We start from the raw sequence: 288,358 nt of genomic DNA, 5'->3' as shown, positions 1-288,358 counted from the left end.
GTAATTCTCCTCTTTATGCAAACTCAGATTAAAAGAGCTCCCGTTAGTGGGCAGCACTGTTGCATAGTGGGTAAAGCTACTGCCTGCCTTGTCAGCATCCTATATGGGTGCCGGTTGGGATCCTGGCTGCTGCACTTCCCATCCAGCTCTCTGCTGTGGACTGGGAAAACAGTAGAAGTTGGCCCAAATCCCTCATCTCCTGCACCCACCTATGAGACCTGGACAAAGTTCTGCCTTTCAAATAAATAAATAATTATTTAAAAAAACAGCTTCATCTCAGAAGGAGCTCCTGGCTACTGGCTCCAAATTGGCATACCTCCAGCTATTGCTGCCAATTGGGGAATGAACCATCGGATGGAAGACCTCTCTCTCTTTCTCTCTCTCTCTCCTCTCTCTGTGTAACTCTTTCAAATGAATAAATAAATCTTTAAAAAAGTAGCTCCAGTTATTGACAACACAGTAGACTTGCATTAATTTTGGTTCCCTTCTCACTTTGCAAAGGGATCAGTGGCAGGTCAAAACAGTTGACAGCCTTGCTAACAGGAGAAGAGATAGCTGAAGACAGAAAATGAAAAGCAGCCAAATACATCATCAAAGAAAGAGAAGTGGACCCCATCCAACACAAGCCTTTAAAAGTGGATGCTCACAATTAATGTGTGAAACAGCTGCCCACTGAAATCTTGTCTAGGGAGGGAAGATGTCCTAAGTTCTGCTTTTGTAAACTCCAGTCATAAATCTGTCCTAATAAATCTGTCCCTGGCATCTCTTTTACAAACATACTGGACCCACTGACCATTGGAAATGCGGTTCTAATCATGTAGGCTGCCATTTAAACCCACCAATGCTGTAACAGCTAAGAAACTTGAATTTGATGCTCAATTCTCAGGAAATCATTCCAGCTGAGCCTAGGGCCATTAATAGAAACTCCTTGGATCCTCCACTGTCTCTGTGCCTGTTTTAAAGAAGGGAGATTTCCCACCCCATGTTTCTGGAACAGCTTCAAATTCCACATTGGAAAAATTTGATAATTAATACTTGAGAGGGATCAACACACAAAGCAGCTATTCACTCTTCACACTGCTCCCCACCAGGAAGATGAGATGCAGGATGAGAGCAGTGGGGCAGATCCTAGACAGATCCTCCTGCCCACCCCTCTGCTGCCCCAGGCTCCCTCCTGAGGGCCATCCAGCCCCACCCTGCAGGAACCAGCCCAGGAAACATCAAGAGACAAGGCAGACTGCATTCTGAGACCACCCACAGTGGGAACCCTGCTTATTTAACTGTGGAGATCAGGAGTCTTTCTGCCTTCCTTCCCTGTGAGTGCAGGTTCCCAGAACGCTGCCCCCTCTCTCCTGTAACCACTAAATAAAGCACATTAGGGACAGTTTAGGTGAGGTACTGCAGGAGAGAGTCCGGGCACTTTGAGCCTGGGAAATAGAGGTGGGAGACAGAGCAGCCCGGGTCCCAGCCCTGACCTCGGGAGAAGCTGCCAGGATCGCTGGCACACTTCTCCCACATGTGTCTCCGCCCCTTACTGCATGCCAAACCTGCAGCAGAAAGTCCCTGGAGCAGGTACCCTTTCTTCCAGATACACGGGGAGTGAAATTGGGAGTGTGGAGAAGAGAGTCCCTGGCATGTGGGACCCACAGTTGGTGGATGAAGAGGGAAGAAGCAGCAGGAGGCAGGCTCAGGGTGAGCACTCGGAAACTGCCTGGGATCGCACGTGCAGAGCAGGAGTTGCAGTAAATGCCAGAGAAGGAGCAGCATAGCCCCCAGGGTTGACACTGATCAAGGAATGAACTCCCCTGGTCCAACTCTGAGCCCCAGGGACAGGCAGTGGCAGGTGCATGCCCACAGGTATTTGGAAAGCAGAATACCTCGGAGCTACTGGGAACTCTGGGAAATGGAGTCCAGGCTGCAGCATCCCTAGAGACACCAGCTGTTCCTCCGAAAAGCTGCAGTCAGGGGTGGGTGCCCACAACCAGAGGGCATTTGCTTTTGTTAAGTCCCTCCTTCCTTTCCTTCCCACACCAAAATCTCAGGGATCAGTTGCTGTTCCTTTCCTGCATCAAATCTGAAAGAGTGACACTCACTTCTGCTAACTGACCCCAAATCCTGGCTCCCTCATAACCTCTGTCTCTTCCAGAAAAATCTTATTTACTACTTTGGCCCTAGAAATCATAAATGACTATGATAGAATGTAACTTTTAACAGAGGTGTAGAAGGCATGGTTTAATATCCAGTTTTGAGAATACAATTTTCATTTGTGTTTTATTGATGTTTATACTTCTTTTAAGATTCATTTTTTTTATTTAGAAGTCAGAGTTACAGAGAAGGAGAGGCACAGAGAGAGAGAGAGAGAGAGAGAGAGGTGTTTTCCATCTGCTGGTTCACTCCCCAATTCGCAGCAGCACCACAGCGCCGACCCCTTATAGTTCCTTTCAAATCATTTTACACTGTCTTTTCATTCATCTAGTACAGAGAGAGAAGAATGGACACAGAGCTAACTCTGTCCAAAATCTTGCTTGTATTGCATCAGAATACAAAATTTGGGAAGGAAGAAGGCAAAACTGACTCACTCCCAGAAAACATGTAGGAAATTGCCACTCAAGAAACCAAAAGTCAGCTGAGGCACCCAAAACAAGGACAGCAAGCCAGAATTGGAGCAAGCCAACAGCTGTGCCCTGATTGAAAAAGACCATTCCTCTTGTGCCCTGAACGCAATATTGCCACCTCAAAACAAAAGCTCACATCAGAAAATTCATTACAAACCATGATACATAAGAAAAAAGAGAAAAAAACCAAAGAAATGCAAGAATCCATAATGATATTGGGCTTGATTTAGTCGCAGGGAAACCGGCCGTTCCCGGATTCATTCACCCCTCCAGCTGACTGCCTGTGGAATTCTGACTGAATTAACCTGAAAATCACAGTGAAACTCAATTTGGAGGCAATTAATATCTGTCACCTCAGCCAAAGTGTTCCATTTGATTTTCCAAAACACAAAAACTCACCTTGGTCATGATACCTCTAAATTTCTAAGCTTCAAATGCCTATTAGTTGTCTTTTTAAATTCATAATGGCTACTCTGTCCAAACTCTTGTTTGTATGGTGTCAGAATACAAAATTTGGGAAGGAAGAAGGCAAAACCAACTCAGACCCAGAAAACATTTAGGAAATTGCCGCTCAAGAAACCAAAAGTCAATTGAGGCACCCAAAACAATGACAGCAAGCCAGAATTGGAGCAAGCCAACAGCTGTGCCCTGTTTGAAAAAGACCATTCCTCCGGTGCCCTGAACTCTATATTGCCGCCTCAAAACCAAAGCTCACATCAGTAAATTCATTACAAACCATGATAAATAAGGGAAATGTGGAAAAACCAAAAAAATGCAAGAGTCCTTTGTAATATTTGACTGGATTTAGACACAAGGAAACTGGCTGTTTCCAGATTCGTCCCCCTTCCACAGACTGACTTTGGAATCTGATTGAATTCATCTCAAAATCGCACTCACACTCAATTTGGAGGGTATTAGTATCTGTCCCATCAGCAGAAGGGTTCCATTTCATTTTCCAAAACACAGAAACTCATCTTGGTCGTGTTGCCTGTAGATTTCTAATCCTGAAAGGCCAATTTGCTGTGTTTTTTTCTTCTTTCCTAACGGCTACTCTGTCCAAAATCTTGCTTCTATTGCATCAGAATACAAAATTTGGGAATAAGAAGGCAAAACTGACTCAGACCCAGAAAATATGTAGAAATTGCCACTCAAGAAACCACAAATCAGCTGAGGCACCCAAAACAATGACAGGAAGCCAGAATTGGTGCAAGCCAACAGCTGTGCCCTGTTTGAAAAAGACCATTCCTCTTGTGCCCTGAACTCAATATTGCCACCTCAAAACCAAAGCTCACATCACAAAATTCATTACAAACTATGATAAATAAGGGAAATGTGAAAAAGCCAAAGAAATGCAAGAGTCCTTTGTGATATTTGGCTGGATTTAGACACAAGGAAACTGGCTGGTTCCAGATTCATTGCCCCCTTCCACAGACTGACTTTGGAATTCTGAGTGAATTGACCTCAAAATGGCACTCACACTCAATTTTTAGGGAGTTAGAATCTGTCCCCTCAGGAAAAGGGTTCCATGTCATTTCCCAAACACAGAAACTCATCTTGGTCGTGTGCCTGTAGATTTCTACTCCCGAAAGGGCAATTTGCTCTGTTTTTTTTTTTTCTTTCCTAATGGCTACTCTGTCCAAAATCTTGCTTGTATTACATCAGAATACAAAATTTGAGAATAAGAAAGCAAAACCGATTCAGACCCAGAAAATATTTAGGAAATTGGCACTCAAGAAATCAAAAATTAGCTGAGGCACCCAAAACAATGACAGCAAGCCAGAATTGGAGCAAGCCAACAGCTGTGCCCTGTTTGAAAAAGACCAATTCTCTTGTGCCCTGAACTCAAAAAAGCAGGCTCAAAACCAAAGGTCACATCAGAAAATTCATTACAAACCATGATACATAAGAAAAATGAGAAAAAAGCCAAAGAAATGCAAGAATCCATAATGATATTGGGCTTGATTTAGTCGCAAGGAAACTGGCCGTTCCCGGATTCATCCACCCCTCCAGCTGACTGCCTGTGGAATTCTGACTGAATTAACCTGAAAATCGCAATGAAGCTCAGTTGGGAGGCAATTAATATCTGTCACCTCAGCCAAAGTGTTCCATTTGATTTTCCAAAACATAAAAACTCACCTTGGTCGTATTACCTATAGATGTCTAAGCTTCAAAAGCCTATTTGTTGTGTTTTTTTATTTCATAATGGTTACTCTGACAAACTCTTGTTTGTATGGCATCAGAATACAAAATTTGGGAAGGTAGACGGCAAACCCAACTCAGACCCAGAAAACATTTAGGAAATTGCCGCTCAAGATACCACAAATCGGCTGAGGCACCCAAAATAATGACAGTAAGCCAGAATTGAAGCAGGCCAACAGCTGTGCCCTGTTTGAAAAAGACCATTCCTCTTGTGCCCTGAACTCAATATGCCAGCCTCAAAACCAAAGCTGACATCAAAAAATTCATGAGAAACCATGATAAATAAGAAAAATGAGAAAAAAGCCAAAGAAATGCAAGGATTCATAATGATATTGGGCTTGATTTAGTCACAAGGAAACCGGCTGTTCCCGGATTCATCCACCCCTCCAGCTGACTGCCTGTGGAATTCTGACTGAATTAACCTGAAAATCACAGTGAAACTCAGTTTGGAGGCAATTAATATCTGTCACCTCAACCAAAGTGTTCCATTTGATTTTGCAAAACACAAAAACTCACCTTGGTTGTGGTACCTGTAGATTTCAAAGCTTCAAATGCCTATTTGTTGTGTTTTTTATTTCATAATGGCTACTATGCCGAAACTCTTGTTTGTATGGCGTCAGAATACAAAATTTGGGAAGGAAGAAGGCAAAACCAACTCAGACCCCGAAAACATTTAGGAAATTGCCACACAAGAAACCACAAATCAGCTGAGGCACCCAAAACAATGACAGCAAGCCAGAAGTGGAGCAAGCCAACAGCTGTGCCCTGATTGAAAAAGAACCTTCCTCTTGTGCCCTGAACTCAATATGCCAGCCTCAAAACCAAAGCTCACATCAGAAAATTCATTACAAACCATGATAAATAAGAAAAAAGAGAAAAAAGCCAAAGAAATGCAAGAGTCCTTTGTGATATTTGGCAGGATTTAGACACAAAGAAACTGGCTGTTTCCAGATTCATCCCCCCCTTCCACAGACTGACTTTGGAATTTTGATTGAATTCACCTCAAAATCGCTCTCACACTCCATTTGGAGGGAATTAGAATCTGTCACCTCAGCAGAAGCGTTCCATGTCATTTTCCAAAACACAGAATCTCACCTTGGTTGTGTTGCCTATGGATTTCTAATCCTGAAAGGTCAATTTGCTGTTTTTTTTTTTTTTCTTTCATAATGGCTACTCTGTCCAAAATCTTGTTTGTATTGCATCAGAATACAAAAATTGGGAAGGAAGAAGGCAAAACCAACTCAGACCCCGAAAACATTTAGGAAATTGCCACACAAGAAACCACAAATCGGCTGAGGCACTCAAAACAATGACAGCAAGCCAGAAGTGGAGCAAGCCAACAGCTGTGCCCTGATTGAAAAACAACCTTCCTCTTGTACCCTGAACTCAATATGCCAGCCTCAAAACCAAAGCTCACATCAGAAAATTCATTACAAACCATGATAAATAAGAAAAAAGAGAAAAAAGCCAAAAAAATGCAAGAATCCATAATGATATTGGGTTTGATTTAGTTGCAAGGAAACTGGCTGTTCCCAGATTCATCCACCACTAAAGCTGACAGCCTGTGGAATTCTGACTGAATTAACCTGACAATCCCAGTGAAACTCAAGAAACCACAAATCAGCTGAGGCACCCAAAACCTTGAAAGCAAGACAGAATTGGAGCAAGCCAACAGCTGTGCCCTGATTGAAAAAGACCATTCCTCCGGTGTCCTGAACTCAATATGCCAGCCTCAAAACCAAAGCTCACATCAGAAAATTCATTACAAACCATGATAAATAAGAAAAATGAGAAAAAAGCCAAAGAAATGCAAGAATCCATAATGATATTGGGCTTGATTTAGTTTCAAGGAAAACGGCTGTTCCCGGATTCATCCACCCCTCCAGCTGACTGCCTGTGGAATTCTGACTGAATTACCCTGAAAATCGCAGTGAAACTCAGTTTGCAGGCAATTACTATCTGTCACCTCAGCCAAAGTGTTCCATTTGATTTTCCAAAACACAAAACCTAACCTTGGTTGTGTTACCTGTAGATTTCTAAGCTTCAAACGCCTATTTGTTGTGTTTTTTATTTCATAATGGCTACTCTGCCGAAACTCTTGTTTGTATGGCATCAGAATACAAAATTTGGGAAGGAAGACCGAAAACCCAACTCAGACCCAGAAAACATTTAGCAAATTGCTGCTCAAGAAACCAAAAGTCAGCTGAGGCACCCAAAACAATGACAGCAAGCCAGAATTGGAGCAGGCCAACCGCTGTGCCATGTTTGAAAAAGACCATTCCTCTGGTGCCCTGAACTCCATATTGCAGCCTCAAAACAAAAGATCACCTCAGAAAATTCATTAAAATCCATGATAAATAAGAAAACGGAGAAAAAAGCCAAAGAAATGCAAGAATCCATAATGATATTGGGCTTGATTGATTCACAAAGAAACCTGCTGTTCCCGCATTCATTCACCCCTCCAGCTGACTGCCTGTGGAATTCTGACTGAATTAACCTGAATATCGCAGTGAAACTCAGTTTGGAGGAAATTACTATCTTTCACCTCAGCCAAACTGTTCCATTTGATTTTCCAAAACACAAAAACTCACCTTGGTCATGTTACCTGTACATTTCTAAGCTTCAAACGCCTATTTGTTGTGTTTTTTTATTTCATAATGGCTACTCTGACAAACTCTTGTTTGTATGGCGTCAGAATACAAAATTTGGGAAGGAAGAAGGCAAAACCAACTCAGACCCCGAAAACATTTAGCAAATTGCTGCTCAAGAAACACACATCAGCTGAGGCACCCAAAACAATGACAGCAAGCCAGACTTGGAGCAGGCCAACAGCTGTGCTCTCTTTGACAAAGAACCTTCCTCTTGCACCCTGAACTCCATATGCCAGCCTCAAAAACAAAGCTCACATCAGATTTTCATTACAAACCATGATAAATCAGAAAAAGGAGAAAAAAGCCAAAGAAATACAAGAATCCATAATGATATTGGGCTTGATTCAGTCGCAAGGAAACCGGCTGTTCCCAGATTCATCCACCCCTCCAGAAAATTTGAGAAGGAAGACGGCAAAACCAACTCAGACCCAGAAAACAATTAGGAAATTGCCACTCAACAAACCAAAATTCAGCTGAGGCAACCAAAATAATAACAGCAAGCCAGAATTGGAGCAAACCAACAGCTTTGCCCTTTTTTAAAAAGAACCTTCCTCTAGTGCCCTGAACTCCATATTACATCCTCAAAACCAAAGCTCACATCAGAAAATTCATTACAAACCCTGAAAAACAAAAAAAATGAGAAAAAAGCCAAAGAAATGCAAGAATCCATAATGATATTGTGCTTGATTTAGTCACAAAGAAACCGGCTGTTCCCGTATGCATCCACCCCTCCACCTGACTGCCTGTGGAATTTTGAGTCAATTAACCAGAAGATCGCAGTGACACTCAGTTTGGAGGCAATGAGTATCTGTCACCTCAGGCAAAGTGTTCCATTTTATTTTCCAAAACACAAAAACTCACCTTGGTCATGTTACCTCTAAATTTCTAAGCTTCAAACGCCTATTTGTAGTGTTTTTTATTTCATAATGGCTACTCTCCCCAAACTCTTGTTTGCATGGCGTCAAAATACAACATTTGGGAAGGAAGAAGGCAAAACCAACTCAGACCCAGAAAATATTTAGTAAATTGCCGCTCAAGAAACCAAAAGTCAACTGAGGCACCCAAAGAAATGACAGCAAGCCAGAATTGGAGCAGGCCAACAGCTGTGCCCTGAATGAAAAAGGACCTTCCTCTTGTGCCATGAACTCCATATTGCAGCCTCAAAACCAAAGCTCACATCAGAAAATTCATTACAACCATGATATATAAGAAAAATGAGAAAAAAAACAAAGAAATGCAAGAATCCATAATGATATTGGGCTTGATTTAATCACAAGGAAACCGGCTGTTCCTGGTTTCATTCACCCCTCCAGCTGACTGCCTGTGGAATTCTGACTGAATTAACCTGAAAATCACAGTGAAACTCAATTTGGAGGCAATTACTATCTGTCACCTTAGCCAAACTGTTCCTTTTCATTTTCCAAAACAGAAAAACTCACCTTGGTCGTGTTACCTGTACATTTCTAAGCTTCAAATGCCTATTTGTTGTGTTTTTTATTTCATAATGGCTACTCTGCCCAAACTCTTGTTTTCATGGCGTCAGAATACAAAATTTGAGAAGGTAGACGGAAAACCAACTCAGACCCAGAAAACATTTATCAAATTCCCACTCAAGAAACACACATCAGCACAGGCACCCAAAACAATGACTGCAAGCCAGACTTGGAGCAGGCCAACAGCTGTGCCCTGTTTGAAAAGAACCTTCCTCTTGCACCCTGAACTCCATATTGCAGCCTCAAAACCAAAGCTCACATCAGAAAATTCATTACAAACCATGATAAATAAGAAAAATGAGAAAAAACCCAAAGAAATGCAAGAATCCATAATGATATTGGGCTTGATTCAGTCGCAAGGAAACCGGCTGTTCCCGGATTCATCCACCCCTCCAGCTGACTGCCTGTGGAATTCTGACTGAATTAACCTGAAAATCACAGGGATACTCAGTTTGGAGGCAATTAATATCTGGCACCTCAGCCAAAGTGTTCCATTGTATTTCCCAACACACAAAAACTCACCTTGGTCGTGTTACCTGTAGATTTCTAAGCTTCAAACGCCGATTGGTTGTGTTTTTTATTTAATAATGTCTACTCTGTCCAAACTCTTGTTTGTATGGCGTCAGAATACAACATTGGAGAATGAAGAAGGCAAAACCAACTCAGACCCAGAAAACATGTAGGAAATTGCCGCTCAAGAAACCACAAATCGGCTGAGGCACCCAAAAAATGACAGCAAGCCAGAATAGGAGCAAGCCAACAGCTGTGCCCTGTTTGAAAAAGACCATTCCTCCGGTGCCCTGAACTCAATATTGCAACCTCAAAACCAAAGCTCACATCAGAAAATTCATTACAAACCATGACACATAAGAAAAATGAGAAAAAAGCCAAAGAAATGCAAGAATCCATAATGATATGTGCCTTGATTTAGTCGCAAGGAAACCGGCTGTTCCTGCATTCATCCACCCCTCCTGCTTACAGCCTGTGGAATTCTGACTGAGTTAACCTGAAAATCGCAATGAAACTCAGTTTGGAGGCAATTACTATCTGTCACCTCAGCCAAAGTGTTCCATTGTATTTTCCAAAACACAAAAACTCACCTTGGTCGTGTTACCTGTAGATTTCTAAGCTTCAAACGCCTATTTGTTGTGTTTTTTATTTCATAATGGCTACTCTGCTGAAACTCTTGTTTGTATTGCGTCAGAATGCAAAATTTGGGAAGGAGGAAGGCAAAACCAACTCAGACCCAGAAAACATTTTGCAAATTGCCCCTGAAGAAACCACAAATCAGCTGAGGCTCTCAAAACAATGACAGCCAGCCAGAATTGGAGCATGCCAACAGCTGTGCCCTCTTTGAAAAAGACCATTCCTCCAGTGCCCTGAACTCCATATTGCAGCCTCAAAACCAAAGCTCACATCAGAAAATTCATTACAAACCATGATAAATAAGAAAACGGAGAAAAAAGCCAAAGAAATGCAAGAATCCATAATGATATTGGCCTTGATTCAGTCGCAAGGAAACCGGCTGTTCCCGGATTCATCCACCCCTCCACCTGACTGCCTGTGGAATTCTGACTGAATTCACCTGGAAATCGCAGTGAAACTCCGTTAGGAGGCAATTAATATCTGTCACCTCAGCCAAAGTGTGCCATTTGATTTTCCAAAACACAAAATCTCACCTTGGTCGTGTTACCTGTAGATTTCAAAACTTCAAACGCCTATTTGTTGTGTTTTTTAATATCATAATGGCTACTCTGCACAAACTCTTGTTTGTATGGCATCAGAAAAGAAAATTTGAGAAGGAAGATGGCAAAACCAACTCAGATCCAGAGAACATTTAGGAAATTGCCACTCAAGAAACCGAAAGTCAGCTGATGCACCAAAACAATGAAGGCAAGCCAGAATTGGAGCAAATCAACAGCTGAACCCTGTTAGAAAAAGACCATTCTTCCAGTGCCGTGAACTCCATATTGCAGCCTCAAAACCAAAGCTCACATCAGAAAATTCATTACAAACCATGATAAATAAGAAAAATGATAAAAAAGCCAAAGAAATGCAAGAATCCATAATGATATTCGGCTAGTTTTAGTCGCAATGAAACCGGCTGTTCCCGGATTCATCCACCCCTCCAGCTGACTGCCTGTGGAATTCTGACTGAATTAACCTGAAAATCACAGTGAAGCTCAGTTTGGAGGCAATTAATATCTGTCACCTCAGCCAAAGTGTTCCATTTGATTTTCCAAAACACAAAAACTCACTTTGGTCATGTTACCGGTAGATTTATAAGCTTCAAATGCCTATTTGTTGAGTTTTTTGTTTCATAATGGCTACTCTGCCGAAACTCTTGTTTGTATGGCGTCAGAATACAAAATTTGGGAAGGAAGAAGGCAAAAGCAACTCAGACCCAGAAAGCATTTAGGAAATTGCCGCTCAGAATCCACAAATCGGCTGAGGCACCCAAAACAATGACAGCAAGCCAGAATTGAAGCAGGCCAACAGCTGTGCCCTGTGTGAAAAAGATCATTCCTCCGATGCCCTTAACTCCATATTGCAGCCACAAAACCAAAGCTCACATCAGAATATTCATTACAAACCATGATAAATAAGAAAACGGAGAAAAAACCCAAAGAAATGCAAGAATTCATAATGACATTTGGCCTTATTATTCACAAGGAAACCAGCTGTTCCCAGATTCATCCACCCCTCCAGCTGACAGCCTGTGGAATTCTGACTGAATTCACCTGAAAATCGCAGTGAAACTCAGCTTGGAGGCAATTATTATCTGTCACCACAGACCATTTTATTTTCCAAAACACAAAAACTCACCTTCGTCGTGTTACCTGCAGGTTTATAAGCTTCAAAACATATTTGTTATGTTTTTTATTTCATAATGGCTACTCTGTCCAAACTCTTGTTTGTAAGGCATCAGAATACAAAATTTGTTAAGAAGAAGGCAAAACGAACTCAGACGCAGAAAACATGTAGGAAGTTGTTGCTCAAGAAACCAAAATTCAGCTGAGGCACTCAATACAATGAAAGCAAGCCAGAATTGGAGCAGGCCAACAGCTGTGCGCTGTTTGAAAAAACAATTCCCCCAGTGTCCTGAACTCCATATTGCAGCCTCAAAACCAAAGGTCACATCAGAAAATTCATTACAAACCATGATAAATAAGAAAAATGAGAAAAAACCCAAAGAAATGCAAGAATCCATAATGATATTGGGCTTGATTCAGTCGCAAGGAATCCGGCTGTTCCCGGATTCATCCACCCCTCCAGCTGACTGCCTGTGGAATTATGACTGAATTAACCTGAAAATCGCAGGGAAACTCAGTTTGGAGTCAATTAATATCTGTCACCTCAGCCAAAGTGTTCCACTTGATTTTCCAAAACACAAAACCTCACCTTGGTAGTGTTACCTGTAGATTTCTCAGCTTCAAACGCCTATTTGTGGAGTTTATTTCATAATGGCAGCTCTGTCCAAACTCTTGTTTGTATTTCCTCAGAATACAAAATTTGGGAAGGAAGAAGGAAAAACCAACACAGACGCAGAAAACATTTAGGAAATTGCCGCTCAAGAAACCACAAATTTGCTGAGGCATCGAAAAAAAATGACAGCAAGCCAGAATTGGTGCAAGACAACAGCTGTGCCCTGATTGAAATAGAACCTTCCTCTTGTGCCATGAACTCCATATTGCAGCCTGAAAACCAAAGCTCACATCAGAAAATTCATTACAAACCATAAAAAATAAGAAAAATGATAAAAAAGCCAAAGAAATGCAAGAATCCATAATGATATTGGGCTTGATTTAGTCGCAAGGAAACCGGCTGTTCCCAGATACATCCACCCCTCCAGCTGTCTGCCTGTGGAATTCTGAGTTTATTAACCAGAGAATCGCAGTGAAACTCAGTTTGGAGGCAATTAATATCTGTCACCTCAGCCAAAGTGTTCCATTTTATTTTCCAAAACACAAAAACTTACCTTGGTCGTATTACCTGCAGATGGATAACCGTCAAACACCTATTTGTTGTGTTTTTTATTTCATAATGGCTACTCTGTCCAAATTCTTGTTTGTATTGCGTCAGAATACAAAATTTGGAAGGAAAAAAAAAAAAAAACTCAGACCAGAAAACATTTAGGAAAATGCCGCTCAAGAAACCACAAATCGGCTGAGGCACCCAAAACAATGTCAGTAAGCCAGAATTGGAGCAAGCAAACAGATGTGCCCTGTTTGAAAATGAGCATTCCTCTTATGCTCAGATTTCAGTATGCCATCCTCAAAACCAAAGCTCACATCAGAAAATTCATTACAAACCATGATAAATAAGAAAAAAGAGAAAAAAGCCAAAGAAATGCAAGAATCCTTAATGATATTGGGCTTGATTTAGTCACAAGGAAACTGGCTGTTCCCTGATACATCCACCCCTCCAGCTGACTGCCTGTGTAATTCTGACTGAATTCACCTGAAAATTTCAGAGCAGCTCAGTGGGGAGGCAATTAATATCTGTCACCTCAGACGATTTTATTTTCCAAAACACAAAAACTCACCATGGTCGTGTTACCTGTAGATTTCTAAGCTTCAAAACATATTTGTTGTGTTTTTTATTTCATAATGGCTACTCTGCCCAAACTCTTGTTTGTACTCTGTCAGAATACAAAATTTGGGAAGGAAGAAGGCAAAACCAACTGAGACCCTGAAAACATTTAGGAAATTGCTGCTCAAGAATCCAAAAGTCAGCTGAGGCACCCAAAACAAAGACAGCAAGCCAGAATTGGAGCAGGCCAACAGCTGTGCCCTGTTTGAGAAAGAACCTTCCTCTTGCGCCCTGAACTCCATATTGCAGCCTCAAAACCAAAGCTCACATCAGAAAATTCATAACAAACCATGATAAAGAAGAAAACGGAGAAAAAAGCCAAAGAAATGCAAGAATCCATAATGATATTGGGCTTGATTTAGTTGCAAGGAAACCGGCTGTTCCCGGATTCATCCACCCCTCCAGCTGACTGCCTGTGGAATTCTGACTGAATTAACCTGAAAATCGCAGTGAAACTCAGTTTGGGGGCAATTAATATCTGTCACCTCAGCCAAAGTGTTCCATTTGATTTTCCAAAACACAAAAACTCACCTTGGTCATGTTACCTGTAGATTTGTAAGCTTCAAACACTTATTTGTTGTGTTTTTTATTTCATAATGGCTACTCTGCCCAAACTCTTGTTTGTATGGCATCAGAATACAAAATTTGGGAAGGAAGACGGCAAAACCAACTCAGACCCAGAAAACATGTAGGAAATTGCCGCTCAAGAAACCACAAATCGGCTGAGGCACTCAAAACAATGACAGCAAGCCAGAATTGGAGGAGGCCAACAGCTGTGCCCCATTTTAAAAAGACCATTACTCTTGTGCCCTGAACTCAATACGCCAGCCTTGAAACCAAATCTCACATCAGAAAATTCATTACAAAGCATGATAAATAAGGGAAATGTGAAAAAGCCAAAGAAATGCAAGAGTCCTTTGTGATATTTGGCTGGATTTAGACACATTGAAACTGGCTGTTTCCAGTCATCCCCCCGTACCACAGACTGACTTTGGAATTCTGATTGAATTCTCCGCAAAATCGGACTGACACTAAATTAGGATGGAATTAGAATCTGTTCCCTCAGCAGAAGGGTTCCCTGTCATTTTCCAAAACACAGAAACTCAACTTGGTCGTGTTGCCTGTAGATTTCTAATCCTGAAAGGGCAACTTGCTGTGTTTTTTTTTTTTCTTTCCTAATGGCTACTCTGTCCAAAATCTTGATTGTATTGCACCAGAATACAAAATTTGGGAATAAGAAGGCAAAACCAACTCAGACCCAGAAACATTTAGGAAATTGCCGCTCAAGGAACCACAAATCGGCTGAGGCACCCAAAACAATGACAGCAAGCCAGAATTGCAGCAAGCCAACAGCTGTGCCCTGATTGAAAAAGAACCTTCCTCTGGTGCCCTGAACTCCATATTGCAGCCTCAAAACCAAAGCTCACATCAGAAAATTCATTACAATCCATGATAAATAAGAAAACGGAGAAAAAAGCCAAAGAAATGCAAGAATCCATAATGATATTGGGCTTGATTCAGTCGCAAGAAAACGGGCTGTTCCCGGATTCATCCATTGCTCCAGCTGACAGCCTGTGGAATTCTGACTGAATTCACCTGAAAATCGCAGTGAAACTCAGTTTGGAGGCAGTTATTATCTGTCACCTCAGACCATTTTATTTTCCAAAACACAAAAACTCACCTTGGTCGTGTTACCTGTAGATTTCTCAGCTTCATACACCTATTTGTTGTGTTTTTTATTTCATAATGGGTACTCTGCCCAAACTCTTGTTTGTAAGGCATCAGAATACAAAATTAGTTAAGGAAGAAGGCAAAACCAACTCAGACCCAGAAAACATGTAGGAAATTGTTGCTCAAGAAAAAAAAATTCAGCTAAGGCACTCAAAACAATGACAGCAAGCCAGAATTAGAGCAGGCCAACAGCTGTGCCCTGTTTGAAAAAAACTATTCCCCCGGTGCCCTGAACTCCATATTGCAGCCTCAAAACTAAAGCTCACATCAGAAAATTCATTACAAACCATGATAAATAAGAAAAAGGAGAAAAAAGCCAAAGAAATGCAAGAATCCATAATGATATTGGGCTTAATTTAGTCGCAAGGAAACCGGCTGTTCCCGGATTCATCCACCCCTCCAGCTGATTGCCTGTGGAATTCTGACTGAATTTACCTGAAAATCGCAGTGAAACTCAGTTTGGAGGTAATTAATATTTGTCACCTCAGCCAAAGTGTTCCATTTTATTTTCCAAAACATAAAAACTCACCTTGGTCGTGTTACCTGTAGATTTATAATCTTCAAGTGACTATTTGCTGTGTATTTTATTTCATAATGGCTACTCTGCCCAAACTCTTGTTTGCATGGCGTCAGAATACAAAATTTGGGAAAGAAGAAGGGAAAACCAACTCAGACCCAGAAAACATTTAGGAAATTGCCGCTCAAGAATCCAAAATTCAGCTGAGGCACCCAAAACAAAGACAGCAAGCCAGAATTGGAGCAAGCCAACAGCTGTGCCCTGTTTGAGAAAGAACCTTCGTCTTGCGCCCTGAACTCCATATTGCAGCCTCAAAACCAAAGCTCACATCAGAAAATTCATAACAAACCATGATAAAGAAGAAAACGGAGAAAAAAGCCAAAGAAATGCAAGAATCCATAATGATATTGGGCTTGATTTAGTTGCAAGGGAACCGGCTGTTCCTGATTCATCCACCCCTGCAGCTGACTGCCTGTGGAATTCTGACTGAATTAACCTGAATATGGCAGTGAAACTCAGTTTGGAGGCAATTAGTATCTGTCACCTCAGCCAAAGTGTTCCATTTCATTTTCCAAAACACAAAAACTCCCCTTGGTCGTGTTACTTGTAGATTTCTAAGCTTCAAATGCTATTTCTTGTGTTTTTTATTTCATAATGGCTACTCTGTCCAAACTCTTGTTTGTATTGCGTCAGAATGCAAAATTTGGGAAGGAAGAAGGCAAAACCAACTGAGACCCAGAAAACATTTAGGAAATTGCCGCTCAAGAAACCACAAATTGGCTGAGGCACTCAAAACAATGACTGCAAGCCAGAATTGGAGCAGGCCAACAGCTGTGCCCTGTTTGAAAAAGACCATTCCTCCGGTGCCCTGAAGTCCATATTGCAGCCTCAAAATAAAGCTCACATCAGAAAATTCATTACAAACCATGATAAATAAGAAAAAGGAGAAAAAAGCCAAAGAAATGCAAGAATCCCTAATGATATTGGGCTTGATTCAGTGGCAAGGGAACCGGCTGTTCCCGGATTCATCCACCCCTCCAGCTGACTGCCTGTGGAATTCTGACTGAATTAACCTGAAAATCACAGTGAAACTCAGTTTGGAGGCAATTAATATCTGTCACCTCAGCCAAAGTGTTCCATTTGATTTTCCAAAACACAAAAACTCACCTTGGTCGTGTTACCTGTAGATTTAAAAGCTGCAAATGCCTATTTGTTTTGTTTTTTATTTCATAATGGCTACTCTGTCCAAACTCTTGTTTGTACTCTGTCAGAATACAAAATTTGGGTAGGAGGAAGGCAAAACCAACTCAGACCCAGAAAACATTTAGGAAATTGCCACTCAACAAACCAAAAATCTGCTGAGGCACCCAATACAATGATAGTAAGCCAGAATTGGAGCAAGCAAAGAGCTGTGTCCTGTTTGAAAAAGAACCTTCCTCTTCTACCCTGAACTCAAAATGCCAGCCTCAAATCCAAAGCTCACAGCAGAAAATTTATTACACACCATGATAAATAAAAAAAGGAGAAAAAAGCCAAAGAAATACAAGAATCCCTAATGATATTGGGTTTGATTTAGTCGCAAGAAAACCGGCTGTTCCCGGATTCATCCAACCCTCCAGCCTACTGCCTGTAGAATTCTGACTGAATTAACCTGAATTGAGGTAATTACTATCTGTCACCTCAGCCAAAGTGTTCCATTTTATTTTCCAAAACACAAAAACTCCCCTTGGTCGTGTTACCTGTAGATTTCTATGCTTCAAACGCCTATTTGTTGTGTTTTTTATTTCATAATGGCTACTCTGCCCAAACTCTTGTTTCTATGGCAGCAGAAAAGAAAATTTGGGAAGGAAGACGACAAATCCAACTCAGACCCAGAAAACATTTAGTAAATTGCCGCTCAAGTAACCACAAATCAGCTGAGGCACCCAAAACAATGAAGGCAAGCCAGAATTGGAGCAAGCCAACAGCTGTGCCCTGTTTGAAAAAGACCATTCTTCCAGTGCAGTGAACTCCATATTGCAGCCTCAAAACCAAAGCTCACATCAGATAATTCATTACAAATCATGATAAATCAGAAAAATGAGAAAAAAGCCAAAGAAATGCAAGAATCCATAATGATATTGGGCTTGATTCAGTCGCAAGGAATCCGGCTGTTCCCGGACTCATCCACCCCTCCAGCTGACTGCCTGTGGAATTATGACTGAATTAACCTGAAAATCACAGGGAAACTCAGTTTGGAGTCAATTAATATCTGTCACCTCAGCCAAAGTGTTCCATTGTATTTTCCAAAACACAAAAACTCACCTTGGTCGTGTTACCTGTTGATTTCTAAGCTTCAAAAGCCTATTTGTTGTGTTTTTTATTTCATAATGGCTACTCTGTCCAAACTCTTGTTTGTATGGCGTCAGAATACAAAATTTGGTAAGGAAGAAGGCAAACCCAACTCAGACCCAGAAAACATGTAGGAAATTGTCGCTCAAGAAACCAAAAGTCAGCTGAGGCACCCAAAAGAATGACAGCAAGCCAGAATTGGAGGAAGCCAACAACTGTGCCCTGTTTTCAAAAGACCATTCTTCCAGGGCTGTGAACTCCATATTGCAGCCTCAAAACCAAAGCTCACATCAGAATATTCATTAAAACCATGAAAAAGAAGAAAACGGAGAAAAAAGCCAAAGAAATGCAAGAATCCATAATGCTATTTGGCTTGATTCAGGAGGGCGGAGCCAAGATGGCGGAATATTGAGGGCGCGCACCGATAGTCCGGGAAAATTTAGTTTAATGAAAGGGGAGTTAAGGTAGCCGCAGAAAATAGAACCAAGAAAAAATTGTAGGGGAAACCCTTCTGGATGGAGCAGCCGTGAATCGGAGGACCTACTGGGAGAACAAGGTCACCCACCGCGGGGAAGCCAAGTCGCGGGACCGAGCTGCAGAAGCCCCAGGGTCTGTGCGCCAGTGCTTCAAGGGGAGTGCATGCCACACAGACAATAGCGGGGAGACTTGGGATGCTCTGGGCACCGAGTCCACACATCGGCGCTGGAAGGGGAGGTGAGCTCAATAACCCGAGACATTGGTGGGGAAACGGGGGTCAGAATCTAGAGGGGGGCCGGAAAGTGCAGCAAACTTACTACCGGAAAGAAGGGGAAAAAAAAGCTTCGGGGTTTCTCTTCCCCCTAACCTTGCAAAGGTTACAAGGCTGAAAGGCTTGAAGAATTCCCAAGAGACAAAGAGCAGGCCTCCTCTCTGGATTTACATATCAATGGGGAAGAGTTAAGGAACTGAGTCACTACAATTCAGTAGCCTAGGCAACCCAGTGGGAGTCCAGAGGAGCCAAAGACTGGAAGCTAAATACCATCAATTCTGCACAGCCCTGCCCTGCGGTGTTACTTACCCCCTGAATAAATAAAATAAATAAATAAATAAAAAGAGAGAGATTTACCAAGCATAACCTGAGGGTGTCACCTTTGCACACCCTTAACCAGGAAGAACCAGGCAGAGCTCTCAGGCCGCACCTATCTCAAGCCTCCAAGGCTCCTCCAACAGCAGGCAGTCCACTTAACACAGACACAGTATAAAAAAAAAAAAAAGAAAAAACCGCACAGTGACACAAGAAGAATTAACTATGCCAAGTAACAAACACAGAAATAGAGGGAGCAAGATCAACGATGACACTATGATGCCTCCAAATAAGCAAAACACCCCAAGCCAAGAGTATGAAGATGATGAGATAGAAGAAATGCAAGATACGGATTTCAAAAAATTTATGATAAGAACATTTAGAAGTTTTCAAAAGCAAATCCTTGAACTACAGAAATCCTTAATGGACAAGATTGAAAATCTCTCTCGTGAAAATGAAATTTTAAGGAAGAGTCAAAATGAAACTCAGAAACCAGTAGAACAGGAAAGTGTAATAGTCAAGAGAAATCAAAATGAAATGAAGAGCTCAATAGATCAAATGACAAACACATTAGAAAGCCTTAAAAACAGAATGGGTGAAGCAGAAGAGAGAATATCGGACTTAGAAGATAGAGCACAGGAAAACATACAGTCAAACCAAAGAAAAGAAGAGGAAATTAGAAACCTAAAAAATATTGTTGGGAATCTACAGGATACTATTAAAAAAACCAACATTCGAGTTCTAGGAGTTCCTGAAGGCATGGAGAGAGAGAAAGGATTGGAAGGCCTTTTTAGTGAGATACTAGCAGAGAACTTTCCAGGTTTGGAGAAGGACAGAGATATCCTAGTACAGGAAGCTCATAGAACCCCCAATAAACATGACCAAAAGAGATCCTCACCACGACACGTGGTAATTAAACTTACCACAGTGAAACATAAAGAAAAGATCCTAAAATGTGCAAGAGAGAAACGTCAGATTACTCTCAGAGGATCTCCAATCAGACTCACAGCTGACTTCTCATCAGAAACCCTACAAGCTAGGAGGGAATGGCGAGACATAGCACAGGTGCTAAGAGAGAAAAATTGCCAGCCCAGAATATTATATCCTGCCAAGCTCTCATTTGTGAATGAAGGTGAAATAAAGACCTTTCATAGCAAACAGAAATTGAAGGACTTTGTGGCCACTCGTCCGGCCCTGCAAAAGATACTTAAAGATGTGCTACACTCAGAAACACAGAAACACGGCCATCAATATGAAAGAAGGGAAAGGAAGAACACCTATCAGTAAAAGAGCATGGGAAGCTCAAAGCATATACTAGAAAATATTTCCGGGAAAATGGCAGGGCAAAGTCACTACATATCAATAGTCACATTGAACATTAATGGTCTGAATTCTTCAGTTAAAAGACACCGTTTGGCTGACTGGCTCACAGAACACAACCCAACTATTTGTTGCCTACAAGAAACACATCTCTCTAACAAAGAGGCATGCAGACTGAAAGTGAAAGGTTGGAAAAAGATATTCCATGCCAACAGAAACCAAAAAAAAGCAGGTGTAGCCCTATTAATATCAGACAAAATAAACTTTAATACAAAAACTGTTAAGAGAGACAAAGAGGGACACTATATAATGATTAAGGGTTCAATTCAACAGGAAGATGTAACTATTATAAATGTATATGCACCTAATTACAGGGCACCGTTCTATTTAAAAGATATGTTAAGGGACTTAAAGTGAGATTTAGATTCCAATACAATAGTACTGGGGGACTTCAATACTCCACTCTCAGAAATAGACAGATCATCCGGACAGAAGATCAACAAGGAAACAGCAGATTTAATTGACACTATTGCCCAAATGGATCTAACAGATATCTACAGAACTTTCAACCCTACATCTACAGACTTCACATTCTTCTCAGCAGCGCATGGAACCTTCTCTAGGATTGATCACATACTAGGCCATAAAGCAAGTCTCAGCAAATTTAAAAGAATTAGAATCATACCATGCAGCTTCTCAGACCACAGCGGGATGAAGCTGGAAATTAGCAACTCAGGAAACCCCAGAAAGTATGCAAACACATGGAGACTGAACAACATGCTCCTGAATGAACACTGGGTCATTCAAGAAATCAAAAGAGAAATCAAAAACTTTCTGGAAGTAAATGAAGACAACAACACAACATATCAAAACTTATGGGATACAGAAAAAGCAATATTGAGAGGCAAATTTATAGCAATAGGTGCCTATATCAAGAAATTGGAAAGGTACCAAATAAATGAGCTTTCAGCGCACCTCAAGGACCTAGAAAAACTGCAGCAAACCAAACCCAAATCTAGTAGGAGAAGAGAACTAATTAAAACCAGAGAAGAAATTAACAGGATTGAATCCAAAAAAACATTACAAAAAATCAGCCAAGCGAGAAGCTGGTTTTTTGAAAAAATAAACAAAATTGACACCCCATTGGCCCAACTAACTAAAAAAAGAAGAGAAAAGACCCAAATCAATAAAATCAGAGATGAAAAAGGAAACGTAACAACAGACACCACAGAAATAAAAAGAATCATCAGAAATTACTACAAGGACCTGTATGCCAGCAAACAGGAAAACCTATCAGAAATGGATAGATTCCTGGACACATGCAATCTACCAAAATTGAACCATGAAGACATCGAAAACCTAAATAGACCCATAACTGAAACAGAAATTGAAACAGTAATAAAGGCCCTCCCAACAAAGAAAAGCCCAGGACCAGATGGATTCACTGCTGAATTCTACCAGACATTTAAAGAAGAACTAATCCCATTTCTTCTCAAACTATTCAGAACAATCGAAAAAGAGGGAATCCTCCCAAATTCTTTCCATGAAGCCAGCATCACCTTAATCCCTAAGCCAGAGAAAGATGCAGCACTGAAAGAAAATTACAGACCAATATCCCTGATGAACATAGATGCAAAAATCCTCAATAAAATTCTGGCCAATAGAATACAACAACACATCAGGAAAATCATCCACCCAGACCAAGTGGGATTCATCCCTGGTATGCAGGGATGGTTCAACATTCGCAAATCAATCAATGTGATTCACCACATTAACAGACTGCAGAAGAAAAACCATACGGTTATCTCAATTGATGCAGAGAAAGAATTTGATAAAATTCAACACCCTTTCATGATGAAAACTCTAAGCAAATTGGGTATAGAAGGAACATTCCTCAATATAATCAAAGCAATTTATAAAAAACCCACAGCCAGCATCCTATTGAATGGGGAAAAGTTGGAAGCATTTCCACTGAAATCTGGCACCAGGCAGGGATGCCCACTCTCACCACTGCTATTTAACATAGTTCTGGAAGTTTTAGCCAGAGCCATCAGATAAGAAAAAGAAATCAAAGGAATACAAATCAAGAAGGAAGAAGTCAAACTATCCCTCTTTGCAGACGATATGATTCTGTACTTAGAGGATCCAAAGAACTCTACTAAGAGACTATTGGAACTCATAGAGGAGTTTGGCAAAGTGGCAGGATATAAAATCAATGCACAAAAATCAACAGCCTTTGTATACACAAGCAATGCCATGACTGAGAAAGAACTGCTAAGATCAATCCCATTCACAATAGCTACAAAAACAATCAAATACCTTGGAATAAACTTAACCAAGGACGTTAAAGATCTCTACGATGAAAATTACAAAACCTTAAAGAAAGAAATAGAAGAGGATACCAAAAAATGGAAAAATCTTCCATGCTCATGGATTGGAAGAATCAACATCATCAAAATGTCCATTCTCCCAAAAGCAATTTATAGATTCAATGCAATCCCAATCAAGATACCAAAGACATTCTTCGCAGATCTAGAAAAAATGATGCTGAAATTCATATGGAGGCACAAGAGACCTCGAATAGCTAAAGCAATCTTGTACAACAAAAACAAAGCCGGAGGCATCACAATACCAGACTTCAGGACATACTACAGGGCAGTTGTAATCAAAACAGCATGGTACTGGTACAGAAACAGATGGATAGACCAATGGAACAGAATTGAAACACCAGAAATCAACCCAAACATCTACAGCCAACTTATATTTGATCAAGGATCTAAAACTAATTCCTGGAGCAAGGACAGTCTATTCAATAAATGGTGCTGGGAAAACTGGATTTCCACGTGCAGAAGCATGAAGCAAGACCCCTACCTTACACCTTACACAAAAATCCACTCAACGTGGATTAAAGACCTAAATCTACGTCCTGACACCATTAAGTTATTAGAGAACATTGGAGAAACCCTTCAAGATATTGGCACAGGCAAAGAATTTCTGGAAAAGACCCGGGAGGCACAGACAGTCAAAGCCAAAATCAACTATTGGGATTGCATCAAATTGAGAAGTTTCTGTACTGCAAAAGAAACAGTCAGGAGAGTGAAGAGACAACCGACAGAATGGGAAAAAATATTTGCAAACTATGCAACAGATAAAGGGTTAATAACCAGAATCTACAAAGAGATCAAGAAACTCCACAAAAACAAAACCAACAACCCACTTAAGAGATGGGCCAAGGACTTCAATAGACATTTTTCAAAAGAGGAAATCCAAATGGCCAACAGGCACATGAAAAAATGTTCAAGGTCACTAGCAATCAGGGAAATGCAAATCAAAAGCACAATGAGGTTTCACCTCACCCCGGTTAGAATGGCTCACATACAGAAATCTACCAACAACAGATGCTGGCGAGGATGTGGGGAAAAAGGGACACTAACCCACTGTTGGTGGGAATGCAAACTGGTCAAGCCACTATGGAAATCAGTCTGGAGATTCCTCAGAAACCTGAATATAACCCTACCGTTCGACCCAGCCATCCCACTCCTTGGAATTTACCCAAAGGAGTTTAAATTGATAAACAAAAAAGCGGTCTACACCCTAATGTTTATTGCAGCACAATTCACAATAGCCAAGACCTGGAACCAACCTAAATGCCCATCAATGGTAGACTGGATAAAGAAATTATGGGATATGTATTCTTTAGAATACTATACCGCAGTAAGAAACAACGAAATCCAGTCATTTGCAACAAAATGGAGGAATCTGGAACACATCATGCTGAGTGAAGTAAGCCAGTCCCAAAGGGACAAATACCATATGTTCTCCCTGATCGGTGACAACTGAATGAACACCAAAAAGGAAACCTCCTGAAGTGAAATGGACACTATGAGAAATGGTGACTTGATCAGCATAGCCCTGACTGCTAATGGACAACTTAATACATTATCCCTCATAGTATTTTTTTTTGTCTGTTCTACTTAATATGACTGGTTTAATTCTGTAATTATCACACAGTTATTCTTAAGTGTTGAAAATTAACTGAAATGTGATCCCTGTTAAACATAAGAGTGGGAATAAGAGAGGGAAGAGATGTATAATTTGGGGCATGCTCAGGCTGACTTGCCCCAATTGGTAGAGTTGGAAACATACCAGGGGATTCCAATTCAATCCCATCAAGGTGGCATGTGCCAATGCCATCTCACTATTCCAAGTGATCAATTTCAGTTCACAATTGATCATAATGAAAGGACTAAGAGTCAAAGGGAGCACATAAACAAGTCTAGTATCTGCTAACACTAACCGATAGAATAAATAAAGGGGAGAGTGATCCAACATGGGAAGTGAGATACTCAGCAGACTCATAGAATGGCGGATGTCCTAAATAGCACTCTGGCCTCAGAATCAGCCCTAAAGGCACTCGCATCTGGCTGAAAAGCCCATGAGAGTATTTCAGGCATGGAAAGCCAAGACACTCTGGCAAAAAGATCTCTGTGAGTGAGATCCCAGTGGAAAGAACAGGTCTTCAAAGAGGGAGGTGCCTTTCTCTGAAGGGAGGAGAGAACCTCCACTTTGACTATGACCGTGTCTAAACAAGATAAGAGTCGGAGAACTCAAGGGGCTTCCATAGCCTTGGAAACTCATGACTGGTGCATAGGGAGATTACTGATGCCATAAACAGGAGTGTCAATTTGTAAAGTCAACAACAGGAGTCACTGTGCACTTACTCCTCATGTAGGATCTCTGTCCTTAATGTGCTGTACACTGAGGCTTAATGCTATAACGAGTACTCAAACAGTATATTTCACTTTGTGTTTCTATGGGGGTGCAAACGATTGAAATCTTTACTTAATGTACACTAAACTGATCTTCTGTAAAAAAAAAAAAAAAAAAAAAAAAGAAAGAAATTATCAATTCCCAACTTGACTCTCACTGGGATTAAACATGACAATAGGTCTGATCTGATTTCATCATCATTTAAAAAAAAATCATCTATTATTTTTCACTTTATGTTTCTGTGTGGGAGCAAACTGTTGAAATCCTTACTTAAGGTATACTAAGCTGATCTTCTGTATATTAAGATAATCGAAAATGAATCTTGATGTGAATGGACGGGGAGAGGGAGTGGGAAAGGGGAGGGTTGTGGGTGGGAGGGACGGTATGGGGGGGTAAGCCATTGTAATCCATAAGTCGTACTTTGGAAATTTATATTCATTAAATAAAAGATAAAAAAAATTAAAAAAAAACAAATGCAAAAAAAAAATAAAAGGATCTGTGCTATCAAAAAAAAAAAAAAGGAGAAAAAAGCCAAAGAAATGCAAGAATCCATAATGATATTGGGCTTGATTCAGTCGCAAGGAAACCGGCAGTTCCCGGATTCATCCACCCTCTAGCTGACTGCTTGGGGAATTCTCACTGAATTAATCTGAAAATCGCAGTGAAACTCAGGTTGGAATCCATTAATATCTGTCACCTCAGCCAAAGTGTTCCATTTGATTTTGCAAAACACAAAAACTCACCTTGTTCATGTTACCTGTAGATTTATAAGCTTCAAATGCCTATTTGTTGTGTTTTTTATTTCATAATGGCTACTCTGCCCAAACTCTTGTTTGTATTGCGTCCGAATACAAAATTTTGGTAGGAGGAAGGCAAAACCAACTCAGACCCAGAAAAAATTTAGGAAATTGCCACTCAAGAAACCAAAGGTCAGCTGAGGCACCCAAAACAATGACAGCAAGCCAGAATTGGAGCAAGCCAACAATGTGCCCTGATGGAAAAAGAAACATCCTCTTGTGCTCTGAACTCAAAATGTCAGCCTCAAAAGCAAAGCTCACATCAGAAAATTCATTACAAAGCATGATAAATAAGAAAAATGAGAATAAATCTAAAGAAATGCAAGATTCCATAATGATAAAAGGCTTGATTTAGTCGCAAGGAAACCGGTTGTTCACGGATTCATCCACCCCTACAGCTGACTGCCTGTGGAATTCTGACTGAATTAACCTGAAAATCACAGTGAAACTCAGTTTGGAGGCAAATAATATCTCTCACCACAGCCAAAGTGTTCTATTTTATATTCCAAAACACAAAAACTTACCTTGGTCATGTTACCTGTAGATGTGTAAGCTTCAAATGCGTATTTGTTGTGTTTTTTATTTCATAATGGCTACTCTGTCCAAACTCTTGTTTGTATTGCGTCAGAATACAAAATTTGGGAAGGAAGAAGGCAAAACCAACTCAGACCCAGAAAACATTTAGGAAATTGCCGCTCAAGAAACCAAACTCAGCTGAGGCACCCAAACCAATGACAGTAAGCCAGAATTGGAGCAAGCAAAGATCCGTGCCCTGTTTGAATAAGACCCTTCTTCCGGTGCCCTGAACTCCATATTGCAGCCTGAAAAGCAAAGCTCACATCAGAAAATTCATTACAAACCATGATAAATAAGAAAAAGTAGAAAAAAGCCAAAGAAATGCAAGAATCCATAATGATATTGGGCTTGATCTAGTTGCAAGGAAATCGGGTCCTCCCAGATTCATCCCCCCCTCCAGCTGACTGCCTGTGGAATGCTGACTGAATTAACCTGAAAATCCCAGGGAAACTTAGTTTGGAGGCAATTAATATCTGTCACCTCAGCCAAAGTGCTCCATTTGATTTTCCAAAACACAAAAACTCACCTTGGTGGTGTTACCTGTAGATTTATAAGCTTCAAACGCCGATTTGTTGTGTTTTTTATTTCATAATGGCTACTCTGCCCCAACTCTTGTTTGTATTGTGTCTGAATACAACATTTGGGAAGGAAGAAGGGAAAACCAACTCAGACCTAGAAACATTTAGGTAATTGCCACTCAACAAACCAAAATTGAGCTGAGGCACCCAAAATAATGACAGCTAGCCAGAATTGGAGCAAGTCAACAGCTGTGCCCTGATTGAAAAAGAACCTTCCTCTTGTGCCCTGAACTCAATATGCCAGCCCCAAAATTCAAAGCTCACATCAGAAAATTCATTACAAACCATGATAAATAAGAAAAATGAGAAAAATCCAAAGAAATGCAAGAATCCATAATGATATTGGGCTTGATTCAGTCGAAAGGAAACCGGCTGTTCCCGGATTCATCCACCCTCCAGCTGACTTCTTGGGGAATTCTCACTGAATTAATCTGAAAATCGCAGTGAAACTCAGTTTGGAGTCAATTAATATCTGTCACCTCAGCCAAAGTGTTCCATTTGATTTTCCAAAACACAAAAACTCACCTTGGTCGTGTTACCTGTAGATTTCTAAGCTTCCAACGCCTATTTGTTGTGTTTTTTTATTTCATAATGGCTACTCTGCCCCAACTCTTGTTTGTATTGCGTCAGAATACAACATTTGCGAAAGAAGAAGGCAAAACCAACTCAGACCCAGAAAACATGTAGGAAATTGCCACTCAACAAACCAAAATTGAGCTGAGGCACCCAAAATAATGACAGCAAGCCAGAATTGGAGCAAGTCAACAGCTGTGCCCTGATTGAAAAAGAACCTTCCTCTAGTGCCCTGAACTCAATATGGCAGCCACAAAACCAAAGCTCACATAAGAAAATTCATTACAAACCATGATAAATAAGAAAAATGAGAAGGAAGCCAAAAAAATGCAAGAATCCATAATGATATTGGGCTTGATTCAGTGGCAAGGAAATGGGCTGTTCCCGGATTCATCCACCCCTCCAGCTGACAGCCTGTGGAATGCTGACTGAATTAACCTGAAAATCGCAGTGAAACTCAGTTTGGAGTCAATTACTATCTGTCACCTCAGCCAAAGTGTTCCATTTGATTTTCCAAAACACAAAAACTCACCTTTGTGGTGTTACCTGTAGATTTCTAAGCTTCAAACGCCGATTTGTTGTGTTTTTTATTTCATAATGGCTACTCTGCCCCAACTCTTGTTTGTATTGTGTCAGAATACAAAATTTGGGTAGGAGGAAGGCAAAAGCAACTCAGACCCAGAAACATTTAGGAAATTGCCGCTCACGAAAGCAAAAGTCAGCTGAGGCACCCAAAAAATGACAATAAGACAGAATTGGAGCAAGCAAAGAGCTGTGCCCTGTTTGAAAAAGATCCTTCCTCTTCTGCAATTAACTCCATACTGCAGCCTCAAAACCAAAGCTCACATCAGAAAATTCATTACAAACCATGATAAATAAGAAAAATGAGAATAAATCCAAAGAAATGGAAGATTCCATAATGATATTAGGTTTGATTTAGTCACAAGTAAACCGGTTGTTCCCGGATTCATCCACCCCTACAGCTGACTGCCTGTGGAATTCTGACTGAATTAACCTGAAAATCACAGTGTAACTCAGTTTGGAGGCAATTAATATCTGTCACCACAGCCAAAGTGTTCTATTTTATATTCCAAAACACAAAAACTCACCTTGGTCATGTTACCAGTAGGTGTCTAAGCTTCAAACGCCTATTTGTTGTGTTTTTTATTTCATAATGGCTACTCTGTCCAAACTCTTGTTTGTATTGCATCAGAAGATAACATTTGGGAAGGAAGAAGGCAAAACCAACTCAGATCAGAAAGCATTTAGGAAATTGCCGCTCAAGAAACCAAACTCAGCTGAGGCACCCAAACCAATGACAGTAAGCCAGACTGGAGCAAGCAAAGAGGTGTGACCTGATTGAAAAAGAACCATCCTCTTCTGCCCTGAACTCCATATTTCATCCTCAAAATAAAGCTCACATCAGAAAATTCATTACAAACCATGATGAATAAGAAAAAGGAGAAAGAAACCAAAGAAATGCAAGAATCCATAATGATATTAAGCTTGATTTAGTCGTAAGTAAACCGGCTGTTCCCGGATTCATCCACCCCTCCAGCCGACTGCCTGTGGAATTCTGAATGAATTAACTTGAAAATCGCAGTGAAACTCAGTTTGGAGGCAATTAATATCTGTCACCTCAGCCAAAGTGTTCCATTTGATTTTCCAAAACACAAAAACTCACCTTGGTCGTGTTACCTGTAGATGTATAAGCTTCAAACGCCTATTTGTTGTGTTCTTTCTTTCATAATGGCTACTCTGCCGAAACTCTTGTTTGTATTTCGTCAGAATACAAAATTTGGGAAGGAAGAAGGCAAAACCAACTCAGACCCAGAAAACATTTAGGAAATTGCCGCTCAGAAAGCACAAATCGGCTGAGACACCAAAAACAAGACAGCAAGCCAGAATTGGAGCAAGTCAACAGCTGTGCCCTGATTGAAAAAGAACCATCCTCTTGTGTCCTGAACTCAAAATGCAGGCCTCAAATCCAAAGCTCACATCAGAAAATTCATTACAAACCATGATAAATAAGAAAAAGGAAAAAAAAAAGCCAAAGAAATGCAACAATCTATAATGATATTGGGCTTGATTTAGTCGCAAGGAAACCAGCTGTTCCCGGATTCATCCAGCCCTCCAGCCGACTGCCTGTGGAATTCTGACTGAATTAACCTGAATTGAGGCAATTAATGTCTGTCAGCTCAGCCAAAGTGTTCCATTTTATTTTCCAAAACACAAAAACTCACCTTGGTCGTGTTACCTGTAGATTTCTAAGCTTCAAACGCCTATTTGTTGTGTTTTTTATTTCATAATGGCTACTATGCCCAAACTCTTGTTTGTATTGCGTCAGAATACAACATTTGGGTAGGAAGACGGCAAAACCAACTCAGACCCAGAAAACATGTAGGAAATTGCCACTCAACAAACCAAAATTGAGCTGAGGCACCCAAAATAATAACAGCAAGCCAGAATTGGAGCAAGTCAACAGCTGTACCCTGATTGAAAAAGAACCTTCCTCTAGTGCCCTGAACTCAATATGGCAGCCTCAAAACCAAAGCTCACATCAGAAAATTCATTACAAACCATGATAAATAAGAAAAAGGAGAAAGAAACCAAAGAAATGCAAGAATCCATAATGATATTTGGCTTGATTGAGTTGCAAGGAAACTGGCTGTTCCCGGATTCATCCACCCCTACAGCTGACTGCCTGTGGAATTCTGACTGAATTACCCTGAAAATCGCAGTGAAACTCAGTTTGGAGGCAATTAATATCTGTCACCTCAGCCAAAGTGTTCCATTTGATTTTCCAAAACACAAAAACTCACCTTGGTGGTGTTACCTGTAGATTTCTAAGCTTCAAACGCCTATTTGTTGTGTTTTTTATTTCATAATGGCTACTCTGTCCAAACTCTTGTTTGTATTGCGTCAGAAGATAACATTTGGGAAGGAAGAAGGCAAAACCAACTCAGATCAGAAAGCATTTAGGAAATTGCCGCTCAAGAAACCAAACTCAGCTGAGGCACCCAAACCAATGACAGTAAGCCAGACTGGAGCAAGCAAAGAGGTGTGACCTGATTGAAAAAGAACCATCCTCTTCTGCCCTGAACTCCATATTTCATCCTCAAAATAAAGCTCACATCAGAAAATTCATTACAAACCATGATGAATAAGAAAAAGGAGAAAGAAACCAAAGAAATGCAAGAATCCATAATGATATTAAGCTTGATTTAGTCGTAAGTAAACCGGCTGTTCCCGGATTCATCCACCCCTCCAGCCGACTGCCTGTGGAATTCTGAATGAATTAACTTGAAAATCGCAGTGAAACTCAGTTTGGAGGCAATTAATATCTGTCACCTCAGCCAAAGTGTTCCATTTGATTTTCCAAAACACAAAAACTCACCTTGGTCGTGTTACCTGTAGATGTATAAGCTTCAAACGCCTATTTGTTGTGTTTTTTCTTTCATAATGGCTACTCTGCCGAAACTCTTGTTTGTATTTCGTCAGAATACAAAATTTGGGAAGGAAGAAGGCAAAACCAACTCAGACCCAGAAAACATTTAGGAAATTGCCGCTCAGAAAGCACAAATCGGCTGAGACACCAAAAACAAGACAGCAAGCCAGAATTGGAGCAAGTCAACAGCTGTGCCCTGATTGAAAAAGAACCATCCTCTTGTGTCCTGAACTCAAAATGCAGGCCTCAAATCCAAAGCTCACATCAGAAAATTCATTACAAACCATGATAAATAAGAAAAAGGAGAAAAAAGCCAAAGAAATGCAAGAGTCCTTTGTGATACTTGGCGGGATTTAGAAACAAGGAAACTGGCTGTTTCCGGATTCATCCCCCCATCCACAGACTGACTTTGGAATTCTGATTGAATTCTCCGTAAAATCAGACTGACACTAAATTAGGATGGAATTAGAATCTGTTCCCTCAGCAGAAGGTTTCCATGTCATTTTCAAACCACAGAAACTCATCTTGGTCATGTTGCCTGTAGATTTCTAATCCTGAAAGGCCAATTTGCTGTGTTTTTCGTTTTCTTTCATAATGGCTACTCTATCCAAAATCTTGATTGTATTGCATCAGAATAGACATTTGGGAAGGAAGAAGGCAAAACCAACTCAGACCCAGAAAACATTCAGCAAACTGACCCTCAAGAAACCAAAACTCAGCTGAGGCACCCAACAATAACAGCAAGCCAGAATTGGAGCAAGCAAACAGCTGTGCCCTGATTGAAAAAGACCATTCCTCTTGTACCCTGAACTGAATATGCCAGCCTCAAACCAAAGCTCACATCAGAAAATTCATTACAAACCTTGATAAATAAGAAAAATGAGAAAAAAGCCAAAGAAATGCAAGCATCCATAATGATATTGGGCTTGATTAGTCGCAAGGAAACCAGCTGTTCCCGCATTCATCCAACCCTCCAGCTGACTGCCTGTGGACTTCTGACTAAATTAACCTGAAAATCCCAGTGAAACTCAGTTTGGAGGCAATTACTATCTGTCACATCAGCCAAAGTGTTCCATTGTATTTTCCAAAACACAAAAACTCACCTTGGTCGTGTTACCTGTAGATTTATAAGCTTCAAATGCCTATGTGTTGTGTTTTTTTATTTCATAATGGCTACTCTGTCCAAAATCTTGTTTGTATTGCGTCAGAATACAAAATTTGGGAAGGAAGAAGGCAAAACCAACTCAGACCCAGAAAACATTTAGGAAATTGCCGCTCAAGAAACTACAAATCAGCTGAGGGACCCAAAACAATGACAGCAAAGCAGAATTGAAACAAGCCAACAGCTGTGCCCTATTGAAAAATACAATTTCTGGTGCCTTGAACTCAATATGCCGGCCTCAAAACCAAAGCTCACATCAGAAAATTCATTACAAACCATGACAAATAAGAAAAATCAGAAAACAGCCAAATAAATGCAAGAATCCATAATGATATAGGGCTGGATTTAGTCGCGAGGAAACCGGCTGTTCCTGGATTCATCCACCCCTCCAGCTGACTGCCTGTGGAATTCTGACTGAATTAACCTGAAAATCACAGTAAAACTCAGTTTGGAGGCAATTACTATCTGTCACCTCAGCCAAAGTGTTCCATTTGATTTTCCAAAACACAAAACCTCACCTTGGTCGTGTTACCTGTAGCTTCAAAAGCCTATTTGTTGTGTTTTTTATTTCCTAATGGCTACTCTGTCCAAACTCTTGTTTGCATTGTGTCAGAATACAAAATTTGGGAAAAAGAAGGCAAAACCAACTCAGAACCAGTAAACATTTAGGAAATTGCCACTGAGGAAACCACAAATCAGCTGAGGCACCAAAACCAATGACAGCAAGCCAGAATTGGAGCAAGGCAACAGCTGTTCCCTGATTGAAAAAGACCATTCCTCAGGTTCCCTGAACTCCATATTGCAGCCTCAAAACCAAAGAATACATCAGCAAATTCATTACAAACCATGATAAATAAGAAAAATGAGAAAAATGCCAAAGAAATGCAAGAATCCATAATGATATTGGGCTTGATTTAGTCGCAAGGAAACCAGCTGTTCCCGCATTCATCCAACCCTCCAGCTGACTGCCTGTGGACTTCTGACTAAATTAACCTGAAAATCGCAGTGAAACTCAGTTTGGAGGCAATTACTATCTATAACATCAGCCAAAGTGTTCCATTGTATTTTCCAAAACACAAAAACTCACCTTGGTCGTGTTACCTGTAGATTTATAAGCTTCAAACGCCTATGTGTTGTGTTTTTTTATTTCATAATGGCTACTCTGTCCAAAATCTTGTTTGTATTGCGTCAGAATACAAAATTTGGGAAGGAAGAAGGCAAAACCAACTCAGACCCAGAAAACATTTAGGAAATTGCCGCTCAAGAAACTACAAATCAGCTGAGGGACCCAAAACAATGACAGCAAAGCAGAATTGATGCAAGCCAACAGCTGTGCCCTATTGAAAAATACAATTTCTGGTGCCTTGAACTCAATATGCCAGCCTCAAAACCAAAGCTCACATCAGAAAATTCATTACAAACCATGGCAAATAAGAAAAATCAGAAAACAGCCAAATAAATGCAAGAATCCATAATGATATAGGGCTGGATTTAGTCGCGAGGAAACCGGCTGTTCCTGGATTCATCCACCCCTCCAGCTGACTGCCTGTGGAATTCTGACTGAATTAACTTGAAAATCGCAGTGAAACTCAGTTTGGAGGCAATTAATATCTGTCACCTCAGCCAAAGTGTTCCATTTGATTTTCCAAAACACAAAACCTCACCTTGGTCGTGTTACCTGTAGCTTCAAATGCTTATTTGTTGTGTTTTTTATTTCATGATGGCTACTCTGTCCAAACTCTTGTTTGCATTGTGTCAGAATACAAAATTTGGGAATAAGAAGGCAAAACCAACTCAGAATCAGTAAACATTTAGGTAATTGCCACTGAGGAAACCACAAATCAGCTGAGGCACCCAAACCAAGGACAGCAAGCCAGAATTGGAGCAAGGCAACAGCTGTTCCCTGATTGAAAAAGACCATTCCTCAGGTTCCCTGAACTCCATATTGCAGCCTCAAAACCAAAGAACACATCAGCAAATTCATTACAAACCATGACAAATAAGAAAAATGAGAAAATAGACAAAGACATGCAAGAATCCATAATGACATTGGGCTGGATTTAGTCACAAGGAAACCGGCTGTTCCCGAATTCATTCACCACTCCAGCCGACTGCCTGTGGAATTCTGACTGAATTAACCTGAAAATCGCAGTGAAACTCAGTTTGGAGGCAATTAATATCTGTCACCTCAGCCAAAGTGTTCCATTTTATTTTCCAAAACACAAAAACTCACCAAAAGTCAGCTGAGGCACCCAAAACAAGGACAGCAAGCCAGAATTGGAGCAAGCCAACAGCTGTGCCGTGATTGAAAAAGAACCTTCGTCTTGTGCCCTGATCTCAATATGCCAGCCTCAAAACCAAAGCTCACATCAGAAAATTCATTACAAATCATGATAAATAAGGGAAATGTGAAAAAGCCAAAGAAATGCAAGAGTCCTTTGTGATATTTGGCTGGATTGAGACAGAAGGAAACTGGCTGTTTCCAGATTCATCCCCCCCTTCCACAGACTGACTTTGGAATTCTGATTGAATTCACCTCAAAATCGCACTCACACTCCATTTGGAGGGAATTAGAATCGGTCCCCTCAGCAGAAGGGTTCAGTGTCATTTTCCAAAACACAGAAACTCATCTTGCTCATGTTGCCTGTAGATTTCTAATCCTGAAAGGGTAATTTGGTGTGTTTTTTTTTTTCTTTCATAATGGCTACTCTGTCCAAAATCTTCCTTGTATTGCATCAGAATACAAAATTTGGGAATAAGAAGGCAAAACCAACTCAGACCCAGAAAACATTTAGGAAATTACCACTCAAGAATCCACAAATCGGCTGAGCGACACAAAACAATGACATCCAGCCAGAATTTGAGCAAGACAAAAGCTGTGCCCTGTTTGAAAATGTACATTCCTCCGGAGCCCTGAACTCAATATGCCAGCCTCAAAAACAAATATCACACCAGAAAATTCATTACAAACCATGATGAACAAGAAAAATGAGAAAAAAGCCAAAGAAATTCAAGAATGCATAATGATATTGGGATTGATTTAGTTGCAAGGAGACCGGATGTTCCCGGATTCATCCAACCCTCCAGCTGACTGCCTGTGGACTTCTGACTAAATTAACCTGAAAATCACAGTGAAACTCAGTTTGGAGGCAATTAATATCTGTCACCTCAGCCAAAGTATTCCATAGTATTTTCCAAAACACAAAAACTCACCTTGCTCGTGTTACCTGTAGATTTATAAGCTTCAAACGCCTATGTGTTGTGTTTTTTATTTCATAATGGCTACTCTGTCCAAACTCTTGTTTGTATTGCGTCAGAATACAAAATTTGGGAAGGAAGAAGGCAAAACCAACTCAGACCCAGAAAACATTTAGGAAATTGCTGCTCAAGAAACCTCAAATCAGCTGGGGCACATAAACCAATGACAGCAAGCAGAATTTAAGCAAGCCAACAGCTGTGCCCTGATTGAAAAAGAAGCTTTCTCTTTTGCACTGAACTCCATATTGCAGCCTCAAAACCAAAGCTCACATCAGAAACGTCATTACAAACCATGATAAATAAGAAAAATGAGAAAAAAGCCAAAGAAATGCAGGAGTTCTTAGTGATATTGGGCTTGATTTATTCCCATGTAAACGGCTGTTTCCAGATTCATCCACACCTCCCAGCTGAGTGAATGTGTATTCTGACTGAATTAACCTGGAAATCGAAGTGAAACTCAGTTTCGAGGGAATTAGAATCTGTCCCCTCAGCAGAAGTGTTCCATGACATTTTCCAAAACACAAAAACTCACCTTGCTCGTGTTACCTGTTGATTTCTAAGGTTCAAACGCCTAATGTTTTGCTTTTAATTTCATAATGGCTACTCTGTCCAAACTCTTGTTTGTATTGCGTCAGAATACAAAATTTGGGAAGGAAGAAGGCAAAACCAACTCAGACACCGAAAACATTTAGAAAATTGCCTCTCATGAAACCAAACACCGCTGAGGCACCCAAAAACTTAAAACAAGACAGAATTGGAACAAGCCAACAGCTGTGCCCTGATTGAAAAAGAACCTTCCTCTTGTGCCCTGAACTCAATATGCCAGCCTCAAAACCAAAGCTGACATCAGAAAATTCATTACAAACCAGGATAAATAAGAGAAATGTGAAAAAGCCAAAGAAATGCAAGAATCCATAATGATATTGGGCTTGATTTAGTCACAAGGAAACCGGCTGTTCCCAGATTCATCCACCACTGCAGCTGACTGCCTGTGGACTTCTGACTGAATTAACCTGAAAATCGCAGTGAAACTCAGTTTGGAGACTATTAATATCTGTCACCTCAGCCAAAGTGTTCCATTTTATTTTCCAAAACACAAAACCTCACCTTGGTCGTGTTACCTGTAGCTTCAAATGCCTACTTGTTGTGTTTTTTATTTCATAATGGCTACTCTGCCAAAACTCTTGTTTCTATGGCGTCAGAAAACAACATTTGGGAAGGAAGAAGGCAAAACCAACTCAGACCCAAAAACATTTAGGAAATTGCCGCTCAAGAAACCACAAATCGGCTGAGAGACCCAAAAAAGTGACAGCAAAGCAGAATTGAAGCAAGCCAACAGCTGTGCCCTCATTGAAAAATACAATTCCTCTGGTGCCTTGAAGTCAACATGCCAGCCTCAAAACCAAAGCTCACATCAGAAAATTCATTACAAACCAGGATAAATAAGAGAAATGAGAAAAAAGCTAAAGAAATGCAAGAATCCATAATGATATTGGGCTTGATTTAGTCACAAGGAAACCAGCTGTTCCTGGATTCATCCCCCCCTCCAGCTAACTGCCTGTGGACTTCTGACTGAATTATCCTGAAAATCACAGTGAAACTCAGTTTGGAGACTATTAATATCTGTCACCTCAGCCAAAGTGTTCCATTTGATTTTACAAAACACAAAAACTCACCTTGGTCGTGTTACCTGTAGCTTCAAATGCCTATTTGTTGTGTTTTTTATTTCATGATGGCTACTCTGTCCAAACTATTGTTTGCATTGTGTCAGAATACAAAATTTGGGAATAAGAAGGTAAAACCAACTCAGAACCAGTAAACATTTAGGAAATTGCCACTGAGGAAACCACAAATCGGCTGAGGCACCCAAACCAATGACAGCAAGGCAGAATTGGAGCAAGCCAACAGCTGTGCCCTCATTGAAAAAGAACCATCCTCTTGTGCCCTGAACTTCATATTGAAGCCTCAAAACCAAAGCTCACATCAGAAAAGTCATTACAAACCATGATAAATGATAAATCCATAAAGATATTGGGGTTGATTTAGTCACAAGGAAACCAGCTGTTCGCAGATGCATCCACCCCTCCCGCTGACTGCCTGTGGAATTCTGAGTGAATTAAACTGAAAATCGCAGTGAAACTCAGTTAATATCTGTCACCTCAGCCAAAGTGTTCCATTTGATTTTCCAAAACACAAAAACTCACCTTGGTCGTGTTACCTGTAGATTTATATGCTTCGAACAACTTTTGTTGTGTTTTTTTATTTCATAATGGCTACTCTGTCCAAACTCTTGTTTGCATTTTGTCAGAATGCAAAATTTGGGACAAAACAATGACAGCAAGCCAGAATTGGAGCAGGCCAACAGCTGTGACCTGTTTGAAAAAGACCATTCCTCTGTTGCCCTGAACTCCTTATTGCAGCCTCAAAACCAAAGCTCACATAAGAAAATTCATTACAAACCATGATAAATAAGAAAAAGGAGAAAAATGCCAAAGAAATGCAAGAATCCATAATGATATTGGGCTTGATTTAGTCGCAAGGAAACCGGCTGTTCCCGGATTCATCCACCCCTCCAGCTGACTGCCTGTGGAATTCTGACTGAATTAACCTGAAAATCACAGTGAAACTCAGCTTGGAGGCAATTAATATCTGTCACCTCAGCCAAAGTGTTCCACGTTATTTTCCAAAACACAAAACCTCACCTTGGTCATGTTACCTGTAGATTTGTAAGCTTCAAAGCTCTTTTTGCTATGGTTTTTATTTCATAATGGCTACTCTGCCCAAACTCTTGTTTGTATTGAGTCAGTTACAAAATTAGGGAAGGAAGAAGGCAAAACCAACTCTGACTCAGAAAACATTTAGGAAATTGCCGCTCAAGAAACCACAAATTGGCTGAGGCACCCAAAACAATGATACTAAGAAAGAATTGGAGCAAGCCAACAGCTGTGCCCTGATTGAAAAAGAACCTTCCTCTTGTGCCCTGAACTCAATATGCCAGCCTCAAAACCAAAGCTCACATCAGAAAATTCATTACAAACCATGATAAATAAGAAAAATGAGAAATGAGCAAAGAAATGCGCCAGTTCTTAGTGATATTGGGTAGGATTTAGTCACAAAGAAACCGGCTATTCCCGGATTCATCCACCAATCCAGCTGACTGACTGTGGAATTCTGACTGAATTAACCTAAAAATTGCAGTGAAACTCAGTTTGGAGGCAATTACTATCTGTCACCTCAGCCAAAGTGTTCCATTTGATTTTCCAAAACAGAAAAACTCACATTGGTCGTGTTACCTGTAGATTTCTAAGCTTCAAATGCCTATTTGTTTTGTTTTTTTCTTTCATAATGGCTACTCTGTCCAAACTCTTGTGTGTATTGCCTCAGAATACAAAATTTGGGAAGTAAGAAGGCAAAACCAACTCAGACCCACAAAACATTTACGAAATTGCCGCTCAAGAAAACACATCTGCTGAGGTACCCAAAACCTTGAAAGCAAGACAGAATTAGAGCAAGTCAACAGCTGTGCCTTTTTTGAAAAAGACCATTCTTCCCATGCCCTGAACTCCATATTCCAGCCTCGAAACCAAAGCTCACATCAGAAAATTCATTACAAACCATGATAAAGAAGAAAAATGAGAAAAAAGCCAAAGAAATGCAGGAGTTCTTAGTGATATTGGGCTTGATTAATTCCCATGATAACAGCTATTTCCAGATTCATCCACACCTCCCAGCTGATTGTCTGTGGTTTCTGACAGAATTAACATGAAAATCACAGTGAAACTCAGTTTGGAGGCAATTAATATCTGTCACCTCAGCCAAAGTGTTCCATTTGATTTTCCAAAACACAAAAACTCAGCTTGTTCATGTTACCTGTAGATTTGTAAGCTCGAACGCTTTTTGTTGTGTTTTTTATTTCATAATGGCTACTCTGCCCAAACACTTGTTTGTGTTGCGTCAGAATACAAAATGTGGGAAGGAAGAAGGCAAAACCAACTCAGACCCAGAAAACATTTAGGAAATTGCCACTCAAGAAACCAAACATCAGCTGAGGCACCCAAAGCAATGACAGCAAGCCAAAATTGTAGCAAGCCAACAGCTGTGCCCTGATTGAAAAAGAACCTTCCACTTGTGCCCTGAACTCCATATTGCAGCCTCAAAACCAAAGCTCACATCAGAAAATTCATAACAAACCATGATAAATAAGGGAAATGTGAAAAAGCCAAAGAAATGCAAGAGTTCTTTGTGATATTTGGCTTGATTTATACAAAAGGAAACTGACTGTTTCCAGATTCGTCCCCCCCTTCCACAGACTGACTTTGGAATTCTGATTGAATTCACCTCAAAATCGCACTCACACTCAATTTGGAGGGAATGAGAATCTGTCCCCTCAGCAGAAGGGTTCCATGTCATTTTCCAAAACACAGAAACTCATACTGGTCGAGTTGCCTGTAGATATCTAATCCTGAAAGGGCAATTTGCTATGTTTTTTTTTTTCTTTCATAATGGCTACTCTGTCAAAATCTTGCTTGTATTGCATCAGAATACAAAATTTGGGAATAAGAAGGCAAATCCTACTCAGACCCAGAAAACATTTAGGGAATTGCCACTCAAGAAACCACAAATATTCTGAGGCATCCAAAACAATGACAGCAAGCTGGAATTGGAGCAAGCCAACAGCTGTGCCCTGATTGAAAAAGAACCTTCCTCTTGTGCCCTGAACTCAATATGCCAGCCTCAAAACCAAAGCTCACATCAGAAAATTCATTACAAACCATGATAAATCAGAAAAATGAGACAAAAGCCAAAGAAATGCACGAGTTCTTCGTGATATTTGGCTGGATTTAGACACAAGGAAACTGGCTGTTTAAAGATTCATCACCCCTTCCACAGACAGACTTTGGAATTCTGATTGAATTCACCTCAAAATCGCACTCACACTCAATTTGGAGGGAATGAGAATCTGTCCCCTCAGCAGAAGGGTTCCATGTCATTTTCCAAAACACAGAAACTCATACTGGTCGAGTTGCCTGTAGATATCTAATCCTGAAAGGGCAATTTGCTATGTTTTTTTTTTTCTTTCATAATGGCTACTCTGTCAAAATCTTGCTTGTATTGCATCAGAATACAAAATTTGGGAATAAGAAGGCAAATCCTACTCAGACCCAGAAAACATTTAGGGAATTGCCACTCAAGAAACCACAAATATTCTGAGGCATCCAAAACAATGACAGCAAGCTGGAATTGGAGCAAGCCAACAGCTGTGCCCTGATTGAAAAAGAACCTTCCTCTTGTGCCCTGAACTCAATATGCCAGCCTCAAAACCAAAGCTCACATCAGAAAATTCATTACAAACCATGATAAATCAGAAAAATGAGACAAAAGCCAAAGAAATGCACGAGTTCTTCGTGATATTTGGCTGGATTTAGACACAAGGAAACTGGCTGTTTAAAGATTCATCACCCCTTCCACAGACAGACTTTGGAATTCTGATTGAATTCACCTCAAAATCGCACTCACACTCAATTTGGAGGGAATTAGAATCTGTCCCCTCAGCAGAAGGGTTCCATGTCATTTTCCAAAACACAGAAACTCATCTTGGTCGAGTTGCCTGTAGATTTCTAATCCTGAAAGGGCAATTTGCTGTGTTTTTTTTTCTTTCATAATGGCTACTCTGTCAAAATCTTGCTTGTATTGCATCAGAATACAAAATTTGGGAATAAGAAGGCAAAACCAACTCAGACCCAGAAAACATTTAGGAAATTGCCGCTCAAGAAACCACAAATCGGCTGAGGCACCCAAAACAATGACATCCAGCCAGAATTGTAGGAAGCCAACAGCTGTGCCCTGATTGAAAAAGAACCTCCCTCTTGTGCACAAAAATTCAATATGCCAGCCTCAAAACCAAAGCTCACATCAGAAAATTCATTACAAACCATGATAAATAAGAAAAATGAGAAAAAAGCCAAAGAAATGCAGGATTTTTTAGGGATATTGGGCTTGAATTATGGCCATGTAAACGGCTGTTTCCAGATTCATCCACACCTCCCAACTGAGTGTCTTTGGTTTCTGAATGAATTAACAAAAAAATCGCAGTGAAACTCGGTTTTGGAGGCAATTAATATCTGTCACCTCAGCCATAGTGTTCAATTTTATTTTCGAAAACACAAAAACTTACTTGCTCGTGTTACCTGTACATATATAAGCTTCAAACACATATTTGTTGTGTTTTTTATTTCATAATGGCTACTCTGTCCTAACTCTTGTTTGTATTACGTCAGAATACAAAATTTTGGAAGGAAGAAGGCAAAACCAACTCAGACCCAGAAAACATGTAGGAAATTGCCGCTAAAGAAACCAAAATCAGCTGAGGCACGCAAAACAATGACAGCAAGCCAGAATTGCAACAAGCCAACAGCTGTGTCCTGTTTGAAAAAGACCATTGATCCGGTCATGTTGCCTATAGATTTCTAATCCTGAAAGGGCAATTTGCTGTGTTTTTTTTTTTTTTCTTTCATAATGGCTACTCTGTCCAAAATCTTGCGTATGTTGCGTCAGAATACAAAATTTGGGAATAAGAAGGCAAATCCGACTCAGACCCAGAAAACATTTAGGAAACTACAACACAAGAATCCACAAATCAGCTGAGGAACCCAAAACAATGACAGCAAGCAGAATTGGAGCACGCCAACAGCTGTGCCCTGATTGAAAAAGAACCTTCCTCTTGTGCCCTGAACTCCATATTGCTGCCTCAAAACCAAAGGTCACATCAGAAAATTCATTACAAACCATGATAAATAAGAAAAATCAGAAAAAAAGCCAAAGAAATGCAAGAATCCATAATGATATTGGGCTTGATTTAGTCGCATGGAAGCCAGCAGTTCCCAGATTCATCCACGCCTAAAGCTGACTGCCTGTGGAATTCTCACAGAATTAACCCGAAAATCGCAGTGAAACTCGGTTTGGAGGCAATTAATATCTGTCACCTCAGCCAAAGTTTTCCATTTCATTTTCCAAAACAAAAAAACTCACTTTGGTCGTGTTACCTGCAGATTTAAAATCTTGAAACGCTATTTGTTGTGCTGTTTATTTCATAATGACTACTCTGTACAAACTCTTCTTTGCATTGCATCAGAATACTAAATTTGGGAAGGAAGAAGGCAAAACCAACTCAGACCCAGAAAACATTTAGGAAATTGCCACTCAAGAAACCACAAATTAGCTGCGACACCCAAAACATTGAAAGCAAGACAGAATTGGAGCAAGCCCACAGCTGTGCCCTGATTGAACAAGACCATTAATCCAGTGCCCAGAACTCCATATTGCAGCCTCAAAACCAAAGCTCCCATCAGAAAATTCATTACAAACCATGAAAAATAAGGGAAATCTGAGAAAGCCAAAGAAATTCAAGAGTCCTTTGTGATATTTGGCTGGATTTAGACAGAAGGAAATTGTCTGTTCCCGGATTCATCCCCCCCTTCCACAGACAGACTTTGGAATTCTGACTGAATTCACCTCAAAATCGCACTCTCACTCAATTTGGAGGGAATTAGAATCTGTCCCCTCAGCAGAAGGGTTCCATGTCATTTTCCAAAACACAGAAACATATCTTGGTCGTGTTGCCTGTAGATTTCTAATCCTGAAAGGGCAATTTGCTGTGTTTTTTTTTTTTTTCCTTCATAATGGCTACTCTGTCCAAAATCTTGCTTGTATTACGTCACAATACAAAATTTGGGAATAAGAAGGCAAATCCGACTCAGACACAGAAAACATTTAGGAAACTGCAGCACAAGAATCCACAAATCAGCTGAGGAACCCACAACAAGGACTGCAAGCAGAATTGCAGCAAGACAACAGCAGTGCCCTGATTGAAAAAGAACCTTCCTCTTGTGCCCTGAACTCAATATGCCAGCCTCAAAACCAAAGCTCATATCAGAAAATTCATTACAAATCATGATAAATAAGAAAAATGAGAAAAAAGCCAAAGAAATGCAAGAATCCATAATGATATTGGGCTGGATTTAGTCGCAAGGATACGGGCTGTTCCCGGATTCATCCACCCCTCCAGCTGACTGCCTGTGGAATTCTGACTGAATTTACCTGAAAATCGCAGTGAAACTCAGTTTGGAGGCAATTAATATCTGTCACCTCAGCCAAAGTGTTCCATTTGATTTTCCAAAACACAAAAACTCACCTTGGTTGTGTTACCTGTAGATTTCCAAGCTTCAAACGCCTATTTGTTGTGTTTTTTCTTTCATAATGGCTACTCTGTCCAAACTCTTGTTTGTATTGCATCAGAATACAAAATTTGGGAATAAGAAGGCAAATCCTACTCAGACCCAGAAAACATTTAGGGAATTGCCACTCAAGAAACCACAAATATTCTGAGGCATCCAAAACAATGACAGCAAGCTGGAATTGGAGCAAGCCAACAGCTGTGCCCTGATTGAAAAAGAACCTTCCTCTTGTGCCCTGAACTCAATATGCCAGCCTCAAAACCAAAGCTCACATCAGAAAATTCATAACAAACCATGATAAACAAGAAAAATGAGAAAAAAGCCAAAGAAATGCAGGAGTTCTTAGTGATGTTGGGCTTGATTTATTCCCTTGTTAATGGCTGTTTCCAGATTAATCCACACCTCCCAGCTGAGTGTCTGTGGTTTCTGTCTGAATTAACACGAAAATTGCAGTGAAACTCAGTTTGGAGGCAATTAATATCTGTCACCTCAGCCAAAGTGTTCCACTTCATTTTCCAAAACACAAAAACTCACCTTGGTCGAGTTACCTGTAGACTTCTAAGCTTCAAACACCTATTTGTTGTGTTGTTTATTTCATAATGACTACTCTGCCCAAACTCTTGTTTTTATTGCGTCAGAATACAAAATTTGGAAAGGAAGAAGTCAAAACCAATTCAGACCCAGAAAACATTTAGGAATTGCCGCTCAAGAAACCAAAAGTCAGCTGAGGTACCCAAAACAATGACAGCAAGGCAAAATGGGAGCAAGGCAACAACTGTGCCCTGGTTGAAAAAGACCATTTCTCCGGTGCCCTGAACTCCATATTGCAGCCTCAAAACCAAAGCTCACATCAGAAAATTCATTACAAACCTTGATAAATAAGGGAAATGTGAAAAAGCCAAAGAAATGCAAGAGTCCTTTGTGATATTTGGCAGGATTTACACAGAAGGAAACTGGCTGTTTAAAGATTCATCCCCCCCTTCCACAGACAGACTTTGGAATTCTGATTGAATTCACCTCAAAATCGCACTCACACTCAATTTGGAGGGAATGAGAATCTGTCCCCTCAGCAGAAGGGTTCCATGTCATTTTCCAAAACACAGAAACTCATATTGGTCGAGTTGCCTGTAGATATCTAATCCTGAAAGGGCAATTTGCTGTGTTTTTTTTTTTTTTCTTTCATAATGGCTACTCTGTCAAAATCTTGCTTGTATTGCATCAGAATACAAAATTTGGGAATAAGAAGACAAAACCGACTCAGACCCAGAAAACATTTAAGAAATTGCCGCTAAAGAAACCACAAATCGGCTGAGGCACCCAAAACAATGACAGCAAGCCAGAATTGGAGCAAGCCAACAGCTGTGCCCTGATTGAAAAAGAACCTTCCTCTTGTGCCCTGAACTCAATATGCCAGCCTCAAAACCAAAGCTGACATCAGAAAATTCATTACAAACCATGATAAATAAGAAAAATGAGAAAAAAGCCAAAGAAATGCAGGAGTTCTTAGTAATATTGGGCTTGATTTATTGCCATGTAAATGGCTGTTTCCAGATTCATCAACCCCCCAGCTGACTGCCTGTGGAATTCTGACTGAATTAACCTGAAAATCACTGTGAAACTCAGTTTGGAGGCAATTAATATCTGTCACCTCAGCCAAAGTGTTCCATTTTATTTTCTAAAACACAAAAACTCACCTTGGTAGGATTACCTGTAGATGTCTAAGTTTCAACCTCCTATTTGGTGTGTGTTTTTTTTCATAATGGCTACTCTGTCCAAACTATTGTTTGTGTTGTGTCAGAATACATAATTTGGGAAGGAAGACGGCAAAACCAACTCAGACCCAGAAAACATTTAGGAAATTGCCGCTCAAGAAACCAAAAGTCAGCTGAGGCACCAAAAACATGGACAGTAAGCCAGAATTGGAGCACTCCAACAGCTGTGCTCTGATTGAAAAAGAACCTTCCTCTTGTGCCCTGAACTCAACATGCCAGCCTCAAAACCAAAGCTCACATCAGAAAATTCATTGCAAACGATGATAAACAAGAAAAATGAGAAAAAAGCCAAAGATATGCAGGAATTCTTAGTAATATTGGGCTTGATTTATTCCCTTATTGATGGCTGTTTCCAGATTCATCCACATGTCCCAGCTGAGTGTCTGTGGTTTCTGACTGAATTAAAATGAAATTCACAGTAAAACTTGCTTTGGATGCAATTAATATGTGTCACCTCAGCCAAAGTGTTCCATTTGATTTTCCAAAACACAAAAACTCACCTTCGTCGTGTTACCTGTGGATTTTGAAGCTTCAAAAGCCTATTTGTTGTGTTTTTTATTTCATAATGGCTACTCTGTCCAAACTCTTGTTTGTATTGCGTCAGAATACAAAATTTGGGAAGGAAGAAGGCAAAACCAACTCAGACCCAGAAAACATTTAGGAAATTGCTGCTCAAGAAACCACAAATCAGCTGAGGCACCCAAAACAATGACTGAAGCCAGAATTGTACCACACAAACAGTTGTGCCCTGATTGAAAAAGAACCATCCTCTTGTGCCCTGAACTCAATATGCCAGCCTGTGGATTTCTAAGCTTCAAACGCCTATTTGTTGTGTTTTTTAGTTCATAATGGCTACTCTGTCCAAACTCTTGTTTGTATTGCTTCAGAATACAAAATATGGGAAGGAAGGAGGAAAAACAAACTCAGACCCAGAAAACATTTAGGAATTTTTCGCTCAAGAAACCAAAAGTCAGCTGAGACACCCAAAACAATGAAAGCAAGCCAGAATTGGAGCAAGCCAACAGCTGCGCCCTGATTGAAAAATAACCATCCTCTTGTGCCCTGAACTCAATATGCCGGCCTCAAAACCAAAGTTCACATCAGAAAATTCATTACAAACCATGATAAAAAAGGGAAATGTGAAAAAGCCAAAGAAATGCAAGAGTACTTTACTGATATTTGGCTGGATTTAGACACAAGGAAACTGGCTGTTTCCAGATTCATCGCCCCTTTCACTGCCTGACTTTGGAATTCTGATGGATTTCACCTCAAAATTGCACTCACACTCATTTTCGAGGGAATTAGTATCTGTCCCCTCAGCAGAAAGGTTCCACGTCATTTTCCAAAACACAGAAACTCATCTTGGTCGTCTTGCCTGTAGATTTCTAATCCTGAAAGGGTAATTTGATGTGTTTTTTTTTTTTTTCATAATGGCTACTCTGCAAAAACTCTTGTTTGTATTGTGTCAGAATACAAAATTTGGGAAAGAAGAATGCAAAACTGACTCCGACACAGAAAACACTTTGAATGTTGCCGCTCAAGAACCACAGATCAGCTGAGGCATCCTAAACAATGACAGTAAGCCAGAATTGGAGAATACCAACAGCTGTTCCCTGATTGAAAAGTACCATCCTCTTGTTCCCTGAACTCAATATGCCAGCCTCAAAACCAAAGCTCACATCAGAAAATTCACTACAAACCATGATAAATAAGAAAAATGAGAAAAAAACCAAAGAAATGGAAGAATTTATAATGATATTTGGTTGGATTCCGTCGCAAGGAAACTGCTGTTCCCGGATTCATCCACCCCTCCAGCTGACTGCCTGTGGAATTCTGACTAAATTAACCTGAGAATCCAAGTGAAACTCAGTTGGAGGCAATTAACATCTGTCACCTCAGCGAAAGTGTTCCAATTTATTTTCAAAAACACAAAACCTCACCTTGGTCGTGTTACCTGTAGATTTCTGAGCTTCAAACACATATTTGTTGTGTTTTTCATTTCTTAATGGCTACACTGTCCAAACTCGTGTTTGTATTGCATCAGAATACGAAATTTGGGAAGGAAAAAGGCAAACCCAACTCAGAACCAGAAAACACTTAGGAAATTGCAGCTCAACACACCAAAATTGAGCTTAGGCACCCAAAACAATGACAGCAAGCCAGAATTGGAGCAAGCCAACAACTGTGTCCTGATTGAAAAAGAACCTTCCTCTTGTGCCCTGAACTCCATATGCCAGCCTCAAAACCAAAGATGACATCAGAAAATTCATTACAAACCATGATAAACAAGAAAAATGAGAAAAAAAAATGCAAGAATCCGTAATGATATTGGGCTTGATTCAGTCGCAAGGAAACTGGCTCTTCCCAGATTCATTCCGCTCTCCAGCTGACTGCCTGTGGAATTCTGACTGAATTAACCTGAAAATCGCAGTGAAACTCAGTTTGGAGGCAATTAATAACTGTCACCTCAGCCAAAGTGTTCCATTTTATTTTCCAAAACACAAAAACTCACCTTGGTCGTGTTTCCTGTAGCATCAAAGGCCAATTTGTTGTGTTTTTTATTTCAGAATGGCTACTCTGTATAAACTCTTGTTTGTATGGCATCAGAATACAAAATTTGGGAAGTAAGAAGGCAAAACCAACTCAGACCCCGAAAACATTTAAGAAATTGCCACAGAAGAAACCAGAAATTGGCTGAGGCACCCAAAACAATGACAGCAAGCAAGAATTGGAGAACGCCAACAGCTGTGCCCTGATTGAAAAAGAACCTTCCTCTTAAGCCCTGAACTCAATATGCCAGCCTCAAAACCAAAGATGACATCAGAAAATTCATGACAAACCATGATAAATAAGAAAAAGGAGAAAAAAAGCTAAAGAAATGCAAGAATCCATAATGATATTGGGCTTGATTTAGTCCCAAGGAAACCAGCTGTTCCCGGATTAATCCACCACTCCAGCTGTCTGCCTGTGGAATTTTGACGGAATTAACCTGAAAATCACAGTGAAACTCAGTTTGGAGGCAGTTAATATCTGTCATCTCAGCCAAAGTGTTCCATTTTATTTTCCAAAACACAAAAACTCACCTTGGTCGTGTAACCTGTAGATTTTTAAGCTTCAGATGCCCATTTGTTGTGTTTTGTATTTCATAATCGGTACTCTGCCCAAAGTCATGTTTGTATGGCATCGGAATAAAAAATTTGGGAAGGAGGAAGCTAAACCAAATCAGACCCAGGAAACATTTAGGAAATTGCCGCTCAACAAAGCAAAATTGAGCTGAGGCACCCAAAACAATGACAGCAAGCCAGAATTGAAGCAAGACAACAGCTGTGCCCTGTTTGAAAAAGACCATTCCTCCAGTACCCTGAACTCCATATTGCAGCCTCACAACCAAAGCTCATCTCAGAAAATTCATTACAAACCATGATAAATAATGGAAATGTGAAAAAGCCAAAGAAATGCAAGCCTATGGAATCCAAACTGAATTAACTGAATTAACCTGAAAATCGCAGTGAAACTAGTTTGGAGACCATTAATATCTGTCACCTCAGCCAAAGTGTTCCATTGTATTTTCCAAAACACAAAAACTCACCTTGGTCATGTTACCTGCAGATTTGTAAGCTTCAAACACCTATTTGTTGTGTTTTTTATTTTATAATGGCTACTCTGTCCAAAATCTTGCTTGTATTGCATCAGAATACAAAATTTGGGAAGGAAGAAGGCAAAGCCAACTCAGACCCAGAGAACATTTGGAAAATTGCCACACAAGAAACCACAAATCGGCTGAGGCACCCAAAACAATGACAGCAAGCCAGAAGTGGAGCAAGCCAACAGCTGTGCCCTGATTGAAAAAGAACCATCCTCTTGTGCCCTGAACTCCATATTACAGCCTCAAAAACAAAGCTCACATCAGAAAATTCATTACAAACCGTGATAAATAAAAAAAAGTGAAAAAATCCAAAGAAATGCAAGAATCCATAATGATATTGGGCTTGATTTAGTTGGAAGGAAACTTACTATTCCCGTATTCATCCACCCCTGCAGCTGACTGCCTGTGGAATTCAGACTGAATTAACCTGACAATCGCAGGAAGCTCAAGAAAAAAATTTCAGCTGAGTCACCCAAAACAATGACAGCAAGCCAGAATTGGAGCAAGCCAACAGCTCTGCCCTGTTTGAAAAAGACCATTCCTCCGGTGCCCTGAACTCCATATTGCACCCTCAAAACCAAAGCTCACATCAGAAAATTCATTACAAACCATGATAAATAAGGGAAATGTGAAAAAGCCAAAGAAATGCAAGAGTCCTTTGTGATATTTGGCAGGATTTAGACACAAAGAAACTGGCTTTTTCCAGATTCATCTCCCCCTTCCACAAACTGACTTTGGAATTCTGATTGAATTCACCTCAAAATCACACTCACACTCAATTTAGAGGGAATTAGAATCTGTCACCTCAGTAGAAGCGTTCCATGTCATTTTCCAAAACACAGAATCTCATCTTGGTTGTGCTGCCTATGGATTTCTAATCCTGAAAAGGCAATTTGCTTCAAACACCTATTTGTTGTGTTTTTTATTTTATAATGGCTACTCTGTCCAAAATCTTGCTTGTATTGCATCAGAATATAAAATTTGGGAAGCAAGAAGGCAAAACCGACTCAGACCCAGAAAACATTTCGCAAATTGCCACATAAGAAACCACAAATCAGCTGAGGCACCCAAAACAATGACAAGAAGCCAGAATTTGAGGAAGCCAAAAGCTGTGCCCTGATTGAAAAAGAACCTTCCTCTTGTGCCCTGAACTCAATATGCCAGCCTCAAAACCGAAGATCACATCAGAAAATTCATTACAAACCATGATAAATAAGAAAAAGGAGAAAAAATCCGGAGAAATGGAAAATCCATAATGATATTGGGCTTGATTTAGTCACTAGGAAACCGGCTGTTCCCGGATTCATCCACCCCTGCAACTGACTGCCTGTGGAATTCTGACTGAATTAACCTGAAAATAACAGTGAAACTCAGTTTGGAGGCAATTAATATCTGTCACCTCAGCCAAAGTGTTCCATTTGATTTTCCAAAACACAAAACCTCACCTTGGTCGTGTTACCTGTAGATTTCTTTTTTTTTTTTTTTTTTTTTTTTTTTTTAATTTTTTATTTATTTTTTATTTTTTTTTTAACTTTTATATAATGAATATAAATTTCCAAAGTACGATTTATGGATTACAATGGCTTCCCCCCCATACCGTCCCTCCCACCCACAACCCTCCCCTTTCCCACTCCCTCTCCCCTTCCATTCACATCAAGATTCATTTTCGATTATCTTAATATACAGAAGATCAGCTTAGTATACATTAAGTAAGGCTTTCAACAGTTTGCTCCCACACAGAAACATAAAGTGAAAAATAATAGATGATTTTTTTTAATGATGATGAAATCAGATCAGACCTATTGTCATGTTTAATCCCAGTGAGAGTCAAGTTGGGAGTTGATAGTTTCTTTTCTTTTCTTTTCTTTTCTTTTTTTTTTTTTTTTTTTTTTTTTTTTTTTTTTTTAACAGAGGATCAGTTTAGTATGCATTAAGTAAAGATTTCAACAGTTTGCACCCCCATAGAAACACAAAGTGAAATATATTATTTGAGTACTCATTATAGCATTAAATCTCAATGCACAGCACATTAAGGACAGAGATCCTACATGAGGAGTAAGTGCACAGTGACTCCTGTTGTTGACTTTACCAATTGACACTCCTGTCTATGGCATCAGTAATCTCCCTATGCTCCAGTCATGAGTTTCCAAGGCTATGGAAGCCCCTTGAGTTCTCCGACTCTTATCTTGTTTAGACAAGGTCATAGTCAAAGTGGAGGTTCTCTCCTCCCTTCAGAGAAAGGTACCTCCTTCTTTAAAGACCTGTTCTTTCCACTGAGATCTCACTCACAGAGATCTTTTGCCAGAGTGTCTTGGCTTTCCATGCCTGAAATACTCTCATGGGCTTTTCAGCCAGATCCGAGTGCCTTTAGGGCTGATTCTGAGGCCAGCGTGCTATTTAGGGCATCTGCCATTCTATGAGTCTGCTGAGTATCTCACTTCCCATGTTGGATCACTCTCCCCTTTATTTATTCTATCGGATAGTGTTAGCAGGTACTAGACTTGCTTATGTGCTCCCTTTGACTCTTAGTCCTTTCATTATGATCAATTGCGAACTGAAATTGATCACTTGGACTAGTGAGATGGCATTGGTACATGCCACCTTGATGGGATTAAATTGGAATCCCCTGGTATGTTTCTAACTCTACCATTTGGGGCAAGTCAGCTTGAGCATGTCCCAAATTATATATCTCTTCCCTCTCTTATTCCCACTCTTATGTTTAACAGGGATCACAATTCAGTTAAATTTCAACACTTAAGAATAACTGTGTATTAATTACAGAATTAAATCAGTCATATTAAGTAGAACAGACAAAAAAACTACTAAGAGGGATAATGTATTAAGTTGTTCATTAACAGTCAGGGCTATGCTGATCAAGTCACCGTTTCCCATAGTGTCCCTTTCACTTCAACAAGTTTCCTTTTTGGTGTTCAGTCAGTTGTCACCGATCAGGGAGAACATATGGTATTTGTCCCTTTGGGACTGGCTTATTTCACTCAGCATGATGTGTTCCAGATTCCTCCATTTTGTTGCAAATGACTGGATTTCGTTGTTTCTTACTGCAGTATAGTATTCTAAAGAGTACATATCCCATAATTTCTTTATCCAGTCTACCGTTGATGGGCATTTAGGTTGGTTCCAGGTCTTAGCTATTGTGAATTGTGCTGCAATAAACATTAGGCTGCAGACCGCTTTTTTGTTTGCCAATTTAAATTCCTTTGGGTAAATTCCAAGGAGTGGGATGGCTGGGTCGAATGGTAGGGTTATCTTCAGGTTTCTGAGGAATCTCCAGACTGATTTCCATAGTGGCTTGACCAGTTTGCATTCCCACCAACAGTGGGTTAGTGTCCCTTTTTCCCCACATCCTCGCCAGCATCTGTTGTTGGTAGATTTCTGAATGTGAGCCATTCTAACCGGGGTGAGGTGGAACCTCATTGTGGTTTTGATTTGCATTTCTCTGATTGCTAATGACCTTGAACATTTTTTCATGTGCCTGTTGGCCATTTGGATTTCCTCTTTTGAAAAATGTCTATTGAGGTCCTTGGCCCAAGCTTCAAATGCCTATTTGTTGTGTTTTTTATTTCATAATGGGTACTCTGCCCAAACTCTTGTTTGTATGCCTTCAGAATACAAAATTTGGGAAGGAAGAAGGAAAAACCAACTCAGACCCAGAAATCATTTAGGAAAATGCCGATCAAGAAACCACAAATCAGCTGAGGTACCCAAAACAATGACAGCAAGCCAGAATTGGAGCAGGCCAACAGCTGTGCCCTGTTTGAAAAAGAACCATCCTCTTCTGCCCTGAACTCCATATTCCAGCCTCAAAACCAAAGCTCATATCAGAAAATTCATTACAAATCATGATAAATAAGAAAAATGAGAAAAAAGCCAAAGAAATGCAAGAATCCATAATGATATTGGGCTTGATTTAGTCGCAAGGAAACCGGTTGTCCCGGATTCTTCCATCCCTCCAGCTGAATGCCTGTGGAATTCTGACTGAATTAACCTGGAAATCGCAGAGAAACTCAGTTTGGAGGCAGTTAATATCTGACACCTCAGCCAAAGTGTTCCATTTGATTTTCCAAAACACAAAAACTCACCTTGGTTGTGTTACCTGTAGATTTCTAAGCTTCAAATGCCTATTTGTTGTGTTTTTTTATTTCATAATGGCTACTTTAACCAAACTCCTGTTTGTATTGCGTCAGAATACAAAATTTGGGAAGGAAGAAGGCAAAACCAACTCAGACCCAGAAATCATTAAGGAAATTGCTGCTCAAGAAACCAAAAGTCAGCTGAGGCACCCAAACCAATGACAGTAAGCCAGATTGCAGCAAGAAAAGAGGTGTGCCCTGATTACAAACAACCATCCTCTTCTGCCCAGAACTCCATATTGCAGCCTCAAAATAAAGCTCACATCAGAAAATTCATTACAAACCCGGATAAATAAGAAAAATGAGAAAAAAGCCAAAGAAATGCAAGAATCCATAATGATATTTTGCTTGATTTAGTCACAAGGAAATTGGCTCTTCCCAGATTCATACCCCCCTCCAGCTGACTGCCTGTGGAATTCTGACTGAATTAACCTGAAAATCGCAGTGAAACTCATTTTGGAGGCAATTAATGTCTGTCACCTCAGCCAAAGTGTTCCATTTGATTTTGCAAAACACAAAAACTCACCTTGGTCGTGTTACCTGTAGATTTCCAAGCTTCAAACGCGTATTTGTTGTGTTTTTTTTATTTCATAATGGCTACTCTGTCAAAACTCTTGTTTGTATTGCCTCAGAATACAACATTTGGGAAGGAAGAAGGCAAAACCAACTCAGACCCAGAAAACATTTAGGAAATTGCCACTCAACAAACCAAATTTGAGCTGAGGCACCCAAAATAATGACAGCAAGGCAGAATTAGAGCAAGTCAACAGCTGTGCATTGACTGAGAAAGAACCTTCGTCTAGTGCCCTGAACTCCATATTGCAGCCTCAAAACCAAAGGTCACATCAGAAAATTCATTACAAATCATCATAAATAAGAAAAAAGAGAAAAAAGCCAAAGCAATGCAAGAATCCATAATGATATTTGGCTTGATTCAGTCGAAAGGAAATCGGCTCTTTCCAGATTCATCCACCCCTCCATCTGACTACCTGTGGAATTTGAGAGAATTAACCTAAAAATCGCAGTGAAACTCAGTTTGGAGGCCATTAATATCTGTCTCCACAACCAAAGTGTTCCATTTTATTTTCCAAAACACAAAACCTCACCTTCGTCGTGTTACCTGTAGATTTCTGAGCTTCAAACGACTATCTGTTGTGTTTTTTATTTCATAATGGCTACTTTAACCAAACTCTTGTTTGTATTGCGTCAGAATACAACAGTTGGGAAGGAAGAAGGCAAAACCAACTCAGACCCAGAAAACATTTAGGAAATTGCCCCTGAAGAATGCAAAAGTCAGCTGAGGTACCCAAATCAATGAAATTAAACCAGATTGGATCAAGCAAAGAGGTGTTTCCTGATTGAAAAAGAACCATCCTCTTCTGCCCTGAAGTCCATATTGCAGCCTCAAAACCAAAGCTCACATCAGAAAATTCATTACAAACCTTGATAAATAAGAAAACGGAGAAAGAAGCCAAAGAAATGCAAGAATCCATAATGACATTGGGCTTGATTCAGTCGCAAGGAAACCGGCTGTTCCCGGATCATTCACCCCTCCAGCTGACTCCCTGTGCAATTCTGACTGAATTAACCTGAAAATTGCAGTGAAACTCAGTTTGGAGGCAATTACTATCTGTCACCTCAGCCAAATTGTTTCATTTGATTTTCCAAAACACAAAACCTCACCTTGGTCATGTTACCTGTAGATTTCTAAGCTTTAAATGCCTATTTGTTGCGTTTTTTCTTTCATAATGGCTACTCTGCCCAAACTCTTGTTTGTAAGGCATCAGAATAGAAAATTTGGGAAGGAAGAAGGTAAAACGAACTCAGACCCAGAAAACATTTAGGAAATTGCCACTCAAGAAACCACAAATCAGCTGAGGCAGCCAAAACAATGACAGCATGCCAGAATTGGAGCAGGGCAACAGCTGTGCCCTGTTTGAAAAAGACCATTCTTTTAGTGCCATGAACTCCATATTGCAGCCTCAAAACCAAATTCACATCAGAAATTTCATTACAAACCATGATAAATAATGGAAATGTGAAAAAGCCAAAGAAATGCAAGAGTCCTTTGTGATATTTGGTGGGATTAGACACAAGGAAACTGGCTGTTTCCGGATTCATCCCCCCATCCACAGACTGACTTTGGAATTCTGATTGAATTCACCTCAAAATCCCACTCACATTCAATTTGGATGAATTAGTATCTGTCCCCTCAGCAGAAGGGTTCCATGTCATTTTCCAAACCACAGAAACTCATCTTGGTCATGTTGCCTGTAGATTTCTAATCCTGAAAGGCCAATTTGCTGTGTTTTTTGTTTTCTTTCATAATGGCTACACTGTCCAGAATCTTGCTTGTATTGCATGAGAATACACAATTTGGGAAGGAAGAAGGCAAAACCAACTCAGACCCAGAAAATATTCAGCAAACTGACCCTCAAGAAACCAAAAGTCAGCTGAGGAACCCAACAATGACAGCAAGCCAGAATTGGAGCAAGCCAACAACTGTGCCCTGATTGAAAAAGACCATTCCCCTTGTGCCCTGAACACAATATACCAGCCTTAAAACCAAAGCTCACATAAGAAAATTCATTACAAACCATGATAAATTAGAAAACGGAGAAAAAAGCCAAGGAAATGCAAGAATCCATAATGATATTGGGCTTGATTCAGTCGCAAGGAAACGGGCTGTTCCCGGATTCATCCACCCCTCCAGCTGACTGCCTTTGGAATTCTGACTGAATTAACCTGGAAATCGCAGTGAAACTCAGTTTGGAGGCAATTAATATCTGTCACCTCAGCCGAAGTGTTCCATTTGATTTTCCAAAACACAAAAACTAACCTTGGTCGTGTTACCTGTAGATTTCTAAGCTTCGAACGCCTATTTGTTTTGTTTTGTTTTTTTTTTTTATTTCATAATGGCTACGCAGCCCAAACTCTTGTTTGTATGGCAGCAGAAAAGAATTTTGGGAAGGAAGACTGCAAAACCAACTCAGACCCAGAAAACATTCAGGAAATTGCTGCTCAAGAAACCAAAAGTCAGCTGAGGCACCCAAAACAATGACAGCAAGCCAGAATTGGAGCTGGCCAACAGCTGTGCCCTGATTTAAAAAGACCATTCCCCCGGTGCCCTGAAGTCCATATTGCAGCCTCAAAACCAAAGCTCACATCAGAAAATTCATAACAAACCATGATAAACAAGAAAAAGGAGAAAAAAGCCAAAGAAATGCAAGAATCCATAATGATATTGGGCTTGATGTAGTCGCAAGGAAACTGGCTGTTCCCGGATTCATCCACCCCTCCAGCTGACTGCCTGTGGTATTCTGACTGAATTCACCTGAAAATCGCAGTGAAACTCAGTTTGGAGGCAATTACTATCTGTCACCTCAGCCAAAGTGTTCCAGTTGATTTTCCAAAACACAAAACCTCACCTTGGTCATGTTACCTGTAGATTTCTAAGCTTCGATCACCTATTTGTTGTGTTTTTTATTTCATAATGGCTGCTCTGTCCAAACTCTTGTTTGTAATGCGACAGAATACAAAATTTGGGAAGGAAGAAGGCAAAACCAACTCAGACCCAGAAAACATTTAGGAAATTGCCACTCAACAAACCAAAATTGAGCTGAGGCATGCAAAACAAGACAGCAAGCCAGAATTGGAGCAAGCCAAGAGCTGTGCCCTGTTTAAAAAAAAAAAAACCTTCCTCTTGTGCCCTGAACTCCATATTGCAGCCTCAAAACCAAATCTCACATCAGAAAATTCATTACAAAGCATGATAAATCCGAAAAATGAGAAAAAAGCCAAAGAAATGCAAGAGTCCTTTCTGATATTTGGCTGCATTTAGTCGCAAGGAAACCGGCTGTTCCAGGATTCATCCCCCCCTCCAGCTGACTGCCTGTGGAATTCTCACTGAATTAACCTGAAAATCGCAGTGAAACTCAGCTTGTAGGCAATTAATATCTGTCACCTCAGCCAAAGTGTTCCATTTAATTTTCCAAAACACAAGAACTCACCTTGGTCGTGTTACGAGTAGACTTATAAGTTTCAAACGACTATTTGTTGTGTTTTTTATTTCATAATGACTACTCTGCCCAAACTCTTGTTTGTATCGTGTCAGAATACAAAATTTGGGAAGGAAGAAGGCAAAACCGACTCAGACCCAGAAAACATTTAGGACATTGCCGCTCAAGAAACCAAAAGTCAGCTGAGGCTCCCAAAACAATGACAGCAAGCCAGAATTGGAGCAAGCCAACATCTGTACCCTGTTTGAAACAGACCATTCCTCCGGTGCCCTGAACTCTACATTGCAACCTCAAAACCAAAGCTCACATCAGAAATTTCATTACAAACCATGATAAATAAGGGAAATGTGAAAAAGCCAAAGAAATGCAAGAGTCCTTTGTGATACTTGGTGGGATTTAGAAACAAGGAAACTGGCTGTTTCCGGATTCATCCCCCCATCCACAGACTGACTTTGGAATTCTGATTGAATTCATCTCAAAATTGCACTCACACTCAATTTGGAGGAAATTAGTATCTGTCCCCTCAGCAGGAGTCCAAGTCATTTTCCAAAACACAGAAACTCATCTTGATTGTGCTACCTGTACAGTTCTAAACATGAAAGGCCAATTTGCTTTGTTTTTTTTTTCTTTCATAATGGCTACTCTGTCAAAATCTTGCTTGTATTGCATCAGAATACAAAATTTGGGAATAAGCAGGCAAAACTAACTCAGACCCAGAAAACATTTAGCATATTGCCACTCAAGAATCCACAAATCAGCTGAGGCACCCAAAATAATGACAGCAAGCCAGAATTGGTGCAAACCAACAGCTGTGCCCTGATTGAAAAACAACCTTCCTCTTGTGCCCTGAACTGAATATGCCAGCTTAAAACCAAAGCTCACATCAGAAAACTCATTACAAACCATGATATATAAGAAAAATGAGAAAAAGGCCAAAGAAACGCAAAATCCATAATGATATTGGGCTTGATTTATTCCTATGTAAACAGCTGTTTCCAGATTCATCCACAACTCCCAGCTGAGTGACTAGGGATTCTGACTGAATTAACCTCAAAATCGCAGTGAAATTCGGTTTGGAGACAATTAATATCTGTCACCTCAGCCAAAGTGTTCCATTTAATTTTCCAAAACAAAAAAACTCATTTTGGTCGTGTTACCTATAGATTTCTAAGCTTCAAACGCCTATTTCTTGTGTTGTTTATTTCATAATGGTTACTCTGAACAAACTCTTGCTTGTATTGCATCAGAATACAAAATTTGGGAAAGAAGAAGGCAAAACCAAATGAGACTCAGAAAACGTTTAGGAAATTGCCGCTCAAGAAACCAAAAGTCAGCTGAGGCACCCAAAACCATGACAGCAAGCCAGAATTGGAGCAAGCCAACAGCTGTGCCCTGATGAAAAAGGCCATTCTTCCGGTACACTGAACTCCATATTCCAGCCTCAAAACCAAAGCTCACATCAGGAAATTCATTACAAACCATGATAAATAAGAAAACGGAGAAAAAAGCCAAGGAAATGCAAGAACCCATAATGATATTGGGCTTCATTTAGTCGCAAGGATACGGGCTGTTCCCGGATTCATCCACCCCTCCAGCTGACTGCCTGTGGAATTCTGACTGAATTCACCTGAAAATCGCAGTGAAACTCAGTTTGGAGGCAATATATATCTTTCACCTCAGCCAAAGTGTTCCATTGTATTTTCCAAAACACAAAAACTCACCTTGGTTGTGTTACCTGTACATTTCCAAGCTTCAAACGCCTATTTGTTGTGTTTTTTATTTCATAATGGCTACTCTGTTCAAACTCTTGTTTGTATCGCATCAGAATACAAAATTTGGGAATAAGAAGGCAAATCCTACTCAGACCCAGAAAACATTTAGGGAATTGCCACTCAAGAAACCACGAATCTTCTGAGGCACCCAAAACCATGACAGCAAGCTGGAATTGGAGCAAGCCAACAGCTGTGCCCTGATTGAAACAGAACCTTCCTCTTGTGCCCTGAACTACATATTGCAGCCTCAAAACCAAAGCTCACATCAGAAATTTCATTAAAAACCATGATAAATAAGAAAAATGAGAGAAAAGCCAAAGAAATGCACGAGTTCTTAGTGATATTTGGCTGCATTTAGACACAAGGAAACTGGCTGTTTCAAGATTCATACACACCTTCCACTGACTGACTTTGGAATTCTGATTGATTTCACCTCAAAATCGCCCTCACACTCAATTTGGAGGGAATTAGAATCTGTCCCCTCAGCAGAAGGGTTCCATGTCATATTCCAAAACACAGAAACTAATCTTGATCATGTTGCCAGTAGATTTCTAATCCTGAAAGGGCAATTTCTGTGTTTTTTTTTTTTCTTTCATAATGGCTACTCTGTCCAAATCTTGCTTGTATTGCTCAGAATACAAAATATGGGGATAAGAAGGCAAAACCGACTCAGACCCAAAAAACATGAAGGAAATTGCCGCTCAAGAAACCACAAATCAGCTGAGGCACCCAAAACAATGACAGCAAGCCAGAATTGGAGCAAGCCAACAGCTGTGCCCTGATTGAAAAAGAACCTTCCTCTTGTGCCCTGAACTCAATATGCCAGCCTCAAAACCAAAGCTCACATCAGAAAATTCATTACAAACCATCATAAATAAGAAAAATGAGAAAAAAGCCAAAGAAGTGCAGGAGTTCTTAGTGATGTTGGGCTTGATTTATTCCCTTGTTAATGGCTGTTTCCAGATTAATCAACACCTCCCAGCTGAGTGTCTGTGGTTTCTATCCGAATTAACACGAAAATCGTAGTGAAACTCGGTTTGGAGGCAATTAATATCTGTCACCTCAGCCAAAGTGTTCCATTTGATTTTCCAAAACACAAAAACTCACCTTGGTTGAATTACCTGTAGATTTCTAAGCTTCAAACACCTATTTGTTGTGTTCTTTATTTCATAATGACTACTCTGCCCAAACTCTTGTTTTTATTGCGTCAGAATACAAAATATGGGAAGGAAGAAGCCAAAACCAATTCAGACCCAGAAAACATTTAGGAATTGCCACTCAAGAAACCAAAAGTCAGCTGAGGCACCCAAAACAATGACAGCAAGGCAAAATGGGAGCAAGGCAACAACTGTGCCCTGGTTGAAAAAGACCATTCCTCCAGTGCCCTGAACTCCATATTGCAGCCTCAAAACCAACGCTCACATCAGAAAATTCATTACAAACCATGATAAATAAGGGAAATGTGAAAAAGCCAAAGAAATGCAAGAGTACTTTGTGATATTTGGCTGGATTTAGACAGAAGGAAACTGGCTGCTTAAAGATTCATCCCCCCCTTCCACAGACTGACTTTGGAATTCTGATTGAATTCACCTGAAAATCGCACTCACACTCAATTTGGAGGGAATTAGAATCTGTCCCCTCAGCAGAAGGGTTCCATGTCATTTTCCAAAACACAGAAACTCATCTTGGTCGAGTTGCCTGTAGATTTCTAATCCTGAAAGGGCAATGCGCTGTGGTTTTTTTTTTTTTTTCTTTCATAATGGCTACTCTGCCAAAATCTTGCTTGTATTCCATCAGAATACAAAATTGGGGAATAAGAAGGCAAAACCGACTCAGACCCAGAAAACATTTAGGAAATTGCCGCTCAAGAAACCACAAATCGACTGAGGCAAACAAAACAATGACAGCAAGCCAGAAATGGAGCAAGCCAACAGCTGTGCCCTGATTGAAAAAGAACCTTCCTCTTGTGCCCTGAGCTCAATATACCAGCCTCAAAACCAAAGCTCACATCAGAAAATTCATTACAAACCATGATAAATAAGGGAAATGTGAAAAAGCCAAAGAAATGCAGGAGTTCTTAGTAATATTGGGCTTGATTTATTGCCATGTAAATGGCTGTTTCCAGATTCATCCACACCTCCCAGCTGAGTGTCTGTGGTTTCTGACTGAATTAACCTGAAAATCGCAGTGAAACTCGGTTTGGAGGCAATTAATATCTGTCACCTCAGCCAAAGTGTTCCATTTTATTTTCCAAAACTCAAAAACTCACCTTAGTCTTCTTACCTGTAGATTTCAAAACTTCAAATGCCTATTTGTTTTGTTTTTTCTTTCATAATTGCTACTCTCTCCAAACTCTTGTTTGTATTGCGTCAGAATACAAAATTTGGCAAGGAAGAAGGCAAAACCAACTCAGACCCAGAAAACATTTAGGAAATTGCCACTCAAGAAACAAAAAGTCAGCTGAGGAACCCACAACAATGACAGCAAGCCAGAATTGGAGAAAGCCAACAGCTGTGCCCTGATTGAAAAAGAACCTTCCGCTTGTGCCCTGAAATCAATATGCCAGCCTCAGAACCAAAGCTCACATCAGAAAATTCATTACAAACCATGATAAATAAGAAAAATGAGAAAAAAGCCAAAGAAATGCAGGAGTTCTTAGGGATATTGGGCTTGAATTATGGCCATGTAAATGGCTGTTTCCAGATTCATCCACACCTCCCAACTGAGTGTCTTTGGTTTCTGAATGAATTAATAAAAAAGTTGCAGTGAAACTCGGTTTTGGAGGCAATTAATATCTGTAACCTCAGCCAGAGTGTTCAATTTTATTTTCGAAAACACAAAAACTTACCTTGCTCGTGTTACCTGTACATATATAAGCTTCAAACGCCTATTTGTTGTGTTTTTTATTTCATAATGGCTACTCTGTCCAAACTCTTGTTTGTATTACGTCAGAATACAAAATTGGGAAGGAAGAAGACAAAACCAACTCAGACCCAGAAAACATGTAGGAAATTGCCACTAAAGAAACCAAAAACAGCTGAGGCACGCAAAACAATGACAGCAAGCCAGAATTGCAACAAGCCAACAGCTGTGTCCTGTTTGAAAAAGACCATTGATCCATTGCCCTGAACTCAATATGCCATACTCAAAACCAAAGCTCACATCAGAAAATTCATTACAAACCATGATAAATCAGACAAATGAGACAAAAGCCAAAGAAATGCACGAGTTCTTAGTGATATTTGGCTGGATTTAGACACAAGGAAACTGGCTGTTTCAAGATTCATACCCACCTTCCACTGACTGACTTTGGAATTCTGATTGATTTCACCTCAAAATCGCACTCACACTCAATTTGGAGGGAATTAGAATCTGTCCCCTCAGCAGAAGGGTTCCATGTCATTTTCCAAAACACAGAAACTAATCTTGATCATGTTGCCAGTAGATTTCTAATCCTGAAAGGGCAATTTCTGTGTTTTTTTTTTTTTCTTTCATAATGGCTACTCTGTCCAAATCTTGCTTGTATTGCATCAGACTACAAAATATGGGAATAAGAAGGCAAAACCGACTCAGACCCAGAAAACATTAAGGAAATTGCCACTCAAGAAACCACAAATCAGCTGAGGCTCCCAAAACAATGACAGCAACCAGAATTGGAGAAAGCCAACAGCTGTGCCCTGATTGAAAAAGAACCTTCCTCTTGTGCCATGAACTCCATATTGCAGCCTCAAAACCAAAGCTCACATCAGAAAATTCATTACAAACCATGATGAATAAGGAAAATCAGAAAAAAGCCAAAGAAATGCAAGAATCCATAATGATATTGGGCTTGATTCAGTCACAAGGAAACCGGCTGTTACCAGATGCATCCACCCCTCCAGCTGACTGCCTGTGGAATTCTGAGTGAATTAACCTGAAAATCGCAGTGAAACTCAGTTTGGAGGCAATTAATATCTGTCACCTCAGCCAAAGTGATCCATTTGATTTTCCAAAACACAAAAACTCACCTTGGTCCTGTTACCTGTAGATTTATATGCTTCGAACACCTTTTGTTGTGTTTTTTATTTCATAATGGCTACTCTGTCCAAACTCTTGTTTGCATTGTGTCAGAATGCAAAATTTGGGAAGGAAGAAGGCAAAACCAATTCAGACCCAGAAAACATTTAGGAAATTGCCACTCAGGAAAGCTGAAGTCAGCTGAGGCACCCAAAACAATGACAGCAAGCCAGAAGTGGAGCAAGCCAACAGCTGTACACTATTTGAAAAAGGCCACTCCTCCGGTGCCCTGAACTCCATATTGCAGCCTTAAAACCAAAGCTCACATCAGAAATTTCATTTCAAACCTTGATAAATAAGGGAAATGTGAAAGAGCCAAGGAAATGCAAGAGTCCTTTGTGATATTTGGCTGGATTTAGACAAAAGGAAATTGCCTGTTTCAACATTCATCCCCCCTTCCATAGACTGACTTTGGAATTCTGATTGAATTCACCTCAAAATCTCACTCATACTGTATTTGGAGGGAATTAGAATCTGTCCCCTCAGCAGAACGGTTCCATGTCATTTTCCAAAACACAGAAACTCATATTGGTCGTGTTGCCTGTAGAATTCTAATCCTGAAAGGGCAATTTGCTGTGTTTTTTTTTTTTTTCTTTCATAATGGCTACTCTGTCCAAACTCTGCTTGTATTGCATCAGAATACAAAATTTGGGAAGGTAGAAGGCAAAACCAACTCAGACCCATAAAACATTTAGGAAATTGCTGCTGAAGAAACTGCAAATCAGCTGAGGCACCCAAAACAATGACAGCAAGCCAGAATTGGAGCAAGCCAACAGCTGTGCCCTGATTGAAAAAGAACCTTCCTCTTGTGCCCTGAACTCAATATGCCAGCCTCAAAACCAAAGCTCACATCAGAAAATTCATTACAAACCATGATAAATAAGAAAAAAGAGAAAAAGCCAAAGAAATGCAAGAATCCATAATGATATTGGGCTTTTTTAGTCACAAGGAAACCAACTGTTGCAGGATTCATCCACCCCTCCAGCTGACTGCCTGTGGAATTCTGACTGAATTAACCTGATATTCGCAGTGAAACTCAGTTTAGAGGCTATTGATATCTGTCACCTCAGCCAAAGTGTTCCATTTGATTTTCCAAAACACAAAAACTCACCTTGGTCATGTTACCTGTAGATTTCTAAGCTACAAATGCCTATTTGTTTTTGTATTTTCTTTCATAATGGCTACTCTGTCCAAACTCTTGTTTGTATTGCGTCAGAATACAACATTTGGGAAGGAAGAAGGCAAAACCAACTCAGACCCAGAAAACATTTAGGAAATTGCCGCTCAAGAAACCACACATCTGCTGAGGCACCCAAAACCTTGAAAGAAAGATAGAATTGGAGCTAGACAACAGCTGTGCCCTGTTTGAAAAAGAACCTTCCTCTGGTGCCCTGAACTCAATATGCCAGCCTCAAAATCGAAGCTCACATCAGAAAATTCATTACAAACCAGGATAAATAAGAAAAATGAGAAATGAGCAAAGAAATGCGCCAGTTCTTAGTGATATTGGGTAGGATTTAGTCACAAGGAAACCAACTGTTGCAGGATTCATCCACCCCTCCAGCTGACTGCCTGTGGAATTCTGACTGAATTAACCTGATATTCGCAGTGAAACTCAGTTTAGAGGCTATTGATATCTGTCACCTCAGCCAAAGTGTTCCATTTGATTTTCCAAAACACAAAAACTCACCTTGGTCGTGTTACCTGTAGATTTCTAAGCTACAAATGCCTATTTGTTTTTGTTTTTTCTTTCATAATGGCTACTCTGTCCAAACTCTTGTTTGTATTGCCTCAGAATACAAATTTCGGAAGGAAGAAGGCAAAACCAACTCAGACCCCGAAAACATTTAGGAAATTGCCACTCAAGAAACCACACATCTGCTGAGGCACCCAAAACCTTGAAAGAAAGATAGAATTGGAGCTAGACAACAGCTGTGCCCTGTTTGAAAAAGACCATTAATCCAGTGCCCCGAACTCAACATGCCAGCCTCAAAACCAAAGCTCACATCAGAAAATTCATTACAAACCATGATAAATAAGAAAAATGCAAAAAAAGCCAAGAAATGCAAGAATCCATAATGATAATGGGCTTGATTTAGTCGCAAGGAAACCGGCTGTTTTTTTGTTGTGTTTTTTATTTCATACTGGCTACTGTGCCCAAACTCTTGTTTGCATTGTGTCAGAATACAACATTTGGGAAGGAAGAAGGCAAAACCAACTCAGACCCAGAAAACATTTAGGAAATTGCCGCTCAAGAAACCACACATCTGCTGAGGCACCCAAAACCTTGAAAGAAAGATAGAATTGGAGCTAGACAACAGCTGTGCCCTGTTTGAAAAAGAACCTTCCTCTGGTGCCCTGAACTCAATATGCCAGCCTCAAAATCGAAGCTCACATCAGAAAATTCATTACAAACCAGGATAAATAAGAAAAATGAGAAATGAGCAAAGAAATGCGCCAGTTCTTAGTGATATTGGGTAGGATTTAGTCACAAGGAAACCAACTGTTGCAGGATTCATCCACCCCTCCAGCTGACTGCCTGTGGAATTCTGACTGAATTAACCTGATATTCGCAGTGAAACTCAGTTTAGAGGCTATTGATATCTGTCACCTCAGCCAAAGTGTTCCATTTGATTTTCCAAAACACAAAAACTCACCTTGGTCGTGTTACCTGTAGATTTCTAAGCTACAAATGCCTATTTGTTTTTGTTTTTTCTTTCATAATGGCTACTCTGTCCAAACTCTTGTTTGTATTGCCTCAGAATACAAATTTCGGAAGGAAGAAGGCAAAACCAACTCAGACCCCGAAAACATTTAGGAAATTGCCACTCAAGAAACCACACATCTGCTGAGGCACCCAAAACCTTGAAAGAAAGATAGAATTGGAGCTAGACAACAGCTGTGCCCTGTTTGAAAAAGACCATTAATCCAGTGCCCCGAACTCAACATGCCAGCCTCAAAACCAAAGCTCACATCAGAAAATTCATTACAAACCATGATAAATAAGAAAAATGCAAAAAAAGCCAAGAAATGCAAGAATCCATAATGATAATGGGCTTGATTTAGTCGCAAGGAAACCGGCTGTTTTTTTGTTGTGTTTTTTATTTCATACTGGCTACTGTGCCCAAACTCTTGTTTGCATTGTGTCAGAATACAAAATGTGGGAAGGAAGAAGGCAAAACCAACTCAGACCCAGAAAACATTTAGGAAATTGCCGCTCAAGAAACCACACATCTGCTGAGGCACCCAAAACCTTGAAAGAAAGATAGAATTGGAGCTAGACAACAGCTGTGCCCTGTTTGAAAAAGAACCTTCCTCTGGTGCCCTGAACTCAATATGCCAGCCTCAAAATCGAAGCTCACATCAGAAAATTCATTACAAACCAGGATAAATAAGAAAAATGAGAAATGAGCAAAGAAATGCGCCAGTTCTTAGTGATATTGGGTAGGATTTAGTCACAAGGAAACCAACTGTTGCAGGATTCATCCACCCCTCCAGCTGACTGCCTGTGGAATTCTGACTGAATTAACCTGATATTCGCAGTGAAACTCAGTTTAGAGGCTATTGATATCTGTCACCTCAGCCAAAGTGTTCCATTTGATTTTCCAAAACACAAAAACTCACCTTGGTCGTGTTACCTGTAGATTTCTAAGCTACAAATGCCTATTTGTTTTTGTTTTTTCTTTCATAATGGCTACTCTGTCCAAACTCTTGTTTGTATTGCCTCAGAATACAAATTTCGGAAGGAAGAAGGCAAAACCAACTCAGACCCCGAAAACATTTAGGAAATTGCCACTCAAGAAACCACACATCTGCTGAGGCACCCAAAACCTTGAAAGAAAGATAGAATTGGAGCTAGACAACAGCTGTGCCCTGTTTGAAAAAGACCATTAATCCAGTGCCCCGAACTCAACATGCCAGCCTCAAAACCAAAGCTCACATCAGAAAATTCATTACAAACCATGATAAATAAGAAAAATGCAAAAAAAGCCAAGAAATGCAAGAATCCATAATGATAATGGGCTTGATTTAGTCGCAAGGAAACCGGCTGTTTTTTTGTTGTGTTTTTTATTTCATACTGGCTACTGTGCCCAAACTCTTGTTTGCATTGTGTCAGAATACAACATTTGGGAAGGAAGAAGGCAAAACCAAATCAGACCCAGAAAACATTTAGGAAATTGCCGCTCAAGAAACCAAAAGTCAGCTGAGGCACCCAAAGCAATGACAGCAATCCAAAATTGGAGCAAGCCAACAGCTGTGCCCTGTTTGAAAAAGACCATTCCTCCGTTACCCTGAACTCCATATTGCAGCCTCAAAACCGAAGCTCACATCAGAAAATTCATTACAAACCATGATAAATAAGGGAAATGTGAAAAAGCCAAAGAAATGCAAGAGTCCTTTGTGATATTTGAATGGATTAGACACAAGGAAACTGGCTGTATCCAGATTCATCCCCCCCTTCCACAGACTGACTTTGGAATTCTGATTGAATTTACATCAAAATCGCACTCACACTCAATTTGGAGGGAATTAGAATCTGTCCCCTCAGCACAAGGGTTCCATGTCACTTTCCAAAACAAAGAAATTCATCTTGATCATGTTGCCTGTAGATTTCTAATCCTGAAAGGGCAATTTGCTGTGTTTTTTTTTTTTTCTTTCATAATGACTACTCTGTCCAAAATCTTACAAACCATGATAAATAAGAAAAAGGAGAAAAAAGCCGAAGAAATACAAGAGGCTTTGTGGTATTTGGCTGGATTTAGTCGCAAAGAAACCAGCTATTCCCAGATTCATCCACCCCTCCAGGTGACGGCCTGTGGAATTCTGACCTAACTAACCTGAAAATCGCAGTGAAACTCAGTTTGGAGGCAATTAATATCTGTCACCTCAGCCAAAGTGTTCCATTTTATTTTCTAAAACAGAAAACCTCACCTTGCTCTTGTTACCTGTAGATTTCTAAGCTTCATAAGCCTATTTGTTGTGTTTTTTATTTCATAATGGCTGCTCTGTCCTAGCTTTTGTTTGAATGGCGACAGAATATAAAATTTGGGAAGGAAGAAGGCAAAACCAACTCAGACCCAGAAAACTTTCAGGAAATTGCAGCTCAAAAAACCAAAAGTCAGCTGAGGCACACCAAACAATGACAACAAGCCAGAATTGGAGCAAGCCAACAGCTGTGCCCTGATGGAAACAGAACCTTCCTCTTGTGCCCTGAACTCCATATTGCAGCCTCAAAACCAAAGCTCACATCAGGAAATTTATTACAAACCATGATAAATAAGAAAAATGAGAAAAAAGCCAAAGAAATGGAAGAATCCATAATGATATTGGGCTTGATTTAGTCGCAAGGAAACCGGCTATTCCCGGTTTCATTAACCCTCAGCTGACTGCCTCTGGAATTCTGACTGTATTATCCTGAAAATCGCAGTGAAACTCAGTTTGGAGGCAATTAATATTTGTCACCTCAGCCAAAGTGTTCCATTGTATTTTGCAAAAGACAAAACCTCACCTTGGTCGTGTTACCTGTAGATTTCTAAGCTTCAAATGCCTATTTGTTGTGTTGTTTATTTCAAAATGGCTACTCTGTCCAAACTCTTGTTTGTATTGCGTCAGAATACAAAATTTGGGAAGGAAGAAGGCAAAACCAACTGAGATTCAGAAAACATTTAGGAAATTGCCACTCAAGAAACTGAAGGACACTGAGGCACTCAAAACCTTGAAAGCAAGACAGAATTGGATTAAGCCAACAGCTGTTACCTGATTGAAAAAGACCATTCCTCCGGTGCCCTGAAATCCATATTGCAGCCTCAAAACCAAAGCTCACATCAGAAAATTCATTACAAACCATGAAAAATAAGAAAAATCCTAAAAAATCCAAAGAAATTCAGGAGTTCTTAGTGATATTGGTCTTGAATCATTCCCTTGTTAATGGCTGTTTCCAGATTCATCCATACCTCCCAGCTGAATGTCTGTAGTTTCTGACTGAATTAACATGAAAATCACAGTGAAACTCGGTTTGGAGGCAATTACTATCTGTCACCTCAGCCAAAGTGTTCCATTTTATTTTCCAAAACACAAAAACTCACCTTGGTCGTGTTACCTGTAGATTTCTAAGCTTCAAACGGCTATTTGTTGTGTTGTTTATTTCATAATGGCTACTCTGTCTAAACTCTTGTTTATATTGTGTCAGAATACAAAATTTGGGAAGGAAGAAGGCATATCCAACTGAGACTCAGAAAACATTTAGGAAATTGCCGCTCAAGAAACCTAAAGTCAGCTGAGGCACCCAAAACAATGACAGCAATCCAGAACTTGAGCAAGCCAACAGCTGTGCCCTGATTGAAAAAGACCATTAATCCAGTGCCTGAACTCCATATTCAAGCCTCAAAACCAAAGCTCACATCAGAAAATTCATTACAAACCATGATAAATAGAAAAATGAGAAAAAAGCCAAAGAATTGCAAGAATCCATAATGATATTGGGCTTGATTTAGCTGCAAGGAAACCGGCTGTCCCGGATTCATCCGCCCCTGCAGCTGACTGCCTGTGGAATTCTGACTGAATTAACCTGAAAATCACAGTGAAACTCAGTTTGGAGGCAATTAATATCTGTCACCTCAGCCAAAGTGTTCCATTTTATTTTCCAAAACACAAAAACTCACCTTGGTCGTGTTACCTGTAGATTTCTAAGCTTCAAACACCTATTTGTTGTGTTCTTTATTTCATAATGGCTACTGTGCCCAAACTCTTGTTTGTATTGTGGTAGAATACAAAATTTGGGAAGGAAGAAGGCAAAACCAACTCAGACCCAGAAAACATTTAGGAAATTGCCGCTCAAGAAACCAAAAGTCAGCTGAGGCACCCAAAACAATGACAGCAAGGCAAAATGGGAGCAAGGCAACAACTGTGCCCTGTTTGAAAAAGACCATTCCTCCTGTGCCCTGAACTCCATATTCCAGCCTCAAAACCAAAGCTCACATCAGCAAATTCATTACAAACCATGATAAACAAGGGAAATGTGAAAAAGCCAAAGAAATGCAAGAGTCCTTTGTGATAATTGGCTGGATTCAGACACAAGGAAACTGGCTGTTTCCAGATTCATATCCCCTTCCACAGACTGACTTTGGAATTCTGATTGAATTCACCTCAAAATCGCACTCACACTCAATTTGGAGGGAATTAGTATGTGTCCCCTCAGCAGAAGCGTTCCATGTCATTTTCCAAAACACAGAAACTCATCTTGGTCGAGTTGCCTGTAGATTTCTAATCCTGAAAGGGCAATTTGCTGTGTTATTTTTTCTTTCATAATGGCTACTCTGTCAAAATCTTGCTTGTATTGCATGAGAATACAAAATTTGGGAAGGAAGAAGGTAAAACCGACTCAGACCCCGAAAACATTTAGGAAATTACTGCTCAAGAAACCACTAATCGGCTGAGGCACCCAAAACAATGACAGCAAGCCAGAATTGGAGCAAGCCAACACCTGTGCCCTGATTGAAAAGAACCTTCCTCTTGTGCCCTGAACTCAATATGCCAGCCTCAAAACAAAAGCTCACATCAGAAAATTCATTACAAACCATGATAAATAAGAAAAATGAGAAAAAAGCCAAAGAAATGCAGGAGTTCTTAGTAATATTGGGCTTGATTTATTGCCATGTATACGGCTGTTTCCAGATTCATCCACACCTCCCAGCTGAGTGTCTGTGGCTTCTGACTGAATTAACATGAAAATAGCAGTGAAACTCGGTTTGGAGGCAATTAATATCTGTCACCTCAGCCAAAGTGTTCCATTTTATTTTCCAAAACTCAAAAACTCACCTTCGTCTTCTTACCTGTAGATTTCAAACTTGAAATTCCTATTTGTTGTGTTTTTTATTTCATAATTGCTACTCTGTCCAAACTCTTGTTTGTATTGCGTCAGAATGCAAAATTTGGGAAGGAAGAAGGCAAAACCAACTCAGACCCAGAAAACATTTAGGAAATTGCCACTCAAGAAACCAAAAGTCAGCTGAGGCACCCACAACAATGACAGCAAGCCAGAATTGAGAAAGGAAACAGCTGTGCCCTGATTGAAAAATAACCTTCCTCTTGTGCCCTAAACTCAGTATGCCAGCCTCAAAACCAAAGCTCACATCAGAAAATTCATTACAAACCATGATAAATAAGAAAAATGAGAAAAAACCTAAGAAATGCCGGAGCTCTTAGGGATATTGGGCTTGATTTATGGCCATGTAAACGGCTGTTTCCAGATTCATCCACACCTCCCAAATGAGTGTCTTTGGATTCTGAATGAATTAACAAAAAAATCGCAGTGAAACTCGGTTTTGGAGGCAATTAATATCTGTCACCTCAGCCAGAGTGTTCAATTTTATTTTCGAAAACAAAAAACTTACCTTGGTCTTGTGACCAGTACATATACAAGCTTCAAACGCATATTTGTTGTATTTTTTATTTCATAATGGCTACTCTGTCCAAACTCTTGTTTGTATTATGCCAGAATACAAAATTTGGGGAGGAAGAAGGCAAAACCAACTCAGACCCAGAAAACATTTAGGAAATTGCCGCAAAGAAACCACAAATGGGCTGAGGCACCCAAAACCTTGAAAGCAAGCCAGAATTGGAGCAAGCCAACAGCTGTGCTCTGATTGAACAAGACCATTAATCCAGTGTCCTGAACTCCATATTCCAGCCTCAAAACCAAAGCTCACAAAAAAAAATCATTACAAACAATGATAAATAAGGGAAATGTGAAAAAACCAAAGAAATGCAAGAGTCCTTTGTGATATTTGGCAGGATTTAGACACAAGGAAACTGGCTGTTTCCAGATACATCCCCCCCTTCCACAGACTGACTTTGGAATTCTGACTCAATTCACCTCAAAATCGCACTCACACTCAATTTGGAGGGAAATAGTATCTGTCACCTCAGCAGAAGTGTTCCATGTCATTTTACAAAACACAGAAACTCATCTTGGTCGTGTTGCCTATAGATTTCTAATCCTGAAAGGGCAATGCGCTGTGGTTTTTTTTTTTTTTCTTTCATAATGGCTACTCTGTCCAAAATCTTGCTTGTATTGCATCAGAATACAAAATTTGGGAATAAGAAGGCAAAGCCGACTCAGACCCAGAAAACATTTAGGAAACTGCAGAAAAAGAATCCACAAATCAGCTAAGGAACCCAAAAAAATGACAGCAAGCCAGAATTGGAGCACGCCAACAGCTGTGCCCTGATTGAAAAAGAACCTTCCTCTTGTGCCCTAAACTCAATATGCCAGCCACAAAACCAAAGCTCACATCAGAAAATTCATTTCAAACCATGATAAATAGGAAAAATCAGAAAAAAGTCAAAGAAATGCAGGAGATCTTAGTGATATTGGGCTTGATTTATTCCTAAGTAAACAGCTGTTTCCAGATTCATCCACAACTCCCAGCTGAGTGAATAGGGATTCTGACTGAATTAACCTCAAAATGGCAGTGAAATTCGGTTTGGAGACAATTAATATCTGTCACCTTAGCCAAAGTGTTCCATTTTATTTTCCAAAAATAGAAAAACTCACTTTGGTCATGTTACCTATAGATTTCAAAGCTTCAAACGCCTATTTGTTGTGTTTTTTATTTCATAATGGCTACTCTGTCCAAAATCTTGCTTGTATTGCATCAACATACAAAATTTCGGAAGGTAGAAAGCAAAGCCAACTCAGACCCAGAAAACATTTAGGAAATTGCCACTCAAGAAACCAAAAGTCAGCTGAGGCTCCCAAAACCATGACAGCAAGCCAAAAATGGAGCAGGCAATCAGCTGAGTCCTGATTGAAAAAGGCCATTCTTCCGGTACCCTGTACTCCATATTCCAGCCTCAAAACCAAAGCTCACATCAGGAAATTCATTACAAACTACGATACATAAGAAAAATGAGAAAAATGGCAAGAAATGCAAGAATCCATAATGATATTGAGCTGGATTTAGTCGCAAGGAAACGGGCTGTTCCCGGATTCATCCACCCCTCCAACTGCCTGCCTGTGGAATTCTGACTGAATTAACCTGAAAATCACAGGGAAACTCAGTTTGGAGGCAATTAATATCTGTCACCTCAGCCAAAGTGTTCCATTTGATTTTTCATAACACAAAAACTCACCTTGGTCGTGTTATCTGTAGATTTCTAAGCTTCAAACACCTATGTGTAGTGGTTTTTATTTCATAATGGCTGCTCTGCCCAAACTCTTGTTTGTATTGTGTCAGAATACAAAATTTGGGAAGGAAGAAGGCAAAACCAACTCAGACCCAGAAAACATTTAGGAAATTGCCGCTCAAGAAATCACAAATCGGCTGAGGCACCCAAAAAAATGTCAGCATGCCAGAATTGGAGCACGCCAACAGCTGTGCCCTGATTGAAAAAGAACCTTCCTCTTGTGCCCTGAACTCAATATGCCAGCCTCAAAACCAAAGCTCACATCAGAAAATTCATTACAAACCATGATAAATAAGAAAAAAGAGAAAAAAGCCAAAGAAATGCAGGAGTTCTTAGTGATATTGGGCTTGATTTATTCCCTTATTGCTGGCTGGTTGCAGATTCATCCACAACTCCCAGCTGAGTGTCTGTGGTTTCTGACTGAATTAACATGAAAATCGCAGTGAAACTCGGTTTGGAGGCAATTAATATCTGTCACCTCAGCCAAAGTGTTCCATTTTATTTTCCAATACACAAAAACTCACCTTGGTCATGCTACCTGTAGATTTCTAAGCTTCAAATGCCTATTTCTTGTGCTGTTTATTTTATAACGAATACTCTACCAACACTCTTGTTTGTATTGCGTCAGAGTACAAAATTTGGGAAGGAAGAAGGCAAAACCAACTGAGACCCAGAAAACATTTATAAAATTGCCGCTCAAGACACCTAAAGTGAGCTGAGGCACCCAAAACAAGGACAGCAAGCCAGAATTGGAGCAAGCCAACAGCTGTGCCCTGATGGAAAAAGACCATTAATCCAGTGCCCTTACTCAATATGTGAGCCTCAAAAGCAAAACTCACATCAGAACATTCATTACAAACCATGATAAATAAGAAAAGTGAGAGAAAAGCCAAAGCAATGCAAGAATCCATAATGATATTGGGCTTGATTTAGTTGCAAGGAAACAGGCCGTTCCCGGATGCATCCTCCCCTCCAGCTGACTGCCTGTGGAATTCTGACTGAATTAACCTCAAAATCGCAGTGAAACTCAGTTTGGAGGCAATTAATATCTGTCACCTCAGCCAAAGTGTTCCATTTGATTTTCCAAAACACAAAAACTCACCTTGGTTGTGTTACCTGTAGATTTCTAAGCTTCCAACGCCTATTTGTTGTGTTTTTTATTTCATAATGGCTACTCTGCCCAAACACTTGTTTGTATTGTTGCAGAATACAAAATTTGGGAAGGAAGAAGGCAACACCAACTCAGACCCAGAAAACATTTAGGAAATTTTCACTCAAGAAACCAAAAGTCAGCTGAGGCACCCAAACGAATGACAGCAAGCCAGAATTGGAGCACGCCAACAGCTGTGCCCTGATTGAATAAGAAACTTCCTCTTATGCCCTGAACTACAAATGCCAGCCTCAAATCCAAAGCTAGCATCAGAAACTTCATTACAAACCAGGATAAATAAGAAAAATTAGAACAAAGCCAAAGAAATGCAAGAATCCATAATGATATTGGGTTTGATTTAGTTGCAAGGAAACCGGCTGTTCCCGGATTCATCCAACACTCCAGCTGACTGCCTGTGGAATTCTGACTGAATTAACCTGAAAATCGCAGTGAAACTCAGTTTGGATGCAATTAATATCTGTCATCTCAGCCAAAGTGTTCCATTGTATTTTCCAAAACACAAAAACTCACCTTGGTCATGTTACCTGTAGATTTGTAAGCTTCAAACACCTATTTGTTGTGTTTTTTATTTCATAATGGCTATTCTGTACAAACTCTTCTTTGCATTGCATCAGAATACAAAATTTGGGAAGGAAGAAGGCAAAGCCAACTCAGACCCCGAAAACATTTGGGAAATTGCCACACAAGAAACCACAAATCGGCTGAGGCACTCAAAACAATGACAGCAAGCCAGAATTGGAGCAAGCCAACAGCTGTCCCCTGATTGAAAAAGAACCATCCTCTTGTACCCTGAATTCCATATTGCAGACTCAAAACCAAAGCTCACATCAGAAAATTCATTACAAACCATGATAAATAAGGGAAATGTGAAAAAGCCAAAGAAATGCAAGAGTCCTTTTTGATATTTGGCTGGATGTAGACACAAAGAAACTGGCTGTTTCCAGATTCATCCCCCCCTTCCACAGACTGACTTTGGAATTTGGATTGAATTCACCTCAAAATCGCACTCACACTCATTTTGGAGGGAATTAGAATCTGTCCCCTCAGCAGAAGCGTTCCATGTCATTTTCCAAAACACAGAATCTCATCTTGGTTGTGTTGCCTATGGATTTCTAATCCTGAAAGGTCAATTTGCTGTGTTTTTTTTTTTTTCTTTCATAATGGCTACTCTGTCCAAAATCTTGCTTGTATTGCATCAGAATACAAAATTTGGGAAGGAAGAAGGCAAAACCAACTCAGACCCCGAAAACATTTAGGAAATTGCCACTCAAGAAACCACAAATCAGCTGAGGCACCCAAAACAATGACAGCAAGCCAGAAGTGGAGCAAGCCAACAGCTGTTCCCTGATTGAAAAAGAACCTTCCTCTTGTGCCCTGAAGTCAATATGCCAGCCTCAAAACCAAAGCTCACATCAGAAAATTCATTACAAACCATGATAAATAAGAAAAAAGAGAAAAAAGCCAAAAAAATGCAAGAATCCATAATGATATAGGGCTTGATTTAGTCGCTAGGAAACCGGCTGTTCCTGGATTCATCCACCCCTCCAGCTGACTGCCTGTGGAATTCTGACTGAATTTACCTGACAATCGAGGTGAAACTCGGTTTGGAGGCCATTAATATCTGTCACCTCAGCCAAAGTATTCCATTTTATTTTCATAAACACAAAAACTCACCTTGGTCATGTTACCTGTAGATTTCTAAGCTTCCAACGCCTATTTGTTGTGTTTTTTATTTCATAATGGCTATTCTGTACAAACTCTTCTTTGCATTGCATCAGAATACAAAATTTGGGAAGGAAGAAGGCAAAGCCAACTCAGACCCCGAAAACATTTGGGAAATTGCCACACAAGAAACCACAAATCGGCTGAGGCACTCAAGACAATGACAGCAAGCCTTAATTGGAGCAAGCCAACATCTGTGTCCTGATTGAAAATGAACCATCCTCTTGTGCCCTGAACTCCATATTGCTGCCTCAAAACCAAAGCTCACATCAGAAAATTCATTACAAACCATGATAAATAAGAAAAAAGAGAAAAAAGCCAAAGAAATGCAAGAATCCATAATCATATTGGGTTTGATTTAGTTGCAAGGAAACCGGCTGTTCCCAGATTCATCCACCCCTCCAGCTGACTGCCTGTGGAATTCTGACTGAATTAACCTGACAATCGCAGTGAAACTCAAGAAACCAAATTTCAGCTGAGGCACCCAAAACAAAGACAATAGCCAGAATTGGAGCACACCAACAGCTGTGCCCTGTTTGAAAAAGACCATTCCTCCAGTGCCCTGAACGCCATATTGCAGCCTCAAAACCAAAGCTCACATCAGAAAATTCATTACAAACCATGATAAATAAGGGAAATGTGAAAAAGCCAAAGAAATGCAAGAGTCCTTTTTGATATTTGGCTGGATGTAGACACAAAGAAACTGGCTGTTTCCAGATTCATCCCCCCCTTCCACAGACTGACTTTGGAATTTGGATTGAATTCACCTCAAAATCGCACTCACACTCATTTTGGAGGGAATTAGAATCTGTCCCCTCAGCAGAAGCGTTCCATGTCATTTTCCAAAACACAGAATCTCATCTTGGTTGTGTTGCCTATGGATTTCTAATCCTGAAAGGTCAATTTGCTGTGTTTTTTTTTTTCTTTCATAATGGCTACTCTGTCCAAAATCTTGCTTGTATTGCATCAGAATACAAAATTTGGGAAGGAAGAAGGCAAAACCAACTCAGACCCCGAAAACATTTAGGAAATTGCCACACAAGAAACCACAAATCAGCTGAGGCACCCAAAACAATGACAGCAAGCCAGAAGTGGAGCAAGCCAACAGCTGTGCCCTGATTGAAAAAGAACCTTCCTCTTGTACCCTGAACTCAATATGCCAGCCTCAAAACCAAAGCTCACATCAGAAAATTCATTACAAACCATGATAAATAAGAAAAAAGAGAAAAAAGCCAAAAAAATGCAAGAATCCATAATGATATAGGGCTTGATTTAGTCGCTAGGAAACCGGCTGTTCCTGGATTCATCCACCCCTCCAGCTGACTGCCTTTGGAATTCTGACTGAATTTACCTGAAAATCACAGTGAAACTCAGTTTGGAGGCCATTAATATCTGTCACCTCAGCCAAAGTATTCCATTTTATTTTCATAAACACAAAAACTCACCTTGGTCATGTTACCTGTAGATTTCTAAGCTTCCAACGCCTATTTGTTGTGTTTTTTATTTCATAATGGCTATTCTGTACAAACTCTTCTTTGCATTGCATCAGAATACAAAATTTGGGAAGGAAGAAGGCAAAGCCAACTCAGACCCCGAAAACATTTGGGAAATTGCCACTCAAGAAACCACAAATAGGCTGAGGCACCCAAAACAATGACAGCAAGCCAGAATTGGAGCAAGCCAACAGCTGTGCCCTGATTGAAAAAGAACCTTCCTCTTGTGCCCTGAACTCAATATGCCAGCCTCAAAACCAAAGCTCACATCTGAAAATTCATTACAAACCATGATATATAAGGGAAATGTGAAAAAGCCAAAGAAATGCAAGAGTCCTTTGTGATATTTGGCTGGATTTAGACACAAAGAAACTGGCTGTTTCCAGATTCATCCCCCCCTTCCACAGACTGACTTTGGAATTCTGATTGAATTCACCTCAAAATCGCTCTCACACTCCATTTGGAGGGAATTAGAATCTGTCACCTCAGCAGAAGCGTTCCTTGTCATTTTCCAAAACACAGAATCTCATCTTGCTTGTGTTGCCTATGGATTTCTAATCCTGAAAGGTCAATTTGCTGTGTTTTTTTTTTTTTCTTTCATAATGGCTACTCTGTCCAAAATCTTGCTTGTATTGCATCAGAATACAAAATTTGGAAGGAAGAAGGCAAAACCAACTCAGACCCCGAAAACATTTAGGAAATTGCCACACAAGAAACCGCAAATCAGCTGAGGCACCCAAAACAATGACAGCAAGCCAGAATTGGAGCAAGCCAACAGCTGTGCCCTGATTGAAAAAGAACCATCCTCTTGTGCCCTGAACAAAATATGCCAGCCTCAAAACCAAAGCTCACATCAGAAAATTCATTACAAACCATGATAAATAAGAAAAAAGTGAAAAAGCCAAAGAAATGCAAGAATCCATAATGATATTGGGTTTTTTTTTTAGTTGCAAGGAAACCGGCTGTTCCCAGATTCATCCACCACTAAAGCTGACTGCCTGTGGAATTCTGACTGAATTAATCTGACAATCCCAGTGAAACTCAAGAAACCAAATTTCAGCTGAGGCACCCAAAACAAAGACAATAGCCAGAATTGGAGCACACCAACAGCTGTGCCCTGTTTGAAAAAGACCATTCCTCCGGTGCCCTGAACTCTATATTGCAGCCTCAAAACCAAAGCTCACATCAGAAAATTCATTACAAACCATGATAAATAAGGGAAATGTGAAAAAGCCAAAGAAATGCAAGAGTCCTTTGTGATATTTGGCTGGATTTAGACACAAAGAAACTGGCTGTTTCCAGATTCATCCCCCCCTTCCAAAGACTGACTCTGGAATTCTGATTGAATTCACCTCAAAATCGCACTCACACTCATTTGGGAGGGAATTAGAATCTGTCCCCTCAGCAGAAGCGTTCCATGTCATTTTCCAAAACACAGAAACTCATCTTGGTCGTGTTGCCTGTAGATTTCTAATCCTGAAAGGGCAATGCGCTGTGTTTTTTTTTTTTTTTTTTTTTTACTTTCATAATGGCTACTCTCCAAAATCTTGCTTGTATTGCATCAGAATACAAAATTTGGGAATAAGAAGGCAAAACCGACTCAGACCCAGAAAACATTTAGGAAATTGGCACTCAAGAAACCACAAATCGGCTGAGGCACCCAAAACAATGACAGCAAGCCAGAATTGGAGCAAGCCAACAGCTGCGCCCTGATTGAAAAAGAACCTTCCTCTTGTGCCCTGAACTCAATATGCCAGCCTCAAAACCAAAGCTCACATCAGAAAATTCATTACAAACCATGATAAATAAGGGAAATGTGAAAAAGCCAAAGAAATGCAAGAGTCCTTTGTGATATTTGGCAGGATTTAGACACAAAGAAACTGGCTGTTTCCAGATTCATCCCCCCCTTCCACAGACTGACTATGGAATTCTCATTGAATTCACCTCAAAATCACTCTCACACTCCATTTGGAGGGAATTAGAATCTGTCACCTCAGCAGAAGCATTCCCTGTCATTTTCCAAAACACAGAATCTCATCTTGCTTGTGTTGCCTATGGATTTCTAATCCTGAAAGGTCAATATGCTGTTTTTTTTTTTTTTCTTTCATAATGGCTACTCTGTCCAAAATCTTGCTTGTATTGCATCAGAATACAAAATTTGGGAAGGAAGAAGGCAAAACCAACTCAGACCCCGAAAACATTTAGGAAATTGCCACACAAGAAACCGCAAATCAGCTGAGGCACCCAAAACAATGACAGTAAGCTAGAAGTGGAGCAAGCCAACAGCTGTGCCCTGATTGAAAAAGAACCTTCCTCTTGTGCCCTGAAGTCAATATGCCAGCCTCAAAACCAAAGCTCACATCAGAAAATTCATTACAAACCATGATAAATAAGAAAAAAGAGAAAAAGCCAAAGAAATGCAAGAATCCATAATGATATTGGGTTTTTTTTTAGTTGCAAGGAAACCGGCTGTTCCCAGATTCATCCACCACTAAAGCTGACTGCCTGTGGAATTCTAACTGAATTAACCTGACAATCCCAGTGAAACTCAAGAAACCAAATTTCAGCTGAGGCACCCAAAACAAAGACAATAGCCAGAATTGGAGCACACCAACAGCTGTGCCCTGTTTGAAAAAGACCATTCCTCCGGTGCCCTGAACTCTATATTGCAGCCTCAAAACCTAAGCTCACATCAGAAAATTCATTACAAACCATGATAAATAAGGGAAATGTGAAAAAGCCAAAGAAATGCAAGAGTCCTTTGTGATATTTGGCAGGATTTAGACACAAAGAAACTGGCTATTTCCAGATTCATCCCCCCCTTCCACAGACTGACTCTGGAATTCTGATTGAATTCACCTCAAAATCGCACTCACACTCATTTGGGAGGGAATTAGAATCTGTCCCCTCAGCAGAAGCGTTCCATGTCATTTTCCAAAACACAGAAACTCATCTTGGTCGTGTTGCCTGTAGATTTCTAATCCTGAAAGGGCAATGCGCTGTGGTTTTTTTTTTTTTTCTTTCATAATGGCTACTCTCCAAAATCTTGCTTGTATTGCATCAGAATACAAAATTTGGGAATAAGAAGGCAAAACCGACTCAGACCCAGAAAACATTTAGGAAATTGCCACTCAAGAAACCACAAATCGGCTGAGGCACCCAAAACAATGACAGCAAGCCAGAAGTGGAGCAAGCCAACAGCTGTGCCCTGATTGAAAAAGAACCTTCCTCTTGTGCCCTGAACTCAATATGCCAGCCTCAAAACCAAAGCTCACATCAGAAAATTCATTACAAACCATGTTAAATAAAAAAAAAGAGAAAAAGCCAAAGAAATGCAAGAATCCATAATGATATTGGGTTTGATTTAGTTGCAAGGAAACCGGCTGTTCCCAGATTCATCCACCCCTCCAGCTGACTGCCTGTGGAATTCTGACTGAATTAACCTGAAAATCACAGTGAAACTCAGTTTGGAGGCAAGTAATATCTGTCACCTCAGCCAAAGTGTTCCACTTATTTTTCCAAAACAAAAAAACTCACCTTGGTCATTTTACCTGTAGATTTCTAAGCTTCAAATGCCTATTTGTTGTGTTTTTTATTTCATAATGGCTACTCTACACAAACTCTTCTTTGCATTGCATCAGAATACAAAATTTGGGAAGGAAGAAGGCAAAGCCAACTCAGACCCAGAAAACATTTGTGAAATTGCCACACAGAAACCACAAATCGGCTGAGGCACTCAAAACAATGACAGCAAGACAGAAGTGGAGCAAGCCAACAGCTGTGCCCTGATTGAAAAAGAACCATCCTCTTGTGCCCTGAACTCCATATTGCAGCCTCAAAACCAAAGCTCACATCAGAAAATTCATTAGAAACCATGATAAATAAAAAAAAAGAGAACAAAGCCAAAGAAATGCAAGAATCCATAATGATATTGGGTTTGATTTAGTTGCAAGGAAACCGGCTGTTCCCAGATTCATCTACCACTAAAGCTGACTGCCTGTGGAATTCTGACTGAATTAACCTGACAATCACAGTGAAACTCAAGAAACCAAATTTCAGCTGAGGCACCCAAAACAAAGACAATAGCCAGAATTGGAGCACACAAACAGCTGTGTCCTGTTTGAAAAAGACCATTCCTCTGGTGCCCTGAACTCTATATTGCAGCCTCAAAACCAAAGCTCACATCAGGAAATTCATTACAAACCATCATAAATAAGGGAAATGTGAAAAAGCCAAAGAAATGCAAGAGTCCTTTTTGATATTTGGCTGGATTTAGACACAAAGAAACTGGCTGTTTCCAGATTCATCCCCCTCTTCCACAGACTGACTCTGGAATTCTGATTGAATTCACCTCAAAATCGCACTCACACTCATTTTGGAGGGAATTAGAATCTGTCCCCTCAGCAGAAGAGTTCTATGTCATTTTCCAAAACACAGAAACTCATCTTGGTCATGTTGACTGTAGATTTCTAATCCTGAAAGGTCAATGCGCTGTGTTTTTTTTTTTTTTTCTTCCATAATGGCTACTCTCCAAAACATGCGTGTATTGCATCAGAATACAAAATTTGGGAAGGAAGAAGGAAAAACCAACTCAGACCCAGAAAACATTTAGGAAATTGCCACTCAAGAAACCACAAATCGGGTGAGGCAACGAAAACAATGACAGCAAGCCAGAATTGGAGCAAGCCAACAGCTGTGCCCTGATTGAAAAAGAACCTTCCTCTTGAGCCCTGAACTCAATATGCCAGCCTCAAAACCAAAGCTCACATCAGAAAATTCATTACAAACCATGATAAATAAGAAAAATGAGAAAACAGCCAAAAAAATGCAAGAATCCATAATGATATTGGACTTGATTTAGTCTCAAGAATACCGAATGATCCCGGATTCATCCACCCCTGCAGCTGATGCCTGTGGAATTCTGACTGAATTAACCTGAAAATCGTAGTGAAACTCAGTTTGGAGGGAATTAATATCTGTCACCTCAGCCAAAGTGTTCCATTTTATTTTCCAAAACACAAAAACTCACCTTGGTCGTGTTACCTATAGATTTATATGCTTCAAATGCCTATTTGTTGTGTTTTGTATTTCATAATGGCTACTCTGTCCAAACTCTTGGTTCTGTTGCGTCCGAATCACAAAATTTGGGAACGAAGAAGGCAAAACCAACTCAGACCCAGAAAACATTTAGGAAATTGCCACACAAGAAAACACAAATCGGCTGAGGCACCCAAAACAATGACAGCAAGCCAGAAGTGGAGCAAGCCAACAGCTGTGCCCTGATTGAAAAAGAACCTTCCTCTTGTGCCCTGAACTCAATATGCCAGCCTCAAAACCAAAGCTCACATCAGAAAATTCATAACAAACCATGAAAAAAAGAAAAATGAGAAAAAAGCCAAAGAAATGCAGGAGTTCTTAGTGATATTGGGCTTGATTTAGTGGCAAGGAAACAGGCTGTTCCCAGATTCATCCAACCCTCCAGCCAACTGCCTGTGGAATTCTGACTGAATTAACCTGAAAATCGCAGTGAAACTCACTTTGGAGGCAATTAATATCTGTCACCTCAGCCAAATTGTTCCATTTTATTTTGCAAAACACAAAAACTCACCTTGGTAGTGTTACCTGTAGATTTCTAAGCTTCAAACGCCTATTTGTTGTGTTTTTTTATTTCATAATGGCTACTCTGCCGAAACTCTTGTTGTATTGCGTCATAATACAAAATTTGGGAAGGAAGAAGGCAAAGCCAACGCAGACCCAGAAAACATTTAGGAAATTGCCACACAACAAACCACAAATCGGCTGAGGCACCCAAAACAATGACAGCAAGCCAAAATTGGAGCAAGCCAACAGCTTTACCCTGTTTGAAAAAGACCATTCCTTCAGTGCCCTGAACTCCTTATTGCAGCCTCAAAACCAAAGCTCACATCAGAAAATTCATTACAAACCATGATAAATAAGGGAAATGTGAAAAAACCAAAGAAATGCAAGAGTCCTTTGTGATATTTGGCAGGATTTAGACACAAGGAAACTGGCGGTTTCCAGATTCATCCCCCCCTTCCACAGACTGACTTTGGAATTCTGATTGAATTCACCTCAAAATCACTCTCACACTCAATATGGAGGGAATTAGAATCTGTCAACTCAGCAGAAGCGTTCCATGTCGTTTTTAAAAACACAGAAACTCATCTTGGTTGTGTTGCCTATAGATTTCTAATCCTGAAAGGGCAATTTGCTGTGTTTTTTTTTTTTTTCTTTCATAATGGCTACTCTGTCCAAAATCTTGCTTGTATTGCATCAGAATACAAAATTTGGGAACAAGAAGACAAAACCGACTCAGACCCAGAAAACGTTTTGGAAATTGCTACTCAAGAAACCAAAAGTCAGCTGAGGCACCCAAAACAATGACAGCAAGCCAGAAGTGGAGCACGCCAACAGCTGTGCCCTGATTGAAAAAGAACCATCCTCTTGTGCCCTGAACAAAATATGCCAGCCTCAAAACCAAAGCTCACATCAGAAAATTCATTACAAACCATGATAAATAAGAAAAAAGAGAAAAAGCCAAAGAAATGCAAGAATCCATAATGATATTGAGTTTTTTTTAGTTGCAAGGAAACCGGCTGTTCCCAGATTTATCCACCACTAAAGCTGACTGCCTGTGGAATTCTGACTGAATTAACCTGACAATCGCAGTGAAACTCAAGAAACCAAATTTCAGCTGAGGCACCCAAAACAAAGACAATAGCCAGAATTGGAGCACACCAACAGCTGTGCCCTGTTTGAAAAAGACCATTCCTCCGGTGCCCTGAACTCTATATTACAGCCTCAGAACCAAAGCTCACATCAGAAAATTCATTACAAACCATGATAAATAAGGGAAATGTGAAAAAGCCAAAGAAATGCAAGAGTCCTTTGTGATATTTGGCAGGATTTAGACACAAAGAAACTGATGTTTCCAGATTCATCCCCCCCTTCCACAGACTGACTCTGGAATTCTGATTGAATTCACCTCAAAATCGTACTCACACTCATTTTGGAGGGAATAAGAATATGTCCCCTCAGTAAAAGCGTTCCATGTCATTTTCCAAAACACAGAAACTCATCTTGGTCGTGTTGCCTGTAGATTTCTAATCCTGAAAGGGCAATGCGCTGTGGTTTTTTTTTTTTTTTTCTTTCATAATGGCTACTCTCCAAAATCTTGCTTGTATTGCATCAGAATACAAAATTTGGGAATAAGAAGGCAAAACCGACTCAGACCCAGAAAACATTTAGGAAATTGCCACTCAAGAAACCACAAATCGGCTGAGGCACCCAAAACAATGACAGCAAGCCAGAAGTGGAGCAAGCCAACAGCTGTGCCCTGATTGAAAAAGACCATTCCTCCGGTGCCCTGAACTCTATATTGCAGCCTCAAAACCAAAGCTCACATCAGAATATTCATTACAAAGCATGATAAATAAGGGAAATGTGAAAAAGCCAAAGAAATGCAAGAGTCCTTTGTGATATTTGGCAGGATTTAGACACAAAGAAACTGGCGGTTTCCAGATTCATCCCCCCTTCCACAGACTGACTTTGGAATTCTGATTGAATTCACCTCAAAATCGCTCTCACACTCCATTTGGAGGGAATTAGAATCTGTCCCCTCAGCAGAAGCATTCCATGTCATTTTCCAAAACACAGAATCTCACCTTGGTTGTGTTGCCTATGGATTTCTAATCCTGAAAGGTCAATTTGCTGTGTTTTTTTTTTTTTCTTTCATAATGGCTACACTGTCCAAAAGCTTGCTTGTATTGCATCAGAATACAAAATTTGGGAAGGAAGAAGGCAAAACCAACTCAGACCCCGAAAACATTTAGGAAATTGCCACACAAGAAACCGCAAATCAGCTGAGGCACCCAAAACAATGACAGCAAGCCAGAAGTGGAGCAAGCCAACAGCTGTGCCCTGATTGAAAAAGAACCTTCCTCTTGTGCCCTGAACTCAATATGCCAGACTCAAAACCAAAGCTCACATCAGAAAATCCATTACAAACCATGATAAATAAGGGAAATGTGAAAAAGCCAAAGAAATCCAAGAGTCCTTTGTGATATTTGGCAGGATTTAGACACAAAGAAACTGGCTTTTTCCAATTCATCCCCCCCCCTTCCACAGACTGACTTTGGAATTCTGATTGAATTCACCTCAAAATCGCTCTCACACTCCATTTGGAGGGAATTAGAATCTGTCCCCTCAGCAGAAGCGTTCCCTGTCATTTTCCAAAACACAGAATCTCATCTTGGTTGTGTTGCCTATGGATTTCTAATCCTGAAAGGTCAATTTGCTGTGTTTTTTTTTTTTCTTTCATAATGGCTACTCTGTCCAAAATCTTGCTTGTATTGCATCAGAATACAAAATTTGGGAAGGAAGAAGGCAAAACCAACTCAGACCCCGAAAACATTTAGGAAATTGCCACACAAGAAACCGCAAATCAGCTGAGGCACCCAAAACAATGACAGCAAGCCAGAAGTGGAGCAAGCCAACAGCTGTGCCCTGATTGAAAAAGAACCTTCCTCTTGTGCCCTGAAGTCAATATGCCAGCCTCAAAACCAAAGCTCACATCAGAAAATTCATTACAAACCATGATAAATAAGAAAAAAGAGAAAAAGCCAAAGAAATGCAAGAATCCATAATGATATTGGGTTTTTTTTAGTTGCAAGGAAACCGGCAGTTCCCAGATTCATCCACCACTAAAGCTGACTGCCTGTGGAATTCTGACTGAATTGACCTGACAATCCCAGTGAAACTCAAGAAACCAAATTTCAGCTGAGGCACCCAAAACAAAGACAATAGCCAGAATTGGAGCACACCAACAGCTGTGCCCTGTTTGAAAAAGACCATTCCTCCAGTGCCCTGAACTCTATATTGCAGCCTCAAAACCAAAGCTCACATCAGAATATTCATTACAAAGCATGATAAATAAGGGAAATGTGAAAAAGCCAAAGAAATGTAAGAGTCCTTTGTGATATTTGGCAGGATTTAGACACAAAGAAACTGGCGGTTTCCAGATTCATCACCCCCTTCCACAGACTGACTTTGGAATTCTGATTGAATTCACCTCAAAACCACTCTCACACTCCATTTGGAGGGAATTAGAATCTGTCCCCTCAGCAGAAGCGTTCCATGTCATTTTCCAAAACACAGAATCTCACCTTCGTTGTGTTGCCTATGGATTTCAAATCCTGAAAGGTCAATTTGCTGTGTTTTTTTTTTTTCTTTCATAATGGCTACACTGTCCAAAAGCTTGCGTGTATTGCATCAGAATACAAAATTTGGGAATGAAGAAGGCAAAACCAACTGAGACCCCGAAAACATTTAGGAAATTGCCACACAAGAAACCACAAATCAGCTGAGGCACCCAAAACAATGACAGCAAGCCAGAAGTGGAGCAAGCCAACAGCTGTGCCCTGATTGAAAAAGAACCTTCCTCTTGTGCCCTGAACTCAATATGCCAGCCTCAAAACCAAAGCTCACATCAGAAAATTCATTACAAACCATGATAAATAAGAAAAAAGAGAAAAAAGCCAAAAAAATGCAAGAATCCATAATGATATAGGGCTTGATTTAGTCGCTAGGAAACCGGCTGTTCCCGGATTCATCCACCCCTCCAGCTGTCTGCCTGTGGAATTCTGACTGAATTAACCTGAAAATCACAGTGAAACTCAGTTTGGAGGCAATTAATATCTGTCACCTCAGCCAAAGTGTTCCATTTTATTTTCATAAACACAAAAACTCACCTTGGTCATGTTACCTGTAGATTTCTAAGCTTCAAACGCCTATTTGTTGTGTTTTTTATTTCATAATAGGTATTCTGTACAAACTCTTCTTTGCATTGCATCAGAATACAAAATTTGGGAAGGAAGAAGGCAAAGCCAACTCAGACCCTGAAAACATTTGGGAAATTGCCACACAAGAAACCACAAATCGGCTGAGGCACTCAAAACAATGACAGCAAGCCAGAAGTGGAGCAAGCCAACAGCTGTGCCCTGATTGAAAAAGAACCATCCTCTTGTGCCCTGAACTCCATATTGCAGCCTCAAAACCAAAGCTCACATCAGAAAATTCATTACAAACCATGATAAATAAGAAAAAAGAGAAAAATCCAAAGAAATGCAAGAATCCATAATGATATTGGGTTTGATTTAGTTGCAAGGAAACCGGCTGTTCCCAGATTCATCCACCACTAAAGCTGACTGCCTGTGGAATTCTTACTGAATTAACCTGACAATCCCAGTGAAACTCAAGAAACCAAATTTCAGCTGAGGCACCCAAAACAATGACAGCAAGCCAGAATTGGAGCAAGCCAACAGCTGTGCCCTGATTGAAAAAGAACCATCCTCTTGTGCCCTGAACTCAATATGCCAGCCTGAAAACCAAAGCTCACATCAGAAAATTCATTACAAACCATGATAAATAAGGGAAATATGAAAAAGCCAAAGAAATGCAAGAGTCCTTTGTGATACTTGGCAGGATTTAGACACAAAGAAACTGGCTTTTTCCAGATTCATCCCCCCCTTCCACAGATTGACTTTGTAATTCTGATTGAATTCACCTCAAAATCGCTCTCACACTCCATTTGGAGGGAATTAGAATCTGTCCCCTCAGCAGAAGCGTTCCATGTCATTTTCCAAAACACAGAATCTCATCTTGGTTGTGTTGCCTATGGATTTCTAATCCTGAAAGGTCAATTTGCTGTGTTTTTTTTTTTTTCTTTCATAATGGCTACTCTGTCCAAAATCTTGCTTGTATTGCATCAGAATACAAAATTTGGGAAGGAAGAAGGCAAAACCAACTCAGACCCCGAAAACATTTAGGAAATTGGCACTCAAGAAACCACAAATCAGCTGAGGCACCCAAAACAATGATAGCAAGCCAGAAGTGGAGCAAGCCAACAGCTGTGCCCTGATTGAAAAAGAACCTTCCTCTTGTGCCCTGAAGTCAATATGCCAGCCTCAAAACCAAAGCTCACATCAGAAAATTCATTACAAACCATGATAAATAAGAAAAATAGAAAAAAAGCCAAAGAAATGCAAGAATCCATAATGATATAGGGCTTGATTTAGTCGCTAGGCAACTGGCTGTTCCCGGATTCATCCACCCCTCCAGCTGACTGCCTGTGGAATTCTGACTGAATTAACCTGAAAATCACAGTGAAACTCAGTTTGGAGGCAATTAATATCTGTCACCTCAGCCAAAGTGTTCCATTTTATTTTCATAAACACAAAAACTCACCTTGGTCATGTTACCTGTAGATTTCTAAGCTTCAAACGCCTATTTGTTGTGTTTTTTATTTCATAATAGGTATTCTGTACAAACTCTTCTTTGCATTGCATCAGAATACAAAATTTGGGAAGGAAGAAGGCAAAGCCAACTCAGACCCCGAAAACATTTGGGAAATTGCCACACAAGAAACCACAAATCGGCTGAGGCACTCAAAACAATGACAGCAAGCCAGAAGTGGAGCAAGCCAACAGCTGTGCCCTGATTGAAAAAGAACCATCCTCTTGTGCCCTGAACTCCATATTGCAGCCTCAAAACCAAAGCTCACATCAGAAAATTCATTACAAACCATGATAAATAAGAAAAAAGAGAAAAATCCAAAGAAATGCAAGAATCCATAATGATATTGGGTTTGATTTAGTTGCAAGGAAACCGGCTGTTCCCAGATTCATCCACCACTAAAGCTGACTGCCTGTGGAATTCTGACTGAATTAACCTGACAATCCCAGTGAAACTCAAGAAACCAAATTTCAGCTGAGGCACCCAAAACAAAGACAATAGCCAGAATTGGAGCACACCAACAGCTGTGCCCTGTTTGAAAAAGACCATTCCTCCGGTGCCCTGAACTCCATATTCCAGCCTCAAAACCAAAGCTCACATCAGAAAATTCATTACAAACCATGATAAATAAGGGAAATGTGAAAAAGCCAAAGAAATGCAAGAGTCCTTTTTGATATTTGGCTGGATGTAGATACAAAGAAACTGGCGGTTTCCAGATTCATCCCCCCCTTCCACAGACTGACTTTGGAATTCTGATTGAATTCACCTCAAAATCGCACTCACACTCCATTTGGAGGGAATTAGAATCTGTCCCCTCAGCAGAAGCGTTCCATGTCATTTTCCAAAACACAGAAACTCATCTTGGTCGTGTTGCCTGTAGATTTCTAATCCTGAAAGGTCAATGCGCTGTGTTTTTTTTTTTTTTCTTTCATAATGGCTACTCTCCAAAATCTTGCTTGTATTGCATCAGAATACAAAATTTGGGAATAAGAAGGCAAAACCGACTCAGACCCAGAAAACATTTAGGAAATTGCCACTCAAGAAACCACAAATCGGCTGAGGCACCCAAAACAATGACAGCAAGCCAGAAGTGGAGCAAGCCAACAGCTGTGCCCTGATTGAAAAAGAACCTTCCTCTTGTGCCCTGAACTCAATATGCCAGCCTCAAAACCAAAGCTCACATCAGAAAATTCATTACAAACCATGATAAATAAGAAAAAAGAGAAAAAAGCCAAAGAAATGCAAGAGTCCTTTGTCGTATTTGGCAGGATTTAGACACAAAGAAACTGGCTGTTTCCAGATTCATCCCCCCTTTCCACAGACTGACTTTGGAATTCTGATTGAATTCACCTCAAAATCGCACTCACACTCCATTTGGAGGGAATTAGAATCTGTCACCTCAGCAGAAGCATTCCATGTCATTTTCCAAAACACAGAATCTCATCTTGGTTGTGTTGCCTATGGATTTCTAATCCTTAAAGGTCAATTTGCTGTTTTTTTTTTTTCTTTCATAATGGCTACTCTGTCCAAAATCTTGCTTGTATTGCATCAGAATACAAAATTTGGGAAGGAAGAAGGCAAAACCAACTCAGACCCCGAAAACATTTGGGAAATTGCCACACAAGAAACCACAAATCAGCTGAGGCACCCAAAACAATGACAGCAAGCCTGAAGTGGAGCAAGCCAACAGCTGTGCCCTGATTGAAAAAGAACCTTCCTCTTGTGCCCTGAACTCAATATGCCAGCCTCAAAACCAAAGCTCACATTAGAAAATTCATTACAAACCATGATAAATAAGAAAAATAGAAAAAAAGCCAAAGAAATACAAGAATCCATAATGATATAGGGCTTGATTTAGTCGCTAGGCAACCGGCTGTTCCCGGATTCATCCACCCCTCCAGCTGACTGCCTGTGGAATTCTGACTGAATTAACCTGAAAATCACAGTGAAACTCAGTTTGGAGGCAGTTAATATCTGTCACCTCAGCCAAAGTGTTCCATTTTTTTTTCCAAAACACAAAAACTCACCTTGGTCATGTTACCTGTAGATTTCTAAGCTTCAAATGCCTATTTGTTTTGTTTTTTATTTCATAATGGCTACTCTCTACACACTCTTCTTTGCATTGCATCAGAATACAAAATTTGGGAAGGAAGAAGGCAAAGCCAACTCAGACCCTGAAAACATTTGGGAAATTGCCACACAAGAAACCACAAATCGGCTGAGGCACTCAAAACAATGACAGCAAGCCAGAAGTGGAGCAAGCCAACAGCTGTGCCCTGATTGAAAAAGAACCATCCTCTTGTGCCCTGAACTCCATATTGCAGCCTCAAAACCAAAGCTCACATCAGAAAATTCATTACAAACCATGATAAATAAGAAAAAAGTGAAAAAGCCAAAGAAACGCAAGAATCCATAATGATATTGGGTTTGATTTAGTTGCAAGGAAACCGGCTGTTCCCAGATTCATCCACCACTAAAGCTGACTGCCTGTGGAATTCTGACTGAATGAACCTGACAATCGCAGTGAAACTCAAGAAACCAAATTTCAGCTGAGGCACCCAAAACAAAGACAATAGCCAGAATTGGAGCACACCAACAGCTGTGTCCTGTTTGAAAAAGACCATTCCTCAGGTGCCCTGAACTCTATATTGCAGCCTCAAAACCAAAGCTCACATCAGAAAATTCATTACAAACCATGATAAATAAGGGAAATGTGAAAAAGCCAAAGGAATGCAAGAGTCCTTTGTGATATTTGGCTGGATTTAGACACAAAGAAACTGGCTGTTTCCAGATTCATCCCCCTCTTCCACAGACTGACTCTGGAATTCTGATTGAATTCACCTCAAAATCGCACTCACACTCATTTTGGAGGGAATTAGAATCTGTCCCCTCAGCAGAAGCGTTCTATGTCATTTTCCAAAACACAGAAACTCATCTTGGTTGTGTTGCCTGTAGATTTCTAATCCTGAAAGGTCAATGCGCTGTGGTTTTTTTTTTTTTCTTTCATAATGGCTACTCTCCAAAACATGCTTGTATTGCATCAGAATACAAAATTTGGGAATAAGAAGGCAAAACCGACTCAGACCCAGAAAACATTTAGGAAATTGGCACTCAAGAAACCACAAATCGGCTGAGGCACCCAAAACAATGACAGCAAGCCAGAAGTGGAGCAAGCCAACAGCTGCGCCCTGATTGAAAAAGAACCTTCCTCTTGTGCCCTGAACTCAATATGCCAGCCTCAAAACCAAAGCTCACATCAGAAAATTCATTACAAACCATGATAAATAAGAAAAATGAGAAAAAAGCCAAAAAAATGCAAGAATCCATAATGATATTGGACTAGATTTAGTCTCAAGAAAACCGAATGTTCCCGCATTCATCCACCCCTCCAGCTGATGCCTGTGGAATTCTGACTGAATTAACCTGAAAATCGTAGTGAAACTCAGTTTGGAGGGAATTAATATCTGTCACCTCAGCCAAAGTGTTCCATTTTATTTTCCAAAACACAAAAACTCACCTTGGTCGTGTTACCTGTAGATTTATATTCTTCAAATGCCTAATTGTAATGTTTTTTATTTCATAATGGCTACTCTGTCCAAACTCTTGTTTGTGTTGCGTCAGAATTACAAAATTTGGGAAGGAAGAAGGGAAAACCAACTCAGACCCAGAAAACATTTAGGAAATTGCCACACAAGAAACCACAAATCGGCTGAGGCACCCAAAACAATGACAGCAAGGCAGAATTGAAGCAGGCCAACAGCTGTGCCCTTTTTGAAAAAGACCATTCCTCCTGTGCACTGAACTCTATATTGCAGCCTCAAAACCAAAGCTCACATCAGAAAATTCATTACAAACCATGAAAAAAAGAAAAAAGAGAAAAAGCCAAAGAAATGCAAGAGTCCTTTGTGATATTGGGCTTGATTTAGTTGCAAGGAAACCAGCTGTTCCCGGATTCATCCACCCCTCCTAGCTGACTGGCTGTGGAATTCTGATTGAATTCACCTGAAAATCGCACTCACTCTCGATTTGGAGGAAATTAATATCTGCCCCTCAGTGGAAGGGTTCTATGTCATTTTCCAAAACCCAAAAACTCATCTTGGTCATGTTGCCTATGATTTCTAATCATGAAAACCCAATATGTTCTGTTTTTCAATTTCCTGATGGATCCTCGTTCTAAACCCTTGTTTGTATTGCATCAGAATACACAATTTGAAAAGGAAAAAGGCAAAACCAACTCAGACCAACAAAGCATTTAGGAAAAAGTCGCTCAAAATGAAAAATTGCCTGAGGCACCCAAAGCAATTACAGAAAGCCAGAATTGGAGAGAAACAACAGCTGTGCCCTAATTGAAAAAGACCATTCCTCTGGTTCCCTGAACTCCTTAAGCCAGCCTCAAAACCACAACCCACATCAGAAAATTTATTACAAACCATGATAAATAAGAAAATGTGAAAAATGCAAAAAAGAAAAAGAAATGCAAGAGTCCTTCGTGATATGGCGCTTGTTTTAGTACAAGGAAACCAGCTGTTTCCGGATTCATCCACCCCTCCCAACTGACTGACTGTGGAATTCTGATTGTATTCACCTGAAAAGAGAGAACATTTATAAGTATATTGGGACTGTGGAACCTGTCATTTACCAATCACATGTTAGACTGAATCATAGACCAAATATAGGGAAGAAATCCTATGCATGTAAACCTTGTGGGAATTCATTCAGTATTAAATACCCTCCATCACAGCACTCATATTGTGGAAAACCCTCATGTGTGTAATGATTGTGTGGAAACCACTCACCAGAAGTCAGATCTCATTAGACATCAGAGAATTCACACAGGGTTGAAATCTTACAAATCTAATGACTGTGGGAAGTTCTTTGGCCAGAAGAAACACCTCATAAATCATCAGAGAATTCACACAGGTGAGAAACCTTTTGAATGTAATGACTGTGGGAAATCCTTTGGCCAGAAGGCAAACCTCATAAATCATCAGAGAATTCACACAGGTGAGAAACCTTATGAATGCAATTACTATGGAAAATCCTTTGGCCAGAAGGCAAACCTCATAAATCATCAGAGAATTCACAGAGGGGAGAAACCTTATGAATGCAATCATTGTGGAAAAGCCTTTGCTGAGAAATCAAAGCTCACAAAGCATCAGACAATTTGTACTGGGGGAAACCTTATGATTGCAATGACTGTGGAAAAACCTTTGCTGAGAAGTCAAACCTCAGAAAGTATCAGAGCCTTCACACCATGGAGAAAGCTTATAAATGAAATGACTGTGGAAAAGCCTTTGGTCCCATCCTTGCATACCAAGGATAAATCCCACTTGGTCTGGGTGGATGATCTTTCTGATGCATTGTTGGATTCAATTGGCCAGAATTCTGTTGCAGATCTTTGCATGTATGTTCATCAGGGAAATTGGTCTATAATTACTTTCTTTGTTGCACTTTTTTCAAGTTTAGGAATGAAGGTGATGTTGGCTTCATAGAAAGAATTTGGGAGAATCGCCTCTCTCTCAATTGTTTTGAATAACTTGAGAAGAATTGCAGTTAGTGCTTTAAATGTCTGTTAGAATTCAGCAGTGAAGCCTTCCAGTTTTGGGGTTTTCTTGGTAGTGATGGTCTTTATTACTGGTATCATTTCCATCTGGTTATGTGTGTGTTTAGGTTTTCTATATCTTTGTTGCTCAATTTAGGTAGGTTTTATGGATGGAAGGATGGTGGAAAGCCTCTTTGCTGTACTTCATAACTCATAAGATATCAGAGTATCCACACAGGGAATTTTCTACTTGACCTTTTTGTGCAAGTTATATCTCATGAAATATTAGAGAATTCACCAAGGGGAGAAATGCATGAATATAATACATGTGAATAGCCTTTGTGGTGCAAATCAGACCTCATCAAACATAAAAGAATTCTCATGGGGAGCAATTTTATGAATGTAATGACTCAGAGCCTTTTACCATAATTCAGCCCTCATTGTACATCATCAAATTCATATAGGGAAAAACTCCTTTGAAAGTAAAATCCCTTTAATTAGAAGCCATACCTCATAAGACAACAGGGAATTCACGTGGGAGAGAAACCTTATGGGTGTAATGAGTGTTGGAAAGCTCTGCCCAAATCTCTCCTTATATCAGAATGCACAACATATATATCTAATGAATGAAATAAATGTGAGAAAGTCATTTCACATAGGTAATGCCTCATAATCCATCATGGAATTTGAACAAGGGAGAGACCTTAACAATATAATGAATGTGGAAGAGCTTTTCTCCAAAATTCATGTAAGTATTGTGACAAAACCTTTTGCTGGAAATCACATCCTATCCAACAGAGACTCATGTAAAGGAGAAAGCTTATAAATATTATTAGAGTCAGAAGTCAATGGTACATCAGAGAATTGACACAGGTGGTTTCTTAGGCGTATACTGATTGTGCAAAAACATTTTCTTTGTTTCAGGCTTGTATAGACACAGAATTCACAAAAGGTGATAGTCTTTGCATGCTGTAAATACAATAAAACCTTTAGCCAGAAATTAGACATCAACAGACTTCAGAGAATTCATAAGGAACAAAAGTCTATGCAATGAATTTGGAAAATGTATTTCTGTTATAAATCAGTCTTCAATTCCCATGAATAGACTCACAAATGAGAAAACATGCATGCATAGAAAAGTTTTGTACCATAAATTATCTCTAGATGGTAAACTAATATATCACACAAAAGAAATATCATGAGTGTAATGGAATTGGGAAACCCTTTGCTATAAGGCAGATTTCCAGAAAGCTTAGCAAGATTACAGAAAAGTCTCTGAAAATGTAACATGTCTGAAAGATTTGTTGGCATCACAAACTGGAGGATAGCTCAAGTGCATGTGTTTTTGTGCCTGGCATCCAAATTGATATCTCTTTTTCTTTGATGAATTCCTTGTTTATTTATTTAGCAGATTTAGAGACAAAGGATTCCTGTCCATTGATTTACTACTATATGCCCACAATTGCCATGGTAAAGTATATGGCAAAAACTGAGTGCTGGGGGCTGTGAATCTGATTCATCACTGATAACATTGAAGACATTGGTTCCTGGTTCTTATGCTGCTATGCATGGAAATGTTTCTCTAATTTCATTTTCAAATAGTTCATTGTTAATATAAAGAAATGCTTCTAATTTTTAAAATTTCATTGAAATAATTTGTGATTAATGTGTCCTAGTCATGCATTATTACAGGGTGTAGTGCAATATTTGCACACATTTATGCAGTAAAAAGTGATCAAGCTAAGCAACTACAGTTTTATTAAGTTTTTAAAGAGTTATTTATTTGAAAGACAGAGTTACAGAGAGAAGTAGCAGCAGAGAGAGAGAGAGGTCTTCCTCTGCCGGTTCACTCCCCAGATGGCCACAATGGCCGGAGCTCTGCCAATCTGATTCCAGGAACCAGGAGCTTCTTCCAGATCTCCCACTTGGGTGCAGGGACCCAAGGACTTGGGCCATCTTCTACTGCTTTCCCAGGCCATAGCAGAGAGTTGGATCAGAAGAGGAGCAGCCAGGACTAGAACTGGTACCCACATGGGATGCTGGTGCTTCAGGCCAGGGTGTTAGCCCACTGTGCCACAATGCTGGCCCCCAAGCAACTACAGTTTCTAATTCTTCTCCATGATTTGAGACTACCAGCTCCTCTCCTTCAGTTCTTTACACAGAACCTAATATGGTTGAATGTAGTCATCTCATTATATTATGGAACACCAGAAGTTCTTTCTGCCTCTTTGATTTTTGATACCTATTATCCAATCCCCCTCTATCCCTAGCTGCTTCCCTTCTCAGCCTCTAGTAATCACAGTTCTGTGTTCAGATCCATTATTTTCTTTCACTTCCACATGCGACAAGGACCAGGTGACATTTGTGTTCCTGCTTCTGTCTTATTTCAATTAATTTAATAATATTTTGTTCTTTTTTTGTATCTAAAAGAGGTTGCCCTGTCCATTGTTTTTCATTGATGGACAGCTAGATTGGTTTCAAATCCTGGCTGCAGTGAACTGTGTTATAGTGGCTGTGTTATGGGAAAATTGCTGTATCTTTGATATGCTCTCCTCCTTTCCTTCTAATAAAATTTCCTTATTCTATATAGCCAAGAGCAAGATAACTCTCACATGGTAGGTCAATTTTTATCTTAGTTTAATTTTTGTTATTTATTTGAAAGAGTTACAATAGAGGTAGAGACACAGAGAGGTCCTCCATTAGCTGGTTCGCTCTACAGATGACTACAAAGGCCAGAGTTATGCCATTATGAAACCTGGAGACGGGAGCTTCCTCTGGGTCTCCCACATGGGTGCATGGGCCCAAGGACTTGGGCCATCTTCTACTGCTATCCCAGGAGATAGCAGAGAGCAGTATTGGAAGAAGAGCAGCTGGAACTAGAACTGGCACCCAAATGGGATGCTGGCCCTTCAGGCCAGGGCTTTAACTCACTGCACAACAGCGCCAGCCCCAATTTTTATCCTTTTTAAGGAATGACCATACTGTTCTGCATAACATCTGTACTAACTTGTGTTTTCACCCACCATATATGATGGTTTTCTTTTCCCATGTGCTCTCTAGCATTTGTTATTTTTTATCAGTTTGGCATAAAAATGATATAGTATTGTTCATGTTTTTGTGTATTTTGAAATCAGTTAATTTGTTTATTAAATCTTTATTATTTGAAAGGTGGATTTAGAGAGAGAGGGAAAGACATAGATAGCTTTCATCTGCTGGCTCACACCCCAGAGAGTTTCAACAGTTGAGCCTGGGGCATGCTGGAGTCAGGAGCTTCATCCAAGTCTCCCACATGAGTGGCAAGGACCTGAGTCCTTCGTCCATCTTCTGCTGGTTTCCCAGGTGTTTAGCAGTGAGCTAAATTGGAAGTGGAGATTCCTAAACTCAAAGTGGAACTCAGATGTTATGCTGGCCTCACAGATTGCAGCTTTCCCCACTTGGCCACAATGCCAGCCCCTCTATCAATTTAATTCCTCAAAAATAGCTCAGTAATGTTGGCATCTATCTCATTTTGTTTTTTCTCTGTTATTATTCAACTTATTGATGTCTTATTTTTGTTCACATTATTCCTCTCAATTGCTCTACCTGAGGTGAGTAGGGCTGCTGTGTTGCTTAAATGAAGTGTATGCTTTAGATTACTCATTTAATGAGTGCATGTCATTCACATAGCACTTCACTGAAGTTCTACTATGTCCCAAATCCTCTTCTAGGCACAGAATTTAGACCACTTTTCTCTTAGGCCCAGATCTTGCCTTTAACATACTACTTGGAATTTAGTAGCTCATGAAATCTGCAGACTGCATAAATGAATGAATATTTTGAGGGCTGTGCTTTTGTGGAGGAACTTCATAGGAGACCGAAGGAATAAAATAAATCAAAAGTATCCACAGTATATAGAATGTATACTATTTTACAAGTCACAGAGAAGAAGAAGAAGAAGGAAAGTAGTAAGACTAGAAAGTTTGTGGCAAGACTAACAGGCGCTGGTCAAGAACTTAATAAGCACATTAGGAAAGCAGTAAGGTTTCTTTTTTTTTTTTTTTTTGAGGAAAAGTTTTTATTTCTAGTGATGAAATTGGCTACAGAACATTATGAAAGTTTAAAAATACAAAGAGAAATTGTCTATAATTAATAGATTCAAAATTTGACAATCAGTGAATATCATTATTAGTCATTACCAACAACAGTTATTGATTTGAAAGGCAGAGTGACAGGAAGAGGGAACCACTGCTTCACTCCCCAGACACTTGCAATAGCCAAAGCTTGACCAAGCCAAAACCAGGAACTGGGAATTCATTCTGGATGTCCCATTTGGGTGCAGGGACCCAAGCACTTCTGCCATCCTCCGTCTCCTCCCAGGGTGCACACTAGCAGAAACTTGCCTCAAAGCAGAGAAGCTACCACTCAAGCCAGGCATTTGTATATGGGATGTGGGTGTGTGGTGGTGATAGCAAGCCCTCATGGATAAAAAAAAACAAAAAAAAAAAAAAACAAAGTTATTTCTATGCCAAGGAAATTACTCTGTAGTCTTTCTCTTATAAACTACGTATTGCTGAACCTAGATAATTTTTCCTTTATTTAACAATGACATGAAAATGTCAGTTGAGTTGGCTTTCCTGAAGACCTTGTTTCTTGAATATTAGTGGCTAGCTGAGATAAATTCTTTTCATCTCTTTCTCGCTTCGGCAGCACATGTGCTCGCTTCGGCAGCACATATACTAAAATTGGAATGATACAGAGAAGATTAGCATGCCCCTGCGCAGTAAGGTTTCTTTACCTCCCTGTAGGCTCTGCTCTCCAGAGGTGAACAGGGTCCTCTAAACCCACTTGCTGCACACACAAACACCTGAGTGTTGTATTCTCCCACAGGTGTTGGAGACTGATATGGTGTTCTGATTTATATTTACATAATGGCTAGTGACATCGGGCATATTCACATGTTTTGACCATGTACATTTCTTCTGAGAAATGTCTATTCAGATCCTTGCCTGTTTCTTCACTGTATTTTTTGGAGTTTTTCCAATTCATGTAAATGTTCTGGAAATCTGTAAACATTCAGAGTTTTAATTTTTCCTGCCATCTGTTCATTGTATCTACACTCTGATGTTTACTTTGTTGTGAAGAAGTATCTTAGTTGGATATACTCAAATGTCTCTGTTTTTATTTTTGTGACTATTGCTATTGGAATCTTACCCAAAAGCTATTGTGTGTTGACAATATTTAGAGTTTCCCTATGTTTACTTGGGTTTGGGTCTTATGATTACATTTTAATTCACTGTGAGTTCACTTTCACATAGTGTAAGAGATGTTGGAGTCTCTTTTCAGGCTTCTACATATGGATAATCAAGTTCCTCTGCACCACTTGTGAAAGAGATTCTTCTTTCTCCAGTTCATTTGAGTTCCTTTGTTAAATATGAGTTGCTGGTAGAAATTTGGGTTTATTTCTATGCTACCAAGTCTTTTCCATTGAACTATGTGTCTGTTATTATATCAGTGCTAACACTTCTTCTTTTTTTTTTGCAGTATATTTATTTGAAAGGCAGAGTTACAGAGAGGTAGAGGCAGAGAGAGAGAGAGGTCTTCCATCCACTGGTTTACTCCCCAAATGGCCACAATGGCCGGAGCTCTGTTGATCTGAATCCAAGTGTCAGGAGCTTCTTCCAGGTCTCTATGCAGGTGCAGGGGCCCAAAGACTTTGGCCATTTTCTACTTTTTTCTCAGGCTATACCAGAGAGGGGTATAAGAAGTGGAGCAGCTGGGAAACATACTGGCACCCATATGAGATGCCGGCACTGCAGACGGTGACTTTACCTGCTTTGTCATAGTGCTGACCCCTGTAATATGTCTTAAAATATGGTGTGATGTCTCCAGCTTTTTTTTTGCTTTATAATATTGCTTTAGATGTTAAGCATCTCTCATGTTTCTATGTGAATTTTAGCATCATTTTTTCTAGCTCTGAGAACATCGTTGGTATGTTGATTGGGATTACATTGAATTTGCAAATTGCTTTTGGTAGTATGGATATTTTGGTATTATTCTTCCCATTCACAAACATAAGTTTTCTGTGAGACTTTCAAAAAGCCTTGACAAAAATTGGACTTTATTACACAAAAATTCATCACTTTTTGGGATCATTTAAATCCATAATTTTGCACTAATATTTGATAAATAATTAAAGACTTTGAGCATTTTAGTAGGAGAAATTAAAATATTTATCAATTTATTCAAATATTGTTTAGATGTGATATTCAAATATTGTTTAGAGCCATTGTCTATATACCCTCTAAATTACGATCTTTTTGCTTTTTGCCTGTTAAACTTGTCCCTTGATTCAAGAACCCTTTTTAATGTAATGTAAACTGAAAATGTCATTTCATAAGCTAAAAAAAATGACAAAGAAGGAAAAAGAAGGGAGGGAGGTTGAGTATATAATTATGTTCTCCGAATTTTTTCTATAAAACATATTGAATCATTTAAAAGCTAATTAAAATTAAACTCAAAATTGGACCATTATGACCAATATTTAAAACAAGTGATTAAAAACTGTAGATGTCTTCAATTTTGATTATCATTCTTCTTTAGAATATCTGAAAGAAATCCGGCTTCTCACTTTAAAATATACCAGTGTGTTAGAATTCAGTATTAAATGACTTTGTTTAAAAGTTTTATTTAATCTATTGCTTTAAGTAGTAATACTATGGCCATTGTAAAACAAAATCCTTATCATTTTTCATAAAACAGAAAGGGCCTTTAAAACATCATCACTAAAAATATTAAGAGACCTAAAATATAACATTCTTAAAACCCAAGTGATACCATTCAAAATTTTCAAATATGCAGGGATAGTTCATGTCAAGTAACTAAATAATTGTTAAGTGTATATATGGAATAGCTTCTATAAATTCTTTTGGCAAGGGCTGGCACTGTGGCATAGTGGGTGAGGCTGCCACCTGCAGTGCTGGTATTCCATAGGGGCATCAGTTCAAGACCTGGCTGCTCCACTTCCTATCCAGCTCTCTGCTATGGCCTGGGAAACACTATAAAATGGTGCAAGTCCTTGGGCCCCTGCACCTGCATAGGAGACCAGGAAGAGGCTCCTGGCTCCTGCCTTCCAGTCAGCACAGCTGCAGCCATGGAGGCCAACTGTGGAGTGAACCAGTGAATGGAAGACCACTCTCTCTGCCTGTCCTTCTCTCTCTGTGTAATTCTGACTTTCAAATAATATAAATAAATCTTTAAAATTTTTTTTGGCAAATAGATGAAGCTACTTGTTATACATTTCAAATAAATAGCAAACATACTAGAAAAATATATTGAATAAAATTTAAGCAACTCATAGCTATACACAGAAATTTCTCACCATAACAACATAGCAACCACTAAATTTCCAAATTCAATTTTCCACAACTTAGAATCTTTAACTCCAGAAGGAGTACAAAATTGACAGAACAGTGGCCTATGTATCAGGATACCTAATGCTAATACAGAATTATCCCTGCCACAACTTACCTATGTGACCTTGAACAATTCACTTTACTTCTCTGGGCTTGGCATTTAGCATCCTCATGTGATAAAGGAGGCTTGGATAAGATCAGTTGTACTCTATCTTGAGACTTCAATGATCTCTCAGTTTCCAAACAGGCACCTTAAGGGAAAGTAAACCTTTAGATCAAAGCTTACATTTTTAAATATAAATATATTTTAAACTGTTTCTACAACTAGTACAAAACAACACATTCAAATGTGTACCATGCCACTTTTCAATATTTGGGAATAATTAATGCATCATTTTAGAGCATTGTCTTGAGGCCAGTGCTGTGGTGTAGCTAGTAAAGCCACTGCATGCAGTGGGGGCATCCCACATGGAGGCCGGTTCAAGTCCAGGCTGCTCCATTTTCCATTCAGCTGTCTGCTATAGCCTGGGAGAGCAGTAGGAAGTTGGCCCAAGTCCTTGGGCCCCTGAATCTGCATGGGAGACCCTGAAGAGGTCCTGGCTCCTGGTTTCAGATTGGCATATCTCTGACCTTTTAGGCCATCTGGGGAGTGAACCAGCAGATGGAGGACCTCTCTCTCTCTCTCTCTTCCTCTTGTTCACTATCTGTGTAACTCTGACTTCCAAATAAATAAATAAATAAATCTTTTAAAAAATCAAAAGAATATTGTCTGGCACACAGTGAACCACTAAGTACAAGATATTATTAGTAATATTAGATTGAAATATTGAAATAAACTAGGCAATAAGCCTTAAGATGCAAATTAATACCAAGAAATATAATCTCAAATTTCTGTGTTCAACAAGGTAGTCTCTTTTCACTACTAACTTTATACTAAATAAGATATTTTGATATTTTGTTAAGAGTAAATTTATCGGGGGCCAGCGCCGTGGCTCACTTGGTTAATTCTCCACCTGTGGTGCTGGTATCCCTTATGGGCAAAGTGTTCTAGTCCTGGTTGCTCCTCTTTCAGTCCAGCTTTCTGCTATGGCCCGGGAAGGCAGTAGAGGATGGCCCAAGTGCTTGGGCCCTGCACCCGGATGGGAGACCAGGAGAAAGCACCTGACTCCTGGCTTTGGATGGGCACAGCTCCAACTGTGGCAGCCATCTGGGGACTGAACCAATGGAAGGAAGACCTTTCTGATTTCTCACTGTATATAACTCTACCTGTCAAATAAAAAAAAATTATTAGTTTTTCATAAAAACTGCAGTATTGAAAAAGTTCTAAAATCCCTCTAATTCTAAATGTCTGTGACTGCTAACTCATTAGCACATATTGCATTCTTTACATCTGGGTAATCATGACAATTCACTTTTAAATGATTAACAGATCTGCTGTTATATATAAATACATGCTTTTCCGAAAATCATACAATAAGCAGGCTACATACTTTACTTCAAGTAGAACTGCCATATCCAGTCCTACAATTGTAAATAAGACAGTTTCAATTGTTCAGCATTATCAATTATAAATTCCAATCGTGTAGCAATACTCATAAGAATTTAGGGGGCCGATGCTGTGGAGTAGCAAGTAGAGCTGTGGCTTGCAGTGCTGACATTCCAATTGGGTGCCAGTTCAAGTCCTGGCTACTCAAATTACTATCCATCTTTTTAGGCAAGTAAGACTTACTATCCAGCAGTAGAGGATGGCCCAGGCCCTTGGGCTCCTGCACCTGCATAGGAGACCCAAAAGAAGCTGCTGGCTCCTGGCTTTGGATTGGCAGAGCTCCAGCCATTGTGGCCAAATGGGGAGTGAACCAGCGGTTGGAAGACTGCTCTCTCTCTCTCTCTCTCCTTCTCTGTGTAACTCTGATTTTCAAGTAAAATAAATGAATCTTTTTTTAAAAAGGATGAAATAAAAAGGAAGATGAAGATTACAAAATTGTTTAATTTTTTTAATAAATATAAATTTCCAAAGTACAGCTTTTGGATTACAGTGGCTTCCCCTCCCCCAAAACATCCCTCCCACCCATAATCCTCCTATTTCCTGCTTCCTCTCCCATCCCAGAAGATTACAAAATTGTATGAAGGACATTTGTACAGTAAACAAATATACTGATTTCCAATGCAATATTTGAATACTTGAAGCAGGAAGGCTAAGTACTTCTTTGCCAAAATAACATGTTTTCTCCAGTGTAAAACCCATTTGCCATCCCAATACACAAAGGGATTTGGGGCAAGAAGGAAAAAAGAAGTCCACACATGCAGAAATTTTAAGCAAAACAAAATAGAGAATGTATTTAGTTTCATGTAAATCACATGAGAATTAATAGTATTCTACCAATTTGCAACAAATATTTTTAACTTTAATGAATGAATGAACTTTCAGTTACATAGCAGGAAACTTCTACCCTCTCCCATAAAACTGAAAGAGAAACTTTTTAAAAGTAAAAACTGATGAAAGAATTCTGCAATACATGTTAATGTTAAGTAGCCCAGCAGAGTTTATTTAGAAATACAAACACACACACAGAAAATAAATACATTAAAATCTTACTGAATAGTCCAGTAATAGTTCAGGATCCAATATGTGTGCAAAAGATTCTGGATTTCCCAGTCACTTTGTATAGGAAATGAAGTGCTTTGCTATGTAGCATGTAACTTTAGATTCCTGAACACCTCCACTTTGCTTCTTACCCTGAGTCCCAGCAAATACAGGAACACAGCTGTTGAGTCATTCATTTTCTGGATTTGGGAATATCAAAGAATTAATGAGTATAGAAAGTTGTACAGCAAAGACCAAGAATATCCAAGGGAGGTCAGGAAAATCAATTGAACAAGTCAAAATACTATGAATGTATACTGAATGCTCTGTTTTTAATATGTCTTACTTACCTAAAAAGACATGAGGGCTATTGCTCTCTCTCTTAATACAACTAAGGAGAAGATATCACCAATGCTCAAGAAAAATGAATACACAGCAGAGCTAATACAAAATCCCCAAATTCCAAAATAGAAAAACTGGATATGCACTCCTTACACACACCCTGAAGTGGCAATGAAGTAGAACAAATCTAAAATTAGAAAAAAATCTTTTTTTAAAGATTTATTTATTTATTTGAAAGTCAGAGTTGCACAGAGAGAGGCAGAGAAGAGAGAGGGGTCTTCCATCCACTGGTTCTCTCCCCAGTTGGCTGCAATGGCCAGAGTTGTGCCAATCCAAAGCCAGGAGCAAGGAGCTTCTTCCAGGTCTCCCACATGGGTGCAGGGGCCCAGGACTTGGGCCATCTTCTACTGCTTTCCCAGGCTATAGCAGAGATCTGGATCCATATGAGCTGCCAGCACTGCAAGTGGTGGCTCTACCCACTATGCCACACCGCTGGCCCCGAAAATTCTTGTCAAATTAAGAACATTTAACCTTTGTTTTAGAGTGCATTATTAAAATATCTAAACTGGGGGAATACATAATTTCTTTCTTTAGAAATCAGAAGAGAAAAAGAACACTTCAAGCCTACTGTGACACCACACAGAAGGAATGGAGAATCATGATCCCAATTAGCCTAGGGACAGAATAAAAGGGAGGGAAATAGGAACAACAGAATTAAGATGAATAAGCTTTGACAGCTGAGGGAATCTGAATGTAAAGAAAAGGCATGCAGTTAACTGAAACAATAGAGATAATTCTGAGAGGAAAAAACATTGTTAAGTCATATTAATGGGGCCAGAGCTGTGACTTAGTAAAGTAAAAAAAAAAAATCTAAAATTTGTTTTTAAATTATATAATTAAAAAAGATAAAAAAGATGTTCAATCTTAAGTCTCTACAGCATAAGATATACATCAATTTTCCCAGGTTCTATTTGCATTTATTAACAAAGTTTCATGGGTGTAATCACTAAAGTGGCTCCAATAAGTCTTTTTATAAAAATTATTTTTTATTTTGACAGGCAGAGTGGACAGTGAGAGAGACAGAGAGAAAGGTCTTCCTTTTTCTGTTGGTTTACCCCCTAGTGACCGCTGCCGCCAGTGTGCTGCAGCTGGCACATGGCACTGATCCAAAGCCAGGAGCCAAGTGCTTCCTCCTGGTCTCCCATGCAGGTACGGGGCCCAAGCACTTTGGCCATCCTCCATTGCACTCCTGGGCCATAGCAGAGAGCTGGACTGGAAGTGGAGCAACTGGGACAGAATCTGGCTCTCCCAGCAGGACTAGAACTTGGTGTGCCTGCACCGCAGGTGGAGGATTAGCTTATTGAGCCATGGAGCCTGCCTCCAATAAGTCTTAACCTGGGATGCAACTAAATTTAACAAGGATACTCAATAGGAATTTTAGAAGAATTCCAAAATATGTATCAGAATAAAAATAAATACTTTACTTGGTACATCTCATTTTAACTATACTATTGTCTAAATTTCCAAATGTCAGATGTACTAAAAAAATCCCCAAAGCAGCAGAGTTGGTCCGACATGATGAGGAATAAAATAAAGAAAATGAGAATTCGCAGATCCCAGATTAAAATAACCAAGAAGGCCCAATAAAAGAAAACTCAATGTCTTCATACACTAACATTTATTACCTCAGATTTATTTAACAAAAAGGTGATTATTCCAGCTACATCCTATTAGGTAGCCCAATTTTACCTGCTAAATCCATTTAAAAAAAGCACCTCATGATATATTACTAAAATCATATTGCTATATGCCATCCACCATGTCCACTGTACCTTATACCTAATGTTAACAGATCTGATGAAAATCAGTAGATAAATGATGTGTCTTAACCACGTGTGGGAAATGTCTTTTGTTCAACGTTTTTCCAAAAACCCCTCAGTCTCAGTTTGCCTTCACCTTGAAAAGACACTTCTGAGGTTTACTAATCAGTCCAGCTTCTTCGGGCCTCCCTCCAATGCAAGGGGCTAAAATCCATCAAAATAAACTCTAGGCACTGTCCTTGTGCTCCCAGTGACTTTTTCACTCTAGGGGCTCACAAACCTTCTAAATTCTTTAGATCACCTGTGATGTCCATTAGTTCTCAAAGACTATGATGCAAGTAATTTCCCCTCTTGGAACCTTGTTATTAACTGTGCTGTATGAGAAATGAAGTCTCCTACACACCTTGTGCTTATGATTCTCCAAACCATGTTGCCTGCTAGGACTTTGGCCATGAATATAGGACAGCAATACCTGAACATGATTACTGAGATCTCCTTAATAAAGGATAGACTGGGGCCAGCACTGTGGTGCAGTGGTGTAATCCTTTACCTGCAATGCTGGCACCCCATATGAGCACCAGTTCTAGTCCCCATTTCTCCTTTTCCCATCCAGCTCTCTGCAATAGCCTGGGAAAGCAGTAGAAGCTGTTCCAAGTGCTTTGGTCCCTGCCAAAATATGGGAGACCTGGAAGCTCCTAGCTCAGATTGGCCCAGCTGCAGACTTTGCAGTCATTAGGGGAGTAAATGAGCATATGGAAGACCTTTCTGTGTCTCTTCTTCTCACTCTCTGTAAGTAAACCTGTCAACTACATAAATAAATTCCTTAAATATATATTTACATTTATTTATATATTTATGTATATAAATATATTCATATATAAAATATATTATAATTTATCATACAATATATTATATAATATATAATTATAAACAGATAATATTATATAATTTATTATATGTATTTTATATATATATATATATATATTATTGAGATGACTTCAATAGCCAGAGTGTGGCCAGGTTGAAACCAGGAGCTTTTCCTCTGATGTGTGTCCCAGGAACCCAGGTACTTGGAGCATCTTTCACTGCTTTTTCAATCCATTGGTAAGGAGCTGGATCAGAAATAATTATTTATATATAAATAACAAATTCATATATAATATATACAATTATATATTTATAATAATTATATGCAATTCTATATTATGTATAGAAATATATAGTATAATATATAATATATATTATAATATATAAATATATATATGATGGACCAAAATATGGTATTCTCCATTTGGCAGAAGGGACAGGCTCCAATATCTACTGTCTATGTCAGTATGTCAGCATAATGCAGGAGGTAACCCCTCTACCAAATAAGAAAATCTATTTCAGTTCAGCTGGACATCATTCTGCTGACTGTTGACCTTATTACTGTTAGTCTGGATGCTTTCATTGGTTGCAATCCAGAGACCCAATTTTCCCATAGATATAAACATCAGCAAACATGAAAATTTGGTAAGAAAAGCTTAAACTGAGAGTTATGATTAATAACTATTTTTTTTTAATTTTTATTTAATGCATATAAATTTCCAAAGTACGACTTATGGATTACAATGGCTTCCCCCCCATACCGTCCCTCCCACCCACAACCCTCCCCTTTCCCACTCCCTCTCCCCTTCCATTCACATCAAGATTCATTTTTGATTATCTTAATATACAGAAGATCAGCTTAGTATACATCAAGTATGGATTTCAACAGTTTGCTCCCACACAGAAACATAAAGTGAAAAATAATAGATGATTTTTTTTTAAATGATGATGAAATCAGAGCAGACCTATTGTCATGTTTAATCCCAGTGAGAGTCAAGTTGGGAATTGATAATTTCTTTTTTTTTTTTAACAGAGGATCAGTTTAGTATGCATTAAGTAAGGATTTCAACAGTTTGCACCCCCATAGAAACACAAAGTGAAATATATTGTTTGAGTACTCGTTATAGCATTAAATCTCAATGTACAGCACATTAAGGATAGAGACCCTACATGAGGAGTAAGTGCACAGTGACTCCTGTTGTTGACTTTACCAATTGACACTCCTGTCTATGGCATCAGTAATCTCCCTATGCTCCAGTCATGAGTTTCCAAGGCTATGGAAGCCCTCTGAGTTCTCCGACTCTTATCTTGTTTAGACAAGGTCGTAGATAACCCTACGGTTCGACCCAGCCATCCCACTCCTTGGAATTTACCCAAAGGAATTTAAATTGGCAAACAAAAAAGAGGTCTGCACCCTAATGTTTATTGCAGCACAATTCACAATAGCTAAGACCTGGAACCAACCTAAATGCCCATCAACGATAGACTGGATAAAGAAATTATGGGATATGTACTCTTTAGAATACTATACCGCAGTAAGAAACAACGAAATCCAGTCATTTGCAACAAAATGGAGGAATCTGGAACACATCATGCTGAGTGAAATAAGCCAGTCCCAAAGGGACAAATACCATATGTTCTCCCTGATCAGTGACAACTGACTGAACACCAAGAGGGAAACCTGTTGGAGTGAGGTGGACACTATGGGAAATGGTGGCTTGATCAGCATAGCCCTGACTGTTAATGAACAACTTAATACATTATCCCTCTTAGTAGTTTTTTTTATCTGTTCTACTTAATATGACTGGTTTAGATCTGTAATTGATGCACAGTTATTCTTAAGTGTTGAAAATTAACTGAAATGTGATCCCTGTTGAACATGGTGGTGGGAATGGGAGAGGGAAGAGATGTATAATTTGGGACATGCTCAGGCTGACTTGCCCCAAGTGGTGGAGTTGGAAGCATACCAGGGGATTCCAATTCAATCCCATTGAGGTGGCATGTACCAATGCCATCTCACTGTTCCAGGTGATCAGTTTCAGTTCACAGTTGGTCATGGTGGAGGGACTGGGAGTCAAAGGGAGCACATAGACAAGTCTAGTACCTGCTAACGCTAACCGATGGAGTAAATAAAGGGGAGAGTGATCCAACATGGGAAGTGAGATACTCAGCAGACTCATAGAATGGCAGATGTCCTAAATAGCACTCTGGCCTCAGAATCAGCCCTAAAGGCATTTGGAGCTGGCTGAAAAGCTCATGAGAGTATTTCAGGCATGGAAAGCCAAGACACTCTGGCAAAAGATCTCTGCGAGTGAGATCCCAGTGGAAAGAACAGGTCATCAAAGAAGGAGGTACCTTTCTCTGAAGGGAGGAGAGAACCTCCACTTTGACTATGACCTTGTCTAAACAAGATTAATAACTATTTTAACAAAATTTCTCAGAACCCATCTAATCCAAACCTTGGACAATTGGAAGACATTGTACTTGGCCCACCCATAATCAAAATGGATTCTAAATCCTTCAACTGCAAGGAGAGTATCATAGACATTAATGCTCCAAACAGATCCAGTTCTCTGCTAATGTGTCTGGAAAAGCAGCACAGGGTGACTCAAATATTGGGGCTCCAGCACCCTTGTGAGAGACCTGGAAGAAGCCCCTGGCTCCTGATATCAGTCTGGCCTAGCCGCAGTCATTGCAGCCATTTGAGGAGTGAACAAACCAGGAGGAAGATCAATCTCTCCCATTCTCTCCATCTAGTGCTGCCTTTCAAATTCATAAAAGGATCTTTAAGAAAATAGATCACTTCAATAAATTTGCCATTGCTCAGTCATGATGACTTTTACTACCTTCAGTTCTTTTTCAAAAGATTTATTTATTGGAAAGGCAGATAGAGGAGCTGGTGGTTGTGGTGCAGTGGACAAAGCTGCTATCTGTTACATTGGCATCCTGTATGTGCACCAGTTTAAGTACCAGCTATTCCATTTCTGATCCAGCTCCTTACCAATGGACTGAAAAAGCAGGGAAAGATGGCCCAAGTGCCTGGGATGCTGCCACGCACATTGCAGGAAAAGCTCCTTGCTGCCATGCACATCGGAGGGAAAGCTCCTGGCTTCAACCTGGCCACACTCTGGCTATTAAAGTCATCTCAAAAATGAATTAGGTGGTGGAAGATTTCTGTCTCTCCCTCTCTCTGTAACTCTTTCAAGTAAGTAATTAAATATTTTAACATGATAAAAAAGGCAGAGACACACAGAGACAAAGAGAGAAGGAAAGAGAAGCAGAGAGATCTCCCATCTGCTGGTTTACTTTCTATATGGCTACAACTGTGCAAGACCAGGTTCTCAAGTCCCCATTGAGGTTACAGTTCTCCAATTTGACGACAGGAATGAAAGAATTTGAGCTATTATACATTGCTTCCCAGGGATATTAACATGAAGCTGATTAGGAAGTGTAGTACCCAAAACTCAGATTAGCACTGCAATATAGGCTGTGGGCATCTGTTGTGACTGCTAACAAATTGGAAATCCTAGAGTAAAAATCAACATATTCCTGGACATACACAATATACCAAAATTGAGTCATGAAGACACATAGAAAAGCTAAACAAATCAAAAACCAAGACAGAGATTGGATGAGTAATAAAGACCCTCCCAACAAGCAAAAGTCCAGGATCAGACAGCCTCACTATTGAATTCTACAGGACTTTTAAAGAACTAATGCTTCTCAAACTATTCAACACAATTGAAAGAGAGACAATCCTCTCAAACTCCTTCTATTAATCCTGCATCACCTTAATTCTTCAACTAGAAAAAGATACAGTGGAGAGAGAGTACTATAGAAAAATATCCCTGATGGGGGCCAGTGCCATAGCACACTGGGTTGATCCTCCACCCGTGGAGACGGCATCCCATATGGGTGCCAGTTCTGGTCCCGGTTGCTGCTATTCCAGTCCAGCTTTCTGCACTGGACTGGGAGGGCAGTGGAGGATGGCCCAAGTGCCTGGGTCCCTGCACCCGCATGGGTGACCAGGGAGATGCTCCTGACTCTGGCTTCCGATTGGACCAGCACTACCTGTTGGGCCATATGGAGCATAAACAAGCAGATAAAATACTTCTGTCTCTCTGCCTCTGCCTCTCCATCTCTGTAACTCAATCTTTCAAATAAATAATTCTTTTGAAAAGGTCAACAAACAATAAAGGCTGGTGGAGAGGGAGAGAAAAAGGTACCCTAATCCACTGTTGGTGGGAATGAAGCTAGTGCAACCATTATGGAAGGCAGTATCAAAGTTCCTCAGAAATCTGAAAACAAACATACCATGTGATCCTGCCATCTGACTACTGGGAATTTATCTGCATGAAATGAAATAGAATATGCACAGGCATGAGTTATCTGTACCCTCATGTTTATTACAGCTCAATTCACAATAGCTAACATGAAATCAACCCAGATGTCCATCAACTGGTGACTGGAACAAAAATATGAGCTATATATACAGTGTAAAATACTATTCAACCATAATTGAGAATGAAATCCCATCTTCTGTAACTAAATGGATGAACTGGAAACAAGTATGCTTCATGAAAGAAGCCAGTCCCCAAAAGACAAATACCATATGTTTTCTCTGACTGGTGGTAATTAATATATAGACAACAAAAAGCAGCATATGAGTTAAATTGACATTTTGAGATTTGAGTATTGTTCATAGCACTTTTCTGTACTCTTTGATAGAGTACACAACATATACTCATTGATATTTCTGCTACTACTTGCTGAATTCTTTATTTTGTAGAGGGTTAAAGCTTGTGATTCTAAAATAAAATCAAAGCATGCAGCTGTCAAAATTAAAAGAAAATAAAACAAGAAGGAGGGAGTTGGAAATATGAGAACAAGGGAAGATAGGATAGGATGTTATCAGTTTGCTCTTCAATCTGTATATATAAATTACATGAAATTTGTTCACTTAATATGCATTTAAAAATATAAACTTAACACTGGAAGAAAAAGACCTGAGATCAGTGTTTTCTGGATTACCACTAATAAAATTTAGTCTTCATTTATGTCTGACCATATTTAATTTCTTATTTATTTATTTTATAAGAAAATTAACATCACCATTCCTAACAAGTCCATCCTGCTTCATCCATATCTATCAGTTCCCACTATGCTAATAATTTCTCATGAACTTAAATCCATATCATCTTAAAAAGATGCAATGTGGGGCTGGCGCTGTGGCATAGCAGATAAAGTTGTTGCCTGCAGTGTTGGCAAGCCATATGGGTGCCAGTTCAAGTCGCGGCTGCTCCACTTCTGAACCAGCTCTCTGCTATGTCCTGGGAAAGCATTAGAAGGTGGCCCAAGTCCTTGGGGCCTTGCACACATGTGAAAGACCCTGAAGAAGCTCCTGGCTTCAGATTGACACAGACCAGTCATTGCGGCCAACTGGGAGTAAACCAGCTGATGGAAGACCTCTCTGTCTCTGTCTGTCTGTCTCTCTCTCTCTACCTCTTCTCTATTTGTGCAACTCTTTCAAATAAATAAATTAATATTTAAGAAAAAAGCCTGATTCATGTTATTATTTATGTGTTTTAGAGGCTTTGCAGATGTTGATTACATGTGCCATGAAAACCCATTAAAATGCAAATCCTATAAGAGGCAACTCCATGTGCACTAAACTGGTAAAATCCAGTGCATGTGTTGAGAAAAACACACTAGCAATACATTTCAAAAAGCTGTGAAATATTATAAGTGGCTGTCAAAAGCTAAAAATCTGACAATGACTCATTATGTCATTTATTTATATATAATGCTGAGAAAATCAGAAGTATTTGTTAAAACTTCTGCTAAAATGCACTAGATTTATAATTTTTAAATGCATCTTTCCTAGATGTAATGCAGTCCTGTACTACTTTAGAGTATCAGAAATTTAAAATGTTGGACCGGTGCTGTGGTGGAGCAGGTTAACACCCTGGTCTGAAGCGCCAGCATCCCATATGGGGGCCGGTTCAATACTCAGCTGCTCCACTTCTGATCCTGCTCTCTGCTATGGCCTGGCAAAGTAGTAGAAGGTGGCCCAAGTCCTTGGGCCCCTGTACCCATCTGGGAGACCGGGAACTAGCTCCTGGCTCCTGGCTTCAGATCAGCACAGCTCTGGCAGTTGCAATCAATTAGGGAGTGAACACCAGATGGAAGACCTCTCTCTTTCTCTCTGTCTATCCTCTCTGTCTGTAACTCGACTTGTACATAAATAAATAAATCTTTAAAACAATTAAGAAATTTAACATGTGAAAGGTTTTTAAAAATGTATTTCTTTATTGTGAGGCAGAGTTACAGATATAGAGAGGAAGAGATAGAGAGGTCTTCTATCAACTGGTTCACCCCTAAATGGCCAGAATGGCTGGAGCTGGGCCGATCTGAAGCCAGGTGCCAGAAGCCAGGAGTCAGCAGCTTCCTCCAGGTCTCTCACATGGGTGCAGGGGCCCAAGAACTCAGGGCATATTGCACTGCTTTCCTAGGCCATTAGTAAAGAGCTGGATTGGAAGTGCAGGAGCAGGGACTCAAACTGGTGCCCATGTGGGATGCTGGTGCTGCAGGTGGATGCTTAATCTACTATGCCACAGAGTGGGCCCAGTGAATGGTTTTAGGAAGACATCTTTCATGTAGACTAGGCTGCAATATTGCAAGGTAAGGTTTAGCTTTTATTCCCACACATCAGTATTCATCTTTTAGCAACTATAAATACTGAATATCATACATATAGACATAAATATAGGTAACTGCAGATTTTGTTGTCATTCTTTCTAATTCTCTTTTTAATGTCTGCTAATAGGTCATCTTATGGATTATTATATTGATGTTACCCATACACAACCATCAGGCATTTCCACTGTTGAATGTGTTTATGAGTACAGGTAGATTTGTGTGTACATGAATGCACATTTGATGGAGATAGCACTGACAGTAATACTGTGAGAAATCCTAACGCTGATTCCAAACTTTCTGTCCTCCGCAGAGATGGCTGTCATTGAAGTAGACCACAGGGCCCCTTTTGCTGTTATGGACTGAAATGTGCCTCCCTAAAACTCTAACACGGAAGTGCTAACCAGCAACATGACTCTACCTGAAGAAAGTGCTTTTAAGCAGATCAAATGGTAGATGTGTCTGTCACATCGGAGAAAGGCTTCTGGAAAAATCGAGCCTATTTAAGCACCTTGATCTGATATTTTCAAGCTCTACAACTCTGAGAAGTAAAATTCCATGATTTAAATCATATTCTCTGTGGTATTTTCTTAGCAAATTAATATATCCTCATTTCTGCCAGCATTTTCTATTGTCATCCAGAAGGTCCTAGTGATTAGCAGAGAAATATAGAAACTAAAAACTGTGATTTTAGATTACCAAGTATCTACTAACACAAAAAGATCCCAGAAGCCACCTACTACCATCGTCCAGGACCCAGAAAAAAAACAGGAAGGAGTCAAGTTGCAGGGCAGTAGAAAAAAGTGAATAATGAAAGATCACAGCAGAAGTAAATAAGGAAGTGTTTGGTGCTGTGGTGTACTGGGTTAAAGCCTTGACCTGCTGTGCATGCATCCCATATGTTGCTGCTAGGAGACCAGGTGCTCCACTTCCAATCCAGCTCCCTACTAATGCACCTGGGAAATTGGTGGAAGATGGACCGTGTTCTACGGTGCTGGCACCCACATGAGAGACTTGGAAGAAGCATCTGGCCTTTCCAATAAATAAATAAATCTTAAAAATATAGAAACAGTGTTAGCACTGTTGGAAAACAGACTCATAGTTCAGTGTAAAAGTATAGGCAGCTGAAATAAACCGACTTTTCTACAGGCAACTCCTATTTAACAAAGGAAAGAAAACAAACAGGAGAAAGAAGAACCCCTTTAGCATATGGTTTAAAGGAAAGTGATTATCCATATGTAGAAGCCTGAAAATATACCCAAAACCTCATACACTATGTAAAAGCAACTCAAGGTGAATTAAAAGTCTAAATATAAAACCAGAAACTAAGTAAACATATGAGAAACTATAAAACATAAGCATAGATAACAGTTTTGGGTAAGATTCCAAAAGCACAAGTAACAAAAATAAAATATAGAAATTTGAGCATATCATATTAAGATACATCTTCACAACAAAGTAATCAACAGAGTGAACATACAATGGACAGAATGGCAGGAAACATTGAAAACTCTGATTATGACAAAAGATTGATAGCCAGAACATACATATATAGAACTGGGAAAATCTCCAAATAAGAAGCAAAATGTACAGCTAAGAAATGGGCAAGGATCAAAACAGATGTTTCTCAGAAGAAGAAATCTCAATGGTCAAGACATAGATGAACATGCCCAATATCACTAGCCATTAGGGAAATGTAAATCAAAACCAATAGCAGACTCCATCTGTGGGAGAAGACAATGCTTGGGTTTTCATTTGTGCAACAAGTGGGTTTAGAGGACCCTGTTCACCATAAGAGGGCAGAGTCTACATGGAAGTAAGGAAACCTTAATGTTTTCCTAATGGGCTTGTTAAATTCTTGACCAGTGCCTATTACCTTTGCCGCAAACTTTCCAGTCTCACTACTTTCCTGCTTCTTCCTCTTCGCTGTGGCTTGCAAAAACAGTGTACCTTCTATATACGGAGGATACTTTTGTTTTGTTTTATTCCTCCTATCTCATGATGTTCCTCTAAGAAATCACAACCCTCCAAGTATTCATTAATTTATGCAGTCTGCAGTTTTCATGGGCTACTACATGGCAAAGTACTAGGTTAAAGGAAAGGTATAGGTCAGGAACTGAGCAAAGTTCACAATGATGAAGCCATTGGGGAAATGAACCTGATGGAAGACCTCTCTCTCTCTCTCTCTTGCCTCTCCTTCTCTCTCTGTGTAACTCTGATTTTCAAATAAATAAATAAATCTTTAAAAACTAACAAAATATACTAAAAACCTGGTGGCAACACCTTTCTATCAGAACATGTGAAGCACTCAAACACAGTTTGTCCCAGAAAGTCAACCATAAGGGCATATCGTCTACTGCACTTGTGGACATCTCTGAGGGAGGTAAGGGGCACTTATTTCTTCCCCTCTTCTTTCTTACCACTCTCACAGTTATAACTTCTATCGATGCTTCCAAAGACCAGTCTCTATGAAATTGTAGAACTAATATCCTCCCATGTCAAAAGTGTCATGGGTTTAAACACAGAACCCAAAATAAGATAAGTAACTGGCCTTCTTAATTACACAGTGTGGAATGTAAGATTCTCAGTGGAGCACTGGGTAATATAAAGTGCTGGGCAGAGAAAAACTGTTACTTATCTGTATTTATGATGCTGTAATTCTCCTCTTTATGCAAACTCAGATTAAAAGAGCTCCCGTTAGTGGGCAGCACTGTTGCATAGTGGGTAAAGCTACTGCTGCCTTGTCAGCATCCTATATGGGTGCCGGTTGGGATCCTGGCTGCTGCACTTCCCATCCAGCTCTCTGCTGTGGACTGGGAAAACAGTAGAAGTTGGCCCAAACCCCTCATCTCCTGCACCCACCTATGAGACCTGGACAAAGTTCTGCCTTTCAAATAAATAAATAATTATTTAAAAAAACAGCTTCATCTCAGAAGGAGCTCCTGGCTACTGGCTCCAAATTGGCATACCTCCAGCTATTGCTGCCAATTGGGGAATGAACCATCGGATGGAAGACCTCTCTCTCTTTCTCTCTCTCTCTCTCTCCTCTCTGTGTAACTCTTTCAAATGAATAAATAAATCTTTAAAAAAGTAGCTCCAGTTATTGACAACACAGTAGACTTGCATTAATTTTGGTTCCCTTCTCACTTTGCAAAGGGATCAGTGGCAGGTCAAAACAGTTGACAGCCTTGCTAACAGGAGAAGAGATAGCTGAAGACAGAAAATGAAAAGCAGCCAAATACATCATCAAAGAAAGAGAAGTGGACCCCATCCAACACAAACCTTTAAAAGTGGATGCTCACAATTAATGAGTGAAACAGCTGCCCACTGAAATCTTGTCTAGGGAGGGAAGATGTCCTAAGTTCTGCTTTTGTAAACTCCAGTCATAAATCTGTCCTAATAAATCTGTCCCTGGCATCTCTTTTACAAACATACTGGACCCACTGACCATTGGAAATGTGGTTCTAATCATGTAGGCTGCCATTTAAACCCACCAATGCTGTAACAGCTAAGAAACTTGAATTTGATGCTCAATTCTCAGGAAATCATTCCAGCTGAGCCTAGGGCCATTAATAGAAACTCCTTGGATCCTCCACTGTCTCTGTGCCTGTTTGAAAGAAGGGAGATTTCCCACCCCATGTTTCTGGAACAGCTTCAAATTCCACATTGGAAAAATTTGATAATTAATACTTGAGAGGGATCAACACACAAAGCAGCTATTCACGCTTCACACTGCTCCCCACCAGGAAGATGAGGTGCAGGATGAGAGCAGTGGGGCAGATCCTAGACAGATCCTCCTGCCCACCCCTCTGCTGCCCCAGGCTCCCTCCTGAGGGCCATCCAGCCCCACCCTGCAGGAACCAGCCCAGGAAACATCAAGAGACCAGGCCAGACTGCATTCTGAGACCACCCACAGTGGGAACCCGGCTTATTTAACTGTGGAGATCAGGAGTCTTTCTGCCTTCCTTCCCTGTGAGTGCAGGTTCCCAGAACACTGCCCCCTCTCTCCTGTAACCACTAAATAAAGCACATTAGGGACAGTTTAGGTGAGGTACTGCAGGAGAGAGTCCGGGCACTTTGAGCCTGGGAAATAGAGGTGGGAGACAGAGCAGCCCGGGTCCCAGCCCTGACCTCGGGAGAAGCTGCCAGGATCGCTGGCACACTTCTCCCACATGTGTCTCCGCCCCTTCCTGCATGCCAAACCTGCAGCAGAAAGTCCCTGGAGCAGGTACCCTTTCTTCCAGATACACGGGGAGTGAAATTGGGAGTGTGGAGAAGAGAGTCCCTGGCATGTGGGACCCACAGTTGGTGGATGAAGAGGGAAGAAGCAGCAGGAGGCAGGCTCAGGGTGAGCACTCGGAAACTGCCTGGGATCGCACGTGCAGAGCAGGAGTTGCAGTAAATGCCAGAGAAGGAGCAGCATAGCCCCCAGGGTTGACACTGATCAAGGAATGAACTCCCCTGGTCCAACTCTGAGCCCCAGGGACTGGCAGTGGCAGGTGCATGCCCACAGGTATTTGGAAAGCAGAATACCTCGGAGCTACTGGGAACTCTGGGAAATGGAGTCCAGGCTGCAGCATCCCTAGAGACACCAGCTGTTCCTCCGAAAAGCTGCAGTCAGGGGTGGGTGCCCACAACCAGAGGGCATTTGCTTTTGTTAAGTCCCTCCTTCCTTTCCTTCCCACACCAAAATCTCAGGGATCAGTTGCTGTTCCTTTCCTGCATCAAATCTGAAAGAGTGACACTCACTTCTGCTAACTGACCCCAAATCCTGGCTCCCTCATAACCTCTGTCTCTTCCAGAAAAATCTTATTTACTACTTTGGCCCTAGAAATCATAAATGACTATGATAGAATGTAACTTTTAACAGAGGTGTAGAAGGCATGGTTTAATATCCAGTTTTGAGAATACAATTTTCATTTGTGTTTTATTGATGTTTATACTTCTTTTAAGATTCATTTTTTTATTTAGAAGTCAGAGTAACAGAGAAGGAGAGGCACAGAGAGAGAGAGAGAGAGAGAGAGAGAGAGGTGTTTTCCATCTCCTGCTTCACTCCTCAATTGGCAGCAGCAGCACAGCGCTGACCCCTTATAGTTCTTTACAAATCATTTTACACTGTCTTTTTATTCATCTAGTAAAGAGACAGAAGAATGGACACAGAGCTAACTCTGTCCAAAATCTTGCTTGTATTGCATCAGAATACAAAATTTGGGAAGGAAGAAGGCAAAACTGACTCAGACCCAGAAAACATGTAGGAAACTGCCACTCAAGAAACCAAAAGTCAGCTGAGGCACCCAAAACAAGGACAGCAAGCCAGAATTGGAGCAAGCCAACAGCTGTGCCCTGATTGAAAAAGACCATTCCTCTTGTGCCCTGAACTCAATATTGCCGGCTCAAAACAAAAGCTCACATCAGAAAATTCATTACAAACCATGATACATAAGAAAAAAGAGAAAAAAGCCAAAAAAATGCAAAAATCCATAAAGATATTGGGCTTGATTTAGTCGCAGGGAAACCGGCCGTTCCCGGATTCATTCACCCCTCCAGCTGACTGCTTGTGGAATTCTGACTGAATTAACCTGAAAATCACAGTGAAACTCAGTTTGGAGGCAATTAATATCTGTCACCTCAGCCAAAGTGTTCCATTTGATTTTCCAAAACACAAAAACTCACCTTGGTCATGTTGCCTGTAAATTTCTAAGCTTCAAACACCTATTAGTTGTCTTTTTTAATTCATAATGGCTACTCTGTCCAAACTCTTGTTTGTATGGTGTCAGAATACAAAATTTGGGAAGGAAGAAGGCAAAACCAACTCAGACCCAGAAAACATTTAGGAAATTGCCGCTCAAGAAACCAAAAGTCAGCTGAGGCACCCAAAACAATGACAGCAAGCCAGAATTGGAGCAAGCCAACAGCTGTGCCCTGTTTGAAAAAGACCATTCCTCTGTTACCCTGAACTCCATATTGCCGCCTCAAAACCAAAGCTCATATCAGAAAATTCATTACAAACCATGATAAATAAGGGAAATGTGGAAAAAACAAAGAAATGCAAGAGTCCTTTGTAATATTGGACTGGATTTAGACACAAGGAAACTGGCTGTTTCCAGATTCGTCCCCCTTCCACAGACTGACTTTGGAATCTGATTGAATTCATCTCAAAATCGCACTCACACTCAATTTGGAGGGTATTAGTATCTGTCCCCTCAGCAGAAGGGTTCCATATCATTTTCCAAAACACAGAAACTCATCTTGGTCGTGTTGCCTGTAGATTTCTAATCCAAAAAGGACAATGCGCTGTGTTTTTATTTTTCTTTCATAATGTCTACTCTGTCCAAAATCTTGCTTCTATTGCATCAGAATACAAAATTTGGGAATAAGAAGGCAAAACCGACTCAGACCCAGAAAATATGTAGGAAATTGCCACTCAAGAAACCACAAATCGGCTGAGGCACCCAAAACAATGACAGGAAGCCAGAATTGGAGCAAGCCAACAGCTGTGCCCTGTTTGAAAAAGACCATTCCTCTTGTGCCCTGAACTCAATATTGCCACCTCAAAACCAAAGCTCACATCACAAAATTCATTACAAACCATGATAAAAAAGGGAAATGTGAAAAAGCCAAAGAAATGCAAGAGTCCTTTGTGATATTTGGCTGGATTTAGACACAAGGAAACTGGCTGGTTCCAGATTCATTGCCCCCTTCCACAGACTGACTTTGGAATTCTGAGTGAATTGACCACAAAATCGCACTCACACTCAATTTTTAGGGAGTTAGAATCTGTCCCCTCAGGAAAAGGGTTCCATGTCATTTCCCAAACACAGAAACTCATATTGGTCGTGCTGCCTGTAGATTTCTACTCCCGAAAGGGCAATTTTCTGTGTTTTTTTTTTTCTTTCCTAATGGCCGAGGCACCCAAAACAAGGACAGCAAGCCAGAATTGGAGCAAGCCAACAGCTGTGCCCTGATTGAAAAAGACCATTCCTCTCGTGCCCTGAACTCAATTTGCCAGCCTCAAAACCAAAGCTCACATCAGAAAATTCATTACAAACCATGATAAATAAGAAAAAGGAGAAAAAAGCCAAAGAAATGCAAGAATCCATAATGATATCGGAGTTGATATAGTCGCAAGGAAACCGGCTGTTCCCGGATTCATCCACTGCTCCAGCTGACTGCCTGTGGAATTCTGACTGAATTAACCTGAAAATCCCAGGGAAACTCAGTTTGGAGGCAATTAATATCTTTCACCTCAGCCAAACTGTTTCATTTTATTTTGCAAAACACAAAAACTCACCTCGGTCGTGTTACCTGTAGAATATAATCTTCAAACGCCTATTTGTAGTGTTATTTTTATTTCATAATGGCTACACTTTCCAAACTCTTGTTTGTATTACGTCAGAATACAACATTTGGGAAGGAAGAAGGCAAAACAAACTCAGACCCAGAAAACATTTACGAAATTGCCGCTCAAGAAACCACAAATCGGCTGAGGCACTCAAAACTACGACAGCAAGCCAGAATTTGAGCAAGCCAACAGCTGTGCCCTGATTGAAAAAGAACCTTCCTCTTGTGCCCTGAACTCAATATACCAGCCTCAAAACCAAAGCTTACAACAGAAAATTCATTACAAACCATGATAAATAAGAAAAAGGAGAAAAAACCAAAAAAAATGCAAGAATCCATAATGATATTGTTCTTGATTAAGTTGCAAGGAAACCAGCTGTTCCCGGGTTCATCCACCCCTCCAGCTGACTGCCTGTGGAATTCTGACTGAATTAACCTGAAAATCGCAGTGAAACTCACTTTGGAGGCAATTAATATCTATCACCTCAGCCAAAGTGTTCCATTTGATTTTCCAAAACACAAAACCTCACTTTGGTCGTGTTACCTGTAGATTTCTAAGGTTCAAACGCCTATCTGTTGTCTTTTTTAATTCATAATGGCTACTCTGTCCAAACTCTTGTTTGTATTGCGTCAGAATACAACATTTGGGAAGGAAGAAGGAAACACCAACTCAGACCAAGAAAACATTTAGGAAATTGCCGCTCAAGAAATACAAATCGGCTGAGGCACCCAAAACAATGACAGCAAGCCAGAATTGGAGCAAGCCAACAGCTGTGCCCTGATTGAAAAAGACCATTCCTCTTGTGCCCTGAACTCAATATTGCCGGCTCAAAACAAAAGCTCACATCAGAAAATTCATTACAAACCATGATACATAAGAAAAAAGAGAAAAAAGCCAAAGAAATGCAAAAATCCATAATGATATTGGGCTTGATTTAGTCGCAGGGAAACCGGCCGTTCCCGGATTCATTCACCACTCCAGCTGACTGCTTGTGGAATTCTGACTGAATTAACCTGAAAATCGCAGGGAAACTCAGTTTGGAGGCAATTAATATCTGTCACCTCAGCCAAAGTGTTCCATTTGATTTTCCAAAACACAAAACCTCACCTTGGTCGTGTTTCCTGTAGATTTCTAAGCTTCAAATGCCTATTTGTTTTGTGTTTTATTTCATAATGGCTACTCTGCCCACAGTCTTGTTTGTATGGCGTCAGAATACAAAATTTGGAAAGGAAGAAGGGAAAAGCAACTCAGACCCAGAAAACATTTAGGAAATTGAGGCTCAAGAAACCACAAATCGGCTGAGGCACCCAAAACAATGACAGTAAGCTAGAATTGAAGCAGGCCAACAGCTTTGCCCTGTTTGAAAAAGACCATTCCTCTCGTGCCCTGAACTCAATATGCCAGCCTCAAAACCACAGCTCAAATCAGAAAATTCATTACAAACCATGATAAATAAGAAAAAGGAGAAAAAAGCCAAAGAAATGGAAGAATCCATAATGAAATCAGAGTTGATAGAGTCGCAAGGAAACGGGCTGTTCCCGGATTCATCCACTGCTCCAGCTGACTGCCTGTGGAATTCTGACTGAATTAACCTGAAAATCCCAGTGAAACTCAGTTTGGAGGCAATTAATATCTGTCACCTCAGCCAAAGTGTTCCATTTGATTTTCCAAAACACAAAAACTCACCTTGGTTGTGTTACCTGTAGATTTCTAAGGTTCAAACGCCTATTTGTTGTGTTTTTATTTCATAATGGCTACTCCACTGAAACTCTTGTTTGTATGGCGTCAGAACACAAAATTTGGGAAGGAAGAAGGCAAAACCAACTCAGACCCAGAAAACATTTAGGAAATTCCAGCTCAAGAAACCAAAATCGGCTGAGGCACTCAAAACTACGACAGCAAGCCAGAATTTGAGCAAACCAACAGCTGTGCCCTGATAGAAAAAAAACCTTCCTCTTGTGCCCTGAACTCAATATACCAGCCTCAAAACCAAAGCTTACAACAGAAAATTTATTACAAACCATGATAAATAAGTAAAATGAGAAAAAACCAAAAAAATGCAAGAATCCATAATGATGTTGTTCTTGATTAAGTTGCAAGGAAACCAGCTGTTCCCGGGTTCATCCACCCCTCCAGCTGACTGCCTGTGGAATTCTGACTGAATTAACCTGAAAATCGCAGTGAAACTCAGTTTGGAGGCAATTAATATCTGTCACTTCAGCCAAAGTGTTCCATTTTATTTTCCAAAACACAAAAACTCACCTTGGTCGTGTTACCTTTAGATTTCTAAGGTTCAAACGCCTATTTGTTGTCTTTTTTAATTCATAATGGCTACTCTGTCCAAACTCTTGTTTGTATTGCGTCAGAATACAAAATTTGGGAAGGAAGAAGGCAAAACCAACTCAGACCCAGAAAACATTTAGGAAATTGCCGCTCAAGAAATACAAATCGGCTGAGGCACCCAAAACAATGACAGCAAGCCAGAATTGGAGCAACCCAACAGCTTTACCCTTTTTGAAAAAGAACCTTTCTCTCGTGCCCTGAACTCCATATTGCAGCCTCAAAACCAAAGCTCACATCAGAAAATTCATTACAAACCATGATAAATAAGAAAAAGGAGAAAAAAGCCAAAGAAATGGAAGAATCCATAATGAAATCGGAGTTGTTATAGTCGCAAGGAAACCGGCTGTTCCCGGATTCATCCACTGCTCCAGCTGACTGCCTGTGGAATTCTGACTGAATTAACCTGAAAATCCCAGGGAAACTCAGTTTGGAGGCAATTAATATCTGTCACCTCAGCCAAACTGTTTCATTTTATTTTCCAAAACACAAAAACTCACCTTGGTTGTGTTACCTGTAGATTTCTAAGGTTCAAATGCCTATTTGTTGTGTTTTTATATCATAATGGCTATTCTACCCAAACTCTTGTTTGTATGGGGTCAGAATACAAAATTTGGGAACGAACAAGGAAAAACCAACTCAGACCCAGAAATCATTTAGGAAATTCCTGCTCAAGAAACCTCAAATTTGCTGAGGCACCCAAAACTACGACAGCAAGCCAGAATTTGAGCAAGCCAACAGCTGTGCCCTGATAGAAAAAAAACCTTCCTCTTGTGCCCTGAACTCAAGATACCAGCCTCAAAACCAAAGCTTACAACAGAAAATTTATTAGAAACCATGATAAATAAGAAAAAGGAGAAAAAACCAAAAAAATGCAAGAATCCATAATGATATTGTTCTTGATTAAGTTGCAAGGAAACCAGCTGTTCCCGGATTCATCCACCCCTCCAGCTGACTGCCTGTGGAATTCTGACTGAATTAACCTGAAAATCGCAGTGAAACTCACTTTGGAGGCAATTAATATCTATCACCTCAGCCAAAGTGTTCCATTTGATTTTCCAAAACACAAAAACTCACCTTGGTCGTGTTACCTGTAGATTTCTAAGCTTCAAATGCCTATTTGTTGTGTTTTTTATTTCATAATGGCCACTCTGCCCAAACTCTTGTTTGTATGGCGTCAGAATACAAAATTTGGGAAGGAAGAAGGCAAAACCAACTCAGGCCCAGAAAACATTTAGGAAATTGCCGCTCAAGAAATACAAATCGGCTGAGGCACCCACAACAATGACAGCAAGCCATAATTGGAGCAAGCCAACAGCTGTACCCTGTTTGAAAAAGAACCTTCCTCTTTTACCCTGAACTCAATATGCCAGCCTCAGAACCAAAGCTCACATCAGAAAATTCATAACAAACCATGATAAATAAGAAAAAGGAGAAAAAAGACAAAGAAATGCAAGAATCCGTAATGATATCGGGCTTGATATAGTCGCAAGGAAACCGGCTGCTCCCGGATTCATCCACCCCTCCAGCTGACTGCCTATGGAATTTTGACTGAATTAACCTCAAAATAGCAGTGAAACTCATTTTGGAGACAATTAATATTTGTCACCTCAGCTAAAGTGTTCCATTTTATTTTGCAAAACACAAAAACTCACCTTGGTCGTGTTACCTGTAGATTTCTAAACTTCAAATGCCTATTTGTTGTGTTTTTTATTTCATAATGGGTATTCTACCCAAACTCTTGTTTGTATGGCGTCAGAATACAAAATTTGGGAAGCAAGAAGGGAAAAACAACTCAGACCCAGAAAACATTTAGCAAATTGCCACTCAAGAAACCACAAATCAGCTGAGGATCCCAAACAATGAAAGCAAGCCAGAATTGAGGCAGGCCAATAGCTGTGCCCTGTTTGAAACAGAACCTTCCTCTTGCTCCCTGAACTCCATTTTGCAGCCTCAAATCCAAAGCTCATATCAGAAAATTCATTACAAACCATGATAAATAAGAAAAAGGAGAAAAAAGCCAAAGAAATGCAAGAATCCGTAATGTTATTGGGCTTGATTTAGTCACATGGAAGCCGGCTGTTCGCGGATTCATTCACCCCTCCAGTTGACTGCCTGTGGAATTCTGACTGAATTAACCTGAAAATCGCAGTGAAACTCAGTTTGGAGGCAATTAATATCTGTCACCTCAGCCAAAGTGTTCCATTTTATTTTCCAAAACATAAAAAATCACCTTGGTCATGTTACCTGTAGATTTCTAAGCTTCAAACGCTTATTTGTTGTGTTTTTTATTTCATAATGGATACTCTGCCCAAACTCTTGTTTGTTTGGCGTCAGAATACAAAATTTGGGAAGGAAGAAGGCAAAACCAACTCAGACCCAGAAAATATTCAGGAAATTGCCGCTCAAGAAACCAAAAGTTAGCTGAGGCACCCAAAGCAATGACAGCAAGCCAGAAGTGGAGCAAGCCAACAGCTGTGCCCTGTTTGAAAAAGAACCTTCCTCTTCTGCCCTGAACTCAATATGCCAGCCTCAGAACCAAAGCTCACATCAGAAAATTCATTACAAACCATGATAAATAAGAAAAAGGAGAAAAAAGAAAAGAAAAGCAAGAATCCATAATGATATAGGGCTTGATTCAGTCGCAAGGAAACCGGCTGTTCCCGGAATCATCCACTGCTCCAGCTGACTGCCTGTGTAATTCTGACTGAATTCACCTGAAAATCGCAGTGAAACTCACTTTGGAGGCAATTAATATCTGTCACCTCAGCCAAAGTGTTCCATTTGATTTTGCAAAACACAAATCTCACCTTGGTCGTGTTACCTGTAGATTTCTAAGCTTCAAACGCCTATTTGTTGTGTTTTTCTATTTCATAATGGCTACTCTGCCGAAACTCTTGTTTGTATGGCGTCAGAATACAACATTTGGGTAGGAAGAAGGCAAAACCAACTCAGACCCAGAAAACATTTAGGAAATTGCCGCTCACAAACCACATATCGGCTGAGGCACCCAAAACAATGACAGCAAGCCAGAATTGGAGCAGGCCAACTGCTGTGCCCTGTTTGAAAAAGACCATTCCCCCGGTGCTCTGAACTCCATATTGCAGCCATAAAACCAAAGCTCACATCAGAAAATTCATTACAAACCATGATAAATAAGAAAAAGGAGAAAAAAGCCAAAGAAATGCAAGAATCAAGAATGATATTGGGCTTGATTTAGTCGCAAGGAAACCGGCTGTTCCCGGATTCATCCACTGCTCCAGCTGACTGCCTGTGGACTTCTGACTGAATTCACCTGAAAATCGCAGTGAAACTCAGTTTGGAGGCTATTAATATCTGTGACCTCAACAAAGTGTTCCATTTTATTTTCCAAAACACAAAAACTCACCTTGGTCGTGTTACCTGTATTTTTCTAAGCTTCAAACGCCTTTTTGTTGTGTTTTTTATTTCATAATGGCTACTCCGCCCAAACTCTTGTTTGTATTGCGTCAGAATACAACATTTGGGAAGGAAGAAGGCAAAACCAACTCAGACCCAGAAAACCTTTAGGAAATTGCCGCTCAAGAAACCACAAATCGGCTGAGGCACTCAAAACAATGACAGCAAGCCAGAATTGGAGCAGCACAACAGCTGTGCCCTGTTTGAAAAAGACCATACCTCTGGTGCCCTGAACGCCATATTACAGCCTCAAAACCAAAGCTGACATCAGAAAATTCATTACAAACCATGATAAATAAGAAAAATGAGAAAAAAGCCAAAGAAATCAAGAATCCATAATGACATTGGGCTTGATTCAGTCGCAAGGAAATGGGCTGTTCCCGGATTCATCCACCCCTCCAGCTGACTGCCTGTGGAATTCTGACTGAATTAACCTGAAAATCGCAGTGAAACTCAGTTTGGAGGCAATTAATATCTGTAACCTCAGCCAAAGTGTTCCATTTCATTTTCCAAAACACAAAAACTCACCTTGGTCGTGTTACCTGTAGATTTCTAAGCTTCTAACACCTATTTGTTGTGTTTTTTATTTCATAATGGCTGCTCTGTCCAAACTCTTGTTTGTATTGCGTCAGAATACAACATTTGGGAAGGAAGAAGGCAAAACCAACTCAGACCCAGAAAACCTTTAGGAAATTGCCGCTAAAGAAACCAAAAGTCAGCTGAGCCACCCAAAGCAATGACAGCAAGCCAGAATTAGAGCAAGCCAACAGCTGTGCCCTGTTTGAAAAAGAACCTTCCTCTTCTGCCCTGAACTCAATATGCCAGCCTCAGAACCAAAGCTCACATCAGAAAATTCATTACAAACCATGATAAATAAGAAAAAGGAGAAAAAACCAAAAGAAAAGCAAGAATCCATAATGATATTGGGCTTGATTCAGTCGCAAGGAAACTGGCTGTTCCCGGAATCATCCACCCCTCCAGCTGACTTCCTGTGTAATTCTGACTGAATTAACCTGAAAATCGCAGTGAAACTCACTTTGGAGGCAATTAATATCTATCACCTCAGCCAAAGTGTTCCATTTGATTTTCCAAAACACAAAAACTCACCTTGGTCGTGTTACCTGTAGATTTCTAAGCTTCAAATGCCTATTTGTTTTGTGTTTCATTTCATAATGGCTACTCTCCCCAAACTCTTGTTTGTATGCCCTCAGAATACAAAATTTGGGAAGGAAGAAGGCAAAACCAACTCAGACCCAGAAAACATTTAGGAAATTGCCGCTCACAAACCACATATCGGCTGAGGCACCCAAAACAATGACAGCAAGCCAGAATTGGAGCAGGCCAACAGCTGTGCCCTGTTGAAAAAGACCATTGCCCCGGTGCCCTGTACTCCATATTGCCGCCATAAAACCAAAGCTCACATCAGAAAATTCATTACAAACCATGATAAATAAGAAAAAGGAGAAAAAAGCCAAAGAAATGCAAGAATCAAGAATGATATTGGGCTTGATTTAGTCGCAAGGAAACCGGCTGTTCCCGGATTCATCCACTGCTCCAGCTGACTGCCTGTGGACTTCTGACTGAATTCACCTGAAAATCGCAGTGAAACTCAGTTTGGAGGCTATTAATATCTGTGACCTCAACAAAGTGTTCCATTTTATTTTCCAAAACACAAAAACTCACCTTGGTCGTGTTACCTGTATTTTTCTAAGCTTCAAACGCCTTTTTGTTGTGTTTTTTATTTCATAATGGCTACTCCGCCCAAACTCTTGTTTGTATTGCGTCAGAATACAACATTTGGGAAGGAAGAAGGCAAAACCAACTCAGACCCAGAAAACCTTTAGGAAATTGCCGCTCAAGAAACCACAAATCGGCTGAGGCACTCAAAACAATGACAGCAAGCCAGAATTGGAGCAGCACAACAGCTGTGCCCTGTTTGAAAAAGACCATACCTCTGGTGCCCTGAACGCCATATTACAGCCTCAAAACCAAAGCTGACATCAGAAAATTCATTACAAACCATGATAAATAAGAAAAATGAGAAAAAAGCCAAAGAAATCAAGAATCCATAATGACATTGGGCTTGATTCAGTCGCAAGGAAACCGGCTGTTCCCGGATTCATCCACTGCTCCAGCTGACTGCCTGTGGAATTCTGACTGAATTTACCTGAAAATCGCAGGGAAACTCAGTTTGGAGGCAATTAATATCTGTCACTTCAGCCAAACTGTTCCATTTCATTTTCTAAAACACAAAAACTCACCTTGGTCGTGTTACCTGTAGATTTCTAAGCTTCAAACGCCTATTAGTTGTGTTTTTTATTTCATAATGGCTGCTCTGCCCAAACTCTTGTTTGTTTGGCGTCAGAATACAAAATTTCGGAAGGAATAAGGCAAAACCAACTCAGACCCAGAAAACATTTAGGAAATTGCCGCTCACAAACCACATATCGGCTGAGGCACCCAAAACAATGACAGCAAGCCAGAATTGGAGCAGGCCAACTGCTGTGCCCTGTTTGAAAAAGACCATTCCCCCGGTGCTCTGAACTCCATATTGCAGCCATAAAACCAAAGCTCACATCAGAAAATTCATTACAAACCATGATAAATAAGAAAAAGGAGAAAAAAGCCAAAGAAATGCAAGAATCAAGAATGATATTGGGCTTGATTTAGTCGCAAGGAAACCGGCTGTTCCCGGATTCATCCACTGCTCCAGCTGACTGCCTGTGGACTTCTGACTGAATTCACCTGAAAATCGCAGTGAAACTCAGTTTGGAGGCTATTAATATCTGTGACCTCAACAAAGTGTTCCATTTTATTTTCCAAAACACAAAAACTCACCTTGGTCGTGTTACCTGTATTTTTCTAAGCTTCAAACGCCTTTTTGTTGTGTTTTTTATTTCATAATGGCTACTCCGCCCAAACTCTTGTTTGTATTGCGTCAGAATACAACATTTGGGAAGGAAGAAGGCAAAACCAACTCAGACCCAGAAAACCTTTAGGAAATTGCCGCTCAAGAAACCACAAATCGGCTGAGGCACTCAAAACAATGACAGCAAGCCAGAATTGGAGCAGCACAACAGCTGTGCCCTGTTTGAAAAAGACCATACCTCTGGTGCCCTGAACGCCATATTACAGCCTCAAAACCAAAGCTGACATCAGAAAATTCATTACAAACCATGATAAATAAGAAAAATGAGAAAAAAGCCAAAGAAATCAAGAATCCATAATGACATTGGGCTTGATTCAGTCGCAAGGAAATGGGCTGTTCCCGGATTCATCCACCCCTCCAGCTGACTGCCTGTGGAATTCTGACTGAATTAACCTGAAAATCGCAGTGAAACTCAGTTTGGAGGCAATTAATATCTGTAACCTCAGCCAAAGTGTTCCATTTCATTTTCCAAAACACAAAAACTCACCTTGGTCGTGTTACCTGTAGATTTCTAAGCTTCTAACACCTATTTGTTGTGTTTTTTATTTCATAATGGCTGCTCTGTCCAAACTCTTGTTTGTATTGCGTCAGAATACAACATTTGGGAAGGAAGAAGGCAAAACCAACTCAGACCCAGAAAACCTTTAGGAAATTGCCGCTAAAGAAACCAAAAGTCAGCTGAGCCACCCAAAGCAATGACAGCAAGCCAGAATTAGAGCAAGCCAACAGCTGTGCCCTGTTTGAAAAAGAACCTTCCTCTTCTGCCCTGAACTCAATATGCCAGCCTCAGAACCAAAGCTCACATCAGAAAATTCATTACAAACCATGATAAATAAGAAAAAGGAGAAAAAACCAAAAGAAAAGCAAGAATCCATAATGATATTGGGCTTGATTCAGTCGCAAGGAAACTGGCTGTTCCCGGAATCATCCACCCCTCCAGCTGACTTCCTGTGTAATTCTGACTGAATTAACCTGAAAATCGCAGTGAAACTCACTTTGGAGGCAATTAATATCTATCACCTCAGCCAAAGTGTTCCATTTGATTTTCCAAAACACAAAAACTCACCTTGGTCGTGTTACCTGTAGATTTCTAAGCTTCAAATGCCTATTTGTTTTGTGTTTCATTTCATAATGGCTACTCTCCCCAAACTCTTGTTTGTATGCCCTCAGAATACAAAATTTGGGAAGGAAGAAGGCAAAACCAACTCAGACCCAGAAAACATTTAGGAAATTGCCGCTCACAAACCACATATCGGCTGAGGCACCCAAAACAATGACAGCAAGCCAGAATTGGAGCAGGCCAACAGCTGTGCCCTGTTGAAAAAGACCATTGCCCCGGTGCCCTGTACTCCATATTGCCGCAATAAAACCAAAGCTCACATCAGAACATTCATTACAAACCATGATAAATAAGAAAAAGGAGAAAAAAGCCAAAGAAATGCAAGAATCAAGAATGATATTGGGCTTGATTTAGTCGCAAGGAAACCGGCTGTTCCCGGATTCATCCACTGCTCCAGCTGACTGCCTGTGGACTTCTGACTGAATTCACCTGAAAATCGCAGTGAAACTCAGTTTGGAGGCTATTAATATCTGTGACCTCAACAAAGTGTTCCATTTTATTTTCCAAAACACAAAAACTCACCTTGGTCGTGTTACCTGTATTTTTCTAAGCTTCAAACGCCTTTTTGTTGTGTTTTTTATTTCATAATGGCTACTCCGCCCAAACTCTTGTTTGTATTGCGTCAGAATACAACATTTGGGAAGGAAGAAGGCAAAACCAACTCAGACCCAGAAAACCTTTAGGAAATTGCCGCTCAAGAAACCACAAATCGGCTGAGGCACTCAAAACAATGACAGCAAGCCAGAATTGGAGCAGCACAACAGCTGTGCCCTGTTTGAAAAAGACCATACCTCTGGTGCCCTGAACGCCATATTACAGCCTCAAAACCAAAGCTGACATCAGAAAATTCATTACAAACCATGATAAATAAGAAAAATGAGAAAAAAGCCAAAGAAATCAAGAATCCATAATGACATTGGGCTTGATTCAGTCGCAAGGAAACCGGCTGTTCCCGGATTCATCCACTGCTCCAGCTGACTGCCTGTGGAATTCTGACTGAATTTACCTGAAAATCGCAGGGAAACTCAGTTTGGAGGCAATTAATATCTGTCACTTCAGCCAAACTGTTCCATTTCATTTTCTAAAACACAAAAACTCACCTTGGTCGTGTTACCTGTAGATTTCTAAGCTTCAAACGCCTATTAGTTGTGTTTTTTATTTCATAATGGCTGCTCTGCCCAAACGCTTGTTTGTTTGGCGTCAGAATACAAAATTTCGGAAGGAATAAGGCAAAACCAACTCAGACCCAGAAAACATTTAGGAAATTGCCGCTCAAGAAGCCAAAATTCAGCTGAGCCACCCAAAGCAATGACAGCAAGCCAGAATTAGAGCAAGCCAACAGCTGTGCCCTGTTTGAAAAAGAACCTTCCTCTTCTGCCCTGAACTCAATATGCCAGCCTCAGAACCAAAGCTCACATCAGAAAATTCATTACAAACCATGATAAATAAGAAAAAGGAGAAAAAACCAAAAGAAAAGCAAGAAACCATAATGATATTGGGCTTGATTCAGTCGCAAGGAAACCGGCTGTTCCCGGAATCATCCACCCCTCCAGCTGACTGCCTGTGTAATTCTGACTGAATTAACCTGAAAATCTCAGTGAAACTCAGTTTGGAGGCAATTAATATCTGTCACCTCAGCCAAAGTGTTCCATTTGATTTTCCAAAACACAAAAACTCACCTTGGTCGTGTTACCTGTAGATTTCTAAGCTTCAAATGCCTATTTGTTGTGTTTTTTATTTCATAATGGCTACTATGCCCACAGTCTTGTTTGTATGGCGTCAGAATAGAAAATTTGGGAAGGAAGAAGGCAAAACCAACTCAGACCCAGAAAACATTTAGGAAATTGCCGCTCACAAACCACATATCGGCTGAGGCACCCAAAACAATGACAGCAAACCAGAATTGGAGCAGGCCAACAGCTGTGCCCTGTTTGAAAAAGACCATTCCCCCGGTGCCCTGAACTCCATATTGCCGCCATAAAACCAAAGCTCACATCAGAAAATTCGTTACAAACCATGATAAATCAGAAAAATGAGAAAAAAGCCAAAGAAATGCAAGAATCCATAATGACATTTGGCCTTATTAGTCACAAGGAAACCGGCTGTTGCTGGATTCATCCTCTGCTCCAGCTCACTGCCTGTGGAATTCTGACTGAATTAACCTGAAAATCGCAGTGAAACTCAGTTTGGAGGCAATTACTATCTGTCACCTCAGCCAAAGTGTTCCATTTGATTTTCCAAAACACAAAAACTCACCTTGGTCGTGTTACCTGTAGATTTCTAAGCTTCAAATGCCTATTTGTTGTGTTTTTTATTTCATAGTGGCTACTCTGCCCAAACTCTTGTTTGTATGGCGTCAGAATACAAAATTTGGGAAGGAAGAAGGCAAAACCAATTCAGGCCCAGAAAACATTTAGGAAATTGCCACTCAAGAAACCAAGTCAGCTGAGGCACCCACAACAATGACAGCAAGCCATAATTGGAGCAAGCCAACAGCTGTACCCTGTTTGAAAAAGAACCTTCCTCTTGTACCCTGAACTCAATATGCCAGCCTCAGAACCAAAGCTCACATCAGAAAATTCATTACAAACCATGATAAATAAGAAAAAGGAGAAAAAAGACAAAGAAATGCAAGAATCCGTAATGATATCGGGCTTGATATAGTCGCAAGGAAACCGGCTACTCCCGGATTCATCCACCCCTCCAGCTGACTGCCTATGGAATTCTGACTGAATTAACCTCAAAATAGCAGTGAAACTCATTTTGGAGACAATTAATATTTGTCACCTCAGCTAAAGTGTTCCATTTTATTTTCCAAAACACAAAAACTCACCTTGGTCATGTTACCTGTAGATTTCTAAGCTTCAAACGCTTATTTGTTGTGTTTTTATTTCATAATGGCTACTCTGCCCAAACTCTTGTTTGTTTGGCATCAGAATACAAAATTTCAGAAGGAAGAAGGCAAAACCAACTCAGACCCAGAAAATATTTAGGAAATTGCCGCTCAAGAAACCAAAAGTTAGCTGAGGCACCCAAAGCAATGACAGCAAGCCAGAATTAGAGCAAGCCAACAGCTGTGCCCTGTTTGAAAAAGAACCTTCCTCTTCTGCCCTGAACTCAATATGCCAGCCTCAGAACCAAAGCTCACATCAGAAAATTCATTACAAACCATGATAAATAAGAAAAAGGAGAAAAAAGAAAAGAAAAGCAAGAAACCATAATGATATTGGCTTGATTCAGTCGCAAGGAAGCCGCCTGTTCCTGGAATCATCCGCCCCTCCAGCTGACTGCATGTGTAATTCTGACTGAATTAAGCTGAAAATCGCAGTGAAACTCACTTTGGAGGCAATTAATATCTGTCACCTCAGCCAAAGTGTTCCATTTGATTTTCCAAAACACAAAAACTCACCTTGGTTGTGTTACCTGTAGATTTCCAAGCTTCAAACGCCTATTTGTTGTGTTTTTCTATTTCATAATGGCTACTCTGCTGAAACTCTTGTTTGTATGGCGTCAGAATACAAAATTTGGGTAGGAAGAAGGCAAAACCAACTCAGACCCAGAAAACATTTAGGAAATTGCCGCTCACAAACCACATATCGGCTGAGGCACCCAAAACAATGACAGCAAGCCAGAATTGGAGCAGGCCAAAAGCTGTGCCCTGTTTGAAAAAGACCATTCCCCCGGTGCCCTGAACTCCATATTGCAGCCACAAAACCAAAGCTCACATCAGAAAATTCATTACAAACCATGATAAATAGGAAATCAGAGAAAAAAGCCAGAGAAATGCAAGAATCCATAATGACATTTGGCCTTATTAGTCACAAGGAAACCGGCTGTTCCCAGATTCATCCTCTGCTCCAGCTGACTGCCTGTGGAATTCTGTCTGAATTAACCTGAAAATCGCAGTGAAACTCAGTTTGGAGGAAATTACTATCTGTCACCTCAGCCAAAGTGTTCCATTTGATTTTCCAAAACACAAAAACTCACCTTGGTCGTGTTACCTGTAGATTTTGAAGGTTTAAACGCCTATTTGTTGTGTTTTTTATTTCATAGTGGCTACTCTGCTGAAACTCTTGTTTGTATGGCATCAGAATACAAAATTTGGGAAGGAAGAAGGCAAAACCAACTCAGACCCAGAAAACATTTAGGAAATTGCCGCTCAGAATACACAAATCGGCTGAGGCACCCAAAACAATGACAGCAAGCCAGAATTGGAGCAGGCCAACTTCTGTGCCCTGTTTGAAAAAGAGCCTTCCTCTTGCACCCTGAACTCCAGATTGCAGCCTCAAAACCAAAGCTCACATCAGAAAATTCATTACAAACCATGATAAATAAGAAAAAGGAGAAAAAAGCCAAAGAAATGCAAGAATCCATAATGATATTGGGCTTGATTCAGTCACAAGGAAACCGGCTGTTCCTGGATTCATCCACCCGTCCAGCTGACTGCCTGTGGAATTCTGACTGAATTAACTTGAAAATCACAGTGAAACTCAGTTTGGAGGCAATTAATATCTGTCACCTCAGCCAAAGTGTTCCATTTGATTTTCCAAAACACAAAAACTCACCTTGGTCATGTTGCCTGTAAATTTCTAAGCTTCAAACACCTATTAGCTGTCTTTTTTAATTCATAATGGCTACTCTGTCCAAACTCTTGTTTGTATTGCGTCAGAATACAACATTTAGGAAGGAAGAAGGCAAAACAAACTCAGACCCAGAAAACATTTAGGAAATTGCCGCTCAAGAAACCACAAATCGGCTGAGGCACTCAAAACTACGACAGCAAGAGGCACCCAAAACATTTAGGAAATTGCCGCTCAAGAAGCCAAAAGTCACTGAGGCTCCCAAAACAATGACAGCAAGCCAGAATTGGAGCAAGCCAACAGCTTTACCCTTTTTGAAAAAGAACCTTCCTCTTGTGCCCTGAACTCCATATTGCAGCCTCAAAACCAAAGCTCACATCAGAAAATTCATTACAAACCATGATAAATTAGAGAAAAGAGAAAAAAAGCCAAAGAAATACAAGAAACCATAATGATATTGGGCTTGATTTAGTCGCAAGGAAACCGGCTGTTTCCGGATTCATCCACCCCTCCAGCTGACGGCCTGTGGATTTCTGACTGAATTAACCTGAAAATTGCAGTGAAACTCAGTTTGGAGGCAATTAGTATGTGTCACCTCAGCCAAAGTGTTCCATTTGATTTTCCAAAACACAAAACCTCACCTTGGTCGTGTTACCTGTAGATTTCTAAGCTTCAAATGCTTATTTGTTTTGTGTTTTATTTCATAATGGCTACTCTGCCCACAGTCTTGTTTGTATGGCGTCAGAATACAAAATTTGGGAAGGTAGAAGGGAAAAGCAACTCAGACCCAGAAAACATTTAGGAAATTGCTGCTCAAGAAACCACAAATCGGCTGAGGCACCCAAAACAATGACAGCAAGCCAGAATTGAAGCAGGCCAACAGCTGTGCCCTGTTTGAAAAAGACCATTCCTCCGGTGCCCTGAAGTCCATATTGCAGCCTCAAAACCAAAGCTCACATCGGAAAATTCATTACAAACCATGATAAATAAGAAAAAGGAGAAAATAGCCAAAGAAATGGAAGAATCAATAATGAAATCAGAGTTGATATAGTCGCAAGGAAACCGGCTGTTCCCGGATTCATCCACTGCTCCAGCTGACTGCCTGTGGAATTCTGGCTGAATTTACCTGAAAATCGCAGTGAAACTCAGTTTGGAGGCAATTAATATCTGTCACTTCAGCCAAACTGTTCCATTTCATTTTCTAAAACACAAAAACTCACCTTGGTCGTGTTACCTGTAGATTTCTAAGCTTCAAACGCCTATTAGTTGTGTTTTTTATTTCATAATGGCTGCTCTGCCCAAACTCTTGTTTGTTTGGCGTCAGAATACAAAATTTCGGAAGGAATAAGGCAAAACCAACTCAGACCCAGAAAACATTTAGGAAATTGCCGCTCAAGAAGCCAAAATTCAGCTGAGCCACCCAAAGCAATGACAGCAAGCCAGAATTAGAGCAAGCCAACAGCTGTGCCCTGTTTGAAAAAGAACCTTCCTCTTCTGCCCTGAACTCAATATGCCAGCCTCAGAACCAAAGCTCACATCAGAAAATTCATTACAAACCATGATAAATAAGAAAAAGGAGAAAAAACCAAAAGAAAAGCAAGAATCCATAATGATATTGGGCTTGATTCAGTCGCAAGGAAACCGGCTGTTCCCGGAATCATCCACCCCTCCAGCTGACTGCCTGTGTAATTCTGACTGAATTAACCTGAAAATCGCAGTGAAACTCAGTTTGGAGGCAATTAATATATATCACCTCAGCCAAAGTGTTCCATTTGATTTTCCAAAACACAAAAACTCACCTTGGTCGTGTTACCTGTAGATTTCTAAGCTTCAAATGCCTATTTGTTGTGTTTTTTATTTCATAATGGCTACTATGCCCACAGTCTTGTTTGTATGGCGTCAGAATAGAAAATTTGGGAAGGAAGAAGGCAAAACCAACTCAGACCCAGAAAACATTTTGGAAATTGCCGCTCACAAACCACATATCGGCTGAGGCACCCAAAACAATGACAGCAAGCCAGATTTGGAGCAGGCCAACAGCTGTGCCCTGTTTGAAAAAGACCATTCCCCCGGTGCCCTGAACTCCATATTGCCGCCATAAAACCAAAGCTCACATCAGAAAATTCGTTACAAACCATGATAAATAAGAAAACATGAGAAAAAAGCCAGAGAAATGCAAGAATCCATAATGACACTTGGCCTTATTAGTCACAAGGAAACTGGCTGTTGCTGGATTCATCCTCTGCTCCAGCTCACTGCCTGTGGAATTCTGACTGAATTAACCTGAAAATCGCAGTGAAACTCAGTTTGGAGGCAATTACTATCTGTCACCTCAGCCAAAGTGTTCCATTTCATTTTCCAAAACACAAAAACTCACCTTGGTCGTGTTACCTGTAGATTTCTAAACTTCAAATGCCTATTTGTTGTGTTTTTTATTTCATCATGGCTATTCTACCCAAACTCTTGTTTGTATGGCGTCAGAATACAAAATTTGGGAAGGAAGAAGGGAAAAACAACTCAGACCCAGAAAACATTTCGCAAATTGCCACTCAAGAAACTACAAATCAGCTGAGGATCCCAAACAATGAAAGCAAGCCAGAATTGAGGCAGGCCAATAGCTGTGCCCTGTTTGAAACAGAACATTCCTCTTGCTCCCTGAACTCCATTTTGCAGCCTCAAAACCAAAGCTCATATCAGAAAATTCATTACAAACCATGATAAATAAGAAAAAGGAGAAAAAAGCCAAAGAAATGCAAGAATCCGTAATGTTATTGGGCTTGATTTAGTCACATGGAAGCCGGCTGTTCGTGGATTCATTCACCCCTCCAGTTGACTGCCTGTGGAATTCTGACTGAATTCACCTGAAAATTGCAGTGAAACTCAGTTTGGAGCCAATTACTATCTGTCACCTCAGCCAAAGTGTTCCATTTGATTTTGCAAAACACAAAAACTCACTTTGGTCAAGTTACCTGTAGATTTTGTAGGTTTAAACGCCTATTTCTTGTGTTTTTTTATTTCATAATGGCTAATCTGCCCAAACTCTTGTTTGTGTGCCATCAGAATACATAATTTGGGAAGGAAGAAGGCAAAACCAACTCAGACCCCGAAAACATTTAGGAAATTGCCGCTCAAGAAACCAAAAATCAGCTGAGGCACCCAAAACAATGACAGCAAGCCAGAATTGAAGCAGGCCAACAGCTGTGCCCTGTTTGAAAAAGACCATTCCTCTGGTGCCCTGAACTCCATATTGCAGCCTCAAAACCAAAGCTCACATCATAAAATTCATTACAATCCATGATAAATAGGAAATCAGAGAAAAAAGCCAAAGAAATGCAAGAATCCATAATGACATTTAGCCTGAATAATCACAAGGAAACCGGCTGTTCCCGGATTCATCCACACCTCCAGCTGACAGCCTGTGGAATTCTGACTGAATTAACCTGAAAATAGCAGTGAAACTCAGTTTGGAGGCAATTACTATCTGTCACCTCAGCCAAAGTGTTCCATTTGATTTTCCAAAACACAAAAACCCACTTTGGTCATGTAACTGGTAGATTTTGAAGGTTTAAACGCCTATTTGTTGTGTTTTTTATTTCATAGTGGCTACTCTGCTGAAACTCTTGTTTCTATGGCATTAGAATACATAATTTGGGAAGGAAGAAGGCAAAACCAACTCAGACCCAGAAAACATTTAGGAAATTGCCACTCAAGAAACCAAAAGTTAGCTGAGGCACCCAAAACAATGATAGCAAGCCAGAATTGGAGCAAGCCAACAGCTGTACCCTGATTGAAAAAGAAACTTCCTCTTGTGCCCTGAACTCCATATTGCAGCCTCAAAACCAAAGCTCACATCAGAAAATTCATTACAAACCATAAAAAATAAGACAAATGAGAAAAAAGCCAAAGAAATGCAAGAATCCATAATATTGGGTTTGATTCAGTCGCAAGGAAACCGGCTGTTCCCGGATTCATCCGCCCCTCCAGCTGACTGCCTGTGGATTTCTAACTGAATTAACCTGAACATCACAGTGAAACTCCGTTTGGAGGCAATTACTATCTGTCACCTCAGCCAAAGTGTTCCATTTTATTTTCCAAAACACAAAAACTCACCTTGGTCATGTTACCTGTAGATTTCTAAGCTTCAAACGCCTATTTGTTGTGTTTTTTATTTCATAATGGCTATTCTGCCCAAACTCTTGTTTGTATGGCAGCAGAAAAGAAAATTTGGATACGAAGACGGTAAAACCAACTCAGACCCAGAAAACATTTAAAAAATTGCCACTCAAGAAACCAAAATAGGCTGAGGCACCCAAAACAATGAAGGCAAGCCAGAATTGGAGCAAGCCACAGCTGTACCCTGTTTAAAATGACCATACTTCCAGTGCCGTGAACTCCATACTGCAGCCTCAAAACCAAAGCTCACAACAGAAAATTCATTACAAACCATGATAAATAAGAAAACATAGAAAAAAGCCAAAGAAATGCAAGAATTCATAATGATATTGGGCTTGATTCAGTCGCAAGGAAACCGGCTATTCCCAGATTCATCCACCCCTCCAGCTGACTGCCTGTGCAATTCTGACTGAATTAACCTGATATTCGCAGTGAAACTCAGTTTGGAGGCAATTAATATCTGTCACCTCAGCCAAAGTGTTCCATTTGATTTTCCAAAACACAAAAACTCCCCTTGGTCATGTTACCTGTAGATTTATAAGCTTCAAAATCCTATTTGCTGTGTTTTTTATGTCATAATGGCTACTCTCCCCAAACTCTTGTTTGTAGAAATCAGAATACAAAATTTGGGAAGGTAGAAGTCAAAACCAACTCAGACGCAGAACACATGTAGGAAATTGCAGCTCAGGAAACCACAAATCGGCTGAGGCTCAAAACAATGACAGCAAGCCAGAATTGGAGCAGGCCAACAGCTTTGCCCTGTTTAAAAGGTCCATTCCCCCGGTGCCCTGAACTCCATATTGCAGCCTCAAAACCAAAGCTGACATCAGAAAATTCATTACAACCCATGATAAATAAGAAAAAGGAGAAAAAAGCCAAAGAAATGCAAGAATCAATAATGATATTGGGCTTGATTTAGTTGTAAGGAAACTGGCTGTTCCCGGATTCATCCACCCCTCCAGCTGACTGCCTGTGGAATTCTGACTGAATTCACCTGAATATCGCAGTGAAACTCAGTTTGGAGGCAATTAATATCTGTCACCTCAGCCAAAGTGTTCCATTTTTTTTTCCAAAACACAAAAACTCACCTTGGTAATGTTACCTGTAGATTTCTAAGCTTCAAATGCCTATTTGTTGTGGTTTTTATTTCATAATTGCTACTCTGTCCAAACTCTTGTTTGTGTTGCCTCAGAATACAAAATTAGGGAAGGAAGAAGGAAAAACCAACTCAGATGCACAAAACATTTAGGAAATTGCCGCTCAAGAAACCACAAATTAGCTGAGGTATCGAAAACAATGACAGCAAGCCAGAATTGGAGCAAGACAACAGCTGTGCCCTGATTGAAATAGAACCTTCCTCTTGTGCCATGAACTCCATATTGCAGCCTCAAAACCAAAGCTCACATCAGAAAATTCATTACAAACCATAAAAAATAAGAAAAATGATAAAAAAGCCAAAGAAATGGAAGAATCCATAATGATATTGGGCTTGATTTAGTCGCAAGGAAACCGGCTGTTCCCAGATACATCCACCCCTCCAGCTGACAGCCTGTGGAATTCTGAGTGAATTAACCGGAGAAACACAGTGAAACTCAGTTTGGAGGCAATTAATATCTGTCACCTCAGCCAAAGTGTTCCATTTGATTTTCCAAAACACAAAACCTCACCTTGGTCGTGTTACCTGTAGATTTCAAAGCTTCAAATGCCTATTTGTTGTGTTTTTATTTCATAATGGCTACTCTGCTGAAACTCTTGTTTGTATGGCATCAGAATACAACATTTGGGAAGGAAGAAGGCAAACCCAATTCAGACCCAGAAAACATTTAGGAAATTGCCGCTCAAGAAACTAAAAGTCAGCTGAGGCACCCAAAACAATGACAGCAAGCCAGAATTGGAGCAGGCCAACAGCTGTGCCCTGTTTGAAAAAGACCATTCCTCTGTTACCCTGAACTCCATATTGCAGCCTCAAAACCAAAGCTCACATCAGAAAATTCATTACAAACCATGATAAATAATGGAAATGTGAAAAAGCCAAAGAAATGCAAGAGTCCTTTGTGATACTTGGCGGGATTAGACAAAAGGAACCTGGCTGTTTCCAGATTCATCCCCCCATCCACAGACTGACTTTGGACTTCTGATTGAATTCACCTCAAAATCCCACTCACATTCAATTTGGATGAATTAGTATCTCTCCCCTCAGCAGAAGGATTCCATATCATTTTCCAAACCACAGAAACTCATCTTGGTCATGTTGCCTGTAGATTTCTAATCCTGAAAGGCCAATTTGCTGTGTTTTTTGTTTTCTTTCATAATGGCTACTCTGTCCACAATCTTGCTTGTATTGCATGAGAATACACAATTTGGGTATGAAGAAGGGAAAACCAACTCAGACCCAGAAAATATTCAGCAAACTGACCCTCAAGAAACCAAAAGTCAGCTGAGGCACCCAACAATGACAGCAAGCCAGAATTGGAGCAAGCCAACAACTGAGCCCCAATTGAAAAAGAACCATTCTCTTGTGCCATGAACTCCATATTGCAGCCTCAAAACCAAAGCTCACATCAGAAAAGTCATTACAAACCATGATAAATAAGGGAAATGTGAAAAAGCCAAAGAAATGCAAGAGTCCTTTGTGATATTTGGCTGCATTTAGACACAAGGAAACTGGCTGTTTCAGGATTCATCCCACCCTTAAACAGACTGACTTTGGAATTCTGATTGAATTCACCTCAAAATTGCACTCACACTCAATTTGGAGGAAATTAGTATCTGTCCCCTCGGCAGAAGGAGTCCAAGTCATTTTCCAAAACACAGAAACTCATCTTGATTGTGTTGCCTGTACAGTTCTAAACATGAAAGGCCAATTTGCTTTGTTTTTTTTTTTTTCTTTCATAATGGCTACTCTGTCAAAATCTTGCTTGTATTGCATCAGAATACAAAATTTGGGAATAAGAATGCAAAACTAACTCAGACCCAGAAAACATTTAGGATATTGCCACTCAAGAATCCACAAATCAGCTGAGGCACCCAAAACAATGACAGCAAGCCAGAATTGGAGCAGGCCAACAGCTGTGCCCTGATTGAAAAACAACCTTCCTCTGGTGCCCTGAACTGAATATGCCAGCTTAAAACCAAAGCTCACATCAGAAAACTCATTACAAACCATGATACATAAGAAAAATGAGAAAAAAGCCAAAGAAACGCAAGAATCCAAAATGATATTGGGCTTGATTTAGTCAAAAGGAAACCGGCTATTCCCAGATTCATCCACCCCTCCAGCTGACTGCCTGTGGAATTCTGACTGAATTATCCGGAAAATCGCAGGGAAACTCAGTTTGGAGGCAATTAATATCTGTCACCTCAGCCAAAGTGTCCCATTTTATTTTCCAAAACACAAAAACTCACCTTGGTCGTATTACCTGTGGATTTCTAAGCTTCAAACGCCTATTTATTGTGTTTTTTTTTTTTTTTTATGGCAAAATGGCAAGCCTGTCCAAACTCTTGTTTGTATTGGGTCAGAATACAAAATTTTGGAAGGAAGAAGGCAAAACCAACTCAGACCCTGAAAACATTTAGGACATTGTGGCTCAAGAAACCACAAATTGGCTGAGGCACCCAAAACAATGACAGCAAGCCAGAATTGGAGCAAGCCAACATCTGTACCCTGTTTGAAAAAGACCATTCCTCCGGTGCCCTGAACGCCATATTGCCGCCTCAAAACCAAAGCTCACATCAGAAAATTTATTACAAACCATGAGAAATAAGAAAAAGGAGAAAAAAGCCAGAGAAATGCAAGAATCCATAATGATATTGGGCTTGATTTAGTCGCAAGGAAACCAGCTGTTCCCGGATTCATCCACCCCTCCAGCTGACTGCCTGTGGAATTCTGACTGAATTAACCTGAAAATCGCAGGGAAACATAGTTTGGAGGCAATTAATATCTGTCACCTCAGCCAAAGTGTTCCATTTGATTTTCCAAAACACAAAACTTCACCTTGGTCGTGTTACCTGTAGATTTCTAAGCTTCAAACGCCTTTTTGTTGTGTTTTTTATTTCCTAATGGCTACTCTGCTGAAACTCTTGTTTGTATTGCGTCAGAATACAAATTTGGGAAGGAAGAAGGCAAAACCAACTCAGACCCAGAAAACATTTAGGAAATTGCTGCTCAAGCAACAAAGGGCCGCTGAGGAACCCAAAACTTTGAAAGCAAGCCAGAATTGGAGCAAGCCAACAGCTGTGCCCTGATTGAAAAAGACCATTCCTCCGGTGTCCTGAACTCGATATTGCAGCCTCAAAACCAAAGCTCACATCAGAAAATTCATTACAAATCATGATAAATAAGAAAAATCAGAAAAAATCCAAGGAAATGCAGGAGTTCTTAGTGATATTGGGCTTGATTTATTCCCTTGTTAATGGCTGTTTCCAGATTCTTCTATACCTCCCAGCTGAGTGTCTGTGGTTTCTGACTGAATTAAAATGAAATTCGCTGTGAAACTCGGTTTGGAGGCAATTAGTATCTGTCACCTCAGCAAAAGTGTTCCATGTCTTTTTCCAAAACACAAAATCTCACCTTGGTCGTGTTACCTGTAGCTTTCAAAAGCATATTTGATGTGTTTTTTATTTCATAATGTCTGTTCTGTCCAAAATCTTGCTTGTATTGCGTCAGAATACAAAATTTGGGAAGTAAGAGGACAAAACCATCTGAGACTCAGAAAACGTTTAGGAAATTGCCACTCAAGAAACCTCAAATCGGCGGAGGCACCCAAAACAATGACAGCAAGCCAGAATTGGAGCAAGCCAGCAGCTGTGCCCTGATTGAAAAAGACCATTCCTCCGGTGCCCTGATCTCCATATTGCAGCCTCAAAACCAAAGCTCACATCAGAAAATTCATTACAAACCTTCATACATAAGAAAAATGAGAAAATACCCAAAAATGCAAGAATCCAGAATGATATTGGGCTGGATTTGTTCACAAGGAAACCGGCTGTTCCCGGATTCATCCAACCCTGCAGCTGACTGCCTGTGGAATTCTGACTGAATTAACCAGAAAATCGCAGTGAAACTCAGTTTGGAAGCAATTAATAACTGTCACCTCAGCTAAAGTGTTCCACTTTATTTTCTAAAACACAAAAACTCACCTCGGTCGTGTTACCTGTAGATTTCTAAGCTTCAAAAGCCTTTTTGTTGTGTTTTTTGTTTCATAATGGCTACTCTGCCCAAACTCTTGTTTGTATTTGGGCAGAATACAAATATTGGGAAGGAATAAAGCAAAACCAACTCAGACCCAGAAAACATTTAGGAAATTGCCGCTCAAGCAACAAAGGGCCGCTGAGGAACCCAAATCTTTGAAAGCAAGACAGAATTGGAGCAAGCCAACAGCTGTGCCCTGATTGAAAAAGACCATTCCTCCGGTGTCCTGAACTCGATATTGCAACCTCAAAACCAAACCTCAGATCAGAAAATTCATTACAAACCATGATAAAAAAGAAAAATCAGAAAAAATCCAAAGAAATGCAGGAGCTCTTAGTGATATTGGGCTTGATTTATTCCCTTGTTAATGGCTGTTTCCAGATTCTTCTACACCTCCCAGCTGAGTGTCTGTGGTTTCTGACTGAATTAAAATAAAATTCGCTGTGAAACTCGGTTTGGAGGCAATTAATATCTGTCACCTCAGCAAAAGTGTTCCATGTCTTTTTACAAAACACAAAATCTCACCTTGGTCGTGTTACCTGTAGGTTTCAAAAGCCTATTTGATGCGTTTTTTATTTCATAATGTCTACTCTGTCCAAAGTCTTGTTTGTATGCCATCAGAAAAGAAAATTTGGGAAGGAAGACGGCAAAACCAACTCAGACCCAGAAAACATTTAGGAAATTGCCACTCAAGAAACCGAAAGTCAGCTGAGGCACCCAAATAAATGGCAGCAAGCCAGAATTGGAGCAGGCCAACAGCTGTGCCCTTATTGAAAAAGACCATTCCTCCGGTGCCCTGAACTCCATATTGCAGCCTCAAAACCAAAGATCACATCAGAAAATTCATTACAAACCATGATAAATAAGAAAAATGAGAAAAAAGCCAAAGAAATGCAAGAATCCCTAATTATATTGGGCTTGATTTAGTCGCAAGGAAACCGGCTGTTCCCGGATTCATCCACCCCGCCAGCTGACAGCTTGTGGAATTCTGACAGAATTAACCTGAAAATCGCAGTGAAACTCAATTTGGAGGCAATTAATATCTGTCACCTCAGCCAAAGTGTTCCATTTGATTTTCCAAAACACAAAAGCTCACCTTGGTTGTGTTACCTGTAGATTTCTAAGCTTCAAACGCCTATTTGTTGTGTTTTTTATTTCATAATGGCTACTCTGCCCAAACTTTTGTTTCTATTGCGTCAGATTACAAAATTTGGGAAGGAAGAAGGCAAAACCAACTCAGACCCAGAAAACATTTAGGAAATTGCCGCTCAAGAAACAAACGGCCGCTGAGGAACCCAAAACAATGACAGCAAGCCAGAATTGGAGGAAGCCAACAGCTGTGCCCTGTTTGAAAAAGACCATTCCCCCGGTGGCCTGAACTCCATATTGCAGCCTCAAAACCAAAGCTCACATCAGAAAATTCATTACAAACCATGATAAATAAGAAAAATGAGAAAAAAGCCAAATAAATGCAAGAATCCAGAATGATATTCGGCTTGATTTAGTTGCAAGGAAACCGGCTGTTCCCAGATTCATCCACCCCTCCAGCTGACTGCTTGTGGAATTCTGACTGAATTAACCTGAAAATCGCAGGGAAACTCAGTTTGGAGGCAATTAATATCTGTCACCTCAGCCAAAGTGTTCCATTTGATTTTCCAAAATACAAAAACTCACCTTGGTTGTGTTACCTGTAGATTTCTAAGCTTCAAACGCATATTTGTCGTGTTTTTTATTTCATAATGGCTACTCTGCCCAAACTCTTGTTTGTATTGCGTCAGATTACAAAATTTGGGAAGGAAGAAGGCAAAACCAACTCAGACCCAGAAAACATTTAGGAAATTGCCGCTCAAGAAACAAAGGGCCGCTGAGGAAGCCAAAACCTTGAAAGCAAGACAGAATTGGAGCAAGCCAACAGCTGTGCCCTGATTGAAAAAGACCATTCCTCCGGTGTCCTGAACTCGATATTGCAGCCTCAAAACCAAAGCTCACATCAGAAAATTCATTACAAACCATGATAAATAAGAAAAATCAGAAAAAATCCAAAGAAATGCAGGAGTTCTTAGTGATATTGGGCTTGATTTATTCCCTTGTTAATGGCTGTTTCCAGATTCTTCTATCCCTCCCAGCTGAGTGTCTGTGGTTTCTGACTGAATTAAAATGAAATTCGCTGTGAAACTCGGTTTGGAGGCAATTAATATCTGTCACCTCAGCAAAAGTGTTCCATATCTTTTTCCAAAACACAAAATCTCACCTTGGTCGTGTTACCTGTAGCTTTCAAAAGCCTATTTGATGTGTTTTTTATTTCATAATGTCTATTCTGTCCAAAATCTTGCTTGTATTACGTCAGAATACAAAATTTGGGAAGGAAGAGGACAAAAACAACTGAGACTCAGAAAACGTTTAGGAAATTGCCACTCAAGAAACCTCAAATCGGCGGAGGCACCCAAAACAATGACAGCAAGCCAGAATTGGAGCAAGCCAGCAGCTGTGCCCTGATTGAAAAAGACCATTCCTCCGGTGCCCTGAACTCCATATTGCAGCCTCAAAACCAAAGCTCACATCAGAAAATTCATTACAAACCATGATAAATAAGAAATATCAGAATAAAGCCAAAGAAATGCAAGAATCCATAATGATATTGGGCTTCATTTAGTTGCAAGGAAACCGGCTATTCCCGGATTCATCCACCCCTCCAGCTGACTGCCTGTGGAATTCTGACTGAATTAACCTGAACGGAGGCAGTTAATATCTGTCACCACAGCCAACTTGTTCCATTTGATTTTCCAAAACACAAAATCTCACCTTGGTCGTGTTACCTGTAGCTTCAAAAGCCTATTTATTGTGTTTTTTATTTCCTAATGGCTACTCTGTCCAAACTCTTGTTTGTATTGTGTCAGAATACAAAATTTGGGAAGGAAGAAGGAAAACCAACTCAGACCAAGAAAACATTTAGGATATTGATGCTCAAGAAACTTCAAATCGGCGGAGGCACCCAAAACAATGACAGCAAGCCAGAATTGGAGCAAGCCAACAGCTGTGACCTGATTGAATAAGAACCTTCCTCTTGTGCCCTGAACTCCATATGCCAGCCTCAAAACCAAAGCTCACATCAGAAAATTCATTACAAACCACTAAAATTAAGAAAAATGAGAAAAAGGCCAAAGAAATTCAAGAATTCATAATGATATTGGGCTTGATTTAGTCGCAAGGAAACCGTATATTCCCAGATTCATCCACCTCTCCAGCTGATGCCTGAGGAATATTGACTGAATTAACCTGAACGGAGGCAGTTAATATCTGTCACCACAGCCAAAGTGTTCCATTTCATATTCCAAAACAAAATCTCACCTTGGTCGTGTTACCTGTAGCTTTCAAAAGCCTATTTGATGTGTTTTTTATTTCATAATGGCTATTCTGTCCAAACTCTTGTTTCTGTTGCGTCAGAATACAAAATTTGGGAAGGAAGGGGACAAAACCAACTGAGACTCAGAAAACGTTTAGGAAATTGCCACTCAAGAAACCTCAAATCGGCGGAGGCACCCAAAACAATGACAGCAAGCCAGAATTGGAGCAGGCCAACAGCTGTACCCTGATTGAAAAAGACCATTCCTCCGGTGCCCTGAACTCCATACTGCAGCCTCAAAACCAAAGCTCACATCAGAAAATTCATTACAAACCATGATAAATAAGAAAAATGAGAAAATAGACAAAGAAATGCAAGAATCAAGAATGATATTGGGCTGGATTTAGTTGCAAGGAAACCGGCTGTTCCCGGATTCATCCACCCATCCAGCTGACTGCCTGTGGAATTCTGACTGAATTAACCTGAACGGAGGCAGTTAATATCTGTCACCACAGCCAAAGTGTGCCATTTTATTTTCTAAAACACAAAATCTCACCTTGGTCGTGTTACCTGTATCTTCAAAAGCCTATTTGTTGTGTTTTTTATTTCCTAATGGCTACTCTGTCCAAACTCTTGTTTGTATTGTGTCAGAATACAAAATTTGGGAAGGAAGAAGGAAAACCAACTCAGACCCAGAAAACATTTAGGAAATTGCCACTCAAGAAACCACAAATCGGCTGAGGCACCCAAAACAATGACAGCAAGCCAGAATTGGAGCAAGCCAACAGCTGTGCCCTGATTGAAAAAGAACCTTCCTCTTGTGCCCTGAACTCAATATGCCAGCCTCAAAACCAAAGCTCACATCAGAAAATTCATTACAAACCATGATAAATAAGAAAAATGAGAAAAAAAGTCAAAGAAATGCAAGAATCCAGAATGATATTGGCCTTGATACTGTCGCAAGGAAACCGGCTGTTCCCAGATTCATCCACCCATCCAGCTGACAGCCTGTGGAATTCTGACTGAATTAACCTGAACGAAGGCAGTTAATATCTGTCACCACAGCCTAAGTGTTCCATTTTATTTTTTCAAAACACAAAATCTCACCTTGGTCGTGTTACCTGTAGCTTAAAACACCTATTTTATGTTTTTTTTTTATTTCATAATGGCTACTCTGTCCAAACTCTTGTTTGTATTGCGTCAGAATACAAAATTTGGGAAGGAAGAGGACAAAACCAACTCAGACACAGAAAACGTTTAGGAAATTGCCATTCAAAAATCCAAATTCAGCTGAGGCACCCAAAACAATGACAGCAAGCCAGAATTGGAGCAGGCCTACAGCTGTGCCCTGTTTGGAAAAGACCATTCCCCCGGTGGCCTGAACTCCATATTGCAGCCTCAAAACCAAAGCTCACATCAGAAAATTCATTACATATCATGATAAATAACAAAAATGAGAAAAAAGGCAAAGAAATGCAAGAATCCAGAATGATATTGGGCTTGATTCAGTTGCAAGGAAACTGGCTGTTCCCGGATTCATCCACCCCTCCATCTAACTGCCTGTGGAATTCTGACTGAATTAACGTGAAAATCATAGTGAAACTCTGTTTGGAGGCAATTAATATCTATCACCTCAGCCAAAGTGTTCCATTTTATTTTCCAAAACACAAAAGCTCACCTTGGTCGTGTTACCTGTAGATTTCTAAGCTACAAATGCCTATTTGTTGTGTTTTTCATTACAAAATGGCTACTCTGTCCAAACTCTTGTTTCTACTGCGACAGAATACAAAATTTGGGAAGGAAAAAGGCAAAACCAACACAGACCCAGAAAACTTTCAGGAAAATGCCACACAAGAAACCAAATTTGGAGGGAATTAGAATCTGTCCCCTCAGCAAAAGGGTTCCATGTCATTTTCGAAAACACAGAAACACATCTTGTTCATATTGCCTACATTTCTCATTCTGAAAGGGCAATTTGATGTGTTTTTTTTTTCTTTCATAATGGCTACTCTGTCCAAATCTTGCTTGTATTGCATCAGAATACAAAATTTGGGAATAAGAAGGCAAAACCGACTCAGACCCAGAAAACATTTAGGAAATTGGCACTCAAGAAACCACAAATCTCCTGAGGCACCCAAACAATGACAGCAAGCCAGAATTGGAGAAGGCCAACAGCTGTGCCCTGATTGAAAAAGAACCTTCCTCTTGTGCCCTGAACTCAATATGCCAGCCTCAAAACCAAAGCTCACACCAGAAAATTCATTACAAACCATGATAAATAAGAAAGATGAGAAAAAAGCCAAAGAAATGCAAGAATCCATAATGATATTGGGCTTGATTTAGTCGCAAGGAAATCGGCTGTTCCCAGATTCATCCACAGCTCCAGCTGACTGCCTGTGGAATTCCGACTGAATTTATCAGAAAATCGCAGTGAAACTAAGTTTGGAGGCAATTAATATCTGTCACCTCAGCCAAAGTGTTCCATTTTATTTTCCAAAACAAAAAAAATCATATTGGCGTGTTACCAGCAGATTTATAATCTGTAAATGTCTATTTGTTGCATTGTGTCAGAATACAAAATTTGGGAAGGAAGAAGGCAAAACCAACTCAGACCCAGAAAACATTTAGGAAATTGCCGCTCAAGAAACCAAAAGTCAGCTGAAACCCCAAAACCAATGACAGCAACCCAGAATTGGAGCAAGCTAACAGCTGTGCCCTGTTTTAAAAAGACCATTCTTCTCGTGCCCTGAACTCCATATTGCCGTCTCAAAACCAAAGCTCACATCAGAATATTCATTACAAACCTTGATAATAAGGGAAATGTGAAAAAGTCAAATAAATGCAAGAGTCCTTTGTGATATTTGGCTGGATTTAGACACAAGGAAACTGGCTGTTTCCAGATTCATCAACCCCTTCCACAGACTGACTTTGGAATTCTGATGGAATTCACCTCAAAATCGCACTCACACTCAATTGGAAGGTAATTAGAATCTGTCCCCTCAGCAGAAGTGTTCCAAGTCATTATCCAAAACACAGAAACTCATCTTGGTCTTGTTCCCTGTAGCTTTTGAATCCTGAAAGGGCTTTTTGCCGTATTTTCTTTTTTTTCATAATAGCTACTCTGTCCAAAATCTTGCTTGTATTGCATCAGAATACAAAATTTGGGAATAACAAGGCAAAACCAACTCAGACCCAGAAAACATTTAGTAAATTACCACTCAAGTAACCACAAATCGGCTGAAGCACCCAAAACAATGACAGCAAGCCAGAATTGGAGCAAGCCAACAGCTGTGCCCTGATTGAAAAAGAACCATCCTCTTGTGCCCTGAACTCAATATGCCAACCACAAAAACAAAGCGCACATCAGAAAATTCATTACAAACCATCATACATAACAAAAATGAGAAAAAAGCCAAAGAAATGCAAGAATCCATAATGATATTGGGATTGATTTAGTTGTAAGGAATCCGGCCATTCCTGGATTCGTCCACCCCTCGAGGTGACTGCCTAGGCAATTCTCACTGAATTAACCTGAAAATCACAGGGAAACTCAGTTTGGAGGAAATTAATATATGTCACCTGAGCCAAAGTGTTCCATTTTATTTTCCAAAACACAAAAACTCACCTTGGTCGTGTTACCTGTAGATTTCTAAGCTTCAAACGCCTATTTGTTGTGTTTTTATTTCATAATGGCTACTCTGTCCAAACTCTTGTTTGTATTGAGTCAGAATAAAAAATTTGGGAATAAGAAGAAAAAACCGTGTCAGACCCAGAAAACATTTAGGAAATTGCCACTCAAGAAACCTCAAATCGGCGGAGGCACCCAAAACAATGACAGCAAGCCAGAATTAGAGCAAGCCAACAGCTGTGCCCTGATTGAAAAAGAACATTTCTCTTGTGCCCGGAAGTTCTTATTGCAGCCTCAAATCCAAAGCTCACATCAAAAATTCATTACCAACCATGATAAATAAGAAAAAAGAGAAAAAAGCCAAAGAAATGCAAGAATCCATAATGATATTGGGCTTGATTTAGTCGTAAGAAATCTGGCTAGTCCTGGATTCATCCACCCCTCCAGGTGACTGCCTGTGCAATTCTCACTGAATTAACCTGAAAATCACAGTGAAACTCAGTTTGGAGGCAATTAATATCTGTCACCTCAGCCAAAGTGTTCCATTTGATTTTCCAAAACACAAAAACTCACCTTGGTCGTGTTACCTGTAGATTTCTAAGCTTCAAACGCCTATGTGTTGTGTTTTTTATTTCATAATGGCTACTCTGTCCAAACTCTAGTTTATATTGCGTCAGAATACAAAATTTGGGAAGGAAGAAGGCAAAACCAACTCCGACCAAGAAAACATTTAGGAAATTGCCGCTCAAGAAACCAAAAGTCAGCTGAGGCACCCAAAACAAGGACAGCAAGCCAGAATTGGAGCAAGCCAACAGCTGTGCCCTGATTGAAAAAGAACCTTCCTCTTGTGCCCTGAACTCCATATTGCAGCCTCAAAACCAAAGCTCACATCAGAAAATTCATTACAAACCATGATAAATAAGAAAAATGAGAAAAAAGCCAAAGAAATGCAGGAGTTCTTAGTGATATTGGGCTTCATGTATTCCCATGTAAACTGCTGTTTCCAGATTCTTCCACACCTCCCAGCTGAGTGAATGTGTATTCTGACTGAATTAACCTGGAAATCGCAGTGAAACTCACTTTGGAGGGAATTAGAAATTGTCCCCTCAGCAGAAGTGTTCCATGACACTTTCTAAAACACAAAAACTCACCTTGGTCGTGTTACCTATCGATTTCTAAGCTTCAAACGCGTAATGTTGTGTTTTTAATTTCATAATGGCTACTCTGTCCAAACTCTTGTTTGTATTGCGTCAGAATAGAAAATTTGGGAAGGAAGAAGGCAAAACCAACTCAGACCCAGAAAACATTCAGAAAATGTGGATCAAAAAACAACAACGCTGAGGCACCCAAAACCTTTAAAGCAAGACAGAATTGTAGCAAACCAATAGCTGTGCCCTGATTGAAAAAGAACCTTCCTCTTGTGCCCTGAACCCAATATGTCAGCATCAAAACCAAAGCTCACATCAGAAAATTCATTACATACCATGATAAAAAGAAAAATGAGAAAATAGCCAAGGAAATGCAAGAATCCATAATGATATTGGGCTTGATTCAGTCACAACGAAACCGGCTATTCCCAGATTCATCCACCCTTCCAGATGACTGCCTGTGGACTTCTGAATGAATTAACCTGAAAATTGCAGTGAAACTCAGTTTGGAGACTATTAATATCTGTCACCTCAGCCAAAGTGTTCCATTTTATTTTCCAAAACACAAAAACTCACCTTAGTCGTGTTACCTGTAGATTTCTAAGCTTCAAACGCCTATTTGTTGTGCTTTTAATTTCATAATGGCTACTCTGTCTAAACTCTTGTTTATATTTCTTCAGAATACAAAATTTGGGAAGGAAGAAGGCAAAACCAACTCAGAACCAGTAAACATTTAGGAAATTGCCACTGAGGAAACGACAAATTGGCTGAGGCACCCAAACCAATGACAGCAAGCGAGAATTGGAGCAAGGCAACAGCTGTGCCCTGATTGAAAAAGACCATTCCTCAGGTTCCCTGAACTCCATATTGCAGCCTCAAAACCAAAGAACACATCAGCAAATTCATTACAAACCATGATAAATAAGAAAAATGAGAAAATAGACAAAGACATGCAAGAATCCATAATGATATTGGGCTGGATTTAGTCGCAAGGAAACCGGCTGTTCCCGGATTCATCCACCCCTCCAGCTGACTGCCTGTGGAATTCTCACTGAATTCACCTGAAAATCACAGTGAAACTTAGTTTGGAGGCAATTAATATCTGTCACCTCAGCCAAAGTCTTCCATTTCATTTTCCAAAACACAAAACCTCACCTTGGTTGAGTTACCTGTAGATTTCTAAGCTTCCAACGCCTATTTGTTGTGTTTTTTATTTCATAATGGCTACTCTGCCCAAACTCTTGTTTGTATGGCGTCAGAATACAAAATTTGGGAAGAGGGCAAAACCAACTCAGACCCAGAAAACATTTAGGAAATTGCCGCTCAAGTAACCAAAAGTCAGCCTAGGCACCCAAAACAAGCACAGCAAGCCAGAATTGGAGCAAGCCAACAGCTGTGCCCTGATTGAAAAAGAACCTTCCTCTTGTGCCCTGAACTCAATATGCCAGCCTCAAAACTAAAGCTCACATCAGAAATTTCATTACAAACCATGATAAATAAGGGAAATGTGAAAAAGCCAAAGAAATGCAAGAGTCCTTTGTGATATTTGGGTGGATTTAGACAGAAGGAAACTGGCTGTTTAAAGATTCATCCCCCCCTTCCACAGACTGAGTTTGGAATTCTGACTCAATTCACCTCAAAATCGCACTCACACTCAATTTGGAGGGAATTACTATCTGTCCCCTCAGCAGAAGTGTTCCATGTTATTTTCCAAAACACAGAAACTCATCTTGCTCATGTTGCCTGTAGATTTCTAATCCTGAAAGGGCAATTTGCTGTTTTTTTTTTTTTTCTTTCATAATGGCTACTCTGTCCAAAATCTTGCTTGTATTGCATCAGAATACAAAATTAGGGAATAAGAAGGCAAAACCAACTCAGACCCAGAAAACATTTAGGAAATTACCACTCAAGAATCCACAAATTGGCTGAGGGACACAAAAAAAACGACAGCAAGCCGAATTGGAGCAAGCCAACAGCTGAGCCCTGTTTGAAAAAGACCATTCCTCTGGTGCCCTGAACTCAATATGCCAGCCTCAAAACCAAAGATCACACAAGAAAATTCATTACAAACCATGATGAATAAGAAAAATGAGAAAAAAGCCGAAGAAATGCAAGAATCCATAATGATATTGGGCTTGATTTAGTCTCAAGGAAACCGGCTATTCCCGGATTCATCCAACCCTAAAGCTGACTGCCTGTAGACTTCTGACTAAATTAACCTGAAATTCGCAGTGAAACTCAGTTTGGAGGCAATATATAACTGTCACCTCAGCCAAAGTGTTCCATTTTATTTTCCAAAACACAAAAACTCACCTTGTTCGTGTTACCTGTAGATTTATAAGCTTCAAATACCTATGTGTTGTGTTTCTTATTTCATAATGGCTACTCTGTCCAAACTCTTGTTTGTATTGCGTCAGAATACAAAATTTGGGGAGGAAGAAGGCAAAACCAACTCAGACCCAGAAAACATTTAGGAAATTGCTGCTCAAGAAACCTCAAATCGGCTGGGGCACCTAAACCAATGACAGCAAGCCAGAATTGGAGCAGGCCAACAGCTGTGCCCTGATTGAAAAAGAACCTTCCTCTTGTGCCCTGAGCTCAATATAGCAGATTCAAAACCAAAGCTCACATCAGAAAATTCATTACAAACCATTATAAATCAGAAAAATGAGAAAAAAGCCAAAGAAATGCAGGAGTTCTTAGTAATATTGGGCTTGATTTATTGCCATGTAAACGGCTGTTTCCAGATTCATCCACACCTCCCAGCTGAGTGTCTGTGGTTTCTGAATGAATTAACCTGAAAATCGCAGTGAAACTCGGTTTGGAGGCAATTAATATCTGTCACCTCAGCCAAAGTGTTCCATTTTATTTTCCAAAACTCAAAAACTCACCTTAGTATTCTTACCTGTAGATTTCTAAGCTTCAAATGCCTATTTGTTGTGTTTTTTATTTCATCATTGCTACTCTGTCCAAACTCTTGTTTGTATTGCGTCAGAATACAAAATTTGGGATTAAGAAGGAAAAACCGTGTCAGACCCAGAAAACATTTAGGAAATTTCCACTCAAGAAACCAAAAGTCAGCTGAGGAACCCACAACAATTACAGCAAGCCAGAATTGGAGAAAGCCAACAGCTGTGCCCTGATTGAAAGAGAACCTTCCTCTTGTGCCCTGAACTCAATATGCCAGCCTCAAAAGCAAAGCTCACATCAGAAAATTCATTACAAACCATGATAAATAAGAAAAATGAGAAAAAAGCCAAAGAAATGCAGGAGTTCTCAGGGATATTGGGCTTGAATTATGGCCATGTAAACGGCTCTTTCCAGATTCATCCAAACCTCCCAACTGAGTGTCTTTGGTTTCTGAATGAATTAACAAAAAAATCGCAGTGAAACTCGGTTTTGGAGGCAATTAATATCTGTCATCTCAGCCAGAGTGTTCAATTTTACTTTCGAAAACACAAAAACTTACCTTGCTTGTGTTACCTGTACATATATAAGCTTCAAACGCATATTTGTTGTGTTTTTTATTTCATAATGGCTACTCTGTCCAAACTCTTGTTTGTATTACGTCAGAATAGAAAATTTGGAAAGGAAGAAGGCAAAACCAACTCAGACCCAGAAAACATGTAGGAAATTGCCGCTAAAGAAACCAAAAACAGCTGAGGCACGCAAAACAATGACAGCAAGCCAGAATTGCAACAAGCCAACAGCTGTGTCCTGTTTGAAAAAGACCATTGATCCGGTGCCCTGAACTCAATATGCCAGCCTCAAAACCAAAGCTCACATCAGAAAATTCATTAGAAACCATGATAAATCAGAAAAATGAGAGAAAAGCCAAAGAAATGCACGAGTTCTTAGTGATATTTGGCTGCATTTAGACACAAGGAAACTGGCTGTTTAAAGATTCATCCCCCCCTTCCACTGACTGACTTTGGAATTCTGATTGATTTCACCTCAAAATTGCACTCACACTCAATTTGGAGGGAATTAGAATCTGTCCCCTCAGCAGAAGGTTTCCATGTCATTTTCCAAAACACAGAAACTCATCTTGGTCGAGTTGCCTGTAGATTTCTAATCCTGAAAGGGCAATTTCTGTGTTTTTTTTTTTCTTTCATAATGGCTACTCTGTCCAAATCTTGCTTGTATTGCATCAGAATACAAAATATGGGAATAAGAAGGCAAAACCGACTCAGACCCAGAAAACATTAAGGAAATTGCCGCTCAAGAAACCACAAATTGGCTGAGGTTCCCAAAACAATGACAGCAAGCCAGAATTGGAGCAAGCCAACAGCTGTGCCCTGATTGAAAAAGAACCTTCCTCTTGTGCCCTGAACTCAATATGCCAGCCTCAAAACCAAAGCTCACATCAGAAAATTCATTACAAATCATCATAAATAAGATAAAAGAGAAAAAAGCCAAAGAAATGCAAGAATCCCTAATCATAGTGGCTTGAATTAGTTGCAAGGAAACCGGCTGTTCCCGGATTCATCCACCCCTCCAGCTTACTGCCTGTGGAATTCTGAGTGAATTAACCTGAAAATTGCAGTAAGACTCAGTTTGGAGGCAATAATATCAGTCACCTCAGCCAAAGTGTTCCATTTGATTTTCCAAATCACAAAAACTCACCTTGGTCGTGTTACCCTTAGATTCATAAGCTTCAAACGCTAATTTATTGTTTTTTTTTTTTTTTTATTTCATGATGGCTACTCTGTCCAAACTCTTGTTTGTATTGCGTCAGAATACAAAATGTGGGAAGGAAAAGGGAAAACCAACTCAGACCCAGAAAACATTTAGGAAATTGCCGCTCAAGAAACCACAAATCGGCTGAGGCACCCAAAACCTTGAAAGCAAGACAGAATTCGAGCAAGCCAACAGCTGTGCCCTGATTGAAAAAGAACCTTCCTCTTGTGCCCTGAACTCAATATGCCAGCCTCAAAACCAAAGCTCACATCAGAAAATTCATTACAAACAATGATAAATAAGAAAAATCAGAAAAAAAGCCAAAGAAATGCAAGAATCCATAATGTTATTGGGCTTGATTTAGTCGCAAGGAAGCCAGCAGTTCCCGGATTCATCCATGCCTAAAGCTGACTGCCTGTGTAATTCTCACAGAATGAACCCGAAAATCGCAGTGAAACTCCGTTTGGAGGCAATTAATATCTGTCACCTCAGCCAAAGTGTTCCATTTGATTTTCCAAAACAAAAAAACTCACTTTGGTCGTGTTACCTGCAGATTTAAAATCTTGAAACGCGTATTTGTTGTGTTGTTTATTTCATAATGGCTACTCTGTACAAACTCTTCTTTGCATTGTATCAGAATACTAAATTGGGGAAGGAAGAAGGCAAAACCAACTCAGAGCCAGAAAACATGTAGGAAATTGCCGCTCAAGAAACCACAAATCGGCTGAGGCACCCAAAACCTTGAAAGCAAGACAGAATTGGAGAAAGCCAACAGCTGTGCCCTGATTGAACAAGACCATTAATCCAGTGCCCAGAACTCCACATTGCAGCCTCAAAACCAAAGCTCCCATCAGAAAATTCATTACAAACCATGATAAATAAGGGAAATCTGAGAAAGCCAAAGAAATTCAAGAGTCCTTTGTGGTATTTGGCTGGATTTAGACACAAAGAAACTGGTTGTTTAAAGATTCATCCCCCCTTCCACAGACAGACTTTGGAATTCTGATTGAATTCACCTCAAAATCGCACTCACACTCAATTTGGAGGGAATTAGAATCTGTCCCCTCAGCAGAAGTGTTCCTTGTCATTTTCCAAAACACAGAAACTCATCTTGGTCGTGTAGCCTGTAGATTTCTAATCCTGAAAGGGCAATTTGCTGTTTTTTTTTTTTTTCTTTCATAATGGCTACTCTCCAAAATCTTGCTTGTATTGCATCAGAATACAAAATATGGGAATAAGAAGGCAAAACCGACTCAGACCCAGAAAACATTAAGGAAATTGCCGCTCAAGAATCCACAAATCAGCTGAGGCACCCAAAACAATGACAGCAAGCCAGAATTGGAGCAAGCCAACAGCTGTGCCCTGATTGAAAAAGAACCTTCCTCTTGTGCCCTGAATTCAATATGCCAGCCTCCAAACCAAAGCTCACATCAGAAAATTCATTAGAAACCATGATAAATAAGAAAAAAGAGAAAAAAGCCAAAGAAATGCAAGAATCCTTAATGATATTGGGCTTGATTTAGTCGCAAGGAAACCGGCTGTCCCCAGATTCATCCATACCTCCAGCTGTCTGCCTGTGGAATTCTGACTGAATTACCCTGAAAATCGCAGTGAAACTCAGTTTGGAGTCAATTAATATCTTTGACCTCAGCCAAAGTGTAACATTTTTTTTTCCAAAACACAAAAACACACCTTGGTCATGTATCCTGTAGATTTTTAAGCTTCAAATGCCCATTTGTTGTGTTTTGTATTTCATAATCGGTACTCTGCCCAAACTCATGTTTGTATGGCGTCAGAATACAAAATTTGGGAAGGAGGAAGGCGAAACCAAATCAGACCAAGAAAACATTTAGGAAATTGCCGCTCAACAAACCAAAATTGAGCTGAGGCACCCAAAACAATGACAGCAAGCCAGAATTGGAGCAAGCCAACAGCTGTGCCCTGTTTGAAAAAGACCATTCCTCCAGTACCCTGAACTCCATATTCCAGCCTCAAAACCAAAGCTCACATCAGAAAATTCATTACAAACCATGATAAATAAGGGAATTGAGAAAAAGCCAAAGAAACGCAAGCCTGTGGAATCCTAACTGAATTAACTGAATTAATCTGAAAATCGCAGTGAAACTCGGTTTTGGAGGCAATTAATATCTGTCACCTCAGCCAGAGGGTTCAATTTTAATTTCGAAAACAAAAAATCATACCTTGGTCTTGTGACCAGTACATATATAAGCTTCAAACGCATATTTGTTGTGTTTTTTATTTCATAATGGCTACTCTGTCCAAACTCTTGTTTGTATTACGCCAGAATACAAAATTTGGGAAGGAAGAAGGCAAAACCTACTCAGAGCCAGAAAACATGTAGGAAATTGCCGCTCAAGAAACCACAAATGGACTGAGGCACCCAAAACCTTCAAAGCAAGCCAGAATTGGAGCAAGCCAACAGCTGTGCCCTGATTGAACTAGACCATTAATCCAGTGCCCTGAACTCCATATTGCAGCCTCAAAACCAAAGCTCACAAAAAAAAATCATTACAAACAATGATAAATAAGGGAAATCTGAGAAAGCCAAAGTAATTCAAGAGTCCTTTGTGGTATTTGGCTGGATTTAGACAGAAGGAAACAGGCTGTTTACGGATTCAACCCCCCTTCCACAGACTGACTTTGGAATTCTGACTCAATTCACCTCAAAATCGCACTCACACTCAATTTGGAGGGAATTAGTATCTGTCCCCTCAGCAGAAGTGTTCCATGTCATTTTCCAAAACACAAAAACTCATCTTTGTCGTGTTGCCTGTAGACTTCTAATCCTGAAAGGGCAATTTACTGTGTTTTTTTTTTTCTTTCATAATGGCTACTCTGTCCAAAATCTTGCTTGTATTGCGTCAGAATACAAAATTTGGGAATAAGAAGGCAAATCCGACTCAGACCCAGAAAACATTTAGGAAACTGCAGAAAAAGAATCCACAAATCAGCTAAGGAATCCAAAACAATGACAGCAAGCAGAACTGGAGCACGCCAACAGCTGTGCCCTGATTGAAAAAGAACCTTCCTCTTGTGCCCTAAACTCAATATGCCAGCCACAAAACCAAAGCTCACATCAGAAAATTCATTTCAAACCATGATAAATAGGAAAAATCAGAAAAAAGCCAAAGAAATGCAAGTTTTCTTAGTGATATTGGGCTTGATTTATTCCTAAGTAAACAGCTGTTTCCAGATTCATCCACAACTCCCAGCTGAGTGAATAGGGATTCTGACTGAATTAACCTCAAAATGGCAGTGAAATTCGGTTTGGAGACAATTAATATCTGTCACCTCAGCCAAAGTGTTCCATTTTATTTTCCAAAACAAAAAAACTCACTTTAGTCATGTTTCCTATAGATTTCAAAGCGTCAAACGCCTATTTGTTGTGTTTTTTATTTCATAATGGCTACTCTGTCCAAAATCTTGCTTGTATTGCATCAACATACAAAATTTCGGAAGATAGAAGGCAAAGCCAACTCGGACCCAGAAAACATTTAGTAAATTGCCACTCAAGAAACCAAAAGTCAACTGAGGCTCCCAAAACCATGACAGCAAGCCAGAATTGGAGCAGGCAATCAGCTGAGTCCTGATTGAAAAAGGCCATTCTTCCGGTACCCTGAACTCCATATTCCAGCCTCAAAACCAAAGCTCACATCAGGAAATTCATTACAAACCACGATACATAAGAAAAATGAGAAAAAAGCCAAGAAATGCAAGAAACCATAATGATATTGAACTGGATTTAGTTGCAAGGAAACCGGCTGTTCCCGGATTCATCCAACACTCCAGCTGACTGCGTGTGGAATTCTGACTGAATTCAGCTGAAAATCGCAGTGAAACTCAGATTGGAGGCAATTAATATCTGTCACCTCAGCCAAAGTGTTCCATTTGATTTTACAAAACACAAAAAATCACCTTGGTCTTGTTACCTGTAGATTTCCAAGCTTCAAATGCCTATTTGTTGTGTTGTTTATTTCATAATGGCTACTCTGTCCAAACTCTTCTTTGCATTGCATCAGAATACAAAATTTGGGAATAAGAAGGCAAATCCAACTCAGACACAGAAAACATTTATGAAATTGCCACTCAAGAAACCACGAATCTTCTGAGGCATCCAAAACAATGACAGCAAGCCGGAATTGGAGCAAATCAAAAACTGTGCCCTGATTGAAACAGAACCATCCTCTTGTGCCCTGAACTCAATATGCCAGCCTCAAAACCAAAGCTCACATCAGAAAATGCATTACAAACCATTACAAATAAGAAAAATGAGAAAAAAGCCAAAGAAATGCAAGAATCCATAATGATATTGGGCTTGGTTCAGTCGCAAGGAAACCGGCTGTTCCCGGATTCATCCACCCCTCCAGCTGACTGCCTGTGGAATTGTGACTGAATTAACCTGAATATCGCAGTGAAACTCCGTTTGGAGGCAGTAAATAACTGTCACCTCAGCCAAAGTGTTCCATTTGATTTTCCAAAACACAAAAACTCACCTTGGTCGTGTTACCTGTAGATTTCTAAGCTTCAAAAGCCTATTTGTTGTGTTTTTTATTTCATAATAGCTACTCTGCCCAAACACTTGTTTGTATTGTGTCAGAATACAACATTTGGGAAGGAAGAAGGCAAAACCAACTCAGACCCAGAAAACATTTTGGAAATTGCCGCTCAAGAACCACTAATCGGCTGAGGCACTCAAAACAATGACAGCAAGCCAGAATTGTAGCAGGCCAATAGCTGTGCCGTGTTTGAAAAAGACCATTGCCCCGGTGCCCTGAACTCTATATTGCAGCCTCAAAACCAAAGCTGACATCAGAAAATGCATTGCAAACCATGATAAATAAGAAAAATGAGAAAAAAGCCAAACAAATGCAAGAATCCATAATGATATTGTCTTTGAGTTAGTCGCAAGGAAACCGGCTGTTCCTGGATTCATCCACCCCTCCAGCGGACTGCCTGTGGAATTCTGACAGAATTACCCTGAAAATCGCAGTGAAACTCAGTTTGGAGGCAATTAATATCTGTCACCTCAGACCATTTTATAATCTAAAACACAAACACTCACCTTGCTCATGTTACCTGTAGATTTCTAAGCTTCAAACGCCTATTTGTTGTATTTTTTATTTCATAATGGCTACTCTGTCCAGAAAACATTTAAAATTTCCGCTCAAGAAACCACAAATCGGCTGAGGTACTTAAAACAATGACAGCAAGGCAGAATTGGAGCATGCCAACAGCTGTGCCCTGTTTGAAAAAGACCATTCCTCCGGTGCCCTGAACTCAATATGCCAGCCTCAAAACCAAAGCTCACATCAGAAAATTCATTACAAACCATGATAAATAAGAAAACGGAGAAAAAAGCCAAAAAATGCAAGAATCCATAATGATATTGGGCTTGAGTTAGTCGCAAGGAAACCGGCTGTTCCCGGATTCATCCACCCCTTCAGCGGACTGCCTGTGGAATTCTGACTGAATTAACCTGAATATCGCAGTGAAACTCAGTTTGGAGGCAATTAATATCTCTCAAATCAGCCAAAGTGTTCCATTGTATTTTCCAAAACACAAAAACTCCCCTTGGTCGTGTTACCTGTAGATTTCTAAGCTTAGAACGCCTATTTGTAGTGTTTTTTATTTCATAATGGCCACTCTGCCCAAACTCTTGTTTGTATTGCGTCAGAATACAAAATTTGGGAAGGAAGAAGGCAAAACCAACTCAGACCCAGAAAACATTTAAGAAATTGCCGCTCAAAAAACCACAAATCGGCTGAGGCACTCAAAACAATGACAGCAAGGCAGAATTGGAGCAGGCCAACAGCTGTGCCCTGTTTGAAAAAGACCATTCCTCCGGTGCCCTGAACTCCATATTGCAGCCTCAAAACCAAAGCTCACATCAGAAAATTCATTTAAACCATGATAAATAAGAAAGATGAGAAAAAAGCCAAAGAAATGCAAGAATCCATAATGATATTGGGCTTGATTGAGTTGCAAGGAAACCGGCTGTTCCCGGATTCATCAACCCCTCCAGCTGACTGCCTGTGGAATTATGACTGAATTTACCTGAAAAATGCAGTGAAACTCAGTTTGAAGGCAATTAATATCTGTCACCTCAGCCAAAGTGTTCCATTTGATTTTTCAAAACTCAAAAACTCACCTTGGTCATGATACCTGTAGAATCATAACCTTCAACGCCTATTTGTTGTGTTTTTTATTTCATAATCGGTACTCTGTCTGAACACATGTTTGTATTGTGTCACAATACAAAATTTGGGAAGGAAGAAGGCAAAAACCTCTCAGACACAGAAAACATTTAGCAAATTGCCGCTCAAGAAACCAAAAGTCAGCTAAGGCACCCAAAACAATGACAGCAAGGCAGAATTGGAGCAAGTCAACAGCTGTGCCCTTTTTGAAAAATAACCTTCCTCTTGTGCCCTGAACTCCATATTGCAGCCTCAAAACCAAAGCTCACATCAGAAAATGCATTACAAACCATGATAAATAAGAAAAATGAGAAAAAAGCCAAAGAAATGCTAGAATCCATAATGATATTGGGCTTGATTTAGTCGCAAAGAAATTGGCTGTTCCCAGATTCATCCACCCCTCGAGCTGACGGCCTGTGGAATTCTGACTGAATTAACCTGAATATCGCAGTGAAACTCAGTTTGGAGGCCATTAATATCTGTCACCTCAGCCAAAGTGTTCCATTTTATTTGCCAAAACACAAAACCTCATCTTGTCCTGTTACCTGTAGATTTCTGAGCTTCAAACGCCTATTTGTAGTGTTTTTTATTTCATAATGGCTACTCTGCCCTAACTCTTGTTTGTATTGCGTCAGAATACAAAATTTGGGAAGGAAGAAGGCAAAACCAACTCAGACCCAGAAAACATTTAGGAAATTGCCGCTCAAGAAACCACAAATCGGCTGAGGCACTCAAAACAATGACAGCAAGCCAGAATTGGAGCAGGCCAACAGCTGTGCCCTGTTTGAAAAAGACTATTCCTCCGGTGCCCTGAACTCCATATTGCAGCCTCAAAACCAAAGCTCACATCAGAAAATTCATTACAAACCATGATAAATAAGAAAAATAAGAAAAAAGCCAAAGAAATGCAAGAATCCATAATGATATTGGGCTTGGTTCAGTCGCAAGGAAACCGGCTGTTCCCGGATTCATCCACCCCTCCAGCTGACTGCCTGTGGAATTGTGACTGAATTAACCTGAATATCGCAGTGAAACTCCGTTTGGAGGCAGTAAATAACTGTCACCTCAGCCAAAGTGTTCCATTTGATTTTCCAAAACACAAAAACTCACCTTGGTCGTGTTACCTGTAGATTTCTAAGCTTCAAAAGCCTATTTGTTGTGTTTTTTATTTCATAATAGCTACTCTGCCCAAACACTTGTTTGTATTGTGTCAGAATACAACATTTGGGAAGGAAGAAGGCAAAACCAACTCAGACCCAGAAAACATTTTGGAAATTGCCGCTCAAGAACCACTAATCGGCTGAGGCACTCAAAACAATGACAGCAAGCCAGAATTGTAGCAGGCCAATAGCTGTGCCGTGTTTGAAAAAGACCATTGCCCCGGTGCCCTGAACTCTATATTGCAGCCTCAAAACCAAAGCTGACATCAGAAAATGCATTGCAAACCATGATAAATAAGAAAAATGAGAAAAAAGCCAAACAAATGCAAGAATCCATAATGATATTGTCTTTGAGTTAGTCGCAAGGAAACCGGCTGTTCCTGGATTCATCCACCCCTCCAGCGGACTGCCTGTGGAATTCTGACAGAATTACCCTGAAAATCGCAGTGAAACTCAGTTTGGAGGCAATTAATATCTGTCACCTCAGACCATTTTATAATCTAAAACACAAACACTCACCTTGCTCATGTTACCTGTAGATTTCTAAGCTTCAAACGCCTATTTGTTGTATTTTTTATTTCATAATGGCTACTCTGTCCAGAAAACATTTAAAATTTCCGCTCAAGAAACCACAAATCGGCTGAGGTACTTAAAACAATGACAGCAAGGCAGAATTGGAGCATGCCAACAGCTGTGCCCTGTTTGAAAAAGACCATTCCTCCGGTGCCCTGAACTCAATATGCCAGCCTCAAAACCAAAGCTCACATCAGAAAATTCATTACAAACCATGATAAATAAGAAAACGGAGAAAAAAGCCAAAAAATGCAAGAATCCATAATGATATTGGGCTTGAGTTAGTCGCAAGGAAACCGGCTGTTCCCGGATTCATCCACCCCTTCAGCGGACTGCCTGTGGAATTCTGACTGAATTAACCTGAATATCGCAGTGAAACTCAGTTTGGAGGCAATTAATATCTCTCAAATCAGCCAAAGTGTTCCATTGTATTTTCCAAAACACAAAAACTCCCCTTGGTCGTGTTACCTGTAGATTTCTAAGCTTAGAACGCCTATTTGTAGTGTTTTTTATTTCATAATGGCCACTCTGCCCAAACTCTTGTTTGTATTGCGTCAGAATACAAAATTTAGGAAGGAAGAAGGCAAAACAAACTCAGACCCAGAAAACATTTAAGAAATTGCCGCTCAAAAAACCACAAATCGGCTGAGGCACTCAAAACAATGACAGCAAGGCAGAATTGGAGCAGGCCAACAGCTGTGCCCTGTTTGAAAAAGACCATTCCTCCGGTGCCCTGAACTCCATATTGCAGCCTCAAAACCAAAGCTCACATCAGAAAATTCATTTAAACCATGATAAATAAGAAAGATGAGAAAAAAGCCAAAGAAATGCAAGAATCCATAATGATATTGGGCTTGATTGAGTTGCAAGGAAACCGGCTGTTCCCGGATTCATCAACCCCTCCAGCTGACTGCCTGTGGAATTATGACTGAATTTACCTGAAAATCGCAGTGAAACTCACTTTGGAGGCAATTAATATCTGTCACCTCAGCCAAAGTGTTCCATTTGATTTTCCAAAACACAAAAACTCACCTTGGTCGTGTTACCTGTAGATTTCTAAGCTTCAAAAGACTATTTGTTGTGTTTTGTATTTCACACTGGCTACTCGACCCAAACTCTTGTTTGTATGGCGTCAGAATACAAAATTTGGGAAGGAAAATGGCAAAACCAACTCAGACTCAGAAAACATGTAGGAAATTGCAGCTCAAGAAACCAAAAGTCAGCTGAGGCACTCAAAACAATAACAGCAAGCCAGAATTGGAGCAGGCCAAAAGCTGTGCCCTGTTTGAAAAAGACCATTCCTCCAGTGCCCTGAACTCCATATTGCAGCCTCAAAACCAAAGCTCACATCAGGAAATTCATTACAAACCATGAAAAATAAGGAAAATGAGAAAAAAGCGAAAGAATTCCAAGAATGCATAATGATATTGGGCTTGATTTAGTCTCAAGGAAACCGGCTGTTCCAGGATTCATCGACCACTGCAGCTGACTGCCTGTGGAATTCTGACTGAATTCAGCTGAAAATCGCAGTGAAACTCAGATTGGAGGCAATTAATATCTGTCACCTCAGCCAAAGTGTTCCATTGTATTTTCCAAAACACAAAAACTCCCCTTGGTCGTGTTACCTGTAGATTTCTAAGCTTAGAACGCCTATTTGTAGTGTTTTTTATTTCATAATGGCCACTCTGCCCAAACTCTTGTTTGTATTGCGTCAGAATACAAAATTTGGGAAGGAAGAAGGCAAAACCAACTCAGACCCAGAAAACATTTAAGAAATTGCCGCTCAAAAAACCACAAATCGGCTGAGGCACTCAAAACAATGACAGCAAGGCAGAATTGGAGCAGGCCAACAGCTGTGCCCTGTTTGAAAAAGACCATTCCTCCGGTGCCCTGAACTCCATATTGCAGACTCAAAACCAAAGCTCACATCAGAAAATTCATTTAAACCATGATAAATAAGAAAGATGAGAAAAAAGCCAAAGAAATGCAAGAATCCATAATGATATTGGGCTTGATTGAGTTGCAAGGAAACCGGCTGTTCCCGGATTCATCAACCCCTCCAGCTGACTGCCTGTGGAATTATGACTGAATTTACCTGAAAAATGCAGTGAAACTCAGTTTGAAGGCAATTAATATCTGTCACCTCAGCCAAAGTGTTCCATTTGATTTTTCAAAATTCAAAAACTCACCTTGGTCATGATACCTGTAGAATCATAACCTTCAACGCCTATTTGTTGTGTTTTTTATTTCATAATCGGTACTCTGTCTGAACACATGTTTGTATTGTGTCACAATACAAAATTTGGGAAGGAAGAAGGCAAAAACCTCTCAGACACAGAAAACATTTAGCAAATTGCCGCTCAAGAAACCAAAAGTCAGCTAAGGCACCCAAAACAATGACAGCAAGGCAGAATTGGAGCAAGTCAACAGCTGTGCCCTTTTTGAAAAATAACCTTCCTCTTGTGCCCTGAACTCCATATTGCAGCCTCAAAACCAAAGCTCACATCAGAAAATGCATTACAAACCATGATAAATAAGAAAAATGAGAAAAAAGCCAAAGAAATGCTAGAATCCATAATGATATTGGGCTTGATTTAGTCGCAAAGAAATTGGCTGTTCCCAGATTCATCCACCCCTCGAGCTGACGGCCTGTGGAATTCTGACTGAATTAACCTGAATATCGCAGTGAAACTCAGTTTGGAGGCCATTAATATCTGTCACCTCAGCCAAAGTGTTCCATTTTATTTGCCAAAACACAAAACCTCATCTTGTCCTGTTACCTGTAGATTTCTGAGCTTCAAACGCCTATTTGTAGTGTTTTTTATTTCATAATGGCTACTCTGCCCTAACTCTTGTTTGTATTGCGTCAGAATACAAAATTTGGGAAGGAAGAAGGCAAAACCAACTCAGACCCAGAAAACATTTAGGAAATTGCCGCTCAAGAAACCACAAATCGGCTGAGGCACTCAAAACAATGACAGCAAGCCAGAATTGGAGCAGGCCAACAGCTGTGCCCTGTTTGAAAAAGACTATTCCTCCGGTGCCCTGAACTCCATATTGCAGCCTCAAAACCAAAGCTCACATCAGAAAATTCATTACAAACCATGATAAATAAGAAAAATAAGAAAAAAGCCAAAGAAATGCAAGAATCCATAATGATATTGGGCTTGGTTCAGTCGCAAGGAAACCGGCTGTTCCCGGATTCATCCACCCCTCCAGCTGACTGCCTGTGGAATTGTGACTGAATTAACCTGAATATCGCAGTGAAACTCCGTTTGGAGGCAGTAAATAACTGTCACCTCAGCCAAAGTGTTCCATTTGATTTTCCAAAACACAAAAACTCACCTTGGTCGTGTTACCTGTAGATTTCTAAGCTTCAAAAGCCTATTTGTTGTGTTTTTTATTTCATAATAGCTACTCTGCCCAAACACTTGTTTGTATTGTGTCAGAATACAACATTTGGGAAGGAAGAAGGCAAAACCAACTCAGACCCAGAAAACATTTTGGAAATTGCCGCTCAAGAACCACTAATCGGCTGAGGCACTCAAAACAATGACAGCAAGCCAGAATTGTAGCAGGCCAATAGCTGTGCCGTGTTTGAAAAAGACCATTGCCCCGGTGCCCTGAACTCTATATTGCAGCCTCAAAACCAAAGCTGACATCAGAAAATGCATTGCAAACCATGATAAATAAGAAAAATGAGAAAAAAGCCAAACAAATGCAAGAATCCATAATGATATTGTCTTTGAGTTAGTCGCAAGGAAACCGGCTGTTCCTGGATTCATCCACCCCTCCAGCGGACTGCCTGTGGAATTCTGACAGAATTACCCTGAAAATCGCAGTGAAACTCAGTTTGGAGGCAATTAATATCTGTCACCTCAGACCATTTTATAATCTAAAACACAAACACTCACCTTGCTCATGTTACCTGTAGATTTCTAAGCTTCAAACGCCTATTTGTTGTATTTTTTATTTCATAATGGCTACTCTGTCCAGAAAACATTTAAAATTTCCGCTCAAGAAACCACAAATCGGCTGAGGTACTTAAAACAATCACAGCAAGGCAGAATTGGAGCATGCCAACAGCTGTGCCCTGTTTGAAAAAGACCATTCCTCCGGTGCCCTGAACTCAATATGCCAGCCTCAAAACCAAAGCTCACATCAGAAAATTCATTACAAACCATGATAAATAAGAAAACGGAGAAAAAAGCCAAAAAATGCAAGAATCCATAATGATATTGGGCTTGAGTTAGTCGCAAGGAAACCGGCTGTTCCCGGATTCATCCACCCCTTCAGCGGACTGCCTGTGGAATTCTGACTGAATTAACCTGAATATCGCAGTGAAACTCAGTTTGGAGGCAATTAATATCTCTCAAATCAGCCAAAGTGTTCCATTGTATTTTCCAAAACACAAAAACTCCCCTTGGTCGTGTTACCTGTAGATTTCTAAGCTTAGAACGCCTATTTGTAGTGTTTTTTATTTCATAATGGCCACTCTGCCCAAACTCTTGTTTGTATTGCGTCAGAATACAAAATTTGGGAAGGAAGAAGGCAAAACCAACTCAGACCCAGAAAACATTTAAGAAATTGCCGCTCAAAAAACCACAAATCGGCTGAGGCACTCAAAACAATGACAGCAAGGCAGAATTGGAGCAGGCCAACAGCTGTGCCCTGTTTGAAAAAGACCATTCCTCCGGTGCCCTGAACTCCATATTGCAGCCTCAAAACCAAAGCTCACATCAGAAAATTCATTTAAACCATGATAAATAAGAAAGATGAGAAAAAAGCCAAAGAAATGCAAGAATCCATAATGATATTGGGCTTGATTGAGTTGCAAGGAAACCGGCTGTTCCCGGATTCATCAACCCCTCCAGCTGACTGCCTGTGGAATTATGACTGAATTTACCTGAAAATCGCAGTGAAACTCACTTTGGAGGCAATTAATATCTGTCACCTCAGCCAAAGTGTTCCATTTGATTTTCCAAAACACAAAAACTCACCTTGGTCGTGTTACCTGTAGATTTCTAAGCTTCAAAAGACTATTTGTTGTGTTTTGTATTTCACACTGGCTACTCGCCCCAAACTCTTGTTTGTATGGCGTCAGAATACAAAATTTGGGAAGGAAAATGGCAAAACCAACTCAGACTCAGAAAACATGTAGGAAATTGCAGCTCAAGAAACCAAAAGTCAGCTGAGGCACTCAAAACAATAACAGCAAGCCAGAATTGGAGCAGGCCAAAAGCTGTGCCCTGTTTGAAAAAGACCATTCCTCCAGTGCCCTGAACTCCATATTGCAGCCTCAAAACCAAAGCTCACATCAGGAAATTCATTACAAACCATGAAAAATAAGGAAAATGAGAAAAAAGCGAAAGAATTCCAAGAATGCATAATGATATTGGGCTTGATTTAGTCTCAAGGAAACCGGCTGTTCCAGGATTCATCGACCACTGCAGCTGACTGCCTGTGGAATTCTGACTGAATTCAGCTGAAAATCGCAGTGAAACTCAGATTGGAGGCAATTAATATCTGTCACCTCAGCCAAAGTGTTCCATTTTCTTTTCCAAAACACAAAAACTCCCCTTGGTCGTGTTACCTGTAGATTTCTAAGCTTCAAACGACTATTTGTTGTGTTTTTTATTTCATAATGGCTACTTTAACCAAACTCTTGTTTGTATTGCATCAGAATACAAAATTTGGGAAGGAAGAAGGCAAAACCAACTCACAGCCAGAAATCATTTAGGAAATTGCCGCTCAAGAAACCAAAAGTCAGCAGAGGTACCCAAAGCAATGACATTAAACCAGATTGGAGCAAGCAAAGAGGTGTGCCCTGATTGAAAAAGAACCATTCTCTTCTGCACTGAAGTCTATATTGCAGCCTCAAAATAAAGCTCACATCAGAAAATTTATTACAAACCATGATAAATAAGAAAAATAAGAAAAAAGCCAAAGAAATGCAAGAATCTATAATGATATTGGGCTTGATTCAATCGCAAGGAAACCGGCTGTTCCCAGATTCATCCACCCCTCCAGCTGACTGCCTGTGGAATTCTGACTGAATTCACCTGAAAATTGCAGTGAAACTCAGTTTGGAGTCAATTAATATCTGTGACCTCAGCCAAAGTGTTCCATTTTATTTTCGAAAACACAAAAACTCACCTTGCTCGTGTTACCTGTCGATTTCTAAGCTTCAAATGACTATTTGTTGTGTTTTTTATTTCATAATGGCTACTCTGCCGAAACTCTTGTTTGTATTGCGTCAGAATACAAAATTTGGGAAGGAAGAAGGTAAAACCAATTCAGGCCCAGAAAACATGTAGTAAATTGCCGCTCAAAAGACCAATAATCGGCTGAGGCACACAAAACAATGACAGCAAGCCAGAATTGGAGCAGGCCAACAGCTGTGCCCTGTTTGAAAAAGACCATTCCTCTGTTACCCTGAACTCCATATTGCAGCCTCAAAACCAAAGCTCACATCAGAAAATTCATTACAAACCATGATAAATAAGGAAAATGAGAAAAAAGCCAAAGAATTCCAAGAATGCATAATGATATAGGGCTTGATTTAGTCTCAAGGAAACCGGCTGTTCCTGGATTCATCGACCACTGCAGCTGACTGCCTGTGGAATTCTGACTGAATTCACCTGAAAATCGCAGTGAACCTCAGTTTGGAAGCAATTAATATCTGTCACCTCAGATATTTTATTATCCAAAACACATAACCTCACCTTGGTCGTGTTACCTGTAGATTTCTAAGCTTCAAACGCCTATTTGTTGTGTTTTTTATTTCATAATGGCTACTCTGCTGAAACTCTTTTTTGTATTGCGTCAGAATACAAAATTTGACAAGGAAGAAGGCAAAAGCAACTCAGACCCAGAAAACATTCAGAAAATTGCCACTCAAGAAACCACAAATAAGCTGAGGCACCCAAAATAAAATGACAGCAAGCCAGAATTGGAGCAGGCCAACAGCTGTGCCATGTTTGAAAAGGACCATTCCTCCGGTGCCCTGAACTCAAAATGCCAGCCTCAAAACCAAAGCTCACATCCGAAAATTTATTACAAACCATGATAAATAAGAAAGATGAGAAAAAAGCCAAAGAAATGCAAGAATCCACAATGATATTGGGCTTGATTTAGTCGCAAGGAAACCATCTTTCCCGGATTCATCCACCCCTCCAGCTGACAGCCTGTGGAATTCTGACAGAATTAACCTGAAAATCGCAGTGAAACTCAGTTTGGAGGCAATTAATATGTGTCACCTCAGCCAAAGTGTTCCATTTGATTTTCCAAAACACAAAATCTCACCTTGGTCGTGTTACCTGTAGATTTCTAAGCTTCAAACTCCTATTTCTTGTGTTTTTTTTTATTTCTTAATGGCTCCTCTGTCCAACCTCTTGTTTGTATGGCGTCAGAATACAAAATTTGGGAAGGAAGAAGGCAAAACCAACTCTGACCCAGAAAACATTTAGGAAATTGCCACTCAACACACCAAAAATCAGCTGAGGCACCCAAAACAATGACAGTAAGCCAGAACTGGAGCAAGCAAATGGCTGTGCCCTGTTTGAAAAAGAACCTTCCTCTTGTGCCCTGAACTCCATATTGCAGACTCAAAACCAAAGCTCACATCAGAAAATTTATTACAAACCATGATACATAAGAGAAATGAGAAAAAGCCAAAGAAATGCAAGAATCCATAATGATATTGGGCTTGATTTAGTCTCAAGGAAATCAGCTCTTCCCAGATTCATCCCCCCCTCCAGCTGACTACCTGTGGAATTGTGACTGAATTAACCTGAAAATCACAGTGAAACTCAGTTTGGAAGCAATTAATATCTGTCACCTCAGCCAAAGTGTTCCATTTGATTTTCCAAAACACAAAAACTCACCATGGTCGTGTTACCTGTAGATTTCTAAGCTTCAAAAGCCTATTTGTTGTGGTTTTTATTTCATAATGGCTACTTTAACCAAACTCTTTTTTGTATTGCGTCAGAATACAAAATTTGACAAGGAAGAAGGCAAAACCAACTCAGACCCAGAAAACATGTAGGAAATTGCCGCTCAAGAAACCAAAAGTCAGCTGAGGTACCCAAACCAATTACATTAAACCAGAATTGGAGCAAGCAAAGAGCTGTGCCCTGATTGAAAAAGAACCATCCTCTTCTGCCCTGAACTCCATCTTCCAGACTCAAAACCAAAGCTCACATCAGAAAATTCATTACACACCATGATAAATAAGAAAAATGAGAATAAATCCAAAGAAATGCAAGATTCCATAATGATATTAGGTTTGATTTAGTCGCAAGGAAACCGGTTGTTCCCAGATTCATCCACCCCTCCAGCTGACTGCCTGTGGAATTCTGACTGAATTAACCTGAAAATCACAGTGAAATTCAGTTTGGAGGCAATTAATATCTGTCACCACAGCCAAAGTGTTCCATTTTATATTCCAAAACACAAAAACTCACCTTGGTCATGTTACCAGTAGATGTCTAAGCTTCAAACGCCTATTTGTTGTGTTTTTTATTTCATAATGGCTACTCTGTCTAAACTCTTGTTTGTATTGCGTCAGAAGCAACATTTGAAGGAAGAAGGCAAAACCAACTCAGACCCAGAAAACATTTAGGAACTTGCCGCTCAAGAAAGCAAACTCAGCTGAGGCACCCAAACCAATGACAGTAAGCCAGAATTGGAGCAAGCAAAGGTCTGTGCCCTGATTGAATATGGCCATTCCTCCGGTGCCCTGAACTCCATCTTGCAGACTCAAAACCAAAGCTCACATCAGAAAATTCATTACAAACCATCATAAATAAGAAAAATGAGAAAAAAGCCAAAGAAATGCAAGAATCCATAATGATATTGGGCTTGATTCAGTCGCAAGGAAACCGGCTGTTCCCAGATTCATCCACCCCTCCATCTGGCTACCTGTGGAATTCGACTGAATTAACCTGAACATCGCAGTGAAACTCAGTTTGGAGGCAATTAATATCTGTCACCTCAGTCAAAGTGTTCCATTTGATTTTCCAAAACACAAAAACTCACCTTGGTCGTGTTTTCTGTACATGTATAACCTTGAAATGTTTGTTTGTTGTGTTTTTTATTTCATAATGGCTACTTTGACCAAACTCTTGTTTATATTGCATCAGAATACAAAATTTGGGAAGGAAGAAGGAAAAACCAACTCAGACCCAGAAAACATTTAGGAAAATGCCGCTCAAGAAACCACAAATCGGCTGAGGCACCCAAAACAATGACAGCAAGCCAGAATTGGAGCAAGCCAACACTTATGCCCTGATTGAAAATGCCATTCCTCTTGTGCCCTGAACTCCATATGCCAGCCTAAAAACCAAAGCGCACATCAGAAAATTCATTACAAACCATGATAAATAAGAAAAATAAGAGCCAAAGAAATGCAAGAATCCATAATGATATTGGGCTTGATTTAGTCGCAAGGAAACCGGCTGTTCCCGGATTCATCTACCCCTCCAGGTGACTCCCTGTGGAATTCTGACTGAATTAACCTGAATATCGCAGTGAAACTCAGTTTGGAGGCAATTAATATCTGTCAGCTAGCCAAAGTGTTCCATTTGACTTTCCAAAACACAAAAACTCACCTTGGTCGTGTTACCTGTAGATTTCTAAGCTTCAAACGCCTATTGGTTGTGTTTTTCATTCCATAATGGCTACTCTGTCCAAACTCTTGTTTGTATGCCGTCAGAATACAAAATTTGGGAAGGAAGAAGGCAAAACCAACTCAGACCCAGAAAACATTTAGGAAATTTCCACTCAAGAAACCAAAAGTCAGCTGAGGCTCCCAAAATAATGACAGCAAGCCAGAATTGGAGCAAGCCAACAGCTGTGCCCTGATGGAAAAAGGCCATTCCTCCGGTGCCCTGAACTCCATATTGCAGCTTCAAAACCAAAGCTGACATCAGAAAATTCATTACAAACCATGATAAATAAGACAAATGAGAAAAAAGACAAAGAAATGCAAGAATCCATAATGATATTGGGCTGGATTTATTCGCAAGGTTACCGGCTGTTCCCAGTTCATCCACCCCTCCAGCTGACTGCCTGTGGAATTGTGACTGAATTCACCTGAAAATCGCAGTGAAACTCAGTTTGGAGGCAATTTATATCTGTCACCTCAGCCAACGTGTTCCATTTGATTTTCCACAACACAAAACCTCACCTTGGTCATGTTACCTGTAGATTTCTAAGCTTCAAATGCCTATTTGCTGTGTTTTTCATTACAAAATGGCTGCTCTGCCCAAACTCTTGTTTGTATGGCGTCAGAATACAAAATTTGGGAAGGAAGAAGGCAAAACCAACTCAGACCCTGAAAACATGCAGGAAATTGCTGCTCAAGAAACCAAAAGTCAGCTGAGGCACTTAAAACAATGACAGCAAGCCAGAATTCGAGCAGGCCAACAGCTGTGCCCTGTTTGAAAAAGGCCATTCCTCCGGTGCCCTGAACTGCATATTGCAGCCTCAAAACCAAATCTCACATCAGAAAATTCATTACAAACCTTGATAAATAAAAAATGAGAAAAAAGCCAAAGAAATGCAAGAATCCATAATGATATTAGGCTTGTTTTATTCGCATGGAAACCGGCTGTTCCCAGATTCATCCACCCCTCCAGCTGACTGCCTGTGGAATTCTGACTGAATTCACCTGAAAATCGCAGTGAAACTCAGTTTGGTAGCAATTAATATCTGTCACCTCAGCCAAAGCGTTCCATTTTATGTTCCAAAACAAAAAAACTCACCATGGTTGTGCTACCTGTAGATTTCTAAGCTTCAAAATCCTATTTCTTGTGGTTTTTATTTCATAATGGCTACTCTGCCCAAACTCTTGTTTGTATGGCATCAGAAAAGATAATTTGGGAAGGCAGACAGCAAAACCAACTCAGACCCAGAAAACCCATAATGATATTGGGCTGGATTTATTCGCAAGGATACCGGCTGTGCCCAGATTCATCCACCCCTACAGCTGACTGCCTGTGGAATTGTGACTGAATTCACCTGAAGTCAGCCGCGGCACCCAAAACAATGACGGGAAACAAGAATTGGAGCAGGCCAACAGCTGTGCCCTGTTTGAAAAAGACCATTCCTCTTGTGCCCTGAACTCCATATGCCAGCCTCAAAACCAAAGCTCACATCAGAAAATTCATCACAAACCATGATAAATAAGAAAAAGGAGAAAAAAGCCAAAGAAATGCAAGAATCCATAATGATATTCAGCTTGATTTCGTCACAAGGAAACCGGCTGTTCCCGGATTCATCCACCCCTCCAGCGGACTGCCTGTGGAATTCTGACGGAATTCACCTGAAAATCGCAGTGAAACTCAGTTTGGAGGCAATTACTATCTGTAACCTCAGCCAAAGTGTTCCATTTGATTTTCTAAAACACAAAAACTCACCTTGGTCGTATTACCTGTAGATTTCTAAGCTTTAAACGCATATTTGTAGTGTTTTTTATTTCATAATGGCTACTCTGCCGAAACTCTTGTTTGCATGCCATCAGAAAAGAAAATTTGGGAAGGAAGAAGGCAAAACCAACTCAGACCCAGCAAACATTTAGGAAATTGCCGCTCAAGAAACCAAAATTCAGCTGAGGCACCCAAAGAAATGACAGCAAGCCAGATTTGGAGCAGGCCAACAGCTATGCCCTGTTTGAAAAAGAGTATTCCTCCGGTACCCTGAACTCCATATGCCAGCCTCAAAACCAAAGCTCACATCAGAAAATTCATTACAAACCATGATAAATAAGTAAAATGAGAAAAAAGCCAAAGAAATGCAAGAATCCATAATGATATTGGGCTTGATTTAGTCGCAAGGAAACCGGCTGTTCCCAGATTCATCCATCACTCCTGCTGACTGCCTGTGGAATTCTGACTGAATTAACCAGAAAATCGCAGTGAAACTCACTTTGGAGGCAATATATATCTGTGACCTCAGCCAAAGTATTCCATTTGATTTTGCAAAACATAAAAACTCACCTTGGTTATGTTACCTGTAGATTTCTAAGCTTCAAAGGCCTATTTGTAATGTTTTTTAATTCATAATGGCAACTCTGTCCAAACTATTGGTTGTATCGTGTCAGAATACAATATTTGGGAAGGAAGAAGGCAAAACCAACTAAGATCCAGAAAACATTTAGTAAATTGCCACTCAAGAAACCAAAAGACAGCTGAGGCACCCAAAACAATGACAGCAAGCCAGAATTGGAGCATGCCAACAGCTGTGCCCTGATTGAAAAAGAACCTTCCTCTGGTGACCTGAACTCAATATGCCAGCCTCAAAACCAAAGCTCACATGAAAAAATTCATTACAAACCATGATAAATAAGAAAAATGAGAAAAAAGCGAAAGAAATGCAAGAATCCATAATGATATTGGGCTGGATTTAGTCGCCAGGAAACCGGCTATTCCCGGATTCATCCACTGCTCCTGCTGATTGCCTGTGGAATTCTGACTGAATTCACCTGAAAATCGCAGTGAAACTCAGTTTGGAGGCAATTAATATCTGTCTCCTCAGGCAAAGTGTTCCATTTGATTTTCCAAAACACAAAAACTCACCTTGGTCGTGTTACCTGTAGATTTCTAAGCTTCAAACGCCTATTTGCTGTGTTTTTCATTACAAAATGGCTACTCTGCCCAAACTCTTGTTTGTATTGTGGCAGAATACAAAATTTGGGAAGGAAGAAGGCAAAACCAACTCAGATGCAGAAAACATTTAGGATATTGCCGCTCAAGAAACCACAAATCGTCTGAGGCTCCCAAAACAATGACAGCAAGCCAGAATTGGAGCAGGCCAAGAGCTGTGCCCTGTTTGAAAAAGAGCATTCCCAGCCGGCTCCGCGGCTCATTAAGCTAATCCTCCACCTAGCGGCCCCAGCACACCAGGTTCTAGTCCCGGTCTGGGTGCGGATTCTGTCCCGGTTGCCCCTCTTCCAGGCCAGCCCTCTGCTGTGGCCAGGGAGTGCAGTGGAGCATGGCCCAAGTGCTGGGGCACTGCACCCCATGGGAGACCAGGAAAAGCACCTGGCTCCTGGTTCCTGCAATCGGATCAGCGCGGTGCGCCCGCCGCAGCACACTGGCCACGGCGGCCATTGGAGGGTGAACCAACAGCAAAGGAAGAAATTTCTCCCTGTCTCTCTCTCTCACTGTCCACTCTGCCTGTAAAGAAAAAAAAAAAGGAAAAAGACCATTCCCCCGGATCCTGAACTCCATATTGCAGCTTCAAAACCAAAGCTCACCTCAGAAAATTCATTACAAACCATGATAAATAAGAAAAATAAGAAAAAAGCCAAAGAAATGCAAGAATCCATTATGATATTGGGCTTGATTCACTCGAAGGAAACAGGCTGTTCCAGGATTCATCCACCCCTGCAGCTGACTGCCTGTGGTATTCTGACTGAATTAACCTGAAAATCACAGTGAAACTCAGTTTGGAGGCAATTAATATCTGTCACCTCAGCCAAAGTGTTCCATTTGATTTTCCAAAACACAAAAACTCACCTTGGTCGTGTTACCTGTAGATTTCTAAGCTTCAAATGCCTATTTGTTGTGTTTTTTATTTCATAATACCTACTCTGTCCAAACTCTTGTTTGTATTGCATCAGAATACAAAATTTGGGAAGGAAGAAGGCAAAACCAACACAGACCCAAAAAACATCTAGTAAATTGACACACTAGAATCCACAAATTTGCTGAAGCACTCAAAACATTGACAGCAAGCCAGAATTGGAGGAGGCCAACAGCTGTGCCCTGATTGAAAAAACCATCCTCTTGTTCCCTGAACCCAATATGCCAGCCTTAAAACCAGAGCTCACATCAGAAAATTTATTACAAACCATGATACATAAGAGAAATGAGAAAAAGCCAAAGAAATGCAAGAATCCATAATGATATTGGGCTTGATTTAGTCTCAAGGAAATCAGCTCTTCCCAGATTCATCCCCCCCTCCAGCTGACTACCTGTGGAATTCTGACTGAATTAACCTGAAAATCACAGTGAAACTCAGTTTGGAAGCAATTAATATCTGTCACCTCAGCCAAAGTGTTCCATTTGATTTTCCAAAACACAAAAACTCACCATGGTCGTGTTACCTGTAGATTTCTAAGCTTCAAAAGCCTATTTGTTGTGGTTTTTATTTCATAATGGCTACTTTAACCAAACTCTTTTTTGTATTGCGTCAGAATACAAAATTTGACAAGGAAGAAGGCAAAACCAACTCAGACCCAGAAAACATTTAGGAAATTGCCGCTCAAGAAACCAAAAGTCAGCTGAGGTACCCAAACCAATTACATTAAACCAGAATTGGAGCAAGCAAAGAGCTGTGCCCTGATTGAAAAAGAACCATCCTCTTCTGCCCTGAACTCCATCTTCCAGACTCAAAACCAAAGCTCACATCAGAAAATTCATTACACACCATGATAAATAAGAAAAATGAGAATAAATCCAAAGAAATGCAAGATTCCATAATGATATTAGGTTTGATTAGGCGCAAGGAAACCGGTTGTTCCCAGATTCATCCACCCCTCCAGCTGACTGCCTGTGGAATTCTGACTGAATTAACCTGAAAATCACAGTGAAACTCAGTTTGGAGGCAATTAATATCTGTCACCTCAGCCAAAGTGTTCCATTTTATATTCCAAAACACAAAAACTCACCTTGGTCATGATACCAGTAGATGTCTAAGCTTCAAACGCCTATTTGTTGTGTTTTTTATTTCATAATGGCTACTCTGTCTAAACTCTTGTTTGTATTGCGTCAGAAGCAACATTTGAAGGAAGAAGGCAAAACCAACTCAGACCCAGAAAACATTTAGGAACTTGCCGCTCAAGAAAGCAAACTCAGCTGAGGCACCCAAACCAATGACAGTAAGCCAGAATTGGAGCAAGCAAAGGTCTGTGCCCTGATTGAATATGGCCATTCCTTCGGTGCCCAGAACTCCATCTTGCAGACTCAAAACCAAAGCTCACATCAGAAAATTCATTACAAACCATCATAAATAAGAAAAATGAGAAAAAAGCCAAAGAAATGCAAGAATTCATAATGATATTGGGCTTGATTCAGTCGCAAGGAAACCGGCTGTTCCCGGATTCATCTACCCCTCCAGGTGACTGCCTGTGGAATTCTGACTGAATTAACCTGAATATCGCAGTGAAACTCAGTTTGGAGGCAATTAATATCTGTCACCTAGCCAAAGTGTTCCATTTGACTTTCCAAAACACAAAAACTCACCTTGGTCGTGTTACCTGTAGATTTCTAAGCTTCAAACGCCTATTGGTTATGTTTTTCATTCCATAATGGCTACTCTGTCCAAACTCTTGTTTGTATGCCGTCAGAATACAAAATTTGGGAAGGAAGAAGGCAAAACCAACTCAGACCCAGAAAACATTTAGGAAATTTCCTCTCAAGAAACCAAAAGTCAGCTGAGGCTCCCAAAATAATGACAGCAAGCCAGAATTGGAGCAAGCCAACAGCTGTGCCCTGATGGAAAAAGGCCATTCCTCCGGTGCCCTGAACTCCATATTGCAGCTTCAAAACCAAAGCTGACATCAGAAAATTCATTACAAACCATGATAAATAAGACAAATGAGAAAAAAGACAAAGAAATGCAAGAATCCATAATGATATTGGGCTGGATTTATTCGCAAGGATACCGGCTGTTCCCAGTTCATCCACCCCTCCAGCTGACTGCCTGTGGAATTGTGACTGAATTCACCTGAAAATCGCAGTGAAACTCAGTTTGGAGGCAATTTATATCTGTCACCTCAGCCAACGTGTTCCATTTGATTTTCCACAACACAAAACCTCACCTTGGTCATGTTACCTGTAGATTTCTAAGCTTCAAATGCCTATTTGCTGTGTTTTTCATTACAAAATGGCTGCTCTGCCCAAACTCTTGTTTGTATGGCGTCAGAATACAAAATTTGGGAAGGAAGAAGGCAAAACCAACTCAGACCCTGAAAACATGCAGGAAATTGCTGCTCAAGAAACCAAAAGTCAGCTGAGGCACTTAAAACAATGACAGCAAGCCAGAATTCGAGCAGGCCAACAGCTGTGCCCTGTTTGAAAATGGCCATTCCTCCGGTGCCCTGAACTGCATATTGCAGCCTCAAAACCAAATCTCACATCAGAAAATTCATTACAAACCTTGATAAATAAAAAATGAGAAAAAAGCCAAAGAAATGCAAGAATCCATAATGATATTAGGCTTGTTTTATTCGCATGGAAACCGGCTGTTCCCAGATTCATCCACCCCTCCAGCTGACTGCCTGTGGAATTCTGACTGAATTAACCTGAAAATCACAGTGAAACTCAGTTTGGTAGCAATTAATATCTGTCACCTCAGCCAAAGCATTCCATTTTATGTTCCAAAACACAAAAACTCACCATGGTCGTGCTACCTGTAGATTTCTAAGCTTCAAACGCCCATGTGTTGTGTTTTTTATTTCATAATGGCTACTCTGCCCAAACTCTTGTTTGTATGGCATCAGAAAAGATAATTTGGGAAGGCAGACAGCAAAACCAACTCAGACCCAGAAAACCCATAATGATATTGGGCTGGATTTATTCGCAAGGATACCGGCTGTGCCCAGATTCATCCACCCCTACAGCTGACTGCCTGTGGAATTGTGACTGAATTCACCTGAAGTCAGCCGCGGCACCCAAAACAATGACGGGAAGCAAGAATTGGAGCAGGCCAACAGCTGTGCCCTGTTTGAAAAAGACCATTCCTCTTGTGCCCTGAACTCCATATGCCAGCCTCAAAACCAAAGCTCACATCAGAAAATTCATCACAAACCATGATAAATAAGAAAAAGGAGAAAAAAGCCAAAGAAATGCAAGAATCCATAATGATATTCAGCTTGATTTCGTCACAAGGAAACCGGCTGTTCCCGGATTCATCCACCCCTCCAGCGGACTGCCTGTGGAATTCTGACGGAATTCACCTGAAAATCGCAGTGAAACTCAGTTTGGAGGCAATTACTATCTGTAACCTCAGCCAAAGTGTTCCATTTGATTTTCTAAAACACAAAAACTCACCTTGGTTGTATTACCTGTAGATTTCTAAGCTTTAAACGCATATTTGTAGTGTTTTTTATTTCATAATGGCTACTCTGCCGAAACTCTTGTTTGCATGCCATCAGAAAAGAAAATTTGGGAAGGAAGAAGGCAAAACCAACTCAGACCCAGCAAACATTTAGGAAATTGCCGCTCAAGAAACCAAAATTCAGCTGAGGCACCCAAAGAAATGACAGCAAGCCAGATTTGGAGCAGGCCAACAGCTATGCCCTGTTTGAAAAAGAGTATTCCTCCGGTACCCTGAACTCCATATGCCAGCCTCAAAACCAAAGCTCACATCAGAAAATTCATTACAAACCATGATAAATAAGTAAAATGAGAAAAAAGCCAAAGAAATGCAAGAATCCATAATGATATTGGGCTTGATTTAGTCGCAAGGAAACCGGCTGTTCCCAGATTCATCCACCACTCCTGCTGACTGCCTGTGGAATTCTGACTGAATTAACCAGAAAATCGCAGTGAAACTCACTTTGGAGGCAATATATATCTGTGACCTCAGCCAAAGTATTCCATTTGTTTTTGCAAAACATAAAAACTCACCTTGGTTATGTTACCTGTAGATTTCTAAGCTTCAAAGGCCTATTTGTAATGTTTTTTAATTCATAATGGCAACTCTGTCCAAACTATTGGTTGTATCGTGTCAGAATACAATATTTGGGAAGGAAGAAGGCAAAACCAACTAAGATCCAGAAAACATTTAGTAAATTGCCACTCAAGAAACCAAAAGACAGCTGAGGCACCCAAAACAATGACAGCAAGCCAGAATTGGAGCATGCCAACAGCTGTGCCCTGATTGAAAAAGAACCTTCCTCTGGTGACCTGAACTCAATATGCCAGCCTCAAAACCAAAGCTCACATGAAAAAATTCATTACAAACCATGATAAATAAGAAAAATGAGAAAAAAGCGAAAGAAATGGAAGATTCCATAATGATATTGGGCTGGATTTAGTCGCAAGGAAACCGGCTATTCCCGGATTCATCCACCGCTCCTGCTGATTGCCTGTGGAATTCTAACTGAATTCACCTGAAAATCGCAGTGAAACTCACTTTGGAGGCAATTAATATCTGTCTCCTCAGGCAAAGTGTTCCATTTGATTTTCCAAAACACAAAAACTCACCTTGGTCGTGTTACCTGTAGATTTCTAAGCTTCAAACGCCTATTTGCTGTGTTTTTCATTACAAAATGGCTACTCTGCCCAAACTCTTGTTTGTATTGTGGCAGAATACAAAATTTGGGAAGGAAGAAGGCAAAACCAACTCAGACGCAGAAAACATTTAGGATATTGCCGCTCAAGAAACCACAAATCGTCTGAGGCTCCCAAAACAATGACAGCAAGCCAGAATTGGAGCAGGCCAAGAGCTGTGCCCTGTTTGAAAAAGAGCATTCCCAGCCGGCTCCGCGGCTCATTAAGCTAATCCTCCACCTAGCGGCCCCAGCACACCAGGTTCTAGTCCCGGTCTGGGTGCGGATTCTGTCCCGGTTGCCCCTCTTCCAGGCCAGCCCTCTGCTGTGGCCAGGGAGTGCAGTGGAGCATGGCCCAAGTGCTGGGGCACTGCACCCCATGGGAGACCAGGAAAAGCACCTGGCTCCTGGTTCCTGCAATCGGATCAGCGCGGTGCGCCCGCCGCAGCACACTGGCCGCGGCGGCCATTGGAGGGTGAACCAACGGCAAAGGAAGAAATTTCTCCCTGTCTCTCTCTCTCACTGTCCACTCTGCCTGTCAAGAAAAAAAAAAAAAAAGGAAAAAGACCATTCCCCCGGATCCTGAACTCCATATTGCAGCTTCAAAACCAAAGCTCACCTCAGAAAATTCATTACAAACCATGATAAATAAGAAAAATAAGAAAAAGGCCAAAGAAATGCAAGAATCCATTATGATATTGGGCTTGATTCACTCGAAGGAAACAGGCTGTTCCAGGATTCATCCACCCCTGCAGCTGACTGCCTGTGGTATTCTGACTGAATTAACCTGAAAATCACAGTGAAACTCAGTTTGGAGGCAATTAATATCTGTCACCTCAGCCAAAGTGTTCCATTTGATTTTCCAAAACACAAAAACTCACCTTGGTCATGTTACCTGTAGATTTCTAAGCCTCAAACGCCTATTTGTTGTGTTTTTTATTTCATAATACCTACTCTGTCCAAACTCTTGTTTGTATTGCATCAGAATACAAAATTTGGGAAGGAAGAAGGCAAAACCAACACAGACCCAAAAAACATCTAGTAAATTGACACACTAGAATCCACAAATGTGCTGAAGCACTCAAAACATTGACAGCAAGCCAGAATTGGAGGAGGACAACAGCTGTGCCCTGATTGAAAAGAACCATCCTCTTGTTCCCTGAACCCAATATGCCAGCCTTAAAACCAGAGCTCACATCAGAAAATTTATTGCAAACCATGATACATAAGAGAAATGAGAAAAAGCCAAAGAAATGCAAGAATCCATAATGATATTGGGCTTGATTTAGTCGCAAGGAAACCGGCTGTTCCTGGATTCATCCACCGCTGCAGCTGAATGCCTGTGGAATTCTGATGGAATTAACCTGAAAATCGCAGGGAAACTCAGTTTGGAGGCAATTAATATCTGTCACCTCAGCCAAAGTGTTCCATTTTCTTTTCCAAAACACAAAAACTCACCTTGGTCGTGTTACCTGTAGATTTCTGAGCTTCAAACGCCTATTTGTTGCACTTTTTATTTCATAATAGCTACTCTGTCCAAACTCTTGTTTGTATTGCATCAGAATACAAAATTTGGGAAGGAAGAAGGCAAAACCAACTCAGACCCAGAAAATATTTAGGAAATTACTGCTCAAGGAACCAAAAGTAAGCTGAGGCATGCAGAACAATGACAGCAAGACAGAATTGGAGCAAGCCAACAGCTGTGCCCTGATTGAAAAAGAACCATTCTCTTGTACCCTGAAATCCATTTTGCAGCCTCAAAACCAAAGCTCACATCAGAAAATTCATAACAAACCATGATAAATAAGGGAAATGTGAAAAAGCCAAAGAAATGCAAGAGTCCTTTGTGATATTTGGCTGGATTTAGACACAAGGAAACTGGCTGTTTCAGGATTCATCCCACCCTTAAACAGACTGACTTTGGAATTCTGATTGAATTCACCTCAAAATTGCACTCACACTCAATTTGGAGGAAATTAGTATCTGTCCCCTCAGCAGAAGGGGTCCATGTCATTATCCAAAACAAAGAAACTCATCTTGATTGTGTTGCCTGTACAGTTCTAATCCTGAAAGGCCAATTTGCTTTGTTTTTTTTTTTTTTTCTTTCATAATGGCTACTCCGTAAAAATCTTGCTTGTATTGCATCAGAATACAAAATTTGGGAATAAGAAGGCAAAAGTAACTCAGACCCAGAAAACATTTAGGATATTGCCACTCAAGAATCCACAAATCAGCTGAGGCACCCAAAACAAGACAGCAAGCCAGAATTGGAGCAACCCAACAACTGTGCCCTGATTAAAAACAACCCTCCTCTTGTGCCCTGAACTCAATATGCCAGCTTAAAACCAAAGCTCACATCAGAAAATTCATTACAAACCATGATAAATAAGAAAAATGAGAAAAAGCCAAAGAAATGCAAGAATCCATAATGATATTGGGCTTGATTTAGTCGCAAGGAAATCGGCTCGTCCAAGATTCATCCCCCCCTCCAGCTGACTGCCTGTGGAATTCTGACTGAATTAACCTGAAAATCGCAGTGACAATCAGTTTGGAGGCAATTACTATCTGTCACCTCAGCCAAAGTGTTCCACTTTATTTTCCAAAACACAAAAACTCACTTGGTCTTGTTACCTGTAGATGTATAAGCTTCAAACGCCTATTTGTTGTGTTTTTTATTTCATAATGGCTACTCTGTCAAAACTCTTGTTTGTATTGCCTCAGAATACAAAATTTGGGAAGGAAGAAGGCAAAACCAACTCAGACCCATAAAACATTTAGGAAATTGCCGCTCAAGAAACCAAAATCAGCTGAGGCACCCAAAACAATGACAGCAAGCTAGAATTGGAGCAAGCCAACAGCTGTGCCCTGTTTGAAATAGAACCCTCCTCTTGTGCCCTGAACTCAATATGCCAGCCTCAAAACCAAAGCTCACATCAGAAAATTCATTACAAACCATGATACAAAAGAAAAATGAGAAAAAAGCCAAAGAAATGCAAGAATCCCTAATTATATTGGGCTTGATTTAGTCGCAAGGAAACCGGCTGTTCCCGGATTCATCCACCCCTCCAGCTGACAGCTTGTGGAATTCTGACTGAATTAACCTGAAAATCGCAGTGAAACTCAATTTGGAGGCAATTAATATCTGTCACCTCAGCCAAAGTGTTCCATTTGATTTTCCAAAACACAAAATCTCACCTTGGTCGTGTTACCTGTAGCTTCAAATGCCTATTTGTTGTGTTTTTAATTTCATAATGGCTACTCTGTCCAAACTCTTGTTTGTATTGCGTCAGAATAGAAAATTTGGGAAGGAAGAAGGCAAAACCAACTGATACCCAGAAAACATTTAGGAAATTGCCACTCAAGAAACCACAACTCGGCTGAGGCACCCAAACCAATGACAGCAAGCCAGAATTGGAGCAACCCAACAGCTGTGCCCTGATTGAAAAAGTTCCTTCCTTTTGTGACCTCAACTCAATATGCCAGCCTAAAAACCAAAGCTCACATCAGAAAATTCATTACAAACCATGATAAATAAGAAAAATGAGAAAAAAGCCAAAGAAATGCAAGAATCCATAATGATATTGGACTTCATTTAGTCACAAGGAAACCGGCTATTACCGGATTCATCCACCCATCCAGCTGACTGACTGTGGAATTCTGACTGAATTAAGCTGAATGGAGGCAGTTAATATCTGTCACCACAGCCAAAGTGTTCCATTTTATTTTCCAAAACACAAAATCTCACCTTGGTCATGTTGCCTGTAGATTTCTAAGCTTCAAACGCCTATTTGTTGTGTTTTTTATTTCATAATGGCTACTCTGTCCAAACTCTTGTTTATATTGTGTCAGAATACAAAATTTGGGAAGAAAGCAGGCAAAACCAACTGAGACTCAGAAAACATTTACCGAATTTCCGCTCAAGAAACCAAAAGTCAGCTGAGGCACCGAAAACAATGAAAGCAAGCCAGAACTTGAGCAAGCCAACAGCTGTGCCCTGATTGAAAAAGACCATTAATCCAGTGCCCTGAACTCCATACTGCAGCCTCAAAACCAAAGCTCGCATCAGAAAATTCATTACAAACCATGATAAATAAGAAAAATGAGAAAAAAGCCAAAGAATTGCAAGAATCCATAATGATATTGGGCTTGATTTAGTCATAAGGAAACCGGCTGTTCCCGGATTCATCCACCCCTCCAGCTGACTGCCTGTGGATTTCTGACTGAATTAACCTGAAAATCACAGTGAAACTCTGTTTGGAGGCAATTAATATCTGTCACCTCAGCCAAAGTGTTCCATTGTATTTTCCAAAACACAAAAACTCACCTTGGTCGTGTTACCTGTAGATGTATAAGCTTCAAACGCCTATTTGTGTTGTTGCTTGTTTCATAATGGCTACTGTAAACAAACTCTTGTTTGTATTGCCTCAGAATACAAAATTTGGGAAGGAAGAAGGCAAAACCAACTCAGACCCATAAAACATTTAGGAAATTGCCGCTCAAGAAACCAAAATCAGCTGAGGCACCCAAAACAATGACAGCAAGCCAGAAGTGGAGCAAGCCAACAGCTCTGCCCTGTTTGAAAAAGACCATTCCTCCGGTGCCCTGAACTCCATATTGCAGCCTCAAAAGCAAAGCTCACATCAGAAAATTCATTACAAACCAGGATAAATAAGGGAAATGTGAAAAAAACAAAGAAATGCAAGAGTCCTTTGTGATATTTGGCTGGATTTAGACACAAGGAAACCGGCTGTTCCCGGATTCATCCACCACTCCAGCTGACTGCCTGTGGAATTCTGACTGAATTAACCTGAAAATCGCAGTGAAACTCAGTTTGGAGGCAATTAATATCTGTCACCTCAGCCAAAGTGTTTCATTTGATTTTCCAAAACACAAAACCTCACCTTGGTCATGTTACCTGTAGATTTCTAAGCTTCAAATGCCTATTTGCTGTGTTGTTTATTTCAAAATGGCTACTCTGTCCAAATTCTTGTTTGTTTGGCGTCAGAATACAAAATTTGGGAAGGAAGAAGGCAAAACCAACTGAGATTCAGAAAACATTTAGGAAATTGCCGCTCAAGAAACTGAAGGACACTGAGGCACCCAAAACCTTGAAAGGAAGTCAGAATTGGAGTAAGCCAACAGCTGTTACCTGATTGAAAAAGGCCATTCCTCCGGTGCCCTGAACTCCATCTTGCAGGTTCAAAACCAAAGCTCACATCAGAAAATTTATTACAAACCATGAAAAATAAGAAAAATCCTAAAAAATCCAAAGAAATTCAGGAGTTCTTAGTGATATTGGGCTTGAATCATTCCCTTGTTAATGGCTGTTTCCAGATTCATCCATACCTCCCAGCTGAGTGTCTGTGGTTTCTGACTGAATTAACATGAAAATCGCAGTGAAACTCGGTTTGGAGGCAATTACTATCTGTCACCTCAGCCAAAGTGTTCCATTTGATTTTCCAAAACACAAAAACTCACCTTGGTCGTGTTACCTGTAGATTTCTAAGCTTCAAATGCATATTTGTTGTGTTGTTTATTTCATAATGGCTACTCTGTCCAAACTCTTGTTTATATTGCGTCAGAATACAAAATTTGGGAAGGAAGAAGGCAAATCCAACTGAGACTCAGAAAACATTTAGGAAATTGCCGCTCAAGAAACCTAAAGTCAGCTGAGGCACCAAAAAAATGACAGCAATCCAGAACTTGAGCAAGCCAACAGCTGTGCCCTGATTGAAAAAGACCATTAATCCAGTGCCTGAACTCCATATTCAAGCCTCAAAACAAAAGCTCACATCAGAAAATTCATTACAGACCATGATAAATAAGAAAAATGAGAAAAAAGCCAAAGAAATGCAAGAATCCATAATGATATTGGGCTTGATTTAGTTGCAAGGAAACCGGCTGTTCCCGGATTCATCCACCCCTCCAGCTGACTGCCTGTGGAATTCTGACTGAATTCACCTGAAAATTGCAGTGAAACTCAGTTTGGAGGCAATTAATATCTGTCACCTCAGCCAAAGTTTCCATTTTATTTTCCAAAACACAAAAACTCACCTTGGTCGTGTTACCTGTAGATTTCTAAGCTTCAAACACCTATTTGTTGTGTTTTTTATTTCATAATGGCTACCGTGCCCAAACTCTTGTTTGTATTGTGGCAGAATACAAAATTTGGGAAGGAAGAAGCCAAAACCAACTCAGACCCAGAAAACATTTAGGAAATTGCCGCTCAAGAAACCAAAAGTCAGCTGAGGCACCCAAAACAATGACAGCAAGGCAAAATGGGAGCAAGGCGACAACTGTGCCCTGTTTGAAAAAGACCATTCCTCCTGTGCCCTGAACTCCATATTCCAGCCTCAAAACCAAAGCTCACAGCAGAAAATTCATTACAAACCATGGTAAATAAGGGAAATGTGAAAAAGCCAAAGAAATGCAAGAGTCCTTTGTGAAATTTGGTTGGATTCAGACACAAGGAAACTGGCTGTTCCCAGATTCATACCCCCTTCCACAGACAGACTTTGGAATTCTGATTGAATTCACCTCAAAATCGCACTCAGACTCAATTTGGAGGGAATTAGGATCTGTCCCCTCAGCAGAAGGGTATCATGTCATTTTCCAAAACACAGAAACTCATCTTGGTCGTGTTGCCTGTAGATTTCTAATCCTGAAAGGGCAATTTACTGTGTTTTTTTTTTCTTTCATAATGGCTACTCTGTCCAAAATCTTGCTTGTATTGCGTCAGAATACAAAATTTGGGAATAAGAAGGCAAATCCGATCAGAACCAGAAAACATTTAGGAAACTGCAGAAAAAGAATCCACAAATCAGCTGAGGCACCCAAAACAATGACAGCAAGCAGAATTGGAGCACGCCAACAGCTGTGCCCTGATTGAAAAAGAACCTTCCTCTTGTGCCCTAAACTCAATATGCCAGCCACAAAACCAAAGCTCACATCAAAAAATTCTTTTCAAACCATGATAAATAGGAAAAATCAGAAAAAAGCCAAAGAAATGCAAGTTTTCTTAGTGATATTGGGCTTGATTTATTCCTAAGTAAACAGCTGTTTCCAGATTCATCCACAACTCCCAGCTGAGTGAATAGGGATTCTGACTGAATTCACCTCAAAATGGCAGTGAAATTCGGTTTGGAGACAATTAATATCTGTCACCTCAGCCAAAGTGTTCCATTTTATTTTCCAAAACAAAAAAACTCACTTTGGTCATGTTACCTATAGATTTCCAAGCTTCAAACGCCTATTTGTTGTGTTTTTTATTTCATAATGGCTACTCTGTCCAAAATCTTCCTTGTATTGCATCACATACAAAATTTGGGAAGGTAGAAGGCAAAGCCAACTCAGACACAGAAAACATTTAGGAAATTGCCACTCAAGAAACCAAAAGTCAGCTGAGGCACCCAAAACCATGACAGCAAGCCAGAATTGGAGGAGGCAATCAGCTGAGTCCTGATTGAAAAAGGCCATTCTTCCGGGACCCTGAACTCCATATTCCAGCCTCAAAACCAAAGCTGACATCAGGAAATTCATTACAAACCATGATACATAAGAAAAATGAGAAAAAAGCCAAGAAATGCAAGAATCCATAATGATATTGAGCTGGATTTAGTCGCAAGGAAACGGCCTGTTCCCGGATTCATCCACCCCTCCAGCTGACTGCCTGTGGAATTCTGACTGAATTAACCGGAAAATCGCAGTGAAACTCAGTTTGGAAGCAATTAATAACTGTCACCTCAGCCAAAGTGTTCCATTTTATTTTCCATAACACAAAAACTCACCTTGGTCGTGTTATCTGTAGATTTCTAAGCTTCAAACACCTATGTGTAGTGTTTTTTATTTCATAATGGCTGCTCTGGCCAAACTCTTGTTTGTATGGCGTCAGAATACAAAATTTGGGAAGGAAGAAGGCAAAACCAACTCAGACCCAGAAAACATTTAGGAAATTGCCGCTCAAGAAATCACAAATCAGCTGAGGCACCCAAAAAAATGTCAGGATGCCAGAATTGGAACACGCCAACAGCTGTGCCCTGATTGAAAAAGAACCTTCCTCTTGTGCCCTGAACTCAATATGCCAGCCTCAAAACCAAAGCTCACATCAGAAAATTCATTACAAACCATGATAAATAAGAAAAATCAGAAAAAAGCCAAAGAAATGCAGGAGTTCTTAGTGATATTGGGCTTGATTTATTCTCTTATTCCTGGCTGGTTGCAGATTCATCAACAACTCCCAGCTGAGTGTCTGTGGTTTCTGACTGAATTAACATGAAAATCGCAGTGAAACTCGGTTTGGAGGCAATTAATATCTGTCACCTCAGTCAAAGTGTTCCACTTTATTTTCCAATACACAAAAACTCACCTTGGTCATGCTACCTGCAGATTGCTAAGCTTCAAACGCAATTTGTTGTGTTGTTTATTTCATAATGGCTGCTGTGCCCAAACTCTTGTTTGTATTGTGTCAGAATGCAAAATTTCAAAAGGGAGAAGGCAAAACCAACTCAGACCCAGAAAACTTTTAGGAAATTTTCACTCAAGAAACCAAAAGTCAGCTGAGGCACCCAAAACAATGACAGCAAGCCAGAATTGGAGCACGCCAACAGCTGTGCCCTGATTGAAAAAGAACCTTCCTCTTGTGCCCTGAACTCCATATTGCAGCCTCAAAACCAAAGCTCACATCAGAAAATTCATTACAAACCATGATACATAAGAAAAATGAGAAAAAAGCCAAAGAAATGCAAGAATCCCTAATTATATTGGGCTTGATTTAGTCGCAAGGAAACCGGCTGTTCCCGGATTCAATCGCCCCTCAAGCTGACGGCCTGTGGAATTCTGACGGAATTAACCTGAAAATCGCAGTGAAACTCAGTTTGGAGGCAATTAATATCTGTCACCTCAGCCAAAGTGTTCCATTTGATTTTCCAAAACACAAAAACTCACTTTGGTTGTTTTACCTGTAGATGTCTAAGTTTCAACATCCTATTTGTTGTGTGTTTTATTTCATAATGGCTACTCTGTCCAAACTCTTGTTTGTATTGCATCAGAATACAAAATTTGGGAAGGAAGAAGGCAAAACCAACACAGACGCAGAAAACATTTAGGAAATTGCCGCTCAAGAAGCCAAAAGTCACTGAGGCACCCAAAACAATGACAGCAAGCCAGAAGAGGAGCAAGCCAACAGCTGTGCGCTGATTGAAAAAGAACCTTCCTCTTGTGCCCTGAACTCAATATGCCAGCCTCAAAACCAAAGCTCACATCAGAAAATTCATTACAAACCATGATAAATAAGAAAAAAGAGAAAAAAGCCAAAGAAATGCAAGAATCCATAATGATATAGGGCTTGATTTAGTCGCTAGGAAACCGGCTGTTCCTGGATTCATCTACCCCTCCAGCTGACTGCCTGTGGAATTCTGACTGAATTAACCTGAAAATCACAGTGAAACTCAGTTTGGAGGCAATTAATATCTGTCACCTCAGCCAAAGTGTTCCATTTGATTTTCCAAAACACAAAAACTCACCTTGGTAGTGTTACTTGTAGATTTCTAAGCTTCAAACGCCTATTAGTTGTGTTTTTTCTTTCATAATGGCTATTCTGTACAAACTCTTCTTTGCATTGCATCAGAATACAAAATTTGGGAAGGAAGAAGGCAAAACCAACTCAGACCCTGAAAACATGCAGGAAATTGCCACACAAGAAACCACAAATCGGCTGAGGCACTCAAAACAATGACAGCAAGCCAGAAGTGGAGCAAGCCAACAGCTGTGCCCTGATTGAAAAAGAACCATCCTCTTGTGCCCTGAACTCAATATGCCAGCCTCAAAACCAAAGCTCACATCAGAAAATTCATTACAAACCATGATAAATAAGAAAAAAGAGAAAAAAGCCAAAGAAATGCAAGAATCCATAATGATATTGGGTTTGATTTAGTTGCAAGGAAACCGGCTGTTCCCAGATTCATCCACCACTAAAGCTGACTGCCTGTGGAATTCTGACTGAATTAACCTGACAATCGCAGTGAAACTCAAGAAACCAAATTTCAGCTGAGGCACCCAAAACAAAGACAATAGCCAGAATTGGAGCAGGCCAACAGCTGTGCCCTGTTTGAAAAAGACCATTCCTCCTGTGCCCTGAAATCAAAATGCTAGCCTCAAAACCAAAGCTCACATCAGAAAATTCATTACAAACCATGATAAATCAGGGAAATGTGAAAAAGCCAAAGAAATGCAAGAGTCCTTTGTGATATTTGGCAGGATTTAGACACAAAGAAACTGGCTGTTTCCAGATTCATCCCCCCCTTCCACAGACTGACTTTGGAATTCTGATTGAATTCACCTCAAAATCGCTCTCACACTCCATTTGGAGGGAATTAGAATCTGTCCCCTCAGCAGAAGCGTTCCATGTCATTTTCCAAAACACAGAATCTCACCTTGGTTGTGTTGCCTATGGATTTCTAATCCTGAAAGGTCAATTTGCTGTGTTTTTTTTTTTTTCTTTCATAATGGCTACTCTGTCCAAAATCTTGCTTGTATTGCATCAGAATACAAAAATTGGGAAGGAAGAAGGCAAAACCAACTCAGACCCCGAAAACATTTAGGAAATTGCCACACAAGAAACCACAAATCGGCTGAGGCACCCAAAACAATGACAGCAAGCCAGAAGAGGAGCAAGCCAACAGCTGTACCCTGTTTGAAAAAGAACCTTCCTCTTTTACCCTGAACTCAATATGCCAGCCTCAAAACCAAAGCTCACATCAGAAAATTCATTACAAACCATGATAAATAAGAAAAAAGAGAAAAAAGCCAAAAACATGCAAGAATCCATAATGATATAGGGCTTGATTTAGTCGCTAGGAAACGGCTCTTCCCGGATTCATCCACCCCTCCAGCTGACAGCCTGTGGAATTCTGATGAATTAACCTGAAAATCACAGTGAAACTCAGTTTGGAGGCAATTAATATCTGTCACCTCAGCCAAAGTGTTCCATTTTATTTTCATAAACACAAAAACTCACCTTGGTCATGTTACCTGTAGATTTCTAAGCTTCAAACGCCTATTTGTTGTGTTTTTTCTTTCATAATGGCTATTCTGTACAAACTCTTCTTTAAATTGCATCAGAATACAAAATTTGGGAAGGAAGAAGGCAAAGCCAACTCAGACCCTGAAAACATTTGGGAAATTGCCACACAAGAAACCACAAATCGGCTGAGGCACTCAAAACAATGACAGCAAGCCAGAAGTGGAGCAAGCCAACAGCTGTGCCCTGATTGAAAAACAACCTTCCTCTTGTGCCCTGAACTCAATATGCCAGCCTCAAAACCAAAGCTCACATCAGAAAATTCATTACAAACCATGATAAATAAGAAAAAAGAGAAAAAAGCCAAAGAAATGCAAGAATCCATAATGATATTGGGTTTGATTTAGTTGCAAGGAAACCGGCTGTTCCCAGATTCATCCACCACTAAAGCTGACTGCCTGTGGAATTCTGACTGAATTAACCTGACAATCGCAGTGAAACTCAAGAAACCAAATTTCAGCTGAGGCACCCAAAACAAAGACAATAGCCAGAATTGGAGCAAGCCAACAGCTGTGCCCTGTTTGAAAAAGACCATTCCTCAGGTGCCCTGAACTCTATATTGCAGCCTCAAAACCAAAGCTCACATCAGAAAATTCATTACAAACCATGATAAATTAGGGAAATGTGAAAAAGCCAAAGAAATGCAAGAGTCCTTTGTGATATTTGGCTGGATTTAGACACAAAGAAACTGGCTGTTTCCAGATTCATCCCCCCCTTCCACAGACTGACTTTGGAATTCTGATTGAATTCACCTCAAAATCTCACTCACACTCATTTGGGAGGGAATTAGAATCTGTCCCCTCAGCAGAAGCGTTCTATGTCATTTTCCAAAACACAGAAACTCATCTTGGTCGCGTTGCCTGTAGATTTCTAATCCTGAAAGGGCAATGCGCTGTGTTTTTTTTTTTTTTCTTTCTTTCATAATGGCTACTCTCCAAAATCTTGCTTGTATTGCATCAGAATACAAAATTTGGGAATAAGAAGGCAAAACCGACTCAGACCCAGAAAACATTTAGGAAATTGGCACTCAAGAAACCACAAATCGGCTGAGGCACCCAAAACAATGACAGCAAGCCAGAAGTGGAGCAAGGCAACAGCTGTGCCCTGATTGAAAAAGAACCTTCCTCTTGTGCCCTGAACTCAATATGCCAGCCTCAAAACCAAAGCTCACATCAGAAAATTCATTACAAACCATGATAAATAAGGGAAATGTGAAAAAGCCAAAGAAATGCAAGAGTCCTTTGTGATATTTGGCAGGATTTAGACACAAAGAAACTGGCTGTTTCCAGATTCATCCCCCCCTTCCACAGACTGACTTTGGAATTCTGATTGAATTCACCTCAAAATCGCTCTCACACTCCATTTGGAGGGAATTACAATCTGTCCCCTCAGCAGAAGCGTTCCATGTCATTTTCCAAAACACAGAATCTCATCTTGGTTGTGTTGCCTATGGATTTCTAATCCTGAAAGGTCAATTTGCTGTGTTTTTTTTTTTTCTTTCATAATGGCTACTCTGTCCAAAATCTTGCTTGTATTGCATCAGAATACAAAATTTGGGAAGGAAGAAGACAAAACCAACTCAGACCCCGAAAACACTTAGGAAATTGCCACACAAGAAACCACAAATCAGCTGAGGCACCCAAAACAATGACAGCAAGCCAGAAGTGGAGCAAGCCAACAGCTGTGCCCTGATTGAAAAAGAACCTTCCTCTTGTGCCCTGAACTCAATATGCCAGCCTCAAAACCAAAGCTCACATCAGAAAATTCATTACAAACCATGATAAATAAGGGAAATGTGAAAAAGCCAAAGAAATGCAAGAGTCCTTTGTGATATTTGGCAGGATTTAGACACAAAGAAACTGGCTGTTTCCAGATTCATCCCCCCCTTCCACAGACTGACTTTGGAATTCTGATTGAATTCACCTCAAAATCGCTCTCACACTCCATTTGGAGGGAATTAGAATCTGTCACCTCAGCAGAAGCGTTCCATGTCATTTTCCAAAACACAGAATCTCATCTTGGTTGTGTTGCCTATGGATTTCTAATCCTGAAAGGTCAATTTGCTGTGTTTTTTTTTTCTTTCATAATGGCTACTCTGTCCAAAATCTTGCTTGTATTGCATCATACAAACTCTTGTTTGTATGGCGTCAGAATACAAAATTTCAGAAGGAAGAAAGCAAAACCAACTCAGACCCAGAAAATATTCAGGAAATTGCCGCTCAAGAAACCAAAAGTTAGCTGAGGCACCCAAAGCAATGACAGCAAGCCAGAATTAGAGCAAGCCAACAGCTGTGCCCTGTTTGAAAAAGAACCTTCCTCTTGTGCCCTGAACTCAATATGCCAGCCTCAGAACCAAAGCTCACATCAGAAAATTCATTACAAACCATGATAAATAAGAAAAAGGAGAAAAAAAAAAGAAAAGCAAGAATCCATAATGATATTGGGCTTGATTCAGTCGCAAGGAAACCGGCTGTTCCTGGAATCATCCGCCCCTCCAGCTGACTGCCTGTGGAATTCTGACTGAATTAACCTGAAAATCGCAGTGAAACTCACTTTGGAGGCAATTACTATCTGTCACCTCAGCCAAAGTGTTCCATTTGATTTTGCAAAACACAAATCTCACCTTGGTCGTGTTACCTGTAGATTTCTAAGCTTCAAACGCCTATTTGTTGTGTTTTTCTATTTCATAATGGCTACTCTGCCGAAACTCTTGTTTGTATGGCGTCAGAATACAAAATTTGGGTAGGAAGAAGGCAAAACCAACTCAGACCCAGAAAACATTTAGGAAATTGCCGCTCACAAACCACATATCGGCTGAGGCACCCAAAACAATGACAGCAAGCCAGAATTGGAGCAGGCCAACTGCTGTGCCCTGTTTGAAAAAGACCATTCCCCCGGTGCTCTGAACTCCATATTGCAGCCATAAAACCAAAGCTCACATCAGAAAATTCATTACAAACCATGATAAATAGGAAATCAGAGAAAAAAGCCAAAGAAATGCAAGAATCCATAATGACATTTGGCCTTATTAGTCACAAGGAAACCGGCTGTAGCTGGATTCATCCTCTGCTCCAGCTCACTGCCTGTGGAATTCTGACTGAATTAACCTGAAAATCGCAGTGAAACTCAGTTTGGAGGCAATTAATATCTGTCACCTCAGCCAAAGTGTTCCATTTTATTTTCCAAAACACAAAAACTCACCTTGGTCGTGTTACCTGTAGATTTCTAAGCTTCAAATGCCTATTTGTTATGTTTTTTATTTCATAATAGCTACTCTGCCCAAACTCTTGTTTGTATGGCGTCAGAATACAAAATTTGGGAAGGAAGAAGGCAAAACCAACTCAGACCCCGAAAACATTTAGGAAATTGCCACACAAGAAACCAGAAATCAGCTGAGGCATCCAAAACAATGACAACAAGCCATAATTGGAGCAAGCCAACAGCGGTACCCTGTTTGAAAAAGAACCTTCCTCTTTTACCCTGAACTCAATATGCCAGCCTCAGAACCAAAGCTCACATCCGAAAATTCATTACAAACCATGATAAATAAGAAAAATGAGAAAAAAGCCAAAGAAATGCAAGAATCTGTAATGTTATCGGGTTTGATATAGTCGCAAGGAAACCGGCTGTTCCCGGATTCATCCACCCATCCAGCTGACTGCCTATGGAATTCTGACTGAATTAACCTCAAAATAGCAGTGAAACTCATATAGGAGACAATTAATATCTGTCACCTCAGCTAAAGTGTTCCATTTTATTTTGCAAAACACAAAAACTCACCTTGGTCGTGTTACCTGTAGATTTCTAAGCTTCAAACGCCTATTTCTTGTGTTTTTTATTTCATACTGGCTATTCTACCCAAACTCTTGTTTGTATGGCGTCAGAATACAAAATTTGGGAAGGAAGAAGGCAAAACCAACTCAGACCCAGAAAACATTTCGCAAATTGCCACTCAAGAAACCACAAATCAGCTGAGGATCCCAAAACAATGAAAGCAAGCCAGAATTGGGGCAGGCCAATAGCTGTGCCCTGTTTGAAACAGAACCTTCCTCTTGCTCCCTGAACTCCATATTGCAGCCTCAAAACCAAAGCTCACATCAGAAAATTCATTACAAACCATGATAAATAAGAAAAAGGAGAAAAAAGCCAAAGAAATGCAAGAATCCATAATGATATAGGGCTTGATTTAGTCGCTAGGAAACCGGCTGTTCCCAGATAAATCCACCCCTCCAGCTGACATCCTGTGGAATTCTGACTGAATTAACCTGAAAATCACAGTGAAACTCAGTTTGGAGGCAATTAATATCTGTCACCTCAGCCAAAGTGTTCCATTTTATTTTCCAAAACACAAAAAATCACCTTGGTCGTGTTACCTGTAGATTTCTAAGCTTCAAATGCCTATTTGTTGTGTTTTTCATTTCATAATGACTACTCTGCCCAAACTCTTGTTTGTTTGGCGTCAGAATACAAAATTTGGGAAGGAAGAAGGCAAAACCAACTCAGACCCAGAAAACATTTAGGAAATTGCCACTCAAGAAACCAAGTCAGCTGAGGCATGCAAAACAATGACAGCAAGCCAGAATTGGAGCAAGCCAACAGCTGTGCCCTGTTTGAAAAAGAACCTTCCTCTTCTGCCCAGAACTCAATATGCCAGCCTCAGAACCAAAGCTCACATCAGAACATTCATTACAAACCATGATAAATAAGAAAAAGGAGAAAAAAGCCAAAGAAAAGCAAGAATCCATAATGATATAGGGCTTGATTTAGTCGCTAGGAAACCGGCTGTTCCAGGAATCATCCACACCTCCAGCTGACTGCCTGTGGAATTCTGACAGAATTATCCTGAAAATCGCAGGGAAACTCAGTTTGGAGGCAATTAATATCTGTCACCTCAGCCAAAGTGTTCCATTTGATTTTGCAAAACACAAATCTCACCTTGGTCGTGTTACCTGTAGATTTCTAAGCTTCAAACCCCTTTTGTTGAGTTTTTCTATTTCATAATGCCTACTCTGCCGAAACTCTTATTTGTATGGAGTCAGCATACAAAATTTGGGAAGGAAGAAGGCAAAACCAACTCAGACCCAGAAAACATTTAGGAAATTGCCACTCACAAACCACATATCGGCTGAGGCACCCAAAACAATGACAGCAAGCCAGAATTGGGGCAGGCCAATAGCTGTGCCCTGTTTGAAACAGAACCTTTCTCTTGCTCCCTGAACTCCATATTGCAGCCTCAAAACCAAAGCTCACATCAGAAAATTCATTACAAACCATGATAAATAGGAAATCAGAGAAAAAAGCCAAAGAAATGCAAGAATCCATAATGACATTTGGCCTTATTAGTCACAAGGAAACCAGCTGTTCCCGGATTCATCCTCTGCTCCAGCTGACTGCCTGTGGAATTCTGACTGAATTAACCTGAAAATCGCAGGGAAACTCAGTTTGGAGGCAATTACTATCTGTCACCTCAGCCAAAGTGTTCCATTTTATTTTCCAAAACACAAAAACTCACCTTGGTCATGTTACCTGTAGATTTCTAAGCTTCAAACGCCTATTTGTTGTGTTTTTTATTTCCTAATGGCTACTCTGCCCAAACTGTTGTTTGTATGGCGTCAGAATACAAAATTTGAGAAGGAAGAGGGCAAAACCAACTCAGACCCCGAAAACATTTAGGAAATTGCTGCTCAGAATCCACAAATCGGCTGAGGCACCCAAAACAATGACAGCAACCCAGAATTGAAGCAGGCCAACAGCTGTGCCCTGTTTGAAAAAGACCATTCCTCTGGTGCCCTGAACTCCATATTGCAGCCTCAAAACCAAAGCTCACATCAGAAAATTCATTACAATCCATGATAAATAAGAAAACATAGAAAAAATCCAAAGAAATGCAAGAATCCATAATGACATTTGGCCTTATTAGTCACAAGGAAACCGGCTGTTCCCGGATTCATCCACCCCTCCAGCTGACAGCCTGTGGAATTCTGACTGAATTAACCTGAAAATCGCAGTGAAACTCAGTTTGGAGGCAATTAATATCTGTCACCTCAGCCAAAGTGTTCCATTTTATTTTCCAAAACACAAAAACTCACCTTGGTCATGTTACCTGTAGATTTCTAAGCTTCAAACGCCTATTTGTTGTGTTTTTTATTTCATAATGGCTAATCTGCCCAAACTCTTGTTTGTTTGGCGTCAGAATACAAAATTTCAGAAGGAAGAAGGCAAAACCAACTCAGACCCAGAAAATATTCAGGAAATTGCCGCTCAAGAAACCAAAAGTTAGCTGAGGCACCCAAAGCAATGACAGCAAGCCAGAATTAGAGCAAGCCAACAGCTGTGCCCTGTTTGAAAAAGAACCTTCCTCTTCTGCCCTGAACTCAATATGCCAGCCTCAGAACCAAAGCTCACATCAGAAAATTCATTACAAACCATGATAAATAAGAAAAAGGAGAAAAAAGAAAAGAAAAGCAAGAATCCATAATGATATAGGGCTTGATTCAGTCGCAAGGAAACCGGCTGTTCCCGGAATCATCCGCCCCTCCAGCTGACTGCCTGTGTAATTCTGACTGAATTAACCTGAAAATCGCACTGAAACTCACTTTGGAGGCAATTACTATCTGTCACCTCAGCCAAAGTGTTCCATTTTATTTTCCAAAACACAAAAACTCACCTTGGTCATGTTACCTGTAGATTTCTAAGCTTCAATGCCTATTTGTTGTGTTTTTTATTTCATAATGGCTATTCTGCCCAAACTCTTGTTTGTATGGCAGCAGAAAAGAAAATTTGGATACGAAGACGGTAAAACCAACTCAGACCCAGAAAACATTTAAAAAATTGCCGCTCAAGAAACCAAAATCAGCTGAGGCAGCCAAAACAATGAAGGCAAGCCAGAATTGGAGCAAGCCACAGCTGTACCCTGTATAAAATGACCATACTTCCAGTGCCGTGAACTCCATACTACAGCCTCAAAACCAAAGCTCACATCAGAAAATTCATTACAAACCATGATAAATAAGAAAACATAGAAAAAAGCCAAAGAAATGCAAGAATTCATAATGATATTGGGCTTGATTCAGTCGCAAGGAAACCGTCTGTTCCCGGATTCATCCACCCCTCCAGCTGACAGCCTGTGCAATTCTGACTGAATTAACCTGAAAATCGCAGTGAAACTCAGTTTGGAGGCAATTAATATCTGTCACCTCAGCCAAAGTGTTCCATTTGATTTTCCAAAACACAAAAACTCCCCTTGGTCATGTTACCTGTAGATTTATAAGCTTCAAAATCCTATTTGCTGTGTTTTTTATGTATAATGGCTACTCTCCCCAAACTCTTGTTTGTAGAAATCAGAATACAAAATTTGGGAAGGTAGAAGGCAAAACCAACTCAGACGCAGAAAACATGTAGGAAATTGCAGCTCAGGAAACCACAAATCGGCTGAGGCTCAAAACAATGACAGCAAGCCAGAATTGGAGCAGGCCAACAGCTTTGCCCTGTTTAAAAGGTCCATTCCCCCGGTGCATGAACTCCATACTGCAGCCTCAAAACCAAAGCTGACATCAGAAAATTCATTACAACCCATGATAAATAAGAAAAAGGAGAAAAAAGCCAAAGAAATGCAAGAATCAATAATGATATTGGGCTTGATTTAGTTGCAAGGAAACTGGCTGTTCCCGGATCCATCCACCCCTCCAGCTGACTGCCTGTGGAATTCTGACTGAATTCACCTGAATATCGCAGTGAAACTCAGTTTGGAGGCAATTAATATATGTCACCTCAGCCAAAGTGTTCCATTTTTTTTTCCAAAACACAAAAACTCACCTTGGTAATGTTACCTGTAGATTTCTAAGCTTCAAATGCCTATTTGTTGTGGTTTTTATTTCATAATTGCTACTCTGTCCAAACTCTTGTTTGTGTTGCCTCAGAATACAAAATTAGGGAAGGAAGAAGGAAAAACCAACTCAGATGCACAAAACATTTAGGAAATTGCCGCTCAAGAAACCACAAATTAGCTGAGGTATCGAAAACAATGACAGCAAGCCAGAATTGGAGCAAGACAACAGCTGTGCCCTGATTGAAATAGAACCTTCCTCTTGTGCCATGAACTCCATATTGCAGCCTCAAAACCAAAGCTCACATCAGAAAATTCATTACAAACCATAAAAAATAAGAAAAATGATAAGAAAGCCAAAGAAATGGAAGAATCCATAATGATATTGGGCTTGATTTAGTCGCAAGGAAACTGGCTGTTCCCAGATACATCCACCCCTCCAGCTGACAGCCTGTGGAATTCTGAGTGAATTAACCGGAGAAACACAGTGAAACTCAGTTTGAAGGCAATTAATATCTGTCACCTCAGCCAAAGTGTTCCATTTGATTTTCCAAAACAAAAAACCTCACCTTGGTCGTGTTACCTGTAGATTTCAAAGCTTCAAATGCCTATTTGTTGTGTTTTTATTTCATAATGGCTACTCTCCCCAAACTCTTGTTTCTATGGCATCAGAATACAACATTTGGGAAGGAAGAAGGCAAACCCAATTCAGACCCAGAAAACATTTAGGAAATTTCCGCTCAAGAAACTAAAAGTCAGCTGAGGCACCCAAAACAATGACAGCAAGCCAGAATTGGAGCAGGCCAACAGCTGTGCCCTGTTTGAAAAAGACCATTCCTCCGTTACCCTGAACTCCATATTGCAGCCTCAAAACCAAAGCTCACATCAGAAAATTCATTACAAACCATGATGAATAATGGAAATGTGAAAAAGCCAAAGAAATGCAAGAGTCCTTTGTGATACTTGGCGGGATTAGACAAAAGGAACCTGGCTTTTTCCAGATTCATCCCCCCATCCACAGACTGACTTTGGACTTGTGATTGAATTCACCTCAAAATCCCACTCACATTCAATTTGGATGAATTAGTATCTCTCCCCTCAGCAGAAGGATTCCATATCATTTTCCAAACCACAGAAACTCATCTTGGTCATGTTGCCTGTAGATTTCTAATCCTGAAAGGCCAATTTGCTGTGTTTTTTGTTTTCTTTCATAATGGCTACTCTGTCGACAATCTTGCTTGTATTGCATGAGAATACACAATTTGGGTATGAAGAAGGGAAAACCAACTCAGACCCAGAAAATATTCAGCAAACTGACCCTCAAGAAACCAAAAGTCAGCTGAGGCACCCAAAAATGACAGCAAGCCAGAATTGGAGCAAGCCAACAACTGTGCCCCAATTGAAAAAGAACCATTCTCTTGTGCCATGAACTCCATATTGCAGCCTCAAAACCAAAGCTCACATCAGTAAATTCATTACAAACCATGATAAATAAGGGAAATGTGAAAAAGCCAAAGAAATGCAAGAGTCCTTTGTGATATTTGGCTGGATTTAGACACAAGGAAACTGGCTGTTTCAGGATTCATCCCACCCTTAAACAGACTGACTTTGGAATTCTGATTGAATTCACCTCAAAATTGCACTCACACTCAATTTGGAGGAAATTAGTATCTGTCCCCTCGGCAGAAGGAGTCCAAGTCATTTTCCAAAACACAGAAACTCATCTTGATTGTATTGTCTGTACAGTTCTAAACATGAAAGGCCAATTTGCTTTGTTTTTTTTTTTTTTCTTTCATAATGGCTACTCTGTCAAAATCTTGCTTGTATTGCATCAGAATACAAAATTTGGGAATAAGAAGGCAAAACTAACTCAGACCCAGAAAACATTTAGGATATTGCCACTCAAGAATCCACAAATCAGCTGAGGCACCCAAAACGATGACAGCAAGCCAGAATTGGAGCAGGCCAACAGCTGTGCCCTGATTGAAAATCAACCTTCCTCTGGTGCCCTGAACTGAATATGCAAGCTTAAAACCAAAGCTCACATCAGAAAACTCATTACAAACCATGATACATAAGAAAAATGAGAAAAAAGCCAAAGAAACGCAAGAATCCATAATGATATTGGGCTTGATTTAGTCAAAAGGAAACCGGCTATTCCCAGATTCATCCACCCCTCCAGCTGACTGCCTGTGGAATTCTGACGGAATTATCCGGAAAATCGCAGGGAAACTCAGTTTGGAGGCAATTAATATCTGTCACCTCAGCCAAAGTGTCCCATTTTATTTTCCAAAACACAAAAACTCACCTTGGTCGTATTACCTGTGGATTTCTAAGCTTCAAACGCCTATTTATTGTGTTTTTTTTTTTTTTTATGGCAAAATGGCAAGTCTGTCCAAACTCTTTTTTGTATTGGGTCAGAATACAAAATTTTGGAAGGAAGAAGGAAAACCAACTCAGATGAACAAAACATTTAGGAAATTGATGCTCAAGAAACCTCAAATCGGCGGAGGCAACCAAAACAATGACAGTAAGCCAGAATTGGAGTAACCCAGCAGCTGTGCCCTGATTGAATAAGAACCTTCCTCTTGTGCCCTGAACTCCATATGCCAGCCTCAAAACCGAAGCTCACATCAGAAAATTCATTACAAACCATGATAAATCAGAAAAATGAGACAAAAGCCAAAGAAATGCAAGAATCCATAATGATGTTGGAATGGATTTAGTTTCAAGGAAACCGGCTGTTCCCAGATTCATCCACCCCTCCAGCTGACTGCCTGTGGAATTCTGACTGAATTAACCGGAAAATTGCAGTGAAACTCAGTTTGGAGGCAATTAATATATGTCACCTCAGCCAAACTGTTCCATTTGATTTTCCAAAACACAAAAACTCACCTTGGTCATGTTACCTCTGGATTTCTAAGCTTCAAAACCTATTTGTTGTGTTTTTTATTTCATAATGGCCACTCTGCCCAAACTCTTGTTTGTATTGCATCAGAATACAAAATTTGGGAAGGAAGAAGGCAAAACCAACTCAGACCCAGAAAACATTTAGGAAATTGCCGCTCAAGAAACAAAGGGCCGCTGAGGAACCCAAATCTTTGAAAGCAAGACAGAATTGGAGCAAGCCAACAGCTGTGCCCTGATTGAAAAAGACCATTCCTCCGGTGTCCTGAACTCGATATTGCAACCTCAAAACCAAACCTCAGATCAGAAAATTCATTACAAATCATGATAAATAAGAAAAATCAGAAAAAATCCAAGGAAATGCAGGAGTTCTTAGTGATATTGGGCTTGATTTATTCCCTTGTTAATGGCTGTTTCCAGATTCTTCTATACCTCCCAGCTGAGTGTCTGTGGTTTCTGCTGAATTAATATGAAATTCGCTGTGAAACTCGGTTTGGAGGCAATTAGTATCTGTCACCTCAGCAAAAGTGTTCCATGTCTTTTTACAAAACACAAAATCTCACCTTGGTCGTGTTACCTGTAGCTTTCAAAAGCCTATTTGATGTGTTTTTTATTTCATAATGTCTATTCTGTCCAAAATCTTGCTTGTATTGCGTCAGAATACAAAATTTGGGAAGTAAGAGGACAAAACCATCTGAGACTCAGAAAACGTTTAGGAAATTGCCACTCAAGAAACCTCAAATCGGCGGAGGCACCCAAAACAATGACAGCAAGCCAGAATTGGAGCAAGCCAGCAGCTGTGCCCTGATTGAAAAAGACCATTCCTCCGGTGCCCTGATCTCCATATTGCAGCCTCAAAACCAAAGCTCACATCAGAAAATTCATTACAAACCTTCATACATAAGAAAAATGAGAAAATACCCAAAAATGCAAGAATCCAGAATGATATTGGGCTGGATTTGTTCGCAAGGAAACCAGCTGTTCCCGGATTCATCCAACCCTGCAGCTGACTGCCTGTGGAATTCTGACTGAATTAACCGGAAAATCGCAGTGAAACTCAGTTTGGAAGCAATTAATAACTGTCACCTCAGCTAAAGTGTTCCACTTTATTTTCTAAAACACAAAAACTCACCTCGGTCGTGTTACCTGTAGATTTCTAAGCTTCAAACGCCTATTTGTTGTGTTTTTTATTTCATAATGGCTACTCTGTCCAAACTCTTGTTTGTATTTGGGCAGAATACAAATATTGGGAAGGAATAAAGCAAAACCAACTCAGACCCAGAAAACATTTAGGAAATTGCCGCTCAAGAAACAAAGGGCCGCTGAGGAACCCAAATCTTTGAAAGCAAGACAGAATTGGAGCAAGCCAACAGCTGTGCCCTGATTGAAAAAGACCATTCCTCCGGTGTCCTGAACTCGATATTGCAACCTCAAAACCAAACCTCAGATCAGAAAATTCATTACAAACCATGATAAAAAAGAAAAATCAGAAAAAATCCAAAGAAATGCAGGAGTTCTTAGTGATATTGGGCTTGATTTATTCCCTTGTTAATGGCTGTTTCCAGATTCTTCTACACCTCCCAGCTGAGTGTCTGTGGTTTCTGACTGAATTAAAATGAAATTCGCTGTGAAACTCGGTTTGGAGGCAATTAATATCTGTCACCTCAGCAAAAGTGTTCCATATCTTTTTACAAAACACAAAATCTCACCTTGGTCGTGTTACCTGTAGCTTTCCAAAGCCTATTTGATGTGTTTTTTATTTCATAATGTCTACTCTGTCCAAAGTCTTGTTTGTATGCCATCAGAAAAGAAAATTTGGGAAGGAAGACGGCAAAACCAACTCAGACCCAGAAAACATTTAGGAAATTGCCAATCAAGAAACCGAAAGTCAGCTGAGGCACCCAAATAAATGGCAGCAAGCCAGAATTGGAGCAAGCTAACAGCTGTGCCCTGTTTTAAAAAGACCATTCTTCCCGTGTCCTGAACTCCATATTGCCGTCTCAAATCCAAAGCTCACATCAGAATATTCATTACAAACCTTGATAATAAGGGAAATGTGAAAAAGTCAAATAAATGCAAGAGTCCTTTGTGATATTTGGCTGGATTTAGACACAAGGAAACTGGCTGTTTCCAGATTCATCAACCCCTTCCACAGACTGACTTTGGAATTCTGATGGAATTCACCTCAAAATCGCACTCACACTCAATTGGAAGGTAATTAGAATCTGTCCCCTCAGCAGAAGTGTTCCAAGTCATTATCCAAAACACAGAAACTCATCTTGGTCTTGTTCCCTGTAGCTTTTGAATCCTGAAAGGGCTTTTTGCCGTATTTTCTTTTTTTTCATAATAGCTACTCTGTCCAAAATCTTGCTTGTATTGCATCAGAATACAAAATTTGGGAAGGAAGACGGCAAAACCAACTCAGACCCAGAAAACATTTAGTAAATTACCACTCAAGTAACCACAAATCGGCTGAAGCACCCAAAACAATGACAGCAAGCCAGAATTGGAGCAAGCCAACAGCTGTGCCCTGATTGAAAAAGAACCATCCTCTTGTGCCCTGAACTCAATATGCCAACCACAAAAACAAAGCGCACATCAGAAAATTCATTACAAACCATCATACATATCAAAAATGAGAAAAAAGCCAAAGAAATGCAAGAATCCATAATGATATTGGGATTGATTTAGTTGTAAGGAATCCGGCTATTCCTGGATTCGTCCACCCCTCGAGGTGACTGCCTAGGCAATTCTCACTGAATTAACCTGAAAATCACAGGGAAACTCAGTTTGGAGGAAATTAATATATGTCTCCTGAGCCAAAGTGTTCCATTTTATTTTCTAAAACACAAAAACTCACCTTGGTCGTGTTACCTGTAGATTTCTAAGCTTCAAACGCCTATTTGTTGTGTTTTTATTTCATAATGGCTACTCTGTCCAAACTCTTGTTTGTATTGAGTCAGAATAAAAAATTTGGGAATAAGAAGAAAAAACCGTGTCAGACCCAGAAAACATTTAGGAAATTGCCACTCAAGAAACCTCAAATCGGCGGAGGCACCCAAAACAATGACAGCAAGCCAGAATTAGAGCAAGCCAACAGCTGTGCCCTGATTGAAAAAGAACATTTCTCTTGTGCCCGGAAGTTCTTATTGCAGCCTCAAATCCAAAGCTCACATCAAAAATTCATTACCAACCATGATAAATAAGAAAAAAGAGAAAAAAGCCAAAGAAATGCAAGAATCCATAATGATATTGGGCTTGATTTAGTCGTAAGAAATCTGGCTAGTCCTGGATTCATCCACCCCTCCAGGTGACTGCCTGTGCAATTCTCACTGAATTAACCTGAAAATCACAGTGAAACTCAGTTTGGAGGCAATTAATATCTGTCACCTCAGCCAAAGTGTTCCATTTGATTTTCCAAAACACAAAAACTCACCTTGGTTGTGTTACCTGTAGATTTCTAAGCTTCAAACGCCTATGTGTTGTGTTTTTTATTTCATAATGGCTACTCTGTCCAAACTCTAGTTTATATTGCGTCAGAATACAAAATTTGGGAAGGAAGAAGGCAAAACCAACTCCGACCAAGAAAACATTTAGGAAATTGCCGCTCAAGAAACCAAAAGTCAGCTGAGGCACCCAAAACAAGGACAGCAAGCCAGAATTGGAGCAAGCCAACAGCTGTGCCCTGATTGAAAAAGAATCTTCCTCTTGTGCCCTGAACTCCATATTGCAGCCTCAAAACCAAAGCTCACATCAGAAAATTCATTACAAACCATGATAAATAAGAAAAATGAGAAAAAAGCCAAAGAAATGCAGGAGTTCTTAGTGATATTGGGCTTCATGTATTCCCATGTAAACTGCTGTTTCCAGATTCTTCCACACCTCCCAGCTGAGTGAATGTGTATTCTGACTGAATTAACCTGGAAATCGCAGTGAAACTCACTTTGGAGGGAATTAGAAATTGTCCCCTCAGCAGAAGTGTTCCATGACACTTTCTAAAACACAAAAACTCACCTTGGTCGTGTTACCTATCGATTTCTAAGCTTCAAACGCGTAATGTTGTGTTTTTAATTTCATAATGGCTACTCTGTCCAAACTCTTGTTTGTATTGCGTCAGAATAGAAAATTTGGGAAGGAAGAAGGCAAAACCAACTCAGACCCAGAAAACATTCAGAAAATGTGGATCAAAAAACAACAACGCTGAGGCACCCAAAACCTTTAAAGCAAGACAGAATTGTAGCAAACCAATAGCTGTGCCCTGATTGAAAAAGAACCTTCCTCTTGTGCCCTGAACCCAATATGCCAGCATCAAAACCAAAGCTCACATCAGAAAATTCATTACATACCATGATAAAAAGAAAAATGAGAAAATAGCCAAGGAAATGCAAGAATCCATAATGATATTGGGCTTGATTCAGTCACAACGAAACCGGCTATTCCCAGATTCATCCACCCTTCCAGATGACTGCCTGTGGACTTCTGAATGAATTAACCTGAAAATTGCAGTGAAACTCAGTTTGGAGACTATTAATATCTGTCACCTCAGCCAAAGTGTTCCATTTTATTTTCCAAAACACAAAAACTCACCTTAGTCGTGTTACCTGTAGATTTCTAAGCTTCAAATGCCTATTAGTTGTGCTTTTAATTTCATAATGGCTACTCTGTCTAAACTCTTGTTTATATTTCTTCAGAATACAAAATTTGGGAAGGAAGAAGGCAAAACCAACTCAGAACCAGTAAACATTTAGGAAATTGCCACTGAGGAAACGACAAATTGGCTGAGGCACCCAAACCAATGACAGCAAGCGAGAATTGGAGCAAGGCAACAGCTGTGCCCTGATTGAAAAAGACCATTCCTCAGGTTCCCTGAACTCCATATTGCAGCCTCAAAACCAAAGAACACATCAGCAAATTCATTACAAACCATGATAAATAAGAAAAATGAGAAAATAGACAAAGACATGCAAGAATCCATAATGATATTGGGCTGGATTTAGTCGCAAGGAAACCGGCTGTTCCCGGATTCATCCACCCCTCCAGCTGACTGCCTGTGGAATTCTCACTGAATTCACCTGAAAATCACAGTGAAACTTAGTTTGGAGGCAATTAATATCTGTCACCTCAGCCAAAGTCTTCCATTTCATTTTCCAAAACACAAAACCTCACCTTGGTTGAGTTACCTGTAGATTTCTAAGCTTCCAATGCCTATTTGTTGTGTTTTTTATTTCATAATGGCTACTCTGTCCAAACTCTTGTTTGTATGGCGTCAGAATACAAAATTTGGGAAGAGGGCAAAACCAACTCAGACCCAGAAAACATTTAGGAAATTGCCGCTCAAGTAACCAAAAGTCAGCTGAGGCACCCAAAACAAGCACAGCAAGCCAGAATTGGAGCAAGCCAACAGCTGTGCCCTGATTGAAAAAGAACCTTCCTCTTGTGCCCTGAACTCAATATGCCAGCCTCAAAACTAAAGCTCACATCAGAAATTTCATTACAAACCATGATAAATAAGGGAAATGTGAAAAAGCCAAAGAAATGCAAGAGTCCTTTGTGATATTTGGGTGGATTTAGACAGAAGGAAACTGGCTGTTTAAAGATTCATCCCCCCCTTCCACAGACTGAGTTTGGAATTCTGACTCAATTCACCTCAAAATCGCGCTCACACTCAATTTGGAGGGAATTACTATCTGTCCCCTCAGCAGAAGTGTTCCATGTTATTTTCCAAAACACAGAAACTCATCTTGCTCATGTTGCCTGTAGATTTCTAATCCTGAAAGGGTAATTTGGTGTTTTTTTTTTTTTCTTTCATAATGGCTACTCTGTCCAAAATCTTGCTTGTATTGCATCAGAATACAAAATTTGGGAATAAGAAGGCAAAACCAACTCAGACCCAGAAAACATTTAGGAAATTACCACTCAAGAATCCACAAATTGGCTGAGGGACACAAAAAAACGACAGCAAGCCAGAATTGGAGCAAGCCAACAGCTGAGCCCTGTTTGAAAAAGACCATTCCTCTGGTGCCCTGAACTCAATATGCCAGCCTCAAAACCAAAGATCACACAAGAAAATTCATTACAAACCATGATGAATAAGAAAAATGAGAAAAAAGCCGAAGAAATGCAAGAATCCATAATGATATTGGGCTTGATTTAGTCTCAAGGAAACCGGTTATTCCCGGATTCATCCAACCCTAAAGCTGACTGCCTGTAGACTTCTGACTAAATTAACCTGAAATTCGCAGTGAAACTCAGTTTGGAGGCAATATATAACTGTCACCTCAGCCAAAGTGTTCCATTTTATTTTCCAAAACACAAAAACTCACCTTGTTCGTGTTACCTGTAGATTTATAAGCTTCAAATGCCTATGTGTTGTGTTTCTTATTTCATAATGGCTACTCTGTCCAAACTCTTGTTTGTATTGCGTCAGAATACAAAATTTGGGGAGGAAGAAGGCAAAACCAACTCAGACCCAGAAAACATTTAGGAAATTGCTGCTCAAGAAACCTCAAATCGGCTGGGGCACCTAAACCAATGACAGCAAGCCAGAATTGGAGCAAGCCAACAGCTGTGCCCTGATTGAAAAAGAACCATTCTCTTGTGCACTGAACTCCATATTGCAGCCTCAAAACCAAAGCTCACATCAGAAAATTAATTATTCTGTCCAAACTCTTGTTTGTATTGAGTCAGAATACAAAATTTGGGAAGGAAGAAGGCAAAACCAACTCAGACCCAGAAAACATTTCGAAAATTGCCTCTCAAGAAACCAAACACCGCTGAGGCACCCAAAAACTTAAAACAAAACAGAATTGGAACAAGCCAACAGCTGTGCCCTGATTGAAAAAGAACCTTCCTCTTGTGCCCTGAACTCAATATGCCAGACTCAAAACCAAAGCTCACATCAGAAAATTCATTACAAAGCATGATAAATAAGAAAAAAGAGAAAAAAGGCAAAGAAATGCAGGAGTTCTTAGTAATATTGGGCTTGATTTATTGCCATGTAAACGGCTGTTTCCAGATTCATCCACACCTCCCAGCTGAATGTCTGTGGTTTCTGACTGAATTCACCTGAAAATCGCAGTGTAACTCGGTTTGGAGGCAATTAATATCTGTCACCTCAGCCAAAGTGTTCCATTTTATCTTCCAAAACTCAAAAACTCACCTTAGTCTTCTTACCTGTAGATTTCAAAACTTCAAATGCCTATTTGTTTTGTTTTTTATTTCATAATGGCTACTCTGCCCAAGCTCTTGTTTGTATTGCGTCAGAATACAAAATTTGGCAAGGAAGTAGGCAAAACCGACTCAGACCCAGAAAACATTTAGGAAATTGCCACTCAAGAATCCAAAAGTCAGCGGAGGAACCTACAACAATGACAGCAAGCCAGAATTGGAGCAAGCCAACAGCTGTGCCCTGATTGAAAAAGAACCTTCCTCTTGTGCCCTGAGCTCAATATAGCAGATTCAAAACCAAAGCTCACATCAGAAAATTCATTACAAACCATTATAAATCAGAAAAATGAGAAAAAAGCCAAAGAAATGCAGGAGTTCTTAGTAATATTGGGCTTGATTTATAGCCATGTAAACGGCTGTTTCCAGATTCATCCACACCTCCCAGCTGAGTGTCTGTGGTTTCTGAATGAATTAACCTGAAAATCGCAGTGAAACTCGGTTTGGAGGCAATTAATATCTGTCACCTCAGCCAAAGTGTTCCATTTTATTTTCCAAAACTCAAAAACTCACCTTAGTATTCTTACCTGTAGATTTCTAAGCTTCAAATGCCTATTTGTTGTGTTTTTTATTTCATCATTGCTACTCTGTCCAAACTCTTGTTTGTATTGCGTCAGAATACAAAATTTGGGATTAAGAAGGAAAAACCGTGTCAGACCCAGAAAACATTTAGGAAATTGCCACTCAAGAAACCAAAAGTCAGCTGAGGAACCCACAACAATGACAGCAAGCCAGAATTGGAGAAAGCCAACAGCTGTGCCCTGATTGAAAGAGAACCTTCCTCTTGTGCCCTAAACTCAATATGCCAGCCTCAAAAGCAAAGCTCACATCAGAAAATTCATTACAAACCATGATAAATAAGAAAAATGAGAAAAAAGCCAAAGAAATGCAGGAGTTCTTAGTAATATTGGGCTTGAATTATGGCCATGTAAACGGCTGTTTCCAGATTCATCCACACCTCCCAACTGAGTGTCTTTGGTTTCTGAATGAATTAACAAAAAAATCGCAGTGAAACTCGGTTTTGGAGGCAATTAATATCTGTCACCTCAGCCAGAGTGTTCAATTTTACTTTCGAAAACACAAAAACTTACCTTGCTCGTGTTACCTGTACATATATAAGCTTCAAACGCATATTTGTTGTGTTTTTTATTTCATAATGGCTACTCTGTCCAAACTCTTGTTTGTATTACGTCAGAATAGAAAATTTGGAAAGGAAGAAGGCAAAACCAACTCAGACCCAGAAAACATGTAGGAAATTGCCGCTAAAGAAACCAAAAACAGCTGAGGCACGCAAAACAATGACAGCAAGCCAGAATTGCAACAAGCCAACAGCTGTGTCCTGTTTGAAAAAGACCATTGATCCGGTGCCCTGAACTCAATATGCCAGCCTCAAAACCAAAGCTCACATCAGAAAATTCATTACAAACCATGATAAATCAGAAAAATGAGACAAAAGCCAAAGAAATGCACGAGTTCTTAGTGATATTTGGCTGGATTTAGACACAAGGAAACTGGCTGTTTAAAGATTCATCCCCCCCTTCCACTAACTGACTTTGGAATTCTGATTGATTTCACCTCAAAATCGCACTCACACTCAATTTGGAGGGAATTAGAATCTGTCCCCTCAGCAGAAGGGTTCCATGTCATTTTCCAAAACACAGAAACTCACCTTGGTCGAGTTGCCTGTAGACTTCTAATCCTGAAAGGGCAATTTACTGTGTTTTTTTCTTCCATAATGGCTACTCTGTTCAAATCTTGCTTATGTTGCATCAGAATACAAAATATGGGAATAAGAAGGCAAAACCGACTCAGACCCAGAAAACATTAAGGAAATTGCCGCTCAAGAATCCACAAATCAGCTGAGGCACCCAAAACAATGACAGCAAGCCAGAATTGGAGCAAGCCAACAGCTGTGCCCTGATTGAAAAAGAACCTTCCTCTTGTGCCCTGAATTCAATATGCCAGCCTCCAAACCAAAGCTCACATCAGAAAATTCATTACAAACCATGATAAATAAGAAAAAAGAGAAAAAAGCCAAAGAAATGCAAGAATCCTTAATGATATTGGGCTTGATTTAGTCGCAAGGAAACCGGCTGTCCCCAGATTCATCCATACCTCCAGCTGTCTGCCTGTGGAATTCTGACTGAATTACCCTGAAAATCGCAGTGAAACTCAGTTTGGAGTCAATTAATATCTGTGACCTCAGCCAAAGTGTAACATTTTTTTTTCCAAAACACAAAAACTCACCTTGGTCATGTATCCTGTAGATTTTTAAGCTTCAAATGCCCATTTGTTGTGTTTTGTATTTCATAATCGGTACTCTGCCCAAACTCATGTTTGCATGGCGTCAGAATACAAAATTTGGGAAGGAGGAAGGCAAAACCAAATCAGACCAAGAAAACATTTATGAAATTGCCGCTCAACAAACCAAAATTGAGCTGAGGCACCCAAAACAATGACAGCAAGCCAGAATTGGAGCAAGCCAACAGCTGTGCCCTGTTTGAAAAAGACCATTCCTCCAGTACCCTGAACTCCATATTCCAGCCTCAAAACCAAAGCTCACATCAGAAAATTCATTACAAACCATGATAAATAAGGGAAATGAGAAAAAACCAAAGAAATGCAAGCCTGTGGAATCCAAACTGAATTAACTGAATTAATCTGAAAATCGCAGTGAAACTCGGTTTTGGAGGCAATTAATATCTGTCACCTCAGCCAGAGTGTTCAATTTTAATTTCGAAAACAAAAAATCATACCTTGGTCTTGTGACCAGTACATATATAAGCTTCAAACGCATATTTGTTGTGTTTTTTATTTCATAATGGCTACTCTGTCCAAACTCTTGTTTGTATTACGCCAGAATACAAAGTTTGGGAAGGAAGAAGGCAAAACCTACTCAGAGCCAGAAAACATGTAGGAAATTGCCGCTCAAGAAACCACAAATGGACTGAGGCACCCAAAACCTTGAAAGCAAGCCAGAATTGGAGCAAGCCAACAGCTGTGCCCTGATTGAACTAGACCATTAATCCAGTGCCCTGAACTCCATATTGCAGCCTCAAAACCAAAGCTCACAAAAAAAAATCATTACAAACAATGATAAATAAGGGAAATCTGAGAAAGCCAAAGTAATTCAAGAGTCCTTTGTGGTATTTGGCTGGATTTAGACAGAAGGAAACAGGCTGTTTCCGGATTCATCCCCCCCTTCCACAGACTGACTTTGGAATTCTGACTCAATTCACCTCAAAATCGCACTCACACTCAATTTGGAGGGAATTAGTATCTGTCCCCTCAGCAGAAGTGTTCCATGTCATTTTCCAAAACACAAAAACTCATCTTTGTCATGTTGCCTGTAGACTTCTAATCCTGAAAGGGCAATTTACTGTGTTTTTTTTTTTTTCTTTCATAATGGCTACTCTGTCCAAAATCTTGCTTGTATTGCGTCAGAATACAAAATTTGGGAATAAGAAGGCAAATCCGACTCAGACCCAGAAAACATTTAGGAAACTGCAGAAAAAGAATCCACAAATCAGCTAAGGAATCCAAAACAATGACAGCAAGCAGAACTGGAGCACGCCAACAGCTGTGCCCTGATTGAAAAAGAACCTTCCTCTTGTGCCCTAAACTCAATATGCCAGCCTCAAAACCAAAGCTCACATCAAAAAATTCATTTCAAACCATGATAAATAGGAAAAATCAGAAAAAAGCCAAAGAAATGCAAGTTTTCTTAGTGATATTGGGCTTGATTTATTCCTAAGTAAACAGCTGTTTCCAGATTCATCCACAACTCCCAGCTGAGTGAATAGGGATTCTGACTGAATTAACCTCAAAATGGCAGTGAAATTCGGTTTGGAGACAATTAATATCTGTCACCTCAGCCAAAGTGTTCCATTTTATTTTCCAAAACAAAAAAACTCACTTTAGTCATGTTTCCTATAGATTTCAAAGCGTCAAACGCCTATTTGTTGTGTTTTTTATTTCATAATGGCTACTCTGTCCAAAATCTTGCTTGTATTGCATCAACATACAAAATTTGGGAAGGTAGAAGGCAAAGCCAACTCGGACCCAGAAAACATTTAGGAAATTGCCACTCAAGAAACCAAAAGTCAACTGAGGCTCCCAAAACCATGACAGCAAGCCAGAATTGGAGCAGGCAATCAGCTGAGTCCTGATTGAAAAAGGCCATTCTTCCGGTACCCTGAACTCCATATTCCAGCCTCAAAACCAAAGCTCACATCAGGAAATTCATTACAAACCACGATACATAAGAAAAATGAGAAAAAAGCCAAGAAATGCAAGAAACCATAATGATATTGAACTGGATTTAGTTGCAAGGAAACCGGCTGTTCCCGGATTCATCCAACACTCCAGCTGACTGCGTGTGGAATTCTGACTGAATTAACCTGAAAATTGCAGTGAAACTCAGTTTGGAGGCAATTAATATCTGTCACCTCAGCCAAAGTGTTCCATTTTATTTTCCAAAACACAAAAAATCACCTTGGTCTTGTTACCTGTAGATTTCCAAGCTTCAAATGCCTATTTGTTGTGTTGTTTATTTCATAATGGCTACTCTGTCCAAACTCTTCTTTGCATTGCATCAGAATACAAAATTTGGGAATAAGAAGGCAAATCCAACTCAGACACAGAAAACATTTATGAAATTGCCACTCAAGAAACCACGAATCTTCTGAGGCATCCAAAACAATGACAGCAAGCCGGAATTGCAGCAAATCAACAACTGTGCCCTGATTGAAACAGAACCATCCTCTTGTGCCCTGAACTCAATATGCCAGCCTCAAAACCAAAGCTCACATCAGAAAATGCATTACAAACCATTACAAATAAGAAAAATGAGAAAAAAGCCAAAGAAATGCAAGAATCCATAATGATATTGGACTTGATTTAGTCGCAAGGAAACCGGATGTTCCTGCATTCATCCACCCCTACAGCTGACTGCCTGTGGAATTCTGACTGAATTAACCTGAAAAATGCAGTGAAACTCAGTTTGAAGGCAATTAATATCTGTCACCTCAGCCAAAGTGTTCCATTTGATTTTTCAAAACTCAAAAACTCACCTTGGTCATGATACCTGTAGAATCATAACCTTCAAACGCCTATTTGTTGTGTTTTTTATTTCATAATCGGTACTCTGTCTGAACACATGTTTGTATTGCGTCACAATACAAAATTTGGGAAGGAAGAAGGCAAAAACCTCTCAGACACAGAAAACATTTAGGAAATTGCCGCTCAAGAAACCAAAAGTCAGCTAAGGCACCCAAAACAATGACAGCAAGGCAGAATTGGAGCAAGTCAACAGCTGTGCCCTTTTTGAAAAATAACCTTCCTCTTGTGCCCTGAACTCCATATTGCAGCCTCAAAACCAAAGCTCACATCAGAAAATTCATTACAAACCATGATAAATAAGAAAAATGAGAAAAAAGCCAAAGAAATGCTAGAATCCATAATGATATTGGGCTTGATTTAGTCGCAAGGAAACCGGCTGTTCCCAGATTCATCCACCCCTCGAGCTGACTGCCTGTGGAATTCTGACTGAATTAACCTGAATATCGCAGTGAAACTCAGTTTGGAGGCCATTAATATCTGTCACCTCAGCCAAAGTGTTCCATTTTATTTGCCAAAACACAAAACCTCATCTTGTCCTGTTACCTGTAGATTTCTGAGCTTCAAACGCCTATTTGTTGTGTTTTTTATTTCATAATAGCTACTCTGCCCAAACTCTTGTTTGTATTGTGTCAGAATACAACATTTGGGAAGGAAGAAGGCAAAACCAACTCAGACCCAGAAAACATTTTGGAAATGGCCGCTCAAGAACCACTAATCGGCTGAGGCACTCAAAACAATGACAGCAAGCCAGAATTGTAGCAGGCCAATAGCTGTGCCGTGTTTGAAAAAGACCATTGCCCCGGTGCCCTGAACTCTATATTGCAGCCTCAAAACCAAAGCTGACATCAGAAAATGCATTACAAACCATGATAAATAAGAAAAATGAGAAAAAAGCCAAACAAATGCAAGAATCCATAATGATATTGTCTTTGAGTTAGTCGCAAGGAAACCGGCTGTTCCTGGATTCATCCACCCCTCCAGCGGACTGCCTGTGGAATTCTGACAGAATTAACCTGAAAATCGCAGTGAAACTCAGTTTGGAGGCAATTAATATCTGTCACCTCAGACCATTTTATAATCTAAAACACAAACACTCACCTTGCTCATGTTACCTGTAGATTTCTAAGCTTCAAACGCCTATTTGTTGTATTTTTTATTTCATAATGGCTACTCTGTCCAGAAAACATTTAAAATTTCCGCTCAAGAAACCACAAATCGGCTGAGGTACTTAAAACAATGACAGCAAGACAGAATTGGAGCAGGCCAACAGCTGTGCCCTGTTTGAAAAAGACCATTCCTCCGGTGCCCTGAACTCAATATGCCAGCCTCAAAACCAAAGCTCACATCAGAAAATTCATTACAAACCATGATAAATAAGAAAACGGAGAAAAAAGCCAAAAAATGCAAGAATCCATAATGATATTGGGCTTGATTCACTCGAAGGAAACAGGCTGTTCCAGGATTCATCCACCCCTGCAGCTGACTGCCTGTGGTATTCCGACTGAATTAACCTGAAAATCACAGTGAAACTCAGATTGGAGGCAATTAATATCTGTCACCTCAGCCAAAGTGTTCCATTTTCTTTTCCAAAACACAAAAACTCACCTTGGTCGTGTTACCTGTAGAGTTCTAAGCTTCAAACGACTATTTGTTGTGTTTTTTATTTCATAATGGCTACTTTAACCAAACTCTTGTTTGTATTGCATCAGAATACAACATTTGGGAAGGAAGAAGGCAAAACCAACTCACACCCAGAAATCATTTAGGAAATTGGCGCTCAAGAAACCAAAAGTCAGCAGAGGTACCCAAAGCAATGACATTAATTCAGATTGGAGCAAGCAAAGAGGTGTGCCCTGATTGAAAAAGAACCATTCTCTTCTGCACTGAAGTCTATATTGCAGCCTCAAAATAAAGCTCACATCAGAAAATTCATTACAAACCATGATAAATAAGAAAAATAAGAAAAAAGCCAAAGAAATGCAAGAATCTATAATGATATTGGGCTTGATTCAATCGCAAGGAAACCGGCTATTCCCAGATTCATCCACCCCTCCAGCTGACTGCCTGTGGAATTCTGACTGAATTCACCTGAAAATTGCAGTGAAACTCAATTTGGAGGCAATTAATATCTGTCACCTCAGCCAAAGTGTTCCATTTTATTTTCGAAAACACAAAAACTCACCTTGCTCATGTTACCTGTCGATTTCTAAGCTTCAAATGACTATTTGTTGTGTTTTTTATTTCATAATGGCTACTCTGCCGAAACTCTTGTTTGTATTGCGTCAGAATACAAAATTTGGGAAGGAAGAAGGTAAAACCAATTCAGGCCCAGAAAACATGTAGTAAATTGTTGCTCAAAAGACCAATAATCGGCTGAGGCACCCAAAAAAATGACAGCAAGCCAGAATTGGAGCAGGCCAGCAGCTGTGCCCTGTTTGAAAAAGACCATTCCTCTGTTACCCTGAACTCAAAATGCCAGCCTCAAAACCAAAGCTCACATCCGAAAATTTATTACAAACCATGATAAATAAGAAAGATGAGAAAAAAGCCAAAGAAATGCAAGAATCCACAATGATATTGGGCTTGATTTAGTCGCAAGGAAACCATCTTTCCCGTATTCATCCACCCCTCCAGCTGACTGCCTGTGGAATTCTGACAGAATTAACCTGAAAATCGCAGTGAAACTCAGTTTGGAGGCAATTAGTATGTGTCACCTCAGCCAAAGTGTTCCATTTGATTTTCCAAAACACAAAATCTCACCTTGGTCGTGTTACCTGTAGATTTCTAAGCTTCAAACTCCTATTTCTTGTGTTTTTTTTTTATTTCATAATGGCTACTCTGTCCAACCTCTTGTTTGTATGGCGTCAGAATACAAAATTTGGGAAGGAAGAAGGCAAAACCAACTCAGACCCAGAAAACATTTAGGAAATTGCCGCTCAAGAAACCAAAGTCAGCTGAGGTACCCAAACCAATTACATTAAACCAGAATTGGAGCAAGCAAAGAGCTGTGCCCTGATTGAAAAAGAACCATCCTCTTCTGCCCTGAACTCCATCTTCCAGACCCAAAACCAAAGCTCACATCAGAAAATTCATTACACACCATGATAAATAAGAAAAATGAGAATAAATCCAAAGAAATGCAAGATTCCATAATGATATTAGGTTTGATTAGGCACAAGGAAACCGGTTGTTCCCAGATTCATCCACCCCTCCAGCTGACTGCCTGTGGAATTCTGACTGAATTAACCTGAAAATCACAGTGAAACTCAGTTTGGAGGCAATTAATATCTGTCACCACAGCCAAAGTGTTCCATTTTATATTCCAAAACACAAAAACTCACCTTGGTCATGTTACCAGTAGATGTCTAAGCTTCAAATGACTATTTGTTGTGTTTTTTATTTCATAATGGCTACTCTGTCTAAACTCTTGTTTGTATTGCGTCAGAAGCAACATTTGAAGGAAGAAGGCAAAACCAACTCAGACCCAGAAAACATTTAGGAACTTGCCGCTCAAGAAAGCAAACTCAGCTGAGGCACCCAAACCAATGACAGTAAGCCAGAATTGGAGCAAGCAAAGGTCTGTGCCCTGATTGAATATGGCCATTCCTCCGGTGCCCTGAACTCCATCTTGCAGACTCAAAACCAAAGCTCACATCAGAAAATTCATTACAAACCATGATAAATAAGAAAAATGAGAAAAAAGCCAAAGAAATGCAAGAATCCATAATGATATTGGGCTTGATTCAGTCGCAAGGAAACCGGCTGTTCCCAGATTCATCCACCCCTCCATCTGGCTACCTGTGGAATTCGACTGAATTAACCTGAACATCGCAGTGAAACTCAGTTTGGAGGCAATTAATATCTGTCACCTCAGTCAAAGTGTTCCATTTGATTTTCCAAAACACAAAAACTCACCTTGGTCGTGTTTTCTGTACATGTATAACCTTGAAATGCTTGTTTGTTGTGTTTTTTATTTCATAATGGCTACTTTGACCAAACTCTTGTTTATATTGCATCAGAATACAACATTTGGGAAGGAAGAAGGAAAAACCAACTCAGACCCAGAAAACATTTAGGAAAATGCCGCTCAAGAAACCACAAATCGGCTGAGGCACCCAAAACAATGACAGCAAGCCAGAATTGGAGCAAGCCAACACTTATGCCCTGATTGAAAATGCCATTCCTCTTGTGCCCTGAACTCCATACGCCAGCCTAAAAACCAAAGCGCACATCAGAAAATTCATTACAAACCATGATAAATAAGAAAAATAAGAGCCAAAGAAATGCAAGAATCCATAATGATATTGGGCTTGATTTAGTCGCAAGGAAACCGGCTGTTCCCGGATTCATCTACCCCTCCAGGTGACTCCCTGTGGAATTCTGACTGAATTAACCTGAATATCGCAGTGAAACTCAGTTTGGAGGCAATTAATATCTGTCACCTAGCCAAAGTGTTCCATTTCATTTTCCAAAACACAAAAACTCACCTTGGTCGTGTTACCTGTAGATTTCTAAGCTTCAAACGCCTATTGGTTGTGTTTTTCATTCCATAATGGCTACTCTGTCCAAACTCTTGTTTGTATGGCGTCAGAATACAACATTTGGGAAGGAAGAAGGCAAAACCAACTCAGACCCAGAAAACATTTAGGAAATTTCCACTCAAGAAACCAAAAGTCAGCTGAGGCTCCCAAAATAATGACAGCAAGCCAGAATTGGAGCAAGCCAACAGCTGTGCCCTGATGGAAAAAGGCCATTCCTCCGGTGCCCTGAACTCCATATTGCAGCTTCAAAACCAAAGCTGACATCAGAAAATTCATTACAAACCATGATAAATAAGACAAATGAGAAAAAAGACAAAGAAATGCAAGAATCCATAATGATATTGGGCTGGATTTATTCGCAAGGATACCGGCTGTTCCCAGTTCATCCACCCCTCCAGCTGACTGCCTGTGGAATTGTGACTGAATTCACCTGAAAATCGCAGTGAAACTCAGTTTGGAGGCAATTTATATCTGTCACCTCAGCCAACGTGTTCCATTTGATTTTCCAAAACACAAAACCTCACCTTGGTCATGTTACCTGTAGATTTCTAAGCTTCAAATGCCTATTTGCTGTGTTTTTCATTACAAAATGGCTGCTCTGCCCAAACTCTTGTTTGTATGGCGTCAGAATACAAAATTTGGGAAGGAAGAAGGCAAAACCAACTCAGACCCTGAAAACATGCAGGAAATTGCTGCTCAAGAAACCAAAAGTCAGCTGAGGCACTTAAAACAATGACAGCAAGCCAGAATTCGAGCAGGCCAACAGCTGTGCCCTGTTTGAAAAAGGATATTCCTCCGGTGCCCTGAACTGCATATTGCAGCCTCAAAACCAAATCTCACATCAGAAAATTCATTACAAACCTTGATAAATAAAAAATGAGAAAAAAGCCAAAGAAATGCAAGAATCCATAATGATATTAGGCTTGTTTTATTCGCATGGAAACCGGCTGTTCCCAGATTCATCCACCCCTCCAGCTGACTGCCTGTGGAATTCTGACTGAATTAACCTGAAAATCGCAGTGAAACTCAGTTTGGTAGCAATTAATATCTGTCACCTCAGCCAAAGCGTTCCATTTTATGTTCCAAAACACAAAAACTCATCATGGTCGTGCTACCTGTAGATTTCTAAGCTTCAAAATCCTATTTCTTGTGGTTTTTATTTCATAATGGCTACTCTGCCCAAACTCTTGTTTGTATGGCATCAGAAAAGATAATTTGGGAAGGCAGACAGCAAAACCAACTCAGACCCAGAAAACCCATAATGATATTGGGCTGGATTTATTCGCAAGGATACCGGCTGTGCCCAGATTCATCCACCCCTACAGCTGACTGCCTGTGGAATTGTGACTGAATTCACCTGAAGTCAGCCGCGGCACCCAAAACAATGACGGGAAGCAAGAATTGGAGCAGGCCAACAGCTGTGCCCTGTTTGAAAAAGACCATTCCTCTTGTGCCCTGAACTCCATATGCCAGCCTCAAAACCAAAGCTCACATCAGAAAATTCATCACAAACCATGATAAATAAGAAAAAGGAGAAAAAAGCCAAAGAAATGCAAGAATCCATAATGATATTCAGCTTGATTTCGTCACAAGGAAACCGGCTGTTCCCGGATTCATCCACCCCTCCAGCGGACTGCCTGTGGAATTCTGACGGAATTCACCTGAAAATCGCAGTGAAACTCAGTTTGGAGGCAATTACTATCTGTAACCTCAGCCAAAGTGTTCCATTTGATTTTCTAAAACACAAAAACTCACCTTGGTCGTGTTACCTGTAGATTTCTAAGCTTTAAACGCATATTTGTAGTGTTTTTTATTTCATAATGGCTACTCTGCCGAAACTCTTGTTTGCATGCCATCAGAAAAGAAAATTTGGGAAGGAAGAAGGCAAAACCAACTCAGACCCAGCAAACATTTAGGAAATTGCCGCTCAAGAAACCAAAATTCAGCTGAGGCACCCAAAGTAATGACAGCAAGCCAGATTTGGAGCAGGCCAACAGCTATGCCCTGTTTGAAAAAGAGTATTCCTCCGGTACCCTGAACTCCATATGCCAGCCTCAAAACCAAAGCTCACATCAGAAAATTCATTACAAACCATGATAAATAAGTAAAATGAGAAAAAAGCCAAAGAAATGCAAGAATCCATAATGATATTGGGCTTGATTTAGTCGCAAGGAAACCGGCTGTTCCCAGATTCATCCACCACTCCTGCTGACTGCCTGTGGAATTCTGACTGAATTAACCAGAAAATCACAGTGAAACTCACTTTGGAGGCAATATATATCTGTGACCTCAGCCAAAGTATTCCATTTGATTTTCCAAAACATAAAAACTCACCTTGGTTATGTTACCTGTAGATTTCTAAGCTTCAAAGGCCTATTTGTAATGTTTTTTAATTCATAATGGCAACTCTGTCCAAACTATTGGTTGTATCGTGTCAGAATACAATATTTGGGAAGGAAGAAGGCAAAACCAACTAAGATCCAGAAAACATTTAGTAAATTGCCACTCAAGAAACGAAAAGAGAGCTGAGGCACCCAAAACAATGACAGCAAGCCAGAATTGGAGCATGCCAACAGCTGTGCCCTGATTGAAAAAGAACCTTCCTCTGGTGACCTGAACTCAATATGCCAGCCTCAAAACCAAAGCTCACATGAAAAAATTCATTACAAACCATGATAAATAAGAAAAATGAGAAAAAAGCGAAAGAAATGCAAGAATCCATAATGATATTGGGCTGGATTTAGTCGCCAGGAAACCGGCTATTCCCGGATTCATCCACCGCTCCTGCTGATTGCCTGTGGAATTCTGACTGAATTCACCTGAAAATCGCAGTGAAACTCAGTTTGGAGGCAATTAATATCTGTCTCCTCAGGCAAAGTGTTCCATTTGATTTTCCAAAACACAAAAACTCACCTTGGTCGTGTTACCTGTAGATTTCTAAGCTTCAAACGCCTATTTGCTGTGTTTTTCATTACAAAATGGCTACTCTGCCCAAACTCTTGTTTGTATTGTGGCAGAATACAAAATTTGGGAAGGAAGAAGGCAAAACCAACTCAGACGCAGAAAACATTTAGGATATTGCCACTCAAGAAACCACAAATCGTCTGAGGCTCCCAAAACAATGACAGCAAGCCAGAATTGGAGCAGGCCAAGAGCTGTGCCCTGTTTGAAAAAGAGCATTCCCAGCCGGCTCCGCGGCTCATTAAGCTAATCCTCCACCTAGCGGCCCCAGCACACCAGGTTCTAGTCCCGGTCTGGGTGCGGATTCTGTCCCGGTTGCCCCTCTTCCAGGCCAGCCCTCTGCTGTGGCCAGGGAGTGCAGTGGAGGATGGCCCAAGTGCTGGGGCACTGCACCCCATGGGAGACCAGGAAAAGCACCTGGCTCCTGGTTCCTGCAATCGGATCAGCGCGGTGCGCCCGCCGCAGCACACTGGCCGCGGCGGCCATTGGAGGGTGAACCAACGGCAAAGGAAGAAATTTCTCCCTGTCTCTCTCTCTCACTGTCCACTCTGCCTGTCAAGAAAAAAAAAAAAAAGGAAAAAGACCATTCCCCCGGATCCTGAACTCCATATTGCAGCTTCAAAACCAAAGCTCACCTCAGAAAATTCATTACAAACCATGATAAATAAGAAAAATAAGAAAAAGGCCAAAGAAATGCAAGAATCCATTATGATATTGGGCTTGATTCACTCGAAGGAAACAGGCTGTTCCAGGATTCATCCACCCCTGCAGCTGACTGCCTGTGGTATTCTGACTGAATTAACCTGAAAATCACAGTGAAACTCAGTTTGGAGGCAATTAATATCTGTCACCTCAGCCAAAGTGTTCCATTTGATTTTCCAAAACACAAAAACTCACCTTGGTCGTGTTACCTGTAGATTTCTAAGCCTCAAACGCCTATTTGTTGTGTTTTTTATTTCATAATACCTACTCTGTCCAAACTCTTGTTTGTATTGCATCAGAATACAAAATTTGGGAAGGAAGAAGGCAAAACCAACACAGACCCAAAAAACATCTAGTAAATTGACACACTAGAATCCACAAATTTGCTGAAGCACTCAAAACATTGACAGCAAGCCAGAATTGGAGGAGGACAACAGCTGTGCCCTGATTGAAAAGAAGCATCCTCTTGTTCCCTGAACCCAATATGCCAGCCTTAAAACCAGAGCTCACATCAGAAAATTTATTGCAAACCATGATACATAAGAGAAATGAGAAAAAGCCAAAGAAATGCAAGAATCCATAATGATATTGGGCTTGATTTAGTCGCAAGGAAACCGGCTGTTCCTGGATTCATCCACCCCTGCAGCTGAATGCCTGTGGAATTCTGATGGAATTAACCTGAAAATCGCAGGGAAACTCAGTTTGGAGGCAATTAATATCTGTCACCTCAGCCAAAGTGTTCCATTTTCTTTTCCAAAACACAAAAACTCACCTTGGTCGTGTTACCTGTAGATTTCTGAGCTTCAAACGCCTATTTGTTGCACTTTTTATTTCATAATAGCTACTCTGTCCAAACTCTTGTTTGTATTGCATCAGAATACAAAATTTGGGAAGGAAGAAGGCAAAACCAACTCAGACCCAGAAAATATTTAGGAAATTACTGCTCAAGGAACCAAAAGTAAGCTGAGGCATGCAGAACAATGACAGCAAGACAGAATTGGAGCAAGCCAACAGCTGTGCCCTGATTGAAAAAGAACCATTCTCTTGTACCCTGAAATCCATTTTGCAGCCTCAAAACCAAAGCTCACATCAGAAAATTCATAACAAACCATGATAAATAAGGGAAATGTGAAAAAGCCAAAGAAATGCAAGAGTCCTTTGTGATATTTGGCTGGATTTAGACACAAGGAAACTGGCTGTTTCAGGACTCATCCCACCCTTAAAGAGACTGACTTTGGAATTCTGATTGAATTCACCTCAAAATTGCACTCACACTCAATTTGGAGGAAATTAGTATCTGTCCCCTCAGCAGAAGGGGTCCATGTCACTATCCAAAACAAAGAAACTCATCTTGATTGTGTTGCCTGTACAGTTCTAATCCTGAAAGGCCAATTTCCTTTGTTTTTTTTTTCTTTCATAATGGCTACTCTGTCAAAATCTTGCTTGTATTGCATCAGAATACAAAATTTAGGAATAAGAAGGCAAAAGTAACTCAGACCCAGAAAACATTTAGGAAATTGCCACTCAAGAATCCACAAATCAGCTGAGGCACCCAAAACAATGACAGCAAGCCAGAATTGGAGCAACCCAACAGCTGTGCCCTGATTGAAAAACAACCCTCCTCTTGTGCCCTGAACTCAATATGCCAGCTTAAAACCAAAGCTCACATCAGAAAATTCATTACAAACCATGATAAATAAGAAAAATGAGAAAAAGCCAAAGAAATGCAAGAATCCATAATGATATTGGGCTTGATTTAGTCGCAAGGAAATCGGCTCGTCCAAGATTCATCCCCCCCTCCAGCTGACTGCCTGTGGAATTCTGACTGAATTAACCTGAAAATCGCAGTGACAATCAGTTTGGAGGCAATTACTATCTGTCACCTCAGCCAAAGTGCTCCACTTTATTTTCCAAAACACAAAAACTCACTTGGTCTTGTTACCTGTAGATGTATAAGCTTCAAACGCCTATTTGTTGTGTTTTTTATTTCATAATGGCTACTCTGTCAAAACTCTTGTTTGTATTGCCTCAGAATACAAAATTTGGGAAGGAAGAAGGCAAAACCAACTCAGACCCCGAAAACATTTAGGAAATTGCCGCTCAAGAAACCAAAATCAGCTGAGGCACCCAAAACAATGACAGCAAGCTAGAATTGGAGCAAGCCAACAGCTGTGCCCTGTTTGAAATAGAACCATCCTCTTGTGCCCTGAACTCAATATGCCAGCCTCAAAACCAAAGCTCACATCAGAAAATTCATTACAAACCATGATACAAAAGAAAAATGAGAAAAATCCAAAGCAATGCAAGAATCCATAATGATATTGGCCTTGATTTAGTCACAAGGAAACCAGATGTTCCCGGATGCATCCACCCCTCCAGCTGACTGCCTGTGGAATTCCGACTGAATTTACCTGAAAATTGCAGTGAAACTCAGTTTGGAGGCAATTACTATCTGTCACCTCAGCCAAAGTGTTCCATTTGATTTTCCAAAACACAAAATCTCACCTTGGTCGTGTTACCTGTAGCTTCAAATGCCTATTTGTTGTGTTTTTAATTTCATAATGGCTACTCTGTCCAAACTCTTGTTTGTATTGCGTCAGAATAGAAAATTTGGGAAGGAAGAAGGCAAAACCAACTGAGACCCAGAAAACATTTAGGAAATTGCCACTCAAGAAACCACAACTCGGCTGAGGCACCCAAACCAATGACAGCAAGCCAGAATTGGAGCAACCCAACAGCTGTGCCCTGATTGAAAAAGTTCCTTCCTTTTGTGACCTCAACTCAATATGCCAGCCTAAAAACCAAAGCTCACATCAGAAAATTCATTACAAACCATGATAAATAAGAAAAATGAGAAAAAAGCCAAAGAAATGCAAGAATCCATAATGATATTGGACTTTATTTAGTCACAAGGAAACCGGCTATTACCGGATTCATCCACCCATCCAGCTGACTGACTGTGGAATTCTGACTGAATTAAGCTGAATGGAGGCAGTTAATATCTGTCACCACAGCCAAAGTGTTCCATTTTATTTTCCAAAACACAAAATCTCACCTTGGTCATGTTGCCTGTAGATTTCTAAGCTTCAAACGCCTATTTGTTGTGTTTTTTATTTCATAATGGCTACTCTGTCCAAACTCTTGTTTGTATTGTGTCAGAATACAAAATTTGGGAAGAAAGCAGGCAAAACCAACTGAGACTCAGAAAACATTTACCGAATTTCCGCTCAAGAAACCAAAAGTCAGCTGAGGCACCAAAAACAATGAAAGCAAGCCAGAACTTGAGCAAGCCAACAGCTGTGCCCTGATTGAAAAAGACCATTAATCCAGTGCCCTGAACTCCATATTGCAGTCTCAAAACCAAAGATCACATCAGAAAATTCATTACAAACCATGATAAATAAGAAAAATGAGAAAAAAGCCAAAGAATTGCAAGAGTCCATAATGATATTGGGCTTGATTTAGTCATAAGGAAACCGGCTGTTCCCGGATTCATCCACCCCTCCAGCTGACTGCCTGTGGAATTCTGACTGAATTAACCTGAAAATCACAGTGAAACTCAGTTTGGAGGCAATTAATATCTGTCACCTCAGCCAAAGTGTTCCATTGTATTTTCCAAAACACAAAAACTCACCTTGGTCGTGTTACCTGTAGATGTATAAGCTTCAAACGCCTATTTGTTTTGTTGCTTATTTCATAATGGCTACTGTAAACAAACTCTTGTTTGTATTGCATCAGAATACAAAATTTGGGAAGAAAGAAGGCAAAATCAACTCAGACCCAATAATCATTTAGGAAAATGCCGTTCAAGAAACCAAAAGTCAGCTGAGACACCCAAAACAATGACAGCAAGCCAGAAGTGGAGCAAGCCAACAGCTCTGCCCTGTTTGAAAAAGACCATTCTTCCGGTGCCCTGAACTCCATATTGCCGCCTCAAAAGCAAAGCTCACATCAGAAAATTCATTACAAACCAGGATAAATAAGGGAAATGTGAAAAAAACAAAGAAATGCAAGAGTCCTTTGTGATATTTGGCTGGATTTAGACACAAGGAAACCGGCTGTTCCCGGATTCATCCACCACTCCAGCTGACTGCCTGTGGAATTCTGACTGAATTAACCTGAAAATCGCAGTGAAGCTCAGTTTGGAGGCAATTAATATCTGTCACCTCAGCGAAAGTGTTTCATTTGATTTTCCAAAACACAAAACCTCACCTTGGTCATGTTACCTGTAGATTTCTAAGCTTCAAATGCCTATTTGCTGTGTTGTTTATTTCAAAATGGCTACTCTGTCCAAATTCTTGTTTGTATTGCGTCAGAATACAAAATTTGGGAAGGAAGAAGGCAAAACCAACTGAGATTCAGAAAACATTTAGGAAATTGCCGCTCAAGAAACTGAAGGACACTGAGGCACCCAAAACCTTGAAAGGAAGACAGAATTGGAGTAAGCCAACAGCTGTTACCTGATTGAAAAAGACCATTCCTCCGGTGCCCTGAACTCCATCTTGCAGGTTCAAAACCAAAGCTCACATCAGAAAATTTATTACAAACCATGAAAAATAAGAAAAATCCTAAAAAATCCAAAGAAATTCAGGAGTTCTTAGTGATATTGGGCTTGAATCATTCCCTTCTTAATGGCTGTTTCCAGATTCATCCATACCTCCCAGCTGAGTGTCTGTGGTTTCTGACTGAATTAACATGAAAATCGCAGTGAAACTCGGTTTGGAGGCAATTACTATCTGTCACCTCAGCCAAAGTGTTCCATTTGATTTTCCAAAACACAAAAACTCACCTTGGTCGTGTTACCTGTAGATTTCTAAGCTTCAAATGCATATTTGTTGTGTTGTTTATTTCATAATGGCTACTCTGTCCAAACTCTTGTTTATATTGCGTCAGAATACAAAATTTGGGAAGGAAGAAGGCAAATCCAACTGAGACTCAGAAAACATTTAGGAAAATGCCGCTCAAGAAACCTAAACTCAGCTGAGGCACCAAAAAAATGACAGCAATCCAGAACTTGAGCAAGCCAACAGCTGTGCCCTGATTGAAAAAGACCATTAATCCAGTGCCTGAACTCCATATTCAAGCCTCAAAACCAAAGCTCACATCAGAAAATTCATTACAGACCATGATAAATAAGAAAAATGAGAAAAAAGCCAAAGAAATGCAAGAATCCATAATGATATTGGGCTTGATTTAGTTGCAAGGAAACCGGCTGTTCCCGGATTCATCCACCCCTCCAGCTGACTGCCTGTGGAATTCTGATTGAATTCACCTGAAAATTGCAGTGAAACTCAGTTTGGAGGCAATTAATATCTGTCACCTCAGCCAAAGTTTCCATTTTATTTTCCAAAACACAAAAACTCACCTTGGTCGTGTTACCTGTAGATTTCTAAGCTTCAAACACCTATTTGTTGTGTTTTTTATTTCATAATGGCTACCGTGCCCAAACTCTTGTTTGTATTGTGGCAGAATACAAAATTTGGGAAGGAAGAAGCCAAAACCAACTCAGACCCATAAAACATTTAGGAAATTGCCGCTCAAGAAACCAAAAGTCAGCTGAGGCACCCAAAACAATGACAGCAAGGCAAAATGGGAGCAAGGCGACAACTGTGCCCTGTTTGAAAAAGACCATTCCTCCTGTGCCCTGAACTCCATATTCCAGCCTCAAAACCAAAGCTCACAGCAGAAAATTCATTACAAACCATGATAAATAAGGGAAATGTGAAAAAGCCAAAGAAATGCAGGAGTCCTTTGTGAAATTTGGTTGGATTCAGACACAAGGAAACTGGCTGTTCCCAGATTCATACCCCCTTCCACAGACAGACTTTGGAATTCTGATTGAATTCACCTCAAAATCGCACTCACACTCAATTTGGAGGGAATTAGGATCTGTCCCCTCAGCAGAAGGGTATCATGTCATTTTCCAAAACACAGAAACTCATCTTGGTCGAGTTGCCTGTAGATTTCTAATCCTGAAAGGGCAATTTGCTGTGTTATTTTTTCTTTCATAATGGCTACTCTGTCAAAATCTTGCTTGTATTGCATCAGAATACAAAATTTGGGAAGGAAGAAGGTAAAACCGACTCAGACCCAGAAAATATTTAGCAAATTACCGCTCAAGAAACCACAAATCGGCTGAGGCACCCAAAACAATGACAGCAAGCCAGAATTGGAGCAAGCCAACAGCTGTGCCCTGATTGAACAAAACCATTAATCCAGTGCCCTGAACTCCATATTCCAGCCTCAAAACCAAAGCTCACAAAAAATAATCATTACAAAAAATGATAAATAAGGGAAATCTGAGAAAGCCAAAGTAATTCAAGAGTCCTTTGTGGTATTTGGCTGGATTTAGACAGAAGGAAAGAGGCTGTTTCTGGATTCATCCCCCCCTTCCACAGACTGACTTTGGAATTCTGACTCAATTCACCTCAAAATCGCACTCACACTCAATTTGGAGGGAATTAGTATCTGTCCCCTCAGCAGAAGTGTTCCATGTGAATTTCCAAAACACAGAAACTCATCTTGGTCGTGTTGCCTGTAGATTTCTAATCCTGAAAGGGCAATTTACTGTGTTTTTTTTTTCTTTCATAATCGCTACTCTGTCCAAAATCTTGCTTGTATTGCGTCAGAATACAAAATTTGGGAATAAGAAGGCAAATCCGATCAGAACCAGAAAACATTTAGGAAACTGCAGAAAAAGAATCCACAAATCAGCTGAGGCACCCAAAACAATGACAGCAAGCAGAATTGGAGCACGGCAACAGCTGTGCCCTGATTGAAAAAGAACCTTCCTCTTGTGCCCTAAACTCAATATGCCAGCCACAAAACCAAAGCTCACATCAAAAAATTCTTTTCAAACCATGATAAATAGGAAAAATCAGAAAAAAGCCAAAGAAATGCAAGTTTTCTTAGTGATATTGGGCTTGATTTATTCCTAAGTAAACAGCTGTTTCCAGATTCATCCACAACTCCCAGCTGAGTGAATAGGGATTCTGACTGAATTCACCTCAAAATGGCAGTGAAATTCGGTTTGGAGACAATTAATATCTGTCACCTCAGCCAAAGTGTTCCATTTTATTTTCCAAAACAAAAAAACTCACTTTGGTCATGTTACCTATAGATTTCCAAGCTTCAAACGCCTATTTGTTGTGTTTTTTATTTCATAATGGCTACTCTGTCCAAAATCTTCCTTGTATTGCATCACATACAAAATTTGGGAAGGTAGAAGGCAAAGCCAACTCAGACACAGAAAACATTTAGGAAATTGCCACTCAAGAAACCAAAAGTCAGCTGAGGCACCCAAAACCATGACAGCAAGCCAGAATTGGAGGAGGCAATCAGCTGAGTCCTGATTGAAAAAGGCCATTCTTCCGGGACCCTGAACTCCATATTCCAGCCTCAAAACCAAAGCTGACATCAGGAAATTCATTACAAACCACGATACATAAGAAAAATGAGAAAAAAGCCAAGAAATGCAAGAATCCATAATGATATTGAGCTGGATTTAGGCGCAAGGAAACGGGCTGTTCCCGGATTCATCCACCCCTCCAGCTGACTACCTGTGGAATTCTGACTGAATTCACCTGAAAATCGCAGTGAAACTCAGATTGGAGGCAATTAATATCTGTCACCTCAGCCAAAGTGTTCCATTTTATTTTCCATAACACAAAAACTCACCTTGGTCGTGTTATCTGTAGATTTCTAAGCTTCAAACACCTATGTGTAGTGTTTTTCATTTCATAATGGCTGCTCTGGCCAAACTCTTGTTTGTATTGTGTCAGAATACAAAATTTGGGAAGGAAGAAGGCAAAACCAACTCAGACCCAGAAAACATTTAGGAAATTGCCGCTCAAGAAATCACAAATCAGCTGAGGCACCCAAAAAAATGTCAGGATGCCAGAATTGGAACATGCCAACAGCTGTGCCCTGATTGAAAAAGAACCTTCCTCTTGTGCCCTGAACTCAATATGCCAGCCTCAAAACCAAAGCTCACATCAGAAAATTCATTACAGACCATGATAAATAAGAAAAATCAGAAAAAATCCAAAGAAATGCAGGAGTTCTTAGTGATATTGGGCTTGATTTATTCTCTTATTGCTGGCTGGTTGCAGATTCATCAACAACTCCCAGCTGAGTGTCTGTGGTTTCTGACTGAATTAACATGAAAATCGCAGTGAAACTCGGTTTGGAGGCAATTACTATCTGTCACCTCAGCCAAAGTGTTCCATTTTATTTTCCAATACACAAAAACTCACCTTGGTCATGCTACCTGCAGATTGCTAAGCTTCAAACGCAATTTGTTGTGTTGTTTATTTCATAATGGCTACTGTGCCCAAACTCTTGTTTGTATTGTGTCAGAATGCAAAATTTCAAAAGGGAGAAGGCAAAACCAACTCAGACCCAGAAAACATTTAGGAAATTTCCACTCAAGAAACCAAAAGTCAGCTGAGGCACCCAAAACAATGACAGCAAGCCAGAATTGGAGCACGCCAACAGCTGTGCCCTGATTGAAAAAGAACCTTCCTCTTGTGCCCTGAACTCAATATGCCAGCCTCAAAACCAAAGCTCACATCAGAAAATTCATTACAAACCATGATACATAAGAAAAATGAGAAAAAAGCCAAAGAAATGCAAGAATCCCTAATTATATTGGGCTTGATTTAGTCGCAAGGAAACCGGCTGTTCCCGGATTCATTCGCCCCTCAAGCTGACGGCCTGTGGAATTCTGACTGAATTAACCTGAAAATCGCAGTGAAACTCAGTTTGGAGGCAATTAATATCTGTCACCTCAGCCAAAGTGTTCCATTTGATTTTCCAAAACAGAAAAACTCACCTTGGTTGTTTTACCTGTAGATGTCTAAGTTTCAACATCCTATTTGTTGTGTTTTTTATTTCATAATGGCTACTCTGTCCAAACTCTTGTTTGTATTGCATCAGAATACAAAATTTCAGAAGGAAGAAGGCAACACCAAATCAGACCCAGAAAACATTTAGGAAATTGCCGCTCAAGAAGCCAAAAGTCACTGAGGCACCCAAAACAATGACAGCAAGCCAGAAGAGGAGCAAGCCAACAGCTGTGCCCTGATTGAAAAAGAACCTTCCTCTTGTGCCCTGAACTCAATATGCCAGCCTCAAAACCAAAGCTCACATCAGAAAATTCATTAAAACCATGATAAATAAGAAAAAAGAGAAAAAAGCCAAAGAAATGCAAGAATCCATAATGATATAGGGCTTGATTTAGTCGCTAGGAAACCGGCTGTTCCTGGATTCATCTACCCCTCTAGCTGACTGCCTGTGGAATTCTGACTGAATTAACCTGAAAATCATAGTGAAACTCAGTTTGGAGGCAATTAATATCTGTCACCTCAGCCAAAGTGTTCCATTTGATTTTCCAAAACACAAAAACTCACCTTGGTAGTGTTACTTGTAGATTTCTAAGCTTCAAACGCCTATTAGTTGTGTTTTTTCTTTCGTAATGGCTACTCTGTCCAAACTCTTCTTTGCATTGCATCAGAATACAAAATTTGGGAAGGAAGAAGGCAAAGCCAACTCAGACCCTGAAAACATTTGGGAAATTGCCACACAAGAAACCACAAATCGGCTGAGGCACTCAAAACAATGACAGCAAGCCAGAATTGGAGCAAGCCAACAGCTGTGCCCTGATTGAAAAAGAACCATCCTCTTGTGCCCTGAACTCCATATTGCAGCCTCAAAACCAAAGCTCACATCAGAAAATTCATTACAAACCATGATAAATAAGAAAAAAGAGAAAAAAGCCAAAGAAATGCAAGAATCCATAATGATATTGGGTTTGATTTAGTTGCAAGGAAACCTGCTGTTCCCAGATTCATCCACCACTCCTGCTGACTGCCTGTGGAATTCTGACTGAATTAACCTGACAATCGCAGTGAAACTCAAGAAACCAAATTTCAGCTGAGGCACCCAAAACAAAGACAATAGCCAGAATTGGAGCAGGCCAACAGCTGTGCCCTGTTTGAAAAAGACCATTCCTCCAGTGCCCTGAACTCAAAATGCCAGCCTCAAAACCAAAGCTCACATCAGAAAATTCATTACAAACCATGATAAATAAGGGAAATGTGAAAAAGCCAAAGAAATGCAAGAGTCCTTTGTGATATTTGGCAGGATTTAGACACAAAGAAACTGGCTGTTTCCAGATTCATCCCCCCCTTCCACAGACTGACTTTGGAATTCTGATTGAATTCACCTCAAAATCGCTCTCACACTCCATTTGGAGGGAATTAGAATCTGTCCCCTCAGCAGAAGCGTTCCATGTCATTTTCCAAAACACAGAATCTCATCTTGGTTGTGTTGCCTATGGATTTCTAATCCTGAAAGGTCAATTTGCTGTGTTTTTTTTTTCTTTCATACTGGCTACTCTGTCCAAAATCTTGCTTGTATTGCATCAGAATACAAAAATTGGGAAGGAAGAAGGCAAAACCAACTCAGACCCAGAAAACATTTAGGAAATTGCCACACAAGAAACCACAAATCAGCTGAGGCACCCAAAACAATGACAGCAAGCCAGAAGTGGAGCAAGCCAACAGCTGTGCCCTGATTGAAAAAGAACCTTCCTCTTGTGCCCTGAACTCAATATGCCAGCCTCAAAACCAAAGCTCACATCAGAAAATTCATACAAACCATGATAAATAAGGGAAATGTGAAAAAGCTGAAGAAATGCAAGCCTGTGGAATCCTAACTGAATTAACTGAATTAACCTGAAAATCGCAGTGAAACTGAGTTTGGAGGCAATTAATATCTGTCACCTCAGCCAAAATGTTCCATTTCATTTTCCAAAACACAAAAACAGCTTGGTCATGTTACCTGTAGATTTGTATGCTTCAAACACCTATTTGTTGTGTTTTTTATTTCATAATGGCTACTCTGTCGAAAATCTCGCTTGTATTGCATCAGAATACAAAATTTGGGAAGGAAGAAGGCAAAGCCAACTCAGACCCAGAGAACATTTAGGAAATTGCCACACAGGAAACCACAAATTGGCTGAGGAACCCAAAACAATGACAGCAAGCCAGAATTGCAGCAAGCCAACAACTGTACCCTCTTTGAAAAAGACAGGTCCTCCAGTACCCTGAACTCCATATTGCAGCCTCAAAACCAAGCTCACATCAGAAAATTCATTACAAACCATGATAAATCAGGGAAATGTGAAAAAGCCATAGAAATGCAAGAGTCCTTTTTGATATTTGGCTGGATTCAGATACAAGGAAACTGGCTGTTTCCAGATTCATCCCCCCCTTCCACAGACTGACTTTGGAATTCTGATTGAATTCACCTCAAAATCGCACTCACACTCAATTTGGAGGGAATTAGAATCTGTGCCCTCAGCAGAAGGGTTACATGTCATTTTCCAAAACACAGAAACTCATCTTGGTCGTGTAGCCTGTAGATTTCTAATCCTGAAAGGGCAATGCGCTGTGTTTTTTTTTTTTTTCTTTCATAATGGCTATTCTCCAAAATCTTGCTTGTATTGCATCAGAATACAAAATTTGGGAATAAGTAGGCAAAACCAACTCAGACCCAGAAAACATTTAGGAAATTGGCACTCAAGAAACCACAAATCAGCTGAGACACCCAAAACAATGACAGCAAGGCAGAATTGGAGCAAGCCAACAGCTGTGCCCTGATTGAAAAAGAACCTTCCTCTTGTGCCTGAACTCAATATGCCAGCCTCAAAACCAAAGCTCACATCAGAAAATTCATTACAAACCATGATAAATAAGAAAAAAGAGAAAAAAGCCAAAAAAATGCAAGAATCCATAATGATATAAGGCTTGATTTAGTCGCAAGGAAACCGGCTCTTCCCGGATTCATCCACCCCTCCAGCTGACTGCCTGTGGAATTCTGACTGAATTAACCTGAAAATCACAGTGAAACTCAGTTTGGAGGCAATTAATATCTGTCACCTCAGCCAAAGTGTTCCATTTGATTTTCCAAAACACAAAAACTCACCTTGGTCATGTTACCTGTAGATTTCTAAGCTTCAAACGCCTATTTGTTGTGTTTTTTATTTCATAATGGCTTTTCTGTACAAACTCTTCTTTGCATTGCATCAGAATACAAAATTTGGGAAGGAAGAAGGCAAAGCCAACTCAGACCCAGAAAACATTTGGGAAATTGCCACACAAGAAACCACAAATCGGCTGAGGTACTCAAAATAAGGACAGCAAGCCAGAACTGCAGCCAGCCAACAGCTGTGCCCTGATTGAAAAAGAACCATCCTCTTCTGCCCTGAACTCAATATGCCAGCCTCAAAAACAAAGCTCACATCAGAAAATTCATTACAAACCATGATAAATAAGAAAAAAGAGAAAAAAGCCAAAGAAATGCAAGAGTACTTTGTGATATTTGGCTGGATTTAGACACAAGGAAACTGGATGTTTCCAGATTCATCCCCCCCTTCCACAGACTGACTTTGGAATTCTGATTGAATTCACCTCAAAATCGCACTCACAATCATTTGGGAGGGAATTAGAATCTGTCCCCTAAGCAGAAGCGTTCTATGTCATTTTCCAAAACACAGAAACTCATCTTGGTCGAGTTGCCTGTAGATTTCTAATCCTGAAAGGGCAATGCGCTGTGTTTTTTTTTTTTTTTCTTTCTTTCATAATGGCTACTCTCCAAAATCTTGCTTGTATTGCATCAGAATACAAAATTTGGGAATAAGAAGGCAAAACCGACTCAGACCCAGAAAACATTTAGGAAATTGGCACTCAAGAAACCACAAATCGGCTGAGGCACCCAAAACAATGACAGCAAGCCAGAAGTGGAGCAAGCCAACAGCTGTGCCCTGATTGAAAAAGAACCTTCCTCTTGTGCCCTGAACTCAATATGCCAGCCTCAAAACCAAAGCTCACATCAGAAAATTCATTACAAACCATGATAAATAAGGGAAATGTGAAAAAGCCAAAGAAATGCAAGAGTCCTTTGTGATATTTGGCAGGATTTAGACACAAAGAAACTGGCTGTTTCCAGATTCATCCCCCCCTTCCACAGACTGACTTTGGAATTCTGATTGAATTCACCTCAAAATCGCTCTCACACTCCATTTGGAGGGAATTAGAATCTGTCCCCTCAGCAGAAGCGTTCCATGTCATTTTCCAAAACACAGAATCTCATCTTGGTTGTGTTGCCTATGGATTTCTAATCCTGAAAGGTCAATTTGCTGTGTTTTTTTTTTTTTTCTTTCATAATGGCTACTCTGTCCAAAATCTTGCTTGTATTGCATCAGAATACAAAATTTGGGAAGGAAGAAGACAAAACCAACTCAGACCCCGAAAACATTTAGGAAATTGCCACACAAGAAACCACAAATCTGCTAAGGCACCCAAAACAATGACAGCAAGCCAGAAGTGGAGCAAGCCAACAGCTGTGCCCTGATTGAAAAAGAACCTTCCTCTTGTGCCCTGAACTCAATATGCCAGCCTCAAAACCAAAGCTCACATCAGAAAATTCATTACAAACCATGATAAATAAGGGAAATGTGAAAAAGCCAAAGAAATGCAAGAGTCCTTTGTGATATTTGGCAGGATTTAGACACAAAGAAACTGCCTGTTTCCAGATTCTTCCCTCCCTTCCACAGACTGACTTTGGAATTCTGATTGAATTCACCTCAAAATCGCTCTCACACTCCATTTGGAGGGAATTAGAATCTGTCACCTCAGCAGAAGCGTTCCATGTCATTTTCCAAAACACAGAATCTCATCTTGGTTGTGTTGCCTATGGATTTCTAATCCTGAAAGGTCAATTTGCTGTGTTTTTTTTTTTCTTTCATAATGGCTACTCTGTCCAAAATCTTGCTTGTATTGCATCATACAAACTCTTGTTTATATGGCGTCAGAATACAAAATTTGGGAAGGAAGAAGGCAAAACCAACTCAGACCCTGAAAACATTTAGGAAATTGCCACTCAAGAAACCAAGTCAGCTGAGGCACCCACAACAATGACAGCAAGCCAGAATTGGAGCAAGCCAACAGCTGTACCCTGTTTGAAAAAGAACCTTCCTCTTTTACCCTGAACTCAATATGCCAGCCTCAGAACCAAAGCTCACATCAGAAAATTCATTACAAACCATGATAAATAAGAAAAAGGAGAAAAAAGCCAAAGAAATGCAAGAATCCGTAATGATATCGGGCTTGATATAGTCGCAAGGAAACCGGCTGCTCCCGGATTCATCCACCCCTCCAGCTGACTGCCTATGGAATTTTGACTGAATTAACCTCAAAATAGCAGTGAAACTCATTTTGGAGACAATTAATATTTGTCACCTCAGCTAAAGTGTTCCATTTTATTTTGCAAAACACAAAAACTCACCTTGGTCGTGTTACCTGTAGATTTCTAAACTTCAAATGCCTATTTGTTGTGTTTTTTATTTCATAATGGCTATTCTACCCAAACTCTTGTTTGTATGGCGTCAGAATACAAAATTTGGGAAGGAAGAAGGGAAAAACAACTCAGACCCAGAAAACATTTAGCAAATTGCCACTCAAGAAACCACAAATCAGCTGAGGATCCCAAACAATGAAAGCAAGCCAGAATTGAGGCAGGCCAATAGCTGCGCCCTGTTTGAAACAGAACATTCCTCTTGCTCTCTGAACTCCATTTTGCAGCCTCAAAACCAAAGCTCATATCAGAAAATTCATTAGAAACCATGATAAATAAGAAAAAGGAGAAAAAAGCCAAAGAAATGCAAGAATCCGTAATGTTATTGGGCTTGATTTAGTCACATGGAAGCCGGCTGTTCGCGGATTCATTCACCCCTCCAGTTGACTGCCTGTGGAATTCTGACTGAATTAACCTCAAAATAGCAGTGAAACTCATATAGGAGACAATTAATACCTGTCACCTCAGCCAAAGTGTTCCATTTTATTTTCCAAAACACAAAAAATCACCTTGGTCATGTTACCTGTAGATTTCTAAGCTTCAAACGCCTATTTGTTGTGTTTTTTATTTCATAATGGCTACTCTGCCCAAGCTCTTGTTTGTTTGGCGTCAGAATACAAAATTTCAGAAGGAAGAAAGCAAAACCAACTCAGACCCAGAAAATATTCAGGAAATTGCCGCTCAAGAAACCAAAAGTTAGCTGAGGCACCCAAAGCAATGACAGCAAGCCAGAATTAGAGCAAGCCAACAGCTGTGCCCTGTTTGAAAAAGAACCTTCCTCTTCTGCCCTGAACTCAATATGCCAGCCTCAGAACCAAAGCTCACATCAGAAAATTCATTACAAACCATGATAAATAAGAAAAAGGAGAAAAAAGAAAAGAAAAGCAAGAATCCATAATGATATTGGGCTTGATTCAGTCGCAAGGAAACCGGCTGTAGTTGGATTCATCCTCTGCTCCAGCTCACTGCCTGTGGAATTCTGACTGAATTAACCTGAAAATCGCAGTGAAACTCACTTTGGAGGCAATTACTATCTGTCACCTCAGCCAAAGTGTTCCATTTGATTTTGCAAAACACAAATCTCACCTTGGTCGTGTTACCTGTAGATTTCTAAGCTTCAAATGCCTATTTGTTGTGTTTTTCTATTTCATAATGGCTACTCTGCCGAAACTCTTGTTTCTATGGCGTCAGAATACAAAATTTGGGAATAAGTAGGCAAAACCAACTCAGACCCAGAAAACATTTAGCAAATTGCCGCTCACAAACCACATATCGGCTGAGGCACCCAAAACAATGACAGCAAGCCAGAATTGGAGCAGGCCAACTGCTGTGCCCTGTTTGAAAAAGACCATTCCCCCGGTGCTCTGAACTCCATATTGCAGCCTCAAAACCAAAGCTCACATCAGAAAATTCATTACAAACCATGATAAATAGGAAATCAGAGAAAAAAGCCAAAGAAATGCAAGAATCCATAATGACATTTGGCCTTATTAGTCACAAGGAAACCGGCTGTAGCTGGATTCATCCTCTGCTCCAGCTGACTGCCTGTGGAATTCTGACTGAATTAACCTGAAAATCGCAGTGAAACTCAGTTTGGAGGCAATTAATATCTGTCACCTCAGCCAAAGTGTTCCATTTGATTTTCCAAAACACAAAAACTCACCTTGGTCATTTTACCTGTAGATTTCTAAGCTTCAAATGCCTATTTGTTGTGTTTTTTATTTCATAATAGCTACTCTGCCCAAACTCTTGTTTGTATGGCGTCAGAACAAAATTTGGGAAGGAAGAAGGCAAAACGAACTCAGACCCAGAAAACATTTAGGAAATTGCCACTCAAGAAACCAGAAATCAGCTGAGGCATCCAAAACAATGACAGCAAGCCATAATTGGAGCAAGCCAACAGCGGTACCCTGTTTGAAAAAGAACCTTCCTCTTTTACCCTGAACTCAATATGCCAGCCTCAGAACCAAAGCTCACATCAGAAAATTCATTACAAACCATGATAAATAAGAAAAATGAGAAAAAAGCCAAAGAAATGCAAGAATCTGTAATGATATCGGGTTTGATATAGTCGCAAGGAAACCGGCTGTTCCCGGATTCATCCACCCATCCAGCTGACTGCCTATGGAATTCTGACTGAATTAACCTCAAAATAGCAGTGAAACTCATATAGGAGACAATTAATATCTGTCACCTCAGCCAAAGTGTTCCATTTTATTTTGCAAAACACAAAAACTCACCTTGGTCGTGTTACCTGTAGATTTCTAAGCTTCAAACGCGTATTTCTTGTGTTTTTTATTTCATAATGGCTATTCTACCCAAACTCTTGTTTGTATGGCGTCAGAATACAAAATTTGGGAAGGAAGAAGGCAAAACCAACTCAGACCCAGAAAACATTTCGCAAATTGCCACTCAAGAAACCACAAATCAGCTGAGGATCCCAAAACAATGAAAGCAAGCCAGAATTGGGGCAGGCCAATAGCTGTGCCCTGTTTGAAACAGAACCTTCCTCTTGTGCCCTGAACTCCATATTGCAGCCTCAAAACCAAAGCTCACATCAGAAAATTCATTACAAACCATGATAAATAAGAAAAAGGAGAAAAAAGCCAAAGAAATGCAAGAATCCATAATGATATAGGGCTTGATTTAGTCGCTAGGAAACCGGCTGTTCCCAGATAAATCCACCCCTCCAGCTGACAGCCTGTGGAATTCTGACTGAATTAACCTGAAAATCACAGTGAAACTCAGTTTGGAGGCAATTAATATCTGTCACCTCAGCCAAAGTGTTCCATTTTATTTTCCAAAACACAAAAAATCACCTTGGTCGTGTTACCTGTCGATTTCTAAGCTTCAAATGCCTATTTGTTGTGTTTTTCATTTCATAATGGCTACTCTGCCCAAACTCTTGTTTGTTTGGCGTCAGAATACAAAATTTGGGAAGGAAGAAGGCAAAACCAACTCAGACCCAGAAAACATTTAGGAAATTGCCATTCAAGAAACCAAGTCAGCTGAGGCATGCAAAACAATGACAGCAAGCCAGAATTGGAGCAAGCCAACAGCTGTGCCCTGTTTGAAAAAGAACCTTCCTCTTCTGCCCAGAACTCAATATGCCAGCCTCAGAACCAAAGCTCACATCAGAACATTCATTACAAACCATGATAAATAAGAAAAAGGAGAAAAAAGCAAAAGAAAAGCAAGAATCCATAATGATATAGGGCTTGATTTAGTCGCTAGGAAACCGGCTGTTCCAGGAATCATCCACCCCTCCAGCTGACTTCCTGTGGAATTCTGACTGAATTATCCTGAAAATCGCAGGGAAACTCAGTTTGGAGGCAATTAATATCTATCACCTCAGGCAAAGTGTTCCATTTGATTTTGCAAAACACAAATCTCACCTTGGTCGTGTTACCTGTAGATTTCTAAGCTTCAAACCCCTTTTGTTGAGTTTTTCTATTTCATAATGCCTACTCTGCCGAAACTCTTATTTGTATGGCGTCAGCATGCAAAATTTGGGAAGGAAGAAGGCAAAACCAACTCAGACCCAGAAAACATTTAGGAAATTGCCACTCACAAACTACATATCGGCTGAGGCACCCAAAACAATGACAGCAAGCCAGAATTGGGGCAGGCCAATAGCTGTGCCCTGTTTGAAACAGAACCTTTCTCTTGCTCCCTGAACTCCATATTGCAGCCTCAAAACCAAAGCTCACATCAGAAAATTCATTACAAACCATGATAAATAGGAAATCAGAGAAAAAAGCCAAAGAAATGCAAGAATCCATAATGACATTTGGCCTTATTAGTCACAAGGAAACCGGCTGTTCCCGGATTCATCCTCTGCTCCAGCTGACTGCCTGTGGAATTCTGACTGAATTAACCTGAAAATCGCAGTGAAACTCAGTTTGGAGGCAATTACTATCTGTCACCTCAGCCAAAGTGTTCCATTTTATTTTCCAAAACACAAAAACTCACCTTGGTCATGTTACCTGTAGATTTCTAAGCTTCAAACGCCTATTTGTTGTGTTTTTTATTTCATAATGGCTACTCTGCCCAAACTGTTGTTTGTATGGCGTCAGAATACAAAATTTGAGAAGGAAGAGGGGAAAACCAACTCAGACCCCGAAAACATTTAGGAAATTGCTGCTCAGAATCCACAAATCGGCTGAGGCACCCAAAACAATGACAGCAAGCCAGAATTGGAGCAGGCCAACAGCTGTGCCCTGATTGAAAATCAACCTTCCTCTGGTGCCCTGAACTGAATATGCCAGCTTAAAACCAAAGCTCACATCAGAAAACTCATTACAAACCATGATACATAAGAAAAATGAGAAAAAAGCCAAAGAAACGCAAGAATCCATAATGATATTGGGCTTGATTTAGTCAAAAGGAAACTGGCTATTCCCAGATTCATCCACCCCTCCAGCTGACTGCCTGTGGAATTCTGACGGAATTATCCGGAAAATCGCAGGGAAACTCAGTTTGGAGGCAATTAATATCTGTCACCTCAGCCAAAGTGTCCCATTTTATTTTCCAAAACACAAAAACTCACCTTGGTCGTATTACCTGTGGATTTCTAAGCTTCAAACGCCTATTTATTGTGTTTTTTTTTTTTTATGGCAAAATGGCAAGTCTGTCCAAACTCTTTTTTGTATTGGGTCAGAATACAAAATTTTGGAAGGAAGAAGGAAAACCAACTCAGACGAACAAAACATTTAGGAAATTGATGCTCAAGAAACCTCAAATCGGCGGAGGCAACCAAAATAATGACAGTAAGCCAGAATTGGAGTAACCCAGCACCTGTGCCCTGATTGAATAAGAACCTTCCTCTTGTGCCCTGAACTCCATATGCCAGCCTCAAAACCGAAGCTCACATCAGAAAATTCATTACAAACCATGATAAATCAGAAAAATGAGACAAAAGCCAAAGAAATGCAAGAATCCATAATGATGTTGGAATGGATTTAGTTTCAAGGAAACCGGCTGTTCCCAGATTCATCCACCCCTCCAGCTGACTGCCTGTGGAATTCTGACTGAATTAACCGGAAAATCGCAGTGAAACTCAGTTTGGAGGCAATTAATATATGTCACCTCAGCCAAACTGTTCCATTTGATTTTCCAAAACACAAAAACTCACCTTGGTCATGTTACCTCTGGATTTCTAAGCTTCAAAACCTATTTGTTGTGTTTTTTATTTCCTAATGGCTACTCTGCTGAAACTCTTGTTTGTATTGCGTCAGAATACAAATTTGGGAAGGAAGAAGGCAAAACCAACTCAGACCCAGAAAACCTTTAGGAAATTGCCGCTCAAGAAACCACAAATCGGCTGAGGCACTCAAAACAATGACAGCAAGCCAGAATTGGAGCAGCACAACAGCTGTGCCCTGTTTGAAAAAGACCATACCTCTGGTGCCCTGAACTCCATATTGCAGCCTCAAAACCAAAGCTCACATCAGAAAATTCATTACAAACCATGATAAATAAGAAAAATGAGAAAAAAGCCAAAGAAATGCAAGAATCCATAATGACATTGGGCTTGATTCAGTCGCAAGGAAATGGGCTGTTCCCGGATTCATCCACCCCTCCAGCTGACTGCCTGTGGAATTCTCACTGAATTAACCTGAAAATCCCAGTGAAACTCAGTTTGGAGGCAATTAATATCTGTCACCTCAGCCAAAGTGTTCCATTTGATTTTCCAAAACACAAAAACTCACCTTGGTTGTGTTACCTGTAGATTTCTAAGCTTCAAACGCCTATTTGTTGTGTTTTTTATTTCATAATGGCTACTCTGCCCAAACTTTTGTTTCTATTGCGTCAGATTACAAAATTTGGGAAGGAAGAAGGCAAAACCAACTCAGACCCAGAAAACATTTAGGAAATTGCCGCTCAAGAAACAAAGGGCCGCTGAGGAACCCAAAACTTTGAAAGCAAGACAGAATTGGAGCAAGCCAGCAGCTGTGCCCTGATTGAAAAAGACCATTCCTCCGGTGTCCTGAACTCGATATTGCAACCTCAAAACCAAACCTCAGATCAGAAAATTCATTACAAATCATGATAAATAAGAAAAATCAAAAAATCCAAAGAAATGCAGGAGTTCTTAGTGATATTGGGCTTGATTTATTCCCTTGTTAATGGCTGTTTCCAGATTCTTCTATACCTCCCAACTGAGTGTCTGTGGTTTCTGCTGAATTAAAATGAAATTCGCTGTGAAACTCGGTTTGGAGGCAATTAATATCTGTCACCTCAGCAAAAGTGTTCCATGTCTTTTTACAAAACACAAAATCTCACCTTGGTCGCGTTACCTGTAGCTTTCAAAAGCCTATTTGATGTGTTTTTTATTTCATAATGTCTATTCTGTCCAAACTCTTGTTTGTATTGCGTCACAATACAAAATTTGGGAAGTAAGAGGACAAAACCATCTGAGACTCAGAAAACGTTTAGGAAATTGCCACTCAAGAAACCTCAAATCGACGGAGGCACCCAAAACAATGACAGCAAGCCAGAATTGGAGCAAGCCAGCAGCTGTGCCCTGATTGAAAAAGACCATTCCTCCGGTGCCCTGATCTCCATATTGCAGCCTCAAAACCAAAGCTCACATCAGAAAATTCATTACAAACCTTCATACATAAGAAAAATGAGAAAATACCCAAAAATGCAAGAATCCAGAATGATATTGGGCTTGATTTGTTTGCAAGGAAACCGGCTGTTCCCGGATTCATCCAACCCTGCAGCTGACTGCCTGTGGAATTATGACTGAATTAACCTGAAAATCGCAGTGAAACTCAGTTTGGAAGCAATTAATAACTGTCACCTCAGCTAAAGTGTTCCACTTTATTTTCTAAAACACAAAAACTCACCTCGGTCGTGTTACCTGTAGATTTCTAAGCTTCAAACGCCTATTTGTTGTTTTTTTTGTTTCATAATGGCTACTCTGCCCAAACTCTTGTTTGTATTTGGGCAGAATACAAATATTGGGAAGGAATAAAGCAAAACCAACTCAGACCCAGAAAACATTTAGGAAATTGCTGCTCAAGCAACAAAGGGCCGCTGAGGAACCCAAATCTTTGAAAGCAAGATAGAATTGGAGCAAGCCAACAGCTGTGCCCTGATTGAAAAAGACCATTCCTCCGGTGTCCTGAACTCGATATTGCAACCTCAAAACCAAACCTCAGATCAGAAAATTCATTACAAACCATTATAAAAAAAAAATCAGAAAAAATCCAAAGAAATGCAGGAGTTCTTAGTGATATTGGGCTTGATTTATTCCCTTGTTAATGGCTGTTTCCAGATTCTTCTACACCTCCCAGCTGAGTGTCTGTGGTTTCTGACTGAATTAAAATGAAATTCGCTGTGAAACTCGGTTTGGAGGCAATTAATATCTGTCACCTCAGCAAAAGTGTTCCATGTCTTTTTACAAAACACAAAATCTCACCTTGGTCGTGTTACCTGTAGCTTTCCAAAGCCTATTTGATGTGTTTTTTATTTCATAATGTCTACTCTGTCCAAAGTCTTGTTTGTATGCCATCAGAAAAGAAAATTTGGGAAGGAAGACGGCAAAACCAACTCAGACCCAGAAAACATTTAGGAAATTGCCACTCAAGAAACCGAAAGTCAGCTGAGGCACCCAAATAAATGGCAGCAAGCCAGAATTGGAGCAGGCCAACAGCTGTGACCTGTTTGAAAAAGACCATTCCTCCGGTGCCCTGAACTCCATATTGCAGCCTCAAAACCAAAGATCACATCAGAAAATTCATTACAAACCATGATAAATAAGAAAAATGAGAAAAAAGCCAAAGAAATGCAAGAATGCATAATGATATTGGGCTGGATTTAGTCGCAAGGAAACCGGCTGTTCCCGGATTCATCCACCACTCCAGCTGACAGCTTGTGGAATTCTGACTGAATTAACCTGAAAATCGCAGTGAAACTCTGTTTGGAGGCAATTAATATCTGTCACCTCAGCCAAAGTGTTCCATTTGATTTTCCAAAACACAAAAACTCACCTTGGTTGTGTTACCTGTAGATTTCTAAGCTTCAAACGCCTATTTGTTGTGTTTTTTATTTCATAATGGCTACTCTGCCCAAACTTTTGTTTCTATTGCGTCAGATTACAAAATTTGGGAAGGAAGAAGGCAAAACCAACTCAGACCCAGAAAACATTTAGGAAATTGCCACTCAAGAAACCGAAAGTCAGCTGAGGCACCCAAATAAATGGCAGCAAGCCAGAATTGGAGCAAGGCAACAGCTGTGCCCTGATTGAAAAAGACCATTCCTCAGGTTCCCTGAACTCCATATTGCAGCCTCAAAACCAAAGATCACATCAGAAAATTCATTACAAACCATGATAAATAAGAAAAATGAGAAAAAAGCCAAAGAAATGCAAGAATCCATAATGATATTGGGCTGGATTTAGTCGCAAGGAAACCGGCTGTTCCCGGATTCATCCACCCCTCCAGCTGACAGCTTGTGGAATTCTGACTGAATTAACCTGAAAATCGCAGTGAAACTCAATTTGGAGGCAATTAATATCTGTCACCTCAGCCAAAGTGTTCCATTTGATTTTCCAAAACACAAAAACTCACCTTGGTTGTGTTACCTGTAGATTTCTAAGCTTCAAACGCCAATTTGTTGTGTTTTTTATTTCATAATGGCTACTCTGCCCAAACTTTTGTTTCTATTGCGTCAGATTACAAAATTTGGGAAGGAAGAAGGCAAAACCAACTCAGACCCAGAAAACATTTAGGAAATTGCCACTCAAGAAACCGAAAGTCAGCTGAGGCACCCAAATAAATGGCAGCAAGCCAGAATTGGAGCAGGCCAACATCTGTGACCTGTTTGAAAAAGACCATTCCTCTGGTGCCCTGAACTCCATATTGCAGCCTCAAAACCAAAGATCACATCAGAAAATTCATTACAAACCATGATAAATAAGAAAAATGAGAAAAAAGCCAAAGAAATGCAAGAATTCATAATGATATTGGGCTGGATTTAGTCGCAAGGAAACCGGCTGTTCCCGGATTCATCCACCACTCCAGCTGACAGCTTGTGGAATTCTGACTGAATTAACCTGAAAATCGCAGTGAAACTCTGTTTGGAGGCAATTAATATCTGTCACCTCAGCCAAAGTGTTCCATTTGATTTTCCAAAACACAAAAACTCACCTTGGTTGTGTTACCTGTAGATTTCTAAGCTTCAAACGCCTATTTGTTGTGTTTTTTATTTCATAATGGCTACTCTGCCCAAACTTTTGTTTCTATTGCGTCAGATTACAAAATTTGGGAAGGAAGAAGGCAAAACCAACTCAGACCCAGAAAACCTTTAGGAAATTGCCACTCAAGAAACCGAAAGTCAGCTGAGGCACCCAAATAAATGGCAGCAAGCCAGAATTGGAGCAAGGCAACAGCTGTGCCCTGATTGAAAAAGACCATTCCTCAGGTTCCCTGAACTCCATATTGCAGCCTCAAAACCAAAGAACACATCAGAAAATTCATTACAAACCATGATAAATAAGAAAAATGAGAAAAAAGCCAAAGAAATGCAAGAATCCATAATGATATTGGGCTGGATTTAGTCGCAAGGAAACCGGCTGTTCCCGGATTCATCCACCACTCCAGCTGACAGCTTGTGGAATTCTGACTGAATTAACCTGAAAATCGCAGTGAAACTCAATTTGGAGGCAATTAATATCTGTCACCTCAGCCAAAGTGTTCCATTTGATTTTCCAAAACACAAAAACTCACCTTGGTTGTGTTACCTGTAGATTTCTAAGCTTCAAACGCCTATTTGTTGTGTTTTTTATTTCATAATGGCTACTCTGCCCAAACTTTTGTTTCTATTGCATCAGATTACAAAATTTGGGAAGGAAGAAGGCAAAACCAACTCAGACCCAGAAAACATTTAGGAAATTGCCGCTCAAGAAACAAAGGGCCGCTGAGGAAGCCAAAACCTTGAAAGCAAGACAGAATTGGAGCAAGCCAACAGCTGTGCCCTGATTGAAAAAGACCATTCCTCCGGTGTCCTGAACTCGATATTGCAACCTCAAAACCAAACCTCAGATCAGAAAATTCATTACAAACCATGATAAATAAGAAAAATCAGAAAAAATCCAAAGAAATGCAGGAGTTCTTAGTGATATTGGGCTTGATTTATTCCCTTGTTAATGGCTGTTTCCAGATTCTTCTATCCCTCCCAGCTGAGTGTCTGTGGTTTCTGACTGAATTAAAATGAAATTCGCTGTGAAACTCGGTTTGGAGGCAATTAATATCTGTCACCTCAGCAAAAGTGTTCCATATCTTTTTCCAAAACACAAAATCTCACCTTGGTCGTGTTACCTGTAGCTTTCAAAAGCCTATTTGATGTGTTTTTTATTTCATAATGTCTATTCTGTCCAAAATCTTGCTTGTATTACGTCAGAATACAAAATTTGGGAAGGAAGAGGACAAAAACAACTGAGACTCAGAAAACGTTTAGGAAATTGCCACTCAAGAAACCTCAAATCGGCGGAGGCACCCAAAACAATGACAGCAAGCCAGAATTGGAGCAAGCCAGCAGCTGTGCCCTGATTGAAAAAGACCATTCCTCCGGTGCCCTGAACTCCATATTGCAGCCTCAAAACCAAAGCTCACATCAGAAAATTCATTACAAACCATGATAAATAAGAAATATCAGAATAAAGCCAAAGAAATGCAAGAATCCATAATGATATTGGGCTTCATTTAGTTGCAAGGAAACCAGCTATTCCCGGATTCATCCACCCCTCCAGCTGACTGCCTGTGGAATTCTGACTGAATTAACCTGAACGGAGGCAGTTAATATCTGTCACCACAGCCAACTTGTTCCATTTGATTTTCCAAAACACAAAATCTCACCTTGGTCGTGTTACCTGTAGCTTCAAAAGCCTATTTGTTGTGTTTTTTATTTCCTAATGGCTACTGTGTCCAAACTCTTGTTTGTATTGTGTCAGAATACAAAATTTGGGAAGGAAGAAGGAAAACCAACTCAGACCTAGAAAACATTTAGGATATTGATGCTCAAGAAACTTCAAATCGGCGGAGGCACCCAAAACAATGACAGCAAGCCAGAATTGGAGCAACCCAACAGCTGTGACCTGATTGAATAAGAACCTTCCTCTTGTGCCCTGAACTCCATATGCCAGCCTCAAAACCAAAGCTCACATCAGAAAATTCATTACAAACCATTAAAATTAAGAAAAATGAGAAAAAGGCCAAAGAAATTCAAGAATTCATAATGATATTGGGCTTGATTTAGTCGCAAGGAAACCGTATATTCCCAGATTCATCCACCTCTCCAGCTGATGCCTGAGGAATATTGACTGAATTAACCTGAACGGAGGCAGTTAATATCTGTCACCACAGCCAAAGTGTTCCATTTCATTTTCCAAAACAAAATCTCACCTTGGTCGTGTTACCTGTAGCTTTCAAAAGCCTATTTGATGTGTTTTTTTATTTCAAAATGCCTATTCTGTCCAAACTCTTGTTTCTGTTGCGTCAGAATACAAAATTTGGGAAGGAAGAGGACAAAACCAACTGAGACTCAGAAAATGTTTAGGAAATTGCCACTCAAGAAACCTCAAATCGGCGGAGGCACCCAAAACAATGACAGCAAGCCAGAATTGGAGCAGGCCAACAGCTGTGCCCTGATTGAAAAAGACCATTCCTCCGGTGCCCTGAACTCCATACTGCAGCCTCAAAACCAAAGCTCACATCAGAAAATTCATTACAAACCATTATAAATCAGAAAAATGAGAAAAAAGCCAAAGAAATGCAGGAGTTCTTAGTAATATTGGGCTTGATTTATTGCCATGTAAACGGCTGTTTCCAGATTCATCCACACCTCCCAGCTGAGTGTCTGTGGTTTCTGACTGAATTAACCTGAAAATCGCAGTGAAACTCGGTTTGGAGGCAATTAATATCTGTCACCTCAGCCAAAGTGTTCCATTTTATTTTCCAAAACTCAAAAACTCACCTTAGTCTTCTTACCTGTAGATTTCTAAGCTTCAAATGCCTATTTGTTGTGTTTTTTATTTCATCATTGCTACTCTGTCCAAACTCTTGTTTGTATTGCGTCAGAATACAAAATTTGGGAATAAGAAGGAAAAACCGTGTCAGACCCAGAAAACATTTAGGAAATTGCCACTCAAGAAACCAAAAGTCAGCTGAGGAACCCACAACAATGACAGCAAGCCAGAATTGGAGAAAGCCAACAGCAGTGCCCTGATTGAAAGAGAACCTTCCTCTTGTGCCCTGAACTCAATATGCCAGCCTCAAAAGCAAAGCTCACATCAGAAAATTCATTACAAACCATGATAAATAAGAAAAATGAGAAAAAAGCCAAAGAAATGCAGGAGTTCTTAGGGATATTGGGCTTGAATTATGGCCATGTAAACGGCTGTTTCCAGATACATCCACACCTCCCAACTGAGTGTCTTTGGTTTCTGAAGGAATTAACAAAAAAATCGCAGTGAAACTCGGTTTTGGAGGCAATTAATATCTGTCACCTCAGCCAGAGTGTTCAATTTTATTTTCATAAACACAAAAACTTACCTTGCGTCGTGTTACCTGTACATATATAAGCTTCAAACGCATATTTGTTGTGTTTTTTATTTCATAATGGCTACTCTGTCCAAACTTTTGTTTGTATTACGTCAGAATACAAAATTTGGAAAGGAAGAAGGCAAAACCAAGTCAGACCCAGAAAACATGTAGGAAATTGCCGCTAAAGAAACCAAAAACAGCTGAGGCACGCAAAACAATGACAGCAAGCCAGAATTGCAACAAGCCAACAGCTGTGTCCTGTTTGAAAAAGACCATTGATCCGGTGCCCTGAACTCAATATGCCAGCCTCAAAACCAAAGCTCACATCAGAAAATTCATTACAAACCATGATAAATCAGAAAAATGAGACAAAAGCCAAGGAAATGCACGAGTTCTTAGTGATATTTGGCTGGATTTAGACACAAGGAAACTGGCTGTTTAAAGATTCATCCCCCCCTTCCACTGACTGACTTTGGAATTCTGATTGATTTCACCTCAAAATTGCACTCACACTCAATTTGGAGGGAATTAGAATCTGTCCCCTCAGCAGAAGGGTTCCATGTCATTTTCCAAAACACAGAAACTAATCTTGATCACGTTGCCAGTAGATTTCTAATCCTGAAAGGGCAATTTCTGTGTTTTTTTTTTTCTTTCATAATGGCTACTCTGTCCAAATCTTGCTTGTATTGCATCAGAATACAAAATATGGGAATAAGAAGGCAAAACCGACTCAGACCCAGAAAACATTAAGGAAATTGCCGCTCAAGAAACCACAAATCGGCTGAGGTTCCCAAAACAATGACAGCAAGCCAGAAGTGGAGCAAGCCAACAGCTGTGCCCTGATTGAAAAAGAACCTTCCTCTTGTGCCCTGAACTCAATATGCCAGCCTCAAAACCAAAGCTCACATCAGAAAATTCATTACAAATCATCATAAATAAGAAAAAAGAGAAAAAAGCCAAAGAAATGCAAGAATCCATAATCATAGTGGCTTGAATTAGTTGCAAGGAAACCGGCTGTTCCCGGATTCATCCACCCCTCCAGCTGACTGCCTGTGGAATTCTGACTGAATTAACCTGAAAATCGCAGTAAGACTCAGTTTGGAGGCAATAATATCAGTCACCTCAGCCAAAGTGTTCCATTTGATTTTCCAAAACACAAAAACTCACCTTGGTCGTGTTACCCTTAGATTCATAAGCTTCAAACGCTAATTTATTGCTTTTTTTTTTTATTTCATGATGGCTACTCTGTCCAAACTCTTGTTTGTATTGCGTCAGAATACAAAATGTGGGAAGGAAGAAGGGAAAACCAACTCAGACCCAGAAAACATTTAGGAAATTGCCACACAAGAAACCACAAATCGGCTGAGGCACCCAAAACCTTGAAAGCAAGACAGAATTGGAGCAAGCCAACAGCTGTGCCCTGATTGAACAAGACCATTAATCCAGTGCCCTGAACTCCATATTCCATCCTCCAAACCAAAGCTCACATCAGAAAATTCATTACAAACCATGATAAATAAGGGAAATCTGAGAAAGCCAAAGAAATTCAAGAGTCCTTTGAGGTATTTGGCTGGATTTAGACACAAAGAAACTGGTTGTTTAAAGATTCATCCCCCCCTTCCACAGACAGACTTTGGAATTCTGATTTAATTCACCTCAAAATCGCACTCACACTCAATTTGGAGGGAATTAGAATCTGTCCCCTCAGCAGAAGGGTTCCATGTCATTTTCCAAAACACAGAAACTCATCTTGGTCGTGTTGCCTATAGATTTCTAATCCTGAAAGGGCAATTTGCTGTGTTTTTTTTTCTTTCATAATGGCTACTCTGTCCAAATCTTGCTTATGTTGCATCAGAATACAAAATTTGGGAATAAGAAGGCAAATCCGACTCAGACCTAGAAAACATTTAGGAAACTGCAACACAAGAATCCACAAATCAGCTGAGGCACCCAAAACAATGACAGCAAGCAGAATTGCAGCAAGCCAACAGCTGTGCCCTGATTGAAAAAGAACCTTCCTCTTGTGCCCTGAACTCCATATTGCAGCCTCAAAACCAAAGCTCACATCAGAAAATTCATTACAAACCATGATAAATAAGGGAAATCTGAGAAAGCCAAAGAAATTCAAGAGTCCTTTGTGGTATTTGGCTGGATTTAGACACAAAGAAACTGGTTGTTTAAAGATTCATCCCCCCCTTCCACAGACAGACTTTGGAATTCTGATTGAATTCACCTCAAAATCGCACTCACACTCAATTTGGAGGGTATTAGAATCTGTCCCCTCAGCATAAGTGTTCCATGTCATTTTCCAAAACACAGAAACTCATCTTGGTCGAGTTGCCTGTAGATTTCTAATCCTGAAAGGGCAATTTGCTGTGTTTTATTTTTTTTTTTCTTTTATAATGGCTACTCTGCCAAAATCTTGCTTGTATTGCATCAGAATACAAAATTTGGGACGGAAGAAGGCAAAACCGACTCAGACCCAGAAAACATTTAGGAAATTGCCGCTCAAGAAACCACAAATCGGCTGAGGCACCCAAAACAATGACAGCAAGCTAGAATTGCAGCAAGCCAACATCTGTGCCCTGATTGAAAAAGAACCTTCCTCTTGTGCCCTGAGCTCAATATACCAGCCTCAAAACCAAAGCTCACATCAGAAAATTCATTACAAACCATGATAAATAAGAAAAATGAGAAAAAAGCCAAAGAAATGCAGGAGTTCTTAGTAATATTGGGCTTGATTTATTGCCATGTAAACGGCTGTTTCCAGATTCATCCACACCTCCCAGCTGAGTATCTGTGGTTTCTGACTGAATTAACCTGAATATCGCAGTGAAACTCGGTTTGGAGGCAATTAATATCTGTCACCTCAGCCAAAGTGTTCCATTTTATCTTCCAAAACTCAAAAACTCACCTTAGTCTTCTTACCTGTAGATTTCAAAACTTCAAATGCCTATTTGTTTTGTTTTTTATTTCATAATGGCTACTCTGCCCAAGCTCTTGTTTGTATTGCGTCAGAATACAAAATTTGGCAAGGAAGAAGGCAAAACCAACTCAGACCCAGAAAACATTTAGGAAATTGCCACTCAAGAATCCAAAAGTCAGTTGAGGAACCTACAACAATGACAGCAAGCCAGAATTGGAGCAAGCCAACATCTGTGCCCTGATTGAAAAAGAACCTTCCTCTTGTGCCCTGAGCTCAATATACCAGCCTCAAAACCAAAGCTCACATCAGAAAATTCATTACAAACCATGATAAATAAGAAAAATGAGAAAAAAGCCAAAGAAATGCAGGAGTTCTTAGTAATATTGGGCTTGTTTTATTGCCATGTAAACGGCTGTTTCCAGATTCATCCACACCTCCCAGCTGAGTGTCTGTGGTTTCTGAATGAATTAACCTGAAAATCGCAGTGAAACTCGGTTTGGAGGCAATTAATATCTGTCACCTCAGCAAAACTGTTCCATTTTATTTTCCAAAACTCAAAAACTCACCTTAGTCTTCTTACCTGTAGATTTCTAAGCTTCAAATGCCTATTTGTTTTGTTTTTTATTTCATCATTGCTAGTCTGTCCAAACTCTTGTTTGTATTGCGTCAGAATACAAAATTTGGGAATAAGAAGGAAAAACCGTGTCAGACCCAGAAAACATTTAGGAAATTGCCACTCAAGAAACCAAAAGTCAGCTGAGGAACCCACAACAATGACAGCAAACCAGAATTGGAGAAAGCCAACAGCTGTGCCCTGATTGAAAAAGAACCTTCCTCTTGTGCCCTGAACTCCATATGCCAGCCTCAAAAGCAAAGCTCACATCGGAAAATTCATTACAAACCATGATAAATAAGAAAAATGAGAAAAAAGCCAAAGAAATGCAGGAGTTCTTAGGGATATTGGGCTTGAATTATGGCCATGTAAACAGCTGTTTCCAGATTCATCCACACCTCCCAACTGAGTGTCTTTGGTTTCTGAAGGAATTAACAAAAAAATCGCAGTGAAACTCGGTTTTGGAGGCAATTAATATCTGTCACCTCAGCCAGAGTGTTCAATTTTACTTTCAAAAAACACAAAAACTTACCTTGCTCGTGTTACCTGTACATATATAAGCTTCAAACGCATATTTGTTGTGTTTTTTATTTCATAATGGCTACTCTGTCCAAAGTCTTGTTTGTATTACGTCAGAATACAAAATTTGGGAAGGAAGAACGCAAAACCAACTCAGACCCAGAAAACATGTAGGAAATTGCCACTAAAGAAACCAAAAACAGCTGAGGCACGCAAAACAATGACAGCAAGCCAGAATTGCAACAAGCCAACAGCTGTGTCCTGTTTGAAAAAGACCATTGATCCGGTGCCCTGAACTCAATATGCCAGCCTCAAAACCAAAGCTCACATCAGAAAATTCATTAGAAACCATGATAAATCAGAAAAATGAGACAAAAGCCAAAGAAATGCACGAGTTCTTAGTGATATTTGGCTGGATTTAGACACAAGGAAACTGGCTGTTTAAAGATTCATACCCCCCTTCCACTGACTGACTTTGGAATTCTGATTGATTTCACCTCAAAATTGCACTCACACTCAATTTGGAGGGAATTAGAATCTGTCCCCTCAGCAGAAGCGTTCCATGTCATTTTCCAAAACACAGAAACTAATCTTGATCATGTTGCCAGCAGATTTCTAATCCTGAAAGGGCAATTTCTGTGTTTTTTTTTTCTTTCATAATGGCTACTCTGTCCAAATCTTGCTTGTATTGCATCAGAATACAAAATATGGGAATAAGAAGGCAAAACCGACTCAGACCCAGAAAACAATAAGGAAATTGCCGCTCAAGAAACCACAAATCGGCTGAGGCACCCAAAACAATGACAGCAAGCCAGAATTGGAGCAAGCCAACAGCTGTGCCCTGATTGAAAAAGAACATCCCTCTTGTGCCCTGAACTCAATATTGCAGCCTCAAAACCAAAGCTCACATCAGAAAATTCATTACAAACCATGATAAATAAGAAAATGGAGAAAAAGCCAAAGAAATGCAAGAATCCATAATGATAGTGGGCTTGATTTAGTTGCAAGGAAACCGGCTGTTCCCAGATTCATCCACAGCTCCAGCTGACTGCCTGTGGAATTCCGACTGAATTAACCTGAAAATCGCAGTAAGACTCAGTTTGGAGGCCATAATATCAGTCACCTCAGCCAAAGTGTTCCATTTGATTTTCCAAATCACAAAAACTCACCTTGGTCATGTTACCCTTAGATTTATAAGCTTCAAACGCTAATTTGTTGTTGTTGTTTTTTTTTATTTCATAATGGCTACTCTGTCAAAACTCTTGTTTGTATTGCGTCAGAATACAAAATGTGGGAAGGAAGAAGGGAAAACCAACTCAGACCCAGAAAACATTTAGGAAACTGCCGCTCAAGAAACCACAAATCGGCTGAGGCACCCAAAACCTTGAAAGCAAGCCAGAATTGGAGCAAGCCAACAGCTGTGCCCTGATTGAACAAGACCATTAATCCAGTGCCCTGAACTCCATATTCCATCCTCAAAACCAAAGCTCACATCAGAAAATTCATTAGAAACCATGATAAATAAGGGAAATCTGAGAAAGCCAAAGAAATTCAAGAGTCCTTTGTGGTATTTGGCTGGATTTAGACAGAAGGAAACTGGCTGTTTCCGGATTCATCCCCCCCCTTCCACAGACAGACCTTTGAATTCTGATTGAATTCACCTCAAAATCGCACTCACACTCAATTTGGAGGGAATTAGAATCTGTCCCCTCAGCAGAAGGGTTCCATGTCATTTTCCAAAACACAGAAACTCATCTTGGTCGTGTTGCCTATAGATTTCTAATCCTGAAAGGGCAATGCGCTTTTTTTTTTTTTTTCTTTCATAATGGCTACTCTGTCCAAAATCTTGCTTATGTTGCATCAGAATACAAAATTTGGGAATAAGAAGGCAAATGCGACTCAGACCCAGAAAACATTTAGGAAACTGCAACACAAGAATCCACAAATCAGCTGAGGCACCCAAAACAATAACAGCAAGCAGAATTGCAGCAAGACAACAGCTGTGCCCTGATTGAAAAAGAACCTTCCTCTTGTGCCCTGAACTCCATATTGCAGCCTCAAAACCAAAGCTCACATCAGAAAATTCATTACAAACAATGATAAATAAGAAAAATCAGAAAAAAAGCCAAAGAAATGCAAGAATCCATAATGATATTGGGCTTGATTTAGTCGCAAGGAAGCCAGCAGTTCCCAGATTCATCCACGCCTAAAGCTGACTGCCTGTGGAATTCTCACAGAATGAACCCGAAAATCACAGTGAAACTCCATTTGGAGGCAATTAATATCTGTCACCTCAGCCAAAGTGTAACATTTTTTTTTCCAAAACACAAAAACTCACCTTGGTCATGTAACCTGTAGATTTTTAAGCTTCAAATGCCCATTTGTTGTGTTTTGTATTTCATAATCGGTACTCTGCCCAAACTCATGTTTGTATGGCGTCAGAATACAAAATTTGGGAAGGAGGAAGGCAAAACCAAATCAGACCAAGAAAACATTTAGGAAATTGCCGCTCAACAAACCAAAATTGAGCTGAGGCACCCAAAACAATGACAGCAAGCCAGAATTGGAGCAAGCCAACAGCTGTGCCCTGTTTGAAAAAGACCATTCCTCCAGTACCCTGAACTCCATATTCCAGCCTCAAAACCAAAGCTCACATCAGAAAATTCATTACAAACCATGATAAATAAGGGAAATGTGAAAAAGCCAAAGAAATGCAAGCCTGTGGAATCCTAACTGAATTAACTGAATTAATCTGAAAATCGCAGTGAAACTCGGTTTTGGAGGCAATTAATATCTGTCACCTCAGCCAGAGTGTTCAATTTTAATTTCGAAAACAAAAAATCATACCTTGGTCTTGTGACCAGTACATATATAAGCTTCAAACGCATATTTGTTGTGTTTTTTATTTCATAATGGCTACTCTGTCCAAACTCTTGTTTGTATTACGCCAGAATACAAAATTTGGGAAGGAAGAAGGCAAAACCTACTCAGAGCCAGAAAACATGTAGGAAATTGCCGCTCAAGAAACCACAAATGGGCTGAGGCACCCAAAACCTTGAAAGCAAGCCAGAATTGGAGCAAGCCAACAGCTGTGCCCTGATTGAACTAGACCATTAATCCAGTGCCCTGAACTCCATATTCCAGCCTCAAAACCAAAGCTCACAAAAAAAAAAATCATTACAAACAATGATAAATAAGGGAAATCTGAGAAAGCCAAAGTAATTCAAGAGTCCTTTGTGGTATTTGGCTGGATTTAGACAGAAGGAAACAGGCTGTTTCTGGATTCATCCCCCCCTTCCACAGACTGACTTTGGAATTCTGACTCAATTCACCTCAAAATCGCACTCACACTCAATTTGGAGGGAATTAGTATCTGTCCCCTCAGCAGAAGTGTTCCATGTCATTTTCCAAAACACAAAAACTCATCTTTCTCGTGTTGCCTGTAGACTTCTAATCCTGAAAGGGCAATTTACTGTGTTTTTTTTTTTTTCTTTCATAGTGGCTACTCTGTCCAAAATCTTGCTTGTATTGCGTCAGAATACAAAATTTGGGAATAAGAAGGCAAATCCGACTCAGACCCAGAAAACATTTAGGAAACTGCAGAAAAAGAATCCACAAATCAGCTAAGGAATCCAAAACAATGACAGCAAGCAGAACTGGAGCACGCCAACAGCTGTGCCCTGATTGAAAAAGAACCTTCCTCTTGTGCCCTAAACTCAATATGCCAGCCACAAAACCAAAGCTCACATCAGAAAATTCATTTCAAACCATGATAAATTGGAAAAATCAGAAAAAAGCCAAAGAAATGCAAGTTTTCTTAGTGATATTGGGCTTGATTTATTCCTAAGTAAACAGCTGTTTCCAGATTCATCCACAACTCCCAGCTGAGTGAATAGGGATTCTGACTGAATTCACCTCAAAATGGCAGTGAAATTCGGTTTGGAGACAATTAATATCTGTCACCTCAGCCAAAGTGTTCCATTTTATTTTCCAAAACAAAAAAACTCACTTTGGTCATGTTTCCTATAGATTTCAAAGCGTCAAACGCCTATTTGTTGTGTTTTTTATTTCATAATGGCTACTCTGTCCAAAATCTTGCTTGTATTGCATCAACATACAAAATTTCGGAAGGTAGAAGGCAAAGCCAACTCAGACCCAGAAAACATTTAGGAAATTGCCACTCAAGAAACCAAAAGTCAGCTGAGGCTCCCAAAACCATGACAGCAAGCCAGAATTGGAGCAGGCAATCAGCTGAGTCCTGATTGAAAAAGGCCATTCTTCCGGTACCCTGAACTCCATATTCCAGCCTCAAAACCAAAGCTTACATCAGGAAATTCATTACAAACCACGATACATAAGAAAAATGAGAAAAAAGCCAAGAAATGCAAGAAACCATAATGATATTGAGCTGGATTCAGTTGCAAGGAAACCGGCTGTTCCCGGATTCATCCAACACTCCAGCTGACTGCGTGTGGAATTCTGACTGAATTAACCTGAAAATTGCAGTGAAACTCAGTTTGGAGGCAATTAATATCTGTCACCTCAGCCAAAGTGTTCCATTTTATTTTCCAAAACACAAAAACTCACCTTGGTCTTGTTACCTGTAGATTTCCAAGCTTCAAATGCCTATTTGTTGTTTTGTTTATTTCATAATGGCTACTCTGCCCAAACTCTTCTTTGCATTGCATCAGAATACAAAATTTGGGAATAAGAAGGCAAATCCAACTCAGACACAGAAAACATTTATGAAATTGCCACTCAAGAAACCACGAATCTTCTGAGGCATCCAAAACAATGACAGCAAGCCGGAATTGGAGAAAATCAACAACTGTGCCCTGATTGAAACAGAACCATCCTCTTGTGCCCTGAACTCAATATGCCAGCCTCAAAACCAAAGCTCACATCAGAAAATGCTTTACAAACCATTACAAATAAGAAAAATGAGAAAAAAGCCAAAGAAATGCAAGAATCCATAATGATATTGGACTTGATTTAGTCGCAAGGAAACCGGATGTTCCCGCATTCATCCACCCCTACAGCTGACTGCCTGTGGAATTCTGACTGAATTAACCTGAAAAATGCAGTGAAACTCAGTTTGAAGGCAATTAATATCTGTCACCTCAGCCAAAGTGTTCCATTTGATTTTTCAAAACTCAAAAACTCACCTTGGTCATGATACCTGTAGAATCATAACCTTCAAACGCCTATTTGTTGTGTTTTTTATTTCATAATCGGTACTCTGTCTGAACACATGTTTGTATTGCGTCACAATACAAAATTTGGGAAGGAAGACGGCAAAAACCTCTCAGACACAGAAAACATTTAGGAAATTGCCGCTCAAGAAACCAAAAGTCAGCTAAGGCACCCAAAACAATGACAGCAAGGCAGAATTGGAGCAAGTCAACAGCTGTGCCCTTTTTGAAAAATAACCTTCCTCTTGTGCCCTGAACTCCATATTGCAGCCTCAAAACCAAAGCTCACATCATAAAATTCATTACAAACCATGATAAATAAGAAAAATGAGAAAAAAGCCAAAGAAATGCTAGAATCCATAATGATATTGGGCTTGATTTAGTCGCAAGGAAATTGGCTGTTCCCAGATTCATCCACCCCTCCAGCTGACTGCCTGTGGAATTCTGACTGAATTAACCTGAAAATCGCAGTAAAACTCAGTTTGGAGGCCATTAATATCTGTCACCTCAGCCAAAGTGTTCCATTTTATTTGCCAAAACACAAAACCTCATCTTGTCCTGTTACCTGTAGATTTCTGAGCTTCAAACGCCTATTTGTTGTGTTTTTTATTTCATAATGGCTACTCTGCCCAAACTCTTGTTTGTATTGCGTCAGAATACAAAATTTGGGAAGGAAGAAGGCAAAACCAACTCAGACCCAGAAAACATTTAGGAAATTGCCGCTCAAGAAACCACAAATCGGCTGAGGCACTCAAAACAATGACAGCAAGCCAGAATTGGAGCAGGCCAACAGCTGTGCCCTGTTTCAAAAAGACTATTCCTCCGGTGCCCTGAACTCCATATTGCAGCCTCAAAACCAAAGCTCACATCAGAAAATTCATTACAAACCATGATAAATAAGAAAAATGAGAAAATGCCAAAGAAATGCAAGAATCCATAATGATATTGGGTTTGGTTCAGTCACAAGGAAACCGGCTGTTCCCGGATTCATCCACCCCTCCAGCTGACTGCCTGTGGAACTCTGACTGAATTAACCTGAATATCGCAGTGAAACTACGTTTGGAGGGAGTAAATAACTGTCACCTCACCCAAAGTGTTCCATTGTATTTTCCAAAACACAAAAACTCCCCTTGGTCGTGTTACCTGTAGATTTCTAAGCTTCAAAATCCTATTTGTTGTGTTTTTTATTTCATAATAGCTACTCTGCCCAAACTCTTGTTTGTATTGTGTCAGAATACAACATTTGGGAAGGAAGAAGGCAAAACCAACTCAGACCCAGAAAACATTTTGGAAATTGCCGCTCAAGAAACCAAATCAGCTGAGGCATGCAAAACAATGACAGCAAGCCAGAATTGCAACAAGCCAACAGCTGTGTCCTGTTTGAAAAAGACCATTGCCCCGGTGCCCAGAACTCTATATTGCAGCCTCAAAACCAAAGCTGACATCAGAAAATGCATTACAAACCATGATAAATAAGAAAAATGAGAAAAAAGCCAAAGAAATGCAAGAATCCATAATGATATTGGGCTTGATTTAGTCGCAAGGAAACCGGCTGTTCCTGGATTCATCCACCCCTCCAGCTGACTGCCTGTGGAATTCTGACTGAATTAACCTGAAAATCGCAGTGAAACTCAGTTTGGGGGCAATTAATATCTGTCACCTCAGACCATTTTATTATCTAAAACACAAACACTCACCTTGCTCTTGTTACCTGTAGATTTCTAAGCTTCAAACGCCTATTTGTTGTATTTTTTATTTCATAATGGCTACTCTGTCCAGAAAACATTTAAAATTTCCGCTCAAGAAACCACAAATCGGCTGAGGTACTTAAAACAATGACAGCAAGCCAGAATTGGAGCAGGCCAACAGCTGTGCCCTGTTTGAAAAAGACCATTCCTCCGGTGCCCTGAACTCAATATGCCAGCCTCAAAACCAAAGCTCACATCAGAAAATTCATTACAAACCATGATAAATAAGAAAACGGAGAAAAAAGCCAAAAAATGCAAGAATCCATAATGATATTGGGCTTGAGTTAGTCGCAAGGAAACCGGCTGTTCCCGGATTCATCCACCCCTTCAGCGGACTGCCTGTGGAATTCTGACTGAATTAACCTGAATATCGCAGTGAAACTCAGTTTGGAGGCAATTAATATCTGTCACCTCAGCCAAAGTGTTCCATTTTATTTTCCAAAACACAAAAACTCACCTTGCTCGTGTTACCTGTCGATTTCTAAGCTTCAAATGCCTATTTGTTGTGTTTTTTATTTCATAATGGCTACTCTGCCGAAACTCTTGTTTGTATTGCGTCAGTATACAAAATTTGGGAAGGAAGAAGGCAAAACCAATTCAGGCCCAGAATACATGTAGTAAATTGCCGCTCAAAAGACCAATAATCGGCTGAGGCACCCAAAACAATGACAGCAAGCCAGAATTGGAGCAGGCCAACAGCTGTGCCCTGTTTGAAAAAGACCATTCCTCTGTTACACTGAACTCCATATTGCAGCTTCAAAACCAAAGCTCACATCAGAAAATTCATTACAAACCATGATAAATAAGAAAACGAAGAAAAAAGCCAAAGAAATGCAAGAATCCATAATGATATTGGGCTTCATTGAGTCGCAAGGAAATTGGCTGTTCCCAGATTCATCCACCCCTCCAGCTGACTGCCTGTGGAAATATGACTGAATTAACCGGAAAATCGCAGTGAAACTCAGTTTGGAGGCAATTAATATCTGTCACCTCAGCCAAAGTGTTCCATTTGATTTTCCAAAACACAAAAACTCACCTTGGTCGTGTTACCTGTAGATTTCTAAGGTTCAAAAGACTATTTGTTGTGTTTTGTATTTCGCACTGGCTACTCGCCCCAAACTCTTATTTGCATGGCGTCAGAATACAAAATTTGGGAAGGAAAAAGGCAAAACCAACTCAGACTCAGAAAACATGTAGGAAATTGCAGCTCAAGAAACCAAAAGTCAGCTGAGGCACTGAAAACAATAACAGCAAGCCAGAATTGGAGCAGGCCAAAAGCTGTGCCCTGTTTGAAAAAGACCATTCCTCCGGTGCCCTGAACTCCATATTGCAGCCTCAAATCCAAAGCTCACATCAGGAAATTCATTACAACCCATGAAAAATAAGGAAAATGAGAAAAAAGCCAAAGAATTCCAAGAATGCATAATGATATTGGGCTTGATTTAGTCTCAAGGAAACCGGCTGTTCCAGGATTCATCGACCACTGCAGCTGACTGCCTGTGGAATTCTGACTGAATTCAGCTGAAAATCGCAGTGAAACTCAGATTGGAGGCAATTAATATCTGTCACCTCAGCCAAAGTGTTCCATTTGATTTTACAAAACACAAAAACTCACCTTGGTCGTGTTACCTGTAGAGTTCTAAGCTTTAAACGACTATTTGTTGTGTTTTTTATTTCATAATGGCTACTTTAACCAAACTCTTGTTTGTATTGCATCAGAATACAACATTTGGGAAGGAAGAAGGCAAAACCAACTCACACCCAGAAATCATTTAGGAAATTGCCGCTCAAGAAACCAAAAGACAGCAGAGGTACCCAAAGCAATGACATTAAATCAGATTGGAGCAAGCAAAGAGGTGTGCCCTGATTGAAAAAGAACCATTCTCTTCTGCACTGAAGTCTATATTGCAGCCTCAAAATAAAGCTCACATCAGAAAATTCATTACAAACCATGATAAATAAGAAAAATAAGAAAAAAGCCAAAGAAATGCAAGAATCTATAATGATATTGGGCTTGATTCAATCGCAAGGAAACCGGCTATTCCCAGATTCATCCACCCCTTCAGCGGACTGCCTGTGGAATTCTGACTGAATTCACCTGAAAATCGCAGTGAAACTCAGTTTGGAGGCAATTAATATCTGTCACCTCAGCAAAACTGTTCCATTTTATTTTCCAAAACTCAAAAACTCACCTTGCTCGTGTTACCTGTCGATTTCTAAGCTTCAAATGACTATTTGTTGTGTTTTTTATTTCATAATGGCTACTCTGCCCAAACTCTTGTTTGTATTGCGTCAGTATACAAAATTTGGGAAGGAAGAAGGCAAAACCAATTCAGGCCCAGAAAACATTTAGGAAATTGCCGCTCAAAAGACCAATAATCGGCTGAGGCACTCAAAACAATGACAGCAAGCCAGAATTGGAGCAGGCCAACAGCTGTGCCCTGTTTCAAAAAGACTATTCCTCCGGTGCCCTGAACTCCATATTGCAGCCTCAAAACCAAAGCTGACATCAGAAAATTCATTACAAACCATGATAAATAAGAAAAATGAGAAAAAAGCCAAAGAAATGCAAGAATCCATAATGATATTGGGCTTGGTTCAGTCGCAAAGGAAACCGGCTGTTCCCGGATTCATCCACCCCTCCAGCTGACTGCCTGTGGAATTCTGACTGAATTAACCTGAATATCGCAGTGAAACTCCGTTTGGAGGCAGGAAATAACTGTCACCTCAGCAAAAGTGTTCCATTGCATTTTCCAAAACACAAAAACTCCCCTTGGTCGTGTTACCTGTAGATTTCTAAGCTTCAAAAGCCTATTTGTTGTGTTTTTTATTTCATAATAGCTACTCTGCCCAAACTCTTGTTTGTATTGTGTCAGAATACAACATTTGGGAAGGAAGAAGGCAAAACCATCTCAGACCCAGAAAACATTTTGGAAATTGCCGCTCAAAAAACCACTAATCGGCTGAGGCACTCAAAACAATGACAGCAAGCCAGAATTGGAGCAGGCCAACAGCTGTGCCATGTTTGAAAAAGACCATTGCCCCGGTGCCCTGAACTCCATATTGCAGCCTCAAAACCAAAGCTGACATCAGAAAATGCATTACAAACCATGATAAATAAGAAAAATGAGAAAAAAGCCAAACAAATGCAAGAATCCATAATGATATTGGGCTTGATTTAGTCGCAAGCAAACCGGCTGTTCCTGGATTCATCCACCCCTCCAGCTGACTGCCTGTGGAATTCTGACTGAATTAACCTGAAAATCGCAGTGAAACTCAGTTTGGGGGCAATTAATATCTGTCACCTCAGACCATTTTATTATGCAAAACACAAAAACTCACCTTGCTCGTGTTACCTGTAGATTTCTAAGATTCAAACGCCTATTAGTTGTATTTTTTATTTCATAATGGCTACTCTGTCCAGAAAACATTTAAAATTTCCGCTCAAGAAGCTACAAATCGGCTGAGGTACTTAAAACAATGACAGCTAGCCAGAATTGGAGCAGGCCAACAGCTGTGCCCTGTTTGAAAAAGACCATTCCTCTGGTGCCCTGAACTCAATATGCCAGCCTCCAAACCAAAGCGCACATCAGAAAATTCATTACAAACCATGATAAATAAGAAAACAGAGAAAAAAGCCAAAAAATGCAAGAATCCATAATGATATTGGGCTTGAGTTAGTCGCAAGGAAACCGGCTGTTCCCGGATTCATCCACCCCTTCAGCGGACTGCCTGTGGAATTCTCACTGAATTAACCTGAATATCGCAGTGAAACTCAGTTTGGAGGCAATTAATATCTGTCACCTAGCCAAAGTGTTCCATTGTATTTTCCAAAACACAAAAACTCCCCTTGGTCGTGTTACCTGTAGATTTCTAAGCTTCAAAAGCCTATTTGTTGTGTTTTTTATTTCATAATAGCTACTCTGCCCAAACTCTTGTTTGTATTGTGTCAGAATACAACATTTGGGAAGGAAGAAGGCAAAACCAACTCAGACCCAGAAAACATTTTGGAAATTGCCGCTCAAGAAACCACTAATCGGCTGAGGCACTCAAAACGATGACAGCAAGCCAGAATTGGAGCAGGCCAACAGCTGTGCCGTGTTTGAAAAAGACCATTGCCCCGGTGCCCTGAACTTCATATTGCAGACTCAAAACCAAAGCTCACATCATAAAATTCACTACAAACCATGATACATAAGAAAAATGAGAAAAAAGCCAAAGAAATGCAAGAATCCATAATGATATTGGGCTTGATTGAGTTGCAAGGAAACCGGCTGTTCCGGGATTCATCAACCCCTCCAGCTGACTGCCTGTGGAATTCTGACTGAATTTACCTGAAAATCGCAGTGAAACTCAGTTTGGAGGCAATTAATATCTGTCACCTGAACCAAAGTGTTGCATTTGATTTTCCAAAACACAAAAACTCACCTTGGTCGTGTTACCTGTAGATTTCTAAGGTTCAAAAGACTATTAGTTGTATTTTGTATTTCACACTGGCTACTCGCCCCAAACTCTTGTTTGTATGGCGTCAGAATACAAAATTTGGGAAGGAAAAAGGCAAAACCAACTCAGACTCAGAAAACATGTAGGAAATTGCAGCTCAAGAAACCAAAAGTCAGCTGAGGCACTCAAAACAATAACAGCAAGCCAGAATTGGAGCAGGCCAAAAGCTGTGCCCTGTTTGAAAAAGACCATTCCTCCGGTGCCCTGAACTCCATATTGCAGCCTCAAATCCAAAGCTCACATCAGGAAATTCATTACAAACCATGAAAAATAAGGAAAATGAGAAGAAAGCCAAAGAATTCCAAGAATGCATAATGATATTGGGCTTGATTTAGTCTCAAGTAAACCGGCTGTTCCTGGATTCATCGACCACTGCAGCTGACTGCCTGTGGAATTCTGACTGAATTCACCTGAAAATCGCAGTGAAACTCAGTTTGGAGGCAATTAATATCTGTCACCTCAGACCATTTTATTATCCAAAACACATAACCTCACCTTGGTCGTGTTACCTGTAGATTTCTAAGCTTCAAACGCCTATATGCTATGTTTTTCATTACAAAATGGCTACTCTGCAAAAACTCTTGTTTGTATGGCGTCAGAATACAAAATTTGGGAAGGAGGAAGGCAAAACCAACTCAGACCCAGAAAACATGTAGGAAATTGCGGCTCAAGAAACCACAAATCGGCTGAGGCACTCAAAGCAATGACAGCAAGCCAGAATTAGAGCAGACTAACAGCTGTGCCCTGATTGAAAAAGACCATTCCCCCGGTGCCCTGAACTCCATATTGCAGCCTCATAACCAAAGCTGACATCACAAAATTCATTACAAACCATGATAAATAAGAAAAATGCGAAAAATCCAAAGAAATGCAAGAATCCATAATGATATTGGGCTTGATTTAGTCGCAAGGAAACCGGTTGTTCCCGGATTCATCCACCCCTCCAGCTGACAGCCTGTGGAATTCTGACTGAATTCAGCTGAAAATCGCATTGAAACTCTTTTTGGAGGCAATTAATATCTGTCACCTCAGCCAAAGTGTTCCATTTGATTTTCCAAAACACAAAAACTCCCCTTGGTCGTGTTACCTGTAGATTTCTAAGCTTCAAACGCCTATGTGTTGTGTTTTTTATTTCATAATGGCTACTCTACCCAAACTCTTCTTTCTATGGCGTCAGAATACAAAATTTGGGAAGGAAGAAGGCAAAACCAACTCAGACCCAGAAAACATGTAGGAAATTGCCGCTCAAGAATCCACAAATCGGCTGAGGCACTCAAAAGAATGACAGCAAACCAGAATTGGAGCAGGCCAACAGCTGTGCCCTGATTGAAAAAGACCATTCCTCAGGTTCCCTGAACTCCATATTGCAGCCTCAAAACCAAAGAACACATCAGAAAATTCATTACAAACCATGATAAATAAGAAAAATGAGAAAAAAGCCAAAGAAATGCAAGAATCCATAATGATATTGGGCTGGATTTAGTCGCAAGGAAACCGGCTGTTCCCGGATTCATCCACCACTCCAGCTGACAGCTTGTGGAATTCTGACTGAATTAACCTGAAAATCGCAGTGAAACTCAATTTGGAGGCAATTAATATCTGTCACCTCAGCCAAAGTGTTCCATTTGATTTTCCAAAACACAAAAACTCACCTTGGTTGTGTTACCTGTAGATTTCTAAGCTTCAAACGCCTATTTGTTGTGTTTTTTATTTCATAATGGCTACTCTGCCCAAACTTTTGTTTCTATTGCGTCAGATTACAAAATTTGGAAGGAAGAAGGCAAAACCAACTCAGACCCAGAAAACATTTAGGAAATTGCCGCTCAAGAAACAAAGGGCCGCTGAGGAAGCCAAAACCTTGAAAGCAAGACAGAATTGGAGCAAGCCAACAGCTGTGCCCTGATTGAAAAAGACCATTCCTCCCGTGTCCTGAACTCGATATTGCAACCTCAAAACCAAACCTCAGATCAGAAAATTCATTACAAACCATGATAAATAAGAAAAATCAGAAAAAATCCAAAGAAATGCAGGAGTTCTTAGTGATATTGGGCTTGATTTATTCCCTTGTTAATGGCTGTTTCCAGATTCTTCTATACGTCCCAGCTGAGTGTCTGTGGTTTCTGACTGAATTAAAATGAAATTCGCTGTGAAACTCGGTTTGGAGGCAATTAATATCTGTCACCTCAGCAAAAGTGTTCCATATCTTTTTCCAAAACACAAAATCTCACCTTGGTCGTGTTACCTGTAGCTTTCAAAAGCCTATTTGATGTGTTTTTTATTTCATAATGTCTATTCTGTCCAAAATCTTGCTTGTATTACGTCAGAATACAAAATTTGGGAAGGAAGAGGACAAAAACAACTGAGACTCAGAAAACGTTTAGGAAATTGCCACTCAAGAAACCTCAAATCGGCGGAGGCACCCAAAACAATGACAGCAAGCCAGAATTGGAGCAAGCCAGCAGCTGTGCCCTGATTGAAAAAGACCATTCCTCCGGTGCCCTGAACTCCATATTGCAGCCTCAAAACCAAAGCTCACATCAGAAAATTCATTACAAACCATGATAAATAAGAAATATCAGAATAAAGCCAAAGAAATGCAAGAATCCATAATGATATTGGGCTTCATTTAGTTGCAAGGAAACCAGCTATTCCCGGATTCATCCACCCCTCCAGCTGACTGCCTGTGGAATTCTGACTCAATTAACCTGAACGGAGGCAGTTAATATCTGTCACCACAGCCAACTTGTTCCATTTGATTTTCCAAAACACAAAATCTCACCTTGGTCGTGTTACCTGTAGCTTCAAAAGCCTATTTGTTGTGTTTTTTATTTCCTAATGGCTACTGTGTCCAAACTCTTGTTTGTATTGTGTCAGAATACAAAATTTGGGAAGGAAGAAGGAAAACCAACTCAGACCAAGAAAACATTTAGGATATTGATGCTCAAGAAACTTCAAATCGGCGGAGGCACCCAAAACAATGACAGCAAGCCAGAATTGGAGCAACCCAACAGCTGTGACCTGATTGAATAAGAACCTTCCTCTTGTGCCCTGAACTCCATATGCCAGCCTCAAAACCAAAGCTCACATCAGAAAATTCATTACAAACCATTAAAATTAAGAAAAATGAGAAAAAGGCCAAAGAAATTCAAGAATTCATAATGATATTGGGCTTGATTTAGTCGCAAGGAAACCGTATATTCCCAGATTCATCCACCTCTCCAGCTGATGCCTGAGGAATATTGACTGAATTAACCTGAACGGAGGCAGTTAATATCTGTCACCACAGCCAAAGTGTTCCATTTCATTTTCCAAAACAAAATCTCACCTTGGTCGTGTTACCTGTAGCTTTCAAAAGCCTATTTGATGTGTTTTTTTATTTCAAAATGCCTATTCTGTCCAAACTCTTGTTTCTGTTGCGTCAGAATACAAAATTTGGGAAGGAAGAGGACAAAACCAACTGAGACTCAGAAAATGTTTAGGAAATTGCCACTCAAGAAACCTCAAATCGGCGGAGGCACCCAAAACAATGACAGCAAGCCAGAATTGGAGCAGGCCAACAGCTGTGCCCTGATTGAAAAAGACCATTCCTCCGGTGCCCTGAACTCCATACTGCAGCCTCAAAACCAAAGCTCACATCAGAAAATTCATTACAAACCATTATAAATCAGAAAAATGAGAAAAAAGCCAAAGAAATGCAGGAGTTCTTAGTAATATTGGGCTTGATTTATTGCCATGTAAACGGCTGTTTCCAGATTCATCCACACCTCCCAGCTGAGTGTCTGTGGTTTCTGACTGAATTAACCTGAAAATCGCAGTGAAACTCGGTTTGGAGGCAATTAATATCTGTCACCTCAGCCAAAGTGTTCCATTTTATTTTCCAAAACTCAAAAACTCACCTTAGTCTTCTTACCTGTAGATTTCTAAGCTTCAAATGCCTATTTGTTGTGTTTTTTATTTCATCATTGCTACTCTGTCCAAACTCTTGTTTGTATTGCGTCAGAATACAAAATTTGGGAATAAGAAGGAAAAACCGTGTCAGACCCAGAAAACATTTAGGAAATTGCCACTCAAGAAACCAAAAGTCAGCTGAGGAACCCACAACAATGACAGCAAGCCAGAATTGGAGAAAGCCAACAGCAGTGCCCTGATTGAAAGAGAACCTTCCTCTTGTGCCCTGAACTCAATATGCCAGCCTCAAAAGCAAAGCTCACATCAGAAAATTCATTACAAACCATGATAAATAAGAAAAATGAGAAAAAAGCCAAAGAAATGCAGGAGTTCTTAGGGATATTGGGCTTGAATTATGGCCATGTAAACGGCTGTTTCCAGATACATCCACACCTCCCAACTGAGTGTCTTTGGTTTCTGAAGGAATTAACAAAAAAATCGCAGTGAAACTCGGTTTTGGAGGCAATTAATATCTGTCACCTCAGCCAGAGTGTTCAATTTTATTTTCATAAACACAAAAACTTACCTTGCTCGTGTTACCTGTACATATATAAGCTTCAAACGCATATTTGTTGTGTTTTTTATTTCATAATGGCTACTCTGTCCAAACTTTTGTTTGTATTACGTCAGAATACAAAATTTGGAAAGGAAGAAGGCAAAACCAAGTCAGACCCAGAAAACATGTAGGAAATTGCCGCTAAAGAAACCAAAAACAGCTGAGGCACGCAAAACAATGACAGCAAGCCAGAATTGCAACAAGCCAACAGCTGTGTCCTGTTTGAAACAGACCATTGATCCGGTGCCCTGAACTCAATATGCCAGCCTCAAAACCAAAGCTCACATCAGAAAATTCATTACAAACCATGATAAATCAGAAAAATGAGACAAAAGCCAAGGAAATGCACGAGTTCTTAGTGATATTTGGCTGGATTTAGACACAAGGAAACTGGCTGTTTAAAGATTCATCCCCCCCTTCCACTGACTGACTTTGGAATTCTGATTGATTTCACCTCAAAATTGCACTCACACTCAATTTGGAGGGAATTAGAATCTGTCCCCTCAGCAGAAGGGTTCCATGTCATTTTCCAAAACACAGAAACTAATCTTGATCACGTTGCCAGTAGATTTCTAATCCTGAAAGGGCAATTTCTGTGTTTTTTTTTTTCTTTCATAATGGCTATTCTGTCCAAATCTTGCTTGTATTGCATCAGAATACAAAATATGGGAATAAGAAGGCAAAACCGACTCAGACCCAGAAAACATTAAGGAAATTGCCGCTCAAGAAACCACAAATCGGCTGAGGTTCCCAAAACAATGACAGCAAGCCAGAAGTGGAGCAAGCCAACAACTGTGCCCTGATTGAAAAAGAACCTTCCTCTTGTGCCCTGAACTCAATATGCCAGCCTCAAAACCAAAGCTCACATCAGAAAATTCATTACAAATCATCATAAATAAGAAAAAAGAGAAAAAAGCCAAAGAAATGCAAGAATCCATAATCATAGTGGCTTGAATTAGTTGCAAGGAAACCGGCTGTTCCCGGATTCATCCACCCCTCCAGCTGACTGCCTGTGGAATTCTGACTGAATTAACCTGAAAATCGCAGTAAGACTCAGTTTGGAGGCAATAATATCAGTCACCTCAGCCAAAGTGTTCCATTTGATTTTCCAAAACACAAAAACTCACCTTGGTCGTGTTACCCTTAGATTCATAAGCTTCAAACGCTAATTTATTGCTTTTTTTTTTTTTTATTTCATGATGGCTACTCTGTCCAAACTCTTGTTTGTATTGCGTCAGAATACAAAATGTGGGAAGGAAGAAGGGAAAACCAACTCAGACCCAGAAAACATTTAGGAAATTGCCACACAAGAAACCACAAATCGGCTGAGGCACCCAAAACCTTGAAAGCAAGACAGAATTGGAGCAAGCCAACAGCTGTGCCCTGATTGAACAAGACCATTAATCCAGTGCCCTGAACTCCATATTCCATCCTCCAAACCAAAGCTCACATCAGAAAATTCATTACAAACCATGATAAATAAGGGAAATCTGAGAAAGCCAAAGAAATTCAAGAGTCCTTTGAGGTATTTGGCTGGATTTAGACACAAAGAAACTGGTTGTTTAAAGATTCATCCCCCCCTTCCACAGACAGACTTTGGAATTCTGATTTAATTCACCTCAAAATCGCACTCACACTCAATTTGGAGGGAATTAGAATCTGTCCCCTCAGCAGAAGGGTTCCATGTCATTTTCCAAAACACAGAAACTCATCTTGGTCGTGTTGCCTATAGATTTCTAATCCTGAAAGGGCAATTTGCTGTGTTTTTTTTTTCTTTCATAATGGCTACTCTGTCCAAATCTTGCTTATGTTGCATCAGAATACAAAATTTGGGAATAAGAAGGCAAATCCGACTCAGACCTAGAAAACATTTAGGAAACTACAACACAAGAATCCACAAATCAGCTGAGGCACCCAAAACAATGACAGCAAGCAGAATTGCAGCAAGCCAACAGCTGTGCCCTGATTGAAAAAGAACCTTCCTCTTGTGCCCTGAACTCCATATTCCAGCCTCAAAACCAAAGCTCACATCAGAAAATTCATTACAAACCATGATAAATAAGGGAAATCTGAGAAAGCCAAAGAAATTCAAGAGTCCTTTGTGGTATTTGGCTGGATTTAGACACAAAGAAACTGGTTGTTTAAAGATTCATCCCCCCCTTCCACAGACAGACTTTGGAATTCTGATTGAATTCACCTCAAAATCGCACTCACACTCAATTTGGAGGGTATTAGAATCTGTCCCCTCAGCATAAGTGTTCCATGTCATTTTCCAAAACACAGAAACTCATCTTGGTCGAGTTGCCTGTAGATTTCTAATCCTGAAAGGGCAATTTGCTGTGTTTTATTTTTTTTTTTCTTTTATAATGGCTACTCTGCCAAAATCTTGCTTGTATTGCATCAGAATACAAAATTTGGGACGGAAGAAGGCAAAACCGACTCAGACCCAGAAAACATTTAGGAAATTGCCGCTCAAGAAACCACAAATCGGCTGAGGCACCCAAAACAATGACAGCAAGCTAGAATTGCAGCAAGCCAACATCTGTGCCCTGATTGAAAAAGAACCTTCCTCTTGTGCCCTGAGCTCAATATACCAGCCTCAAAACCAAAGCTCACATCAGAAAATTCATTACAAACCATGATAAATAAGAAAAATGAGAAAAAAGCCAAAGAAATGCAGGAGTTCTTAGTAATATTGGGCTTGATTTATTGCCATGTAAACGGCTGTTTCCAGATTCATCCACACCTCCCAGCTGAGTATCTGTGGTTTCTGACTGAATTAACCTGAATATCGCAGTGAAACTCGGTTTGGAGGCAATTAATATCTGTCACCTCAGCCAAAGTGTTCCATTTTATCTTCCAAAACTCAAAAACTCACCTTAGTCTTCTTACCTGTAGATTTCAAAACTTCAAATGCCTATTTGTTTTGTTTTTTATTTCATAATGGCTACTCTGCCCAAGCTCTTGTTTGTATTGCGTCAGAATACAAAATTTGGCAAGGAAGAAGGCAAAACCAACTCAGACCCAGAAAACATTTAGGAAATTGCCACTCAAGAATCCAAAAGTCAGTTGAGGAACCTACAACAATGACAGCAAGCCAGAATTGGAGCAAGCCAACATCTGTGCCCTGATTGAAAAAGAACCTTCCTCTTGTGCCCTGAGCTCAATATACCAGCCTCAAAACCAAAGCTCACATCAGAAAATTCATTACAAACCATGATAAATAAGAAAAATGAGAAAAAAGCCAAAGAAATGCAGGAGTTCTTAGTAATATTGGGCTTGATTTATTGCCATGTAAATGGCTGTTTCCAGATTCATCCACACCTCCCAGCTGAGTGTCTGTGGTTTCTGAATGAATTAACCTGAAAATCGCAGTGAAACTCGGTTTGGAGGCAATTAATATCTGTCACCTCAGCAAAACTGTTCCATTTTATTTTCCAAAACTCAAAAACTCACCTTAGTCTTCTTACCTGTAGATTTCTAAGCTTCAAATGCCTATTTGTTTTGTTTTTTATTTCATCATTGCTAGTCTGTCCAAACTCTTGTTTGTATTGCGTCAGAATACAAAATTTGGGAATAAGAAGGAAAAACCGTGTCAGACCCAGAAAACATTTAGGAAATTGCCACTCAAGAAACCAAAATCAGCTGAGGAACCCACAACAATGACAGCAAGCCAGAATTGGAGAAAGCCAACAGCTGTGCCCTGATTGAAAAAGAACCTTCCTCTTGTGCCCTGAACTCCATATGCCAGCCTCAAAAGCAAAGCTCACATCGGAAAATTCATTACAAACCATGATAAATAAGAAAAATGAGAAAAAAGCCAAAGAAATGCAGGAGTTCTTAGGGATATTGGGCTTGAATTATGGCCATGTAAACGGCTGTTTCCAGATTCATCCACACCTCCCAACTGAGTGTCTTTGGTTTCTGAAGGAATTAACAAAAAAATCGCAGTGAAACTCGGTTTTGGAGGCAATTAATATCTGTCACCTCAGCCAGAGTGTTCAATTTTACTTTCAAAAAACACAAAAACTTACCTTGCTCGTGTTACCTGTACATATATAAGCTTCAAACGCATATTTGTTGTGTTTTTTATTTCATAATGGCTACTCTGTCCAAAGTCTTGTTTGTATTACGTCAGAATACAAAATTTGGGAAGGAAGAACGCAAAACCAACTCAGACCCAGAAAACATGTAGGAAATTGCCACTAAAGAAACCAAAAACAGCTGAGGCACGCAAAACAATGACAGCAAGCCAGAATTGCAACAAGCCAACAGCTGTGTCCTGTTTGAAAAAGACCATTGATCCGGTGCCCTGAACTCAATATGCCAGCCTCAAAACCAAAGCTCACATCAGAAAATTCATTAGAAACCATGATAAATCAGAAAAATGAGACAAAAGCCAAAGAAATGCACGAGTTCTTAGTGATATTTGGCTGGATTTAGACACAAGGAAACTGGCTGTTTAAAGATTCATCCCCCCCTTCCACTGACTGACTTTGGAATTCTGATTGATTTCACCTCAAAATTGCACTCACACTCCATTTGGAGGGAATTAGAATCTGTCCCCTCAGCAGAAGGGTTCCATGTCATTTTCCAAAACACAGAAACTAATCTTGATCATGTTGCCAGCAGATTTCTAATCCTGAAAGGGCAATTTCTGTGTTTTTTTTTTCTTTCATAATGGCTACTCTGTCCAAATCTTGCTTGTATTGCATCAGAATACAAAATATGGGAATAAGAAGGCAAAACCGACTCAGACCCAGAAAACAATAAGGAAATTGCCGCTCAAGAAACCACAAATCGGCTGAGGCACCCAAAACAATGACAGCAAGCCAGAATTGGAGCAAGCCAACAGCTGTGCCCTGATTGAAAAAGAACATCCCTCTTGTGCCCTGAACTCAATATTGCAGCCTCAAAACCAAAGCTCACATCAGAAAATTCATTACAAACCATGATAAATAAGAAAATGGAGAAAAAGCCAAAGAAATGCAAGAATCCATAATGATAGTGGGCTTGATTTAGTTGCAAGGAAACCGGCTGTTCCCAGATTCATCCACAGCTCCAGCTGACTGCCTGTGGAATTCCGACTGAATTAACCTGAAAATCGCAGTAAGACTCAGTTTGGAGGCCATAATATCAGTCACCTCAGCCAAAGTGTTCCATTTGATTTTCCAAATCACAAAAACTCACCTTGGTCATGTTACCCTTAGATTTATAAGCTTCAAACGCTAATTTGTTGTTGTTGTTTTTTTTTATTTCATAATGGCTACTCTGTCAAAACTCTTGTTTGTATTGCGTCAGAATACAAAATGTGGGAAGGAAGAAGGGAAAACCAACTCAGACCCAGAAAACATTTAGGAAACTGCCGCTCAAGAAACCACAAATCGGCTGAGGCACCCAAAACCTTGAAAGCAAGCCAGAATTGGAGCAAGCCAACAGCTGTGCCCTGATTGAACAAGACCATTAATCCAGTGCCCTGAACTCCATATTCCATCCTCAAAACCAAAGCTCACATCAGAAAATTCATTAGAAACCATGATAAATAAGGGAAATCTGAGAAAGCCAAAGAAATTCAAGAGTCCTTTGTGGTATTTGGCTGGATTTAGACAGAAGGAAACTGGCTGTTTCCGGATTCATCCCCCCCCTTCCACAGACAGACCTTTGAATTCTGATTGAATTCACCTCAAAATCGCACTCACACTCAATTTGGAGGGAATTAGAATCTGTCCCCTCAGCAGAAGGGTTCCATGTCATTTTCCAAAACACAGAAACTCATCTTGGTCTTGTTGCCTATAGATTTCTAATCCTGAAAGGGCAATGCACTTTTTTTTTTTTTTCTTTCATAATGGCTACTCTGTCCAAAATCTTGCTTATGTTGCATCAGAATACAAAATTTGGGAATAAGAAGGCAAATGCGACTCAGACCCAGAAAACATTTAGGAAACTGCAACACAAGAATCCACAAATCAGCTGAGGCACCCAAAACAATGACAGCAAGCAGAATTGCAGCAAGACAACAGCTGTGCCCTGATTGAAAAAGAACCTTCCTCTTGTGCCCTGAACTCAATATGCCAGCCTCAAAACCAAAGCTCACATCAGAAAATTCATTACAAACAATGATAAATAAGAAAAATCAGAAAAAAAGCCAAAGAAATGCAAGAATCCATAATGATATTGGGCTTGATTTAGTCGCAAGGAAGCCAGCAGTTCCCAGATTCATCCACGCCTAAAGCTGACTGCCTGTGGAATTCTCACAGAATGAACCCGAAAATCACAGTGAAACTCCGTTTGGAGGCAATTAATATCTGTCACCTCAGCCAAAGTGTAACATTTTTTTTTCCAAAACACAAAAACTCACCTTGGTCATGTAACCTGTAGATTTTTAAGCTTCAAATGCCCATTTGTTGTGTTTTGTATTTCATAATCGGTACTCTGCCCAAACTCATGTTTGTATGGCGTCAGAATACAAAATTTGGGAAGGAGGAAGGCAAAACCAAATCAGACCAAGAAAACATTTAGGAAATTGCCGCTCAACAAACCAAAATTGAGCTGAGGCACCCAAAACAATGACAGCAAGCCAGAATTGGAGCAAGCCAACAGCTGTGCCCTGTTTGAAAAAGACCATTCCTCCAGTACCCTGAACTCCATATTCCAGCCTCAAAACCAAAGCTCACATCAGAAAATTCATTACAAACCATGATAAATAAGGGAAATGTGAAAAAGCCAAAGAAATGCAAGCCTGTGGAATCCTAACTGAATTAACTGAATTAATCTGAAAATCGCAGTGAAACTCGGTTTTGGAGGCAATTAATATCTGTCACCTCAGCCAGAGTGTTCAATTTTAATTTCGAAAACAAAAAATCATACCTTGGTCTTGTGACCAGTACATATATAAGCTTCAAACGCATATTTGTTGTGTTTTTTATTTCATAATGGCGACTCTGTCCAAACTCTTGTTTGTATTACGCCAGAATACAAAATTTGGGAAGGAAGAAGGCAAAACCTACTCAGAGCCAGAAAACATGTAGGAAATTGCCGCTCAAGAAACCACAAATGGGCTGAGGCACCCAAAACCTTGAAAGCAAGCCAGAATTGGAGCAAGCCAACAGCTGTGCCCTGTTTTAAAAAGACCATTCCTGCGGTGCCCTGAACTCCATACTGCAGCCTCAAAACCAAAGCTCACAAAAAAAAAAAATCATTACAAACAATGATAAATAAGGGAAATCTGAGAAAGCCAAAGTAATTCAAGAGTCCTTTGTGGTATTTGGCTGGATTTAGACAGAAGGAAACAGGCTGTTTCCAGATTCATCCCCCCCTTCCACAGACTGACTTTGGAATTCTGACTCAATTCACCTCAAAATCGCACTCACACTCAATTTGGAGGGAATTAGTATCTGTCCCCTCAGCAGAAGTGTTCCATGTCATTTTCCAAAACACAAAAACTCATCTTTCTCGTGTTGCCTGTAGACTTCTAATCCTGAAAGGGCAATTTACTGTGTTTTTTTTTTTTCTTTCATAGTGGCTACTCTGTCCAAAATCTTGCTTGTATTGCGTCAGAATACAAAATTTGGGAATAAGAAGGCAAATCCGACTCAGACCCAGAAAACATTTAGGAAACTGCAGAAAAAGAATCCACAAATCAGCTAAGGAATCCAAAACAATGACAGCAAGCAGAACTGGAGCACGCCAACAGCTGTGCCCTGATTGAAAAAGAACCTTCCTCTTGTGCCCTAAACTCAATATGCCAGCCACAAAACCAAAGCTCACATCAGAAAATTCATTTCAAACCATGATAAATTGGAAAAATCAGAAAAAAGCCAAAGAAATGCAAGTTTTCTTAGTGATATTGGGCTTGATTTATTCCTAAGTAAACAGCTGTTTCCAGATTCATCCACAACTCCCAGCTGAGTGAATAGGGATTCTGACTGAATTCACCTCAAAATGGCAGTGAAATTCGGTTTGGAGACAATTAATATCTGTCACCTCAGCCAAAGTGTTCCATTTTATTTTCCAAAACAAAAAAACTCACTTTGGTCATGTTTCCTATAGATTTCAAAGCGTCAAACGCCTATTTGTTGTGTTTTTTATTTCATAATGGCTACTCTGTCCAAAATCTTGCTTGTATTGCATCAACATACAAAATTTCGGAAGGTAGAAGGCAAAGCCAACTCAGACCCAGAAAACATTTAGGAAATTGCCACTCAAGAAACCAAAAGTCAGCTGAGGCTCCCAAAACCATGACAGCAAGCCAGAATTGGAGCAGGCAATCAGCTGAGTCCTGATTGAAAAAGGCCATTCTTCCGGTACCCTGAACTCCATATTCCAGCCTCAAAACCAAAGCTTACATCAGGAAATTCATTACAAACCACGATACATAAGAAAAATGAGAAAAAAGCCAAGAAATGCAAGAAACCATAATGATATTGAGCTGGATTTAGTTGCAAGGAAACCGGCTGTTCCCGGATTCATCCAACACTCCAGCTGACTGCGTGTGGAATTCTGACTGAATTAACCTGAAAATTGCAGTGAAACTCAGTTTGGAGGCAATTAATATCTGTCACCTCAGCCAAAGTGTTCCATTTTATTTTCCAAAACACAAAAACTCACCTTGGTCTTGTTACCTGTAGATTTCCAAGCTTCAAATGCCTATTTGTTGTTTTGTTTATTTCATAATGGCTACTCTGCCCAAACTCTTCTTTGCATTGCATCAGAATACAAAATTTGGGAATAAGAAGGCAAATCCAACTCAGACACAGAAAACATTTATGAAATTGCCACTCAAGAAACCACGAATCTTCTGAGGCATCCAAAACAATGACAGCAAGCCGGAATTGGAGAAAATCAACAACTGTGCCCTGATTGAAACAGAACCATCCTCTTGTGCCCTGAACTCAATATGCCAGCCTCAAAACCAAAGCTCACATCAGAAAATGCTTTACAAACCATTACAAATAAGAAAAATGAGAAAAAAGCCAAAGAAATGCAAGAATCCATAATGATATTGGACTTGATTTAGTCGCAAGGAAACCGGATGTTCCCGCATTCATCCACCCCTACAGCTGACTGCCTGTGGAATTCTGACTGAATTAACCTGAAAAATGCAGTGAAACTCAGTTTGAAGGCAATTAATATCTGTCACCTCAGCCAAAGTGTTCCATTTGATTTTTCAAAACTCAAAAACTCACCTTGGTCATGATACCTGTAGAATCATAACCTTCAAACGCCTATTTGTTGTGTTTTTTATTTCATAATCGGTACTCTGTCTGAACACATGTTTGTATTGCGTCACAATACAAAATTTGGGAAGGAAGAAGGCAAAAACCTCTCAGACACAGAAAACATTTAGGAAATTGCCGCTCAAGAAACCAAAAGTCAGCTAAGGCACCCAAAACAATGACAGCAAGGCAGAATTGGAGCAAGTCAACAGCTGTGCCCTTTTTGAAAAATAACCTTCCTCTTGTGCCCTGAACTCCATATTGCAGCCTCAAAACCAAAGCTCACATCATAAAATTCATTACAAACCATGATAAATAAGAAAAATGAGAAAAAAGCCAAAGAAATGCTAGAATCCATAATGATATTGGGCTTGATTTAGTCGCAAGGAAATTGGCTGTTCCCAGATTCATCCACCCCTCCAGCTGACTGCCTGTGGAATTCTGACTGAATTAACCTGAAAATCGCAGTAAAACTCAGTTTGGAGGCCATTAATATCTGTCACCTCAGCCAAAGTGTTCCATTTTATTTGCCAAAACACAAAACCTCATCTTGTCCTGTTACCTGTAGATTTCTGAGCTTCAAACGCCTATTTGTTGTGTTTTTTATTTCATAATGGCTACTCTGCCCAAACTCTTGTTTGTATTGCGTCAGAATACAAAATTTGGGAAGGAAGAAGGCAAAACCAACTCAGACCCAGAAAACATTTAGGAAATTGCCGCTCAAGAAACCACAAATCGGCTGAGGCACTCAAAACAATGACAGCAAGCCAGAATTGGAACAGGCCAACAGCTGTGCCCTGTTTCAAAAAGACTATTCCTCCGGTGCCCTGAACTCCATATTGCAGCCTCAAAACCAAAGCTCACATCAGAAAATTCATTACAAACCATGATAAATAAGAAAAATGAGAAAATGCCAAAGAAATGCAAGAATCCATAATGATATTGGGTTTGGTTCAGTCACAAGGAAACCAGCTGTTCCCGGATTCATCCACCCCTCCAGCTGACTGCCTGTGGAACTCTGACTGAATTAACCTGAATATCGCAGTGAAACTACGTTTGGAGGGAGTAAATAACTGTCACCTCACCCAAAGTGTTCCATTGTATTTTCCAAAACACAAAAACTCCCCTTGGTCGTGTTACCTGTAGATTTCTAAGCTTCAAAATCCTATTTGTTGTGTTTTTTATTTCATAATAGCTACTCTGCCCAAACTCTTGTTTGTATTGTGTCAGAATACAACATTTGGGAAGGAAGAAGGCAAAACCAACTCAGACCCAGAAAACATTTTGGAAATTGCCGCTCAAGAAACCAAATCAGCTGAGGCATGCAAAACAATGACAGCAAGCCAGAATTGCAACAAGCCAACAGCTGTGTCCTGTTTGAAAAAGACCATTGCCCCGGTGCCCAGAACTCTATATTGCAGCCTCAAAACCAAAGCTGACATCAGAAAATGCATTACAAACCATGATAAATAAGAAAAATGAGAAAAAAGCCAAAGAAATGCAAGAATCCATAATGATATTGGGCTTGATTTAGTCGCAAGGAAACCGGCTGTTCCTGGATTCATCCACCCCTCCAGCTGACTGCCTGTGGAATTCTGACTGAATTAACCTGAAAATCGCAGTGAAACTCAGTTTGGGGGCAATTAATATCTGTCACCTCAGACCATTTTATTATCTAAAACACAAACACTCACCTTGCTCTTGTTACCTGTAGATTTCTAAGCTTCAAACGCCTATTTGTTGTATTTTTTATTTCATAATGGCTACTCTGTCCAGAAAACATTTAAAATTTCCGCTCAAGAAACCACAAATCGGCTGAGGTACTTAAAACAATGACAGCAAGCCAGAATTGGAGCAGGCCAACAGCTGTGCCCTTTTTGAAAAAGACCATTCCTCCGGTGCCCTGAACTCAATATGCCAGCCTCAAAACCAAAGCTCACATCAGAAAATTCATTACAAACCATGATAAATAAGAAAACGGAGAAAAAAGCCAAAAAATGCAAGAATCCATAATGATATTGGGCTTGAGTTAGTCGCAAGGAAACCGGCTGTTCCCGGATTCATCCACCCCTTCAGCGGACTGCCTGTGGAATTCTGACTGAATTAACCTGAATATCGCAGTGAAACTCAGTTTGGAGGCAATTAATATCTGTCACCTCAGCCAAAGTGTTCCATTTTATTTTCCAAAACACAAAAACTCACCTTGCTCGTGTTACCTGTCGATTTCTAAGCTTCAAATGCCTATTTGTTGTGTTTTTTATTTCATAATGGCTACTCTGCCGAAACTCTTGTTTGTATTGCGTCAGTATACAAAATTTGGGAAGGAAGAAGGCAAAACCAATTCAGGCCCAGAATACATGTAGTAAATTGCCGCTCAAAAGACCAATAATCGGCTGAGGCACCCAAAACAATGACAGCAAGCCAGAATTGGAGCAGGCCAACAGCTGTGCCCTGTTTGAAAAAGACCATTCCTCTGTTACACTGAACTCCATATTGCAGCTTCAAAACCAAAGCTCACATCAGAAAATTCATTACAAACCATGATAAATAAGAAAACGAAGAAAAAAGCCAAAGAAATGCAAGAATCCATAATGATATTGGGCTTCATTGAGTCGCAAGGAAATTGGCTGTTCCCAGATTCATCCACCCCTCCAGCTGACTGCCTGTGGAAATATGACTGAATTAACCGGAAAATCGCAGTGAAACTCAGTTTGGAGGCAATTAATATCTGTCACCTCAGCCAAAGTGTTCCATTTGATTTTCCAAAACACAAAAACTCACCTTGGTCGTGTTACCTGTAGATTTCTAAGGTTCAAAAGACTATTTGTTGTGTTTTGTATTTCGCACTGGCTACTCGCCCCAAAATCTTATTTGCATGGCGTCAGAATACAAAATTTGGGAAGGAAAAAGGCAAAACCAACTCAGACTCAGAAAACATGTAGGAAATTGCAGCTCAAGAAACCAAAAGTCAGCTGAGGCACTGAAAACAATAACAGCAAGCCAGAATTGGAGCAGGCCAAAAGCTGTGCCCTGTTTGAAAAAGACCATTCCTCCGGTGCCCTGAACTCCATATTGCAGCCTCAAATCCAAAGCTCACATCAGGAAATTCATTACAACCCATGAAAAATAAGGAAAATGAGAAAAAAGCCAAAGAATTCCAAGAATGCATAATGATATTGGGCTTGATTTAGTCTCAAGGAAACCGGCTGTTCCAGGATTCATCGACCACTGCAGCTGACTGCCTGTGGAATTCTGACTGAATTCAGCTGAAAATCGCAGTGAAACTCAGATTGGAGGCAATTAATATCTGTCACCTCAGCCAAAGTGTTCCATTTGATTTTACAAAACACAAAAACTCACCTTGGTCGTGTTACCTGTAGAGTTCTAAGCTTTAAACGACTATTTGTTGTGTTTTTTATTTCATAATGGCTACTTTAACCAAACTCTTGTTTGTATTGCATCAGAATACAACATTTGGGAAGGAAGAAGGCAAAACCAACTCACACCCAGAAATCATTTAGGAAATTGCCGCTCAAGAAACCACAAATCGGCTGAGGCACTCAAAACAATGACAGCAAGCCAGAATTGGAGCAGGCCAACAGCTGTGCCCTGTTTCAAAAAGACTATTCCTCCGGTGCCCTGAACTCCATATTGCAGCCTCAAAACCAAAGCTCACATCAGAAAATTCATTACAAACCATGATAAATAAGAAAAATGAGAAAATGCCAAAGAAATGCAAGAATCCATAATGATATTGGGTTTGGTTCAGTCACAAGGAAACCGGCTGTTCCCGGATTCATCCACCCCTCCAGCTGACTGCCTGTGGAACTCTGACTGAATTAACCTGAATATCGCAGTGAAACTACGTTTGGAGGGAGTAAATAACTGTCACCTCACCCAAAGTGTTCCATTGTATTTTCCAAAACACAAAAACTCCCCTTGGTCGTGTTACCTGTAGATTTCTAAGCTTCAAAATCCTATTTGTTGTGTTTTTTATTTCATAATAGCTACTCTGCCCAAACTCTTGTTTGTATTGTGTCAGAATACAACATTTGGGAAGGAAGAAGGCAAAACCAACTCAGACCCAGAAAACATTTTGGAAATTGCCGCTCAAGAAACCAAATCAGCTGAGGCATGCAAAACAATGACAGCAAGCCAGAATTGCAACAAGCCAACAGCTGTGTCCTGTTTGAAAAAGACCATTGCCCCGGTGCCCAGAACTCTATATTGCAGCCTCAAAACCAAAGCTGACATCAGAAAATGCATTACAAACCATGATAAATAAGAAAACGGAGAAAAAAGCCAAAGAAATGCAAGAATCCATAATGATATTGGGCTTGATTTAGTCGCAAGGAAACCGGCTGTTCCTGGATTCATCCACCCCTCCAGCTGACTGCCTGTGGAATTCTGACTGAATTAACCTGAAAATCGCAGTGAAACTCAGTTTGGGGGCAATTAATATCTGTCACCTCAGACCATTTTATTATCTAAAACACAAACACTCACCTTGCTCTTGTTACCTGTAGATTTCTAAGCTTCAAACGCCTATTTGTTGTATTTTTTATTTCATAATGGCTACTCTGTCCAGAAAACATTTAAAATTTCCGCTCAAGAAACCACAAATCGGCTGAGGTACTTAAAACAATGACAGCAAGCCAGAATTGGAGCAGGCCAACAGCTGTGCCCTTTTTGAAAAAGACCATTCCTCCGGTGCCCTGAACTCAATATGCCAGCCTCAAAACCAAAGCTCACATCAGAAAATTCATTACAAACCATGATAAATAAGAAAACGGAGAAAAAAGCCAAAAAATGCAAGAATCCATAATGATATTGGGCTTGAGTTAGTCGCAAGGAAACCGGCTGTTCCCGGATTCATCCACCCCTTCAGCGGACTGCCTGTGGAATTCTGACTGAATTAACCTGAATATCGCAGTGAAACTCAGTTTGGAGGCAATTAATATCTGTCACCTCAGCCAAAGTGTTCCATTTTATTTTCCAAAACACAAAAACTCACCTTGCTCGTGTTACCTGTCGATTTCTAAGCTTCAAATGCCTATTTGTTGTGTTTTTTATTTCATAATGGCTACTCTGCCGAAACTCTTGTTTGTATTGCGTCAGTATACAAAATTTGGGAAGGAAGAAGGCAAAACCAATTCAGGCCCAGAATACATGTAGTAAATTGCCGCTCAAAAGACCAATAATCGGCTGAGGCACCCA

The 288,358-nt window shown here is 40.1% G+C and overlaps 1 long non-coding RNA gene and 1 pseudogene across 1 annotated transcript; one reads left to right on the top strand and one right to left on the bottom strand.

Moving 5' to 3' along the window:
* Window positions 1-98,775: 98,775 nt before the first annotated feature.
* On the bottom strand, window positions 98,776-227,181 carry LOC149119064 (uncharacterized). Its single transcript, XR_016228822.1, has 3 exons — window positions 227,148-227,181; window positions 102,261-102,396; window positions 98,776-99,208 (listed from the first exon to the last, which is right to left on the bottom strand). It is a non-coding gene; the product is annotated as an uncharacterized LOC149119064 (long non-coding RNA).
* Window positions 99,446-99,513, top strand: LOC149119065 (U6 spliceosomal RNA; annotated as a pseudogene).
* Window positions 227,182-288,358: the final 61,177 nt, after the last annotated feature.

This window comes from Oryctolagus cuniculus, unplaced genomic scaffold (genome assembly GCF_051225735.1).
Source record: "Oryctolagus cuniculus isolate XC-2025 breed Fujian yellow rabbit unplaced genomic scaffold, ASM5122573v1 ptg000037l, whole genome shotgun sequence".
Classification (NCBI taxonomy): Eukaryota; Metazoa; Chordata; class Mammalia; order Lagomorpha; family Leporidae; genus Oryctolagus; species Oryctolagus cuniculus.
The sequence above is the reverse complement of the archived record's forward strand: the minus strand, read 5'-3'. Positions and strand labels throughout refer to the sequence as shown.